This window comes from Trichechus manatus, unplaced genomic scaffold (genome assembly GCF_000243295.1).
Source record: "Trichechus manatus latirostris isolate Lorelei unplaced genomic scaffold, TriManLat1.0 scaffold00130, whole genome shotgun sequence".
Taxonomy (NCBI): Eukaryota; Metazoa; Chordata; class Mammalia; order Sirenia; family Trichechidae; genus Trichechus; species Trichechus manatus.
In genome coordinates this window covers 5,117,137-5,327,283 of record NW_004444066.1, presented here as the reverse complement: position 1 = coordinate 5,327,283, position 210,147 = coordinate 5,117,137, and the positions used below count along the sequence as shown (strand labels likewise).

At 41.1% G+C, this 210,147-nt stretch overlaps 2 protein-coding genes across 3 annotated transcripts in view; one reads left to right on the top strand and one right to left on the bottom strand.

The window, feature by feature from the left end:
- STK32A (serine/threonine kinase 32A) overlaps positions 1-34,583 on the top strand; it is a 171,553-nt gene extending 136,970 nt beyond the window's left edge. Inside the window, exons 7-12 of the mRNA XM_004384932.1 lie at positions 3,783-3,880; positions 13,403-13,519; positions 14,682-14,807; positions 16,363-16,491; positions 34,032-34,096; positions 34,490-34,583. Of these exons, the coding sequence (XP_004384989.1) occupies positions 3,783-3,880; positions 13,403-13,519; positions 14,682-14,807; positions 16,363-16,491; positions 34,032-34,096; positions 34,490-34,583 (629 nt within the window). The remainder of the gene's footprint in view (positions 1-3,782; positions 3,881-13,402; positions 13,520-14,681; positions 14,808-16,362; positions 16,492-34,031; positions 34,097-34,489) is intronic.
- Positions 34,584-44,051: 9,468 nt separating this feature from the next.
- Positions 44,052-190,272, bottom strand: DPYSL3 (dihydropyrimidinase like 3). Of its 2 annotated transcripts, none has more exons than XM_004384931.1 (14): positions 114,008-114,178; positions 81,380-81,468; positions 79,801-79,985; positions 75,533-75,697; positions 70,627-70,688; positions 69,623-69,703; positions 64,945-65,013; positions 61,388-61,508; positions 57,319-57,475; positions 54,920-55,061; positions 53,029-53,199; positions 51,583-51,762; positions 47,966-48,128; positions 44,052-44,801 (listed from the first exon to the last, which is right to left on the bottom strand). In XM_004384931.1, exons 1-14 carry the CDS (start codon positions 114,044-114,046, stop codon positions 44,713-44,715), a joined length of 1,713 nt encoding a protein of 570 aa, XP_004384988.1. In that variant the 5' UTR covers positions 114,047-114,178; the 3' UTR covers positions 44,052-44,712. The 2 variants fall into 2 exon arrangements, with proteins under 2 accessions (XP_004384988.1, XP_004384987.1); XM_004384930.2 differs by lacking the exon at positions 114,008-114,178 and adding an exon at positions 189,892-190,272 and having other exon boundaries at positions 44,645-44,801.
- Between the last annotated feature and the right edge of the window lie 19,875 nt (positions 190,273-210,147).

The following is a 210,147-nucleotide window of genomic DNA, read 5'->3' as shown; positions in this document are numbered from 1 at the left end:
GGGGTTGTTAACCAATGTCATAAAACAGCATGTGTGTTACTGTTACATGAGAAACTATCTGTTCTGTAAGCCTTCACCTGAAGTACAATAAAATATTAAAAAAAAAAAAATTTCATTTCTTTGATTTCTTCTTTTGTAAATTGCCTGCTCATTTTCTTTGTCCATTTTTTTCTATTAGGCTGTTAATATTTTTCTTGTTGAGATAATTCTTATTGATTATATAAAGAATTATTTGTCTTTTATATGTTAAGAATATTAAATCCTTGTATATTATATTGGTTACAAATATAATTTCCAAATTTTAGTTTACTTTTGCTTTTGTGGCACTTTTTGACATGAAGAACTATTGTTTAACATCATCAAACCATTAGTCTTTTTACTTTGTGGTAAATAGTTACGAGATCCTTTTTTATGTCCTGACAGTAATCTACTGTCCAGTTTTAAAAAATTTGAAAACCAAGTGTGGGAAATCCAAGTAGTCCATAAATATATTAAAAAATGGTCAAGCTGTTTAGTAATGAGGGGAATGCCCATTAAAACCACAATGAAATACTATTATACACTCACCAGGTTTGTAACAATCAAAAGGTTAGTTTGCTATATTCACAGAGAGAGAAGGATGTTGCTCAACACTCTTATCTGCATTTGATATTAACTAACCTTTTGATTTTTGCAAACCTGGTGAGTGTGTAATAGTATTTCATTGTGGTTTATATATATATATATTGCAGTGGCTGCAACAACAGTGGGCTTGAGCATACCAGTGATTGTGAAGATGGTGCAGGACTGGGCAATATTTTGTTCTGTGGTACATGGGGTCACCATGAATTGGAATCTACTTGATAACAACTAACAACATATAGATCTATCTATCTGTCTATCTATCATCTATCCATGTATCTATCTAGCTATCGTAAAACCTGTGAGAGCCGGAACTCAGTGGGACTGCCTTGTTTTTCCAGGTCTCGAAAGTTTTCCTCCTTTGACAGGGTACAGTCTTACCACTTTTCTGTTGCTCGTTTTAGTGGAAAATATTTGAGTTTCCCTTCTCTGATAGGTTTCTACCTTACACCAGTTTCCAGCTTTTCCAAGTTTTACTCTGTGTGTGTGTGTATGCTGTCAAGTTGACTCTGACTCATTGTGACCCTATATAACAGAGTACAACTGCCCCACAGGGTTTCCAAGGCTGTAAATCTTTACGGAAGCAGAATGCCACATTTTTTTCCCATGGAGTGGCTGGTGGGTTCAAACTGCCAACCTTTCAGTTAGCCACTGAGCGTTTAACCACTGTGCCACCAGGACTCCTCCATGTATGTATATATGAACACACGTACTTATAACTAAAATAGTCAAAACTAAACTATTGTTTAGAAATTCATACATAAATAGTAAGCCCACCACTCACATAAAGTTCAGGATAGTGGTTACTTCTCAGGGTGATGAGAAGGGCTGTGATCAGGACAGGAAACAGTGATTGAGGCAAGATTCTATCTCTTGACCTGTGTGATGGTTACATGGGCATTTCCTTAACTTTGTTAAATTGTTTTTTCATCTTTTATATACTTTTCTGAATGTATGTATAAAAATACTTGGAAAAAAACAAACAAAATACTGAAAGACTTTTAAAGGAAATGTAGTCCCTCTCCAACTCTACTTGTAACCTTTCAGCAGTAGGGGATCTTCCTGAAAGGTAGATGAAAGCCCCTCTATATCTTTATGCTCTCATTTTTAAGCTACTTGGAGCTCAAAGAATTATTCATCTGTTCCACTTTTGTATGTTGTCATGATCTTTTTCTTAAATTTCTACCCAAATCCCTCATTGCCTAGCACACCACAAATATTTATTGAATGAGTGAATGCATACCCAAATGTCTTCCTGCCTGAAAACAACAAGTAGAAGAGGAGAAAAAGAATACTCACACAGACTCCAAGGGTGATCCAAGGTGACTGGATGCATAGCTTTTACAGAGTAATGTTCATTCTGTTAGGCATTTTCTTAGCCCATTGGACAGGGATGGATTACCCAATAAGCAAGGTATGCACGGGCTTACTTGTGCATACTTCCGGATCTGTAGTGCACAATTTTACCTGTTTTTCACCACATCTTTGATGTGGTGAAACCCATGTGAAATTGCACTACAGATTAGTTAGTAAACACAACTAAGCCCGTGCATACGTTGCTTACTGTAAGCCCGTACATATCTTGCTTTCTGGTTAATCTGCCCCTTATTGGGTCTGTTTATCCCTCAGAGTTCTCTGCAGCTTCTCTGAGTGAGAGACCTGGGGGACTATATGAGATGACTTGCACTGAGATACTGATAAGGGAAAGCCTAAGTATAGTCCATCCCATCCAGTTGGTGGGGTATTGCGGAGGCAGGGCTGTTATCTCCCAAACTACAATGGGAGCTGAGACTTGCAGGAAGGTTGCAGTAATGCAGAAAAGGAGAGCTCATTGGGGAGCGAGGCACACTTAGTCCTGCTACAGCAGACTCTCAGCGTCAGGGTCAGTCCTGGGTATTGGAAAGTCAACATTCTACCTCTCTGATATCCACGGCATTTTTCTTAGAAAGAACTTGATGCCCTGGGAATGACACAGATGTGTACTCTGCATGGAGGCTTGGGTGTGCAGGTCAATTGTCATCCCAACGTCCTTTGTCCAGAGCCAGCACCTTACTACAGAAGCTTGTCATCAACTATGTGTTACATTTGAGATTTTGGCAGGCATTATCTCATTTAATTTCTCAACTGCATAAAGATCTCCTTCTTATCATTCTGATATTGCTGAGGATTCTCTGGCTCAGCCAAGTGACTCATAAGCCAATCACAGTAGTGGTAAAGGCAGGACTTAAACCCAGGCAGTGTGGCTCCAGAGCTAATGATCACAATCCTTTGCTTGGTTAATTGATTTTTTTTTTTATTCATTCTACATATTTCTGTTGAGTGACTCAGAATGCCAGCTTCTGTAGTAGATACTAGGAATGTAGTGGTGAACAAGCAGACAAGATACCTACCCTTGCTTTGTGCTTCTTTCTCCCTTATTACACCTCTTAGACGTTGGGAATGCGCTTGGAAGGGTATGTAGAAGGTTCTACTGAAGACAACGGGTCAAAGTGCTTAAAGAATACATAAATGGGGGGTTATGTCTGGGGGTATAATTGACTTGTAGCTCTGCCTTCCATTAGAGTCAGTTCAAGCAACTACGGTTATAAAGTGTAAAGGCCCCGCAGTTGTTGTAAAGTCTCATATTTCCCAAAGAACCCACTCCCTGTCCTCTCCCTTCCTCACTCCAGCAGGGTGCTGCAGGTGCTGCCCTTGCTTCTTACAGGTGACTCTGAGATGGAGAGCCAATCCAATGTGCACCACACCAACTTGTGAGCGTTATTTGCAACCATACTACAAATTTAGATCCTTTAGCATAAACCTTCCAAATCAAAGCAGCATATAACATCTCACTCAGCCTTCTCGATTTCAGGATCAGCAGCATCCATGGGCCTGATGAGATCCAATTTGTGTTAGGGTCTAAGAATGTAGATCTAAATACGAATTTGTCCATGAAGGCCTGTGCATGCATGAGTGTGTTGGTTGATGAAGGAGGCTACTGAGAGAGATTAGGAAATTAGAAGTTTGAGCCTTCTGTGAGCAATCTAGCAATCGTTGATAAACAACCAGAAAAGTGTTTATGACCTTCACCTTGGCAATTCTCCTTTGGGGGCACATATTGGTAAAATAGATTTATTAATGTTTTGAGAAGTAAAATTGGCCTAATTTTTCGGTGTTTTCAGCACCTGAGATGTTCAACTCCAGAAGAGAAGCAGGCTATTCCTTTGCTGTTGACTGGTGGTCCCTGGGCGTGACGGCATATGAGCTGTTGAGAGGCCGGGTATGGTAAAATTGCATTTCTCTTTGGTTACTCTTTCAACAAGTTCCATTTTAGAATGAAAGAATGGATTGTTTGCTAAGAACTAAGTATTTTGTTTAGGAGCTGAAAGCAGCTATGCCATGTGATGCTGATAAGATCCCTTGAAATTTCTACATAGATTAATTCACTGTCACTACATATGAGACCAGGCATGTGAATAACATTAAATTAAGCAGATAAAGAAAACTGAATGAATAATATGGATATTATAAACTCTCGAAGTGGGGAGGTGAGTACACTTCAGTAAGTATCTTGCATAAACATATTTGTATAAAGGAAGTGATTTTGCAGTCATGATATAGAACTCCAATTCAGACATACCTCAGCAAGGCAAATGTGAATTATTAATACAACATAATTCATGCCCTGTCTTGTTTTGATTCCAATCTGTCATTGGCTCCTGCATTCTGGCTTCACTGGCAAATTATAGTAGTTGTCTCTTAAAGGAAGCATGTCCTAAATTAAAGAAATTTTTTTTAAGAAAATAAAACAAGTATGATGAAACTTATCTTTTGCACTATTTTTGCAAACTATTGCATAATATTAAATATTCCCCAAAGGTTGTATGCTCTCAATGTGCTGGTAATGGATGCAATCAGTGGTTCCTCTAATACCAAGGGTCTGAAGACTACTGTCTCCTGACTTTAAGAGCTTATTCAATCCAAGGAGCTCAGGAATTGGGTATCAAGTCATCATTCACCTATTCAGCCATCCCAGAATTCTACTTCTGTCAATAGTCCTCTTCATTGGTCCCATACCGCCATGATTTCTACATTAAAAGTGCCATCAAACAACTACTTGGCTTATTCACTTATAATAATAACTGTTAGAAGTTGGGGCTGTTTCTTCATGGCCCAATGGTTTTGTCTTTCTCAGGAAAGTAAAGATAAATGATTCTGAAACAATCAAAGGGTAGATCTCATAATTGTATCAGTTTTTCATTCACTCCAAAGAATGCAGTTCACACCTAAACATTATTTTGTTCATGGTTTTTACTTCTCTCTTCCCTGAGGAGATTGTCACAACAATATCCTTAAGCATAGTTAAATTTTGATGAGTAATTCAAATTAATGAAAAGAGGAATACCTTTGTAAGCCAGATCTGTAGCTATTCCACGGGTGGCCCTCAGCTCTTACCTATTTCCATCTTCTGGTGAGCTTTGTCCCATTTTCTAAAGAAATCCAATGAAAAAGAACTGGGTAGCTAGATAGTAAGGACATGATAATTCTGGTGATGGGAAAGGTAATACACAATATGGGGGAAGCCAGCATAACTTGACAAAGGTAAATGAAGACGCTGAGAGATACACAAAAATGAAGGGCAACTATGATCAATGCTATAACACATACAATCTTGCAACAACAGCAATAACAAGCAAAAAATGTGTGAGTGGTTACATAAGTAGATATATATGCTGGATGGGTGTGGGAAGGCATATAGGAGTATATGTGTGTGTATGTACAGGTATATTTGTGAGCATATGTATATACATGTTTGTATGTGCTGCAGGTATATTTGTATATACAATAAAGCACATAGGGGGCACATTAGGATCTTCCTAGACATATGGAAACACCTCATGGGATTGATTTAATGGGTTTGAAGGCTCAGGACCACAGTCTTGTGGGACAACTAAGTCAATGGGCGTAACTTGGTTCATGAAGATAATGTTTTTACATCCTAATTTGGTGAGTAACATCTGGAATTTTAAAAGATTGTGAGTAGCCATCTAAGATACAACTATTGATCTCTTTCCATCTGGAACAAAGGAGAATGAAGGAAACCAAAGATTCAAGGAAGAAATTGGTCCACAAGACTAATGGCCCACATGAACCACAGCGTCTTCTAGCCTGAGACCAGAAGATTACCAGCTACTACCACCAACCATTCTGACCAGGGACACAATAAAGGTTCTGGTTAGAATGGGAGAAAAATGAAGAACAAAACTCAAATTCGTAAAAAGACCAGACTTACTGAACTGATAGAGAATAGAGGAACCCCCGAGACTATTGCCCTTTTAACCTTTTAACCTGGAACTGAAGCCACTCCCAGAGGTCATCTTTCAACCAAGTAATAGATTGGCCTATAAAATAAACAATAACACCTGTGAGGAATATGCTGTTTCAAACAATCAACTGTATGAGACCAAATGGTCAACATTTACCCAAAAGCAGAAATGAGAAGGCAAGGAGGGGCAGGGAAACTGGATGGACGGAAACGGGGCAGGCAGGGTAGGAAATGGTGAGAGTGCTGACACATTGTAGGGACTGTAACCAACGTCACAAAACAATTTGTGTATGAACTGTTGAATGGGAATTTAATTTACTGTCTAAACTTTGACCTAAAACACAATAAAATATTCAAAAAAAATTTAAAAAGAACTAGGTATGATACTGATGATTATATAGGAAACTGGGAAAGAGAATTCACATCATCTATCTCTAATGCATCTCATGCACAGTGACCACCCATCTATCAGTGGAGGCTTGTGTGTGGCTGAATAGGTTTTAATGGAACTTCCAAACTAAGGCAGACTAGGAAGAAAGGACTGGTGATCTACTTTAGAAAATTAGCCAGTAAAAACCCTGTGGATCACAATGGCCCAGTCTGCAGCTGATCATGGGATGGTGCAGGACTGGGCAGCATTTCCTTCCTTGGTGCATGGTTTCACCATGAGTCGGTGGCTGACTTTATGTCAGCAAATAACATCTAACAGTAGACATACCTCTGTTTTTCCCAGTTCACCCCCAAGTTCTTCTCCTAGCCAGCTTTCTCATCACTCTTTGTTCTTTCCAGCCCCCTTCTATGACTCAGAGCAATTCTCTTCTTCCTTCATCTTTATAAGACACTAAGCAAAACAAGCAGAGACCTTGTGGTGCAATGGTTAAGTGCTTGTCTACTAACAAAAAGGTTGGTGTTTCAAACTCACCGCGTGGCTCCCATAAAGATTACAGCCTAGAAAACCCTAAGGGGTAGCTCTGCTCTGTCACATTGGGTCTCTATGAGTCGAAAATCAAATCCATGGCACCTAACAACAACACTAAACAAAAGTTGAGTAGTGAGTTGAAAACTTCCTATTATTCCTCAGACATGCTCTCCCCCTACCCAGCACTGTATTTGAGTATCACGTGTCTATAAGAGGGCTTTTATGTTTTCTCCTCCCTATATGTTTGCTTCTGATGGTTCCCTGTGATCTCATGTGTCGCCATACCAGATTCATTTCTCTAAACCACAAATCTGACCTTAAAACAATGCTGTGGCTCCCCAGTGCTTAACATATGCACACACACACACGCACACACACACACACAGACCCTTCAGACTTCTTAGCTTGGCATTCTTTGCCTTTTACAACCAGGTTAACCTTTCAGATTTTGCTTCAGTCCTGTGCCTTCATGAACTCACGTGGCCTCTATAGACTTCCTCCTCTTCTCACAGCATCCCTTGTGCTTTTTCACTTCTTGCTCCTTTGCCTATAAATATATTTCCCAAGGTAAGCCCTGGTATTCTTTTTTTTAAAAAAAAAAAAAAAAAAAGACTCTTCAAATAAGTTTGGAAAAACAGTTGCCATCGAGTCATTTCTGACTCATGACAATCCCATGTGCCGGAGCAGAACTGTGCTCCACAGAGTTTTCAAAGGCTGGTTTTTCAGAAGTAGATTGCCAGGTCTTTCTTCTGAGACACCTCTGGGAGGAATCGAATCTCTGATCTTCCAGTTAGCAGCTGAGGTGTGCACCACCGATTAAGTTTGGGAATTGCTAAATTGAGTTTGAATAAAGTTAAAGATGTGTCTTGACTGCAGGGCTTTTCAGAATCTTTCATCCAATGTATATTGAACATTTCTAAGAAAAGATACTATTCAGGTGATCTCAAATTTCTTTTGACTAACCCTTTGTGGGGATAACTTTTCTGCAGGTCTCTTCCTATCCAAGTCCTACTCATTCTTTATGGCCATCACAAAATAACATCTACTCTAAAGAAATTTTTCTTATCTTTCTAGCTAAAGTGATCTATGTCTCTTCCAAACATTTATGTGCTTATCTCTTTTATGACCCTTTATAACTTAAAACTATTGGAAAATATAGAAAAGAACATAAATGAAATAAAAATCACCATAATTCATAAGGCAAGGAAAATTTCCAATTAAGAAATAAAACCCCCTTTGGCCTTCCAATTCCACCTCCTAGAATTAATAGTCTGCTGTATTCAGTTCCAAACCTTTTCTCCTTTTCTTATAAAGAAAATTGTGTGTGTGTGTGTATGCACATTATTATTATTGTTTTAGCAAAAATAGAATTGTGCTTTACCTTTCTTATCAGATTTAGTTTTTGGTTTTTTTTTTTCATTCAATACGATAAAGTGCAACTTTTGAGATCAGAACACCTAAACCTATTTTCTTTGTTTGGGATTTGATCTATTTTATGAATGTCTGACCCTTACAAATTTGGGGGATATATAGACGTTTTATGGAGCCTTGTTGGCACGGTGGTTAAGAGTGCAACTACTAACCAAATGGTGGGCAGTTCGAATCCCCCAGCCGCTGCTTGGAAACCCTATGGGACAGTTCTACTCTGTCCTATAGGGTTGCTATAAGTCAGAATCAACTCGACAGCAACAAGTTTGATTTTGGTTATAGACATTTTATGGTTTATATCTTCTAAATTATTAGATTGTAAATTTATTAAAGGCAAAATCCATGCCTTACATAGTTTTGCATTATTCACAGTATGGAATTTTTAATAGGTTCCTAATAAAAGATACTGAATGAATAGAGGAACAAAGCACTACAACTTGATTTTGACACATTCTAGGAAAGAATCACCAACTAGACTGTAGGCGATTATGTTTCAAAGTATAGCATATCTGAGAAAGATGAAGTCAACATTTAATTACCAGTATCAACACAACTAAACCACAGAGGAAGGGTGTTAAACAATAATTTCATCTTCATTTGCAAATTCTTATTTACAGAAAAATATACGCCTCAAAGAGAAACTGTGCTTGAAAACATCCTGGGTTCCTCAGCTTAATTGTTGTCTTGACGAATGTGTCCTTAGCTGTGTATCTGCTTTGTCATCTCTCTGTCTCCCAGCTATTCCATTGCAGTTTTAAAGGCAAGGTCTATGCCTTTATGGTTTTGTATTATTTGGGAATATTTAGTTTATTAAAGGTACATTTGTTGTAGGTGGCGGTTTCTGTCAAGTTGGTTCCGACTCATGGTAACCCCATGCATTACATAGTAAACTGACTGTTTTCTTGGCTGTAATCTTTATGGAAGGAGAACGCTGGGCCTTTTCTTCCACAGTAGGTTAGCAGTAGAGCACAAATTGTTGTGCATCCCAGGGATCTTTGAAAGTACGTAGTTTTTGCATTAATAGTACATGCTTACCTGCAATGCTTTTGCTTTGTGCTCTGAAATATGATTATCATTACAACACCTCATTTGTTCCCTTCTATTATCTTACCTTTTCTAACTTGTCCATTCTTTAGATTCTCATTCTTAATTTATATGCTACCTCAGAATTATTTGATATATCCTATCATTGCACACTTTAATATTTCTTTTTAGCACATATCCCATTCATTTGAGTGGAGTGTGTGTGTGTGGTCTCTGTAACTATGTATTTCCCTAAGTAAATTATAGGCTCTACCAATAGAGAGGAAACCCTGGTGGTGTAGTGGTTAAAAGCTATGGCTGCTAACCAAAAGGTCAGCAGTTCAAATCCACCAGGTGTTCCTTGGAAACCCTATGGGGCAGTTCTACTCTGTTCTATAGGGTCACTATGAGTCAGAATCGACTCGACGGCAACAGGTTTACCAATATAGAAGGAATCCTTGGGTGGTGAAAATGATTAGCATGCTCGGCTGCTAACCAAAAGATTTGAGATTCGAGTCCACCCAGAGGCACCTCGGAAGAAAGGCCTGGAGATCTACTTCAGAAAAATCAGCCATTAAAAACCCTGTGGAGCACAGTTCTACTCTGATACACACAGGATCCCCATTAATCAGAGTTGATTTGATGGCAACTGATTTACTAACATAGAAATCATGTCTACCTTGTTCTTTGTTGTATCCCTTGTGCCCAACAGAGGTGCTGGAACATACTAGGCATTCAGTAAATATTTGGTAAATAAGTAAATATACCATCCTGGTAGTTGATGAATTAACATAAATTTTAAAATCTAGAACTAGAAAAATAAGTTATTATATAAAACAAAAGGCAGTTAGACTATTTTTAATGACCTGAAAGGCCATCTTTTTTTAAATGCTGAATTTAGTCATTTGATCTTCCAAAGTAAATGGGAAAAAAAAAATTAAACTAATTGTGTGTGACATTTATCAGTTATCAAATTTTAGTGGCATTAATCAAGTTTATGAAATCATTTTGTTTCTAAATGTCTAAGAAATAATAGATTTAGATGCAACAATGAATTGAAGGAAAGAAAAAAAATTGGTGAAAAAACTACATGTACATAGGCATCTAATCCTGGAAGCTTGAGTATGCCAGACCTGCCCCAACCTTTAATGGTACACATGGAATTAATCACCTGGCGATAACCACAGTGTGCTTTGGCTAGGAAACCGTCCTTAAACACTGATAATGGTGATAAGGCAGCTAGCATTCCTTTTCTGATATTCAGTTATGTGGGTTATTTCCACTATTACCATTACTGAGACAAATGATTTAGCTATGGTCCTTTATCTGAGTTTCAAGGGAATAAAAAGAATGTGGCAGGTGTCTTTCCTTTTTTTTTTTTTAATTGTACTTTAGATGAAGGTTTACAGAACAAGTAATTTCTCATTAAACAGTTAGTACACATACTGTTTTATGACAATGGTTAGCAGCCCCAAGACATGTCAACACACTCCCTTCTCAACCTTAGGCTCCCTATCACCAGCTTTTCTGTCCCCTCCTGCCTTCTAGTCCTTGTCCCTGGACTGTTGTGCCCCATTAGTCTTGTTTTGTTTTATGGGGCTGTCTAATCTTCAGCTGAAGGGTGAACTTTGGGAATGACTTAATTACTGGGCTAAAAGAGTGTCTGGGGGTCATACTCTTGGGGTTTCTCCAGTCTCTATCAGGCCAGTAAGTCTGGTCTTTCTTTGTGAGTTAGAATTTTGTCCTACATTTTTCTCCAGCTCCATCCAGGACCCTCTGTTGTCAGAGCAGTCAGTGGTGGTAGCCGGGCACCATCTAGCTGTACTGGACTCAGTCTGGTGGAGGCCGTGTATCACTTGTATCTTGTTTACTTCATTCTCCCTTGCCCCCGAAGGGCTGAGACCAGTGGAGTATCTTAGATGGCTGCTCATAGCCTTTTTAAGACCCCAGATGCTACTCACCAAGGTAGAATGTAGAACATTTTCTTTATAAACTGTGTTACGTGGCAGGTATTTTTAAGCCTTACTTAAAAAAAAAAAAAAAATTGGCCTAATCTTCTTTTCAGGGTGCAACCGCTGGCACTTCGTGGTACCCTGAGTAACACCGACATACCATGTGTAGAATTAAACCTTTCTTCATGTCACCTTTACTGAGAACTCCATCTTGTTCACATTACTGTCCACTCTTTTCTACCCTTCTGTCACTAACAATAAAAATATCTGAACTTTACTGCGTCTAATATGTACTAACTAGTCTATTGCAAACTTCACATGCATTATCTCATTTAATTTTTTTCCCAACTATCTCATGAGGTAGGTTGTTTTACAAATAAAGTATCTTCATCATACAGATGGAGCCCTAGTGGTGCAGTGGTTAAGCCTTTGGCTGCTAACCAAAAGGTCAGCAGTTTGAATCCACTAGCCTCTCCTTGGAAACCCTATGGGGAAGTTCTACTCTGGACTATAGGGTCACTCTGAGTTGGAATCGACTCGACGGCAACAGATTTTTATCATACAGATGAGAAGTTGAAACTCAGAAATTAAGTGACCAAGTTTAGCATTCAAATCCTTTTGCCTTCAAATCTCAAATACTTACTAACATTATATTGCCTGTTAATACTGATTTACAACAGGGAAAAACTTAAGCCCCTACGTTTCCTCAGTTTAGTTCATTGGTCAACAATCACGTATTAAGCATCTAGAAAGCGCCAGTCACTTAATAAATGTACATCTGTATTAAACATCCTATGGTTGGTTAGAGGAGCTCTGGTGGCACAGCAGTTAAGTGCTTGGCTGCTAACCAAAGGGTTGGTGGTTCAAACCCACCAGCTGCTCCTCTGGAAAAGGACGTGGCAGGCTGCTTCTGTAAAGATTACAGCCTTGGAAACCCTATGGGGCAGTTCTGTGCTGTCCTATAGGGTCTCTATAAGTTGGAATCAACATGATGGCAATGGTTTTGGGTATGGTTGGTTAATCTTATGTGGAAACTTTGTTCATTCAATAAACATTTATTGAGCACCTGTTAGGTGCTAGGTACTGTGGACAAAAATATGAATATTATCTCTGGCTTTAAGTAGCTCACAAACCAAACCCAAAAACCCATTGCTGTTGAGTCTATTCAAACTCATAGTGACCCTATAGGACAGAGTGGAACTCCTCCACAGGGTTTCCAAGGCTGTACATTTTTATGGAAGCAGACTGCCACATTTTTCTCCCATGGAGCAGGCGGTGGGTTTGAACCGCCTACTTTCTGGTTAGCAGCTGAGCACTTTAACCACTGCACCACCAGGGCTCCCAAGTAGCTGACTTACAGCTTACATAAAAGAGATGAAATCCAAACATTGTCAATTCCTTCAGCAAATAGAGAAATTAACATCAATAAAGGCTGCCCTCTAATGAGAATCTGTGAAAACTGCAACAAATCCACAGTTTTAACTTCTTTTTCCACTAAGTTGAAACTATTGAAAAATCCAGTTGTCTCAGAAATTTAAAAAAGCCTTTGCCTCTTCCTGAAATTCTTGAGCCCACTCCATGGAGCTAGTAACTCACAGCATTAGGATCTGGATTTGAATTTTTCTGGGTAGCTTGCTGCTATGTCATTCCTCATTATGGTTCAAGCAAATGAAATGGACAGTATAATCCAACACTGAATCTCATTATAATCAACCCTTAAATAGTAATTTTTTAAGATTTCAACTTATTGATTGCTTGTCCAAATTATTTGTATATGTTACTTTACAAAATAGTTCCAAACTGGCAACTCAGAGATTGATTCAACCCCCAGAAATGTTTTACTTGGCCTGGTCGAATTACTACCTACTATGTGTAAACCATCTATTAGGCATATAACTTAATTAGCATGTCCAGCTTTTAAAAATTTAGAGATTCCACAAGAAAATATAAGTTTATGACATGTCTTATTTACAAAGCAGGAGATCTGGCAACACTGGACCGAACAGGCAATGGCAACACAACAATCAGCCGAGAGGAGTTAGAAATTGACTTTAATATTTTATTGTTTGCAAGTTCAGCCTGGAAATATTATTAAAACAAATTTTTTCTTTTACCCTACAAAAATGATGCATCTTACTTCTTCTCCCCCTTAAGAGACCATATCATATTCGCTCCAGTACTTCCAGCAAGGAAATTGTGCACATGTTCGAGACTGCTATTGTCACTTATCCTTCTACCTGGTCACAGGAAATGGTATCACTTCTTAAGAAGGTAAGAAGGAGGACTGCATGACAAAGAGAACTGACAAAAGAAAGCATGCTGTCTGAGTTTGTAGTTAGACCTTGGCTTTTTCCTAAGAGAGAAGATCGCACAGGTTGTGACTGGTAAAGAAAAAGAAATTTGGGGATTGAAGATTCAAAGCTTGTGTCTATTGTCCTTAGGGTAAAGTTCCTTGTTTTGGAATAGAAATATTAACATTGGTGATGTCAAAGATGAGGAATAAAAAAACCAGTTTCTGTCAAATAGACTCCAACTCATGGCGACCCCATGTGTGTCAGAGTAGAACCCCATAGGGTTTTCAATGGCTGCTTATTTGGAAGTGGATCTCCACGTCTTTCTTCCAAGGTGCCTCTGGGTGGACTCAAATCTCTAACCTTTTAATTAGCAACCAAGCACATTAATCATTTGCACCAACCAGGAATCGTGGGGTCATTTTTCCATAAGTAAATTAGCTCCTTCCCCCCAAAATTATACCCTGATGTTCCATGGCTATCACCTCCAGAACATTCTCAAGTGGAACAGACATTTCTCATTTGAGCCACAGGATTGATGTGATGTTGGCTCTGGAGTGATTAAGGGGGAAAAAAATCTTTAGTCCCAGTTAGTAAAAGCCAGAACTATGACAGTGACCTTAGTTACACCATCTCTGTATTTTGATTCCTAATGTGTTTTGATTAGTTGTAGAAACAACTAAGATGTTTAAGTGGGAAATGAGTTTTACTAGTAAAAATGTAATAGAAAATCAACATTTGCCACCTACTATGTGCCGACTATCTATTATGCATATAACTAATTTGCATGGCATTATTTAATCCTGGTTGCAACCTTATGAAATAGGCTATTGTCCATTCTTTTCAAATGGATAAACTATGGTTTTGAGAACAAACTTGTCCATAGCTAGTAAGTAGGGGAGTCAGGAATCAAAGATATGTCTGACTCAGTAGTCAAGCTATCTTCCTTTACTACATTGCAAAAACCTACTTATAGTTCATTCTAACCATGTATTATCTGCATTCTTTGTTTATGGTGGTGGAGGGAGGGAAACGTTGCCTTGTTTCCTTCAACTTGAAAACATTTGTAGGAAATTTGTTTCATTTTTTGCCTGCTAATTTTTGACCTTCTTCCTGATCACCCTGCTTTGTTCCATTGGCAGCTGCTTGAACCCAATCCAGACCAACGATTTTCTCGCTTGTCTGATGTTCAGAACTTTCCGTATATGAATGATATGAACTGGGACGCAGTTCTGCAGAAGAGGCTCATTCCAGGTTTTATTCCTAATGTGAGTCAATTCTAACCAACCTATAGTAATTGTCATTCAGTGCACATAACTTGTTGTGCCAAATGTATCCATTGTCTCATTTGACAACCACACTAATGTTGTAAGCGAGTCAAAATTCCTGTTTTCCAGATGAGAAAACTGAGGCACACATGGGGTGCATTTAGTCACCAAAGGCTACATAGCTAGCAAGTGACCAAGCTGGGATTCTAATCCAAGTCAGTCTGTATCTGGAATTCTAGTTCCTAACCACTTTTTATGGCATGCTTTTATTGGAAAGAAGGCATAGCCCTGCAAACAGTCATTTCCATGAATCCGCTGATTAAAAAAATATTTTAAAAAGTCTTCTTTGTTTCCAGAGATGTGGAAATTTGTGTTCATGGCATTCTGTGAGTCAAATGACTGAAAACCATTGGGATTAGGGGTAAGGTTTTAATTTTTGCCATTCACCCCTCTTCTCTTGGTAGTTCTATCCCAGAAGCTATATTCAGAAGGGCCAATAGCAAAAGGGAAATAATTCCAGTGGATAAACATTTGACCAAGGGCAGCTGAGGCCTACTGAAGACCACTGGTAAAAGCTGGAGTCTGGAAACTTAAGCCAGGGGCCCAAGTGAGGCCTCTAGTTCTTTCTCTCTTCCCAGGGCCTGAGGTATGCATTCAGCTGTAGGTAGATTGGTCATAATGATGAGCTCTAAAAGGGTCCATAGAGACAATGCAGAGTTTTCTGTTGCTAAGTCCAAGCGAGGTGCTTGCTATGGGCTTGTGGGAGTGTGATACTTCCTGTACAAACAGCAGAGGGACGAAGCTCCTATGAGCATCATGAAAGTGCAAAAGGAGAGAGGGGAGATGGCAGCGTGATGCGGAATGTTGAGGATGGGAAGGCCTATTGCCATGTTTTGTGGAGCAACACGAGGGTGAGCTTAGGTCTTACCTGTCCACTTTGCAGAGTGCAGGAGAAGCAGCCTGTACCATGGTGCATGCACGAAGGAGACCTCTCCATGGAAGTCTCTCTAGGCACCACCTACTGTTTCTTCCATTCCTCCTTCTGTGTGGACCACTGTGATTCATCATCACTCTGCCTTAACAGAAGCCCTGCATATGGTTCTCTGACTTTACTGCGAGTCTGAATCAGCTTGGCAGCCTGTTAAAAGTTCAGATTCCTGGGCCTTGTGTCCAGAAATGTTGATTTGGGGAGTTTGAATGGAGAACTGAGAATCTGAACAAGCAGTTCAGGTGATTCTGGTCTGCATGATCCTTGGCACATGATTTGAGAAACATAACCCCAAAGCTTAAACCTTGGGAAAATAATCATAATTTGGTTACCCTCATTACTCACCGAGGGCTCATTAGAAGTTTAGAAAAATAAACAAAATATAAAATCAAAGAATGATGAAAACAATGCTGGCATTAAATTATATGTAACTTAGAGTGGGAGTCCTAGCTTATTATTTTGGGGATGTTTTGTTAGGATAAAGTGTTATTCTCCACATTATCTCTGGTATATTTTTAGGATGATACTGGAATCTGAGAACTGAGCCAACTTGTTTCTTCCCTGCAGAAAGGCAGGCTGAATTGTGACCCCACCTTTGAACTGGAAGAGATGATTTTGGAGTCCAAACCTCTTCACAAGAAAAAGAAGCGTCTGGCAAAAAAGGAGAAGGAGATGAGGAAATGTGACTCCTCTCAGGTATGCCAGCCCCTGCCCAGCTCGGGGTCACAGGAATGCTTGTGATGACTGTGATTTGTTTGAGAGCTTCTCATGGGAGGTCATCTCAGCTCCCTGCTTTGTGGAATCAAAGAAGTCAAAAACCCAGGCTTCTGGAAGGGCAGGGGTCAGGACAGGTCTGTGGATCTAGCAGTAGTATTTCATGTGTGGACTTTTTCTCTAGTGCTCTGCCATTAGCTTGGTTCAGTCATTGCCTTCTCCTGGTTCTCAATCCAAAATTTACAGTTTCCCGGGAGAAAGATTCTAATTGGCCATGCCTAGGTCAGCTCACCTAAAACTATGGTCAAGGGACAGGGTTTTTCAGTACACACATGGATATTTTGGGTCACATTACTGCATTGAGGAGTTACTGGGAGCAGCCAACTGTAAAGGTGGTGTCTGTTATTTGCCACAAGCAAAACTTGTGATACACCGAGGCTAGTAGAAGGAAGGAGTATCTGTTCACAGAAAAGATAAAATTCTTACATTGCTAGATTTCAGGCTGAGTTAATTTTTTAAATTGGCATATTATTTTCTGTCAGAGTCAGAGCTCAGATTTAAGTACAATAATTTGCCAGGACCCTGTAGGATTTTATATTCACATGTGGTTCTATGTATTATAATGATGGTGAAGTAATATACCTTCACTTTGCCTCTCATGGTCCTCTATCCATCCATCCAACCATCTGTCCATCCATTCATTCATACATACACACAATCATTCATCCATTCATCCATACATTTACACAAACATTCACGCATCCCTCCACTTACCCATTTATTGAGGGTACTTTTATTGACTACCTGTTATCTGCCACATCCCTGTTCTAACACTGGAGGTAGAAATTAATGAGATATAATTCCTGCACTCAAAAGATTCCATAGCCTTGTGGTGAAGATAGCTCTGCAAACAAATAAGTATACTTGATGTGCTAAATCCACTGCAAAAGACTTCTTTAAAGTGTTAAAAAGCAAAGATGTCACCTTGAGGACCAAGGTGTGCCTGATCCAAGCCATGGTATTTTCAATCGCCTCATATGCACGAGAAAGCTGGACAATGAATAAGGAAGACCTAAGAAGAATCGATGCCTTTGAATTATGGTGTTGGCAAAGAATATTGAATATACCATGGACTTCCAGAAGAATGAACAAATCTGTCTTGGAAGTAGTACAGCCATAGTGCTCCTTAGAAGCAAGGATGACGAGATTACATCTCACGTACTTTGGACATGTTAGCAGGAGGGATCAGTCCCTGGAGAAGAACGTCATGTTTGGTAAAGCAGAGGGTCAGTGAAAAAAAGGAAGACCCTCAATGAGATGGCTTGAAGCAGTGGCTGCAACAATGGGCTCAATCATAGCAATGATTATGAGGATGGTGCAGGACAGGGCAGTGTTGCATTCTGTTGTACATAGGGTCTCTATGAGCCCGAACTGACTCAAAGGCACCTAACAACAACGAGGTCCTTAATTTCTCCACTCTTACAAGGCCACCATACCCTTTAATGCTCAATTAACCGAAGTTCACATCTCCATCCTCTTTGATCACAGAACGGGCCTCCTGCTAGATTCCCATCCTTAAATGTTTTCTAGGGCCATCCAAGGAATGCTTAACTGTGCCACAAACCTATCTTACTTATTCCTTGTCACTTAAACCATCTTCCTCCCACTAATCTTCTTCATGTCATAATCAATTGGCTTTCCCAGGTTTGCACCTTCCTGTGCTCCTACAGAGCTCAGCTCAAGCCATATACAGGCCCCTCAGTTAACAGGCCCCAAAATGTAGCCAAGACCAAGAGGTTATCCTTATGGGAAGTTTTCTAAAATTTGGAGATAACTAAGTTAATTTGTAGATAACTTTTTTACCACGCTTACTGGGCTCTGCATGATTTATCTACTTTTCCCATGCCACCCTCATACCATACCACTCTTTCCTTCACTCAGCACCCTCCAGCAGGCCCTATTTCTGACCCTCAATCACTGCATGTCTTTTCCTTATTCAGGTCCTTTACCTTTGCTCATCTGTTTTCCTGGAAAGTTCTTCCCTTGGATTGTCACATAGGGGGCTCCCTCCTATCCTTTACACTCTAAATGTTACTTTGTCAAAGATGAGTTTCCTACCCCATCATCCTCCATTTCAGCCTGTATTTTTAATTCCTTTATGATATTATCATAATTTATAATTATTTTATTTATGTGTCTGTTTATTTATTTTTCTTTGTTTATCCTACTGAAAAGAAAGCATCTTGAGGGTGAAGACCAGGTCAGTCTGACTCCCCATTATCTTCCCAGTACCTCAAAAGTACCTGGAATAGAGCAGATGCTCAATCAATATTTGCTGAATACATTCAAAGAAAGAAAGAAAACTTCAAAACTCTGGGTAGTGGAAACTGACATTGCTGCTTTTAGAGTTTAAAGGTCAAGCTCCATCCATGGCATCTTTTGGTGGCCTTCACTTGTCCCAGCCCCCTACAGCCACCAGGTTGCAGGGGCCAACCTCCCTCCTCTTACAAGAAAGATAATAAGCCACTTACCAACAGTATAGAACTCCCAACATTTTCTAATACCCAGCAAAAGGGAAAAGAAAAAAAAAAATTTCCTCTTTCTTCCCGGTCTCCCATCCACCCCAGAATCATTTGCCAAGAAGTCGTTCTGTCCAACAGCCCTTTGCATCATTCATCAGAGCAATTTAGATCCCCTAATCTTGTACTTTGGGTTTAATTTTTTTTTTTTTAATTTTTTTACTTTGAAATAAAGCATAGCCTTCCTTCAAAGAAGAATCAGAAAGAAGTGGGAACATCAAAATGGGACTTTATCTCTACTTTTTTTTTTTTTTTAATTGTACTTTAGATGAATGTTTACAGAATGAATAGTTTCTTATTAAACAGTTAGTACACATATTGTTTTATGACAGTGGTTAACAACCCCATGACATGTCGACACTGTCCCTTCTCAACCTTGAGTTCCCCATTACCGGCTTTCTGTCCCCTCCTGCCTTCTAGTCCTTGTCCCTGGACCGTTGTGCCCCATTAGTCTCGTTTTGTTTTACAGGGCTGTCTAATCTTTGGCTGAAGGGTGAACCTCAGGAGTGACTTCAGTACTGAGCTAAAAGTGTGTCCGGGGGCCATACTATTGGAGTTTTTCCAGTCTCTGCCAGGCCATTAAGTCTGGTCTTTTTTGTGAGTTAGAATTTTGTTCTACATTTTTCTCCAGCTCTGTCCAGGACCCTCTGTTGTGATCCCAGTCAGAGCATATCTCTACTTTTTTATATCAAGTTTTCAAAAATTTTGGGTTCAAACTTGGCAGCTTATTATATTATTATTGTATTTGTTCATTCATTCATTCAGTAAATTATTATAAAATACCTACTATGCCAGGGTAGTTCCTCGATGGTACAAATGATTAATGTGCTTGGCTGCTCACTGAAAAGTTGGAGGTTCACATCCACCAGAGGCACTTCAGAAGAAGGGCCTGGCAATCTACTGCCAAAAAAATCAGCTATTGAAAATCCATGGAACATAGTTCTACTCTGTCACACATAGGATCACTATGAGTTGGAGTCAACTCCAGAGCAACTGGTTTTACTACATCAGGAAATCTCTCTGAGTAGGTAGTCAGTGCTATCCTTAGATGTACAAAGTACTTGGGGGTTGCTCATTCAACCTGAGTGAGGGGTCATGAAAGTTTCCCAGGAGAGGCATAGGGTTCCTCTAGGTTGTGTAGAGGCAGCCATGCAGACAAGAAAGGGCAAGGGTATTTCAGGGATGGTATATCCTCAGAAGAGGACATGGAATGAGGGATATCATTGCTGATGTTAGATGGATCCTGGCTGAAAGCAGGCAATACCAGAAAGATGTTTACCTATGTTTTATTGACTATGCAAAGACATTCGACCGTGTGGATCTTAACAAATTATGGATAACATTGTGAAGAGTGGGAATTCCAGAACACTTAATTGTGCTCATGAGGAACATGTACATAGATCAAGAGGCAGTCGTTTGAACAGAATAAAGGGATACTACATGGTTTAAAGTCAGGAAAGGTGTGCATCAGGTTGTATCTTTTCACCATATTTATTCAATCTGTATGCTGAGGAAATCATCCAAGAAGCTGGACTATATGAAGAATAACGTGGTAGCAGGATTGGAGGAAGACTCATTAACAACCTGCGATATGCAGATGTTACAACCTTGCTTGCTGAAAGTGAAGAGGACTTGAAGCACTTATTGACAAAGATCAAAGACTACAGCCTTCAATATGAATTGTACCTCAACATAAAGAAAACAAAAATCCTCACAACTGGACCAATAAGCAATATTATGATAAACAGAGAAAAGACTGAAGCTGTCAAGGATTTCATTTTACTTGGATCCACAATCAATGCCCATGGAAGTAGCAGTCAAGAAATCAAAGGATGCATTGCACTGGGCAAATCTGCCGCAAAAGACCCCTTTAAAGTGTTAAAAAGTAAAGATGTCACTTTGAGGACTAAGGTGTGCCTGACCCAAGCCATGATATTTTCAATCACCTCATATGCATGTGAAAGGGGGACAATGAATAAACAAGACCTAAGAAGAATTGATGCCTTTGAATTATGGTGTTGGCAAAGAGTATTGACTATACCGTGGACTGCCAAAAGAATGAACAAATCTGCCTTGGAAGAAGTACAGTCAGAATGCTCTTTAGAAGTGAGGATGGCAAGACGTCGTCTCATGTATTTTGGACATGTTATCAGGAGGAACCGGTCCCTGGAGAAGGACATTATGCTTGGTAAAGTAGAGGGTCCGCGAAAAAGAGCAATACCCTCAATGAGATGGATTGACACAGTGGCTGTAACAATGGGCTCAAGCATAACAACAATTGTGAGGCTGGCACAGGACTGGGCAGTGTTTCGTTCTATTGTACATAGGGTCACTATGAGTTAAAACCAACTTGATGGCACCTAGCAACAACATATCCTCAGGGTATAGGTATGTCGTCAGTTTTCCAAAGGAAGGAAAATGCTAAGCTGTTGCTAACTGTAGGACATACTGAGGCTGTGTTCAAAAGGCCTGCGACATTGCTCATTCTCTGCCCTTTGAATACATCTAAAGGCACGGTCTGAGGTGCCGCCTTCCTCCAGCCCAATCTAACGGGAGTGTCCAGCATAGCGACATCCATGTTGGCTTTCTTAAACTACAGTTCTGCCCCTCTGTAGCTCAAAGTCACCGTGCTGCTCTAGGGCCTCATTCATCACTGTTTAGGCACCACATTAGAAAAGACTCAATTGCCATCAAGGGAGTTCTGCTCAAGCCGCAAGCCTGGAAAAGAGGCCAGCAATGTAACTATGCATGTTTTAGGGGCATTGCTTTGTCTCCTGATACTTGACTTTCCAACCCTGCGTCCTGGCTGGGAGAAAACATTCACAATGAATCTATCAAGTCAGAATGACTCATCTTCTCCAGCTCCACGTTCTACTTTTTCCTGTGACACTTCATTAGAATGGACATTACAACATGATTCTTGTATTGCAATTAATTTAGTAATACAGCCTTCATTTCCATGTTAAAATGTCCTTTAAATACCCTGCAAACCTGTTAGTTTATCTGGTCTAGTATTCTTGGTTAGAATTTTCTGTTAAAATATACTAGGAAGAGAGAAAGAATGCGTTTGCTTGGAAAAGTATATATATACATACATACATGTCTCTCTCTCTCTCTATATATATATATAAAGCTTTGTTAGGGGAAAAGCCCCTACATTATTTTGTGTGTGAAAAAACCTACTAGTACACACACAAAATCAGCCACGTGCAGCAATGGATTAATGGATTGAGCTATTTTTAAATTCTTAGGCGAAATGATTCTCTTCTTTGCAAACTCCTATCTGCTTACAGTATTTGTGTTTCTGATGATAGCTGATCAACAATATCACATTGTTTTCTATTTAATTCTTGCATGTAGGGAGCTCATGGACATACATTTTTATATACTGTTTAAAATTATATTGTGGTAAAAAATATATATATATAAAAGCATTTGCCATTTCAACCATTTTTACATGTACAATTCAGTGACATTAATTACATTCACCAGTGACATTAGTTACAGTGACGTTAATTACACTGTTCAAATTTCACCACTATCCATTTTTAATTATTTTTCATCACCCTTAACAGAAACTCAGTACCCCTTAAGAAGTAACTCTCCCTTTCCCCGTCCCACCTGTCCCTTGTAAATACTAATAAGCTTTGGTCTTTATGCATCTGCCTATTCTAGATAATTCGTATAAGTGGGATCAAACAATATTTGCCCTTTTGTATTTGACTTATTTCATTCAGCGTAATGTTTTCAAGGATCACCTATATAGTAGCAGGTATCAAAACTTCATTGTTCTTTATAGCTGAGTAATATTCCTTTGTATGGATATAAAAACGGTGTGGGGGCGGTGTCTGACCTCCTCCAACCCCACAGGGGGAAGGAGAACCAAGATCAACAGCACAAGGCTGACTCCCATAAGGCAGAGGCCATACAAGCCTCCTCTCTCCGCCATCCTTACTAACTCTGTCACCAACCGTCCCTCCCACAGCACTCTCTACTGGGTTCGATAATTCTTTGAAATGGCCACACAGAACTCACAGACCATACTCACGATTATCGGGTTTATTAGGGAAGTAACAGTTACAGTTCAGGCTCAAGAACACTCAAGATACAGGTTCTTCTGAATGTAGAAATCCAGTTGTCCCAGCACCATTTATTGAAGAAACTCTTCTTTCCCCATTGAATGGTCTTGGCACCCCTTGTTGAAAATCGATTGGCCAAATTGACCATAGATGTATGGGTTTATTTCTGGAATCTCCGTTCTATTCCTTTGCTTTATATATCTACCCTTATACCAGTACCATACAGTTTTTGTTTTTGTTTTTTGGTGGCAATATATACAACGAAACATACATCCATTCACAATTTCTACATGTGAGTTCAATGACATTGGTTACATACTTCACAATGTGTCACCATTCTATCTTTTCGCATATTGTTACCTCACCATTAATTTAGACTCTCTGCCCCTTAAAGTTCTCATCTGTGCTTCAGATTAACTGTTGTCAGTTTTAGCTCCTATAGATCTTGAGACGCACACAGTGCTCAAGGCAAACATTTTTTATTAATTGTTGTTTAGTTTAATGATGCCTTTACCGGATAGTTTTGGTTCAAGTTTTATAGATTATTTCTGGGCAATAGATTCTTGGGTCCCCCCAGTCCCAAGTCTCAATAGATCCAGTAAGTCTGATTTCTATATGAATTTGAAGTTCTGTTCCCCAGTTTCCCTCCTTTTTATCAGGATCTATCTATTGGGGCTTTGATCAAAATGTTCAGTAATGGTAGCCAGGCACCACAAATTTCTTCTGGTCTCATGGCAGAGGAGGTAGTAGTTCATGGAGACAATTAAACCTGCAGCCCATTTCCTTCTTTGATTTGGGTCTCCTTTTTCCTCCACTATTCCAGGCAAATATAGGCCAATTGTTGTGTCTTGGGTGGCCACTTGAAAGCTTTTAAGACCCCAGGCACTACTCATCAAACTAAGAGGTAGAACAGAAACTCTCAAAACAACTTCAGGCCAACTGACTGGATACACGCACGAAGCCATGACCCTAAACCTTTGAACCAAGAAAACTAATCCCATGAAGTGTTTAGCTATACCTACACAGTATCAACAAATGCAGTTTTTTTGTTTGTTTGTTTTGTTTTTTGGCTTCTGTTGTAGTTGTAGAATTATATAAAACACTTTATTGCCATTTTTCCCTTTTTTTCTGATGTACAGCATAGTGACAATAGCTACATTAGTTGACGCCAATTTTTCCATCACCATAGGCAAAAATTCACCATTTTCCAGAGAATTACTTCTCCTCTCCCTGCCTCCTCCCGCCCATGGTTACCACGTGCAAACATTGGTCTCTATATAATTGCCTATTCTTGTCATTTTATATAAGTGAGGCCATACAGTATTTCTCCTTTTGTGATTGATTTATTTTGCTCAGCCTGATGTCTTCAAGGCTCATCCATTTTTCTTTAAGGCTGAGTAGTATTCCATTGTATGTAAGTATCACATTTTGTTTATCCATTCATCTGTTGATGGGCACTTGGATTGTTTCTACCTTTTTGTTATTGTACATAATGCTCCAATGAACATCAGTATACATATGTCTGTTCATGTCGTTACTTTTAGGTCCCTAGGGTATATACCTAGGAATGGAATTGCTGGGTCATATGGTAGTTCTATTTCTAATTTTTTTAGGAATCGCCATATTGTTTTCCACAATGGTTGTGCCATAGTACCATACAATTTTGATTACTATAGCTTTATAGTATGTTTTGAGATTAGGAAGTATGAGTCCTCCTACTTTATTCTTCTTTATCAAGATTGCTTTGCTATTGGGGACCCCTTGTAATTCCGTACGAATTGGCTTTTTGTTTCTGCAGAGAAGCCTACTGGGATATGTACATTGTTATACACCCCATAAGGCCACATATACGGCAACCAAAAACCCATTGCCATCAAGTCAAATCTGACTCATAGTGACCCTATAGGACAGAGTAGAACTACCCCATAGGATTTCCAAGGAGTGGCTAGTGGATTTGAACTGATGACCTTTTGGTTAGCAGCTGAACTCTTAACCACTGTGCCATCAGGGCTCCACATATATGGTAGGTGCTCATTAATATGAATTTAAATGAGACAAGACTCCCAAATTCTCCCAAATTCTTTATTTAATTAACTAAGAAGCCTCAGCAAAATTTTTTCTCCTTCCTTCTTTCCTCCCTGCCTCCCTTCCTTCCTTTCTTTCTTTCCTTTAGTCTTACATGTGGGAAAAGAAAAGAGGGGAGCACAGCCACAGATGTCTTTCTGAATTAATAGAAAATTTATAGATATTTACACCTCTGGGGAAAGAGATATAAATGTAAACACTATTACCAAGCCAACACATCATTAAGTAAGCAATCCATTCAGCGTCTTAGTCTTGCTAGAGGGTAGGATTTATTTTCATAGGGTTAAGCAACAACCTCTGAAGCCCAGGAGCTTTGTGAGACACTTTGTGAGAAATATATACAAGAACATTTTTTTTTTTCCTAAATGATGCCAACCATTATATTCTATTATCTGTAGCTGTAAGAAAATGGGGACATTTTTTCCCTCTCATCTTGCCGTCTTGTAGATGTCTTTCACCCGCAGTTAGAAGGGTCTGTAGTGTTTCAAGGCTAAGAGCCAGAATTGCATTATTGAGTACTGAGTGAAAGAAGCAGCCTTGAAATGCTACACACTTTCAATAGGGATAAGAAAAGGGTAGAACTGGCTTATTAGTAAATGAAATATGGGGCATGTAATGATCTGCAATGATAGTTTCTACATGTTGAATAAATGTTGTTGCTGTTAGGTGCCATCAAGTCAGTTCCAACTCAGAGCGACCCTATGTACAACAGAATGAAACACTGCCCTGTCCTGCGCCATCCTCATGATTGTTGTTATGCTTGAGCCCATTGTTGCAGCCACTGTGTCATTCCATCTCATTGAGGGTCTTCCTCTTTTTGCTGACCCTCTAATTTACCAAGCATGATGTCCTACACCAGGGACTGGTCGCTCCTGATAACATGTCCAAATTATGTGAGACATAGTCTCACCATCCTTGCTTCTAAAGAGCATTCTGGCTGTACTTCTTCCAAGACAGATTTATTCATTCTTTTGGCAGTCCATGGTATAGTCAGTATTCTTTGCCAACACAATAATTCAAAGGCATCAATTCTTCTTTGGTCTTCCTTATTCATTGTCCAGCTTTTGCATGCATATGAGGTGACTGAAAACACCATGGCTTGGGTCAGGCACACCTTAGTCCTCAAAGTGACATCTTTGCTTTTTAACACTTTAAAGGGGTCTTTTGCAGAAGACTTGCCTAATGCAATGTGTCTTTTGATTTCTTGACTGCTGCTTCCATGGGTGTTGATTGTGGATCCAAGTAAAATGAAATCCTTGACAATTTCAATCTTTTCTCCGTTTATTATGATGTTGCTTATTGGTCCAGTTGTCGGGATTTTTGTTTTCTTTATGTCAAGGTGTAATCCATATTGAAGGCTGTAGTCTTTGATCTTCATCCGTAAGTGCTTCAAGTCCTCTTCACTTTCAGCAAGCAAGGTAGTGTCATCTGCATAATGCAAGTTGTTAATGAGTCTTCCTCCAATACTGCTGCTGCGTTATTCTTCATATAGTTCAGCTTCTCGGATAATTTCCTCAGCATACAGATTGAATAAATATGGTGAAAAGATACAACCTGATGCACACCTTTCCTGACTTTAAACCATGTAGTATCCCTTTATTCTGTTCAAATGACTGCCTCTTGATCTATGTACATGTTCCTCATGAGCACAATTAAGTGTTCTGGAATTCCCACTCTTCACAATGTTATCCATAATTTGTTAAGATCCACACGGTCGAATGCCTTTGCATAGTCATTAAAACACAGGTAAACATCTTTCTGGTATTGTCTGCTTTCAGCCAGGATCCATCTAACATCAGCAATGATATCCCTTGTTCCACTTCCTCTTCTAAATCCAGCTTGAATTTCTGGAAGTTCCCTGTCGATGTACTGCTACAACCGCCTTTGAATGATCTTCAGCAAAATTTTAGTTGCATGTGATATTAATGATGTTGTTTGATAATTTCCACATTTGGTTGGATCACCTTTCTTGGGACTAGGCATAAATATGGATTTTTCCAGTTGGTTGGCCAGGTAGCTGTCTTCCAAATTTCTTGGCAGATAAGTGAGCTCTTCCAGTGCTGCATCCATTTGCTGAAACATCTCAATTGGCGTTCTGTCAATTCCTGGAGCCTCGTTTTTTGCCAGTGCCTTCAGTGCAGCTTGGACTTCTTCCTTCAGTACCATTGGTTCTTGATCATATGCTATCTCCTGAAATGACTGAACATCGACCAATTCTTTTTGGTACAGTGACTGTGTATTCCTTCCATCTTTCGATGCTTTCTGTGTCTTTCAGAATTTTGCCCATAGAATCCTTCAATTTTGCAACTCGAGGTTTGAAATTTTTCAATCCTTTCAGCTTGAAAAGTGCTGAGTGTGTTCTTCCTTTTTGGTTTTCTAACTCCAGGTCTTTGCACATTTCATTATAATGCTTTACTTTGTCTTCTTGAGTTGCCCTTTGATATCTTCTGTTCAGCTCTTTGACTTCATCATTTCTTCCTTTCGTTTTAGCTACTCAGTGTTCAAGAGCAAGTTTCAGAGTCTCTTCTGACATCCATTTTAGCCTTTTATTTCTTTCCTGTCTTTTAAATGACCTCTTACTTTCTTCATGTGTGATGTCCTTGATGTCATTCCACAAGTGGTCTGGTCTTTAGTCATTAGTGTTCAGTGCATCAAATCTATTCTCGAGATGATCTCTAAATTCAGGTGGTATGTACTCAAGGAAGTACACTTTGGCTCCCATGGACTTGTTCTAATTTTCTTCAGCTTCAGCTTCAGCTTCAGCTTGCATATGAGCAATTGATGGCCTGTTCTGCCGTCAGCCCCTGGCCTTGTTCTGACTAATGATATTGAGATTTTCATCATCTCTTTCCACAGATGTAGTCGATTTGATTCCTGTGTATTCCATCCAGTAAGGTCCATGTGTATCGTAACTGTTTATGTTGTTGAAAAAAGATATTTGCAATGAAGTAGTTGTTGGTCTTGCAAAATTCTATCATGCGATCTCTGGCATTTTCTATTGCCAAGACCATATTTTCCAACTACCAATCCTTCTTCTTTGTTTCCAACTTTCGTATTCCAATCACCAGTGATTATCAATGCATCCTGGTATCCTGACTGCATGTTTGATAAATTTCAGGCTGCAGAAGTTGGTAAAACATCTTCAGTTTCTTCATCTTTGGCCTTGGTGGTTGGTGCATAAATTGAATAATAGTCATCTGTCAGTTTGTCATATTGATGGGGCCTGCATGTTGCTGTGATGCTGGAAGCTAAGCCACTGGTGTTCAAATACCCGCGGGGTCACCCATGGCAGACAGGTTTCAGCTGAGCTTCCAGACTAAGACAGACTAGGAAAAAGGACCTGGCGGTCTACTTCTGAAAAGAATTAGCCAATGAAAACCTTATGAATAGCAGCAGAATGTTGTCTGATACAGTGAGGGAAGATGAGCCCTCAGTGTGGAAAGCACTCAGAAGATGACTGGGAAGAGCTGCCTCCTCAACACAGAGTTGACCTTAATGATGTGGATGGAGTCCAGCTTTTGGGACCTTCATTTGCTGATGTGGCATGACTCACAATGAGAAGAAACAGCTGCAAACATCCATTAATCATCAGAACGTGGAATGTACGAAGTAGACATCTAGGAAAATTGGAAGTCGTCAAAAAGGAAATGGAACACATAGACATCAATATGTTAGGCATTAGTGAGCTAAAATGGACTGATATTGGCCATTTTAAGTCAGACAATCATATGGTCCACTATGCCAGAAATGATAAATTGAAGCCAAGTGGCATTGCTTTCATCGTCAAAAAGAACATTTCAGGATCTATCCCGAAGTACAGTGCTGTCAGTGGTAAAATAATTTCCATACACCTACAAGGAAGACCAGTTAATGCAACTATTATTCAAATTTATGCACCAACCACTAACGTTGAATAAATAGTCCATGTTAATTCCTCTAACACAGTGCCAGGTATATAGCCAGTCCTTGATAAAAGTTTGTTTAAAATCTGTTGAATTAAAGAGTACACTTCCCTGTTCCCCACCGAGAGCTGCCATCCCTTGTGAATTTTCCCTGTCATTACAGGATGGAGGTAGTGTACAATGTTGTTGTTGGGTGCCATCGAGCTGATTTCGACTCATAGCAACCCCATGTAACAGAGTGGAACTGCCCTATAGGGTTTTCTTGGCTGTAATCTTTACAAATGCAGATCACCGGGTCTTTCTCCAGTCAAGCTGCTGGGTATGAGTTTAAACCACCAACCTTTCGGTTCGCAGCTGAGTGCTTAACAGTTGTGCCACCAAAACTCCTTCAGTGAAGTATAAAAAAATAAAAAAACAAACCCACTGCCATCAAGTAGAGTCCCATTCATAGCGACCCTACAGGACAGAGTAGAACTGCCCCATGGCATTCCCAAGGCTGTAAATCTTTATGGAAGTAGACTGTCACATCTTTCTCCCACAGAGCAACTGGTAGGTTCAAACCGCTGACCTTTCAGGTAGCAGTCGAGCACATTAACCACTGCGCCACCAGGTCTCCTTTCAGTGTAGTATAGTGGTTATAAAATAGCTATGTTATTGTTTAAAAGTGAATGATTTACACTTTAAATCATGTAACCTCTCTTAACATGGGTCCTTTAATATGTAACATAGGACTAATAGGACCTACATCCTAAGATTGTCATGAGGATGAAACATGACAATGCAGTTAGCACAATGTCTGGCACATATTAAATGTTAGCTGTGTTAAACTGTGGAATCCTTGGGCGGTGGCGGTGTAAACAATTAACTAGCTCAGCTGCTAACCAAAAAGTTGGAGGTTCGAGTCCAACCAGTGGTGCCCTGGAAGAAAGGCCTGGTGATCTACTTCTGAAAAATCAGTTCTTAAAAATCCTATGGAATACAGTTCTACTCTGATACACATGGGGTCACTGTGAGTTGGTATCCACTTGATGGCAACTGGTTTCAGCAACTAGTGTTAAGTTGTGGATGTTAGTGTGGCTGAAAATTCATTATCATATGATCCCTCAGATTTCTCCTCCCCTGGGTTTCTGCTACAAAGCATTATTTCTCCATGTTGGCATCACATTTGAACCATCTGGCGAATTGTTTTAAAATGCTGGTGTTGGGTTCTGCATTAAAAAATCCATTGCCATCGAGTCGATTCTGACTCATAGTGACCCAATAGGTCAGAGTAGAAGTGCCCCATAGAGTTTCCAGGGACCACCTGGTGGATTGGAAATGCTGACCTTTTGGTTAGCAGCCGTAGCACTTAACCACTATGCCACCAGGGTTTCTGGGCTCTACATTAGACCAATTAAATCTGAATCTGAGGGTGTGACCCAGGCATCAGAACTTTACCATGTTCTGTAGGTAATTCTAAATGTGCGGCTAAGGTGGAGGTTCACTGCTAAACAGAGTAAATACATGAAAGTTTTGCCTTTTCCCTTCTGTGTCTCAGTTTCCTCATCTACAGTATCAAGTGAGGTTTAAATTCATACATGGAAAGTGCTTGGTAAAAATGTTAGCTGTTACGTTTTACTTTCCCACTCCACTTCATGACTCCGAACTTCTTCCTTTGCCATGGCTATCGTTCATGCCCGTGATAGATGCCGCCGTTGTCTTTGCTGCCAGAATATTCACCACTTTGTCCCTCTCTACTCATTGACACCTTTAAAGTATAGAATCAAAAGACTTACATGCCATCTAGTCTGCCTACCTATTGAGGCAATTTACCTGAGTCCTCTTTTTCTGCCTCCTGAGATTTCCAGCTGCTCGAAACCCTTCAGATTTTTCTGCCATCTCCAGCTACAACAGCAGAAGTACTGACTGCTCTGCTTATTTATCCCTGATAAGCGAGATCTGAGATTTTGATCCACCACTTCCCTTCCTGGTCACATTAGTCCCTCCATTCTTTCTGCTTCTCCCTCCTTTCCCCTAAATTCTCTTTTTTTGCTATTGCTGTTGACTTATCCATGTAGCAGCACTTCTGGAATTTTTCCACCTAATGCAGAGGAAAGAGACCGCTGTCAATGTGAACTTGAGGGCCAAGGGCGGGGCTCATGCAGTGGGAAGACTTGCAGAGCGTGGTCTGATGTGTCATACCATCAACTCATTGCTGAGTGTGCATTTTATAGCCTTCTTTAAATAAAACAGAGTTACATGATAGCAGAAAAAATATTCATGTGGATTTTTGCGTTTTCTGGATTATAATCTTGATTTTTTTCTGAGAATGTTTTAAGTGTGGTAAATATATATGTAACAAAACATTTACCATTTCAACTTTCTTCAGATGTACAATTAAGTAACATTAATTATATTTGTCATGTTGTGCAACCATCACCATTACCTATTTCCAAATTTTTCTGTCCCTGTTAGCAGAAACTCAGTGTCCCCCAACATTAAAAAATAGTTTTCCTAAAATCTTGGGGTGAAGCTGCTGCTCCAGGGAGCTCTAACATATTATGTTTATATTGTAGCTTCACGCACCCCATGACTAATCCTGGGAGCCCTCAGAGTTACAAATACTTCAGTTTGAGAATAAGAGTGAGACTCTTTTTTTGTTTGATTGTTTGTTTATTGTTGTAGTTTAAGTGAAAGTTTACATTTCAAGTTAGTCTCTTATACAAAAATTTATACATACATTGTTATGTGACCCTAATTGCTCTCCCTATACTCTAACAGCACACTCCTCCTTTCCACCCCTGATCTCCCGTGTCCATTCAACCAGCTGCTAACCCTCTCTGCCTTCCCATCTCACCTCCGGACAGAAGCTGCCCGTTTATTCTCATGTATCAATTTATGTCTTATAGTCCAGTCTATTCTTTGTCTAAAGAGTTGGCTACAGGAATGGTTTTAGTTCTGGGTTAACAGAGAGTCCGGGGGCCATGTCTTCTGGGGTTCCTCCAGTCTCAGACCATTAAGTCTGGTCTTTTTGCTAGAATTTGAGTTCTGTACCCCACCTTTGTCCGGCTCCATCAGGGACTCTCTGTTGTGTTCCCTGTCAGGGCGGTCATTGGTGGTAGCCAGGCACCATCTAGTTCTTCTGGTCTCAGGCTGATGAAGTCTCTGGTTTATGTGGCCCTTTCTGTCTCTTGGGCTAATACTTTCTTTGTGTCTTTGGTGTTCTTCATTCTCCTGTACTCCAGATAGTTGGGACCAATTGATGTATCTTAGACGGCTGCATGCAAGCTTTTAAGACCCCAGACCCCACTCACCAAAGTGGGATGAAGAACATTTTCTTAATAACTGTGTTATGCCAGTTGACCTAGATGTCCCCTGAAAGCATGGTCCCTAGACCCCCGCCCCTGCTACTCTGTCCCTCGAAGTGTTTGGTTATATTCAGGAAACTTCTTAGATTTGGAGGTACCAGACTCTTATTTGTCTTGTCTCCTTTCAAATGTCCTCTGATTTTTATAGTTTCCTCTCCTATCCCCTACACAATCACTCTGGAAGAAAACTCTCCAGTAGTTCTTTACCAGGAGGGAAAAGGCAAGTCCCCGAGGACTTTGTGTTTTCTACTTTTCTGGAATTTAAAAAATGAGTGAATGATTTTGTTTCCCTTAAAGAGGAATATTTTTCATCAGAAGTTATTTGAAAGTATTTTGTTGCAGACTTTTAAAACATTTACTCTGAGTCTGGCGCTGTCCTGGGCCTGATGATTACTATTTATTTGAAGTTAATTTTCTCATTATGACAGAAAAGTCATCAATATGTGTTGAAAGCAGGATGGTGCAGTCTCAAAGTACATGTTCTGCATGTCTGTAAGAATGTTGGAAGAGGGCACTGATGGTTCAGTGGTAGAATTATCACCTTCCATCTGGGAGACCTGGGTTCGATTCCAGCCAATGCACTTCATGTGCAGCCACCACTCATCCATCAGTGGAGGCTTGGGTGTTACTGTGATGCTGAACAGGTTTCAGCAGAACTTCTAGACTAAGATAGACTAGGAAGAAAGGCCTGGCAATCTACTTCTGAAAATCAGCCAGTGAAAACCCTGTGGATCACAATGGCCCAATCCACAACCTGTCATGGAAATGGCACAGAACTGGCAGCATTTTGTTCTGTTGTCATGAGGCTGCCGTGAGTCAGAGGCTGACAGGACGGCAGCTAACAACAAGAAAGTCACAACTAAAGAAAGTTCTGGTCACTGGAACTGAAGTATACTTACTCAACTCCAATAGAGCTTTTGAGAGGAATATTCAGTCAGAATTCAGTGAGGAGAGATGTTTCTAGGCTATTCATTCAATCAAAGTAGAACATTCAAACCATTCACATGAGAACCAGGAGATGGAACACTGAGTAAACCCTTTTCCCTGCCCATCTGGAAGCCACGGTTTCTTCATGGACTAAGTGGCTGACAGACTTCCAGCTCATAAACCATGCACCAGGTTTTCCTTGTGGGATCATCATGGGGAGTGGAGTGTTGACAAGCTTTTGTTGTTGTTGTTGCTAGGTGCCCTCCAGTCAGTTGCAACTCATACTGACCCTTTGTATGACAGAACGAAACACTGCCCGGTCCTGCAGCACCCTCGCAATCGTTGCTATGGTTGACAAGCTTTATCCTCCTGCAAGTGATTTCTCTCCTACTTCCTTCCCTGTTATTCTGGTTGACGTGTCACTCCTGTCTCCTGTCCCAAACTTCACTGATCACATCCATCTTGAGGTTACCTTGATACTTCTTAGGTTTGGGCCATTCTGTGAACAAGCACTCAGTAGAACAATGACTGTTGGAGGATCCTTGTTGGTTGGCTAAATACACCTCTATTTTTTTTTTTTCCCTTTCACTTTTCTCATGGAAGACATGCCTTCTTCAAGAGCACCTTGAAAACGTCCAGAAGGAGTTCATCATTTTCAACAGAGAAAAGTAAGTAGCTTTTGGAAAAACAGCAGCTCAGCAAATCATGGAGTATTTCAACCAAATTTTACTTGATGAACTTTAATTTTTTTTAACATTTTTTACTCTTTCTAATTACAAAATTGATGCACACCCATAATAGAAAATTTGGAAAACTCAGAAACTTTTTTTGTCTTGTAAAAGGTTTCTTAAACTGTAATGTGTAAATTAGCCAAGTATCAAGTTTCTGTGTATGAGAAGGTGAGTGGAATTGGGACTTAGATACTTAAAATCAATGATGCATTTGAGGTTTCCTTAGCTCCTACCTCTTTTCAAATTGTGTGCTATCACTTCGAAACTTAAACCTTTTTTTTTTTTCCCAAACAATAAAACTCTCTTTCTTTTTTTTTCTTTCCTTTTAAGAGTAAAAAGGGACTTTATTCAAAGGCAAGCAAATATAGCCTTGGAACGAACCAAAGACCCACAAGAAGTGGATGGACAGAATAACAACCTGTGAAGTCCACGGTGTCTTCTTCTTGGGACACTTCTTGGCTCCTCAAGCCAGGAACTCCTGCTTATCCACGTCAGGAAGTGAGACAGTAGTTCTCGCCACACCTCCTGACTTAGAAAATGTGAATGAATATCTGGAAGGAGGCAGCATGATACCGTGAAAGGAGCCCTGGGCCTAGGCTCTTGGGATGTAGTTTTGCTACTAACGCGTGACCTTGAGCGAGTTACTTCATCACTTTCTCTGCTTCAGTTAATTCATCTAAAATTAGAGGGTCATATTAGATGCGCTCTATGCTGACTTTTTAGTACTAACATTCTGTTATTCTAAACAGCCTTTATTTTTATTTTAAAATGAATATTTTAATGTAGATTTATTTTTCCACTCTTTCTAATTACACTGTAGCAAATGGAAATATGGACATAGGACTGAGTGAGGCTTTTCACAGCTATAAGAAAACTTCAAGAAGAGGTCCCCTAGCCTGATTGAAGGGGAACAAGGGATTCCATCAGGAAGAAATGAATGGGACCAGACTGGAAGCCACATAGACGTAGGAGGGCCTGCAGTGATGTGCTGGAGTCAGCTTGCGTCAGCTAGCAAGAGTCTATTGTGGACAGCTCATCCCAATCCCCTGCTCAGTGATGTGAAGCTGGTAGTTTGAAATTGGTGACAGTGGGAGGATTTTTACACTATGGAAATTGGCCAATTCTTCAAATCAGAGATCACCCCCCATCCCCACCCCCCGCCCCCAGCAAGCTAGTTGTTAAAAACATTTATCAGCATATCCCTGACCTTCTCGAGCTAACATTCTCCTTGAGGGCTAATTGTCCTCTGAAGATTATCAGAGACCTGGTGTAGAGAGGATAAGAAAAAAATAGTGTCACACTGAAAGAATGTCTGCCTTGTAGTACAGCGAAGTTGCATCTTACACAGGGGGCTATATCCTAAGTTAGAACGTGAAGTGACCTTACCCATTATCATCGAGTCAATACCTTGGAAGATAGAAAAATTTGCTTTTGAAAAATCCCTTAAATTACCCATAACATACAGTGAGTACTTTTTCTTAGTGAGGCTCAGTACAGTGAGTCATCCTTCAATAATGAAACAAATCACTGTTTTTGTTTTGTTTTGATTTCACTCTTTATTTTTGGTCTCGTTTTTGGCTAGTACCAAATGAACTAAAGTGTTGAACAAATTATACGTATCTCTCTAGACTGGAATTGCACCGAGAACAATGGGACGTTCACACATCTGAGCGGTCTGAGGCCAAGGAGACAAAGGGCACAGCAGTACCATGTCTCCCCCTTATGCTCACTGCGGGAATAGCAGGCAGAACTACCTACTTATTTAAAATGTTATTGATGTCTCACTCTTTTTCTTTATTTGCCAAGTGCAGTTTAATTCACCTAAGTTCTATGCATAATGATATAACTCCACTGTACGGATAGACAGAAGAGCTTTACGGGGGGACTATTTTTGGCAGCCCAAGGATGCAAGGGTACAGAGTCTAGAAGTGAAGAGGTTTGGCGGAGGATTGTTTTTGCCTCTTGGCCACTTAGGCCACCTACACCTGTCTTGACCAATGGAGGGTTTGGAGATCACCAAATGGCAGTAAGGTGCCTACTGGGAAGACCAGACTGGTGCCTGTGTGAGACAGAACAGGTAAACTACGCTAGGCTTTTCCAGGAGGGATATTACACCAGAGCAATTAAGCATGGACAGTCAACCAGCGCTGGACTTTAAATGGGCGTTTACTTACTTCTCACTGAGCTAATAGGCCCAGAATTTCTGGCAGAGCTGTGAAATGACGCCGAAGAGCAACCATATTTGTGCTGACAATTAAAAGCCAACTCTTTCGTTCTTGTTTGCTTGATTCCTTTTCTCTGCATTTCCCACACATTACTAGTCTATGTTACTTCTTATTTCTCCAAACACTGCAAACGCTAAGCATGTGCCCTGCCTCGTTTTCACAGAGAGGAGAATGGGTTGAATAGAACAAGAAGAAGGCATCCAGATCTGCCCCAGGCTGGAAAACCCCAGAGTGGCAGGGACCACTTGCGTGTTTACCACCTACCATCTCTCCTTTAGATTGAAGCCCCAGCGTTCAGTCACTTGGCTTCTCCCCTCGCTGTGCAGGAGGGGCTGTGGGAAGCCCTTACCAAAGGGCAGCAGACGTTAGGGTTTCCGTAGTGAAGGTAGTGATCATTTGTTGACGCAAATTTCACGTGTTCACAGTGTTTGTACCTGGATAGGTACCCAGGACAGTCTCTGTCGTTTTAATCCGTAGTTTTGATTTGTAGTGAGCTGCCCTGAGCCTGCAAGCATCCCGGTGGGCTTTTAGGGACCATGGGTGCACTGATTAGAGAGCACAGCCCCGAAGCGCTCAGAGAAGGAAGATGGATTTCCAGTCCTAGCCATGCTACACAAACACACGCATTTTCTCAAGTTATAAAACAAGAAACACTACTTTTATCAGTGCAAAACAGCTGATTATAAGCACCTTTTCATGACTCGACATTTTAAACAGAAAAGGCATTTCCAAAATATACAACTTTTCCTAAATAGTTATCATGACTGCTAGTTGTGGAGATTAGATCCCTTAGTTTTATTCTCTAATTTGGGCTAAAAGTTAATATTCCACCGAGTGGAACATACCTAGTTTTGTGACAACCAAGCCACAGGGCTGAGGATTTTAAATAAAAAGATGGTGTCTACTGCATTCTCTTGTCTGGTATTCCCGGAATCTCCTTCTCCCGACAGCTTTCTTCCTTATCTGTCTGGAGCATCCGAAAAGTCTGAGCAGGTTCTAAAGACCAGAAACGTTCTGGTTAGAACACTCCTGCGCTGCAGCAGGACCAGCCACCCCCAGGGAATTCATAATGCCCTCTAGCGGATGGGAGGAGGTACAGCCGAGCCCTGGGACACTGACGGTGATCCTAATGCATGGAAGGAAATGCTCAGCTAATGGCTAACACACCCTGGTTTTGGCCGAGACCAAACCTGCTAGGGCAGGACTGAATGTCAGGCAGCACAGAGCATTGCTAAATTAATTAGACTAATTAATTAGTGGTTAGGCCTCTTATAGGAGTGTTTTAACTAGACATGACTAGACTTTTTATTGTATTTTTTTTTCTAGGTTGGATAGGATGATAACTAGGAAGACGCGGTGGTAATATAGCTAGCAGGGACCAGTGCTTTTGGCTGACACAGTAACGTCAAGTCATGAACTCTTCAAAAGCGGAACGAAAAGGCATGAAAAACATAGTGAATTTCTGTTTCAGGACCCAGTGTCATCCCTGCATTCTGTCTATACAAAATCCTGTTTCCTTCGTTGTCTGCTGTGACTACTGTCTACTTTGTTACAAGCGCAATGTGTCTGACTGATACTAAATATTGATATTAAAAATCCCAAACCTCAGATATCTGTGCTGTTGTGAACAGGCAGCTTATCTGGCGTCCCCCTGAATGGGGCAGAAGTGCTTCTGTTGAGCTATAGCATATACAATGTAAATGTGCCCGTGTGCATTAAAATATGTATACAGTAAGCTACTGACCCTTCTTTGTCAGCTCTGTGTATGTGTGCGTGTGTATGTGTGTAATTGTAGGGCTGGGGGCACCAAAGTCTTCTGTTCTTACCTCCATTTCCTGTTGTGAGGACTGTCCTTTGTCAGAGACAAGCTGGTGTTAGAGATGACTTCCTATAACTATGGAATGCAGCACAACTTAACTGATCCATGTGTATAAAAACTAAAACCCTGGCCCCTCCAGCATTCACAACTCAGGCAACACTGCCCAGAGTTCCAGATTTTGCTTGTCACTATGACCTTAGGTCCAAGGGCAGCCTATCCACTTCCTTTTTCAGCACTCTGCCTTGCTTCTCCTGGACATTTTTGTCCTGTCCCATTTTGTACATTAAAACCAGCAGGGAGATCTTCCAAGGCCCATGGAGAACATGATCTGGGACAAGAAGGTAACAGGCAGCTTGGAACTCTTGCACCTTGAAGCTTCTTCTGCCTTACCTGTTGCCATCGAGTCGATTCCAACTCATAGCGACCCTGCAGGACAGAGTAGAAATGCCCTATAGAGTTTCCAAGGAGTATCCGGTGGATTAAACTGCCAACCTTTTGGTTAGCAGTCATAGCTCTTAATCACTATGCCACCGTCTGCCTTAGGAGAGAATAAAGGGACCCTTCAACTACCTCTAAGTCCCCACAATAGCTCGGCAGCCAGCAGTCTGGCTGGAAGCCTGGGCGTGTCCTCAAGTAAGTAGGTTTTTGTAAGTGTCTTGGGCTCTACAGTGCTGCATGCTGAGAGCTCTGTTGCCCAGGTCATATTAAGTGTCCTCATGTGTTCACCATGGCCATGTAAGCAAAGGTCAGGATCTAGAACTCTTTAGATTCTCAAGAGGGCCAGGCTTACATATGTGATCACATTTTTGCAGATGGCTGTGGCCCTTTCTTTCCCTGTCTCCTGTTCATGGTCGATCTCTCCTTTGTGATGAGTTGGTTGTAATAGAGATGATTACAGAAAGTTCTTTAGTACTAGAGGGTGCTTGTTATTCCTATTCAGTGTTCTCATTCCCCAGCTGGTCAGATGTGACTCAACCACTTGATACCTCCAGCTTGCATAGGTGTGAAAGTTGGTCACTCTGTATCTTCTGGAAATTTTTTTTTTTTTTAAGTTTCTTCCCTTTTAGAACCATGCTTCCTGAGTTCATTTACTGCACTGCTCATTCCCTTTAAACCCACTTGTCATGGATTGAATTGTGTCGTCCCCCCCCCCCCAAAATAGGTGTCAACTTGGTTAAGCCATGATTCCCGGTACTGTGTGGTTGTCCTCCATTTTGTGATTGTAATTTTATGTTAACGAGGATTAGGGTGGGATTGTAACACCCTTCCTAAGGTCACATCCCTGATCCAATGTAAAGGGAGTTTCCCTGGGGTGTGGCCTGCACCACCTTTTATTTTACAAGAGATGAAAGGGAAGCAAGCAGAGAATGGGGACCTCATACCACCAAGAAAGCAGTGCCAGGAGCAGAGCATGTCGTTTGGACCCGGGGTCCCTGTGCGGAGAAGCTCCTAGTCTGGGGGAACACTGATGAGAAGGCTGACAGAGAGAGCGAGCCTTCCCCTGGAGCTGACGCCCTGAATTTGGACTTTTAGCCTACTTTACTGTGAGGAAATAAACTTCTCTTTGTTAAAACCATCCACTTGTGGTATTTCTGTTATAGCAGCACTAGAAAACTAAGACACCACTCTAGCCCTAAACAGCTTAGTGCTGCCTTGGTCATGAGTTAGGAAAGATACTTCAACAATCCTGAGTTTAAACCACAAAATGGAACTATGGACCAAAGCTTATTAAACACCAAACCTGGAACCCCAAATTGTGAAATAATTCATGTGGTCAGAGTAGCTTTTGACCTGGCTTTGGAGATTCTATGTTGAAAGGTACAATCACTGTGTTCCTGTACCAAAGGTATCGTTCTACCACACCAAAGGGGGCTCATTGCATGTGAAGCGATTAATCAGAAATTGCTATCCCTGCTCCCCTTCCCCACATGCCCCCGCTCACACAGACACTTCACAGGAAAAACATTCACGCCCTGTGGACTGGAGAAGGGTGTCGTAACCACCTGCTGTTTTGGCCTGCCCAGCATCCATCCCCTCTTCCGAAATCACAAATTGGTTCTATTTGTGGCATTACTGAGTGACAGTCCACATAGTTCAGGTGGCTCAGGGGCTGCACATGTGACCATGTCTGGCCAGTCCCCATATTCTTCTGATCACAAGGACTAGTTCAATGATGGACACGTGACCCAAGCCGGACTAATCAGAATTAATATCTTGGGCTGGAACTGTTGAGAAAGGCTCTCTCCTTCCCCTGAGGTTACTAAGAAGGTGAAAGAAAACCCTTAGATGCTGGTGGTCAGCTCTGCTCGCATATGGAAAGAGCTTTCCTAAGAATGAAGCACTTACTAATGGCAAGCAGGTCTGAGAGACGGAAAGCAACAGAGTTCTGATGTCAGGGTTTAGCACTTAGAGCCAGCTATGCTCGAATCTGCCCAAATCTATCCCTGAACTTTTCAGTTGCACCAGACTTTAAAATCCCCTTTTCCAACTTTTTTTTTTTTTGGATGGGGGGCCATAAAGTAGTCTAACACTTATAACTAAAAATATCCTGCAAAAATTGGAACTGGATCCAGCAGTGTTTCCCCAGAAGGGATGACTGGTGGAATGTTAAAAGATAATATAGAAGGGTTCAGTATTCAAAAAAAGTTTGAAAGCCCAGAATTGGACGAAGTTTGAAAGCCTTCTTTCTTACAGGATTTCTCAAAGCCTTTAATTTGCTGATACAAACCTTAAATCTCTCAGAAGTGTAAGTGGAGCAAATAATCCTTTCCAATACTCATTTGACCCCCTGGGATCAGTTTGCTGAAGAATATATTTTGGCTAACGCTTAGGTGGAAGATGAAGGCTTTTAGGAGGAAGCAGCAAATACTTACCTACAAATAAATCTAATCGCAGGGATTTAAGAGGATGACTAAAAAAACAAAACCAAAAAACTTTCAGGACATGTTCTGGACTCAGCCTAGATGTATCCCAAGTGGCAATGCCTGTACACTAATACTAAATTTGATGACCCATAGAAAAACCCTTAGTTATTCCCAAAAGCTGCAATAATGCTCATCAAACTGTTGCCAAAACAAAACTCAACCTCAGCTGAAGATATACAAAGAACCAAAAAATGACCCCGTCAGTACAGCTCTGTTATCATTAGATCTGAACACTCTTACTAAAGATTTAAGTTTTATTATGCAATTGGAGTATGTTAGATAAAATGGCACGTGATACACAGAAGAAGTCTGGACAATGACATCTGTAATTTTATAGTTATTTTAATAACCAGGTTTACATTAACGGTCACTTGAAGAACTTTTTTTTTTTTTTTAAATCTCAGCTAAACTCAAAACACAGTTTTCTTCACGGTTCAAACCAAACAGCTCTTGACATTGCAGAGCTGCCTCACAGCTACCACAGATCACAGGAGATTCACTCACTGTCTGTCCATATGCACCAGACACAGAACTGAACACCCACACACCATTTTCCAAAGAGGGAAATTACAACGAAAGCCAGCTGCCTAGGACAGCCCATGGGTATATCTGGGACTCAAGCTGGAGTTTTCTAGGGGAAGACGCCTGGGAACCTTGTGGCAAGAACCAAAGTTGGGAAATGCCCACACTGTTGGGGAGGGCTTCTCAGGGTGAGAAAAAGTACCAGCTTAGGATTCAGGCTTTTGGAGCAGAGCATGGCTCTCTGGGTGTAGTCATGAAGAAAAAAGGCCTAAGGATGACTGGACTTTGAAGAAAAGCCATTTGGGGATGACTACAACACTGCCATTTTTAGGAAGCTTAGAAGTAAAAGAATTTCTTCTACTAGGGTGGTTGGTTTAAGAGTGCACAAATACCTTCTCAACCACCCAGATCTGTGGTCCTCTCAGACCATCAAGGTTTAGAAACAACGTGGGAAAGTTGGAGAGATGGCAGACGCATCCTTAGAGAGGGGCCGAGCCAAGAGATGAGATGGGGAAACACAGCTGGGGAGAGAGAGAGATGTACCTTGCCCTCCAATGCCTGGATGAGATGCCGGTGAATTCTGGGAGGGCCACTACTCATTGTCATTTTCTTCTTCTAAACCTTTTGTATAAGGCTGTTAGATGTGTCTTATGTAACAAAACATATTTGAAACCTAAATTTTCACTCACATAACAAGTTACCCAGAAATCAAAGTCTAGAAAATAGTGGGAGTTTTTTTTTTGAATTCTTAGGAATTTTTATGCTTGGAAAGTTACTAATGGTACGTGAAGAAAGGGAGAGGAAAGGCCTCCTTAGATAATGTTGCCCATCCTGAAGGCATGTGGGGTCGTTCCTACAGCATGGAAAGCTGTGCAGAATATAAAGCTCTGGCTGGATGCTTCATTTCAGAAGACCTAAGTGTAGTGAAGATGCCTGCGTGGCCATGAAAGATGTATTTTCATGGCACAGAGAGGTAATAGAGGGATGAGTTGGACTCAGGCGCTGAGTAACACTACCAAATGGTGCGCAAGTGTTTATTTATGTGCCTTTTCTTCCATCTGGTGGTTGTGGCTGGTACTGCTACATATCCTAAAGCACAGCGCGGCCAATGAGGTATATATATGCTTCAGATGACAAACCCCCGCTGCATGCAACACTGTCTTCTGAGTTTTATGACAGGCCCCGGACTCTTTGAATTATAAATTAAGAGCTACATCCTTTCCTTCACTGAAGTTTCCCTTAAAAGAAAGGTATCATAAAAGTCTGAAAATATCAAGATACCCCACTATGAGGATGAACAATCCTTTTCATGATTAGAACAAAAATTAGCTTGCTAGGGGATATTCTCTCCCTTGGTTATTTCCAAATTCCTCTGGAGCCATCTCTTCCCTTTTTTTCTAGCCTTCAACTTATTAAAACTTTCAGTCAGAGACCATGGTTTCTCCTAAGCACTTAAAAGGTGTTTGAGGCCTGCTCTTCTCTTCAAAGTACTTAGTACACAGGGTTATAGGTTCTAACAGCTGGATCCCCCAAGACCACGGGAAGTGTGATCCCAGGTTGAATTTTTTTTTTTTTTTAATGTGTATGGGCCTCTTGGTTTTTCAGATCCTCATCTTGCTGAAAGAACTTCCTCCAAAACTGAACTTTCAGTAAGTGGCATAATGGGGAAGTGAATATTCAACTCTGACAGACAAGGCCAATGTCAACCCTCCATGCTGAGTCCTCTATATGCCTCATCAGGATGGATGCATGCCACTTCCACTCACTGGGGAAGATTTTAGTATAATACAAAAAGTCTCCCAAAGGATCTGCTAATGGAAGGGTATACAGGTGGCTTAGAGTAGAAAAATGGAACCACAGCCACAAAATGTGCTCCCTCTGCTCAAGATCAGCTTTCCCAAATCCCTGCTTAACTCCCATATAAGCTGAAATTACAAATTGGTAGTAAAACTTAAGGGACTCCTAATAAAAGCAACTTTTCATAAAAAGATCCTATTCAATAGGGGATGTGCCTGGGTATCAGGGGATCAAGAGAATCCAACACTCACCGCTGGCAAGAGGGAACCTTCATTCAGCCCCATCTGAGCTAAAATCCTAATTCGTTGATGCCAGAAGTGTGCTAAGCACCTTGGTTTGCAAAGATACAAAGTGAGAGGTCATCTCCATGTGTTTAGAGGGAGGCATTTATTTAAGCTGTGGCTGCCCTCACCTGAGGGCCTGTGCTGTTCCTCCCAGCTGTTTCCTTTTAAGAGCACCAAAAGGACAGGCAGGGCAAAAGGAAGAGAGCACCATTGCCTCTCTCCTTGCTGTCCTTCCCACCCGGGAAAGAGAAGAACTGGAAAGCAACACTGAGAAAGAGGCCCTAGCAAACAGTGGCACGATCAAGCACGTAGAGAAAATGGTTGGGTTTGATGTTTTAATAAAATGTTCAAATGAATAAAATCTACTAGGAGGTGATGTGACAAAGGCCGAACCCAAAGACCACCTGGCTTCTCTGCAGGGCCCAGGGACCCTGATGAAGTGACAGCCGCCACAAGTGACCATCTTCCATGGAAATAAAAGCATGTCACCAACACAATACACAACACCCTCTTCTGTCACCCGGCCCACCCACCTCCCTCATCCATGCCCTTCCCCAGCCCCTCTGTGCTCTCCATCTTGTTTTGGGCCCCCACCACCCAGACACCCCAAATAACTTGAGTCCCTTTTGTTTGTTTTCCTGACCTCCCAGCTTTGTCTATCCCCTTGTCTTAAGATGCAGCACTACACACGCTTTCAACACTATATAGCAGACTCTTGTACCTTAGTGGCCTGTCTGATAGCATGCATGTAAATGGGGGGGGGGGCATCAAACAAATCAAGGCTATGCATCAACAGAAAACAAAGCAATATTCGTAAAGCTAGGCAAGCGAGCGTAACATTGGAGAAACATAAGGCTTGAGGCTTATTGATTCTTTAAATCGCAACTGTTTGGATTCGCTTTCCTTCTTAAATATCGATGTACCATTTTGGCTTCAGAAAAATCTCTTCTTGCTTCTGCCCCTCTCTTTGAGGAGGACTTGCTTAACTCAGGGATGTGATGTTAGAACGGCCTCCGGGAGGCGCCACGATGCGCTTGCTAGCCGAGCGGACCCCCTCATCCACTTGGGTGCCTGCCATTGGAAATAAATTCCAAGAGAGATAAAAAAAAAGAGAGTGGAGGGGTGTACAAGACAGAGATTAGATTAATGTTAAGGGTGTAAGACATTAAGTGCCTTCCTGGTCTCATCTCCCAAGACACTTCCATTCCAGTCTGGCAGGTCCTCTAGACTTTTCATACCACACCCTCCCCCAAACCACCCTCTGCCAGGAAAAGCCAGGTTCTTATCTAGATTTCATCTGACCCTCAGCATGATAATACTGATAAGAAGAAAACAATAAATGATCAGGGGTGGATTAACTGGTTTACAGTAAGCAAAGTAGTGCACCTGTTTATGGTAAAATTTTGCACTACAGATTAGTAAGTAAAGACAATTAAGCCCTTGCATGCCTTGCTTATTGGGTAACCAGTCCCTGTAAATGATATGAAAAACGGCAGTTCACATCCATTGTGCCAGGCAGTGTTTTAAGTGCTCATCAGATTCTCTCATTTGATCCTCACACCTATTCTTTGAGAGAGGTACTATTATTCTCCCCATTTTTCAGAGGAGGTAACTGAGGCTCGAAGAGGTAATTTGCCCAAGGCCTCACAACTTGATGGGAGGATGGCCAGGTCTCTATAGCTACAATACAAAAGGAAACAGCAAAGTGCCCTTGTATCCCCTCAGAAGGATGCCTCTAAAAGTTTAAGGATTAAGACAGCCACAGAACAATGAAAAACGGCAAAAACACCAAAAAATTTCTTGTGACTAGCAGAATGTGAACTCCCAAAACTTTCAGCTCTTTGCCTCTGTCTTCTCCCCTAGCTTGTCTCCCTTATCTCTCTTTCTCTCTGTCTCCCTGTTTCTCTCAACCTTTACCCATCTTCCTTTTCCCATCTGCTGGTAATTTTCTCTTTAAAGGTCTCTTTCTATTCTTGTTATCTCACTTCTCTTATGTTTAAATTGTTCATAATAGAGATGTAAATGTACACTTGTTTTTCCCCAGCATAAGACTACTGGCTATGAAACAATTGAATAATTACTTTATTTTTTACTGTTGTTATTTCTTGGTAACTATTGCTGTATGGACATAATAATAATTGACAGCTAACATGCACTGAGCGGTTTCCGATTGCCGGGCACTGGGCTAAATGCTTTCAATGCACTTCCCATTTAAATTTCAGAAGAACTCTATGAAGAAGGTACCATCATTGTCTGCACTTCACAAATGAGGAAACCGGGACTCAGAAACAGGGACTTGCCTAAGAACCAGAGAGAGGATCAAGTCTACATCTGTCTGACTGGAAATTTATGCCATACCACTGTATCACTTTTTTGCCATTTCCTATTTAGACTTTATTAAAAATAAGAGACTAAGTGTAAAATGGAAAGAGCACTGGGCTGGGAGTCCACAGGCTTGATTCCTCGGCGTCTCCTCTAAGATACCTCAGCCTCAGCATCATCAACATTTTGGGCTAGATAATTCTTTGTGGTAGGAGGATGTCCTGTGCACGGTAGGATGTTTAGTAGCCTCCCTGGTCTCTACCCACTTGATGCTAGTAGCACCCACTCCCACTTGTGATTAAAAATGTCTCCAGACATTGCCAAATGTTCTCTTAGGGGCAAAATCGCCCCTGGTTGAGAACCAGTGCTCTGTCTACGTGACCTCCCTCTTCTAATCCATCATACGACAAAGTGAAACCAGGATGCTCTAACCACTTTCCCAGCTTCAAATTCTATGTCTAGACTAGCTTGTCCAGTAAAAAGAGTGTGAGGCACTTATGTAATTTAAAAAGTTTCCAGGAACCACACTAAACACATTAAAAGAAACAGGAGAAAATAATTTTAATAATATACTTTACTTAACCCAAAATATCTAAAATATGATTTTAACATGTAACCAATACAAAACATGACTAATGAGGTATTTTACTCTTATTTTTATTTTTTTAGACTAAACTTTTGAAATCCAGTGTGCATTATTTTACACTGACAGCACATCTCAATCTGGATCAGCCACATTTTAAAAGCTCAATAGCCACATGTGGCTAATGTCTACATTTGGACAGAGAAAATCTATATTTTGCTACAGTTAAATTGCTTTTTCAATATGGCTCTCATTATATTTCTTCTCCATGAGTAAGTGGCATTCAAGAGGAAAAACAAAAAAACCTTCTAACCCTTGATTTGTAGTATGTAACGCAAATAGCCTTTGACTGCTGGGTTTTTCATTACACTTTTAAGGTCTACGCATTTATCAGTTCCTTCTCTCTCTCCTCATGTCCTATCTCTTCTATTTTTGTTTCTTTGTTGTCCATCAGCACAGAGCCAAGCATTTACTAGAGATACAATAAACACTTCTTAATTGACTGGTCTCCCAGCTACTTTAAAAAAAAAAAAAAAATGAGTGAAGACAATAGTTTAACCTTTTTAATGGAAAAAGTCTTCATGAAAAATTAAGTTACACCTGAGATGCAGAATAGCTACAAGTTTAAGGGCATAGGTGCTGGAGGTGAGCAGAACTGGTCCTGAGAAGTGTTCCCCCACTCCCCCAGCTTACAAGCTGTTTGAATTTTTTAGGCAAGTTAGTTAAGCTGTCTGAGCCTCACTTTCCACATCTGTTAAATGGGGTAATACTATATTTCAGAGTTGTTAAAGAGTAGATAAGATTAATGATACAGCTAACATATGGTAAATGTTCAAACAATGGTAGCTATTGTTAGAGTTATTAGTATTACCAGGGAGAGGAAAATAAATATAATAGAAATCCTAGGTTAGAAGAAAGTACTGCAATTTAAGCATAAAAATAATTTGAGTTGTTAGCCTGGGCAAACACAGAAAACACAATATACGGCATAGTTCTCATAGTCTAACGCAGAAAATCATTATCAATTCATAGTCAAAAGTATCCCTGCCCCTCAGGTCTGATGGGTGCACGCAGAATTTGTCATCATTTAAACCTGACTCTTTAACCTGACTGTGCCTTGTCCTACTTTATCAGCAGGATTCCTTGTTGATTCAGAAAACCTCCCTGCTTGCCCCAGAAACCTTCTCACTAGAGGCTGATGCCAGCACTAACTAGGCTGGAAAAATGCGTTAAGGTTTAGCTCTTAGGGTCACTCCACCTCAGAGAACTGACCCTCCCCCCTCTTTCTTCTCTTTCTCACTAAAGATCATGACCAGCTTGTCTGACTCACCCGACAGGCTAAATCCCGACTGATGGAGATTCCTCACGGGTGGGTTGGGCCGAGTGGGAGAGCCCCGGGTGGAGCCCGCAGGTGTGCCCCCTTTCGGGGTGGTGGTCAGATCAAACACTGGTCCATCATACATGCCCCTCGGGACCGCGTGCAGGTCTGCCATCTGCCGCCAGAGAAAGTGCATCATCATTTATTCATTCAACAAACACTTATTAAGGGTCAGTTCTAATGAGCATAAATGTATCAGTGAACAAGGTGTGTGTAGCAGGAGCCAGACAATAATTAAAAAAAAAAATTAAGGAAGGGAGAGGTGGTATGAGATAAATAAAGGAGGGTGTCATGGTAAAGTGACCATTGAGGTGGTCAGTGATGGCCTCTTTAAAGAGATGAGCTGTGATCTGACAGATCAAAGGAGCTGGTCTGGGGGCTGGAATGGAGGGAGGGAGAAGTGTGGGCAGGGGCAGATTAACTAGTAAGCAAGGTACACACGGGCTTTACTGTGTTTACCTACTAATCTGTAGTGCACAATTTCACAAGGGTTCATCTTTGATGTGGTGAAAAACAGGTGAAATTGTGCACTACAGATTAGTAAGCAAGCACAAGTAACCTTGCTTACTGGGGAATCCGTCCCCAGTGGGTAATCTACACTGTGTGGGGGACGCAGACGAGTGATGAGGGCAGCATTTGCCGCAGAGGAAAGAGTGAGTGTATACAACCGCAGGTGGAAATGCTATGGATGGACGGACAGAGTGGGAAGGGTAGCAGTTTGAGACAAGATCATAGTGGTCACATGGGACCTTCATCCTCACACTCTTCAGCACAGATCAGAGTTGCAAGCCTAGAAATGAGTGTCCTGTGGTCTGTCCCACTGACCTCTGCCTGAGGCTCTGTGCTTGCCCTGGGCTGTGCAGCCAGCCAGCAGCATCCACCAAGTGCATGCTCCTTGCTGGGCCTGGTGCAGGTGATGGGGTTGATGGTGACAGGAAACACGGTGTCTCCTCTAAAGAAGCTTAGATCTAATACAGAAACACTGCAAGACCACCTAAGGCAGGGGTACAGCACTCAGCCTTGACCCGTGTCTTATCTTTGGCCAGAGGTGGGGCAATGAGGACATGCTGCCAGAGGAGTCTGACAGAACAGGATAGTTATCTATCCGAAAACTCCAAGAAGGGCCTACCACAGAGCCTTCCTTCTCTTCTGTGAGTGACTTGAGTACAGGCACAGAAGGATAGCTCATCACATTTGCAGATCATAATGATCAGGAGGGATGATGATGCTTCCATCTGCCCTCCCCAAAAACCTTGACCAACAACTCAAGATCATCAAATTGTCTTTGGGTCCAGAACCTAAATCATATTAATAGAAATACAGAGTCATTACAAGGGAAATTTGAGTTTCACTTTCTTCTCTAATAGTCCAAATCAAGATGGTCACAATAAAAAGATAAGAATGGTGAAGGGATTTAAAGCATTGTTGTAACATAAATAGAAGCAAACAGGGATGTTTAGACTACAGGATGGACGACTTTGGAAACACACACATGTTGTAAGAGATTGGTTTGGCTCATACTGTGCAGGAACTGGGAGTAGAATTGAACTGGTTGGTCAACTTTAGGAAGAAAGACTTCAGCTCAGCAGAAAGAAGTTCTTTCTCAGAGTCAGAGCTGTTCAGCTGCCTCATGAGACGGGGAGGCTCCCTGTGTTGCCAGTGTCCACACAGAGGCTGGATAACCACTTATTGGGATCACTGGGGGCTTTGGAGGGGAGTCATTTACACTTTGAGTTTCTGTGAGCTTCTCTTGAGTGGACACTGTAGTGTGCACCCAGATTGTATTCCCTAGCCCCTCGCAGCTACCATGACTGAACTCATTTTCCCAGCTGTTGGGAGTGTTGGCAGCTGAGCTCCTCCCAAGAATTTCCTTCAGCTGAAGAGTGCCTCCTTGGCCAACGTCCTGCCCGCTGTTCAGAGGCAGCCCACCTCCAACAACAAGTAGGCAGAGGGGGAGGGAGTGAATATAAGACTCAGCCTTGTTTCCCAAATTCAGAACAACTCTCAAGGACCACCCCAGCTCCAACTATTCATGTCAGATCAGCTGAAGCCTCTCTGACAATTGTGAGCCAGTTCAATTTCTCACTCTGCTTTCCATCATTTGCTCACAGGGATTGATCCTGAAAGCAATCCCCAGGGAACTTCTGCTTGCAAATCTCCCTCTCAAGAGTCTGTTTCTAAGAGAATCGGATCTGCAACACACTCTCTCTGTCTCACCCTAACCCACAGGGAGGCTGGAGGCCCTGGGGTGGGCCCAGGCACTGACGTGGCCATTGCTCTATTTCCTCTGAACTCATCCACAGTGACTTTACAAAGTGAGTCCTCTTCACTCTCCTCTTCCCACCATCACCTCCATCCCATCTGCAAGGATGACTATAACCTTCCTCACAGATGAAGTCAGGGCTCGGCTTCAAATTCCACATTTCCAGGGCTTAATCTAACCCTGCTTGTGGAGCCCTAATATTACACTAGTCACTGGGTGGTGCAAATGACTAAGCGCTTAGCTACTAACCAAACAGTTGGTGGCTCGAGTCCACTCAGAGAGAGGTGACTAAGAAGAAAGGCCTGGCAATCTACTTCTGAAAATTCAGCCATTGAAAACCAAATCAAGCAGAGTTCTACTCTGACACACATGGGGTCGCCATGAGTCAGAATCTACTCAACAGCAACTGGTACAGATTTGACATTACATGAAAGTGACCTGGAAATTGGTGAAGGGGAAGTGAGGGAAGTTGAAAAGACTTCCCTCACCCCTTAAATCCATTAGAGCTACTCTATTTACTCTGTTTAAATCCATTAGAGCTACTCTATTTACTCTATTTAAATCCATTAGAGCTACTCTATTTGTTTGTCATATATCCAGCTGCCAACACTCCCAGCAGCTGGGCGAATGAATTCATATCTAAGATGTCTTTTCAACCAGAAGAACTAGCTAAAAGAGTTAGAACTGTTTGCCCTGTGGAGCAAGACTAGACTGGGGGGTACACGGGTGGGTGGGGGTGGACTGCTGGTTCTCATTTTAAGTCTTCAAGAGTAATTATTTTTTAAAACATACCTGCAATTTTCTTATAAAATTTAAAATTATTTTAAACAAACCCATTGCCTACTGCCATCGAGTCAATTCCAACTCATAAACAAAAGCACTATGAAATATGGGAAAAATCATCTGGGAAAAGCTTTCTTCAAAAAATTTTGGAACCCACTGCTATAGTACACTAAGCCTGTGCCATTGCTGTGAATTTCTTTGTGAAGGTCTAGAGAACACAAAAAAACCTGTTGCTGTGGAGTTGACTTCAACTCATGGCGACCCCATGGTGTCACAGTAGAACTGTACTTCATAGAATTTTCAATGGCTGACTTTTTAAAAATAGATCTCCAGGCCCTTCTTCTGAGGTGCCTCTGGGTAGACTCAAATCTCCAACTTTATGGTTAGCAGCTGAGTGTGTTAACTGTCGCACCACCTAGGGACTCCCTGGAGAACACAGACCCTTGCTGTTTCCATGATTATCCGCATGCCTAAATGGGACACAAAAACCCTTGCCCACCTCAGGGCCCTGCCTGCTTCTTACCTTCCTCCTCGCTTTAATGCGCTTGTAGACATAGTCAGAGAATGGGCAGCAGGGGATGAAGCGGCCGGCCCCTTGAGTCACATGCAGGTTGCCATCCTCCAGCATGATCTTGCCCTGGCAGATTACAACCAGAGGAGCCCCACGCAGCTCCATCCCTTCAAAGATGTTATATTCTGCAGCCTGGAGGCCGGGGTGAGGGGAAAGACATAGGTGAGGGTGTAGGAAGGAAAGAGGAATGAGGTCACCTCTTCAGATTCTGGCTTCAGTGTCACTAGGAACTGTTCACTTGGTATTCCAGGAAAAGCTTAGATGCATCTGCAATCTTTCAGTGAGTGGAAGATACCAGGAGACAGATGCTTGCTAAATAAAGACGGGACTTCTTAACAGAGAGAGGTGCTCAATGTTCATTAAGGTCGTCATGTGGAAGTAAATTTTTGTTACTGCCAGTGTTCAAGGAGAAGCCAGATCACTGTCAGGGATACTGACTTGACAGGCTTGTATTGGGTGGGTGGGTAGGTGGGTTACATGAGCTTGATGTCCCTACAGCTCTCAATTAAATAATGTGATATTACACAGATTTAAGCAAAGGCTGTCACTACCAAAAATGGGATTTCTCCCTCCCTCCTTCATTATTCAACAAGTGAGAGGCGTTACTGCAAAACGGTTAGGAATATCTCTTTGGGGTCAAGTTGTCTAGGTTTGAATCCCCGCTCCACCATTTACTTGCTGTGTGACATTGTGTAAGTTATTTAACTTCTCTGCACCTCCATTTCCTTATCTATTAAAGGGGAATAATAAAAGCACCTGCCTGTAGAAGACTGTCATGCAGATTCAGTGAATCATAATTCAGCAAACTAAAAGCACAGTGCCTAAAACATTAAGTGCTTTAATTAAAAATGTTACCTGTTTTTACTAACAAGTATTAAGCCCCTTTCTGTTAGGCACTGGGCTGTAATTATCATCTTCCACATGAAACTCCTCATGAGGAAACTGTCAGTGCTGTTCATTAATTATTTTCCAGTTCCTTCTCCTTCCAGCAACAAAGCATCACTACAATTCCCATCCTCCTGAAGTTCGGTATAGCCATCTGATTGGCTTTGGTCAATGACCAAAGTGGTGGGAATGCTTTCAGAGTCAATGCACGAGTTACCAAGTCCCATTTCCCTGCCTGCAATCATGGCAGCACATGTGGAAATGGAGCCTCCCTCTATCAGCCTCCATCCCTGAGTGGCTATGACGAGCAGAGACCCTCCGCTGGCCCACTTTGAAAGGCATGAGTGGTAAATAAACCTATGGTGGTGTTAAGCCACTAATATTATTGGATTACTTGTTACTGCAACATATCCTGGTCCAACTGCCCTGGTACACCACATAAACAAATTCTTCCTGACCAGGCACCTCCACGTCTTCTCCATTCTAAGCCACTCCCACCAGCTTCAGCCTCACCGACTGGTGGTTCTTGGCAGAGACGATCTTCACAGCATCTGGATCCCAGATGACCAGGTCACTGTCAGAACCCACAGATATTCTTCCCTTGCGGGGATACAGGTTGAAGATCTTGGCAGCATTTGTGCTTGTCACAGCCACAAACTGGTTTTCATCCATTTTCCCTGTGGCCTATTAATAAAAATTAAAAAAAAAAAAAAAAAGTCAATGTAGGGCCCCTGAGCTCAGAGCAGGGTGATCAGAGATACAGGCGGCCTCTGAGATGGTAAGCACAGGACCCCACAGCCAGCGCCAGAATCTGCGGAGCTGTCACGGAAGGCTACCTGGGCAACATCGCTAAATATATGATTCACAATGGGCATTAAACCCATCAAAACCCATTGCCATTGAGTTGATTCCGACTCATAGGGACCCTGTAAGACAGAGTAGAACTGCCCCATAGGGTTTCCAAGGCTGTAATCTTTATGGGAGCTGACTGCCACATCTTTTTCCTGCGGAGCAGCTGTTGGGTTTAAACCATCGACCTTTCGGTTAGCAGCTGAACGCTTAACTAATGTACCACCAGGGCTCCCAAAGGGAGTTACCACTCCTGAAATGTGCACTGTCTCTGGATATGTACATGCATTTACTGAGATGATTGAGAAGTCACAGTAAAAACAAACATGTTATGATCCCATTCTTCATATAGGTGTTGGTATTTGCATGTGCATATGATAAGCATGGAAGAACCTTGACCAAATGATAACAATGGTTTTTCCTGGGTTATGGACTTATCAGTGATTTTTGTTTTCTTTCCTGTGTGTGGTTTTCTGAGGTTTCTAAGTGTCCTTTCTTGAGCATGTATCCTGCTGGAAATTAAATTCTGTATACATATATATATGTTTATATATATGTATATATGCTTATATATATATGGTTACATATACATACATGTTTAACAATTCCAGATAGTGCCAACATCAACACATAGAAATATTCATAAATACATAACAGGGTTTTAAAAAAAAAACATAGAAAAGCTAAGTACATGCGAGAAGAGACCAAATTACTCATATTTTTCCTCTTCTCAAAACAAAAAGCCTGGCAGAGTGAAAAAGAATTGAGTTTAAAATCTACATTGAGCTTCCTGGTAGTCAAGAAGAAGAAGGAAACTCAGTGGGTTACACTGAGTAGTTGAATGAGGCATTAATTTATTCATATGCATTCTACTTAGCTCTAAAAGGAATCAGTTTTTAAAATAAAAAATAGGGAAGTGATCAATTTAATATTGGGTTAAATATTAAGTTTACTAAAATCCTTGGGAGTGCCTTTGTTGGCATGGCTATTTCTTTTCAGCCCTTGTGAAGTGAACAAGGAAATTAAAATCAAGCCACGCTGCTAGAGGACATTGAAAGACAGTCCCTTTGGGTCACCACACACCTTCAGTATAGGGCATCCAGCTCTTGAGCAAGATGACTTCAGTCTAGGCACAGACCCATTTCTGAATGTATCAAAGGGTGACTGACATCCAGCCCTTTTCAAAGAAGTTATAAAATTCTCTAAACAAAAATAATTTAATGCACTTTTTTTTTTTTTTAAAGTAGAGATCATTCATGCCCTAAGATGAAGGATCTTTATGTTTGGTTCCTAGGCCTTAAGAGTCTAGATGAGGAGGTCTCTTCAAATCCCAGATCTCAGGATTCAACACTCTAGAAGGTAAATTCCCAAAGCATTTGAGCCACCTGATTCCAGACAGCTAAGCAAGTACGGGAAGCCTCGTCTCCACACCTCGCAGTCCCATCAGAGAGGCATGGAGAAGAGTAGCACTGCCATCTCTCTTGCCCACAGGAGGCTCTGATCTGACTGTGGACTGTCTTGTCTTGGCCATCTTCCCATGACCGCCATCCCTTACCACAGCCTTGTCCCAGATGACAGACATCCGCTCCTCCACGCCATTAGTGCCCTCGGGAATGGCTGTGAAGTTGTCCTTCCCAATGGCTTTCTGGGCAGTGCTGAAGGTGCAGTGGGCGCTCCCAGAGAGTTGCAGGTCCCCACTGGCAAAGAAAGAAGGTCCATGTGAGCGGGAGAGATTGTCAGAGGCACCACAGAGGACCAGAAGCTGGTGTGGTCTAGTGTAAGGGTTTGGAGTCTGACAGCTTGAGTTTGGAATCCCTCCTCTACTTCTCACCAGCTGTGTAAGCTTAGGTAAATTTCTCCTCCTCTCTAGAAAGGGAGTGGGATTAGATCATCTCTTTTGTAACAAAATAATAGGAACTCAAATGGATGATGGGACTGACCATAAGTGTCAGCAGAGAGCAGCTATAAACAAGTCTCCCTATAAATTTTGGTATGTGGTCATCATGACCAGCTGTGCAAATTTAGGCAAATGATTTAGCCTCTCTGACCCTCAGTGGTTTAATCTGTAAAATGGTGATAACAGTACCTCACTCATAAAGTTATTCTGAGGAATAAATAAGATCATGCATGTACTTTTACCATAGTGCTTGGCACAAAATAACTACTAACTGCTATTAACCATTAACATTGTTGTTATTTTAGCCACCATCACCATCAAGTTGGCCCCAACTCATGGAAACCCTGTGCAAAATGTGATGGAGCTATTGTGATTCATAGGGTATTCACTGGCTGACTTTTGGCAGTAGATCACCAGGCCTTTCTTCCTAGTCTTAGTCTGGAAGCTCCGTTGAAACCTGTTCAGCATCGTAGCAACACACAAGCCTCCAATGACAGAAGGGCAGTGGCTGTGCATGAGGTGCACTGTCCTGGAATTGAACCCTGGGTCTCCTGTATGGATATTACTATATTATTTTTAAAAATATGATGGGGAAGAGCCTGTTTTCGGTACTCAAGACTGCAGGAGAATTCTTTTATTGTATTTTATTTTTTGTTGTTGCTGTTGAGAATATACACAGCAAAACATACACAAATTCAACAAATCATACATATACAATCCAGTGACATTAATTACATTCTTCAAGTTATGTAACCATTCTCACTCTTCTTTTTCAAATTAACTCACTGGCCCCTAAGTTTCCTACCTAATATTTTGAGTTACTGTTATCAATTTGATCCCATATAGATAGTTCTTTAAAGAGAACAATGCTCCAGGCAGACATTCTTTACTAGTTAAGCTAAACTATTTTTGGTTTATGGTTTAAAGATTCTATCAGGGCAATAGTTTCAGAGGTTCATCCAGCCTTGAGTCCATGAGAATTTGAAATTCTATTTTGCATTTCCCCCTTCTGAACAGGATTCTTGTACTGAATCTTTGATCAAAATGTTCAGTAATGGTAGCAGGTACATCCCGTTCTTCTAGTCTCATGGTAAAGGAGGCAGTTGTTCATGGAGGCAATCAGCCACACATTTGCAGGGGAATACTTTTTTTTTTTTTTTAATTTTATTTTATTGTACTTTAAGTGAAAGTTTACAATTCAAGTTAGTCTCTCATACAAAAATTTATACATATATTGTTCTGTGACCCTAACTGCTCTCCCTATACTGTGACAGCACATTCCTCCTTTCCACCCGATATCCCGTGTCCTTTCAACCAGCTCCTGACCCTCTCTGCCTTCTCATCTCACCTCCGGACAGGAGCTGCCCGTTCAGTCTCATGTATCTACTTGAGCTAAGAAGCACACTCTTCATGAGTATCCTTTTATGTCCCATAGTCCAGTCTAATCTTTGACTGAAGAGTTGGCCTCGGGAATGGTTTTAGTGCAGGGCTGACAGAGAGTCCAGGGGCCATGCTCTCTGGGGTTCCTCCAGTCTCAGTCAGACCATTAAGTCTGGTCTTTTCACTAGAATTTGAGTTCTGCAGCCCACTTTTCTCCTGCTCCAACAGGGACTGTCTGTTGTGTTCCCCATCAGGGCAGTCATTGGTGGTAGCCAGGCACCATCTAGTTCTTCTGGTCTCAGGCTGTTGCAGTCTCAGGTTTATGCGGCCCTTTCTGTCTCTTGGGTTAATGCTTCCCTTGTGACCTTGGTGTTCTTCATTCTCCTTTACTCCAGGTGGGTCGGAACCAACTGATGCATCTTAGATGGTCACTTGCTAGCTTTTAATACCTGAGATGCCACTCACCAAAGTAGGATGCAAAACATTTTCTTAATAAACTTTGTTATGCCAACTGACCTAGATGTCCCCTGAAAGCATGGTCCCCAGACCTCCACCCCTTGAAGGGGAATTCTTAATGTGTTTTTCTCACTCCAGACCCTCATCTAGCTGATGGATGTATCTGCTCCAATCTCCTTCCCAGCAGTCTCAAGATGCTTCCACGCAATGCCTGCACCCACCTGGCCAGCAAGGAGTTGATGTAGTCAGGAGTGGTCGGGTCAGGGCTCAGAGGAGGGGATGTCACAAATGCAGCTGCCTTGGCCCAGTTCTTGCTCCAGTAATGGGTTCCATCTGTACCAAGGCTGGCAGTGATGGGCTCGCCGAAGACCACGTTTCCTGGAAAGGGTAGGGAATGGGTTTGCACAAAGAATGTTCTGCACTGGGCCCAGCTTAGATGAGCATTCCTCCTAAGCCTACTCAGGGCTGTGGCTCTGCAGTCAGGCTGGCCTGGGTTCAAATTCATGCTCCCACCTTTTCTAAGACTCTGCTTTTCTATCTGCTTAATGCAGACAATTCTGTATTTCCTAGAGTAAATGAAGATATTGATTGTTAGATGCAGCATTATTTCTCAAATTTTGAGGCAAATTAGAATTTGAGACAAAAGGAAGAAAAATCTATTTTGATTACAAGATTCATACTCATTTCAGAAATGTTAAAAATATAGAATGAATATGTCCTAGAATTGAGAAAATAAGATGATGGTTACTTCTCAAGCTTGTTGTGAAAATGAAAGGATTTGGTATATGTAAAGTCTCTGGCACATAGGAGGTGTTCAGTAAATATTGATTTCTTTCTTTCCTATTCCTTCCCATTGAAGAGGCTAAAAGCCCCAAAGCTGCCCACCTCACTGGGAACTGCTAGAACCTGCTGTTACAAGGACATACTTTGGTTCCAAAAAGTAAAACCCATTTCTGTGGATGACAGGCTCTCAATATTTTTCTCATCATGTTGGTTACCCCTTGAGCTAAGGCAAGGAGTGATCTGCTCAAGGACATGCAATGATGTGGAACATGACGAAGATGAGGTAGCTTCTTGAAGCCTGCATCTGGATTAGCGGCTTAACTGCCCAACCCAAGGGAAGGGGAGGAGATACACTGATCCAAGCTTTTGTTGAGCTTCTTAAAAGAGGGATATTGATACAAAAGGCAATGCTGTCTCATAGAAACTGGCTGGTGTCAAGTCTCTCTGTGCCAGAATCCTGGGCCAAAGATGCCCCATGTAGCCCTGGACTTATTTAGCTTCACTCCTCAAGTTCCACATTCCAAGTTCCTCTCAAGTCTAGGAGGGCTCTATGGCCAGGATTACAAACAAGTTTGCCTTGCTTTAACCCCAATCCATTGGTAATGGTTGCCTGGGATTCTGTGTAGAGAAGATTTCTAATAATGCTCTGGTCTCAGTAGAAAAGACTTAAGATTAGTGATGTCTGCCACATGCAAAAGAAGGAAGCAGCAGAAAGGATTCATATATGGCAGCCCTGCTCTCTGGGGTGGCAGTAAAAAGGATCCACACGTGACTGCCAAGTGTTTCAAAGTTTCTCCAAAAATATTCACCAAACTAAAGCATACAGGACCACAAAGAAAAGAAGCAATGAAAGTCAGGACAAGAGTTCAAGCACTATCAAGAGAAATACAATCTTAGAAGTAGAAGAACTCTCCATCTGGGCCATCTTTAGCACGGTAGAGTAGAACAAGCAAAGACTGTAATTATACCTGGGAGCTAGGAGATCCTGGACAAGTTATACTTCAGTTTCCTCATCTGAAAAATGAGGATAATAACGCCTACTTCCCAAAGTTATTTGAGAATTCTACATAATAATAAATTTAAAGTGTCTGCCTCAGTGCTGGGCATAGTTGGTGCTCATTAAATTGTTGATTACTAACGTTAATTCTGAGCGGCAGGGTTACGAAGGAGTGCTTGGAGCATAAACACACTGAGACATAAAGAGTACCCTGGTCCAGAGGGACGTGCAACCCTGCGAAACTCTCTGTCTTCCTGCTCTCCATGCTCTGGTCTCTTTCCCTGAAAACGACAGCTCATGAGATGTTCCCTGGCTTCAATCTCAGCAGCAAGTTTTCATTACTGAAATGATGTCTCCCTTCAGCCCTGGAGACACAGCTGCATTATTTCTTCTGGCCAGAGAAGTTATGAGCCAGAAGGCTAAGGGTGAGGAATTCTTCTCCAGGAAGCATGAAATAAAACCCAGCATTTCACTGCGACACCCTGTCCACGAGGCCCCCGGACTATCCTGAGAATGGGTCCCAGCAGGATGTAAGCGTGCCAGGGCAAGTGTGGTCGGTGGTCATGGGGAGATGGTGGGGGTGGCCCCCACATACATTTCTTCTTTTTTTGCTTTTACTATTTATATATTTATATATACTTTTTTTTTTTTTTTTCCTGCTTTCCTCCAGAAATGGGGAAGGAACACTGGGCTGCTTTCCTGGTTCTCGCCAGATGACTCATACCCACGGGAGCAACCATGCCATGCCAGTCGAGACATTTAAAAGCTGAGGGAAAACAGCAGACTTACTGTGAGTGGGGTAATGTAGGAGATGCTCCAGAATCTGCCAGCTAGGAAGATTATCTAGAATTAGGAAGACTCCCCTCCTGCAGGAAGGGACCACCCTTTGCCAGAAGGCCAGGCAGCTAACACTTAGCTGTCAGAGTCAGCTGTAACTATTTTTAGCCACCGGAGTCACTCACACTTGGAGTTTGACAGACCAGTTCTGAGTCTGGTACATGAATTACTCATCTCGCGTCTCTCCACCACCAGAATGTCCACCGGCCCACAGCGGTAGCAATCATACAGCCGGGCCTGGTAAATCCTCTTACAACAAAAAAATAGAGCCCTGGGTCTTCAGTTTCTCAACCACACTCTTCATTTACCCAACCTCACAACTGAAACAATTAGCCTGCCATCCAGGAAAAGAACCAATGGCAGAAAACAATGCTTGAAATGGGAGTAAATTTTAACTAAGCACAAAGCAAACAAATGAAGCCCAAGTTCACAGCTAAGAAGATAAGAAGCAGAGGTCAGAACAGCGGAGAAGGATGCCCAGAGTGCCTGGGAGGCGCAATCATTTAAAGTACTCGGCTGCTAACCAAAAGGTTGGAGGTTTGAGTCCACCCAAAGGCACCTCAGAAGAAAGGCCTGGCAATCAACTTCCAAAAATTCAACCACTAAGAACCCTATGATGTACAGTTCTATTCTGACATACATGGGGTCGCCATGAGTTGGAACCATGCCCATAGACATATTGTGGAAATCAATTCAACCCTTTTTCTAAAATAACTGGCATTAACCTGCATGGCTCAGGTTACCATGTAACACTGCTTCTGTTCTCTGTCCTTAATCCTGGCCAGTCAGAAAATGCCAACCCTAGAGCTGTTATCGGTTTAGGGATGAGCACATGGCTGAAGCCAAGGCAATTACAGTCCTCCTGGGGACTTCTGCTTGAGCTGCTGGAAAAGGTGTATTCTACTTCCCCGTTATGCCCCCACTAAGTGTTGAGGATAGCAGGTGCCTCCTGGCATCTACTTTTGTCATTGTTCGGTCTGCATCTCCCCGGAAAATGAAGTCAGTGGAGAAGAAACCAGAGCTAAGAAACGAAGGAGAGAGATAGGGCCCCAATACCATTGTTTAAACCCCTTGCTATAGCCATGCCTGAAACACTTACAAGCAATAATTTACTTTTGTTTGTTTAAGCCAGTTGGAGTTGGATTTTTTACTTTTGCACTCAAAATAATCTTGACATCCATATATAAAGCTCAGATAATGTAACTCAACAATCAAAGATCAAAAATGAACTGATTCAAGCTTGAGCCATCCTGGGCAAACCGCTTAACCTTGAGACTCTAAGTTTACTCATATGCTAAGTGGGAGAAATCCTGGGATCCTGCCATTCACACAAGATGTGAGAGGATCAAATGAGCTAAGACATATGAGGAGCTTCCTAAAGAGCCAACAGACAAAAACAGAACCACTGCCGTTGAGAAGATTCTGATTCATAGTGACCCTATAGGACAGATAAGAACCGTCTCATAGGGTTTCTGAGGCTGCAATCTTTACGGAAGCGGATTACAACATCTTTCTCCTGTACAGGGCCTGGTGGGCTCAAACTGCTGACCTTTCGGTTAGCAGCCAAGCAGTTAACTACTGCGCCACCAGGGTTCCATTTCTAGAGGACAGACAGGGAGGGAAGGAGCCACATAGCATGACTGGCATGCCAAGACCCAGGGAGCACAAATCACCTTTCTTTCTGGCTTGTGAGATGAGGTCAGCTGCACTCTTGCTCATGACCTTTGTGATGTAGAGAGGGCAGTTGGTTTGGCTGGCGATGGTGATGGCCCGGAACACAGCCTCAGCTTCCAGCTGCAAAAAAAAAAAAAAAAAAGTCCCCAGGAGTCAATAGGAACATGAGCTAGCTGCTTCCCTGCCAACACAAACTGTGAGAATGCAGTGTAGTGCAGAAGTTAAAAGCCTAGGATCCAAACTCCAGATCTACCACTTTCTAGCCATGTCATTTCTCACAATGTCTCACCTATAAAATAGAGATAAGAAGAGTATAGCATAAGGTTGTGTGAAAGAAATGTCTGGCACAGATAAAGCAGCTAAGGAATGTAGAGTTTTTCCTTAGTCTCCTGTCTTCTCTCTAAACCAAACCAAAAAAAACCCAACCCACTGCTGTCAGTCAATTCTGACTCATAGCAACCCTAGGACAGAGTAGAACTGCCCCATAGAGTTTCCAAGCAGCAGCTGGTGGATTCAAACTGCCAACCTTTTGGTTAGCAGCCGAGCTCTTAACCACTGTGCCACCAGGGCTCCGTTATGCCTACAATCACATTTGCACAAATCCTTTCCTGCAGCTACGGGTTATCAGCGAAGGGTTAATTCTAGCAGGCATTTCTTACAACAATTCCCAGGCTTCTCAGCACAAAGACTTCTTTTATTATCCAGTTCCTCCACTCCACCCTAATGCAGAATTCATGTTTTCAAATATTAACCAACCCAGTTGCATTTATTAACAAGTAATGAGCTTTTCCTTACTTTATTAACAAAAATAGCTATAGGTCTGAGATGCCTGATTCTGAGTCTCGGCTCTGCCACTTACTGGCTGGGTGATCTCAGGTAAGTTACACAACCTCCCAAAGCCCAGCTTTCTTTTCTGTAAAGTGAGGATGCTAACAGAACCTGGTGCATAGGGCTGCTGTGAGGACTGAATGAGTTAATCCTCGTAAGGCAAATTAGCCCATTCCTGGAACAAGGCGAGTGTTCCTCCAGGGCAATAATCACCCTCAATAATAATAATAATAATAGGTGTCACTGCTGGTCAGTCTCTCACCAGTGTGAGAGAGCCCCTGCTACTATACGACATGAAGTGCGTCCAATTTACCCCAAAGCAGAGGCATTTGGCATTTTTCCTTTCAATCAGCCAACAGTTAATTTTTGGATGGATATGACATACTGGTGAGCCTGTGCAGCCCAGCACTTTAAAAAAGTACCAGAAATAGTTTGCAGATGCAAACTAGTGTGTAATGCAAACCAGTCTTGGCGCATGGTGGGAGGGACTCATCAGACAGGCTCTAAGCACTCGGCTGGTGGAGCTGGCATGCCCCGGGCTGCACTTTGTTCCTTGTGGATGAGGCCCTGGAGACCCCTGAGCACAGGTGAATGTGGTGATCACCCTGAAGCACCCAGACCTCTGTACTCTGGCGTGGCTGTCTCTGTGCCTTGGGTGCCAGCTCTCTGAGAGGCATCACTCCAGATGGTATCCGGGTGTGCTTTGAACTGAAGAGAGGCTGGCTCCTCCCATGCTCATTCCATCCTTTTCACACCTACGCTGACCACTTCAGCTCCCCATGACCTCAGGCCTGGCCCCTCTGATCTCCTTCCCTCTCAGCACTGCAGGTTTTCCAGCACTTTGACAACATGGCTATCTTTGGAAGGTTACATCACCCTCCAACTTCACCCAAAAGGCTTCCAAGGTTGCAGAGATCTGCAGCTGAGAGGCTTTCTACTAAAAAGGAGACGGAACAGGGAGAGGGTGTGGATGGAGGGGCCTGAAAAAACAAACCAAGTAACAAAAATAGACTTTGCTGTGAAATCCCCTGGCTGCTGCTGAAGAAATCTTTCTTGCCAGCACATCCCTACAGTAACCAGCATTTAAGACAAGTTTCACAAATAGCGCTGATCACTCTGGCCTGCTCACACTGTGTAAAGAGTTCCCCAGCCCTTCCAATATGACGGGCCAGTGGGTTAACCTCTCTGGGCTTCAGTCTCCGGACCTGAATGATTGGCATACTAATGCCAACCACCCAAAGCCTTGGCAAGGACAGTCAAGATAATGCATGCAATGAGCACAGTGCTGGGTACAGTGAAGTAGTCCATAAAAACCAAAACCAAACCCACTGCCATCGAGTTGATTCTGACTCATAGCAACCCTATAAGACAGAGTAGAACTGCCCCATATGGTTTCCAAGGCTGCAAATCTTTACAGAGGTAGACTGCCACATCTTTCTCCCAGGGAGCGTCTGGTGCGCTAGAACTGCCAACCTTTCAGTTAGCAGCCAAGCACTTAACCACTGTACCATCAGGGCTCCTCTGAAGTGCTCAGTGGAAAACCAAAAACCAAACTCACTGCAGTTGAGTCGATTCCAACTCATGGTGACCCCTGTGAAGGGACGTGGTATTATTAAAGAGACAGACTTTTCAGGAATGCTGTGTGTGACCGTTATCCCAATCACAAAATTATAAATTAGTTTAAATGTCCACCAAAAATATCATTGGACACAAAGAAGTCTCCGGGGTGCCGATAATGTTTCTCAAACTGGGTGCTGGTTACACAAGTATATTCAGTTTGTGAAAATTCACTGCACCCTTATGATAAGGCACACTTGTTTCTATGTGTGTTACATTTTAATTTTTAAAAGACTTTTAAAAAATATCATTTGAGATGGGTAATGGAAATACAGTCATTTCTGGTTCTGGCTTCTTCTGCCTGTTGTAGAATTTGGGGCTTGGAATGACAGGACATGGCCAGGAACATGGAGGGCCTTGAATTTGCCCCAGGTCCCAGACCCAGGCCAGTCCTCAAAGCCAATTCGCTGTCTGCCATATGGGCCGTCAATTCCCAGCTCTACGCCCCGCGCCAGCAGCTCAAGTTCCTAACATCCCAGAGACACAGAATCAGATACTTGTTACCTTTTATTCTCTCTTTAGGTGCTAAGCACAGGCACACACCATCATTTTATACATGGAAAACACCCATACCTGGACATAATCATCACCTTACACCAATGGATGGGCATGGCACCTATGAAAAATCTTTTCAACCTCCTATCCATATGGCCAATATTTTGCAGGACTCCAAGGCAATATGGAATAAGGGAGTAAGTGAAAATGCCTCCATCCACACTGACTAGTGAAGGAATTAGAAATGTCTCACTCCTACTGAATAACTGTGGAGTACACTGTATGTTCTGTTATCTTTAGGAGATTAGGGGTCAGAAGTAAGCATTTCCCTTGCATACCTTTCTAATTAATTTCCTCAGGGCCTCTGAGCTAGGGTCAATTGGAAGTGGTTTCTGAAAGAAATGTCCCAATACTGCTGTCATAGATTCTGTCACCACCTTTCAGCCATGTTTATCTGTACATTGGGTGTGTCTGTGCCCAAAGAAGCAAACATTCCCAATATAAAATGAGCTGCTGAGAATGCTGTAACAGGAGGCTTTTGGAAAATGCTGGTAAAGAGCTTTCATTGCTACTGCTCTCTCCCTCCTCCAACCCCCTCCAACGCCCTGCAACTTACCTCCTCTGGTCTGCTCAGAACATGGCCTTCTGGGCCAGTTATCCCCATTTCCAACATCCGGGTTTGCTCCTAGGATGATAAAAGAATAGACAGTTTTGAAAAGAGCTCAGCTGAGACTTGGAAAAGTTAGGCAGTATGTTCTACTCTAAAGACATGCTCAGGGGAAAAAAGAATAAGATGAATATGCTGAGAAAATTTATTAATTCTGTATTTGCAGTTGCAAAATAGGGTGGAGTTTTTACTAAAAGGAGAAAGGCATTTAGGAGTGGCTTGAGCCCTGGTGGCGCAGTGGTTAAGAGCTCAGCTGCTAACCAAAAAGATGGGCAGTTGGAATCCACCAGCTGCTACTTAGAAACCCTATGGGGCAGTTCTCCTCTGTCCTATAGGGCTGCTATGAGTCAGAATCAACTCAACAGCAACATGTTTGTTTGTTTGTTTGTTTGTTTTTTGCTTTTATTAAAAAGACTCAGTCTGTTAGAGTACCAATTTTTTCTCTACAGTACCCATCAAAAGTCACACCATCTCACTTATTCTCCATCTCTTTCAGGCCTAGCTACCTCCAAAAGTGAATTTGTTCAATTCATTTGTTTATGCATTTCTGCATTTCAAAACCCATGCATTCAACAAAATGAATGTCATGTGGTCCCTAAACTCACGGAGCTTACAGTTTCATGTTCTGGTTCCCAAAGTATGGTCCATTTACCCCTACATCAGACTCACCTGGGTTGTTAAAGAAATGCAGATTTCTGGCCCCATCCAGGACTACCAAATCAGAATATGTGGGGCTAAATCCTAGAAGTCTGCATTTTAATATGCCCCTCAAACTTTTTTATACTTTAAACCTTTGGCTTGAATGAACGGATTCAGAATTTAACCAGACAAAATAATGCCTCAAACAGCATTATCTGAGTCTTTCAATCAAATTCTATTTAACGAAGTTGTCGACATGGCAAAATAACTGACTTACCCTTATGGCTGATGGCTAAATTCCTAAGACTTCTAGCCAGCTTTCAGAAAGACGTAGGTAGCTAGGCAGTGAACACACACAGGGACTAATTGGAGCTGGCAGAAATCCTAAACCAGCATCTCTGTGGCTTTGCTGGCATTCACTCTCCAATTACTAACGCCAGTTCCAATGCACCTCTGCACCAGCAAGCTGGCCCAGTGGCCTGGGAGTATGCTGGTGATGTGGGAGATGAAGGAGAGAGGGTGAACTCAATTAAGCCTTGTTTCACTTTGAAAACTATGAGCTATTTAGAAAGGAAATGATTCCTTCCACCTGGAAAAGAAGAACTTTTCTTTTTACTAACAAATTATTCTAAAAGGGAGTAGGAAGAAAATGCATGTATTATAAGTAATCATGAGAAGTAAAATGGTTATACCTCTAGTTTTAATCCTCGCACAAACGGTTGGCATTTGACTGCTACCCGTAAGAGTGGTGATTCAAACCCACCCAGCTGCACCAAGGAAGAAAGGCCTGGCAATCTGTGCCCATAAATATTACAGCCAAGAAAACCCTATGAAGAAGCTCTACGGTGTAACACATGGAGTCACCATGAATTGGAATCGACTCAACAGCAATGAGTTTGGTTGCTTTTTGTTCTCATTTATCGAAACTTGGACTGAATGAAATTTCTTCCAAACTCTGATAAGTTTCCACTGTGAATTGCCTCCTGAAGTCACATAAGGGTTAAGGTCTCCAACTAAAGCATCTTCAGCCTTGTATGACACTCTCACTTCTATCTTGTTTAAGAGTGCAAGGGCAAGAGGTGGCATAGGATGAGGCCAGCTCAAGGAGTGGATTCCAAGCACATTCAGATCACCAGGGAGGAGCTTTCAAAATACAGTTGTTTGAACTCTGTTGTTGTCATGTGCTGTCGAATCAATTCCAACTCATAGCGACTCTGTAGGATAGAGTAAAACTTCCCGCATAGAGTTTCCTAGATTATAATCGTTATGGGAGCAGATCGTCAGGTCTTTTCTCCTGAGGAGCAGCTGGCGGGTTCAAATCCCCAACCTTTGGGTTAGCAGCCGAGTACTTAAACACTGAGCCACTAGGGCTCCTTGTCTGAACTCTACTGCTCACCTATGAATGAGAATCTCTGGAATTAGGAGAAAAAAATGGAAATTTTCTGCTTAAAGATTCTGCTGCACTGCTCATGTTGGGAAGTCCTGCTCTAAAAGTCTAAAGGCCCACTGATGTCTGCTTGCATGGGCAGGGAAGCAGTGGGCACTCTAAGACACTGACTGTAGCTATAATCACATCACAGTTTGGGTCACGACTCGATGGCAGCTTGCTCCATATGAAAGGGACTGTGTCTTTTTTATCTTCTCTCTCCAAGACTTGGCACATAACAGGTACCAATAAATATTTGTTGAATAAATGGTTAAAGACACTGTGCTCTCAGATGGTGCTGTCAGCTTGAAATTTTTGAAAGTCATCCTTGTTTGTACCCAAAGGAAAGGCTTCTTCTCACTCTTTAGTCCCTTTTGCATACAAGCATCAAGATACTGAGTACAGCAGCTGCCTTCACTTAGACAATGTGATAAAATCTTTCAGCTCAAGATGAATTTAAATAAACACACACAAGAATCTCATCCAAATGGAAAAATGCCCAGAGGTAGGGAACAGGGACAGCAGAGGTGCTCTGTGCTTAAGGAGCCACAAGAGGAAGAGGAGCTGGGAAAAGGGACTTTACCTTGGAGCACATTTGCCTTCAGGGAGTCTAGAATGAAAAGCAGGGAGCTCATTGTCTGTGATAGCTGGATGGAGGGCTGGGACCTTTGGCTGCTGCCTTGAAAACTTGGAGAAGGGAGAGGAGTGACAGTTAACATTGCTGGGATGCCTCCCATGGAAGCAAGAAATCTGGACCCTCTCTGGAAAATGATTTCATTATCCTGCGTGCATGGGGGATGTGAGACAAGGTGCTGTCAAGGGCCTGGCTAATGAGCTTCCCTGGTCATTAGGGAGAGGAAATCTCACATGTAGTCCTCATCCTCCGCCAGCAGGACAACGTTCAGAGTCTGGAGCCCTGTACTTCTGGGCGCTGCCTTTCTGTGTAGGACTTTGGCTGGGCAGCCGGAGGAAGGGGCCACAGATGTACCGTTTCTGCCCACTGAGGCACATCACCTTAGGGGCTAAGATGTGGCTTTACCAGTTATTGCCTGTGTGCTTCGGACTGGTGAGCTAATCATTCTGAGCCTCAGTGTTCTCATCTATGAAATAGGGATGATAACAGGGGAAGGTTAAGTGAGAACATACTGGAGTACTTAGTAGTGCCTAGAATATAACAATAAGTGCTGACCTATTGCTACTGCTATTAGACACCAACGTTCATTGCAGCACTATTGGTAATAGTTATAAAAAGGTGGAAACAACCTAAATGTTATCAACAGATGAATGGGTACACAAAATGTGGTACATAGATAGAATGGAATACTACTGAGCAATAAGGAAAAATGAAGTCCATAATACAACATGGATGAACCTTGAAAACATTATTCTGAGTGAGGTAAGTCAATCACAAAAGGGCAAATATTGTATGATCTCACTTATATAAAACACCTGGAATAGGCAAATGGATAGAGACCAAAGTTTATTAGTGGTTACCAGGAAGGGTGATGAAAATTTAGGCAATAAATATTGGTGATGGTTGCACAACATGATTAATAATGTAACTGATATCACTAAATAGCATATGTCAAAAACATTAAATTGGCAAATGTTGTGTTATATATATTTACACTAATTAAAAAAATGCTACCACTACTAGGAAGCTAAGGGGTCTGAGATTCAGGTCAGCCTAAACATTGTTCTCACACCTCTGCCAATCACGTTCACCACATCCTGGGCACCTTCTAAAACAAAGGCACAACCCAAGCATTTGTGAGATATGGAATGCATCTGTTTTGGCTCACCTCTAAAGCATAGTGCCTGGTCTAAAGCGCTGAGGCAATACTCTTTGAAAGAATGAATAACGGTTTCTTGCTGTTAATGTTGTCAAATGGACTAAGACAGCCCACTCTTCTTTTCTGGCTGCCTCCTCCTAGCAGAGACCAATCCTGAATGTTTCCGAGAGAAACAAAGCCCTTCCCAAGACACATCTGTGCATCTATCCCATTAGGCAGCCCAGGAGATGGAGAGAGCATTGCTTTCTGCTTCCTTGCAAACGATCAATTTGGGCCTCGGGGCCCTCACTTTCATCACTCTTTGCTCCAGTTTTTCAATGTACCTTCTGGGAAACCAGTGGGACGTCTGATCCCCACAAGACCTAAGTTTTTTATTATCTAAGGCAGTGAGTTCTGCAGACCTGGATCAGATTTATGGTTTCAGAGAAATAATGCCTGAGGGTTTTTCTTTAGGACACAGACTGTCAGATAGCTTTGACGCATTTTCAGAAGAGTATCAGCAATGCTCCCCCACTGAAAGATACAATTTGAAAACCTTCCACGACATCTTTTCTGATTCCCCAAAATGGCCAGATCTCTTTCTGTTTTACAGCATCTTCTACTTTCTCCCTTGCTTGTCTACATTTCCCGTCCTAGACCATGAGGTTCTTTAGGGAATGTTCTGCTCTTAGCTGTGCCAGAGCACTTATGACAGTCTCTTGCATACATTGACAGCTCAAGCAACACTGAAGAAATGAGGAAAGCCCATGCAGAAAGCACATTGTGTTACCTGAGCAATGATATCCCCATTTTCAGCATGAACCTGGGCAATGGACCCCAGCTCTCCCAGGCAGCTGAAGATCTCATATAGCTGAAACAGAAATGAGCGTTTGTCACCTTCACAAGTCACTGATGCTTTTAACAATCTAATAAAAGGGCTGATGACTAAATCCAAAGCTAAAAACAAATGGGATGAGCCAAGAGAAGTGCCTAGGGATGAAATAATAGACTAAAACAAGCATGGCCAAAAGGAGTGCTAGTCTAACAGAACCCTAGAAAACTCTGTCTTTGTAAAGAACCTAGAGTCTTTATAGGCAGACAGGGCAAACATATAGAAAGTGCTACCAACCTATTTACTCTGCCTCTGGCATACATTTTTAACGGAATTATTTCCCACGGAGCTGAGATCAAGCTTCAGAATCCTTCTTAACAAGTGCTCCAGAAAGCTACTACTGTCTGGTCAGCAGCTGACACAAAAGCTTAAACCCCTGCCTGCCTCTTAACCTCTCAAGATAAACTTACCTTCGCCTCCTAACTAGGAGGTATGGGAATGAATTTCTTTTTTTTTTTTTTTCCTATGAAAACTTGAGATTTGTCTCAAACAAATCACATTCCAAATTTCTTAGGGAGAGTCAGAAGCAAGTGGATACTATTATTACCCCAAAGAGCAGAAGCCCCTCTTTAATCCTGCAAAGGTGACAACCTCATGCTTTCACTGAGCTTACAAGGGGTTTGGAATTTATTTGACAGACAGAGATTTAGGCATGCTCTTCCTCTTATACGCTTGAGGAAAATGCTGCAATGGGAATTCTAGCTCGCCTTCTATCTGGCCAAGGGCAACTTGCTAGTAACTTTATTTAAAATGTAGCATGGACTGCAAGGGCTTCAATGAGCACTCTAGCCCAGGAGTCTCCCACAATGACCACAGTGGCTCATGTAAAAACATCCCAGGTCATCAGCAAAAACAGAAAGCCCACCCAGCTACCCTAACCCACACAGCAAATGGGTTGTTACCTCTGTGTTGGACACTTGATACAAATCCTTATAGGCCATGTAAACCATGAAGGAGTTAACCCCTGTAAGAGAGGGAAGAGGTACGAGGAAACAAGAGAAAGAAATTTGTTATCACAACCAGTCTCCACCCTTTGCACCCACTTCTCTCTATCACCAACGAGACCAATTATAATACAGGCTCCTGTCCAATGCAAAGCTGATACCTTTCTTCACATTCTTCAAAAGCATTTTTCTGTGTGTCCAGTTCCTCCCTCCCCACCCAGTAAAATCAACAATTCCTAAGTGATATCATAGCCAAATGTTATCTGCTTCCACACCTCTTTCTCGCCTCTCCCCCTGAAGCATTCTCCAGTAGAGGGCAGATTTGTTTTGATATCATTCGAGGCAGTATTTATCATAAAGAATCACTGTAGCATAGTAGCTGTGTTCACACATTGGCGTTATACCACCCGGAATCCACCACATACTAGTTCAGTGAGCTTGGATTATCCAGCCTCTCTGAGAGTTGGTTTCCTCATCTATAAAATGGGAACAATAATAATACCCTACTTCATAAGGAGGTTGTGAACATTAATTGAGATGAAGCATACAGAGCTCTTAGCATCAGGCCTGGCACATATTTGGTCTCCATTGATGGATCTCCTGGGGATTGGTTTATGTCACTATTTAATGAATGTCTGCTATATACTAGGCCTGTACGGGGTGTTAGATCTGAGGAGAACTAAAATAGACCCTGCCCTTGGGGAACTAACAGAGATAATGGACAGAAAGTGTTAATGGATTGAATTGTGTTCCCCCAGAATATGTGCTGTAAATCTTAACCCCTATACCTGTGGTTATAATCCCATTTGGGAAGAGGTTTCTATTACGTTAATGGGACAGTATTAGTGTAGAGTGTGTCTTAAGTCAATCTTTTTTGAGATATAAAAGCAGATTAAGCGAGCAGCAAAAGAGCAGAGATAGGGGAAGATAGATGCCAAGCCACACGAAGATGGCCAAGACTCAGAAGCTCAAAAGAGACAAGGACCTTCCTCCAGGGTTGACAGAAAGAGAAAGGCTTCCCCTAGAGCCAGCACCCTGAACTCAGACTTCTAGCCTCCTAACTGAGAAAATAAATTTCTGTTTGTTAAAGCCATCCACTTGTGGTATTTCTGATATAGCATCACTAGATAACTAAGACAGAAGGCAAGTTTCACCTGAGGTCTAAATATCTAAATCCTAAGGGTTAAAGAAGTCCTTGACAGAGCAAATACTAATGAGCTCACGGGCTAGCCCAAAGGTGTGCAATTTGAGTCCACCCAGAATGCCTTGGAAGAAAGTCCTGGAGATCTCATTCTGAAAAATCAGTTATTAAAACCTTATGGAGGCAGCTGTTCATGGAGGCAATTAGCCACACATTTCATTTTCTCCTCCGATTCCTAACTCTCCTTCTTCCTCTGTTGCTCCAGTTGAATACAGACCAACTGTACCTTGGATGGCTGCCAGAAGAACTGGATGGTACCTGACTACCATTATTGAATATTTTGATCAAAGATTCTATAGAAGAATCTTGACCAAAAGGGGGAAAAATGCAAAAGAGAATTTCAAATTCTCATAGACTCTAGGCTTTCTGGAGCCATGGAGGCTGGATGAACCCCTGAAACTATTGCCCTGAGATAATCTTTAAACCTTAAACCAAAAATATTCCCTAGTCTTCTTAAAACCAAACAACAGTTTAGCTTAACTAGTAAAGAATGTCTGCCTCAAGCGTTATGCTCTTTTAAGAACTTCCCATATGGGATCAAAATGACAACAGCAACTGGAAAGATTAGATAGGAAGCTTACGGGGCAGTGAGTTTATGTTAACAGGGGAGAAACAACTCAGAAAAGGAGGGTGAGAATGGTTGCACAACTTGGAGAATGTAATAAATGTCACTGAATTGTACATGTAAAAACTTGAATTTGTGTATGTTTTGCTGTCTATATTCTCAACAACAACAAAATAAAATAAATCATTTTAAAAAACAAAACAGCCCTATGGAGCACAGTTCTACACTGACATACATGGGGTCACTATGAGTTGGAATCAATTTGACAGTGACTGTTTCTTTTTAAGGTTTATAAAGAAAGAGCTATTCAATTCTGACCCAAAATAAACTGATTGATATAGCAATTTACAGAAATAGGTAGGAATGGTGAACAGAGGATCATTTTGGGGAAAAGAAGACAATTTTGGTCTCCGATCATTAAGGCCATCTCAGCCTACAGTGTTCCAGACCAAAAATGGGTTGTAATTTGAGAACTTCCCTACCCAGAGTGGTTCAGCTCAGGGCAGTTTTCTCAGCACTAGCCTTCCCACAAACTTCTGTGTCATCCATGGAATGACCCAGGTCTTTTGGCAGGGAAATGGCTATTGAAGTCATTTAGTTCTCTAGCCTAGTTGAGATGCCCAGTACAAAAGGAGACACAAGAAAGAAGGGAAAAGGCTAATCTCACATTCTGCATCACAAATGATGCTGCTCCAACTGGACTACACAGGGCTTGTGGGGTAAGGAGGGGATGGAAAGGGAATCTCATCCTCTAGGAGATGTTCTTTATCCCTTCAACTAACAGTAAACTCCTCTCCTACACTGAACTCCTAACATTTACATCTAGACTACTCATTTGCATCTTACAGCATTTATTAGTTTGTTCTTCATTTGCCTGCTTCCCTTTGCTTGGCTGTTCAACAGAGGCCATGGCTTATATTTCCCTATATCCCCTTGACCACCTTACAACGCTGAGCATATTGCATGTATGTGGGTGCATGTGGGAGGGAGTAAGCAGTAAAATGTCTATTGATCAAAAAGTAGAAAGATCGGGGAACATCTAGCTTAACTGGCATAACACAGCTTATAAAGACAATGTTCTACATTCTACCTTGGTGAGTAGTGTCTGGGGTCTTAAAAGCCTGTGAGCGGCCATCTAAGATACTCCACTAGTCTCATCCCTTCAGAAGCAAGGGAGAAGGAAGAGAACAGGATACAAGGAAAAGATGAGTCCGAAGGACTAATTGACTACAGCTACCAAGGCCTCCACCGGACTGAGTCCAGTACAGCTAGATGGTGCCCGGCTACCACTACTGACTGCTCTGACCAGGATCACAACAGACGGTTCTGCACAGAGCTGGAGAAGGATGTAGAACATAATTCTAACTCACAAAAAAAAGACCAGATTTACTGGCCTAAAGGAGACTGGAGAAACCCTGAGAGTATGGCCCCAAGCCACCCTTTTAGCTCAGTGGTGAAGTTATCTCCAAGGTTCACCGTTCAGCCTGGGAGTGAACAGCCCCGTAAAACCAAATGAGACTAACGAGGTACAGCAGTCCAGCGACAAGGGTCAGAAGGCAGAAGGGGACAAGGAAGCTGGTGATAGGGAACCCAAGGTTGGGTAAGGATATTGTTGATGTGTTGTGAGATTGTTAACCATTGTCATAGGGCAACATTTGTAGTAACTGTTAAATGAGAAACTATTTTGTTCTATAAGCCTTCATCTTAAGTGAGAATAACAGCACAATTGGAAGAGCGTAGTCAATGTCACTGAACTGTGCATGTAGAAATTTTTGAAATGGTGTATCTTTGGCTATGTGTACTTTCACCAAAAAAAAAACGGTTGAGAAGTTAGAGGGTTGACATGTTGTGGGGTTGTTAACCAATGTCATAAAACAATATGTGTACTACTGTTTCATGAGAAACTATTTGTTCTGTAAGCCTTCACCTGAAGTACAATAAATAAATAAATAAAGTAGAAAGAATTAACAGAAGAATCTAAGAAAATAATGGGAGTCTGTTATGGACTGAATTGTGTCCCCCAAAAATGTGTGTCAACTTGGGTAGGCCATGATTCCCAGTACTGTGTGGTTGTCCACCATTTTGAGATCTGATGTGATTATCCTATGTGTGGTAAATCCTAACCTCTATGATGTTAATGAGGCAGGATTAGAGGCAGTTATGTTAATGAGGCAAGACTCAATCTATAGGATTAGGTTGTATCTTGAGTCAATCTCCTCTGAGATATAAAAGAGAGGAGTGGGATCACATACCACCAAGAAAGAAGTGCTAGGAGCAGAATGTGTCTTTTGGACCCGGGGCCTCTGTGCTGAGAAGCTCCTGGACCAGGGGAAGATTGACGACAAGGACCTTTCCCCAGAGCCAACAGAAAGAGAAAGCCTACCCCTGGAGCTGGCACCCTAAATTCGCACTTCTAGCCTCTTAGACTGTGAGAGAATAAACTTCTGTTTGTTAAAGCCATCTACTTGTAGTATTTCTGTTATAGCAGTACTAGATAACTAAGACAGAACCTAAACCACATACTCACTAAAAGGGTATACACACACATACATGAAGTTGTTTTCATGCCCCAAGGTGCTAGCCTGAGTGCCAACAAAATCCTTCCTTCCAGAAATGTGTTGGTCTTTTCTGAGGGTGCCACTGTCATATAATAGTAACAGTTCGATCTTCAGAGTAAAAAAGATATTGGTTTAAAATCCTTCATCTCATGTTTACTAGCATGTGACCTTATGTCAGTTAAGTGAACCTTTCCCAACCTCAGTTTCATCCTCTGTAAAATGGGAGGTATTGCATGGAAGTGAAGAGCATAGATTTTGGATAGATCTATTTGTTACTAACTCTAATCTTGGGCTAGTTATTTTGAGCCTCAGTTTCTCCATCTACAAAGAAGGTATAACAACTCCTACCTCATCGGAGTCCTATGAGGAGTAAGTAAGCTCACATAAATAAAAGTCAAGTGCCGAGAACCTAGTGGTACCCACTTGTGCTTATGCTTAAGGTTCCAGGCCCCAAGCAAGGGAAAGTGGCTCAAATGGGTGGATGGTGTAGGAGAGGAAGCCATGGAAAAGGCCAAAGGAGAAGGAGAGGGCATGGCTCACCTTTGTCCTTGATGAGGCTCTGCACTTCCTGCTTGACACTGTCATTCCAATGGGTGATGTCCACGTGCAGGGCATAGTCACAGCAGCTTTTCCCATCAGCCCACTCTCGCCACTTCTCATAGGCCTCCGTCAGGCTGGACTCAGGCTCTGGCACCACGTGGTCAACTGAACAACAGAGGCAACAGATGGGAGACCCACTGGCACAGCCTTCACTCCCCCTCTCTACAGGCCTGCTCCTACTTGCTCAGCTATGGCTGGAAAATCTCCACTCCCTGAGCATGGGAGCAACCTTAGAAAGTGATCCCTGGTAGTTTCAAGGTCTTACTTCCATGTAAATTTTTTTGTCTAGAATTTGCTTTCTTTGAGGCCCAAACCTAGTCTTTCAGTACCTGCAACCATGGATAACTTTCTAAAAAAAAATAATAAATACCCACAGTTGGTGGGCATACGGCAAAAATTACTCCGGTATGTTCTCCTGGGCAACTGGGGGAGAATATCAATTGGTACCGCCTTCCTGCAAAACAATTTTGAAATATATATCAAAGATCTTGACATCGGTCATACTGCTTACTCAGTGATTCTATGCCTATGAATTATTCCTGAGGAAATAAACATGGCTGTATGCAACATTTGGGCTCTCGGGATATTGCAACTGCATTATTTATGTAAGTGAAAAACTGGAAATGAAGTATCTCACAATATGGGGAGATTATTTAAATACATAAATCATGACACGCTCATAAAATGGGTCATTAGGCATCCATTCAAAATGCTGGGATAGAATAAAACTAAAGGAATGGAAAGATATCCATGACGTATTATTTAGAGAAAATGGCAGGTTGAATTATAGTATGTGTTATGATCCCATTTTCGTTAATAGGAAAAAATATGCATGGAATATACAGTAAAACTTTACTAGTGTTGTGGGACTATGGATTTTCTTTTCTTTCATTCTTTTGCGTGTGTATGTGTGTATCTAGGATTTCTGAATTGTCTATGGAGGAGATGCATACTTCTGTGGTTCTTCGCATGTTTTCCTCTCGTCACCCAGAACTTTGACTTTTCTCTGGCACCTTCCCTAATGCAGAAGACCAACCAGCTAATACCCATTTCAAGCACGCTGAGCAGGTCCAACTCCTCCCCCAGATGGTAGAAAGCCAGGCAAAGATCATTCATTTCCTCAGTCTTCTATCAAAGGCAGCCCAAGTGCACTTATCAGAAAGCAAATGCATGGAGCTACACTGCAAACGTCTGGAACCACACCAAGGGCTTTTGTGGGCAGGCAGCTGCTGAGAAGTCAGCTGGCTTCCTCTCCTCGGCTGAAGAAAAGCTGTGGTCTCTCTGAATTGCACCTTTTATGGCCTTGATGCAATTTTCCTGGGCTTCCGTGGCCCGGCTAGCTGAGGCTGAAGCCTTCTTGTGCTCCAGTCTAAAGGAAATTAGACAGTGAATAATTCTATGGCTCAGGCTGCTCCTGCTCTTGGGTGGATGTATACGGTGTTAAAAAAAACAGTGCTCTGGTTGCCCAAGTTTGGGGCCATGGCTGAGATAGGACCCAATTCATCGAGAGTCCACTGAGACAAGGAGGTCTGCCCTGGAATACTACCTGTCCAGTAATCCAGTGTTCTGCAAATCCCTAGGTTTTTTTGGAATTGCAATAGCTATCAGAAAAAAAAAAAAAAAGATGAAAAATCACTCCCACAGCTCACCTAATCTTAAAGATATTAATTGGTCAAAAGACAGTGCAGATCAGATAACATGGAATGCCAGTGAAGCCCGCTAATTTTCCAAGAAGTGCAAGTCTCAAATCATCATTCTCTCTAGGATGCTTCCCAGACCTATTCACACTACTCTGCCAGCATGCTCTGCTCTCTCCTCCATAAGACATAAGCTAGCGGTTCTGGAATAACTTTTTGGCTGCTCTTCACACTTTTTGAGTCCACTTTTCCAGTGAGCCCTGGTGGTGCAGTGGTTAAGAGCTACAGCTGCTAACCAAAAGGTCCGCAGTTCGAAGCCACCAGCCACTCCTTGGAAACACTATGGGGCAGCTCTACTTTGTCCTATAGGATGGCTATGAGTCAGAATCGACTCGACGGCAACGAGTTTGGGTTTTTTGGTTTTCTAGTGACTGGCCAGAGATAGTAATTCTGACCCCCCACCCACTGCAGGAGCCGGCTCCTTGTTGTTAAGGCAGACAAGAGAGAGCTGCTGCTCTCGTGGCCAGGAGCCCCGTGAATCTCCTCTCTGCATCTACAGTGAGCTGTCCATTTCCTCACAGCTACCTTCTTCTCTCCACCACTTGTCTGTCAATTTGTCATACTGTGGTGGCTTGCATGTTGCTATGATGCTGGAAGTTATGCCACCAGTATTTAAATAACAAGCAGGGTCAACCATGGGGACAGGTTTCGGAGGAGATTCCAGACTAAGACAGACTAAGAAGAAAGATCTGCTTCTGAAAAGTAGCCAATGAAAACGTTATGGATCACAAAAAAACACTGTCCAATATAGTGCTGGAAGATGAGTCCCTTAGGTTGGATGGTACTACATAACGGCTGTACACAATGGCTGCAACAATGGACTCAAATATGCCAACAATCATGAGGATGGCACAGGACTGGGTGAGGCTTTGTTATGGTGTATAAAGGGTCATCACAAGTCAGAGCCAACTCGATGGCAACCAACAACAACACCACCACTCGGTCCCCATCAGGCAGAAAGTCTTTAAAGCTGAAATTAGGGATGTGTACAGGTTATCATAAGGAGTCCTGGTAGCGCAGTGGTTAAGCACTCGGCTACTAACCAAATGGTCAACAGTTTGAACCTACAAGCCATTCCATGGGAGAAAGATGTGGCAGTCTGCTTCAAATAAAGATCACAGCCTTGTCCTCATGGGATTTGGCTTCTTGGTTTGGAGGTTTAACGTCATGGTTTCATGGGATCAAAAACCTCAAACCCGCTGCCATTGAGTCGATTCTGACTCATTGTGACCCTAAAGGACAGAGCAGAACTTCCCCATAGGGTTTCCAAGGCTGTAAATCTTTACAGAAGAAGACTGCCACATCTTTCTCCCATGGAGTGGCTGGTGGGTTCAAAATGCCAACCTTTTGGTTAACAGCCAAGCACTTAACCACTGTGCCACCAGGACTCCTTTCATGGGACATCCCAGTTAATTGGCCTAGTAACATGTTTAGTGCTTCTATTCTACCTCCTAGTTTTCTGTGCAGTGTCTGGGATCTTAAAAGTTTGCAAGTGGCCATCCAAGGCACAAAAAATTGGTCTCTATTTGTCTGGAGCAACAGAGGAAGAATGAGAGTCAGGAATAGAAGGAGGAAACAGAATGTATGACTAATTCATGCCTCCATGAACAACTGCCTCCTCTGCCATGAGATCAGAAGAACTGGATGGTGCCCAGCTACCACTGTTAAACATTTAGATCAAAGATTCTATAGAAGAATTTTGATCAAAAGGGGGAAAATGTAGAACAGAATTTCAAATTCTCATCGACTCCAGACTTCCTGGAGCCAAGAAGGCTGGATGAACCCCTGAAACTACTGCCCTGTGATAATCTGTAAACCTTAAACCAAAAACATCCCTGAAATCTTCTTAAAACCAAACAATAGTTTAGCATAACCAGTAAAAAAAAAAAAAACGGAGCCCTGGTGATACAGTGGTTAAGAACTCAAGCTGCTAACCAAAAGGTTGGCAGTTTGAATCCACCAACCACTCCCTGGAAACCCTATGGAGCAGTTCTATTCTGTCCTATAGGGTCACTATGAGTCAGAATTGACTGGATGACAATGGGTTTCTTTGGTTGGTTCAGTAAAAATGTCTGCCTTGAGCATTATGCTCTTTTATGAACTATCTATATGGGATCAAGGTGACAACAGCAACTTGAAAGATTAGACAGGAACTTTACTGGGCAATGAATTTATGTTAATGGGGGAGGAACAACTCAGAAAAGGAGGGTGAGAATGGTTTCACAACTCAAAGAATGTAATCAATGTCACTAAATGCTATGTGTAGAAACTGTTAAGTTGGTGTAGTTTTGCTGTGTATATTCTCAACAATAGCAACAAAATAAATAAACTTTAAAAAAAAATTACAGCCTTGGAAACTCTACGGGACAGTTCTACTCTGTCCTATAGGGTTGTTATGAGTCGGAATTGACTCAATGGCAATGGTTTACAGGTTATCGTTAGAAAACACTATAGTTAACACATTAAACACACGCTTCTTAGAACAGGCATGTGTAAAATCTGTGGACTTACTGATCATGGTGGTGCCACCTGCTAAGGCAGCCTTTGTCCCTTGGAAGAAGTCATCCACTGTGGTCATCCCCTTATATGGCATTTGGAAGTGAGTGTGGACATCAATGCCTCCCGGGATCACCATCTTCCCATTGGCCTCAATGGTCTTCACTCCTCCAGGGACAATCAGATTGTCTCCAATTTGTCTGGTGAGACAGTGAAACAAGTGACAGTTTAAAAGAACAACTTCTAAGATAAACAGAGTATTATAAGGATTTTAAATATCACAACTTATATTTATCAAAATAATCTTTGCAAGTAATTCACAATTTTGGCAATCCAGAAGCAAATAAAGGTAGGTATATATACAGAGGAGTCTAATCTCACCCTTTTTGTCAAGTTTCTACTGACAGTCAGGTCTAGTAATTAAGAATGTGGCTGAGCTCTGGCTGTAGGCTATCTGGATTCACAAGCTTGGGTCTACCATTTCCTAGCTGTGTGTCTTTGGCCAACCTACTCAACCCTGCCATGCCTTAATTATTTTATCCACAAAATGTATATTAATAAGAACACCTCCTCCATAGGGTTGTCGTGTAGATTAAATATGTTAATACTTGTTGAGGCATCTAAGGCATATTGTCAGGCATATAAGAACTCAATAAGCATTAGTTATTATAATTAACAGTCACCCTCCTACTATATAGCCCTCTCCCTCCTGTCAATCTCTTAGCACTTATTGTCTGCTCTACTAATTTAATATTTGGTATTGACATTACCTGGTAATGTTAACTCCTTTATGTATTTACAGGTATCTCAGCTCCTTCAAAAGACTGTAAAGACCTTGAGGGCGGGGATCATGATGATTTTGGGCCCACTGATACCTACTATAGCATGTGACACAGTGCCTTGGACAACTTCCCTGCACGTAGAAGGTACCCCATAATATTCAGAGACAGACAAATAACTATGCAACAGTTGCAGCAAATTATTTCTGTTTTTCTGCTCTATGAGCTAAGAATGTTGTTGAATATATACAAAATTTCAGGACTGGATGAAGATCATGTTTATCCAAACTTTTCCCTCATCAACATACACATCTGATGGCTAAATTCCTTCTATAACGTCCTTGGCAAGTGGCCTCCCAGGCTATGCAAATAGAGATGGCAAAAAGGATTCATCTTGTGTATTCAACCCTGGCAGTGAATGCCTGAAGCACCGTGTGAAGACGCACTCCAAGCCTGCATTCAAGGCTCCACCACAAAAAGTTCTGTAAACAATTAGTGATGCCTGCCATGAACTCCAAAATGGAAAAGGAGCATAAGGTGCTAAATTTTTTCCATCTCTGAAAATATCTAAATGAGGGAACTTGCGATATCCAAAGATAGCCAACTATATGTAGTATTTTTTTAGTAACAGAAAAAATATAAAATAAATTATGGTTTATATCTTGAAGAAATTACCGTTTTATACTGGTTAGCTTGCCTGTACTTCCCTTTATCCTACTTCTAATAAGAAAGAGTAATGAGGCTTCCTTCTGAGCCTCTAATGAAAAGGGGATGTACAAAGAGATAAAGAGAAGGACTCTGTATAAGTAACGTACTTTATCAAGCCATCTTCCATGTAAATATCAGCATAAAAGGATTGGTCATCATTGACGATTCTGCCTCCCTTGATAAGAAGACGGTCACTCTAGAAAAGAAGAAAAACAAGAGTCATTCTCACAACCAGGACTTCAGAGAAGAGTGGTTCACCAAGGTTTTGTCAATTCATTGTTCTAGAGGTCTAGTATGAACACATTTTTTAAACACATCTGTGTGCTCAATGTACTCAACATCTGAACCAGCTGTACTTGTTGGGGATTCAGTCTTTCTCGTTAGCCCCTCATTCAAATTATTTTGGAGTTTCCTCTATTGCTTCTGAAACCTACCATAGCCTTTTGGAAACAAAACTACTTGAGAAAGCAAGACACATATCATCTTTTCTGATTAAGTAACCACTACATATTTGAAGTGGGACAAGTTACACGTCAGTGCCTAGAACCCTATCTGGTATTCTGCTGGCACTCAATGATAGTTCTCAAAAATGGAACTTAGGATCAGAGATACAATGAAAACAGGCTTTTAACAGTATTTATAACGACATGAGGACATGTTCAGATCATGTCCTGCTAACAATGAGAACACTGATACATGCATTCACACTTGTACACCAAGCTGTGGAATGTATAAGAAAAACCACTAGATGGAAATAAGACAAACCATCCATAGCAGTTAACTTAGGGTGGAGAAATTATGCAGGATTTATATTTACTTCATTATACTCAGGATTTATATTTACTTCATTATACTCAGTATTTCCCCCATTTTCTGAAATGTACTTTATTACTTTTAGTATATGAGAAATAAAATCTTTTTTACAATTATAACTTAGATAAAATTTGGGAAAGTGATCTAACTGGAAACAATACAAATATATTACAAAGTTATTTATCTATATACAGATATATAGATACATATATATGGAGGACTGGTGGTGGCACAGTGGATACACACACACACACACGCACACACACACAGACACACACACACACACACTCACATATCTCCAAAGCCCGTTGACATCGAGTCAATTCCATCTCATAGTGACCCTATAAGACAGAGTAGAACTGGCCCATAAGGTTTCCAAGGAGCAGCTGGTGAATTCGAACTGCCAATCTTTTGGTTAGCAGCTGAACTCTTAAGCACTGCACCACCAGGGCTCTGCATATATATATATATATATATATATGTATATGTATATATGTATATATATGTATATGTATATGTATGTGTATAATATACACATACATATATATATATATAAGGGGAGTGAGAAGTCAGTATCAGCACTAGAGAATTCAGATATCATGTAATGAATGGAGCTTAGACTGGGGCATTGGGGATGGCTATGACTTTGTTAGATCCATGGGGGAAAAGAGAATTCCCAAGAGCCTGGGTGAGTGGGACTAAAACATGAATAAAGAATGGTAGCTTGGGTTTTGTTAAAAATTCAATTTATAGCCTTTAAGTCTGTCTGTCCATCCCTCCATCCCTCCACTCATTCAGCAAATATTTATTTAATATCTGCTATAAAATAGGTGAAGGAGTCCTGGTGGCTCAATGGTTAAGCGCTCAGCTGTTAACTGAAAGGTTGGCAGTTCAAAGCCACACAGCAGCTCCACGGGAGAAAGATGTGGCAGTCTTCTTCCATAAAGATTACAGCACTGGAAACCCTATTGGGCAGTTCTACTCTGTCCTGTACAGTCACTGTGAGTTGGAATTAACTCAATGGCAATGGGTTATTAAATAGATGTGTGGAAGATATAGTGGTGAATAAGTCTCACCAAGTCATGGCTTTTATGGAGCTTAAAAGGGAAGCCTAGCAAAAGTGAAATTAAGTCAAGAAAACAAAATAAAACATTATGAAATTGTATTAAATGCCACAGAATTTAGGGGGGTGAGACTTATTTAAAAAGAGGCTGGAAAAGGCCTATTCGAGGAAAAGCAATTTAATGGGTGTGAGTGGGAATGGGAACTCCTGCAGGCAGGCAGAGGGAAGAGCAGGTGCAGAAGCACTGAGGTAGAAATAAGTTTGTTTCTTTGAAAACCGGGAAAAAAAAATCAGTGTGGAGGGAGCTTAGGGATCAAGGAGGAAAGTTCATGCAATGAGTTTGGGAAGGTAAGCAGGCTTATCATGCTAAGTTGGTAGGTTTGGGAAAGGGGTTTGGGACTGAATGAATATACACTGGGAAACATGGAAGGCCTGCAAGCAGAGGGGTGGAGACCTGTGTAAGGAAGGCAGTTCTGGACTTCGCAAATATTCGGAGCAAATGTTCTTCATGTCTATGTTGACTATGGGATTAATGGTCATTGAATTAGACACAGGCTAAGGGCAGAAAGACTTCATATTTAGGGCTAACCACGATCGTCATTTATTTGAAGATGATTCTTTGCCCCCTGTTCAAGAACACAGACTTTCAAATAGAGTAAGGGCCTTATGGGGAAGCCCTGGCTTCTGACTTCAGAAATGAAAGAGTGTGAACAGGGCCAAAAGATGAATGCTGAAGCTAGGGCTCCAGGTGGGATATAGAAAATTACCACTTAGTTTCTCCTGCTTCCAAGATATTACGTGAGAACAAGGAATTTCATCATGTCATAATGTCAGGGGAGAGAATTTTAAAAAGATACAAATCAAGAAGGTATTTAGAAAAAAAACCTACATATATGGCAAGGAAGATGTGCTAATGAGGTAAAATACAAATTCCCACCAGTGTGATAGACAAGCACTTCATGATCTGGCCTCTGCCGACATGTCCACTCTCATGTGGACTTCTATCTATCTATCATGTGTTGCCTCATATTTATACAGTGGTAAAGATAAGAACAGAGCCCTAGTAGCACCATGGTTAAAGCAGTTGGCTGCTAACCAAAACGTAGGAGGTTCAAACCCACCAGCCACTCCGGGAGAGAAAGATGTGGCAGTCTGCTTCTGTTAAGATCACTGCCTTGGAAACCCTATGGGGCAGTTCTACTCTGTCTTACAGGGTCGACTCAATGGCAATGGGTAAAACTAAGAAACATGTAGTTCCTGTCACATATCAGGCTCTCTAGCCACAAACCTTTGCAAAGATGTACTCTTCTGCCTTCTCATGTGTTCACCAGGCACCCAACAACCATCCTCTCCTTCTTCAAGCCTCAGCTGAAACTGTTTCTCCCCCAGGACGCGTTACCTGACTTCCCCAGCAAGGTTCACCTGCTGCCACTGCAATTTATTGTTTTACAATAGCGGCTTTGTTGTCTAATTGTCTCCTGACTAGACTGTGAACTTCTTTAGTCTTGGAACTGTATGTCCTGTGATCTTTTTACTTCAGTTCCTGGAGCCCATTCTAGACAGCTTCTAAATATTGGTCAAATGAACGGATGAATGTGGGACACAGGAGGTTGTGTTATATCAGCATGATGGAAAGACCATCTGAGTCAGAAAACTATGTGAAGGGGCTAGAAAACTGGACTTTTAAGAAAAAAAAATAGAAGGCTATTGTAATCTACGTAAAAGAATACTGCAAAATTATATGAAGTGGTCTTTGAACTGTGCTTCCCAAACTAGTGCACATTACAAAATACAGATTCCCAGGCGCTGCTTGAGGCCACCATGTCTGTATATTCAACAGGCTCTACAGATGTCTCTTATGCAGCCATCCAGCACCAAGTCACAGACCAGCACCAGAAACCACTGTCCCATGAAACTCTCACAGTTCTGTGTGTCTACGGAGTGACTGACACATCTCCAAAGGAGTTAAACAGTAATAATAATAGTGATAGCTATAAGAGTGTCTTCTCAAAACTCAGTGCTTTTCTGATATTCTTTATCTTCCCAGCAAATAGCTGAACTAAACTTGTTTATGGACAAAGGCCAGCTTCTGCCTGAACTGAGACCAGATATGAAATATGAGCCCCTCTTGCCTAGGGACATGCAGCCCTCAGCCACTGGTATGATTATCACTTCCTTCAACAAGCATCAAATGTCAGGAAAGGGGCAAAAGCTATCTCAGGCCTTATGTACATCACGGGGATAGTAAACGCTGATCCAAGTGGAATTAACGCCATTGAGATGGTGTCATTGGAAGCTTTTCAAATGGTAATTAAATAAACCCTCTCATGCTCAATAATTAGGAACCTTAACAGAGCCCAAAGATGAATTATAGGGCTGGTGTAGGTTTCAGAGCAGGGAGTAACAAGACCCTTGCTCAACGGGCAAATAAGTATTACTGCCATTATTTGATGTATTGTGCAGAGCAGATACATCAAAATCTAAACTCATGGAGTTCAAACACGTTATTTCTCTAGGGGTCTTCAGCTTGTCTTCCCCAAACCACTTCATTAATTTAACTCCTTCCATGCATGTGGAATCCACTCAAAAGGGCAGCCTGGCCAAACCAGTCAATAGACACAGAAGAGTCAGAAAGGCAAATCTCAGGCTTGGCACTGAGAAATACTGAGTGGGGGGTATGACATAACTACTGACCACACCTAGGCCACATAAAACCAAGCCTCTCTGGACACAAAAAATGCTTGTCTGTGAATTCATGGACCAACCATGTAAATTAACACATGCTGGGGTCAAAAATCCACAAAATGAACACACCCTACATCTATGATTAACAGTCATCCTCAATGATGTTAGATAGGACTGGTGAATATGGTTTTGTGGGGCTCTTTACTTCCTGTAAAGCTGCCAATTAGCCATGAGCTGCTATCTGAGACATAAAAATATCCTGTTTTGGAGCTTATCAATCTTTTTCATGTACTGATACTCATAACAAACGATGACATTTCTAGACTGCACTGGGGTAATCTGGAGGGCATTTGGAATCCAAAATGAACCCAAAATTCAGAGTCCGAAGCAGCCAGCTGGGGACTCTTGCTGCCTTAGGCCCTGACCAGCCACCTAAGGCTGAGTGCATCACTGTCTTGGGCTCACTTGGGTACCAGCTATACCAGCTGGCAAGCTTAGTCCAGCTGGGTCCTCACACTACTGGGAAAATCAGGTGGACCACTCAACTGAGCGCATGATCTTAAGTTAAGGCGTAACCTCTCAGAGTCTCACTCAGTCTTTTCATTAGTCCAGACTGGATAATAATACCCAGCTCACCTCCCATGGTGGCTGCCAGGAACAAAATAAGGGAATAAAAGCACACGTAGGTATATATGTTAAATATCTACCGCACAGGAAACACCTGATAAATATTAGCTCTATTTATTCATAATACATTTTTATATTTATTATGCTATATGTTACTATTTATAATGTTAGCTATATTATTCCATTAATATTATTTACAGTGCTTTAATTTTTTTAAAGCCTTAAGAAGTATATTGGACAGATATAATGGTTCCCATTTTCCATATGGAGAGATAAACACAGAGAGGTGAGTGACTCATTAGGTACAAAAAAACCCAGGTTCTGTTGAGTTGATTCTGACTCATAGCGACCCCATGTGTGTCAGAGTGGTACTGTGCTCCATAGGGTTTTCAACGCCAGATTTTTCAGAAGCATATCACCAGACCTTTCTTCCAAGGCACCTCTGGGTGGACTTGAACCGCCAACCTTTCAATTAGCAGCCAAGCACGTTAACCATTTGTACCACCCAGGGACTCCTATTAGTCCCAGTCAGGAGTAAATCTAGGTTTCCCACCTCCTGGACTGCACTGGTTTCCGCTCCTAGACCACGGTACTAATTGTATCTAAACTTTATACAAAGTGGCTTTTCCTGACAGGTCTTTTTTCTTTGTGTTATACTGAATTTGACCGTTTCAGTGCTAAAGCTGTTGACCTACCTCTGCAGTAGATAACGGTAGGAATCCAGTAACTCTTGAGCCACTGCCTCTAAATTCAGTGCATAAACCTGCCCCTATGGCCTGAATGTGTTAATGTAGCTTATGAAGTAACAAGGGAAGTTGTTACGAGTGGCTCTGATTCAAACTGGAATAGGGAATAAAGGGACAGAATCTTGAACTCAAACCTATTGGAGACATTGGTTCCCATCTTAGTTTTCCTCCCCTAGTCTTCAACTTAAAGAACTTAAACTACCACCTCCGTCTACCTGAGGCAATGAAAAGATACCTTCCAGAGAAACCAGAGCCCTCCATGGGTTTCTTCCCACTCAATAAAGTCAGCCTGAGTACAGTACTTAAGGCACATCTGTTCTATACTCTGAAGACATTCCAGCAGCTCAGGAAGAAAAAACAAAAAACTCTAGTCCTGTGAAGAGAAAAGGAGACTATATAATCTTCCCAAGATCTAAGCTGGTTCATATTTTCTTACCTGCATTCATATCTCAAAGCACAGACTCTGACCCTCAGCAGGGATTCAAGATTCTTTTAAAGTCCAGATGAAGGTGCAGGTGCTTATTCAAAATAAATTCCCCTTTGGGTAATTAGATCTGGCTCCCTCAAAACATTCCCCGTCTTAAGAATACATCAAGATGGATGGACTACATGGATGAAACCTCGTTTTTTCTTCTCCAAAGCAGCATCATTTTAAAGAGAGAGAGAAACTCAGGCTTTCTCAGACAGTCTGGTTGACTCAACATGATATTCAGAAAAAGGTACTGAAAAGGTTCTAATGAAACCAGAGTTCTTATCCTGGCTCTGCCATTAAATATGCAACATGGGTGAGACACACAGACCTGAGTTTGAATTGTAGCACTAACACCAACTGCTTGTGTGACTCTGGATAAGAGATTTCACCTCTTTGAGCTCCAATTACTTCATATTGTGAAATGGGGACAATGAAACCTTTCACTCAGGGTGCTGGTAAGGATTACGGGGAATACTACATGTAAAGGGCTGAGCCCTCTGCCTGGCACACTGTAAATGCTCAGTACATGTGAGCTCCATCATTATTAGCATTCCTTACAATAGAAACTGGCCACTCTAACACTCCTCTCTCTCAAATGCTCAGGAAGAACTGAACTAACACTTTGTTAGTCAAATATAACAGACCTTGCCATAAGGGGAATTCCAGAGACACCAGCCCTCAGCCAACCCTCAGCGACTGTTCTTAGCTCCTGCCACCAGCAGCCATGGCCAGCCAAGACTTCTCCTTCAAACCCATCCCCACAGGGTAAGTTCCCATGGCCTCTCTGGGTCATTCTTCCTATGGAAATAAGCCGTCATTAGGAGATGACAATCTACTCACTGTCTTCCAGTAGGGATGGAGAGTGGGCGGTGAAGTCTTACACCTGCCCCTACACCCAGCCTCCCTACAGAGTGCATGGATCTGTTTCTAAGACCCTCAATGACAAACATGCCATTAAGACAAAGGGAAAGAGAAAGGTCTGAGAGAAGACAGACATCTCAAAGAGTAATGCAGTTTCTTGGCTCTGAGTCCTTATTGAAACCAGGCATAGTTTGACAAGGTTGGCTATTCCAAATCTCTAAACTTCTCCGGATGAGAGGTCTTCTTCTCATCATCCAAACATACTTATGGCCATTGAGGTGTGCTGGATGGAGGTAAATGTGGGGCACTCCCTTCAAAACACAACTCACTAAGCGGGATGTATAACAATGGGAAGCACTGAGTTCACTTTCTTTATTATGTTCAGTCTGGCTCAAACAGTACTATATCCTGGAGGGACAAAGCTCAAGTTAGAAAAAGCAGAAATGTGAAGGAAGCCATAGCCAAGGGCTGTATTAACCAGGGCAGTCTGGCTGCTCAGCCTTCTGAACTGGGACATCAAAGCCAGCTATGTGCATTCTTCATTCCCCAGACATCACAATTCCCATTTTAAAGATGTCATTACCAAAGGGCCAGACAAGTTCAGTGACCTGCCCTGAGTCGGACTTGTGTAGAGGGATCAGCTGCGGATGGCATCTTAATCCTAGCCCCCTGATAACAGTCTCTCAATCTTCAGCAAGGTCCCAGACATGGATAAGCACAAGTGGATGACCAGGTCAGGACAGAGGGGATAGGGAGGGAAGGAACAACCCAGCACTGGAAAGGAGGTACCACAAAGTCATTCCATTCTCCAGCAGAAAGGTCAGCTGGGTGCAGGTAGTCCAAACCTCAGACACTTGGGAACCACCTCCATGACGTCTAACGTTGTTGTTAAGTGCCATCAAATCGATTTTCAACTCATAGCGACTCTAAGTGACACAGTAGTACTGTTCCGGAGAGTTTTCTTGGCTGTAATCTTTATGGAAGCAGATGGCCAGGTCTTTTCTCCCACAGAGCCTCTAGGTGGGTTTGAATCACCAGCCTTCCAGTTAGCAGTCGGCTGCTTAACCATTGCACCACCAGGACTCCTTGACATTTCACGTATCCTGGTACAAACTGTATTGTTATTGGCTTAATATTATCCTTAAATAAATGTAATTTAAAAGCAAACACTACCTTACTCCTAAAAATTATACACTAGTATTTTGCCAAAAACATACAGCAAACCTAGAAATGAATACAGTAAAAATATTATTAAATTTTGGCTACATTCTGCTACCTTCAGAAGGCATCTAAGGGTTGAGGTAAGGTCTGCTATCTTTGTTATAAAGGGAGATTATCAAAGGACAGGTGGTGTTAAAGACAGACTAGCACCAAACAGACACTTTCTTCTGGATCTACTCAGGGTTTGAAAAAGATTTAGAAAGTGGACATAATTTCTCATTATGTGATTCAATGTTACTTAATGCCCTATTCCAGAATCACCTAAAATGATCTGTTGTAACCGCAAGAATACAATTTCTGCCCTTAAAACATGGGCCAGCATGAGCTTGTTAGAAATAAGAGCAAGGATCCAAAGCAGAGAACCTCAGGAAGGGCCAAGGTCCACTGGTAAGACAGCAGAGGGAGGAGATTATTAAGGGTATGTGCTATATCAGCAGGAGTCCCTGGGTGGTGCAAATGGTTAATGCACTCAGCTGCTAACTGAAAGGCTGGCAGTTTGAATCCACCCAGAGGTACCTTGGAAAAAAGGCCTGGCAATCTGCTTCTGAAAAACCATCCATTGAAAATCCTATGGAGCACAGCTCTACTCTGACACATATGGGGTCTCCATGAGTTGGAATAAACTCCATGGCAACTGATGACTGTGTCAGCAAGGTTGTGGAGGATGGGATAAAGAGGCAAGGTGGGGTAGGGTCAAGTGTGGGAACAAACATGCCTCATTAGAAAACAGGATATGCCGAATCTTGCTTAAAGTAGAAATATGGCACATCTTTAGCCAGGCTTTTGGGAGGGATGTTCTAGCTATGTGGAAAGGTTGCTGCCTAGGATAGAAGTCAGTACTGACAGTGGTCTGGTAGCCACCCAGAACTGCAGGTAGCCACTGAGGGAATTAGGAAGCCGTGGTTGCATTAGAATCTCTGTCACTGACTTATTCTGTGATTTTAGGCAAGAGACTAACTGATCCCAATCTCGGCCTCAGCTTCCTCAGCTGAGTGAAGGTGTGTATCTCTAAAAAGGGACTGCTGGAGTCAAATGGACCATTTTCCTTTCTGAATCCATCTATGTATCTATAAAGTACAGACAATAATGCTTACCTCATAGGGCTATTGTGAGAATTAAATGTCATAATGCAGGGTCCGACATGTAGAAAATGCTCCATAAGTGGTAGGCATTGTGACTTTTTGGTTAGCAGTGAGCACTTTAACCACTGTGCCACCAGGGCTCCTTGCACATATACTACTACTACAATGATGACAACTTACTATTAGTACTTCTACTACTGTGCTACCACTCCCCCTGCCTTTTTTTTTTTTGGTTCTTATTTAGATGTACAATTAAAGTCAAGTCCACACTGTGGTCAAATGTAGGGTGGTGATTATTGTATATAAACTGCCTGAGAAAGTGCCGATCGGGACCAGAGTATAGAGTATGGAATAATAAAAGGTCAGTGCTTTAGAGAACGAATTTACATGCATCTTGGATCTGGATATATATGACAGTTTTATGTTTTCTTTATTCGTTGTTTGTTTTATTTTGCATGTTCCTTTTTTTTTGGCTGCACATCCATGTGCTCTGGATGAAAACTCTCTGTACATATGTGGACCAGAGAACTGGCATCCACCCTCATTCAAGTAGGATCCTAAATTGTATTAGCCCATGAGCCTGTGCAAAATCCAAATGCCCACCTCATCAGGAAGGAGAGCCTGAAATTTCAACCCAGGCCTAGAATCTAAGGATAAACAGGTTGAATAATTCATTCCTGAAACGTATACTTGGTGTGACTACTGGCTGTGAAGTTCTACGATAGATGTGTGAAGAAGCAAAGATAAAACCATAGTTAAAACAAGTCACAAACAAATAATAACAGGGTGTGAAAAATGCAAAGAAGTCCTTCTGTTGAGCAGAAATCAAAGAAGGGCTCCCAGAGGCCATATTTGAGGTGAGTCTTGGCAAAATGGCTGATCGAGGTACAAGAGTTAGGCCAAAGGCAAGTCTGCTCACGGCAGGGGAAAGCAATAATTCATAACTGCCATTCACTGAATCCTCCTTATGTGTCTAAAACTCTTAGAAGCCTCACACACATTTTGTTCAATTAATCCTCATTAGAATGCTATTAGTTGTGCTGTTATCATCTCCATTGAATTGATGAAGACACTGAAGCTTAGGGAGTTGAGCTCACTTGTCCGACTTCACATCGTCAGTCATCAGAGAACCAACTGTACCAGCACAAGACATGAATTTCAGTGGGAAACGGGGCAGGGCCCTATGCTTAGAATACTGGAATGGTGGAATCTGAGTCATGGCCAGCTAAGGAGTTTGATCTTTATTCTGTGGGTAGTGGGGAGCCCTTGAAGGATTTTGAGAAAATAAGTGACAGACAACCTCAGATTTAAAAAAAATTAAGCTGACCAAATGTCCATGCTGGAGATAAAGGAAGGAACCAGTTAGAAAGTAACTGCAAGTGGCAGGAAGGAAATAAAACATCAACCCCTATCACTTGGGGCACCAACAGGAAACAGATGGAATACTCAAACTGGGTTATTATGGAGAGTTTGTCCCGTTATGGCTTGCATGTTACTAGGATGCTGGAAGCTATGCCACTAGTATTTCAAATACCAGCAGGGTCACCCATGATGGATAGGTTTCAGGGGAGCTTCCAGCCTAAGACAGACTAGGATGAAAGCTCTGGCAATCTATTTCCTAAAATTAGCCAATGAAAACTCCACGGATCACAACAGAATATTGTCCAGTACAGTGCTGGAAGATGAGCCCCCTAAGCTGAAAGGCACTCAGAATACACAGTGGCTGCACAGTGGACTTTAGCATATCAACAATGAGGCAGGACTGGGCAATGTTTTGTTCTGTTGTACATGGGGTTGGCAACTTGACGGCAACTAATAACAACAAAGGGATTGTATATCAAGGCGTGGACAGGTTTTAGGGAAACTGAATGATGTGTAGTATCCAGAACCTACCAACAGCAAGGAACCGTTACCAATCCCAGGCCTGATGGGGGCAACAGGAGGAAGAGGTGACCAGAAAGGGAGAGGCTGGCTATATGGAGAGGGCTTCCTGGCAGGAGCTGTGGCCTTCAATAGAGGGATGTAGCCAATACACGGTGACCAGCAAGACGGAAACCAGCGAAAACCCCTGACATCACATTCGCCCTCCCTCCAATCTCCTGCTGGTGCCCCATGAACTAATTCCAAGCAGAAGACCAAAGATAACTGTGGATGCAGTTGATACAGGTCCAGAGAGAGCATGGAGAAGGGCAGGAAAAAGTGGAGAGGGTATCTGGACAGGTAAACAAAAAATATCTAGCCCAGCCTCTGAATATCCAACAAAGAGACACGACTTAACTGATACAGCCAGAACTTTGGATTACTATGCAGCTATTTATAAAATGGATTACATCTATCTATAACCAAAGAAATACCTAAAATAAGTAAGTTGCGGACCAATGTACAAAATATGATACTATTTTTGCAAAAGCAAACAGAAAATACTATATGCAAATATGTTTATTATGGTTTTGTGTGAGCTGGGAAAAGGTCTGAAAGCACATACACTAAATTATTAATATTGGGCATGGCAGGAAGAGGAGCCCTAGTGGCACAATGGTTAAGTGCTCAGCTGCTAACTGAAAGGTTGGCGTTTTCAAACACATCAGACATTTTGAGGGAAAAAAGATTTAGCAATCTGCTCCCGTAATGATTACAGCCTAACCACCACTGACTGCTCTGACAGGGATCACAACAGAGGGTCCCGGACAGAGCTGGAGAAAAAAGTAGAACAAAATTATAACTCACAAAAAAAGACCAGACTTACTGACCTGACAGAGACTGGAGAAACCCCGAGAGAATGGCCCCTGGACACCCTTTTAGCTCAGTAATGAAGTCATTCCTTAAGTTCACCCTTCAGCCAAGAGTAGACAGCCGCATAAAACAAAATGAGACTTACGGGGCACAACAGCCCAGGGGCAAGAACTAAAGGGAAGGAGGGGACAGGAAAGCTGGTAATAGGGAACCTAAGGTCGAGAAGGGAGAGCGTTGACATGTTGTGGGGTTGTTAACCATTGTCATAAAACAATGTATGTACTAACTGTTCAATGAGAAACTATTTGTTCTGCAAACCTTCATCTAAAGTACAATAAAAAAGAATTAAAAAAAAAAAAAGATTATAGCCTAGAAAACCCTACAGGGCGTTCTACTTTGTCCTATAGGATCACTATGGGTCGGAATTGACTCAACAGTACACAGCAACAACATGGTAGAAGGTAGGGATGCAGAGGGAGGAGGTATGGGAAATTTATTAACTTTTTATTTTCTCTCCCTTATTTATTTACATTATTTTGCTAGTTTCACAATGCATGTGCTATTTTTTAACCTTTAAAAGGGATTTAATTTTTTAAAGGATTTAATTTTTAAAAAATTATAAAAAGGAAAAAGAATAGAGTGATTGCTATGGTCCAGTGTTACAGCAAAAATATAGATGGAAAAACACATGACATGCTGCAGAGGAAAGCCTGAATAGGCTTAGCAACTGAAGAAGAATGGAAAGTGAAGTGTCAAAGTTGACTGAAGTGTCAAGATAGGAATGGCCAGGAAGGATCCATTAATAGAAATGATGAACCGAAGGACATGCAGCAAAATTGAGGTGCAAGACTATGAATGATAATTCTGAGATGCTGGTCGGCATCTGAGTTGCTGGGATTTAAGAGGTAGGCAGATGTGAATGCATGGACTTGAGTTAATGCCACACTGAAAATGGCTATGCCAACTGGAAGGCAACCAAGAATGGCAGAAAGGCCCCTGGAGTGGGGAGTCAGGAGCTCTGGAATCTCATCAGAGCTCTGTGACCCTGAGCAAGTCACTCTGCCTCTCCCGACTGCTGCACCACTGAATGGCACCCAACTCCCTCTTCTTCTAGAAGCAGTTCTCTTCTTTGATCATTTCTGACTGGCAGCTGGCTTTGACTGGGCCTTTACAATGACAGGGGAGTCTAGTGAGTTCCCACCCTATTGCCACTCAGAAACAAGAAACCCTTTCACTAAATCTGAATGCCAGCCAAAATGCAATTCCCAGAGGAGGCATGCGGGCTGGGGCCTTGGAATGTGTGAGCGGCACCTTCAAATGACAGGCAATTACTCCCATCTATTTGTGGAGACCACAAGGGATTCTTCTCCAAGACTGACCTTATACTTTTAAAGCTGGCAGGGGCTGCCTGGGGATTATGGTTTTAAGCACACAACCACTGGCTTATGCAACTTCCTAAAACTGCCCCATGGTGGACGTGTTTAAGAGAAGGCACAGCTCTAGTGCTCCAGAGCTCACACCACGCTGCTGGAGAAGGGCCCTGGGAGAGAGCACATGGGAGGACGGGTCTGGCTCAAAGACCAGGATGCTCCCCAATGTGCTCTGCCTTGGAGTACAGACATCAGAGAGGCTTCATCCTTCACTCTGCAGCTAAAGAACCCAGGGGTAAATGAGTGCCAGAACAGCCTGATGGAATGGGGGAAAGAGAAGGACTGTGGAGGCAGGGCTTTGAACCATCCCCTTCTGATCTGAACCCCTGCTGAGAATTTTCATTTCCACCCCAGATATACTGAATCAGAATCTATATTTTAATAAGAGCTCCAGGTGATTCTTATGTGTAATAAATTTTGAGAACTACTGTTCTACTAGTGGTTCTCAGAATTGGTCCCTAACAGCATTAGCAACTCCTGGGAACTTGTTAGAAATGCAAATTCTCAGCAGGAATTCAAACTGGAATGAACTGGTTTGAAGCCTTGCTGTGGCGTCACAGTCCTACCTGTAAAATGAGGAAAATGATCTCTCTCTCAAAGGATTGCTGCAAGGGTTAGGCCCAGATGCTGGGGCATAGTAGGTGCTCAATAAAGGCAGGTTCCTTTAAAACCTAGGACACAAATATTCTCAAGTCACTGTCTTCCACCTGAATACCTAGCCACTTTCTCCTCTCTCCCCCAAAAGTAGTTGTTGTTAGGTGTCGTCGAGTCAGTTCTGACTCAGAGACCCCAAGGACAACAGAACAAAACACTGCCCAGTCCTGCACCATCCTCACAACAGAAGGTATGTTTGAGTCCACTGTTGCAGCAACTGTGTCAACCCAGCTCATTAAAGGGTCTTCCTCTTTTTCACTGACACTCTACTTTACCAAACATGATGTCTTCTCCAGGGATTGGTCTCTCCTGATAAAATGTCCAAAGGAGCATTCTGGCTGTACTCCTTCCAAGACAGATTTGTTTGTTCTTCTGGCAGTCCATAATATATGCAATATTCTTTACCAATACCATAATTCAAATGCATCAATTCTTATTTGGTCTTTCTTTTTCATTGTCCAGCTTTTGCATACATATGAGGTGACTAAAAAGACCACGGCTTGGGTCGGGTGTACCTTAGTCATCAAAGTAACATCTTTACTTTTTACCACTTTAAAGAGGTCTTTTGAAGTAGATTTGTCCAATGCAGTGCAATATGTCATTTTATTTCTTAACTGCTGCTTCCATAGGCATTGATAGTTGATCCAAGTAAAATGAAATCCTTAAAAACTTCAATATTTTCTCTGGTTATCATGATGTTGCTTATTGGCCCAGTTGTGAGGATTTTTGTTTTATGTTGAAGTGTAACCCATACTGAAGGCTGTAGTCTTTGATCTTCATCAGTAAGTGCTTCTTCCTCTTCATTTTCAGCAAGCAAGACTGTGTCATCTGCATATCGTAGGTTGTTAAAAGTAGGTTGGCTTTTGATTTCTTTTTAGGTCTTAACTATGCCTTAACTAGGAGCCCTTGGGTGGTGCAAATGGTTAAGTGCCAAACCAGTAACTGAAAGGTTGGCAATTCAAACCTACCCAGGGGTGCCTCAGAAGACAGGCCTGGCAATCTGCTTCCAAAAGTTAACAGCCTTGAAAACCCTATGGAGCAGTTCTACTCTGCACGCACAGGGTCACCACGAGTCAAAATCAACTCAATGGCAACTAACAACAATATGCCTTAGCTACTTTTCTACAAGAATACAAACCCACTTCCTAAGAAGCAGTATGAGGAGGGAAGGTCTTGGAAGAGTTAACTCTTTTTTCTGGGTCATTCTTGACACAAAAAGCAGACGATGGTGATGACTGATTTTCCTCATCATAGCCTTCCATCGGCCTAGAAACCAGTATGCCCACAGCTCTGCTTTCATGTGCTAAATAGGTGATTACTAAAGCAATGGCTTTTTTTGACTGTTGAGTCCTGAATTTCTCTAACTGTCCCAGGCTTTATCGACAGAAAAAACTACAGATGCTGATCTGTAGTTCAAGAGCTCAGGTAGACCTTGAATGAAATGAACACTTGAAACAAATACAGAAGAAGCACCACTGAAAAATAATCAGAATTAAAGACAAATAAATAGATAAAATAAATTAGAAAAAATGAGAACTCAAAATGGGGGAGTATGTACAGTTAATCCTATAATAAATGGTTCCTTCACCTTAGAGCAACAAAGATCTACGGTTTTACACATCATAAATGGAATCTTCTGGAATGAACTCAGTATTGCTTTTTACCTGATAAAATCATCCTGACTGTTAGGCATTGAATTGTGTCCCGCAAAACAGATATGTTGAAGTCCTAACCCCTGTACCTGTGAATGTGACCTTGTTTGGCAATAGGTTCCTTCTCTGAAGATCTTCTCAATTAAGTGAACAATGTCATACAAGAGTAGGGCAGTCTTAATCTCTTCTGAGTGATGTCTTATAAAGGAGGCGAACAGACATGGAAACAGTCACACAGTGAGAAGACACCATGTGAGGATACTTCTACAAGCAGCAAACAAAGCAAGGATTGTGGGCAGAAACCAGAAGCTAGGAGAGAGGCATGGAACAGTCTCTCTATCAGCACCCTCAGAAGGAATTAACACAGCCAATACCCTGATTTGGACTTCTAAGCTCCAGAACCATAAGACAATAATATTCTGTTCTTTAAACCCACCCACTTTATGGGATTATGTTACAGCAGCTCTAGGAAACTAAGATTCTGACATTATTACAGGAACACATTCCCTGTGCCTACCTGAAGGCCGCTAGACTTCATCCCTATCCTCAAACACACGAAGTTATGCTGCTCTCACCAGCAATCACTATTTAACATTCTATGATTCTAACACCAGAATGCTCTTCATTTGGGATAGTTCTGAGATAATCGGTTCTTTTATGAGCTGCCTCTGCTCAGAAATGTTTCAGAAAGTGCTTTGAATACTGAAGTTTACAGTTGCAGATCTTGTATGCCTATCAAAGGGGGGCATACATTGTAACATATGAAATTGTATATGGAAAAAAATAGCAAAAAACTTACTATCTTTCCAAGTGTCTTCCAGCCATCTCTAACACAGCAGGCTTTCTTTCACCTACGTGTTATCACATTTTGCCTGTTATTCCAAGTTTTTTCATCAGTCATTCATCATTCCATTCATTCAAGGGTGGACTGAGCTAAGCCTTGGTGATGAAGTAGGGAACTGCACAGACATGATCCCTGTCACCATGGAGAAAATAGTCTAATAACCTTTTGATAGCCCTGTTTTATATATGGGAGTCCCCGCGTGCTGCAAACAGTTAACAATCTTGGCTGCTGAAAGGCTGAAGGTTGAGACCACGCAGAGGCACCTCAGAAGAAAGGTCTAGCTATCTACTTCTGAAAAATCAGCCACTGAAAATCCCATGGAGCAGTTCTACTGTACACACATAGGGGTGCCATGAGGCTGGGCTGACTCACAACAACTGGTTTCTTGGTTTGGTTTCTTTGACACCTGTTCTCCCCAAACCACTCAACCCAGGGAAATCACATTAAAGTAATGGTGTGCCTCTTCATTCAACTTATTCATTCATTCACTCATTTAATGTTTGTAAATGCCCCCTGTTCACAGCACTGGGGATACAGTAATGAAAAAGAGTAATTCTCTCTCCCACTGCAGTGGTTGAAAAGGAAAAGAACAAGTTAGCTACTAAATAAGTGGTGTAATTTTAACATTGATAAGTGAAATTTTAAAAAAAGAGGGTATGTGGAGGCTGGTAAGAGAGTCCAGGGCTGCTTTTGATTAGGTTTTCAAAGAAGGCCTGTCTAAGAAGCTGTCAGCTGAACAGAGATCTAAAGGATCTGAGGGAGTGAGCCAAGTAAAGAACTGAGCCTGGGAAAGACAGTGCCTCACATCAAGAGGCCAGCAAGTACAGAGGCCCTGAGCTAGAAATGAATGTGTCACATCCAAGGAAGAGCAAGAGGGCCGGATGCTAATACCAAGTGGTGGAGGAGCAGTGGCAGGAGAGGACACCAGAGAAGTAGTCAGGGGTCAGGTCATGGGGGAGGGCGTAGCTCTTGAGAGCCATGGCCTATGCTTTATTTGAAGTACAATTGGAGATTTTTGAGCAGGGGAGTGAGTTGATCTGATGTCCATTTTTAAAGGATTGATACTCTGGCTATGCATAGAGAATGAATTTCTGGGTAGGCAAAGTGCAAGCAGAGAGATCTGTTAGGGGCTCTTACAGTAAGATGATGAAGGCTTGAGCTAGGATGGTAGCAGTGATTTAGATCCTATCTGAAGGTTGAGCCAACAATGTTGCACAGTTACTATACAGCTAGAAAAAAATACAGTTGCCGTCAAGTCTATTGCAACTAGCAACATCATGTGTGCCAAAGTAGAACTGTGCTGCATAGGGTTTTCAATGGCTGATGTTCTGGAAGAAGATCACCAGGACTTTCTTTCAAGGCACCTCTTGGTGGACTTGAACCTCCAACCTTTCAGTTAGCAGCTGAGCATATTAACCATTTACATCACCCAAGAACTGTGTATAGCTGAACTATAACTTAAATCCAGTATCTGCTGACAACAAAGCCTGCTCACCTCTTAACTCAGCTGCCTCTTCTTACTAATAAAGTTCAAGTAAATTTAACCTATGCATCTAAGCATTTACAGACCATACAACCTCAAGACAGGGAGGAAGCAGTACAACAGAGTGGTCTACATTGAATTTTTTAAGTACCAAAACATTTCCCATGTCATAATATCTGGGTTTACCAGCAGCTCAGGTTAATTTGATTTTTTTTTTTTGGCCAACTGCGTATTTATCAGGTCTCTATTGTTGAAAATACTTCTAAACTATATAATTGTAAAACTCTGGCATAAACCGTTTGCAAGCCAGCTCAGGTTACAGGTGTATGAGTCTTCTTTCCTGCTTTAGCTAATGTGATCAGGTGTGAGTAATTGATTCTTCTTTGATGGGTCAGGTTCCTTCAGGGTCCATCACTATGAACATTAATTCTTTATTATCTGAGCTGTCCATTTCTATGTGGGAAGGTATAAGCTTACTGGGAAGACTTTGTAAAAAAATAGTTGTTGTGGAGTTGATTCTGACTCATGGTGACCCCATATGTGTCAAAGTAGAAATGTGTTCCATACAGTTTTCAATGGCTGGTTTTTCAGAAGCAGACAGCCAGGGCTTTCTTTCAAGTGCCTTTGGGTGAACTCAAACCACCAACCTTTTGGTTAGCAGCCAAGTTAGTTAACCATTTGTACCACCCAGGGACTCCAGTGAAGACCAAATACCTTGGTTATCTTTTAAAATTTCCCTGATCTCTGTTTTTATCCTAAAATCAAGGGCCGAATCCTTCTGTCCAACCAATTAAGTGGGCTCCAGGTCACTAAGACTTTGGAGGACATTTTTTTTTCTTCTTCCTCCTAACATTAAAGAACTTGATAAGCAATGTTTTCTAAGCAGCTTGGATTAACTTCCTTTATTGGGAAGTAGCACAGTGTGGTAAGTGAATTTGGACACAGCTCTATTAATTAATAACTATATGTAACTTTATATAAGTTAACTTTCTGAGCCTCAGTTTCTTCATCTGTAAAGTATGGAGCCTAGATGGCATGGTGGTTAAGTGTTCATTTGCTAACCAAAAGGTCAGCAAGTTTGAATCCACCAGCCAGTCTTGGAAACCCTATGAGGTAGTTCTATTCTGTCCTACAGGTTCACTATGAGTCGGAATTGACTCGACCCCAATGGGTTTGTTTGTTTGTTTTGGTATGTTATGGTAGTCCCTGGATGGTGCAAATGGTTAAATGCTCAGCTACCAGCCAAAAGGTTGGTGGTTCAAATCCACCCAAAAGATAAAGCATACAATGAAGTAACTAAAATCGAAACTAAACAAAAACATACCTTCTTTGTGGAATAAACCCAGGATAAAGTCTCTAGATGCAGAGGATTATGTTCAATTGCCTTAAAACTTTCTAAGTTGATCTAAGAAGCAGTTGGCTCAAACATAACAAGCGGATACTGTGTAGTGTAAAATCAGGAAAGGTGTGCATCAGGGTTGTATCCTTTCACCATACTTATTCAGTCTGTATGTTGAGCAAATAATCCAAGAAGCTGTAAGAAGAATGCGGCATCAGGATTGGAGGAAGACTCATTAACAACCTGTGATATGTAGATGACCCAACCTTGTTTGCTGAAAGTGAAGAGGACTTGAAGTACTTACTGATGAAGATCAAAAACTACAGCCTTCAGTATGGATTACATCTCAACATAAAGAAAATAAAAATCCTCACAACTGGACCAATAGGCAACACCATGATAAACAGAGAAAAGATTGAAGTTGTCCAGGATTTCATTTTACTTGGATCCTCAATCAACGCCCATGGAAGCAGCATTAAGAAATCAAATGATGTATTGCATTGGGCAAATCTGTTGCAAAAGACCTCTTTAAAATGTGTACCTCACCTAAGCCATGGTATTTTCAATTGCCTCACATGCATGTGAAAGTTGGACAATGAATAAGGAAGACCGAAGAAGAATTGACACGTTTGAATTATGGTGTTGGCAAAGAATACTGAATATACCATGGACAGCCAGAAAAACAAACAAATCTGTCTTGGAAGAAGAACAGCCAGACTGCTCCTTAGAAGCATGGATGGAGAGACTTTGTCTCACATCCTTTGGACACATTATCAGGAAGGACCAGTCCCTGGAGAAGGACATCATGTTTGGTAAAGTAGAAGATCAGCAAAAGAGAGGAAGACCCTCAACAAGATGGATTGACACAGTTGCTTCAACAATGGGCTCAAACATAGCAATGACTGTGAGGATGGCGCAGGACTGGACAATGTTTCGTTCTCCTGTACGTAGGGTTGCTATGAGTCGGAACGGACTAAACGGCATCTAACAACAACAACAAAAGTTGATTTAAAGCCCTTTCTCTTTGTAAAGCCATAATTTAAGCCAATGTAGTTACATGAATCAGAAATCCCACTCTGAATTTATCACTATCCCCAAACAAAGTAATCTCATCAAGATTTGGAGCACAGATTGGAGTTGAGGAAAAGAGTACATAATTTTAAAAGAAAGGTCTCTTTGAAAGAATTAAGGGAGGAAAAGTTTTAAAAACAAATATACAAACACACAGAAAATGTAAAATTAAAACCAGCTCCTAAGCTTATAGGTTAAGCCATTAAGCGGGGGAGGAGCGGAGAACTGGGCATGTTTCCTTTCCAGCTGTGTAGCATCAGAACTTGAGACACTGTGTACCTCTGCAAATGTCAACAGGCTCAACAAGACAGGGAGGCAAGCAAGGGTGGTGAGAAAACAAATGTGCTCATCTGAGAGCTGAAGAAAACAAAGAAAGAAGGAAAGCAGAGTTTTTCCATGGAAAATGGCATAACTGATGAAACATTTGGAGTGGTGACAAGAACACAAGGCTAAAAGTAAAGACATTGGGATTCAAATTTCTGGTCTGATACTCATGAGCTGAGTGACCTTGAGCAAGTTACTCAGTCTCTCATCCTGGGTATCTTTTCATTTGATTTCAATTAAAAAACTGCAACCGAAAATGAATCCATCATTGCATATTTTTTTAATACCAAGACCTTGAAAACAACCAAAAAGATCATACAATATGGGATTAGTTAATTTTACTCGTTCCCCAAGCAACAGAAAAATAAATTGTTGTTGTTGTTGTTAGGTGTCATCGAGTCGGTTCCAACTCATAGCAACCCTGTGTACAACAGAATGAAACACTGCCCAGTCCTGCGCCATCCGTACAATCCTTGCTATGCTTGAGCCCATTGTTGTAGCCACTGTGTCAATCCATCTCATTAAGGGTCTTCCTCTTTTTCACCGAACCTCTACTTTACCATTTAAAATTATGTTATAGAAGAATATTTAAAATGTGGGAAGAGGTTTTGAATATACTGTGGAATGTAAAAAGCCGGACATAAAACAGCATATATAATGTTCAGAATGGCAAGTCCATAGACACAGAAAATAGATTAGTAGTTGCCTAGGAAGGAGCCCTGGTGGTGAAAAGGTTAAGCGCTTAACTGCTAACCAAAATGAACCCACCCAGCCATTCTGTGGCAGAAAGACAGGGCGGTCTGCTTCCATAAAGACTGTAACCAAGAAAACCCTATGGGGCAGTTCTACTCTGTCCATGGGATCACTCAAGGGTATCTAACAACTATAGGACTGAGAAGGTTGGGGGGAAGTGGGAAGGTGGGAAGTGACTGCTAAAGGGTTTTCTTTTTGGAGTGATGAAAACACTCTAAAATCAACTGTGGTGATAGTTACATAACTCTGTGAATATACTTAAAAATACTGAATTGTACACTTTAAATAAGGAGCACTAGTGACGCAATGATTAAGCACTTGATTGCTAACTAAGAGGTTGGTGGTTTGAACCCACGCAGCTGCTAAGCGGAAGAGAAGACCTGGCGATCTGCTCCCATAAAGATTACAGCCTAGAAAACCCCATGGGTGGCTATGAGTCGGAATCAACTCCACAGCTTACAACAACACTTTAAATGAGTGAATCGTATGGTATGTGAAATGTATCTCAAAAAAAGCTGTTCAAAAAAACATTTTAAAAAAAGCACCTACGATGCATGTTACCATTTTTTTAAATGGCACATAGAATCTTTCAAAATTCTGGACAGTATACTCATAATTGTAACAATGGCTATCATTGACTGATTTCATTATAGCTTCATTTTGCTTGATTTTTGGTAAAATTTCCTACAACCACGATAATTTCTTTTATAATAGAAGGAAAAAAACATCTTATTCAATTTTAAAATCTCAGTGCCCTAAGGTAAACCAGACAACAGAAGAAGCCCTAATTCATTCAGCCTCATTTGAGTCTCTGTTTCCTCATGTCTAAGGATCCTCTGACTTCATAAGCCCATGAATTTTACAGAGCCCCACCAAGTCAGAACTTCAGCAGAATCTTGCTTAGGATTTATTTAAGGAGCTGGGCAGTGCAGCATGGAATTTGGAATGAGAAGGTTGCATTCAAATCCATGTTAAGAAGAATCCTTCATTGATTCTTTTTTCTAATTCTGTGCAAAATAGCCTAAAATGCTGAGAGCGGTGGGTACCTCCCTGACAAGCTGGTTGTGTAAGTATAACTGTGTGGAGCTGCTCTGGCCGTGCCAAGAAGCGAGGTTGCTCCTAGTGGGAAGGCTAGAGAGCTTCCCCAAACTGGGCAGTGCTAGTGAGTCCGACCCCCATGCAGGTCAGGGCACAGATTGGCTGTTCTTCATCTCAGTCTCCCATAACCTGGACCACTCATACCTCATGGGACAGAGGGGCAGAAAAGGACTCAACTCTGGACTTCAAGTAAGTGAACTCCAGTTTGAACCAATGCCTCACGGTCCCAGAGGTGAGGAAAGATAGAAGATAGAACTTAAGGTAGTACCATATAGTCGGGGTAAGAATATGGGCTCTGGGTCAGATAAATTTAAGATTAAATCTTGATTCTACCACTTAAGGCTTATGTGTTCTTAGGTAAATTACCTAATCTCTCTAAGTCTTCTCATCAATTAAATGGGAGTACCTAGTTGGAAACTCACCTACTTAATTGACTTGTTTTAAGGATTAAGTGAAATAATGAATAAAAAGCACTTAATAGAGGGTTCAGTAAATGTTAATTCATATTATTATTAAACTACTCTCCCCCATACATTAGCTAGATTAGACAATCCTGTGACAATCATCACATTTCTAGGCCTGGGGTTGACAGTCAATAAATACTTTATTCACTCAAAAAATAACAAGATGTTTTTATTATGTCTGATTTACATGGCACCATTATAATACATACAGTACTTCAAAGGCTTTCTGACCAAAGGTTTTAGGGTCCATGAATATGCTTTAATTCTTCCATTTTGCTTTCCTTTCTAAATGCTTCCATTAAAAGGATCTAATGATTACTATTACAGATAGACCTACCATTGAATGGTTCGTACCCAGAAATAAGCTTGGTAAAATCTGCTTCTACTGCCTCCACTCCTTAAACTAAGGAATGAATTTTAGAATAAGACTGGTAATAGAAATAGCTCCAAGTATAAGACTAGAAAAATTTGAAAGGTGCAGTGGGGTGAGGGACAGAATCTTTGAGAAAACACAAACAAACAGAAAAGCATTCCATTTAAATGGCCAACCCTAATAGGGGAACGAGAAAGAACTATGGGCCGCTCTTTAAGCAAGCTTTCTAGAAGGCCGAGTTTGCTGTACAAATGCAGACTGGCCTATCTAATTGCTGCTAATAACTCTAATGAGGCCTCATAATTGATCTATATTATAACTAGGTTCAACCAGTCATGGTGACAGTTTTCCCTATATGAAAGAAGACATGAAGGTCTGTATACATTCCTTTTCAATCATTTTCGGTAAGAGAAACGACGTGTCCGTTTGCAAACAAGAAGTACACAGGTAGGTCCCTAAACAGCCTGGGAACGAGCCCAGAGGCAGAAGTTGGAAGAAGGAGTGGAATGGACGCCAGAGAAAAAGCAGTACAAATGATGGATGAGTTCCCTGTCGCATTTGCCCAGGACAGGCCCTGGGTTACAGGAATTCTGCTAATGTTCTTTAGTGTTTCTCTTGGCCCAATGATCCTCCGCCAGTTTCTCAGAGCCGTATCTTTAACTATTAGGAGTTAACATTCTAGAAAGGTGTCGGTGAAAATAAGGAAGACGTACAAGGACAAGATTTGAACTTGTGCACTTTCAGATCATCTTCTCGCTTGAAATTACTGCTGCAAACTAAATGTTACACGTATCTATCCATTCAACAGATATTTACAGAGGGCTTAATATGCAACAGCAGAAGATTAAGTGCTGGAGACTCAGTGGGAACAAAACAAAAAATGATCCCTACCCTCATGGACTGTCTGTGGCATTAATAGGCCTATTGGGGTAGTTATTTCCACTGGATGGCAGCCATCACATTTAAAATACTGGCAAGAGCAACTGAAAAAGAGTATCATGAGAATATACAGACTCAGAGTTGTTTTCTGCTTGTTTCCTTGCTTGTTTAGGCAACCGTCACCTTTGGGCCCTCATCAATGGGAGCCTTATCCAAAAGAGAGGCTCTACATGGCAGCAAATGAATCACGGTATTATTTTAATGGCACTCGTCTTAATTAATACTAAAGTTCTGCTAAGGAAAGACTTATCAATCATCCTTACTCCATTTCTTTCTTGCAGTCTATGAATCAAGTCTAAGCTCTGAATGAAGACAAGCCTGAAATTTTAAGAGTAAAAAAGCAACCAAAGACCCTTATATCCAACACAGATATTGGCTGGTCCCACTGAGGTTAAGCCAACAACTGCTGCTCCCATATGTTTTCTCCCTGCTCTTTCTTCCCTCACAGGCAGGGCTTACAACTCCTCTCTGAGAATTCAAAGCAAGGTGAGGGGGTTGACCATGATCTCATGAGAAAATAGAAAACAAAATAAAGGCTCACAGGGTCGTTTGCATTGGCAGGGATCTCGGGGATCATCTAATTTAATGCCCTCACTTTACTGATACCGAATCTGAGAGGGATAATAAGGGTTTGCCCAAAGTCACATGTAAATTAGAGGCAAGGCCAGGCCTGAAACCATAATATGATGTTAATCCTCCCAACATTCTCCTCCTTACACTGCGTAGTGAATCAAGAAGGCTCCTTAGCTCTCCTCTGAGGAACTCCTTCCTTGAAATATAAAGTCTCCTTCTAGTCTTCATATCTCATTGTCCAGTGCTTAGAAAAAAATGGATTAATTAAGCCAGGAGAAATGTGTCCTTGAAATCCAGATGTCACAAATAAGTTCCTGGACCATTCTAACATGGAGCGCCCTACTCTGGCTCAGCATGCTGGGTGGGTCCTGTAAACATTTCTCTGCCCGGCTGGGTGGGAACAGGGAGCCTGGCTCCTCTCATGTCTGGGAAGAGAACGAGGACAGAGAGTGAGAAGGAGCCTTGAGCTCCCGATCTGCACTTAAGGAAGGCAGAAAAATAGAATCTGCTTTTCCACCCGGCACTCACACATGCTTCTAGGTAAAAGCCAGAAACTCAGACAGCTGGCAGGGACAATTCATAAACCACTGTTAGGAGGACCTACATTCTGAGCTGTTGTTCCAACAGTGATAGGTTTGATCAGACCACCCCTACTCCTTCTCCACCCTATGAACATCGATCCACATGTGTGAGCTAACAGCTGTGGACAGCTGGAGGTGACGGGAGGGGTCACCTGTGGATACACAACTACTGGTTTCCTGCCTGTGAAACTCACTCACTTCTGGAGAGATAAATCTTAGGATCTCGCTTCTTTAGCTACATGACTTTACTCAACTTACTTAGCCTTCTTTCCAGAAGGCAACATGGTGGTATATAATTGTAGCTATAAAACTTGTGAGTTAAAGGAGATAATCCATGCAGTTTGTGCTAAGGCACTCAGTAAGTGGTAGCTGTTACATGCCTCATAGCTTCACTATGCCTAGCCCCGTGTTTCTATCCACTAAGTTCGCTGGAATCTAACTAACAGTGGAAAACACTCCTCATGTAGTTTTTATACTTGAGTGTACATAGGGGCTGGGGCCAAGGGAAGACGCCAAGTTGAGGGGCTCATCCCACTCCCTCAAACTAGTTTTTTGGGGGGGTTTGGTCTATTTCATATAGTGAGGTAGATATATACCGAGTTTGATGCAAAAGGGATTCCACAGCGAAACAAAATCTGAAAATAGAACAGCCTATTTCTCTGCATTCTCCAGGGTCTTTTCGCTCATGTTTCCACTAGCCTACAGAAAACTGGAGAAAAGGCAAAGAGGAGAAGGGAGCATTGATTTGAGGAGGGAGAAAGAGATGATGACATATTCAAATTTCCAATCCCCTTCTGATTTGAAGCACTGATTTAATCAAAGAGAGACACATTTATATCCTCGGGATACACTCCTATTACTATAAACATAATTTTCAAATATAATAAGCAGACATAAATGGTTCTATAAAATATGTCAATAGGTACAGAACAGAGGCCCCTTTAAGATATAAAGGGGTTTTTTTTTTTTTTGGTTCTTTTTCAAATTCGATTTTATTTTTTTCCAACTGAGGAGAAGGGGCAGAAAAGAAGCCTGTGAAAAGGAAGTTGTGAAGAAACTATTAGAAGGGATATTGGTAACCTATATCACTTTAGGCTAGAAGCTGATTAGGACTGAAAATCAATATTGTTGAACTAAGTAATAAAGAAAATATCCTTTACTTAGGTTAAGGGAGAGACTGTATCAAAGTCCAAAGTTGGTCTTATGGCCACTATTAGATTGTTTGGAACAAATGACATGCATGATTCTGAGGAACACTGTAACATAACTAAAGCAAGGAAAAACAGCAGAGTTTTCATATAACATAGTATTATTTCTTGTTGGTTTTTGAAAACTTACGTTGAAAAATAGCTCCCTAACTAGTCTTTCTAAACTAGCCCTTTGTCAAGTCTTTCTTTATTAATTTCCACATTCCAAAGCAGCTGAGATTCTACAATAGCAGTGTTTATTATCTTGAATACATTCAGGGTTCACAGACCACTTTGCTGGTCATGACCTCATTTGAGCCTTTCAACAGCCCAGTGAGATAAACAGGGAGAATTCTTATGTATAAACTGATAGTTTTGCCACATAGACTTGAATTCTCTCAGGAAATCTATTTCTCTAGAATTCCCCCAAGTGCCCAGCTGGCTCTGTCACAGCTACTAAGATTCAGTGCTCTTTACACATCTGGGGCAGTCTGCTAGTATTTCAGAAAAATGAATAAGCTGGTTGAGAATCACCACTGGCCTGCTCAAAATACAAAGAGCCTGTGCTGAGATTTCCACAGGCAGAAATCTAAGATGCTTTCCATCCCCCATGTCTGGTATTTTTCTCTGTCTTGTCCTCTGGAATCTCCCTTTTAAGAATGCCTTACATATATAAAGCTGTGTTGAGGTGACTCAGCTTCTTCTGGTCTCCCAAACTCTAGTCCTCTATCTTCTAATATTTATGTTTCCTAGTCCAAAATGGCACCTATTGAATCAAGAAGAATGCACAGACCAAGGGATGAGGTTGCACTTCACCTTTCCCCATGTTCTCTTCAGGCCCCAAGCTTAACTGGGTTTTCCTCCAGTTCATAGAGGCCCCTTCACTTCCCCTAGAAAACAAAATAAAACTGAACAAAACCCATGGAACCCACCACTCTCACAATAACATCCTTCAGGGGGGATCACAGAGCTTTGACTATAGGGCTACACGCCCTAGACTGAACTCTCCAGGTTGTATTCCTATCTGAGCATGTTAGCAATCCTAACAGGCATTTCCAAGCATCTCTCTCTCTCTCTTCCACACACACACACACACACACACACACGCACACACACACACACACATGCACACACACACACACTCCAACCTCCAACGCAGTAAATCTGCAAGATAGTATTTACAAAAATCCAATAAGTATTTGCAAACAGCCAGTTCTCTGTAATTTGTCTGCTGCAGAGAATTCTGAAGCTCCTACTCCACACCTTTCAAAATCTCAGCTGCATGTGCCTTGGAGGCAGCCACTGTACCAGGGGAGCTTAGGCTTTGAAGTCAGACAAAACCTGCGTTTGATTTGCAGCCTTGCCCCCAAAACTTTCACTGTGTGACTCTGGGTAGCTGACTTCACCTACCTATGTTTCAATTTCCTTACCTGTAAAATGGGTTTCTGCAGAGACTCTATTAAGAAAACACATTTAGAGCACTGGAACTTAAAGATAGATGCCTGCCCACTCCTGTGGTCAGCTCTGGATTGCAGTTTATATTACAGGAAAACAATGCTGTCGCTATCACCACTTTCTACCTGCATCATTGATCCAGTAGCTATCAGCCAAAAAACTGTTATCATATTTATGTAATATAAAAGGTAAGAGAGACCATGTTATGGGATTTGTTGACGGTGGCAGGAAAATATGCTTCACAGGTTCTACCAGGAGTGGAGACAGTCTCAGTTCTTCTTCTAAACCATTTGCTCTACCAACACCAAGTAACAGTGAGGGTAGAAGCAGGGCAGTAACAGGAGGGTGGGGGTGAGAAGGCATGCACTTTGATTCCACTCAAGTGTGTAGATATGAATCTTGCCTCTGACACTTATTGTATTTGTGACCCGGGGCAAATGCTTTCGATTTCCTAAAGATTTTTTTTTTTCTTCTATAAAATGGAAATAACCATAGTACCTCTCAGACAGTGTTGATTCCAGGATTAAATGAAACAATGCATGTAAGGCACAAAGCACGATGCCTGGGACAAAATAAACACTCAGTAAATGTGAGCTTAGGGTCCCTGGGTTCCCTGGGTGGCACAAACAGTTTGCACTTGATTACCAACCTAAAGGTTGGTGGTTCGAACCCAACCAGGAGCTCTGTGGAAGAAAGGCCTGATGATCTGCTTCTAGAAAGATTGTCTTTTGTTATTGTTAGTTGCCCTTGAGTCGATTACAACTTATGGCGACCCCGTGTGTGCAGAGCAGAACTGTTCCATAGGGTTTTCAAGGCTGTGACCTTCCGGAAGCAGATTAACAGGGCTGTCTTCCAAGGAGCCTCTGGGTGGGTTGGAACCACCAACCTTTCTGCTAGTAGTGGAGCACTTAACCATCTGCACCACCCAGGGACTTCTGTCAAGATGATAGCCAAGAAAACCCTAGGGAATAGTTCTACTCTGTAACACACGGCGTCGCCGTGAGTCAGAATCAGCTCCATCTCAACAGGTTAAAATGTGAGCTATTATTATCACAAACAACTTTTCATTCATTCATTCAACTGATAATCATCAGGTATTTACGTGTCAGGTACTGTGCTAGACAGTGGAGATGGAGATAAATGAGAATACAAGGTCCCTGCCCTGATCTGCTAACCCATCCAAAACTGCCAGTTTCTGATATTTGGAAGCAAGGGCTATTGTTGAGGTAGGACAAGCATCCACAAAAAATACCAGAGATGGAACAATGAAGACCTGAGACCTGAGTTGCTCACAGGGAAAGCCGCAGCCAGTTCCACCCAGTGATGGAGAAATCCACTACTCCAGGAAACTAGTAAGCACAAAGGTAGTAAGAATGCTTTATTCTCAGGAAGGCAGCAAAAATAGGTAGAAGGAAAGAAAAAAACAAAAAACCTACTGTGGTCTAAACATAATAGCAGCGGGTAGTACCTGGAAAGGCAAGAGGTGCAAGACCAAGAAAGACTGCCCCATCACTGTTCAGATTACAGTGACACATTAGCTATTGGGTGTGGCATCCTTCACAGAAAGGAATATAGAAGATAGTAAACGTAATTCAAATTCCATAACCTTGCCATTAAAAAATGTATTAGAGTTGACTGTAGAGGATAGGTGTTATATTCAGATTTTTAATTATATTTTCTGTATAGGTATATCTGTGTCCATATTTTTACATTTTTAATGTTATCTATGAAGGGTATCATAATCTTTATAGTATGTAGGTAACCACAATTATGTATAGGCATGAAAACATACCAGTATATTTTCTTCTAAATTAGAATCCTTGCTCATGGAAATACAAGCACAAAGCAGGAGAAAAATCTACAAATGGATTCCTTGACCCCAAAGACCAACAGCCTCCTTCTGCTATGCCCCTCTCCTCCCACCCCACAGTTTTAACAATGAATACAAGGCACCCCGGCTTTAAGAAATCTACAACCACTGTCCACTCTTGTCACAGCTGCTGGAGACACAGCCACTGCTCCTAAGCAGAGGATGCTATGCAGCACCACGCCCCATGCTCAGAAAGAAAGGATGGAAGCCACACTGAGAATGAAAGATGTACCCCCGGGAGGATCATCCAGAAAGAAACAAAAGGAACCCCTGTCAAACCTGGCCCTAGGATTTGCGCACAGCAGCATTTACTGAGGCTACTAAGACAAGTCATTAAGGCCGAATTTCTTTATATTACCTTAAAGGTGGTCTAAAGGATACCCAGAAGAATGGGCGTGGCCCTCAATGCCAGATCACAGGCTGAGTTAATAAGAAAAACCATAGCAGTCTTAAGACTGGGAGGAAAAAAAAAAATCAGTTCTCTGCCTATCCCAAACAGGAGAATGGGCAAATGCACACTGGATGCAATGCACAGCAGCATGTATGCAGCATGCCTCATGCATGTAATAGCATGAACACTGTGGTTCCTTAGGGAAATAGGTATAAAAACTGAACTTGCATCCCAATCAGTTTTTGTTTTTGTTTTTTGTTTTTTGTTTTGGATAATACCATCTATGGCTCTTTGTAAAGACAACTGGCACTGAGAAAATCCTGTGCATTGTAAATGCCCCACAATGTTTTGTCAATAACGTAGTCAATGATATCAGGTAGAGAGAAAAGAGAGAACCATTTAAAACCATCTGCCTCTACCTAGCAAAAGGATCTCTACCCAGTCCAACTCCTCCCCCTGGACAGCGTTTCTTCCCTGGGACCAGCTGGAGAGCACGTAGGGGTGGTATGCATTTGTGTGCAGTGCAGCTCAGGTGCGTCAGAGGCATGAAGCTGTAAAGAGAAATAAACCACTTGGCAATAAATTGCACCAGGGGCAGGAGTGGTTCTTTCCTGCCTGCAGAGCGGATGGTCCTGCACCACAATCACAAATGCAGTGTGTTCCAGGAATAATGGAACAAGTGCAAACAGACTCACACCCACAGCAAAACCTGGCAAATTTAACTACAGGAGTTGGTAAAGCTCTGCCCTAGGGCAGCTGCTGAGCCTCCCTGGGCCAGTGGATCACTTCCTTTGTTCGCCCTGCAAAGATGGAGTAGCCACCCACTCCCCACTACACGCGCGCGCACACACACACACACACACACACACACACACACACACACCAGGCCACAAAAAGTTTAATCAAATTCACTATAGACAAAGCACAATTGCACTACTTCGTGATAAACCAACAAATGTCAGTGTTATTTTTTTAATGCCCATCTCAGCCTGTCATATACCCCTAAAACTGGGGACATATTTTCAGGGCTTCCCGGGGAATCTGGGGCCGGGGCGTGGTGATTTTTTGCCCAAGGGCTCGCCTTGCTGTACCTGATTGTGGCACGTCCCCTGTCCACCCCGCCCTAGGCGCACGCCCAGCGCTTCTGACACCCGCCGGCCGCGGGAGGCTCGGCCTTGCACACAATGGCAGTTGGACCCGGCATACACACAGCGTGGGCCTGCGACCCCAAACTAAAATCTGCTCTAAAAACTCAGCCTTTTCTTGGGATTGGGTGGGGGAGATAACATGAAAAATGTAAAATGCATGATCATTCCCGCTGCAGCCACATTAGCTGTCCAGTCCCGAATATGACGCACAGAAATATGAATTGGGGTGAACATAGACAAGAAGGGGACACTGCGAGGGCGATGGTCCAGACAACCTATGAGCCTCGCGGCGTGGGGAAGTGGGGGGCGCAGAGCTCTGGGGCTGGAGCTGGGAGAGGGGCGCGGTCGGACTGCCAAGTACCCCAGAGGAAAGGTGTCATTTCTCTGTAAACCGCCCGCCGAAAGGAACCTTAAACAAAAAGCGCACCGGAGCCTGAGACCGCGCACACGAACATCCCAGGCGGCGCAGGGTCCAGGGAGGGGCAGGAGCTCTGTGCTATTTGGGAACCACTCAGTGGTAAGAAGGGAGGATAAATAATCCAAAGTTCTCCGCGCCACTGTTTGGGTTTCGTCTTTGTTTTGTTTTCCGCAAGCCCCTGGGTCGCGCGTCTGTCTGGCGCCCGCCGCGCCAGCTAGACTGACCGCCACTCGCCACTCTCCACCACCCGGACCCCCGGGTCCCGGTCCCTCCCCGGGGACCCGGCCAGGGAAACCCTTGGGGTTAAAGCTGCCCTCGCCGGCGCGTCGGCCAGCAAGCGAGAGAGGACGAAGAAAAAGCAGCGGCGCTCGGCGCCCGGACTCACCGTGATCCTCGGGATGTTCTTCTTGCCTTGGTAGGACATGGTGGCGGCGGTGGTTGCAGCAGCTGCCTCCCTCCCTCCTTCCTCTGCTCCTGCTCGCCTGCGCCTTCCTCAGCGCACAGCGCCCCGAGATCAGGTGGAGCGAATGGTGCGCTGGCCGCGGCCACCGCCTCCTCTCGCCTCCGCCCCCCTCCCGGGCTCCCGCGGCGGCTGCCAGAGACAATAGTAAATCTCCCTGGTCCTCCTTTCACCCCCGACCCCCCGCCCCGGCACACACACCCTCCTCCACTCGCGTTCACGCCCGAGTGTTTTTTTTTTTTTTTTTTTTCTTTTGCGGTGCCAGCTGGGACCCCGTAAGACAAGAATGGCTGATCCGCGACTCCTCCCTCTTCTCTCTTATCCCTATTGATTTTCTTCTTTGCATCTGCCTCACCCACTTTTTCTTCCTTTTTTTTGGACTTTGGAGTGTGGCCGAGCTAGCCTGCTCCACAGCCACCAGGGGGCGCCAGGGACTTTTCGGGGTGGGGATGCTGCAGCCTGGGTGTCGGAAAAGAAGTACCAGCATCGCCCTCCTGGCCTCACGAGCCAAGCCTGGCCACAGGCCAACGCCTGCGACCAGCTCCTTGTGTGATTTCCCACCATTACCACCCTCTGTTCCGAAAGGAGATGGCTCCGGACTTCCTTCCCGGAACTCGGTCTCCTCCGCCATCGTGCTGGCTGGATGCGGCGGCCACCGCCTTTGTTACGGTAAAGAGCAGGGCGCTGCCTCTGCTGGTCGCTGGGTGTGTAAACAGCGGGTGCAATCCCTTAGGAAGCCGAGAACTGGTCAGTCTTAATGCAGCCTGGCCGGCCCGCTGGCATCCCGAGAGCGTGAAAATATGTATCAGAAAATGTAAGCAATTTCTCACTTTTAGAGGGCTGTGGGAGGCACGGTGACAGTTAACATCAACCATTCTCTGTATGTTAAAAATATTCTCAAAATAATAATTTTCAAAGAAACTACACAGCCTGGCTCTCAGAATAGAAAAAAGAATATTAATGCTGCTCTGTGAGTAAAAAGTAGAAAACACCTGTGTGGGAAGGCAAACGCCTTGGACTGTTACTGGCCTGCAGCTATGGATTTTGTGTGTAGTACTACCACGGCTCTCCCTCGGTAGTGAACCACGTGCACTGCTCAAAATCCTGAGGTTACTTTAGGCAGGGCTGACAGACAAAGGTTAATATGTTATTAGAAGCAAAACCATGGCCTTTCAGCTCTAGCATACACTGTCCTTCAGTTACCCACTAAAATCAAACCACCAAGGGAGACATATTTGGTGGTTGGGGTTGGGAGTTTCCTCATTTGTCCTGGAAAATACAGTAATCCCAAACATATGATTTTAATAATAACCTTAAAAAGGTATCTTGCTATGCAAAAAATGACAAAAACAATCTCAAGAAAAGTCTCCTACCACCCTCAACCCTCCACTGTCAACCTTAACACCTTACTAAATAGAAGTTCTGTAGATGTCATTAAGAATGGCTAGGTCTGTGTTAGGAATCTTGAATGTACTCTTCTATAAGGCCGGCCATGGATTGCATTTCTGAACATCTTTTCATTTAAACTGAAAGCTTACTTTGCAACAGCAAAGCTTCCTAGGGCATTCACAGAAAGAGGGTGTAGCATACTCCAGCTTGGGCTTTCCATAAATCTGAAATAAACCAGCCTGCTCATACAATCAAAGGACAGACTAAGGTCCCTTTAAGCACCCTCCTCCTCAAGTAAATTAATCCAGGCTTCTGGTTATTCATGGGTAAGGGAACTGAATGCAGTCTTCAGAGGAAAAGTCCATAGCAATCTCCACTTCATTTCTATGATTCTCTGGCAAGGAGGATGAATGCCAGGCAAAGGTCACCTCCCTGTACTCTTTTGCAAAGCAAGGGGGCGGGGGGAGAAAAATAAAGACTGAAGCCGGAGGCACGCCCTAAACATTTTGCTTTGTTCTTTGAAGGATAAGTGCTGAGACCACTAGCCACCACTTGTGAAATTACACAGCATTCTGGAAGACTGGAATGCAAATGAGCAGGATTAAGTTTAGAACCTAGCAAAAGGAGAATTAACTACATACTATGGAACCCTGCAGTGTTCTCTCTATAGACCTTTCCTGTAGATTTCACTGCCCAAAGCGTTTAGAAGGGATCTTGCAAAAGTGTTTCTTAAGAAAAGCAAACATGTGTAGGGACTTTTACAATCCTAAAGAAATATCACTGCCTTCTTTTTTTTTTTTATTACAGAAGTTTCTTTGTCTTTCTTGCATCCTAATTATCTCCTCTGTTACTGTCATTATAATCCAGAACATTCTCTACTAAATAGATTTACACATATTTTCAATCACTTGGTGATTGTGTGTGTGTGTATTGTGTCAAATTACAAGACTTGGTTAAACCCTTTGAGGTAAAGTTTGCAGGCAAGAGACCATACCGTATAGGAATTGTGATGTGCAGCCCCAGCTCAGACTGCTGTGACAAGCCCTGCACAGGAATGCATAATAACCAGCTAATCAGTTCAAGCTGTTGGCATCACCAGACATGTACAACAAACACTATTTCTTCCCCTCCTTCCTCTTTCAAACATCCTTCTCTTGCTTAATTCCAAATAAAAGAGTTTAAGATGAGTTTGAAGGAAAAAGCTTTCCTTGGCTATGCATGGATTCCAAGGAATAAGAAAGGCAGCCATCAACACAGGATGCCTCTGTGTCTGGCCAAGAGAGAGGGGGGTGGAACCAGTATAGATGTTTTCTACAGTAGAGTGCCTCTGAATGGTTTTCCCTGGAAACTCCACTGTGCTTGGCTTTCTGGATCTCAAAAAACATGAGAGAAAAGAAAGAGACAGAAAAGGAGATTTACGGTTCCAAAGAAACTTAATTTTTGCCACCAAACCTGCTACATTTGCAAAGTTCCACGTCTTAGTCAATGGCTACCTTCTTCTAGTTGCTCACACCAAAGGTTAGACATTATCCTTGACTTCTCTCCTCTCACACACCATATCCAATGTATCAGCAAATGCGATTGGTTCTCTCTTTTAAACGTATCCAGACAATGATCTCTTCTCTCCATCTGCAAAGCTTCTCCTTGTGTCTAGCCACCATCATCTCTTACCTGGACTACTATAGTAGCCTCCTTCACCGTCAGTTATTCATTTGTTCATTCTCACGATATTCGCACAATATTTACTGTGTGCTTACTATGTACTATTATTTTTCTAGGTGCTAGTGTTACAGAAGGAGCCCTGGTGGCACAGTGGTTAAGCATTTGGCTGCTAACCAAAATGCTGGCAGTTTGACTCCACCAGCCGCTCCTTGGAAACCCTACGGGGCAGTTCTACTCAGTCCTATAGGGTCGCTATGAGTCGGAATCGACTTGACAGCAATGGATTTTTTAGTGTTACAGAAGTGAATAATAGTAAGTCCCAGATCTCACAGAGTTTACATTACACTTACATATTCAAAACAGAACCACCTTGCATGTGTTAGCCTCCTTCCCTGCTTTACTTTCTTCATGGAGATTTTTGCCACCTGACATATTAACTTATTACTGGTGTATTGTCCTTCTCTCCCTCACTAGGAGGTACGCTCATTGAGGGCAGAGAATTTGCATGTTTTATTCACTGCCGTGTCCTGAGCACGTGAAATAGGGCCTTGCCCATAGATATTGTTCAATAATTATTAAGTGATTAATGTAAGATTTTTTAAATTGTGTTTAATGAAGGAATAAATAGGCAGAATAAGGGCTTTCCAATAATTAAAAGGCATGTGGTTAGAATCTGGATTTAAGAACATCTATTTTTGCTTCTCTAAGGCTTCTTAGAGTTTCCTGATTCTAGATTTCAGAGTAGATGAATTCAAAATGGTGAGGGATCACTTTACTTATATGATACAGTCAGAAAATTTCAAGGCAACATATGGGCCAAAGAATGATGGCTCTATAGAATAGATATGGTACCTGAGCACTGATTAGAAACTGTGGCTTTGAAAGGAGCTGCCAGCAAAGCTTATGGAGAAAACCAGAAGCTTTGTGTTAATGTGGAAAATTTCTGAGATAACTAAATAAATAACTGTTTTTGAGTTCAGAATGGAAATTATGGGCTAGTATATTATCTACTGATTAAAGATCTGGACTTGGAAGTAAAACAGACCTGGGTTCATATTCCAGTTCAGCTACTTCCTACTTCTCTGATCTTTGGCAGATTACTTAGACTTTTTGAGCCTCAGTTTCCTCATCTCTAAAATGAGTGTCTTAATATCTACCTCACATTGTTTTGTGATGATTCGTTAATGCACTTAACTGACATTCACTGAGTGCCTACTATGGGTACCTAGGAAGTAGAGATAAGAATATCTGGGAAAAAAAAACAGACAAAAATCCCTGCACTCATGAAGTTTACTTTCTAGGGAAAGAGACAAATCACAAATAAGATATTAAAATATATAATATTTAAAACAGAGGTAGTGCATTAGGGATAATAAAGCCAGGATGGGGAGGTGAGAGTCATTCTAGGGTGTTCAGGGTGGGCTGGAATTTTACATCCAGGAGTCAAGGAAGACCAGGAGAGATGATGGTAGCTTAGATCTAATGGTAATAGTGGAAGCAGTAAGAAATAGTGAGATATTGGATATATTTCAAGGTAGAGCCAACAGCATTTGCTGATGGATTTGATTAGGGTATGAGAAAAAGAAAGGAATCACAGAGCACACTAAATCTTTTGGCCTAAGCAACTCAAAGGACGAAGGTGCATTTTACTGAAAGAGACAATTGTGCGAGAACGGGACTAGGGAGAAAGATCAGGAATATGTTTGTGGACATTTCTATTAAACATCCAAGTGAAATGTTGAGAGGGCAGGTGAATGTTTGAGGTTGGAACTCTGGGGAAAATATGGGCTGGAAATATAAATTTAAGAGTAGTCGGCACATAGGGATATTTAATGTTGGATGAGATGACCAAGGAAGTGAGTATAGATGAAGAGATCTAAGATAAGTACGCATCCTGATGACAGATGAATAACCAGGAAAAAAAAAATAAGAGCATGACCAATAAGATACAGGGAACACCATGAGAGTAGGGTGTTCTCAAAACCAAGTAACAAAGATATTCCAAGGAGCAGAATGTGTTTGCTTCATTAAATTCTGTTGGGAAGTCAAGGAAGTTGAGAACTGAGAATTGACCATAGACTAAAACACTGCCAAGGTCACAGGGGGCCTTGATCAGAGCACCTATAAAATCAGTACTTTAATACCTACCTCATGCTGTTTTGTTTTGTTTTGTGTGTGTGCGCGTGTGTGTGTGAGAAAGAGAGAGAGGCTATATTAATTCGCTGAACTAATATTTATTGAGTACCTACTATGTGTGTCAGAGCAGCTCTGATGGAGTTGTGGTAAGACCTGAATGGAGTGTTTTCAAGAGAAAATAGAAGTAGAAATTGGAGACAACTATATACACAACACTTTCAATGGATTTTATTGTAAAAGGGGACAGAAAAATGGAGCAGTACCTAGCAGAGAAAGTGGAATCTACTACAGAATAAATAATGGCATGGCTGTGTGCCAACAGGACTGATGCAGTAAAGAGGAAACTTCATGATGCAGGAGAGAGGTGAGACAATTGCATATCAAAATTCTTGAAGTGGAAAGACAGGGCTCAAATGGAGGGTTTGTCCCTAGCCAGGAGCAAAGATGGTTCCTCCATAGTAGCTGAAGAGTATATTGGCACAGACAGGTAGCTGGGTAAATATCATAGAGGGAGTTTACGTAAGTTGTTTTTTGAAGAAGTCCAAGCTGCACGGAAAGCACTGGCAAAAAACAAGGCTCCAGGAATTGACAGAATGCCAATTGAGAGGATTCAACAAACTAATGCAGTGTTGGAAGTGCTCACTCATCTATGCCAAGAAATTTGAAATACAGCTACTTGGCCAACTAACTGAAAAGGATCCATATATGTGCTCATTCCAAAGACAGGTGATCCGACAGAATGTGGAAATTATCAAACAATATCATTAATATCACACATGAGTAAAATTTTGCTGAAGATAATTCAAAAACAATTGCAGCAGTACAGCAACAGGGAACTGCCAGAAGGTCAAGCCAGATTGAGAAGAGGACATGGAATGAGGGATATCATTGCTAATGTCAGATGGATCTTGGCTGAAAGCAGAGAATACCAGAAAGATGTTTACCTGTGTTTTATTGACTATGCAAAGGCATTCGATTGTGTGGATCTTAACAAATTATGGATAACATTTCGAAGAATGGGAATTCCAGAACACTTAATTGTGCTCATGTGGAACCTGTATATAGATCAAGAGGCTGTCCTTCAAAGAGAACAAGGGGATACTATGTGGTTTAAAATCAGGAAGGGTGTGCATCGGGGTCATATCCTTTCCCCATATTTATTCAATCTACATGCTGAGCAAATAATCCAAGAAGCTGGACTATATGAAGAAGAATGCAGCATCGGGATTGGAGGAAGACTCATTAACAACCTGTGATATGCAGATGACACTACCTTGCTTGCTGAAAGCAAAGAGGACTTGAAGCATTTACTGATGAAGATCAAAGACTACAGCCTTCAGGATGGATTATACCTCAAAATAAAGAAAACAAAAATCCTCATAACTGGACCAGTAAGCAACATAATGATAAATGGAGAAAAGATTGACATTGTCCAGGATTTCATTTTACTTGGAACCACAATCAACACCCATGGAAGCTGCGGTCAAGAAATCAAATGATGTATTGCAATGGGCAAATCTACTGCAAAAGACCTCTTTAAAGTGTTGAAAAGCTAAGATGTCACTTTGAGGACAAAGGTATGCCAGACCCAAGCCATGGTATTTTCAATCACTTCATGTGCATGTGGAAGCTGGACAATGAATAAGGAAGACCAAAGAAGAATTGATAGCTTTGAATTACAGTGTTGGTGAAGAATAGTGAATATACCATGGACTGCCAAGAGAATGAATAAGCTGTCTTGGAAAAAGTACAGCCAGAGTGCTCCTTGGAAATGAGGTTGACTAGAGTTCATCTCACATATTTTAGACATGTTATCAGACGGGGCCAATCCCTGGAGAAGGACATCATGCTTGGTAAAGTAGAGGGTCAGCGAAAAAGAGGAAGACCTTCAACAAGATGGACTGACACAGTGGCTACAACAATGGGCTGAAACATGGCAACAGTTGTGAGGATGGTGCAGGACTAGGCAGTGTTTCCTTCTGTTGTACATAGGGTCGCTATGAGTCAGAACCGACTTGGCGGCATCTAAAAACAAAATTTTCTCTGCCATTATCTGACAGTCTAGGAGCAAAAAGTATTGGAAGTTAGAAGGGAGAGGAGTTAGTATGAAATCACTTTCTAGGAGAGTAAACGGAGTAGGAAAATAAAACGTGATTGTTCTGCAGCAGTAAGGATTCCCTGCAGTAAAAAGAAAGAAAAAAAGTTGCCTTGGAGTTGATTCCAACACATGGCAACCACCATGTGTGTCAGAGTAGAGCTCTGTTCCATGGGTTTTGTTTTGTTTTTTAATGATTTATTTCTTTTGTTGCTGTTGTTGAAAATATACACAGTAGAACATAGACCAGTTCAACAATTTCTACATGTACAATTCGGTGACATTGATTACATTCTTCAAGTTGTGCAACCATTCTCATCTTCTTTTTCCAAACTGTTCCTCCCCCATTAACATAAACTCACTGCCCCCTAAGCTTCCAATCTAACCTTTTGACTTGTTGTTGTCAATTTGATCCCATATAGTTCCACAGAGTTTTCAATGGCTGATTTTTCAGAAGAAGTAGACCTTTCTTTCTTTGAGACATCTCTGGGTGGACTCCAACCTCCAACCTTTGGGTTAGCAGCCAAATCTGTTAACCATATGTATCATTCAGGTGACTCCTCCCTTCAGGTGTTGTTGTTATGTGCCATTGAGCGGGTTCTCACTCATAGCGACCTCATGTACAACAGAATGAAACATTGCCCAGCCTTGCACCATCCTCACAATCCTTTCTATGTTTGAGCTCATTGTTGCAGCCACTGTGTCAATCCATCTCTTTGAGGGTCTTTCCTCTTTTTTGCTGACCCTCTATTTATCTGATAACGTTTGTCATACTGTGGTGGCATGTGTGTTGCTGTGATGCTGGCAACTATGCCACTGGTATTTCAAATACCAGCAGGGCCACCTATAGTGGACAGGTTTCAGTGGAGATTCCAGACTAAGACAGACTAGGAAGAAGGACTTGGCAATCTACTTCTAAAACATATTGGCCAGTGAAAACCTTATGAACAGCAGTAGAACTCCCTTCAGTTAGTGGCCATGAATTTAAAGGGAGACCAGCAAGCATGGCTGCAGGTGTTCCTCCAGTGCATACAGCTGCAAGGGTGTTGTTGTTAGGCGCCATCAAGTTGATTCTGACTGATAGCAACTGATCCTCTGTAAAACAGAACAAAACACTGCCCAGTCCCGTGCCATCTTCACAATCGTTGCTATGTTTGAGCTCATTGTTACTGCCACTGTGTCAGTCCATCTTGTTGAGGGTCTTTCTCTTTTTCACTGACCCTCTACTTTACCAAGCATGGTATCCTTCTCCAGGGACTGGTCCCTCCTGATAACAAGTCCAAAGTTCATAAGACAAAGTTTGCCATCCTTGATTCTAAGGAGCATTCTGGCTGTAGTTCTTCTAAAACATATCTGTTGGGTCTTATGGCAGTCCATGGTACATTCAGTATTCTTCGTCCAACACCATGATCCAAAGGCATCAATTCTTGTTCAATCTTCTTTATTCATTGTCCAGCTTTCACGTACACAAGGCGATTGAAAATACCATGGCTTCAGTCATGTTCATCTTAGTCCTCAAAGTGACATCTTTGCTTTTTAACACTTTAAAGAAGTATTTTGCAGCAGATTTGCCCAATGCAATACATCATTTGATTTCTTGACTGCTGCTTCCATGGGCATTGATTGTGGATCCAAGTAAAATGAAATCCTGGACAACTTCAATCTTTTCTTCATTTATCATTATGTTGCTTATTGGTCCAGTTGTGAGGATTTTTTATTTCTTTATGTTGAGGTGTAATCCATCCTGAAGGCTGTAGTCTTTGATCTTCATCAGTAAGTGCTTCAAGTCCTCTTTGCTTTCAGCAAGCAAGATAGTGTCATCTGCATATCACAGGTTGTTAATGAGTCTTCCTCCAATCCTGATGCCACGTTCTTCTTCATATAGCCCAGTTTCTTGGTTATTTGCTTAGCATACAGATTGAATAAATATGGTGAAAGATACAACCCTGATGCACACCTTTCCTGACTTTAAACCACGCAGTATCCCCTTGTTCTATTCGAATGACTGCCTCTTGGTCTATGTACAGATTCCTCGTGAGCACAACTAAGTGTTCTGGAATTCCCATTCTTCATAATGTTATCCTTAATTTGTTAAGATCCACACAATCGAATGCCTTTGTGTAGTCAGTAAAACACAGGTAAACATCTTTCTGGTATTCTCTGCTTTCATCCAAAATCCATCTGATATCAGCAATGATATACTTGTGTCACATCGTCTTCTGAGTGCAGCTTGAATTTCTGGCAGTTCCCTGTTGATGTACTGCTGAAACCGTTTTTAAATTATCTTCAGCAAAAATTTTGCTTGCGTGTGATACTATTGCCTCAGGTTGGAAGGCACTCAAAATACGACTGGGGAGGAGCTCCTGCAAGGGTACAGGCCTGGAATAGGTAGGGTGTGGAATTTAACAAGGATTTTGCTAGATACATGCTTAGAAACAAGAAACTCTAGGCAATTGAGGATGGAGAACGCAATCTAAGCTGATTAAGAGAGACGGGAGGACATAAGTGTGCGGGGAGTGAAGGACAGCGAAAATATTGAAGATTAAGTAAAATTATGCACATAAAGCTCTTAGCACAAAGTAAGTTAATTAGATGGCAGCTATGAATACCATTATTTTTAATGGTCTGATTATTATTTGCTAAACTATTTATGTTAGTGTCTTAGTCATCTAGTGCCACTGTAACAGAAACATCACAAGTGGATGGTTTTAACAAAGAGAAGTTTATTCTCTCGCAGTCTAGTAGCCTACAAGTCCAAATTTAGGGTGTCAGCTCCAGGGAAAGGCTTTGTCTCTCTGTCAGCTCTGGAGGAAGGTCCTTGTCATCAATCTTCCCTTGGTCAAGGAGCTACTCTGTGCAGGAACCCCGGGTCCAAAGGATGCACTCTGCTCCTGGTGCTTCTTTCTTGGTAGTATGAGGTCCCCAACTCTCTGCTTGCTTCCCTTTCCTTTTATCTCTTGTAAGATAAAAGGTGGTGCAGGCCACACCCCAGGGAAACTCGTTTTACATTGGATCAGGGATGTGACCTTAGTAAGGGTGTTACAGCCCCACCCTAATCCTCTTCAACATAAAATTACAACTACAAAATGGAGAACAACCACACAATACTGGGAATTATGGCCTAGCCAAATTGATACACACATTTTTGGGAGGACATAATTCAATCCATGACAGTTAGGGACCATGTCTTACTTATCTTTGTAGTCCCCAGCTCTTGTATCATGGTTGGAATAAGTAGATCAATGAAGGAAATAGTTGAAAAGAGGGGAAATAGATAAAATATTCCCTGTCTTCTTTTTAGTCTCAAAAGTATCTAAAATTAGTGTTTAGTCATTTACACAGTTTTGACCATTAAAACTATTTTCTCCCTTTTTTTAAACACGTGCCTTTACATTTTGTTACATTAATATGAGGGGGACATTTCCCCTTGATCCTGACTTGAAGAATGGAGAAAAAAAATAGTTCTAAAATAAATATAGAAGAGTTTTGAAGGTGCAAAATCCACCTACCCAGTCTTTATCAAATATATAGGCCACTCTAATGTTAATAAATAAGTATTAAATCTTAGAACTGTCCATTAAGTCCTTTGGGTCCATTAATTTTACCTACAGTTCAAACAAAGGAAATCTTAGTCATCTTCTCCCAGTGTCACAGAATAAAAATCAAAGTGGTGATTCACCTACTGTTATTAGATGTTCACATATTAAATATACAGAAATAACCTGACAAACAATACTACCCTTGATACCCATAAGCCAAAAAAGAAAAAACATTACAGCTATAAAAAAATATTACCACAGGCTTACTCCAAAGTCAAACTAATGGCCAGCTTGCATAAGGCATGCATACTTTCTACTTATTCCTAAAGTTTTTCATTCCTTTTCTCAGCAAAGGAGGAGTTTGAAGGCTTTGAGTATCTCCATAAACTTTGATGGCAGCTTCTTTCAAAGCCATAGACAGGGCCATTCAGTCTAGGGAATATGGGGTGAGGTTGGGAGGGGGAGATAATTTACTCTCATCTCCTTTCTGGCCCAGCATGTTAGACACAGGTGATATTATTGAACGGTGTCCTCCAAAAATATGTGTTGAATTCCTGACCTTTGTACCTATGCATGTAATCCTGTTTGGAAACAGAAATTTCTTTTTTATGTTAATTAGATCATACCCTAGTAGACTGGATTCTAAATCCAATCAATCACTTCTGAGTTATAAAAAGGGCAGATTAGACACAGAGATAGGCACACACGTGGGGAATACAGATGCCATATGAGGATCATCTACAAACCAAGGAATGCCTGGGACTACTTATAAGGAAGGAACTGACACAGCTGAGCCTCTGATTTAGACTTTTAGCCTCCAGAACTGGGAGAAAACAAATTTTTGTTTCTTAAAGCCACCCATTTGTGGTATTTCTGTTACAGTAGCAATAGGAAACCAAGACAGGTAAGGTCACATTCATATGAATGGAAGAAATCTTGACGGCTTTGCCTTGGAGATCATTTTTAAAGAAAAAAATCATTGCCGTCGAGCTGATTCGGACTCATAGTGAACCTACAGGACAGAGTAGAGCTGCCCCATGGGGTTTCCAAGGAGCAGCTGGTGGATTTGAACTGCCAACCTTTTGGCTAGCAGCTATAGCTCTTAACCACTACGCCAGCATAGGGAGGGATACTATGGTCTGGTTTATTGAAACTTCAAAAATATTTAAAGGATTTTGTCTTCCCAAAATTTCTGCTGTGAGTCACTTTCCAATACCAGGTTCCTGCAGCTATGGATGTGCCTGGGATTAGAGAAGAAGGCAGCCCAGTGTGTATCATTTAATTGTGATAAAATAGAGACTTTTCCATTTTAACCATTTTCAAGTGTGCAGCGCAGTGACATGAATTACATTCAATATGTTCTGCAACCTAGTGTGTATCATTTTGATTTGCAATATCTAGGGTCAGTTATGGGTCACCTGTGGGTACAGGCTTATATTCATTCGATACCCCATAGGAGTAGCTCCTTTTCCCGATTAAACCACCTTTGTACATTGCCAATTCAGTTGAAATAATTCTTATGCAAGAAAACTAGGGGGTTGGGATTAGCTATTTTTTTGAGGAATGGTAGAAACTGAATTTGGGACTCAATATAAATTCACACTTTTATTTCATTTATTCACTTATGTGTGCATTAGTTTAGCAAATATTAATGAATCTATACTGTGTGCCAGGGATATAGGGATATGACCAAGAAAGATACAATCCTTGACCCCGAGGAGACTGATGTCTATAGATACGAAGGTAGTAGATGCTGTGATATGCAACCCAGGTTCCCTGATCAGCACTGAAGGATTCATTACCTGGCTGCTGTACTGTCAATGGATAGCCCTCAGTTCTCAACCCTGTCCAGTAATTGCCCCCAGCTTTGCCCAAAGAGAACCACCTTGCCCAAAGTCAAGCCTCTTGCAGGCAGCAGCCTGCATCCAATGACTGGTCCAGAGGATACACCCTTTACCAAAGCAATAGGAAATATTCAGGTGAGAGGGGCATAGAAGTCAGAAATGGTTCTCCTTTGTAGGTCAGGACTGATGGCAGGAAATGAGTCCCAGAACTAGGCTCTCTTAATAGGACTCTGAAACAATACGGGCCAGGTGGCAGTATTTAACTATCAGAAACCAGGTAGATGCAATTATCATGATGATCGCAAGGTCTAAGTGGTAGCCAGACAGGCTGCATCTGCAGGAGTTATGGAGAAGGCTAATAGAACGCTCCATCCCTAGAAGCCAGACAAGTAGCCCAGAAGGGGACTATCGTAGGCAGAATAATGTCCTTCCAAACATGCCCATGTCTTAATCCTCAGAACTTGTGAATATGTTACGTGGCAAAAGGGACTTTGCAGATGTCATTAAAGATCTTGAGATGGGAGGGTAAGTCTGAATTATCCAGCTGGGCCCCATGTAATCACAAAGGTCCTTATAAGAGGGAGGGAACCGGGTCAGAGAAGGAAAGAGATGTGATGAACCAAGGAACGAAGGCAACCCCAAGAAGCTGGAAATGGCAAGGAACAGATTCTCCCCTACAGCCTCCAGAGGAAAATAGCCCTGCTGACACCTTGATTTTAGCTCCATAAGACCCATTTCAGACTTCTGACCACTGGAATGGTAAGAGAATAAATCTGTGATGCTTTAAGCCACTAAATTTGTGGTAATTTGTTACAGCGGCAATAAGAAACTAATATAGGTAGCAATTAAAATAAATCAAGGATTGATGATCAGGAAGCTGAGGGTATTCACTCCACTCCAAAGTCATGACCTTGTGCCCAGTTTCTGGATCTGAGCCAGTTTAGGAGCTGCAATCCATTAACTAAAGAAGCCCAGTCATTGGAAGAAGGGAGCTTGCAACACCATGCCAAGTATATTTGGTAATGATTCCCCTAGAGCTTCCTCAAAGAGTTCTGTGATCATATACTAGTGCCATTGTAAACTGGGGAAAGGGGATGTGATGGATAATTTTACGGGTCAACTTGGATAGCCTATGGTGCTCAGATGTTTGGTAAAACACTAGTCTTGTTGCTATTATAACCTGTGATTAAATCGGTTGGCCTCAAGTAAAGCAAACTACTTTCCTTAACGTGAGCAGGCCTTAGTCAATGAGATGAATGCTTTAAGAGCAAAAAAGGAGTTTCCCTAGGGTGTGTTCTGCCTCCAGACTATAAATAGACATTTTGCCCAAGACTCTTCTAGTAGCCTGACCTACAGACTTGGGGACACAAGCCTGCAGTCTCCAACCTATATATAGATTTGGGACTTGCCAGCCCTCGACAATTCTGTGAGCCAGCAGGAGTCTCTAGCCTGTCTCCTGACCTTTGGATCTTGACTTACCAGTACCCCACAATTGTGTGAGCTAATTCCTTGTGTGTGTATAAATATATACACATATGTATACATGTGGAGCCCTGGTGGCGCAGTGGTTAAGAGCTTGGCTGCTAACCAAAAAGTCGGCAGTTCGAATCCACCAGCCACTTCTTGGAAGCCCTTTGGGACAGTTCTACTGTGTCCTATAGGGTTGCTAAGAATCAGAATCAGCTTGAAAGCAACAGGTTTTTTTTGTTGTTGTTGTTGTTTTTGTATGTATACATGTATGTGTGTATATATATACATATATGTGTATACATATACATGTGTATATATATGCATATGTGTATATATACATATGTGTGTGTATATGTACATACAAACACATATATATGACATATATACATGTCACATATATATATCTCACTGGTTCTGTTTCTCAATAGAATACTAAGAAAGGGGACTTCTTAAACATCTTGAGGACTGATGGATACAGGTTCCCAACTGACACTGATACTGAGAGACTAGAAGTATCATCATAGCTTGGGGCCAGGTAATAAATGGACTACTGGTCTAGATCTGGCTTACATTTGGTCCATTGGATTCCAAGACCCACCCAGTGATCATTTTCATGAACCCCTATCATTGATTGGAATGGACAAACATGGTAGTTAGCACACTATCCACATTGGTTTCTGTGGAGTAAGATCTATCAAGTTGAGAAAACCAAGTATAAGCTTCAAAACCCTCCACCCCGACCCTAGCAAATATAGTAAATCAAAAATAAGGGAATGGCAGATACCCAAACTGAGAAACCAAACCCATTGTTGTCCAGATGATTCCAACTCATAGTGACCCTATAATACAGAGTAGAACTGCCCCATTGGGTTTCCAAGGAGTGGCTGGTGGATTCAAACTGCCAACCTTTTGTTTTGCAGCTGAGCTCTTAAACACTGTGCCACCAGGGGTCCTCATAGAGATCAGTGCATCGATCAGTGCACTCTTAAAAACCTGAAGGAATCAGGGCTGATAGTCTCTTATCATATCTCCGTTTAGTTCGCTATTCTGGACACCACAAAAGCCAGTCAAATACCAGAGCATGACTCAACCAGTAATAAGCCAAACTGAAGCTATTGTGCCAGATATTACATTTTGCTGGAGCAGATTATCATGGCCTCAGCTACATGGTATATAGCCATTGACAGAAAAAGTTATAAGAAGCAGTTTGCATGCACTTGGAATAAACAAAAGTACACAGAAACAATCTTGACCCTATGGCTATGTTAATTATTCTGCTTTCCATCATACTATAGTCTAAAAAGATCTAGACCATCTGGATAACATGAAAAACATCTCATTGGTACACTACATTGCTGACATCATGCTGGCAAGTACATTGAAGGCTTTGATAAGATACATGAACTCTATAGAGTGGGTGGGAGATAATATCTGCAAAGATTCAAGTGTCTGACACATCAGTAAAATATTAGGAGTCCAGTGGTCTAGGACGTGCCACGACACTCCAGAATAAAGGACAAATTATTGTATCACGTAACTCCCCTGTGAAAAAGGAAGCACAATGCCTGGTAGACCTCTTCAGGTTTTATAGGCAACATATTCCATATCTGGAAATAGTTCTCCAGTCCATATGCATGAAAGGCTTTCAGCTTTGAGTGGAGCCTGGAGCAGAAAAGAGTTCTACAGCATATCCGGGCTTCAGTGAAAACAGCCCTACCACTTTGATCATATGACCCAACAAATCCGATGGTATTGGCTGTATCTGTGGTGTGAAAAGGCACCATATGGAGTTTATGTAAGCCCCAATAGAAGAATCACAATTTAGATCCCTAGGATTCTGGAGCATGAGAATTATACACTGTTTGAAAAGTAGCCATTGGGTGCTACTGGACCTTGGTAGAGATGGAGTACCTGACCAAAGTCATCAAGTGACCATTCAGCCAGAAATGCCATGAGCTTGGTTTTTTCAGACCCAACAAGTCATAAGATCAGGTGGGCCCAGCAGATATTGATTGTAATATGGAAGTGATACATCCAGTAATGGGCATTAGAAAGGCTGATGAGCACAAGCAAGCTACTAGAGCAGGTGGTACAGCCACCAATGTCATTCACCACTTTTCTATCAGCACATACCTATGGCCCTTACAATGAGCTGATGGAGGAGGGAAAAACCTGAGCCTGGTTTACAGATGGGTTGGCTTTGTAGACTGTGGCCACATGACAGGGGTGATGTTGAAAGAGAACGAGGAGATAGCTTCCCAATGGCCGCAGCTCAGTCAGTGCACCTGATCATCTACTTTGTATGGAAAGAAAAGTAGCCCAAAGATATATATGAACTCCTAGGCGGTGTTGGGAGCCCTGGCGGCACAGTGGTTAAGAGCTTGGCTGCTAATCAAAAGGTCAGCAGTTTGAATCCACCAGCCACTGCTGGAAAACCGTTTAGGGCAGTTCTACTCTGTCCTATAGGTTTGCTATGAGTCGGAATCAACTCAACAGCAATGGGGTTGATTTTGGTTTGGTTTGGTTTGGGCAGTGTTGAGTGGTTTGGCCAATTGCTCATGACCTGGAAAAAGAAATATTTTTTAAAATAAAGGAAAAGGAGGTCTTGTGTAGAAGCATATGGGTGGACTTATGGGAGTGGGTATGAGGGTGAAGACATATGTATTGCCTGTCAATGCCCTGCAAAGAGCATCCATCACAGAAAAGGCAGCAAACAATGAGGTAGACAGAATGACTCAGCTGACATCAGCTATGCTCTGTCATCAGCCACCTCAGTGTTGGCTCAATGGCCAATGAATGACATAGCCACAGTGACAGGGATAGAGGTTATGCAGGAAACCAACACCTACTCACCAATACTGATCCAGCTACTGGTGCTGTCAAATGTCCATCCTGTCAACAACGGAGAGCAATACCACCTCCTCGATATAGTATCATTCCTCAAAGATACAAATCAGCCACTTGGTGACAAATTGACTACTTTGATCTCTTTCACTCTGGAAAGCACAGTGATTACTTTTTACAGAAATAACCACATATTCCAGTTATGTATTTGCCTTTTCTGATCTTAGGGCCTCCATGAACACTACTATTTGAGAGGTTAAAGAGTTTCGTTTTGGTTGTTTAATTTGCATTTATTTTGTTGTTGTTGTTATTGAGAATATACACAGCAAAACATATACCAATTTCAACAGTTTCTACATGTACAATTCAGTGAAGTTACATTCTTTGAGTGGTGCAACCATTCTCATCCTCCTTTTCAAGTTGTGCTTCTGTCATTAACATAAACTCACTGCCCCTTAAGGTTCCTAACTTTCAAGTTGTTGTCAATTTGATCCCATACAGATAGTTCTTAAAAGAACATAGTGCTCAAGGCAGACATTTTTTACTTCTTAAGCTAAACTATTGTTTGCCTTTAAGATGACTTCAGGGGATATTTTTGGTTTAAGGTTTAAAGACTAACTTAAGGCAAGAAGTTTCAAGGGTTCATTCAGCCTCCATGGCTCCAGAAAGTCTGGACTCCACAGGTATTTGAAATTCTGTTCTGCATTTTTCCCCTTTTGATCAGGATTCTTCTGTAGAATCTTTGATCAAAATGTTCAGTACTGGTAGCAAGGCACCATCCAGTTCTTCTTGTCTCATGGCAAAGGCGGCAGCTGTTCATGGAGATAATTAGCCATACATTCCATTACTTCCTCTTGTTACTGACTCTCCTTCTTTGTCTGTTGCTCTGGCAAACAGAAACCAATTGTTTTGCCTTGGATGGCTGCTCACAAGCTTTTAAAAGCTTGCAAGAGAGCTTAGAGTTTTATATGCTTGCATGAGATCCCACATAACATCACACCACACCAAGGGACCAACTCAATAGCAAAAGAGATGCAAGAGGGGCCACATGATCATGGAATCCACTGGTTGTATCAAATACCACACCACTCAGAAGCTGCTATCCTGAAAGAGGGGTCGAATGGCCTATTGATGCACAACTGAGACAGCAATTCAGAGATGATTCCTTGCAAGGATAGGCCACCATCCTTCAGAGTGCACTGCACACTTTAGATCAATGTCTTTATATGGTGCTATGTCTCAACAGGAAGAATATATAGGTCCAAGAACCAAGGAAAGGAAGCAGGATTGGGCCCTCTTACCATCAGTCCCAGGGACCCAGTTGGGAAATACGTACTTTCCATCCTTGCAACTCGCGGTTGTTGAGTGCCTTTTCCCCAAATAGGAAATGCTTCCACCAGGGAGGCATAGCAAGAGTCTACTGAACACTAAGTTACAGTGGCCACCTGGGTACTTTGGGCTCCTGTGCTAAATAGGCAAGAAGGGCTGTCAGCATCATGGCATGACCTTGATCATCAGGAGGAGACAGGGCTTCTGTTACACAATGGGGGTAGGGAGGGGTATGTATGGCACCCATGTGATTCATTTGGGTTCTTTTAGGTAATACCTTGCCCAATATTGATGGTAAATGGACAGTTACATCTGCTTTAACCTGAGAAAGGCATGGTGATCAGAGACTCTGACCCCTCAGACATGAAGGCCCATGTCCTAACACCAGGTAAACCACCTAGGCCAACAGACAGAAGTGCCAGCTACGAGTGAGGAGAATCTAGAATGGCTAGTAGAGGCCCTAAGACCAGCTGTGGAAAACAGTCCCTGCAAGCACCAAAAGAAGAGGCGCCAGAATCCTGAGATGTTTCTGCCAGAACTTATACAAAGAAGTAAGTCTGAGTAGTGCGAGGAGTGGGCTGTAGTAGACACTGTGATGTTCCACCCAGATCCCTCTTCAGGACTGAAGGACTTACTGCCCAAGATGTTCTCAAGCCTCAGCTGTCAGCACTTTCTGGAAATTGGTCTTGACTAAGGTACACACCTCCTACCCCCATTCTACAAGTGCAGCCTGATCCAGTGACTGACTGATGTGGCTTCTTAGCCATAAAGGGGAAACAATTCTGAAGGGTTATCCCAGCTTCAGGCCTGCCTGTAAGTTCAGCTGAAGCCTTTCTTAAGACCACATCACAGCTCATCTTCTCTCTCTGCCCAATTCTTCTATTCCCTTACTTTCCCTTCCCTCCCCTTTATAGATACTGATCCCAAGAACACTCCCTGATAAACTTCCTGCATCCTATTCTCTTTCTCAGAATCTGCTTCCCAAGAAACTCATCCTGCAACAGTGAGAATGAGAGTAAACAAATATTTGCATGTAGATACAGGCTTTACTTAGCCAATATTTTAAAATATATAGATTTCATACACAAATTTAGATTTATTTAAAAAATTATAAGACCTAGTTATTCTCGGCTCATAGTCACACACTGGTACCCGTCAACGAGAGTTGAATACTAGCTGCCATTTGGGCAGAGCATGTATTCTCCAATTAGCCATAATCTGCTGCTCCCTCTTTTTTTACACAGGGTTGGCTTCCATTTATTTACGTCACTAGCCTAGCTTATACTCATTTGAATTTCCGACACCAGACCATTTGGAGATTCTGAATTATTTAGACATTGGAGAACAGAGACTCTGTGTCTCCAAGATGAGGAATGTTCTTTCCTAAGCAGTCTTCGGTGCCTGTTCAGAATTGAGAGAGCAGGGATTTATTTCGAGGGAACTGCCTTCTTCCCAGCCCACCCCACCTCACTCTTACTGGAGCCTAAACCAGGAGAATAAATCCTGGAACTACAGGACCCTGTGTTAAAAGCCTGTTTGAGAACATGCTCTGGAGCTGCTGAATCTTCAGTTAAGCACAGTCAATTTCACCCTTGGGCTGAATGGAAATACAATATTGGATTCAGATCTCTCCCTGTATAGCGCAACAGCTCACTCTCAGATGAAGGATGTGAGGCACACACTTGGATGGAGGCTCAGAATAGCAAGCCAACCAACTCCCAAGTGCTAGGCTCCAACCCCAGTTTATATTTTCCAGATTTCCCAGCTGTCTCCAGGAAGGGACCTTGGCTGCTCTTTTTTTTTCCCTCCTGTTTCCTGTATTCAGCTATAACAAATGCTCCAGGTCCATAGGGCCTCATCAGCCTTGGGCTCCTTATCTTTTTGGAGAAGCAGGAATGGCAGAGACATATGCCTGAGGGTCCAGTCACAGGTTGCATGGAGCAAATTCCCAGAAGAGCCATGCAGTGAGAAACAGGCACCGCTTTCACATAAAGATGTGTTCAGGAATGAATACTTATTTCTTAGACTGGTCACCTCTACACACTGATCCCAAGAGAGACCCTGGATTTCTGACCTCTGGAAGTTTGGTGTCAAATGCTGACCTGGCCCTGAGCAGAGGGTATGGTCAGCTTTGCAAGTCTAATCAAAACCTAAACCCATTGCCTTCGAGTCGATTCCGACACATAGCGACCCTACAGGACAGAGTAGAACTGTCCCATAGGGTTTCCAAGGAATGGCTGGTGAACTCCAACTGCCAGCCTTTTGGTTAGCAGCCAAGCTCATAACCACTGCGCCACCAGGGCTCCTAATTTTTCATTGAAGGCAGTGAATATTAAGAGACAAGAACCAGAGGCTGAAGTAGAGAAAGGCTGTAAGATTTTTCCAAATTTCCAGTTATGACTTTGAAATGACAACCTGAAAAACCCTCTGAGCATTAGTTGCCTCATCTATATACAATGAGTCAGTAAATAGCTAAATGATGAACAGATAAAAATATGGGCATAGGCCTTATGAAAAAGAAAGATAATTCATTTTAAAGGAGTTGCTGGTATATTTTATTATAGCAGAGTGATTAAAAGGATAAGCTTTTGGGGGATGGAAAATGGAGGTCCACTGCCCAGCCCAGCACCCAGTCATATTCTAATCTTGCCTGCCTGCTGTAATATACACCAAAATAGATAAGGACTTTCTGGACTTAGAGTGCTGTATACCAAGTGTCTTCCAAAAAGGTTTACATAATTAATTAATGCATATTTTAACAAGTAACCAAGTCCTGCTCTCATTACTTCATAGCCACAAATAATTTAGAATGAACTCCAAAAACCCCAAGGTATTGCTGACAACAGAGATGAATACATTTTCTGTTGATACTTGATAGTTTGTACATTTCATGGGGCTACTCTATGGCAGGAGGAAAAGCAATGCAGAAAACAGATGGTTGTTCGCAGAACAATATTTCTGTTGTAATGAAGGTTTTAAGCTAATGCTACTGTGGAAAACAATTATTATAAACACCCACATATCTTTGACTAGGACTTAATTAAAAGTAAAGTTAAAATAAGGGACCACTTTCTTTATCCACGCAGGAACCCTGGAAATCATTTGTTGTTATTGTTAGGTGCTGGCAAGTCGATTTTCAACTCATAGCCACCCCGTTTGACAGAGTAGAACTGCCCCATAGGGTTTTCTAGGCTGTAATCTTTACAGAAGTAGATCACCAGGTCTTTCTCTTGCAGAGCTGCTGGCTGGGTTTGAACCACCAACTTTTCGATAAGCAGCCGAGCACTTAACCGATGAACCACCAGGGCTCCTTGGAAATCACTTGCAGGGACAGCTTTAAGGAACCACTATTACAAGTGAAAGGTCCCTGGGTGATGCAAACATTTTACAGTCAGCTACTAACCGAAAGGTTGGCAGTTCGAACCCACCCAGCAATGTCGCAAAAGAAAGGCCTGGGGTTCTACTACTGAAAGATAAGCCATTGAAAATCCTATAAAGCACAGCTGTACTTTCACACATATAGGGTCGCCATGAGGCAGGTCGACTTGACAGCAACTGGTTCAGTACAAGTGATTTTAGGAATACAATGCACTGGATTAACAATTTGCCTTTGTTTAGAAAAATAAAACGTTAATGAATATTTACATATTTACTATACTATAGAAGTTAAATTGAAATTATACTTCCTCTGTATTTTTTTTTTAACTTACTCTGTATTTTGTCACCATAAATTTGTTTTTCTCTAAATCCTTCACTAAAAAATTGCACAGAACAATTATCAGAATATTGAAATTTTGTTTTAACAGGCCCAAGGTCTCTTCACATATAACCTTGGACCTGAGAGTTACTCATAGGAAACTACATCATCAGGAAGTTTGTTATAGAAGATCCTGCTCACAGAAAGGTAGAAACTAACTGCCATAGAAAGGTTGATTTGACTCATTAACTCTGTGACTCTTTTACTATGACCTTGCTAACTGAGTCTTCATTTAAAAAAAACAACAAAAAAACAAAAAACCAAACCCATTGCCTTTGAGTTGATTCTGACTCATAACGACCCTACAGGACAGACTAGAACTGCCTCATAGTGTTTCCAAGGAGCAGCTCGTGAATTCGAACTGCCAACCTTTTGGTTAGCAGCCCTAGCTCTTAACTACTATGCTACCAGGGTTTCCGAGTCTTTATTAACTGGTATAAAAAGATGGTAAGGCACTTGGAAGTACGAGCATAGCTAGCGACACTCTTTCCTATAACTTTTTTTCCATTTAAAATAGAAGTAACTAGCAGATTATCTTGAGAAGGCAATGTAGGCTATTTTCAATGACAAAACAATTAAAAAAAAGAGCAAAGTACGTGAGGCAGCCAATCACCCACCACCAGGGACAGAGTGGGGAATTGGCTGCTATTCCTTCCCCATTCAAACTCCTATAAACATTGGGGGACCCTCAAGCTGGATCCTCTGGGTTTTGCAAACAGTTTAAGTGTTCAGCTGCTAACTGAAAGGTTGGAGATTTGAGTCCACCAGAGGGGGCTTGGAATAAAGGCCTGTTGATCTACTTCTGAAAAATTAGCCCTTGAAAATCTGATGGAGCACAGTTCTACTCTGACACACATGGGACATGGAATTGCCATTAGTTGGAATCAACTCCACAGCAACTGGACCCTCAAGCTAACATCATACCCTGATAGCACTGGTCAGCCCTGACTCTGGAGCTGTCTGCCTGGTGTGAGTGGTGTTCTCCTTCCCCCATGATGTTGTTCTCTGCATCACTGATAGATGCAGTAGAATGGAATCAATATATCTGCATGACTAATCCCCAGTCTCCTTGCTTTCTACTCTACTTGCCAAGAATCTGTTGTTACTCTGGTAAGGATAAGGTAGGAGCACACACATCCCAACCAAGGAGCTCAGAAGTGGAATCCAACTTTGCTACACAGATCTGTGTTTAAATTCTAGCTCGGCCATGCACAAATTGTGACACCTCTCAACAAGTGCTTTTCAACTCAGTTTCCTCCTCTGTAAAATGAGGATAATAATGCATAGTTCATATGGTATGAGGATTAGGTGAAATAATGAAGAGTTCCTGAATTCTGTGAATGCTCTAAGAAACTACACCAATTCATCAGATTAATTAAAATATTCCATGATGTTGCCTGGGACAGGGGCTACACAGATAGTTTTATTGAATGAAATCAATCAAAGTGATAGCCAAAAGGGTGCAACTCCAAAATTTCTGTGGGTATGTATTTTTGTACATTTTTTTTCTGGGGCGAGGACTCCAGTTTTCTTCATATTCTCAAAAGTGGTACATAACCGCAAAAGTTATACTTTGTCACCAATCGTATGATATCGCCTTAATCCTCATCTCTAGCCAAACCTCTCCACTCAGCTTCAGATTAACATATCCAACTGCGTATGGGATGTTTCCACTTGAGTGATCCACCTCAACGCCAGTGTGGTGGCTTGTGATACACTGCTCAGATCTCCCTTCAGAAATAAAGGGCTTATGGACCTGCTCTTCAAATGCCCCCAGCAGAATGCCCTCGTCAACCACCTTTAGCGATTGCCTCAGCTAAAGAGTACTGCCTGGCCCAAGGTGACACCACCTTGCCAGGGTGGCCTACATCCAGTGATACCAATGATGGGGTTTAAAGGCCTGGCCCTCTTACCCTAATCTGGGGCAGAGCTGAAGGTTCTTCTTCAGAACTTCCTGCAGGGTCAGCAGAGGTTTCCTCGGAGGCTGCATTCTCCCTCTACCCAATCAGGCTTCCTTCCCTTGCCTTTGGCTGTTGCTGATCTCTCCTTAATATTTATTATGGGTGCTGAGCACTCCCTAATAAACCTTCTGCATGTTAATCTCTGTCTTACAGTCTGCTTACTGGGGAATCTGTAACACTCAATAAGTCTAAAATAGATTCCAGAACTTTCTCCTGAGTGCTCTGCTGCTCAGTTGGTAGCACCTCTCTTCACCTGGTCATCCTAACCAGAAACCTGGTGTCATGGTTTGAATTATGTCCCCCCCAGAAATATGTGTCAATTTGGCTGGGCCATGATTCCCAGAATTGTGTGGTTGTCCTTCATTTTGTGATTGTAATTTTATGTTAAAGAGGATTAGGGTGGGATTGTATAACACCCTTACTACGGTCACATCCCTGATCCAATGTAAGGGGAGTTTCCCTGGGATGTGGCCTGCACCACCTTTTATCTTACAAGAGATAAAAGGAAAAGGAAGCAAGCAGAGAGTTGGGGACCTCATACCACCAAGAAAGCAGTGCCAAGAGCAGAGCACGTCCTTTGGACCTGAGGCTCCTGCGTATAAAAGCTCCCAAACCAAAGGAAGATTGACGACAAGGACCTTCCTCCAGAGCCGACAGAGAAAGCGTTCCTCTGGAGTTGACGCCCTGAATTTGGACTTGTAGCCTCTTTGTTAAAGCCATCCACTTGTGGTACTTCTGTTATAGCAACACTAAATCACTAAGACGCCTGGATCAGCCTTTGGTGCTTTTGCACTATCTGCTCCTTCTTCCTGGATTGACTCCCAAATGAAATAAAATTGTGCACCATATCAGAAAGAAATGGATAGATGTCCAACTAGGCACAATTATTATTCTGAGCTCCAAGAGATAGTGACAAGGTGTTGTAGTGAAAAGAGAAAAAGAATAAAGAGTCAAGAGACCCAAGGTTTTAGTCATGCCTGTTTTATTAAAATTGTTTGACCTTGAGCAACTCACATAACCTCTCCTCATCTCTTAAAAGGAGAATAAATTCTTTGCTTCAAACTTCTTTGGAGTGATGATCAAATGAGATATTGGAAATGCCCATTTGAAAAAAAAAATACATTTGAAAAGGCTATATGAATGCCAGACCTTAATATTATTTTCTCCATCACATAACAAACATATCCCAGACTGATAGCCACTCAAAGACCATTTAGCATTGTTGCTTTCAAAGTCTGACCCTCCCTTTAAAGTATCTTTCTGTTTTTCAAATTATGTATTTCTCCAGATGCATGTCTCGGTGTTTCCAGGCTGATCTCATTTGTTCATTTCCTGTCCAAATTTCTAATCTCTCTTGGTTGCTCTGTACTATGTCTCTTTTCTCACTGGTATCTATGACACCACTGTATCTACCCTCATCTGCAGATATAATTACCATAATAGGTTGTCGGCCTCTTTCCAAGCCATTAATAACAATGCAAAATGAAATGCATCTGAGACTGATCTCTGCAGCATCCTCCTGGAACTTGCAGCATGCCATTTTTCATTCTTGTTGGGTGTGCAGTCAGTGTTGAGATCACATCTCATGGTTCAGAGAACCCTTTTAAACCCAGCCCAATAATTTTTTGTTTTAATCATACAGGAACCAGACTGTGTTCCTCCTGATCATATTAAAATAATAAAATTAAGTAAAATAAAATAATTTACACACATGAAGAAGACACTTAAAGCCCTGACAATAAATTCATCACCACCTGCCATAGAGTCGATTCCAACTCATGGCGAACCCGTGTGTGTCAGAGTAGAACTGTGCTCCATAGGGTTTCAAAAGCTATCTTTTGGAAGTAGATTGCCAGGATTTTCTTCTGAAGTGCCTCTAGATGGGCTAGAACCTCCCATCTTTTTAACCTTTGAACCATCCAGGGACTCCAAGAACAAATTAGTGGATTCCTAATCCAAAGATCTCCTCTCTCACTTATATCAATATGCATGTGCTCCTTGTGATATCATCCAGAAATCAGGAAGACCTAAGTTTCCCAAATGGAATTCCAAATCTTCATGTTTCTTTCTAATGGGTCAAAGACCTGAGGCCAAGTTCCTCTATAAACTGAGGAATGTGATGCATAATCTTTTAGACTCACTACAAAGGAAACAACTTTTCTTTGTTGTTTTCCTCAATAAGTTGGCTGACATTAGAGTCCCGTATTTCCTTCCATTACAACACTTCACAGTTTCTAAAGAGAAAGGAGTTTGAAGTAGAAAGAGAAAGACCACAAAGACTAATTCACAGGTGAATAAACTTGAGAAATTGTTTGGATGACATATTATTGAAACAATTTTTTTCTTCTTAGTTTGGAAGTAAAGTAGTTTTGTGTTTGTTTTTGCTTTTCAACTGAGTTCAGCATGGAGTACTTTGTCTTCTTTTAATCTCTAGAATATATCTCTTCACTTTTTCCTGAGGATTCTGGCAATACACTTTCCCATCAGCAAATTTGCCTTTTGCAGTTAAATTCTGATTCAATCTTTAAGTAGCTGAATAAGACCTTGGGGCCTTTTCCGAACGACTATTAAAAAAAACAAAAAAACAGTTGCCATTGTCTTGACTCCAATTCATGGCAACCCCACGTGTGTCACAGTAAAACTGTGCTCAATAGGGTTTTCAATGGCTGATTTTTCAGAAGTAGATCACCAGGCCTTTCTTCCGAGGCACCTCTGGGTAGACTCGAACTGCCGAGAAGCCGAGCTCGTTAACCATTTGCCCCAGCCAGGGACTCTTCTGAACTACTATAGGGATCTCCAAATTTCTTTGAAAAACAGACTAAAAACATTTTAAAAGAGAATTCTGGGAAGATGGCAGCATAAACAGACCATCATTCTGACCCTCTCCCACAACAAGAAGAAATACAACAAGGAAATGGCACTTGGCTTTGAGGGGCTCTGAATCAGGGAGCAGAGGAAAGCAGTGAGGAACTGTAGACAGGCAAGAATCAACAATGAGTCACATATGGTAGGAAAACTGCCTCTCCCACTGTCCCTGCCCCTCCCGCAAGCTACACAGGCCACCGGGTGCTGTGAACTGAGGAAGTGGACCCAGAAAAAGAGCCTGTTTTCCTAACCACCACAACCCCTGCCTGTGCAAAGACACAGGACACCAAGCTTCTGCTCTAAAATCAACAAAGCATACCTCTCCAGGGGTCCATTTGGAGTATGTCAGCATCTTCCCTACCTCCGCCACTGTCAGCTGCAAGCCTACTGTGAATTGGTACAGAAGGCCCCCTGCAATGGAGTCTGCTCTCAAAGTCAGCACTCTAGCTGCCTCCCTGGGCATCCCACATCTCAGGCCTCTGAAATCAACAGGACAGACCTCCGTGGGGATCAACTTGGGTCTGTCTGCTTCCCCTTTTGGTCAGTGCTGAGGACTGCTGAGTAAAGGCTGCTGTGTGCTAGGAAGCAGGCATCTTGAGTGGAGGCTATACCCACAGCCAATAAACTACAAGGTGTGGGTGGGGGGAGTGGGTAGGGATCTGATACCAACAAGACAGACCTCCCTGGGAGTCCGTTGGGAGCATGACAACCCCTCCCCCACAGGGACACTGTCACCTGCAAGTCTGCAGTGTACTGCCTCAGAAGGTCCCTGAGGTGAAACCTGCGCCCATAGTCACCACTCTGCCGCCTCTCTGGGAACCAACAGGATAAACCTCCCTGGGGATCAACCTGGGTTAGTCTACCTCCACTTCCAGTTGGTGCTGAAGACTGCTGAGGCTGCTGTGTGCTAGGAAGCAGGTATCTGGAGTGGTGGCTGCATTCATAGCCAACAATCTACCAGGGGGTTACTGATAGCAACAAGGCTGACCTGTCGGGATCTGACTGGAGAATGACACCGTCTCCCCCACCTGGTAACTGTTAGCTGCCAAGGTATGAAACTGCTACAGAAGGCCACTGCAGCAGAGTCTGCTCTCATAGTCAGCACTCTAGCTGCCTCCCTGAGGACCCCATATCTCAGATCTCTGAAATCAACAGGACAGACTTCCCTGGGGATCAACTTGGGTCTGTATGCTTCCCCTTCTGGTTGTTCTGAGGACTGCTGAATAAGGCTGCAGTGTGCTAGGAAGAAGGCATCTTGAGTGGAGGCTACACCCAAGCCAGCATACTACGGAGTGAGCTTTGAGAGCAAAAAGGCAGACTTCCCTGGGGATCCATTTGAAGCATGACAATCCTTCCCCCACTCAGTAACTTCTGGCTGCTGGACTGATACAAACTCCTACAGGAGGTCCCCTACAGTGGAGCCAGGAGGAGGGTCACCTAAGAGAAGACTGCCCCCCTCGACCACAACAGGATCACTGGGGCTTTGAAACCAACAAGACAGATCTCGTGGAGGATCTTCTAGGGAATGTCAGCCGTTTCTCCTCCTGAAACAGAGGAAAGTCTGCATGGGCTTTCCCTGAGAAAAGCAGCCCCCACAGAGCAGGGAAGCAAACCTCAGGCAAAACTGGAGGGCAACATCCAGCCCCAAAGGGGGCTCACTGGATGTGGGTTCTCTGAAAATGTGGTCACAGAATCAGAAAATAGAAGAGAGTAATGATCAGAGAGAGAGGACTGAGCCTCCTGGTGGAAAGACTGATTAGCACACAATATCTCACCTGAGCGGCAGTGCCGGCTGTTGTACAGACTGATCACAGCATGTTTTCTGGTGTGTTTGGGAGAGACTGAAGTTGAAAACTGAGATCTGGAACTTTTAAATCCTAATTAAACCAGTGAGAGAAAAGGAGCTATCTCAGAGAGGGAGAGGAAACAGTAAGCAAAGTCTGAATGTTCTGCCTGTCTAGCAGTTTCTTGAAGGAAGTAGTTTGGGTAAAACCACCATATACTGGGGAGAACTGAGAAAATTAACACTCAAAAATTCCAATGCCCCAACCAAAGAAAAAAAAGACACACAAAGAACAGAGAAACAATAATGCATCCATATGAACATGACAAAAGGAATGAAACTGCATTTAGGGATGACCCAATAATGGGAAAAAAATGGAAGAATATAATACAATAACATTAACCATAATTAAAGATTTAAGGAAAAACATAGACTTAGGGGGAAACACAGACAAAGAGGTAAAAGAAATAAGGAAAACAATGCAAGAACAAAATGAGGGTCTAAAAAAAGATATATTGCAACTGAAAAGGACAATAACTGAAATGAGAAATGCAATAGAAGGACTTACCAACAGATTTAATCAGGCAGAAGAAAGAATCAACAAATTAGAGTATAAGATGGGTAAAATAGAGGCTGAAGAGCAACAAGAACGGAGGCTCAAGAAGGTTGACCACAGTTTAATAAAATTATCGGACAACAACCAGAGACCTAACATCCACGTCATGGGAATTTCAGAAGGAGGTAAGAGAAAGAAAGGGACAGAAAAAATATTTGAAAAAATGATGACAGAAAACTTCCCCAATCAAATCAAGAACATGAATCTAAAAATCCAAGAAGCTCAAAGAAACCTAAGCAGGATAAACTGAAAGAGTTCTACACCAAGACACATCATACTTAGGCTCTCAAAAATTAAAGATAAAGAGATAATCCTGAAAGCAGTGAGAGAGAGGCAAATAATTACAAATAATTAAGGATCCCTAATAAGAGTAAGTACAATTTCTTCTCAGAAACATTGGAGGCCAGAAGGTAATGGAATGATATATTTAAAGTGCTGAAAGGAAAAAAACAAAACAAAACTATCAATCAAGAATACTATACCTGGTGAAACTAGGTGAAACTACCCTTTAAGAATGAGGTGAAATTAAAACATTCTCAGATAAACAGAAGCTGAGAGAGTTCATATCCACCAGACTGGCCATACAAAAAAATACTAACAGGAGTTCTGTAGAAGGAAGTGAAAAGACACTAGAAAGTAATTCAAAGACATACATAAAAAGATACCTAATAAAACAAAATGCACAGATAAGTATAAGGGCTAGTAATAATGTATGCAAGATTGATGATTCTAATTATGTTGTCCTTTGTGTTCTTGATAACAAATATATAAAAAGCAAGGATAAAATTATGTTACAGGGCACATGAAATACAAACACATAATTAGTGATAACAATAACAAAAGGCGAAGAGGAATGGTATAGATGCAGAACTTCTTGTATGCTACTGAAGCTAAGGTGGTACCAACTTACCCTAGAATGTTATAAATACAAGATGTTAAATGTAATATTCATGGTAACCACTAAAAAAAAAAAAAGGAGGTCTAAAAAAACACGCACAAAAGGAAAGAAGAAGGGGAACCAAAATGGCTCACTACAATAAACCAACAAAACAAAAAGCAAGCAATAGTAAAAGACAAAGACAAAGAAGACTAAGACACACAAATAACAAAATGGCAGAAGTAAATCACTTATTATCGGTAATTACAGTGAATATAAATGGGCTAAATGCTCCAGTGAAAAGGCAGAGAATACGAGAATGGATTTAAAAAAACATGATCTAATTATATTCTGCTTACAAGTGACACAACCTCAGATCCAAAGACACTAATAGGTTTAAAGCAAAAAGTAAGAAAAAAATATTCCATGCAAATAATAACCAAAAGAGAGCTGGGGTGGTGATATTAATATCAGACAAAGCAGACTTTAAGACAAAGCCTGTTAGAAGATATAAAGATGGGCATTATATAGTGATAAAAGGGTCAATTGAGTAATAAGATTTAACAATCATAAATATGCATGCTGCCAACATCAGGACACTTAAATATATAAAGCAAACACTGACAGAATTGAAGGGAGAAATAGATAGTATTATAATAATAGCTGGAGACTTCAATACACCACTTTCAATACTGGACAGAGCATGTAGAGAAAACAACAGTGAAAAAGATGACTTAAATGACACTGTAAAACAACTAGACTTAACAGATATATATAGAACACTCTACCCAACTACAGCACAGCATACACTCTACTTCAGTGCACATGGCTCATTCTTTAGGGTAGACCACATGTTAGGTTGCAAAACAAGTCTTGATGAATTAAAAAGACTGAAATCATACAAAGTATTTTCTCTGACCACAGTGGAATGAAGCTAGAAATCAATAACAGAAAAAAAAAACTGGAAAACATACAAACATATGAAAATTAAACAACACACCATTAAACTACTAATGGGTCAAGGAAGAAATCAAAATAGAAATCACAAATTTCTTAGAGTCAAATGAAAATGAAAGCATAATAAACCAAAACTTATGTAATGCAGCAAAGGCAGTACTCAGAGGGAAATTTATAGCAATAAATACCTACATGAAAAAACAAGAAGGATCTCAAATCAACAGCCTAACTCAACAACTCCAGGAACTAGAAAGAGAAGAGCAAACTAAGCCTAAACCTACCAAAAGAAAGAAAATAACGAAGATCAGAACATAAATAAATAAAATTGAAAACAGAAAAACAATAGAGAGTATAATAAAATCAGAAGTTGGTTCTTTGAAAAGATCAATGAAATTAACAAACTTTTAGCTAGACTGACAAAGGAAAAAAGAGAAAAGATGCAAATAACTTAAACAAGAGACGAAAGAGGGGACATAACAACCGACCAGATAGAAATAAAGAGAATTATAACGGAATATTACGAACAACTGTACAGGAACAAACTGGATAACCTATATGAAATGGACAAATTCTTAGAAACACACAACCTACCAGAACTGACTCAAGAGGAAATCGTAAGTGTCAACAGACCCATAACAAGTGAAGAGATTGAATCAGTGATCAAAAACTTCCCAGTAAAAAAAAGTCCTGGATCACATAGAGAAGGAATACTCCCTAATTCATTCTATGAAGCAAACATAACCCTGATACCAAAAGCAGACAAAGACACCACAAGAAAACTACAGACCAGTATCTCTTATGAATACAGATGCAAAAATCCTCAACAAAATACTAGCAAACAGATCCAAGAGGATATTAAAAGTCATACACCATGACTAAGTAGGATTTCTTCCAGAAATGCAGGGATGGTTCAACATTAGAAAATCAATCAACATAATATACCACATCAATAGAACAAAGAAAGAGAACTATGTGATTATCTCTATGGATGCAGAAACAGCATTTGATAAAATCCAACACCATTTCTTGATGAAAACCCTCAAGAAGTTTGGAATAGAAGGGAAATTCCTGAGTATGATTTAGAGCATATATGAAAAGCCAACAGCCAACATTATACTTAATGGAGAAGACTGAAAGTGTCCCCCTTGAAATCAGGAACAAGACAAGGGTGCCTGCTCTCACCACTTCTGTTCAATATTGTATCAGAAGTTCTAGCCAGAGCAATAGGACAAGAGAAAGAAATAAAAGGTATCCAGACTGGAAAAGAAGAAGTAAAATTACTTTTATTCATGAATGATATGATCCTACAGAAATCCCAAAGTATCCACAAGAAAACTTACAGAGCTAAGAGAGGAATTTGGCAAAGTTGTAGGGTACAAGGCCAACAAACAAAAATATTTGGGTTTCTATACACCAGCATGAGAAATCTGAAAGGGAAATTAGAGAAACAATTCCAATTACAATACCATCTAAAAGAATAAAATATCTGGGAATAAATCTAGCCAGGGATGTAAAGGACTTACACAATGAAAACTATAAAACACTGCTGAAAGAGATTAAAGAAGACTTAAATAAATGGAAAGATGTTCCATGTTCATGGACTGGAAGACTTAATATTCTTAAGATGTCAATACTACCCAAAGCGATCTACAGATTCAATGTAATCCTGACCAAAATTCCAACAGCTTTATTTACAGAAATAGAAAGACCAATCCGCAACTTTATATGGAATGGCAAGAGGCCCCAAACAGCTAAAGCAATGTTAAAAGAGAAGAACAAAGTAGGAGGACTCACACTTCCTGATTTTAAAGCATAATATATAGTTACAGTAATCAAAACAGCTTGACTGGTATAGCAATAGACACAGAGACTAATGGAATAGAATTGAGAGTTCAGGAATAAACCCACACACCTATGGTAAACTAATTTTTGACAAGGGTGCTAAGTCTATTTATTTGGAAAAGGAGAATCTCTTCAATAAATGATGCTGGGAAAATTGGATTTCCACATGCAGATAAATGAAACAGGACTCATGCCTCACACCACAGACACACACACACAAATTCAAAATAGATTGAGGACCTAAATGCGCAAACTAAAACCATAAAATTCTTAGAAGAAAACACAGGGGCAATGCTGTCAGGCCTAGCTTTTAACAACGGATTATCTAATATAATACCAAAAGCACAAACAGACAAAGTAAATGGGACCACATAAAAATTAAAAACTTTTGTTTGTCAAAAGACTTTACCAAAAAGTGAAAAGACAAGCTACCAATTGGGATAGTATCTTCTGAAAGCATGTATCCAAAAAGAATCTAATAACCAAAATACATAAAACTTCAACAACTTAACAACAAAAAGACAAATAACCCAATCACACAATGGGCAAAGGACTTGGATAGACATTTCACCAAAGAGGACATTCAAATAGCCACCAAACACATGAAGAAATGCCCCAAGTTGTACACCTGTAAAAAGCTGAATTGGCAAATTGGTGACAGGTATATTTACAACAACAACAACAAAAAAAAAAGAAGAGTAGCTGCTGAGGCTGCTCATGTACAAACACCTCATGTGAAATGGTTCCTTCGTTTGGAGGTTTAGGGTCATGGTTTCATGGGACATCCCATTAAACTGGCCTAATAACGTGTTTAGTGCTTCTGTGCTACCTCCTAATTCACTGCATAGTGCCTAGAGTCTTAAAGGCTTGCAAGTGGATATCCAAGGCACAACAATAGAGGAAAAAGGAGTGTCAGTAATAGAAGGAGGATATGGAATGTGTGGCTAACTGCCTCCATGAACAACTGCCTCCTTTGCCATGAGACCAGAAGAACTGGATGGTGCCCGGCTACCATTACTGAACATTTTGATGAAAGATTCCTTAGAAGAATTCTGAACAGAAGGGGGAAAATGCAGAACAGAATTTAAAATTCTCATGGACTCCAGACTTCCTGGTGCCATGGAAGGTGGATGAACCCCTGAAACTACTGCCCTGAAATAATCTTTAAACCTTAAACCAAAAATATCCCCTGAAGTCATCCTAAAACCGAGCAACAGTTTAGCTTAACTAGTAAAAAAAAAAAAAAAGTCTGCCTTGAGCATTATGCTCTTTTAAGAACTGTTTGTATGGCATCAAACTGACAACGGCAACTCAAAAGATTAGATAGCAATCTTAGGAGACAGTTTATGTTAACGAGGAAGGAACAACTCAGAAAAGGAGGGTGAGAATGTTTGCAAACTCGAATAAAGTAATCAATGTCACTGAATTGCACACGTAGAAACTGCTGAATTGGTTATGTTTTGCTGTGTATATTCCCCACAACAACAAAATAAATAAAATTTAGACAAAAAATGTATTTTAATTACCACAACCTAAGAAATGCTAAGTTTTGGTTTCTGAATCAAGAGGAAAGAAAACCTGCAAATGTCTTAATACCCTAAATTAATTGCAGTGTTTAAAGAAGTCTAATTTATATCTTTCCTTTCAGTTGTTAATGAGGAAAACCATAAACTTTGGAGACAGAAAGACCTGGTTTTCTATCCTAGCTACATCAAATACTTGTTTTTTGAGATTGGGAATCTTCCTAATCTTTTAAAATTTGTTTCCTCTTCTATAAAATGGGAATAATAATACCCACGTCATGTAGACTACTTTGGATTAAATGTGCAAAATGGTGGCTAGTATAGTGTCCGGTGTGTAGTAGCTGATCAATAAATGTCAGTTACTTCCCTTGTCCTCTCATACCCATGAAGCAAAATCTGTCATCTTTCATTAATACTTGTGACTCATTCTCCGTAAAGCTATCACCAGGCAGTTATGAACTACTAAGAGGAAAATGTCTTTTCATGAATTTAATAATAATGATAATGATATAATGTGCCAGGCAGCATTCTAAATGCTTTTGTATGCATTATTTCATTTAATCCTCACAATAATCCTATGAGGTAGGTGCTTTTACTAGTCCCATTGGTAGAAAAGGATGTGGAAGTTCAGATTGTTTAGATTACATGCTAGTTAGTGGATGGGAAAGGATTTGAACTCAAGCAGTCTGATGTAGAACCTCATCGTTACTAACCACTCTATACTATTTTCCATTACAACAATGTTTACTGTGAATTGGAGACAAAGCTTATATGAGGAATACATACAATAATGTATTTAAAGCCCTGTATATAGTGTCTGGCACATGGTAAATTCTTAGAAATTTGACGATGGAATAGAATTTTTTGTAATACAAATAATTCCTCTCTTTTAATAGACATATTCTTAGCATCTTTATTGAGATATAACCCACATACCATAAAATGCAACCATTTAAAGTATAAAATTCAATCTTTTTTTTAGTATATTCACAGAACTGTGCAGCTGTCACCACAATCTAAGTTTAGAACATTCTCATTACCCAAAAAGTCCTTTTTTTCCCACTTTCTTGTTTTTTTTTTCACTTTAAATCCTTTTTTGTTGTTTTAATTATACATTAGATGATGGTTTACAGAACAAACTAGCTTCTCATTAAACAGTTAGTACACGTACTGTTTTATGACATTGGTTAACAATCCCATGACATGTCAACACTCTCCCTTCTCAACCTTGGGTTCCCTATTACCAGCTTTCCTGTCTCCTGCCTTCTAGTCCTTGCCCCTAGGCTGGTGTGCCCCTTTAGTCTCATTTTGTTTTATGGGCCTGTCTAATCTTTGGCTGAAGGGTGAACCTCAGGAGTGACTTCATTACTGAGCTAAAAGGGGGTCCGGGGTCATACTCTCAGGGTTTCTCCAATCTCTGTCAGGCCAGTAAGTCTGGTCTTTTTTTGTGAGTTAGAATTTTGTTCTACGTTTTTGTCCACTCTGTCTGGGACCCTCTATTGTGATCCCTGTCATAGCAGTCATTGGTGGTAGCCGGGCACCATCTAGTTGTACTGGACTTAGTCTGGCGGAGGCCGTGGTAGTTGTGGTCCATTAGTCCTTTGGACTAATCTTTTCCTTGTGTCTTTAGTTTTCTTCATTCTTTGCTCCCCATGGGGTGAGACCAGTGGAGCATCTAAAAAGTCCTTTATTTTTATAAATTTCAATTTCATAGATTTGGTTTTCTTTTTAACTTTTTTTATTGTTCTTTAGATGAAGGTTTACAGAGCAAATTCGTTTCTCATTAAACAATTAATACACATATTGTTTTGTGAACATTGGCTGCCAGCTCCACAATGCGTCAACACTCTCCTCCAGCTTTCCTATCCCCTCCTGCCTTCTCATCCTTGCCCCTGGGCTGGTGTGCCCATAGTCTCATTTTGTTTTATGGGTCTGTCTAATCTTTGGCCGAAGGGTGAACCTCAGGAGCGACTTCAATACTGAGTTAAAAGGGTAGATTTTGTTGTCTTGAAGGATGGAATATCTGTGTATCAAAATGACACTTCTTTAATCCACTGCTGATGGGTACAAGCACTTCGAAAAATAGCTGGCAGTTTCTTACAAACGTAAATATACACTATACGTGCTGTTTTTGTTAGCTGCCATTGAGTCAGCCTCTGACTGATGGCAACCCCATGCTCAACGAGATTGGACCATTATGATCCACAGGGCCTTCCCTGGCTGATTTTTTGGAAGTAGACTGCCAGGCTTTTCTTCCTACTTTCTTAGTCTGTAAGCTCCCCTGAAACCTGTTCACATGATAGCAACACGCAAGCCTCCACAGACAGTTGGGTGGTGACTATGCATGAGGTGCAAGGGTCAGAAATCAAACCCGGGTCTCCTGCATTGAAAGCAAAAATTCTAGCACTGAACCACCACTGCCCTTGAACTAACCATACAACCCACAAACTGCCCCTTGGCTTTTAACCCAGAGAAGTGAAAACTTACATTCCCACAAAAACCTGTACACAAACGTTCACAGTGTATTTATTCATAATAGCCCTGAATGGAAACAACCCAAATGTCCTTTAATAGGTGAATGGCTAAACAGATTCTGTGTATCTACACAATGCAATACTACTCAGCAATAAAAAGGAACTAAGTATTGATACATGTAGCAACTTAGATGGATCTTAGAGTCATTATGCTTAATGAAAAAATACTATTTCAAAAGGTTACATACAGTATGATACCACTTATATAACATCCTCAAAATGACAAAACTATAGAGCTGGAGAACAAATTAGTAGTTGTCAGGGGACAGGGATGTGATGGGTGAGACAATAAATTTAAGAGAATTTATTTGTGGTGATGGAACAGTCTATATCTTGACTGTGGTGTGGTTATATAAATCAATACATGGGATCAAACTGCATAGAACCACACACATACACAAATACATATACACAAGAGTGCAGGTAAAAATTGGTGAAATCTGAATACTGTCTGCCATCTAGTTAACGTAACTGTGCCAGCGTTAGTCTCCTGGTTTTGCTATCATACTGCTGTTATATAAGATGTCACCATTGGCGAAAGCTGAGTGAAGTGTTCAAAGGGCTCTATGTACTATTTTGCAACTTCCTGTGAGTCTGTAATTATTTCAAAATAAAAAGGTTTTAAAAATCACATTTCAAAAGCAAAGCCAAGATGAGTTTCGAAGAAGGTGCCCAAGCCTAAAAGCTGGCATGTCTATGAGTTTTGAGACCTTTCCTAGGATTGAAACAACTTGATCACTGCTCAATATATAATAAAAAGATCAAAATCACAAAACAAATTGTGCAAAATGGAAAGTTATCCAAAGGAATGGAAAGAACACCCTGAAAGAACAGATAAAAGCAGAACCTCAAAGCTAGCTTACAAATACAAGTTAAATTAAGGAATAAATAAAAGCTACCTTGGGAAAGGTGAAAAGATCAAAGTAATTAGGAACTACAGAATTAATCCCACATAAAGGACTGTCTTAACATGTTATCATAACGAGGACGATGACTCAAACTCTAGAAAATATTCTTACAAGTTTTAGAGTGGAGAATTATAATGAAAGAAATCTGAAGTTAATTTTTTGGACTGAGAGCATAAACACAGAGGAGCACAAAGGAACATATCCTCAGAAAAGGATGCATGAAGCAAAATAATGACAAGAAGTAAAATTATTAAGCGCTATGTGACCAGGAACTTTTCTAAGTGCTTTAGATTGATCAATTTATTTAATTTTCATATTTGGTACTATTAATATACTTCTTTTAACAAATAGAAACCTGAGGCACAATGATTTTAAGTTACTTGATCAAGTTCATACAGCAAGTAAGTGACAGTGATATTGATATAGATATAAATAGTCATGAACCCCATTTTGCAATTCAAAATTAAATAGAAGATGTTTATTAATCTGTAATTTCAGAATGAAAAATCAATCCCTAACACCAACTAAAGGAGTCCCTGGGTGGCACAAATGGTTAAGCGCTGGACTACTAACCAAAAAGTTGGCGGTTCAAACCCACCCAGAGGCACCTAGGAAGTAAGACCTGGTGATCTGCTTCCGAAAGGTCATAGCACATTTAGGGTTGTTATGACTCAGAACTGACTCAACAGCAAATAACAACAATACCAACTAATCCCTCAATTACACAGTTAAAAGAAGAAACAAATTGACTTTATTTGAATAAATACAGACTTTCAGTTATCAAGAGTCCAATCAGATATAAGGTTCAGTGGACAATTTTTATGACCATAAAAAAAATTGATGTTCATAATAATGAATACAGAGTAATATGGTAGATTAGACATCTGTCCCTTACAAAACAAAATATATAAATACATAGTTAAAAACCAACCAAACCCATTGCCGTCGAGTCAATTCCGACTTATAGCAACCCTACAGGACAGAGTAGAACTACCCCATAGAGTTTCCAAGAAGCGCCTGCTGGATTCAAACTGCCAACCTTTTGGTTAGCAGCTGTAGCTCTTAACCACTATGCCACCAGGGTTTCCAAAAATACATAGTTAGGGAGGAGAAAACAAGGAAACTGAAAACAGAAGTAAGTAGGTGAACTGACACTTTGGCTACTGTATGGGGACTGGACCATCTTGGTAACAAAAGGTTTGGGCTTTAAAGCTCCAGAGAGGACATTGGATAAGGCCCTTCAGTCCACACTAAGTCGGGGAGAATTGTAACAAAGACCCTATATAAGTTTGGTCCCTCGCTGAAAAAGTAAATTAGGAAAATCTTCTCATCAATACAGGGTGATGACACGGAGATTGTTTGCTTTGGCCCATGCTCTTTAGGGGTGTATTGTGAGGACAGCCTCCTCTGAAAATTTTTAACAACAGGCCCACCCTCATGTAGGCTTGAATTTTATTTTAAACCACCAGGAATTCCTAAAATGGAACATTAATATTAAAAATGGTTATAGCAAAGATACCACTGGAGTGTACGGAAAAAGCAAAACCACTCAAAAGAGACACCTTAGACTTTGGTTCATTAGATTCTTCTAGAAAAAGCACTCATAAAATGAGGTCAAGGATCCCAGGTAGTGCAGTGGTAAGTGCTTGGCCACCAGTGCTCCACAGAATAAAGATGTGCCAGTCTGCTTCTGTAAAGATTTACAGCCTTGGAAACTCTATTGGGCAGTTCTGTTCTGTCCAATAGGATCACTCTGAGTCAGAATAGACTAAATGGCAAAGGATAACATGAGGTCATAATTAAAAATTAAGCTACCAGAAATAAGATGTAGCAGACACAATGAGTCCCCCAAAACTTCACATACAAAATCAGATAAATAAAATCAGTATGTTTAATATTATCAAATTCCCAGCACTAATAATATTTAAATATAGGAAAAATACAAGACACTATCAAACTGAAAATACAAATTTTAGAAAATGGAGGGACAAATATATTTCTACATATGAAAAAACAGCCAATGAAATTAAATACTCAATGGACAGTTAAACGGCAGATTAAACATATTTTAAAAAAGAATTAGTGAGTTGGAATATAAACAAAAGCAAATAACACTGATTGTGGCCAAGAATGAAAAGAAGTGGGAAATAGAATAGAGAGGTTAAGAGACCTGGACATTAGTGAGATGGTCACCATAAAGTTAATAAGAGCTCCAGACAGGAAAAGGGAGGGAATGGAGAGAGGCAATATTCACAGTGATAATGACTTAGACATTTCCAGAATTGTTGAAAGATATGAATCTCCAGATGCAGGAAGTATATTGAGTTCAGAAAAGGAAAAATAAAAATACCTAAATCCATATTAAAATGTCAGAACGCCGAAGACAAAAGAAAAGATTAAAGGCAAGCAGAGAGTAAAGAACAATTATCTACAAAGGAGTAATGATTCTGAAACCATATTAGATTTTGAAAGATCCCCAGCATCTTTAAAGAAATACAAAACACCATCCAATACAAGGTTAGCGTTTTGCATACTTTATTGTACTCTATTTCTCAGTAATCCATGCAAGTCACATGTGAAGATAATAATAATAATATCTTTCCTTTGTGTGTAGTTTACAGTTTTACAAATCTTCTCTCATATGATGAGTTTAGTCTTTAAGAATGTTATCTCTGGCTCTAGAGTCAGATGGCAAGAATTCAAATCCTAACTCCTGCTGGAAACTTTAAGACCTTGGACAAGTTATCTATCTATAAAATGGTAGCAATAATAGATTATTTCAATGTCTTATGTTTTAAATGAACTGATACATGTAAAATGTTTAAAACAGTACCTGGAACACTAGAAACAGAATAAATGTTAGCTATTGCTATATTATTACCATATTTCATTTGACCTTCAAAATAGCACTGTAGTAGAGGCTTAATTTGTTTCCATTTTCCAAGAGAATTATACTATTTGATAGTTAACAGCTCCTGCAAAATCATAATCAGACTTTTTAGGGCTGGGACCAGAATTCATGTCTCTTGTGTCCTAGCATTTTGAGCTCTCTTGTTAATTACTGCTCTTATAAAAATGTTTTTCAATAACGGATCTATCTTGGGTTATCTACTGCATAAGATAATATACTCTCCATCTCTCAGGACTCCAAATATCCTTTTTAAACGTATTGGTCTGTTAGAGGGGGTTCACAGATCTGCTTAAAACACACCCTAACTTTGTTATTTTCACTGCATCTCCAGCCTGCACACGTTACTGTCAGTTAGACTTACATTCAGCTTCGCTTAACTGTATCTGCGTGGGAGGCTGCGAAATGTAGGTTATTTTAGCTGGGCACACTGCTTCCCTCAACAAAATCAGAGTTGTCTTAGAAAAAAGGAGATGATTGATTATTGGTGGACAAATGCCATAACACATAAGAAACACGCATGAGCGCGCACGCGCGCGCGCGCGCACACACACCCCACCATGTTTTCTTAACACTAGGGACTTTATTTTTCTCACGTAACTGAAAGTCTGGAGAAGTGATCCCTGAATTGATGCCACAGCTCCATGACACTATCAAGGGCTTCCTTTTACCTTTCAGCTTAACTAACTTATTGTGTGCTTGCTGCCTCCTAGTCACGGGATGTGTGCTTCACCTTGCAGTACTGCACCATGTTCCAGGAACTAAGAAGGCAAAAGGCAAAAGATAACTGCTCTGAATGCTCTCCTTTTAAGGAGTTTTCCAGATTCTGCAAGAAATTTTGTTTACATCTCCCTGGCCACACTTTGTTACATGACTACCCATATCTGCAAGGGAGACTGAGAAAAGTAGGTTTGGTTTTGTTTTTGTTTTCTTTTAGTGGTCCTTTAGGAGAACGTTTACAGCTCAAGCTAGATTTTCATACAAAAATTTATACACACATTGTTATGTGACCCTAGTCGCTATCCCTATAATGTGACCGACATTCCTCCTTTCTACCCCAGATTTCTGGCGTCCATTCAACCAGAAACTATCCCTTTCTGCCTTCTCATCTCGCCTCCAGACAGGAGCTGCCCACTTAGTCTCCTGTATCTACTTGAACTAAGAGGCACACTCTTCACAAGTATCATATCTATTCTTTGTCTGAAGAGTTGGCTTCAGGAATGGTTTTAGTTCTGGGTTAACAGAGAGTCCAGGGGCCATTTCTTCTGGGGTTCCTCCAGTCTCAGACCATTACTAGACTTTGAGTTCTGCACCCCATTTTTCTCTTACACTGTAAGGGACTCTCTGCTATGTTCCCTGTCAGGGCAGTCATTGGTGGTAGCTAGGCACCGTCTAGTTCTTCTGGTCTCACACTGATGGAGTCTCTGGTTTATGTGGCCGTTTTGTCTCTTGGGCTAATATTTTTCTTGTGTCTTTGGTGTTCTTCATTCTTCTTTGTTCCAGGTGGCCTGGGACAAATTGATGCATCTTAAGCAGCTCGCTAGCTTTAAAGACCCCAGCCACCACTCTCAACAAAGTGGGATGCAGAACATTTTCTTAATAAACTTTGTTATGCCAATTGACGTAGATGTCCCCTGAAACCATGGTCCCCAGACCCCTGCCCCTATTACACTGTCCGTTAAAGTGTTCAGTTGTGTTCAGGAAACTTCTTAGCTTTTGGTTGAGTCCAGTGGTGCTGACTTCCCCTGTATTACGTGTTGTCCTTCCCTTCACCTAAGATAATTCTTGTCTACTATCTAGTCAATGAATTCTCCTCTCCCTCCCCACCCTCCTAACCATCAAAGAATGTTTTCTTCTGTGTTTAAACCTTTCTTGAGTTCTTATAATAGTGGTCTCATACAATATTTGTCCTTTTGCCATTGACTAATTTCACTCAGCATAACGCCTCCCAGATTTATTCATGTTGTGAGATGTTTTGGGGATTCATCATTGTTCTTTATTGTTGCAGACTATTCCATTGTGTGAATATACCATAATTGGTTTATCCATTTGTCCATTGATGGGCACCTAGGTTGTTTCCATCTTTTTGCTACTGTGGATAGTTCTGCAATGAACATGGGTGTGCATATATCTATTCTTCTGATGGTTCTTATTTCTCTAGGATGTATACCAAGGAGTGGGATTGCTGGATCTTATGGTACTTCTATTTCTAGATTTTTAAGGAAGTGCCAAATCGATTTTCAAAGTGGTTGTACCATTTTACATTCCAGCAGTGTATAAGTGTTCCAGTGTCTCCACAACCTCTCCAACATTTATTATTTTGTTTTTTTGTTTTTTCTTTGGATTAATGCTAGCCTTCTTGGGGTGAGATGGCATCTCATTGTAGTTTTGATTTGCATTTCTCTAACGGCTAATGATTGTAAGCATTTCCTCATGTACTGGTAGCCACCAGAATGTCTTCTTTGGTGAAGTGCCTGTTCATATCCTTTGCCCATTTTTTCATTGGGTTATTTGTATTTTTGTGGTTGAAGTTTTGCAGTATCTTGTAGATTTTAAGATTAGACCCTAATCAGATATGTCATAACCAAAATTTTTTTCCCAATCTGTAGGTTGTCTTTTTACTCTTTCAGTGAAGTCTTTTGATGAGCATAAGTGTTTGATTCCTGGGGAGCTCCCAGTTATCTAGTTTCTCTTCTGCTGTTTGTGCATTGTTAGTTATGGTTTGTATTCTGTTTATGCCATGTATTAGGGCTCCTAGCATTGTCCCTATTTTTTCTTTCCTGATCTTTATCATTTTAGATTTTATATTTAGGTCTTTGATCCATTTTGAGTTAGTTTTTGTGCATGGTGTGAGGTATGGGTCTTGTTTCAGTTTTTTTGCAGATAGATATCCAGTTATGCCAGCACCATTTGTTAAAGAGACTGTCTTTTCCCAATTTAATGGACTTTGGGGCTTTGTCAAATATCAGCTGCTCACAGGTGGTTGAATTTATGTCTGGATTCCCAATTCTGTTCCATTGGTCTATGTATCTGTTGTTGTACCAGTACCAGGCTGTTTTGACTACTGTGGTAGTATAATAGGTTATAAAATCAGGTAGTGTGAGACCTCCCACTTTGTTCTTCTTCAGTAATGCTTTACTTATCCAGGGCCTCTTCCCTTTCCATATGAAGTTGGTGATTTGTTTCTCCATCTCATTAAAAAATGTCATTGGAATTTGGATCGGGATTGCATCATATCTGTAGATTGCTTTGGGGAGAAGTGACATTTTCACAACGTTGAGTCTTCCTATCCATGAGCAAGGTATGTTTTTCCACTTATGTAGGTCTCTTTTGGTTTCTTGCAGTTTTCTTTGTATAGGTCTTTTATGTCTCTGGTTAGATTTATTCCTAAGTATTTTATCTTCTTGGGGGCTATTGTGAATTGTACTGATTTGGAGATTTCCTCTTCGAAGTTCTCTTTGTTGGTGCAGAGGAATCCAACTGATTTTTTGTATGTTTATCTTGTATCCTGATACTTCGCTGAAATCTTTTATTAGTTCCAGTAGTTTTCTTGTGGATTCTTTGGGGTTTTCTGTGCATAAGATCATATTATCTGCAAACAGGGATACTTTTACTTCTTCCTTACCAATTTGGATGTGCTTTATTTGTTTTTCTAGCCTAACTGTTCCGGCTAGGACCTCTAGCACAATGTTGATAAGAGTGGTGATAAAGGGCATCCTTGTCTGGTTCCCATTCTCAAGGGGAATGCTTTCAGACACTCTCCATTTAGGATGATGCTGGCTGTTGGCTTTGTATAAATGTCGTTTATTATGTTGAGGAATTTCCCTTCTATTCCTATTTTGCTGAGAGTTTTTATCATGAATGGGTGTTGGACTTTGTCAAATACCTTTTCTGCATCAATTTATAAGATCATGTGGTTCTTATCTTTTGTTTTATTTATGTGATGGATTACATTAATTGTTTTTCTAGTGTTGAACCATCTCTGCATACCTGGTATGAATCCCACTTGGTCACAGTGAATTATGTTTTTGATATGTTGTTGAATTCTATTGGCTAGAATTTTGTTGAGGATTTTTGCATCAATGTGCATGAGGGATATTGGTCTGTAATTTTCTTTTTTTGTGGTGTCTTTACCTTCTTTTGGTATCAGGGTCATGCTGGTTTCATAGAATGAGTTTGGGAGTATTCCATCCTTTTCTATGCTCTGAAATACCTTTAGTAGTAGTGGTGTTAACTCTTCTCTGAAAGTTTGGTAGAATCCTCCAGTGAAGCCATCAGGGCCAGGGCTTTTTTTTTGTTGGGAGTTTCTGAATTAACTTTTCAATCTCTTCTTTTGTTATAGGTTTCTTTATTATTTATTTATTATTTATTTTGGTTGATTGTTCTACCTCTGTTTGTGTTAGTTTAGGTAGGTAGTGTGTTTCTAGAAATTTGTCCATTTCCTCTAGGTTTTCAAATTTGTTGGAGTACAATTTTTCATAGTATTCTGTTATGATTCTTTTAATTTCAGTTGGATCTGTTGTGATAGCACCCATATCATTTCTTATTCGTGTTGTTTGCTTCCTCTCCTGTTTCTCTATTACCAGTTTGGCCAATGGTTTATCAATTTTGTCAATCTTTTCAAAGAACCAGTTTTTGGTCTTGTTAACTCTTTCAATTATTTTTCTCTTCTCTATTTCATTTAATTCTGCTCTAATTTTTATTATTTCCTTTCTTCTGGTGCCTGAGGGCTTCTTTTGCTGCTTTCCTTCTACTTGTTCCAGTTGTAGTGTTAATATTTTGATTTTGGCCCTTTCTTCTTTTTGGATGTGTGCATTTATTGCTATAAACTGACCTCTGAGCACTGCTTTGGTTGTTTCCCAAGGGTTCTGGTAGGATGTGTTTTCATTCTCATTTGATTCTGTGAATTTCTTTATTCTGTCCTTTATTTCTTCTATACATTTTTGAGCAAGGTGCTGTTCGGTTTCCATGTATTTGATTTTTTTTCTTGCTTTTCCTGTTATTGATTTCTACTTTTATGGTTTTATGGTCAGAAAAGATGCTTTGAAATATTTCAATGTTTTTGATTCTGTTAAGGATTGCTTTGTGGCCTAATATGTAGTCTATTCTGGAGAATGTTCCATGTGCGTTGGAAAAGAAAGTATACTTGACTGCTGTTGGGTGGGTGTTTGGTATATGTCCATGAGATCAAGTTGGTTGATTGTAGCATTTAGATCTTCTGTGTCTTTACTGAGCTAGTTTCTGGATTTTCTGTCCTTCACTGAAAGTGGTGGTCTCCTACTATTATTGTGGAGCTGTCTATTTCTCTTTTCAATGCTGTTAGAGTTTGTTTTATGTATTTTGGAGCCCTGTCATTGGTTGCATAAATATTTATTATGGCTACGTCCTCCTGGTGTATTGACCCTTTAATCATCATATAGTGTCCTTCCTTATCCTTTGTGGTGGGTTTTGCTTTAATGTCTATTTTGTCAGAGGTTAATATTGCCACTCCTGCTCTTTTTTGAGTGTTGTTTTGTTGATATATTTTTTCCACCCTTTGAGTTTTAGTTTGTTTGTGTCTTTAAGTCTAAGGTGTGTCTCTTGCAGGCAGCATATAGACAGATCATGTTTTTTTATACATTCTGCCACTCTTTGTCTCTTTATTGATGCATTTATTCCATTTACATTCAGCATAATTATTGATAGGTATGAGTTTAGTGCTGTCATTTTGATGTTTTTCTGTGCATATGTTGTTCACAATTTCTTTGTTCCACTTAATTTTCTGTGCTGAGTCATTTTTCTTTATGTATTTTCTTTCATCTTTTTCCTTGCTGTTGATTTTGTACTTGCTGAGTCTTTATGTTTTTCTTATTTTTTATTTTGATGTGCAGGATTGTTAGTTTCCTTTGTGGTTACCTTAATATTTACCCCTAATTTTCTAAGTTTAAACCTTTTTTTTAATTTCTTTATATTGCTTTGACTTCCTCTCCATATGAATGGTCTATGTCTACATTTTTTAGTCTCTCTTTTTTGTTTTAATGTTGTCATCTTTTACATACTGACGTCTGTTTCCCTCTTTTCAGTGTTTTAGCTTTGGTTTATTTTTGTGACTTCTCTATCTGGGTTGATAATCTGGTTGCTCTGTCCTGTGTTTTATGATTGGGTTGTCATCTGATGTTATTGATTTTCTAACCAGAGGACTCCCTTTAGTATTTCTTGTAATTTTGGTTTGATTTTTACAAACTCCCTAAACATCTGTTTGTCTGGGAATGCCCTAATTTTGCCATCATATTTGAGAGACAGTTTTGCTGGACATATGATTCTTGGCTGGCAAATTTTTTCCCTTTTATATGTCATCCCATTGCCTTCTTGCCTGCATAGTTTCTGCTGAGTAGTCCGAGCTTATTCTTATTGACTCTCCTTTGCAGATGACTTTTCGTTTATCCCTAGCTGCTCTTAAAATTCTCTCTTTATCTTTGGTTTTGGCAAGTTTGATTATAATATGTCTTGGTGACTTTCTTTTGGGATCTACCTTATATGGGGTTCGATGAGCTTCTTGGATAGGTATCTTCTAATCTTTCAGGATCTCACAGAAGTTTTCTGCCAACAAATCTTCAACAATTCTCTCTGTATTCTCTGATATTCCTCCCTGTTCTGGTACTCTAATCACTTGTAGTTATTCCTCTTAATAGAGTCCCACATAATTCTTGGGGTTTCTTCCTTTTTTATAATTCTTTTATCTTATTTTTCCTCAAATAAGTTGGTGTCAAGTGCTTTATCTTCAATCTCACTAATTCTGACTTCTATTGCCTCAATTCTGCTCCTATGACTTTCTATTGAGTTGTCTACTTCTTAAATTTTATTGTTAATCTTTTGGATTTCTGTTTGCTGTCTCTCTATGGATTCTTGCACCCTGTTAAATTTGTTATTATGCGCTTGAATAACCTTCTTAAGTTCCTCTATTGCTTTTTCTGTGTGTTCCTTGGCTTGCTCTGCGTTTTGCATGATCTCCTTCCTGATTTCTTGAAGAGTTCTATATATTAGTCTTTTGAATTCTAACTCCGGTAATTCCAAAAAGTTCTCTTCCTCTGGAAAGTTTTTTGATTCTTTGTTTTGGTAGCTTGCTGAAGCCATCATGGTCTGTCTTTTTCTGTGATTTCATATTGACTGTTTTCTCTGAGCCATCAATAAGTTACTGTATTTATTTTATGTTTACTTACTGTGTCCTAGCTTCCTGTTTTGTTTTATTTTGTTTTGATATGCCCAAATAGGCTTGTTGTGTGAGCTCCTTTGATTATTGGCGTCTTTAAAGCTCGCACGTCCTGTCTCCAGGTGGCTAGACCTGTTACTAGATATGTGAGTCCAAGAGTCTGTTTACTTTTCTTGTGTGGGTTCAGCTAAAGTGTTCAGGTCATCCCTCACCAAGTGTATGGTGCAGGCTCTCACCTACAGCCCAAGACAGGCAGGGGTGATTGGAGTAGGCATAGGTATCTGGCTACAGTAGGGGGTCATGTGCTGAGCAATTAGGGTGCTGACAGCTGCGCCTAAGTGTGTGGGAGGAAAGTGTGTCCCTGTTCCCTAGAGCATGTAGGTAGGTGGGTTTTGCAGCCAGACTATGGGCACCCAGTTCTTTTAGCTATAAGGACTTGGAGTCACCACTTATTCTTGGACCCCTGTCACAGGCGGCTCAGTGAAGTGATTGCAGACACCAGTCCTCAGGCCCCTGATGTGGGTAGGTGAGGACCCTGCTTAATGGGCAGGGCAGTGTCAAATGTCATGAATCTGCCACTCTCCCTTATAGCAGATACAGATGAAAATAGGCTTCAGGTAAATACCCTGGTATACTGTGCTAACGAGGGCCTGCACTGTTGAAATGGGCATTCAAAGTCCATGGACCCCTTATGCCTATGCCTAGGCAAAGGGACTGTGCCTGCCCTGAGTTCCCAGCTTAGAGGAGCTGGCAGATTATTTTTTCCTGTTTGTTAATTTGTTCCCTCTCCAAAGCCAGGAGAATGGCTCAGGGTGCACTATGGGTCCTACTTCCAGCCCAGGGAGTGCAGCAATCTCTGCAGCTGGAATGGGACCACAGCAGAGCAGGGAGGGAGCAGGTAACTGGGAGAGAGGTATTTCCCAAAAGGAGGGTTTTTTTTTTTTTATCCGCGCAGTAGGTTAGACGCTTGTTGTATTTACCTTTTGCTGATCAAGCACCATTTCTCGCAGGTTCTGGAGGTTGGAGCTAACCCTCCACTGTGCAATCTCTCCCGATGTGGATAACACGTCCTGAGCCACTGCTTGCCTCACTAAGTGTACCAGCTGATCCAGCCTGCAGGGTGCCAGTTCCTGCTGGGTCAGGTATGGCAACTCCTCACTGCTTCTGAACCATCTCTCCCTCCCCCTGCCACTCAGTCTGATTCCTCAACTTTGTCTTTGATGTTCAGGGCGTCAAGAATGTCATATATAGTTGACTCATTTGTTTTTTCAGGTCTTTGTTGTAAGAGGGACTACAGGAAGCATATGACTACTCTGCCATCTTGGCCCCACCTCCAAAAAGAAAGTTTTTAGTGGGGCACATCACTTCTCAACAAAATCAGAGTTGTCTTAGTAAGAAAGAAAGAGATAACTAGCTATTGTTTAGACAAAAGTTATGGCATAAAGCATGTCTTTACACCACCTGAAGCTTTGTACACAGTGCAGTTCTTGGGTTCTGCAGTTGTGTGATAAGGCATTTTTGTACCTAGGGTATAAACACCTTCCCTGGCTCCACCCATCCCTGCTGACCAGTATGTGGATCTTTGTGCCTCCACAGAGCATATCTCCCAGATGGAACTGAAGTTGAGGAAAGGAAGAAGTACTGCACATCCACTGCAGAAGAAGACTGCGTTGCTCACCTCTGCCTAGTTACACTATGGAATATTTTGCTAAACACACTCCTGCCAAAATCAAAATCCTCTAACACTACATTCATCCTACTCCACCCCTGATCCTGAAATGTTCCCCATTGCAAATTGGGTCAGATCCAGACTGCTCAGTCTGCTGTTTCAGGATATATTATCTGGCCCCACCTACTTGTCATACCCCCAAGTCCCAGTATTCAGTCAGACACAGGACCTACTTCAGGCACTCTGCTTTCTTCACAATCTCCCTACACATACCGTGCACACTTTAGACTCCTTGTCTCAGCTCCTGATGGACTTCCCTCCTCAAGTGTCCAGTTTCTTCCTTATTCTGGTCAAATAGGTCCCGTGCTTGGCCAATTATCTAGCACATAAGAAGTCATGAGTACATAGTAACAAACAGTGATGCTTTCATGTTGTAACGAAGAAGAAATGTACATTCCAGCTTCAAAAATCTTTGGGAACCCATTGAGACTGAAGGAACCCTCAAATCTATTGCCCTGAGATAGTCTTTAAACCTTGAACCAAAACTATTCCACGAAGTCATCTTTAAACCAAACAGAAGTTTACCTCAATTAGTAAAGAAAGTTTGCCTTGAGCATTGCACTTTTTTTAAAGAATTATCTATATGAGATCAAATTGACCATGGTAACTCTAAAGCACAGATGAGAAGTTTAAGTGAATCTGAGTTAATGGTGGTGAAATAATTTGGGAGGAGATAGCAAAAATGGTGACAAAACGTGAAGAATGTAACCAATGTCAATGAATTGAACATGCAGAAACTGTTGAATGGGTGTATGTTTTGCTGGGTATATTTTCAACAAATAAAATTTAAAAACCGAAAAGAATTCTCAGGATCTTGGGAAGATAAGATGAATACATGGAACAAGTAGAATATTTGTATTAAGCATAAATCTGGAACTAACCCCTGAGATATTTTTAAAACACCAAACTGAATCACTCTCCTGTCCCAAACCTTCAATGCCTGAAGTCAAAAATCTTTAATATGGTGACTTAGCCAGGTCTTCCAAAAATTAAAGCCTGAGGGAAGGATTAAAGTGCTTAGACTTTATTTTGGAGCTGCAGGCCCAGGGCAGTGAGGTGAAGAAATAAGGGAAACCAGGTAAGGAAAGAGGCAGAGTACTGTGATATGCTGACCATTGTTGCCGTGGAGTCAATCTCACTCATAACGATCCTATAACGACACCACAGGGTTTCCAAGGCTATAAATCTTTACGGAAGCAGACTGCCACCATCTCCCTCTCACAGAGCAGCTGGTGGGTTCAACCTGGTGACCTTTCAGTTAGCAGCCAAGCACTTAACCACTACACCACCAGGGCTCCTTTCGCTTCACAATGAGTCACAGACTCAGCAGCCATGTTTGCCAGGCATGTGGGCTTTCTCCCAAAGGTTTGTATGGAGAGACCCCTTTCTGGAGTAGTCCATGCAAAAGAGAAATAAAATGTATCTGTTAGCCCCTTCTTTCTGCCATTTCCTGGTGGTCAAAATCCATATCCTTCCCCCTGCCCCTCCAGGAAGCTAATTCTCCCAGCCTTGCGGTTTTGTCATACAGCTCCTGGGAAACCATACCCCACACCCTGAGGTGTGGTGTTTTATCAAAGTCTGAAAGTGAGAGGGACCCAGTACAGGCTGGGCTCAGCATTTGGGGTGTGAGAGCCAGGCAAGCCTGATATCCCTGTCAGCTGAGGGAGCCTACCAAAGACACCAACAACTGTGGTGACTGAGGTGTGATTGGAACTCTATTCTGTTCTCACCAGGCCAGGACTGCATCTTGCCCACTTTTACTTCACTAATTATTTGCACAGTATCTGGCACCTAAAAGGTGACCAACAAACATTTGTGGAATGAAAAAATTAATAAATTCAACTATGACTATATCAAGTGTTCATAAAAGGAAAAAATAGTGCAGGTAAGCAGTAATAGCTATCATTTATAGAGAGTTTAAGGAGCCCCCATGGCACAGTGGTTAAAGTGCTCAGCTGTAAACCAAAAGGTCAGCAGTTCAAACCCACCAGCCGCTCTGAGGGAGAAAGATGTGGCAGTCAGTTCCTGTAAAGATTACAGCCTTGGAAACCCTATGTGGCAGTCCTACTCTGTCCTATAGGGTCACCATGAGCCAGAATTGACTTGATAGCCGTGGGTTTGGTTTTTATTTCGGTTTTGTTTTTTTTTTGTTTTTTCGTATAGAGCGTTTACAAAATGTGACATACGTTGGACTTAGGGCTTTACACGGCTTATGGTCTTTTATTCTCCCAACAATTCTCTGATATGCCTATAATTACCATCCCCATTTTACAGATGAGGAAACTGAGTCCCAGAGAGGTTATGTGCCCAAGGTTATAGAGCTAATAAAATGTTGAGAGGGATTTGAACCCTGGTTATCTTTACTCCACAGTCTAAATCCTTCATTACCAGAATATGTTTTGGAAACTCAAATCATGTCCCCCTTTGCTGAATATTCTGAGAGGGAGTAGCAGCGTAAGGCTCTAGAGGCTCCAGAGCATAGGACAGCTGTTCATAATGTCCTTGCTAACTCAGTGAAGGACACTTTATCTTGGCTACAGGGAGAATGGAAAGACAGGTAGGGGGTGCTTTATTCTGGGAAAGAGAGGAAGGATAATGACAAATCAAATAAATTGAGAATCCCACATCAGAGCAACCACAGATCCAATCTAAGACAGGCATTTCATCTTTCAATACTGTTCTGACAACCAGCTAATTAAATATTTCTGAGGAGAGGGTTCCCATCTTGACTAAAAAGGGCAAGTGCTGAGTCCTGAAGCCTATTCTCTACATGGAGCTTAACAGAGTTTAAGAAGGCAGGCTTCCCAGATGGTCTGATAATCCCTGAAGTAAGCTCAACACCCAAGTCCCACTGGTTAATAGACAAAGGCAGCAGGCTATACAGAAAGCCAGCTTAGCATAAGAATAGTAAAAGCTTACATTTATTGGGCACTTGCAATGAATCTCAAGCAGCTGAGTCATTACTTCATTTAATCCTCCAAAAAAGTATAAGAAGATCTGTATTACCCACATTTTACAGATATGGGTACAAGGGGCAGTGATCGTGCATAGTATTTGCTTGCCTACTGTTTCTCAGTTTCAAGCCCATCCTTCTATACTCTATACTCAATGTTTACTCTGCAATGCTGGAGCTGGAACTCTGCAAACTAGATTACCTAGAATCCTTAACCAGCTAGTTTCCCATTAGATTCTGAAAACAGAAGGCAGAAAAATGGAGACTAGAAAGCCAAAGAAAAAGAAACAGAACTTCTTTCCTGTTTTCTCATTCTTGCCAGCATCACTCCTGTAGCTGAGGTTGTCTCCAGTCTCCCAATTTTGGCACTTCCACTCCTAGTTTTTGCACACCTTGTCAAGGGTATGAGAGGACATTGGTGTTTCAGTGGTAGAATTCTCACCTTCTATCCAGGTTCAATTCCTGGTCAATGCATCTCATGCACAGCCACCGCCATGGAGGTTTACGTGCTTTTATGATGCGGAACAGGTTTCAGCAAGACTTCCAGACTAAAATGGACTAGGAAGAAAGACCTAGTGATCTACTTCTGGAAATTAGCCACTGAAAACCCTATGGATCCCAACAGTCTGATCCAATTCACAACCAATCATGGGGATGGTGCGGGACCAGGCAGTGTTTTGTTCTGTTGTGCATGGCGTCACCATGAGTAGGGGGCCAACTCAACTGCAGCTAATAACAAGAAAATCAGGGGTATCAGCAGCAGCCAGGTGGAGCTTCCACCTCAGAAATCTGAGCACCAATCCTGCAGGGAAACCCCTTTAATTTATTCCATTCTGGCAGCCCCACCACTTCCCATTTGTTTCCTGAGTCCTAGACTGGTTGCTGCTTCCTTTAGTCACTACCTCTAGATTAACCTCAATGTTGTATTTTTGCTCTTTCAACTTTCAGCAATCAATTCACTATATTAAATCTCCTCTGTCTGAAGTATCTAGTATGGTGTCTGTTTTTATGACTGAACTTTGACTGGACAGATCTTCCTAATATCACACAGCTAGTAAGCACTATGACCATTATTAAACCCAGGTTTTCCACAGAAGTTTAAACAAACAGCTTTCTCTACTGTGGGAAGTTAAAATCACAGCAGATAGTCAATACACATTTGTTGAAATGAACCAATTTCTTAGTGCCCACATCATAATTACATTTTTATTAATAATAATAACATACTTGTATAACGCTTTAGAGTTTGCAAGAAATTTCAGTCATTATTTCATTTGATTCAGAAAGGAAATATATCACAGTTAAGAGTATAACTTTTAAAGTAAGATAGATCTCCTTTTACTCTTGATTCTGCCATATAATAGTCGTGTGACCTTCAGCAAGTTACTGAACCTTGTTGAACTTTAGTTTTCTAATCTATGAAATATAGTTACTAGAAGTAACTATCTCATAGGGCTGTTGTGATAATGTGATTAATATAAAACATTGAATATGCCAAGATCTGTGCAGTCTGAGATTCTACCTTACTTACAAATTAGCAAGTTAGCCTGTTTACCATTTCATGAAGGCTGGCAGAGGATACGAGACTCCTGGGTCAGAGGCAAAGGAATTTATTACTCAAGGAAAAAGCATTAGCCATAGTTTCATGCTGATTTCTGCTGATTGCTCATACCTCCCAAATCTCATGGAGATGACCCAAAGAGTTCATCTTGGGTGCCTGCATATGCCATGGGTTGCATTACAGGACAAGAATACTGAGCTTGGAGGATTCACCACTCCTACAGTAAACTGAAGCAAGACTACTCTTTGTCTAGGGAAGAACTTAACCTAATCTCTCAAGGCTGCTCACTACAAACACAACCCTGAGAAAAGATTCAGGTAAAGAGCAATCTGGGCCTTGCATTCTTGGCATGACTGGCAAGAATGTGCAGGAGTACTGAAAGCCCATGGTGGATTGCCTCTACCAACATAATTTACCAAGCCGTTAGTAATTACACAGTAAATGGTAGGTATCATTGTGGATCTCATAGAACCCAATCATAAAGAAATACTTTCCCCAATAAAGAAACTGGTTTAGAGAAATGAAATGACTTGCTCAGTGGTAATACCTTTTTAGAAAGTGGTGGTTCTGGGTCCAGCAATCAGAAAGAATAACCCTAAACTATCCTCTCCATCAAGATGCCTATTTGTTAGGATAGACAATATATTCACCAACCCAGGACTGGATACATAGTGTGTGGATCTCAAATGTACAAAATGGAAATGTGGGGCCCTTTAAGAATTTCAAGACAGTGGCAGCATAGCATTAAATCAGGTATGCGGCCCAAATGTGCATGGGACCCTGTGTGACTGCACAGGTAGCACGTCCATAAAGCCAGCCCTACACCAGTTATTGACTTCACTTCAATGTTAAACACTCAAAATCAGTAATGCTCAAAGCAGACAGCTAAAAGCCTTCTATACAAATGCCTAGACTTTTCAACTTTTAGAGCCAGACGTGTCCTAGATATAATCTATTTTAATGGGTTCTGAACAGTGTTCCCCAGGGCCCAAGTTTTCCACTGGGCTTCTTCAGAGGCTACCAAAGGGTGGGAGTGGGGCACATAAGGGGAATTTTGTGAAAACCTCTATCTGAGCAGCTCTATTTTTATTGGGGTTATGCATAAGATTACTTTTGATTTTTTTTGTTTTAAATGTGGGGATGCTTCTACAAAATCACAGATTTAGTTCTACTCACTGTTTTAAAAATTGAGAAAGTGAGGTCCAGAAAGATGAAGGGGTTTGGACAAATCTACACAGTAGCATAACCATGTCTTGTCCTTGCTCTCCTAGCTCTCAGATAAATGCTCTTTCCACAGGCTGGGGGTGGCTTCAGATATGCATAAGAGCTGTTATTTAACAGGGCATACTTCCAAAAATAAAGAATCCCTAGTGGCACAGTGGTTAAGCACTCTGGCTGCTAACAGAAAGGTCAGTAGCTGGAACCCAGCAGCCACTCCACGGGAGAAAGATGGGGCAGTCTGCTTCTGTAAAGATCACAGAAACCCTGAGGGGCAGTTCTACCCTGTCCTGTGGGGTCACTATGAGTCAGAATCAACTCAACAGCAAACAGTACTTCTAAAAACAGACAGTACCAGGGGAGGGAAGGGGAATCATTTTCTAGAGAGTAGGCATTTGTTATTTTTGGTGATGGGAAAGGCAATACCAAATATGGGTGAAGTTTGCACAACTTGTCCAAGGTAAATGAAGATACTAAGAAGTACACAAGAAAAATGGACAACTTCAGTAAATGCTATAACATACACAACTTCACAACAACAGTAATAACAACCACAAATGTGGGTGCGTGGTTACACAGGTAGATATTTATGCATATATGTATATGGGAAGTCATATGCAAGGACATGCACATGCACGTATAGGTGTATCTGTAGGCATATGTACATACATATTTGTGTGTGCCGCATATATATCCACACACATAATAAAGCACATGGGGACATAGTTACGAAGACTTCTTAGACATATCCAAACAACTCACAGGATTGGTCTACTGGGTTAAAAGACTTAGGACCATAGTCTTGTGGGACAACTTAGTCAATTGGCATAACATAGTTGATAAAGATAATGTTCTACACTCTAGTGAGTAGTATCTGGAGTCTTAAAAGCTTGCAGGTGGCCATCTAAGATAAAACTATTGGTCTCTACTTGTCTGGAGCAAAAGAATGAAGGAAACTCAAAGACTCAAAAAAGAAACTAATCCACAGGACTAATAGCCCACATGAACCATGGTCTCTTCTAATGTGAAACAAGAAGAATTAGGTGGTGCCCAGCTACCACTACCAACCAGGGACACAAAAGAAAGTGCCAGATAGAATGGGAGAAAAATGTAGAACAAAATTCAAATTCTGAAAAAACGCCAGACCTACCTACAGGACTGACAGAGACTAGAGGAACTCCGAAGACCATTGCCCTAAGATACCCTTTGAATCTGACACTGAAGCTACACCTGGAGGTCACCTTTTAGCCAAATGATAGATTGGCTTACAAAATAAACAATATCACCTGTGAGCAATGTGGTCCCTTAAACAATCAATTATATGAGACCAAATAGTCAACATTTAACCAAAAGTAAAGATGAGAAGGCAAGGAAGGGAAGGGAAAGTAGATCAATGGAAACAGAACAAACAGAACAGAAATAGTGAGAATGCTGACACATTGTGAAAATTGTAACCAATGTCATGGAGCAATTTGTATAAAAATTGTTAAATGGGAACCTAATTTGCTGTGTAAACTTTCAACTAAAATACAATAAATTAAGAAAAAAAATACAGTATCAAGCCACCACCAGGAAGCCATGCGTTTTGAACTGCCTGACCAGACATGTCAATGACCTCCTACCAGCTACTGTAACACAGAGTCTGAAGTCAGAAAAGCTTGGTATGACTCTCTGATCCACTGCATAATGTACTAGATGATATTCATTCATTCATTATTTCATTCAAATATTTACTGAGGGCCCATTATATGCCAGGCATTGTGCTAACGAAGATAAATTCTGAACAACTTCCTGAACATGCATTCAAAAATATGTACTTAGCAGCTACTGAGTCAAGCACTGTGTTAGGACTGAATTGTGTCCCCACAAAAAATGTTTGTCTACTTGGCTAGTATATGATTCCCAGTATTGTGTGATTGTCCACCATTTTGTCATCTGACGTGATTTTCCTATGTGTTGTCAATCCTACCTCTATGATGTTAATGAGGTGGGATTAGTGGCAGTTATATTAATGAGGCAGGACTCAATCTACAAGATTAAGTTGTGTCTTAAACCAATTTCTTTTGAGATATAAAAGAGAGAACCCAGCAGAAAGACAGGGGACCTCATATCACCAAAAAAGAAGCACTGGTAGCATAGTGCATCCTTTGGACCCGAGGTCCCCGCACTGAGAAGCTTCTTCACCAGGGAAGACTGATGACAAGGACCTTCCTCCAGAGCTGACAGAGAAAGCCTTCCCCTAGAGCTGGCACCCTAAATTTGGACTTCTAGCCTACTGAACTGTGAGAGAATAAATTTCTCTGTTAAAGTCATCCAATTGTGGTATTTCTGTTACAACAGCTCAAGATAACTAAGCCCCTATGTGTCTGTCACTTTCTCGTACTGTGGGGGCTTTTCTGTTGCTGGGATGTTGGAAGCTATGCCACGGTATTCAAATACCAGCAGGGTCATCCACGGCAGACAGGTTTCAACTGAGCTTCCAGACTAAGACAGACTCAGAAGAGACCCGGCAGTCTACTTCTGAAAAGAAGTAGCCAGCAAAAACCTTATGAATAGCAGCAGAACATTGTCTGATATAATGCTGGAAGATGAGCTCCTCATGTTGGAAGGCTCTCAAAAGACGAGAGGAAGAGCTGCCTCCTCAAAGTAGAGTCGACCTGAATGATGTGTATGAAGTCAAGCTTTCAGGACCTTCATTTGCTGATGTGGCATGATTCAAAATGAGAAGAAACAGCTATAAACATCCATTAATAATTGGAACATGGAATGTAGGAAGTATGAATTTACAAAAATTGGAAATCATCAAAAATGAAATGGAATGCATAAACATCCATATCTTAGGCATCAGTGAGCTGAAATGGAGTGGTATCGGCCATTTTGAATAAGACAATCATATGGTCTACTATGCTGGGAACGACAACTTGAAGAGGAATGGCATTGCATTCATGGTCAAAGAGAACATTTCAAGATCTATCCTGAAGTACAAGGCCGTCACTGATAGGATAATATCCATACACCTACAAGGAAGACCAGTTCATACAACTATTATTCAAATTTATGCACCAACCACTAAGGCCAAAGATGAAGAAATTGAAGATTTTTACCAACTTCTGAAATTGACAGAACATGCAATCAAGATGCATTGGTAATTATCGGTGATTGGAATGCAGAAGTTGGAAACGAAGAAGGATTGCTGGTTGGAAAATATGGCCTGGCCTTGGTGATAGAAACGATACCAGAGATAGCATGACAGAATTTTGCAAGACCAACGACTTCGTCATTGCAAATACCTTTTTTCAACAACATAAATGGCAACTATACACGTGGACTTCGCCAGATGGGATACACAGGAATCAAATCGACTACATCTGTGCAAAGAGACAATGGCAAGACTTAATATCATCAGTCAGAACAAGGCCGGCAATATCATCAATTGCTCATAGGCAAGTTCAAGTCAAAATTGAAGAAAATTAGATCAAGTCCACAACAGACAAAGTATGACCTTGAGTATATCCCACATGAATTTAGAGGTGATCTCAAGAATAGATTTGACGCACTGAACACTGATGACTGAAGGCCAGACGAGCTGTGGAATGACACCAAGGACATCATATATGAAGAAAGCAAAAAGTCATTAAAAAGACAGGAAAGAAAGAAAAGACCAAAATGGATGTCAAAGAGACTCTGAAACTTGCTCTTGAACGCTGAGTAGCTAAAGTGAAAGGAAGAAATGGTGAAGTAAAAGAGCTGAACAAAAGATTTCAAAGGGTGGCTTGAGAAGATAAAGTTTTATAATGACATGTGCAAAGATGTGGAGATAGAAAACCAAAAGGGAAGCACATGCTTGGCTTTTCTCAAGCTGAAAGAACTGAAGAAAAAATTCAAGCCTCAAGTTGTGTCTTAGTCATCTAGTGCTGCTTTAACAGAAATACACAAGTGGATGGCTTTAACAAAGAGAAGTTTATTTCCTCACAGTAAAGTAGGCTAAAAGTCCAAATTCAGGGCGTCAGCTCCGGGGGAAGGCTTTCTCTGTCGGCCTTCTCATCAATCTTCCCCTGGACTAGGAGCTTCTCTGCGCAGGAAACTCAGGTCCAAAGAACACACTCTGCTCCTGGTACAGCTTCTTTCTTGGTGGTATGAGGTCCCCCTGTCTCTCTGCTCACTTCTCTCTTTTATATCTCAAGAGATTGCCTCAGGACACAATCCAATCTTGTAGATTGAGTCCTGCCTTACTAACACAACTGCAGCCCATCCTCCCTCATTAACATCATAGAGGCAGGAAGGCAGAGCTGAATGAAGCCCAAGAATCCGGAGAGTGTAGCCAATACCTAGAGTCTGGAGGGCAGGGCCATTGCCTAAATGGTCTCAGAAAATAAAGGATTATTTTCAAGCTTTGAGGGCTAATGTAATGTGTTTTGCTGACTTGCTTGGTGCCTGTTATCCCTTCTTTCCTTCCAGTTTCTCCCATTTGTAATGGAAATGTCTAGCTTGTGCCTGTTCTACCATTGTACTTTGGAAGCAGATGAAGAGGAATTTTTGGATTTTGGACTTGGAATTAATTTAATACTTTTGCTATCATACCATAGGGTGGATGTGTTTTACATGTGGCAAGGACATGAATTTTGGGAGGCCAAAGGATGGAATGTCATGGATTGAATTGTGTCCCCCTAAAAAATGTGTGTCAACTTGGCTAGTCCATGATTCCCAGTATTGTCTGATTGTCCACCATTTTGTCATCTGATGTGATTTTCCTATGTGTTATAAATCCTACCTCTATGATGTTAATGAGTTATGTTAATGAGGAAGGACTCAATCTATAAGGTTAAGTTGTGTCTTGAACCAATCTCTTTTGAGATATAAAAGAGAGAAGCCAGCAGAAAGACAGGGGATCACATACCACCAAGAAAGAGGTACTGGGAGCATACTGCATCCTTTGAACCCAGGGTCTCTGCACTGAGAAGCTTCTTCACCAGGGGAAGATTGATGACAAGGACCTTCCTTCAGAGCCAACAGAGGGAGAAAGCTTTCCTTTAGAGCTGGCGCCCTAAATTTGGACTTCTAGCCTACTAGACTGTGACAGAATAAATTTCTCTTTGTTAAAGCCATCCACTTGTGGTATGTCTGTTATAGCAGCACTAGGTAACTAAGACAGGTGCTAAGGGCACTGCCCTCATGGGGCTTGCAGGCTAATGGGGAAGGAATAACTGAGCAAGCATTTTAATACAGAATGATAAGCATCACACAGATGTACATTCAGAAGCTCACAGGGGCACCTCACCCAGCATTGCGGATTCAGGGAAGAGTCCCTGGATACACTCAAGATGAAGCTGAGACTCAAAGGAGAGACAGTTAGATAAAATGGGACATAGAGTAGGTAGACTAGTTACTTCATCTGTAAAATGGGAATAACAGTATCTTCCCCTTTGGGTTTCCTTGAAGGTCCAATGAGATATTCACTTGAAGGGTCCAGCCTGGCACACAGGGGTGTCGTTACAAGTTACTTTCTGTCTCCCTATCTCCTTAACACATGGGAGCTTATCAGGACCTCTTATCTATGTCTGTGGCTGATGACCTCTTAGGGAGAAATCTTTGTCTCTGGCCTCATTAGCACCATCATCCAAGCAAGTAACCAGACCCAGACACTGGCCTTGGAAAGCAGCCAGCACGACTGGCCACTTCATGGGAATATCACCCTGCGGCAAGATTGCACAAAACACAATTTTCCTCCTAAAGTGATTTCCTCCCCCGTCACCTTCCTCCACTCCCACCAAGTGATTTATGTCTCAGTGAAGGCCTTTTCCCTTCAAACCCATCTGGCCTTCCTGCCTCAGCCTGCGGGGAGGATGTAATACTGTGTTTGCAGCTTTACAGACGGTTTCTATGGAAATTATGACAATATTATAGCTATTGTGGAGCCACATCACTGCTAACTGAATGAGGAGCCGGGGCTTGAAAGGGGAAATTTGGAATTAAATATCAACAACCTAAGTCCTTAGAGACAATGACTAGGTTTGTTGGTGTTGTAACTAGCAACAATAACGAACAATAACAAACTAACATTGTTCTTGTATTAACAACATGATGAGTTATTTCTTAAATCGTTTGTGGAGACTCTACACGATTTAGCGCTCACTGGTAATATACAGAAATGAAAGCAAAGTAAAATTAGAGGATTAAGGGGTATAACTTAATAATTGAATGCCCTATCACACTGTATGAGCCATGATTACATATAATTTGGCTTGGTTTTTAACTGCTCTCTCACATCACCAAAACTCTGCGAGGAATTAGGAAACGGAAATCCTCGATAAGGGAATAGAAGTTGTCAGCATCCATTAATAGTTCCCAAATGTTGAGATGGTAAAAAAAGTAACCACAAAACAGTACCTCTGTTTAACGCTTCTAGCCAACATCGTTTCTTATTTTTGCTGTGGTGAGTATTTTCTCTCATTTTTCTTCTATGAGAGAAGAATGCTTGCTCAGCTATTCCTTTCCCATTAGCCTTTCAGTTAACTATGTTCTGAGGTTAATTTAAGAGCAGGGTTCCCTTTTCTGTAAGAGAAAATGTACCACTTTTATTCTGATAACAGAAGTAATGCAAGGTCATTGTAGAAAACATGGCGAACTGAAGGAATAGATGGAAATGCAAATTACCCATTATCTCAATGTGCAGAAATATACCACTGCTAAATTTTGTTAAATTTCCATTTAATTTTTTAATTATGGCTAAGAGCATGGGTTTAGACAGTAGACAGAATTCTGGCTTTGTGACCTATCTGAATTTGCATGTTATTTAACCTCTCTACACCTCAGTTTCCTTAACCAAGGAATGGATTATATCTTCCCTCAGACTGCTGAGGGATGAAGTAAGCCAGGAACATTTTTTCATGCCATTATTTTTCTACAGTATCAGTTTCAATATTTCTATAGAATTCTGTCATATGAACATGCCATAATTTATTTTTATAATATTCTTTTATATATTTACTATTAAGTTTTATATATTTACTATTAAAATACATAGGCTGCTCTTTATAAACAATTTTTAGTCTATCCTTTGTTTCCAATGTATTATTCAGCAGAGGAATTTAGTTCAATTAATTTACAGTACATACACTGGGTGCAAGCAAGGCGGGGACATGGAGGAAGAATAGTCAGGAACAAGCGGTGTGTCCTGCCCTTACAGAGCTGAGCTAGCAGAGTAGAGTGGAAAGAGCACTGGTTGGAGAATAGGTAATTTGAGTCTTAGCCCCAAACGCCCTTCTACTGTTTAACTTGGACAAGTGACCTAATCTCACTTTCCTCATCTGTAAAGTGGGTATAATTACAGTACCTCCCTCAAAGGGTCTTTGTGAACAAGATTAAATTAATACACATAAAGTACTTAATATAGTGCCTGTCGTTGTTGTGTGCCATCCAACTCATAGTCACCCTGTGTGACAGAGAAGAACTGCACCACAGGGTTTTCTAGGCTGAAATCTTTACGGGAAAAGGTCAACCAGGTCTTTCTCCCATGGAGCCTTTTGGTCAGTAGCCAGCACTTAACTGTTGCACCACCAGGAATCTAATACACTGCCTAGCCCAGCATTACTCATAATAGCCAAAAAGTAGCAACAACCCAAAGGTCCATCAACTAATGAATGGACTAAGAAAATGTGATCTATCCATACATCCATGCAATGGAATATTATTCAGCAAAAACCAGGAATGAACTATTGATACACGTTACAACATAGATGAACCTTGAAAACATGCTTATGAGAAAACAGCCAGTCACAAAAGGCCACATATTGTATGATTCCATTTAGATGAAATATCCAGAATAGGCAATTCCTTAGAGACAGAAAGCAGAGTAGTGGTTGCCATGGGCTGAGGGGGTAGGGGAAATAGAGACTGATTAATGGGTACAGGGTTTCCTTTTGGGTTGATGGAACATTTCTGAACTAGATCATGGCGATGGTTGCACAAAACTGTGAATGTACTTAATACCACTGAATTGTACAATGTTAAATGGTTAAGTATTTTATGTTAATATAAAAAAATAGTGCCTAGCATATGATAAGCGTTTAATAGTTTTTATTTTTCATCCTTATTCCCCTCTAGAGGTCCCAGTTTCCCTATGTGTAAAGTGAAAGTGTAGGACAAGATGACCTTTGAAGCTTCTTCCAGCTCTGAGATTCTACAGTTCTAGTTAGATGAATCTGCCTGTGGTAGAGAAATTTCTGCATGAATATCAATTTCTTGAATGTCCCTGTCTTCTCCCCTCTCTGTCTTGAACAAACGTGCCACTGGTCTTCTGAGCACTCATTATTTAAGCTGCCACAACCTCTCCAACATGATCCCTTCAGGTGCCTTCTAGGTCTCTGATTGCTGGTCACTCTGAAGAGGCTCATGGTGGACACTTAGTCAGTATCTGCTGAATCCATGAATTGATGAAAGAATAAATGAATGAGAGCATGAATTAATAAAGTCATTGACTCTCTGATGCCTCACCTGGATCTAGCCCTGGCTCATTTCCTGACCCCTAAGTCAGGATTCCTAAACAGTGAACACACATCTTCCAAAAAGATAATAAACTCACCTATCCCATGTATGCCCTTTCTGCACAAATTCTTAATTCTCACTTTTATTGTACACGCTATTATTTCAGCTCCCAAACTTCTAAATTTTTAATCCATTCACAATGTCTTAAGTGTGAGTGGGCCTAGCATTCTTGCCCACTTAATGCCACATTCTTTGGCACTCTCTAAAAGAACTTCTTTTCCACCTTTGCCTCTTCTATTTGCAGCATCAAGCTATTTACTGCCTTCACATATTGCCTTTGTCTAGCACTCCAGCAAAGCTTTATTTTAAGCTTGACCTTATTCTTAATCACCCAAACTTCTATTTGTTTCATTTCTGTTGTCATTTCCAGGTTAACCTCCCCTTTTCTCCGTCTTTGTTCTTTATCAAGACTTGTCTCTACTTCATAAATCTGCATTCTCTAAAATCTCTTGCATTGTTCTCACCTTCATTGTCAGACATGCATTTATTTTTATTTCCTCCTCTGATCTCAGGCATCCTGAAAGGGGAGCAAGTATTTCTGAGCCTTTTAGATTGTTCTGCTTAGTTACTCTGTCTGCTTCCAAATTTCTGACTCATATTGAATAATTGCTAAAACTCACCTTGCCAATCTAACACACACACACATGCACACACATACACACACCTATGCCTCTTTTCTTATATTCTAGACCAGGCGTTGGCAAACCGTGGTCCATGGGCCAAATCCAGCATCCCACCACTTGTTTTTGTAAATAAATTTTTATTGGGACACAGGCATACCTATTCATTTACATATTCTCTGTGACTGCTTGTGCTATACAATAAATTGAGTAATTAGGACAGATAGTTTGTAGTCCTAACTATTTACTGACACTTTACAGAAAAGGTTTATAAACTCCTATTCTAGACGATTGAGGGGCATCTCATCCTGTATATGCTAACTCTTAGCTAACAGTGTGCATTGCCGGCCCCACTGACCTCATTTTAATCCTTCCCGATTTCAAACTCCCTGTTCCCTCACACTATAACCTCACTAAAAAGCTCCCTCGGTGTACAACTGGTTGGCTTCTTGACTCTCCTTAGATGGTGTGTAGGAAGAAACTCTCTCTTTAGAAAGATTTTCCCTCCCTCCCGATTTTATAACACATAATTAGTCATCAACTGTATTTTTTCCATTCAGTATCCATTTATCACACAATTTTCCATTTCATTGCTTTTATTTACTTCTATGTGGCAGAATATGGGAATATTAGCCAGAGGAAAACAGACCCTCCCTAGCCCACTCCCAATTCAAGGCAAACATTATACCTCTTCTCTTTGGATACAACGGAGCTTACTGGAAATAAGCAACTGGTTTTTCCCTCAATGGAGGTAGTTTAGAATATTGGTGTATGGCCTCCAGAGTCAGGTAGACCTAGGTTTGAGCCCTATCTCTGTTGACATCCTTTGAATAATATCTGCCCTTAGCAGGTGCCTTTACATCAGGTCAATCCATCAGCAAGCACAGTAGCCAATAAAAATTATCATTTGCATTTGGGGCACATTATGATAACTGTCTGAGTCCCTTTCCACTTCTACCTTCCCTTGCTCTACGTCCTGGCTTCTTTCCAGGCCTTCACAGCTTCTGATTGTTCCTGCTTTAGCTACTATGTTCAAATAGTAGCTAGACCAAATTCTGCTGCCCTCCTGACTCTGTGTGCCCGATGCTCTCACTCTCCAGAAATCCCACTAGTTGCCCTTTTATTCTGGATAAGCCTCTTAGCTAAGTCAGGTCCAAGTGCTGGAACCCACTCCGCACTGATGCTTAGCTGGCACTCACACAAGAGAAGAACAATATAATGGTAGAAAGAAAGCACCTGGACATATCTTGGGCTTACTTCCTGACTTTGTCAGTTTGTAGATGTATGACCATAGGTAAGTCAATAACCTCTCTGAGAGTCAGTTTCTCTTCTAGACTATGTGGGAATTAATATCTATTTTGCAGAGTTGCTAAAAGGATTAGAGCCAGCAGTGTCTTGCATAAATGAATACTCCATAAATGGAACTTTTCATTAGAACACATCTCTTGTACCTCACATTTGTTCCCCTAAACTCAGAAAAAAGAAAAATTTCAAGAGATTATTTCTGGAGATACTTTGGTAGAGAAAAATTCTGTCATAACTTGTGGTAGACCTCCTTTCACAACTTTAACTTTCTATGTTTTTATCCCCCACTAAGATTTAAAATTCTTCCGTGTCATGGTTTGAATTATGTCCCCCAAAAAATGTGTATATCAACTTGGCTGGGCCACGATTCCTGGTACTGTGTGATTTCCCTATGTGTTGTAAATCCTGCCTCTATGATGTTAATGAGGGAGGATGGGTGGCAGTTGTGTTAGTAAGGCAGGACTGAATCTACAGACTGGATTGTGTCCTGAGGCAATCTCCTGAGATATAAAAGACAGAAGTGAGCAGTGAGGCAGGGGGACCTCGTATGATCAAGAAAGCAGTACTGGGAGCAGAGCGTGTCCTTTGGACCGGGGTCCCTGCGCAGGGAAGCTCCTAATCCGGGGGAACACCGAAGAGAAGAAGGCCAACAGAGAGAAAAAGCCTTCCCCTCGAGCTGATGCCCTGAATTTGGACTTTCAGCCTACTTTGACTATGAGGAAATAAACTTCTCTCATTAAAACCATCCACTTGTGGTATTTCTGTTGTAGCAGCCCTAGATGACTAAGACATTCCTCTTCTCATAATCCTCTACTTTGTCCCCACTCGCCTGGCTTTTGTAGCCTCTTAATCTCATCTGCTGTTGAGAAATGTGGCCCTTGTAATGTTGCCTCAGTTGCCCTGACCACGCTGTCCCAGGCTGCACTCCTCTGTCTTACAGAATTTATACAAAATTCTCACCTGGCTGTCCACCCTGAAATCCTGCACCTGAAGCACCAAGTAGGAAGCACCCATGCTCAGGGTTCTGGCACTAGGCAAATGACCATGCTGCAGTCATTTCTAGGAATTCTTCACAGGAAATAAAAATGAATATGCACAAAGATTCACCTAGAAAGGAGGTTTACCACTGCATTGTTTATACTCACAAAAAGAGAAAGTAGAATTACCATATAATCCAGCAATTCCACACCTACGTGTATACTCAAAAGACTCGAAAGCAGGGACTCAGATACTTGTACACCAGTGTTCACTGCAGCATTGTTCACGATAGCCAAAAGGTGGAAACAAACTAAATATCCATCAACAGATGAATGCAAAACAAAATGTGATACATACAATGGAATATTATTCAGTCATAAAGAGAAATGAAGTCCTGATACACGCCATGACCTGGAAGAACCTTGAAAACATGCTGAGAGAAAAAACTCAGTCACAAAAGGACAAATATTGTACGATCCCATTTATATAAGATATCTAGAATAGGCAAGTGTATAAAGATCAGAGTTTATTAGTGGTTACCAAGGATGGGCAAGAGGAAGGGTGAAAAGGGGACACTGAGCTTCTGTTATGGGCGATAGAAAAATTTGGAAACAGATAATAGTGATGGTTGAAAAACATGATGAATGTAATTAATGTCACTGAATTGTACATGTAAAAAATGTTGAAATGAAAAACGTTTTGTTACATATATATTTACTACAATAAATTTTTTTAATATTTAAAGAGAAAGTAAAATCAAAACTCAAACCAAAACCATAAATGTCCGATAAAAAAATTACTAATTAAATATATGGTACATGACAATGGAGTACTTATGCAATCACTGTAAATTATGCTTTAGAAAATATTTAATGCTCTGTAAAGACATCAAGGTTGGTGGTTCAAATGTTCCAGCCACTCCATGGGAGGAAGATGTGGCAGTCTGCTTCCATAAAGATTTACAGCCTTGGAAACCCTATGGGGCAGTTCTATGCTGTTCTATACTGTCAGTATGAGTCAGAATTGACTGGACGGCACACAACAACAACGACAAAGATGTCATAATAACTTAAGTTTTAAAAAAAAATTTAAAAAACAAAAATACTGCATGTTTTCCACTTTTATTCTGAAAAACATATGTATGTGTCACACATACACACAAGAAAATACACTATTGTGTTTAAGGCAGTTTTTCCTATGTTTTTTCTGTTGTTTATCTGATTGGTTCATTTTTGTTTCTCTAACATCTGTTTTTCATTGTGCACTTCCATTAAAAAAAAAAAAAGAAAACCATTGCCGTCAAGTTGATTCTGACTCATAGCGATCCTATAGGACAGAGTGGAACTGCCCCACAGAGTTTCCAAGAAGCGGCTGGTGGATTCAAACTGCAGTCTTTTTGGTTAGTAGCCGAGCTCTTAGCTACTGCGCCACCAGGGCTCAATAGCTAGTGTTTAATAAGTGTTTGTTAAGCAAACAAGTGAAAAAAAAATTAGTGCATAAAGGAAAATTTAGGCATGGCTCATTATATTTCTAGTGCCCCTTGTGAGCTGCCCCCTACTGGCCTAACCCCACATATATACTTTTAAGGAGAGTACACGGAAGCACTACCAGGCCCTGGGATATAGCCTCATCACACGCCCTCAAAAGTTTTGAACTTTTCTCTTAGAAACTGGTCTGTTAAAGAGCAAATATGACTGAAGAGCTCAGAGAGTGAGCGAGCTCATTAATGACTATAATATTTAGAGCCACTGACTGTTATAGCTATGCTCTTGAGGTCATGGACTTCCAAGCATTCATCCAAAAAAGTGGGCAAGATGAAGCGCTGGGGTGCAGGAAAAAAATGCCAGGACCTATAGTTGTATTTATTAAGAGATCTCTTTTTTATTTACATTTTTATGTGTATTATATAATGGCCATAAGAGTATTTGTATATATGTGCGTATATATGTATGCATATATATATATATATATATATCTCCAAAACCATTTGCTGTTGAGTCGATTCCAACTCATGGCAACCCTATGTTTGTCAGAGTAGAACTGCGCTCATAGGTTCTTCAATGCCTGGTTTTTTTGGAAGTAGCTCTCCAGGCCTTTCTTCAGAGGTGCCTCTGGGTGGACTCGAATCTCCAACTTTTCAGTTAGCAACTGAGTGTGTTAACTGTTTACACCACCCAGAATGCTCAAAATAATTTTGGATAGAGGTTCACATTAAACAAAAGTGTATAAACCATTGCCATAGTGACCATCATGTCCAGTCCCTTCATTTTAGAAATGGGGAAACTAAAACTCACTAAGACGGAAAGTGACCTGCCCAAGTTGTATAGCTGATTAATGAGTGGGTCTCAAAGTTGAGACTGCTAATGCTTTATCCAGTTTTTCCCCTGCCTCACCTCATTGTTCTTGATGGAGTAGAACTGTTTTTTTTTTTTTTTTTAATGTCATGTGAGTCCATGTGAAGTGTTCAGATAAATTACAACATGACATTTTCCTACAATAAAACAAAGTCTTTACACACTTAAATGGACCTTCTGCCTCATCTAGAAAATGGAAGGCTTTGCATTCAGTCACATGTTGCATTCTCCTCAGCCAGATTTCCGATTCCTAGTAAGCATTACCCACTGTCTCATAGGAACAGTATTTGTAGGGATAATGCACAGGGAAATTAATCACAAAGAGAATCAGGTATAGGGATCTCTGACAGAAAAGCATTGCAGACAGTGCTCTAGCCATCTTAAACATTACTTACAAGAGCAGTCAGCAAAACCTTGTCTCCCGGGACCATTACTTTGAAGGAACTCTGCCAATCGCAGCATTACTTAGAAGGCACATTTTTTACGTTCCTCAAATGCCCACTGTCAAATTAAACCAAAGTTCTGAAAGGCTTCAAACACTGCCAAGTTTGGGTAAGGAAATATATTGCCAAATTTAAGTGTGGCTTGAGGGCCAGGTAAGCAGGAGTCTTTTTTCCTGGCCCAGGTGCAAACTTTAGTTTGTCAGAAAGGCATTGTGAAATTCATTTACTACTAACGGGTGTGAATTCTGATAACTATTGGGGCCTTTACAAACCTAGAATTCTATTTCCAGCTGTCTTCCGTTGTGCAAGGTAAGGAGGAGAACTTCAATTTCTCTGAATCGTTTTGAAAACTTTTAGCCCAGGACAAAGAAGGCAGAGAGGACAAATCGTCAAGAAAAGCCACGTCTCATTTGTTTCAAATTATCTCCAATATGCCCAGAACCCCTGCTGACTTCACATCTTGCACAAAAGTGGCCCAGATGGAAACACAGAACTAGAAACGACCAGAAGCTCCTGACGGGGTTATCAACAGACCCATGTGATCCTAATGAGATTCCTTTGTTTTCAGGGGATGACAAAGTCTTTGCAGTAGCATTTGCTGTTGGCTGACTACATATCATAATTCTGTTCCTCTCCGTAATTTGTTCACTGCTAGGAAAATTCTGTGTACATGGAAAGCCATCTTGAGAAATGGCTTTACTTTTTTACTTAGAATTGCTTTTCTATACGCTTAGTGTCAACAATTGTAAACGAAATGTTGTGTGAACCAACTATGAAGAATTAGGTACTTGTGGCACAGTAGTTAAAGCACTTAGCTGCTAACCAAAAGGTCGGTGGTTCAAACCCACCAGCCTCCGTGGGAGAAAGATAAAGATTTACAGCCTTGGAACCCTCTGGAGCAGTTCTACTCAGTCCCATAGGGTCACTATGAGTCAGAATGGCTATGAGTCGGAATTGACTCAGTGGCAGTGGGTTTGGTTTTGGTTATATCATAAGAAAACTCTAAATACATTATTTAACAATGTGTTTGCAAACAGGTCCTGAAACCATAATATCAACACCCAGTGATACTTCAAACCTGGAAGATGGCATTCGGCTGGTATTATATTTTTATTTTGCCAAACACTTTTGTTATTTAACCTTTTCATAATCTATTCATTTATTAACTAAACTCATTTCCTTAAGGTAGGAGTCAATATTTAGGTTTCAACTCAATGGCAATGGGTTAGAGACACAGCATTACTTTTGATTTGATCAAAACATTAAAAAAAAAACTCTTTTGATTAACTTTAGAATCACCTTGGAAGAATAAAGATTTTGCAGTGACTGATCTCAAGGAGGCCTAAATAACAGGCTGGTGGCAAGATGGAAGAAGGTTCTTCGAGGCGTGGCAGGAGGGTCTGCCCTTGCCTTGCATTACATTATCAGGAGCAGACACAACAGTCAGGCTCTTGAATGAAGAAAGAAGCAGCCTCCCAGTCTGGCAAGAGCCTGGGCTCTGGAATCAGAAAAACCAGAGTTTGAATTCTGGCTCCCCACTTATTATTTATTTGAATTGGGGCAAAACACATAAAATTGCTGGGCCTCAATTTTCTCATCTGTAGTATCATTTTCTCTGAGGAAAAGAAAAGAGAGAAAAAAATACATATACGTACATATTTATTTATTTTATGTCAAGGAACATTGAAAGTGCTCAAAAAGCACACTTCTTATCAAATCTGCAGATGGTCCAAACTAGGGGCATGGGTGCTATATCATAGAATTAAGGTTCAAAATTATCTTGATATAATAGAAAGATGAGCTAAGATGGTGATGAATATTACAGAAGGACAAAAATAAAATCCTGTGGTAATTTTTTTTTTTTCTTTTGGTTTTAAGTTCAGTTCTACCAGCACAGAAAAGGCGTGTCCTCGCTTAACAGGAGTTTATGTGAAAAAGGTTCCAAAGACTTGAATGACAGGGAGTTTACTATGGAGACAATAGTGGGACAGAGACACTGAATTGTTAGGTGTACTCTTGTACTACAGAAGTATTCGTTGTATACAAATTAAGGAAAGTAAGTAGCCTAATGCACTTTGTCATGGGTATGTCCCATCTGGAACACTGTGTTCAGTTCTGGGCACTGTATTTTAGGAAGAATATTAATAAAATACCGTATAATCTGAAAAGGAAGTAAGAATAGTGAAGAGCTCATACAAGGTTGAGCTTAAGAAGCTAGGAATAATAAGGCTAAAAAAAAGAATTTTAGGGAGAATGAGATAATCACCCTCAAACATATAAGTGGCAATTAAATTAAAGAGGTTCAAGTACTTATTATGTGCAAAGTGGTTACTATTGCAGTATCTTCATTTTACAGATGAGGAAACTGAGACACAAAGAGGCTAAGCCACAGGCTGTTGTTGTATGCTGTCCAGTAGATTCCAACTCATAGTGACTCTATATGACAGAGTAGAACTGCCTCATAGGGTTTTCTAGACTGTAATCTTTGTGAAAGGAGCCCTGGTGGCGCAGTGGTTAAATGCTTGACTGTTAACTAAAACGTCAGCAGTTCAAACCCACCAGCTGCTCCACCGGAGAATGATGTGGCAGTCTACTTCTGTAAAGATTACAGCCTTGGAAACCCCGTAGGGAGGTTCTACTCTGTCCTATAGGGTCACTATAAGTCAGAACCAACTCGATAGCAATAGGTTTGGGTTTGGGGGGATGTCTTAGTCATCTCGTGCTGCCATAACAGAAACACCAAAAGTGGATGGCTTTAACACAGAGAAATTTATTTTCGCACAGTCTAGTAGGCTAGAAGTCCAAATTCAGGTCATCAGCTCCAGGGGAAGGCTTTTTCTCTCTGTTGGCTCTGGAGGAAGGTCTTTAACCTCAATCTTCCCCTGGTTCAGGAGCTTCTCAGGCACAGGGACCCCAGGTCCAAAGGATGCACTCTGCTCCCGGTGCTGCTTTCTTGGTGGTATGAGGTCCCCAACTCTCTGCTTGCTTCCCTTTCCTTTTATCTCTTGAGAGATAAAAGGTGGTGCAGGTCACACCCCAGGGAAACTCCCTTTACATTGGTTCAGGGATGTGACCTGAGTAAGGCTGGTGTTACAATCCCACCTTAATCCTCTTAAATGTAAAATCATGATCATGAAATGGAGGACAACCACACAGTACTGGGAAACATGCCCTAGTCAAATTAATACACACTTTTTTGGGGGGACATAATTATCCATGACAGGGGGTTTTGGTTTTTTTGTTTATTTGTTTGTTTTTTAATCTTTACGAGAGCAGAACATCAGGTCTTTTCTCCCACAGAGCAGTTGGTGGTTTCGAACCTCTGACCTTTCTGTTAGCAGCCAAGCATATAAACATTGCGCCACCAGGGCTCCTTAAGTCATAAGCTATGCTCACATAACTCATAAAGGTTGGACCAGGTTTCATCCCAGTAGTTTGTCCTCAGATCTGGTTGAGATATTATAACTCTTTGCCAAATATTTCTAGTCTCTGTCTCACAGAATCATGATAAGACTGCACTCACCCAATTCCTTCAAAGTTTGGCTTTGGCCAATGAAATGTGAGCATAAGTCATGTTCGGCACTTCTGTGTGGGAGGTGAACAATCTGTGTACAACTTGCCATATGCTCTTCCTATCATGTATATGTAGAGATGGAGCCTCCATTAAGCTAGGTCTGAGTAACAGTGATGAACAGAGCTTCCCTGCTGACCCATGCTGGACAGGTAGCAGAGTGAGAAACTGTTATTGTCTGATTAAGCCACTGTGATTTGGGGGTTGTTTGTTACTAAGACATCACTCAACCTTTTCTAACAGCTACAAGAGCCCACATGCTTAAAATCCCTAAAATGTACTCAGAATAAGGAAACACGTTCATTCTTATTTATATCTGCAGAGGTCAGAACTAAGAATAACTTGTAGAAATTACAGGTAGGCAGATTAAGGCTTAATTTAAAAAAAAAAAATTTAAACAAAGTTGTCCAAAAGTTGCTTCATGAGGTAGTGAGCTCCCTGACAATGGCAGTATTTAAACAGAGGCTAGATGATCACTTTGCATTTCCATATTAAACATCTATCGAGCACCTAGAATATGTAAGGCATTCCAGCCAAAGATAAACCCAAACACACAATCCCTATACTCAAGGAGCTAACCATCAAGTATAGAACTAGATAACCTCTGTGGTCTCTTCTTACAGTGTGATTCAACCAAATTAGAGATAATAACACAGCCTGGACTAAGCTGACAGCAAGCCGAACTTACAAATAACCATGTAGCACTGGAAATCCTGCTGATGCTTAGGTTGTATTATTATTTTTCAATTAGGAGCCAAAAGTATTGGGTTTGCAAAAGGGAGGAAAATAGGAGAATTGCCGGGTTTAAAGGAGGAACATAGTTCTTTTCTCTAGTTTCCATTCCTAAATCTTGCAAAGCAGGCATATTATCTGACTTACATCAGGGGTGTTCCAGCAGAGGGAATAGCACTGACTCACAGCAATTGTTACTGACCTTTTCCATCACTTTTCCCACCCCTTAGAGTCAGGAAGGGAACATTTGAATACTAAACAAATCAGACCTGAATAAAGGCAATAATCTTTGCATAGGACCATTCCTCAGTTTAGAAATCAACCTACTCTCTTCCAAAATATCAGAAGTCCCTAAAAGGGCATGTGAGCAAGGCCTAGAGGAATCTCATATTCAAAGGATAATGTGAAAATTGCAAACTAAATGAGTGATTGCAATGAACACTGTATTCCCAAATGGCTCCTTGAAACAGCCCCAGCCCCAGCCCAAGCCCCAGCCCCAGCCCCAGTAAGCGCTTACCCTGGTGGTATCAATAGTCAAAGGTTTGTTTTTTAAACTTTCTAAAATAAAACAGTGGAGAGAGGTGTTGTCCTTTCCCTGGTTCACTGCAATTTAATGGAAAAACAACTAAAATCTGGATAAGCATTAACTGTAATTGCTCTGAGGCAGACATTCCATTTCAGGTTATTATTCATAACAGTATTAGTGCAGAATAATGTATGCGGATGGATTTCACAGCCATTCCCTAGACAAGGGTGGCGGCATCTGATTACTATTGTTCCCTAACTCAAAAGCATCAGTTTGAACTTTGAGTCCTTCAGCCCTGCCCCAGGCCCTGAATTTTCCGAACTACCTCTTTGATTTTTCACAGAATAAACAAACTGGGACAAGCTGCATTTCAATGCCTTCCCTTCAGCCAGTTGAGTGTGGCATGAGTTTCTCTAAAATACACAGACAGAAGGACTTGCCTTTGGCATATGTCAGAGAAGCAGAGAAGAAGTTGGAGTTCGTGCTAGTTTAATGTGCACCCTTAATACTCTAGTCTATTTTCAAACATACAAAGATATTCTTCCAGAGGCAGCTGGATCCCAGTCTTGTTCACAAATATACCCTTTACAAACACAGATGTGAAATGTGCAAGGACACAAATATACCCTTTAAAAACTCAGATGTGAAATGTGCAAGGGCAGAAGCGCGGCCTAGGGATTAGGGTGTTTAGTCTAGCGGCTCCACACCCAAAAGTTTCACGGACAGAGCTGATGTTTGAAGAGTAAGACGGGAGACTGCCCATCCTGTACTTTAAGCCGGCACTATGGAGATGGCCCCGTTTTCCCAGCATCAGTATGTCCTTTGCCCTGGTGACCCGGAGAGAGATTTAATCTAGGGCCAGAGGGGGGGCCAAGATTATTGTGCTGCTGGTTACTCAGCCGGAGAGAAAGGCTGGAAATCACTGAGCCTTCCCAGGCTGGCGGACCGGACACACCCACCCAGAACGAATGACCCGGGGGTGCGGAAGGGAGGCAGGGGGAGACGGCCCGGGCGCCTGTCTCGTGCACCCTTGCCCCGCGAGCACGAAGATGCTGCGATTGGAAACATTCGCGAATCCAAGGTCCGGGCTAGGAGGTCACGCTAAGCTCGGCGGAGGATGCCTTTTTTCTCCTCCCAGTCCTCTACCCACGAGCAAAGTGAGCGGGAGAAAGTTGTGCCGGGGCCATGGCGCCCAGGGCTAGAGAAGGGAGCTATGGCAGGCGGAGAAGAGACCTGGACCTTCTTACCTTGTCCTTGGGGCCGAGGTTCTGCAAGACCTCCTTGCCTGTGGCACTCCGGATCTCCACCCCGGCCGGCGCAGGCGACGCGGGAGCGGGATCCCTGCTCTCCTCCCGGCCTTGGCCCCTGCGCGGCGTGTCCCCCTCGGCGCTGGCTTGGGCCCCGGTGCCGCGGACGCTGCCCTGGCTGCTCCGGGGGGTCTTCGCGCCCCGCTGCCCCACGCTCAGGGCATCGAAATCCAGCGTCTTGCTCTCGAAGGCGCCCTCCACGTTGCAGAACATACCGCCGTACTTCTGCCGCGGGACCTGGTCCGTGGTGCCCGGCCTGGCCAGGTACACGGGCAGGTCGTCTTCATGGGAGCTGTCCCAGCCCCTGCGGCCCGAAGCCATGGTTGAAGCGCGGCAGCGGCCCGCGGGTTTTCTTCCCCAGAGGCGGAAAGGGCAGCCACCGGCAGCGTGCGCCGAGCCACAGTGACTGGGGCGGGAGGAGGCGCCTGAGCCTTCGCGCCAGAGGCGGCAGTACTGCTCCGATTCCTGCCTCTGTCCCCAGCGAGCCAGCGAGCGCGCAGCGCAGGGGCCCGGGGCAGCGGCGCACTCGGCTCGGGGAGACCTCTTGCCCGCCGGGAGGAAACCGCCTAGCCGCCCCTCCTCACGCACCCCCAATCCCAGCGTGGCCTCACATGCTTACGCGTAGTTGTTGCTCATCACAAATACAAATTCTAAACTTGGAGCGCGCGCACACACATTTCTGCTCACGCAACAACCCCTGGTCTTGCTTCATACACTTAGACATAATTCAGGTGTCTCGGAAATACTCCCACCTCAAAACTTGACCCACATATCCACACAAACCCTGTTTTACCCACACTAAGTCCTGAGTTTGCCTCACAAACACAAATCGGTTGACCCTTATGTATTACTCTCAAAGTCAAGTCCAACTAACACACACACAAACGCAGATTTATTGTATGTACAGTCACAGCCCTAGACTTGGCTTACTCATAACTCCATTCCTGCCTCACCTTAACTTTAGAACTCTCTCACAGATATACCCGGTTCTAGAATCTGCCTCACAAACCTACACCCTCCACTTGGCCTCATACAAGGAACTCCTGAATTGGTCTACACACACACACACACACACACACACACACACACACACAAAGAGAAACCCTATTACCTCACTGACAATCACAAAAGTCTATACTTGACTCATAGAAGAATTTACACTTAAACTCATCCTTACTTTATATATATACATGTATAATCTTGGTGCACATGGTTAAGTCTCTGGTGGTACAAATGGTTAAGCGCTCAACTACTAGCTGAAAGGTTGCTGGTTTGAACCCACCCAGAGGCGCCTCCGAAGAAAGGACTGGCAGTATGCGTCCAAAAGGTCACAGCTTGAAGACCCTATGGAGCAGTTCTGTTCTGTACACATGAATCCACTGGATGGCAACTAACGCGACAGACTTGGCTGTTTACCCCACCCCTCACCTACAATTTGCCTCACGCACAATTGCACTAGAGATCACAGATATGCACACGTCCCTAGATTTTGCCATGCAAAGTTATTCTCTCAAAATTTTTGTCCCTCGTATAACAAATCCCAGACTAATTTCTTACACATAGACACAAGTCTAGGTTTACCACAATCATAACCCTACCCTTAGACTCACATAGAAACCCAGATTTACCTCACAAATGCACAGTGCAGTCACTTATATATAGCCAGAGACTTCAATGTTACTCACATACACACACTTTCTCTATGTGTATGATATGCATTCACTCACAACACCATAGTCCTCCTCACATACATCCATATATACTCTAATTTAGACTTTGCCACATACACACAAGGTCCACAAACTATAGAGCTTGGATCACATCTAAACAGTCTAAACCTAGAAACTGCAATGCTCAAATCAAACTGGCCCCACCTCTCAAAAAATTCACTCATCCATTTATTTAACCAACATGAATTGAGTACCTACCATGTTCTTCGCAAGATACTGGAGGAACAGTGTGAAACAAACAGATGGGGCCTCGCCTCACCAAGAGTCTCAGGTATTGCTGATTATTTAGGTAGCACAATTATTCCCTGTTCTGCTCAACATATGAACTTTGTTTATTTTCTGAACCTCCCCACCCCATTACATCATAAGCTCCATGAAAGCACAGTCTGGTCCGTTTAGTTGACTTTTTTACATGTTGTGCCCAGAACATTGGCAGGCATATTATAGGTGCTCAACAAACTCTTCTTGAATGAATGGGTAATAATAATAACAACGATAGGGAACATTTATGTAACTGTTGCTATGTGCTAGTAACTATTGTTTAATTGTTTCGCATATATTAACTCATTTCATCCTGGTAAGCATATGCCAGGCTTCTTTGTCCACACAGACACAACCTTGGAAAGCATCTGTATTGAACTTGAAGAATGGGAACAATGGCATCACTAAAGTTGGTGCAGCCCAGTGTGGTAACTCATGGTGTGACCCCCCACCCCCACCCCCACCCCCATGGACCTCCTTCCTTACCAGCCCATAATGTTTTTTGTACTAATGTTACTCGTAAATCGTAATTCGCGTATATCACTCCTTCTTTTCCTTTTAATTACTGCTGCATTCTCAAACAAGTGATTGATACAGGTTCACGACTACTAATTACCACAATATTGTAGCTAAAACAATATTGAAAATTTGACAAAATCAGTGACTATAAAAACACCAGCAGCTATGAAAACAACAGCAAATGCTTGTGGTGGGTGCAGACAAAACCACATGATTAGAAGTGTCATTGTAATTGGGTAATAATGACAGCTCTGACCAGAGCTCATTAGAAGGTTCAAAAAGTAAATTAGCATAGCCTTGTAGGTATATTGATACATGTAAGCTGGGCTTATGAAAAATGTTTTTGTTGTTATAACTAACTACAGGGATATTTTTATCAAAAATGATGAATTTCTGCTGAAACATTGCACAAAAATTTTATAGACAGCCATTTTGGTGTCACCTCCTCTGACGGCATCACCTGGTGTGGTCTGCACCCCCCACACACACCTCCCTAGTGACACCACTGAACTGAAGCGCTGAACCCCAGTTTTGGAGTAGAGCTAGGATACTGGAAACTGGAATCTAGGTGGCAGACCTGTGACAATCATGAACATTTGGGGATGGAAGTTGGCCTGAACCAGGATCTAAGACAAGCATAGTGATACTTGGATCCTGCCAAGTATACCTACCCCCACTGACAAGAAAAACACCTGCTAAACTGTCTGTGCTCTATCAAAATTAGTCATGATTTCTTAAGCTGCCTTTTAAACAGCTTAAAACCTGTGGGCAGCTGCTCCTTTTAAACAAATGCTGATTGGTGATGGACTCAGAATTTCATATGAGAAATCAGTAAAACTGTGGTTTTCATTATCTTTATTATCTTTGTATTCCTACTATGTAGAACACTGCCTGGCATGTAGATAAGCCATAAGTGTCTCACAGGTGATTCCTATTTTGAGCATGTTGACTGACATACAGGAATTGGGAGGACTAGTTCTGGAAGAAAGATGATGAGTTTGATTTTTGAGACCAGTTTTGAGGCAACAAGGAAACCAAGTAGAAGTCTACCGTTTCCTATGCCTGCTAAATAAGAGTTATCCATGTTGTGGGGGCAGAGGGTAAGGAAGTAAAGAGGAAACAGCATGTTCTGTCTTAGTCTGGCTTCTCTAGAGAAGCAAAACCACATATACCTGTTGCTGTTGGGCTGATTCCAACTCATAGCGACCCTATAGGACAGAGTAGAACTGCCCTATAGTGTTTCGAAGGAGCAGCTGGTGGATTTGAACGGCCAACCTTTTGGTTAGCGGACGAGCTCTTAACCACTGCACCACCAGGGTGCCTATACATATGTGTGTGTGTATCTATATATACAGAGAGAGAGAGAGATATTTGTCTCAAGGAAATGGCTCATGCAGTTGTAGAGGCTGGCAAGTCCCAAGTCTGTGGGTCAGGTGTCAGGCTGGAGGCTTCTCTTGGCTCACATAGCTACAAGGGCTGACAAACCCAAGATAGGCAGATCAGACAGCAGGCTGGTCCTGGAACTGGAGGTTGGCTGATGATGAGCCAGATGCAGGATCCAGAGCAAGCAAAAGCCAGCAAGCTTTACCAGAATGTCCATATATATTGGATGCAGGCCACACCCCTGAGGAAACTCCTCTTACAACTGATTGCTGATCACATCATGGAACTGATTACATTATATCACAAATGGAGGATAACTACATCATTACATGATTGCCAAACTCTCTTTGCTCACTTAGGTTATTTCCTTTCTCTTCCCCATTGCTCTCAGCTCCTTCTCCACTCATGAAATTATTCACAGACTTTTAGTGGGACACTTGTTATGTGTCCAGCACTGTCTTGGCTTCCTCTTCTGTGTAACTTAATTCTAGTGGGGGTAATCAAACAAAAAATAAGAAAGATCAGTTAAAATAGTCATAAGAGCTATGAAGAAAATTTGACAACCACTTTTGGATTGATTGCTCAGAAAAGACTTTTAAGGATCGTTGTCTGATTCCTTATAAACATAACTGGCACCATCAACAAAAGCAACAATAAGGATATTAGCTCACATTTCTTAAGACTTTATTATGTACCAGGCTCTGGGATAAGAACTTCCCATGCAATATCTTAATTAATCTTAATAAACCTGAAAGTCAGGTACTATATTATCTCTTTTTTTTTTTACCAGCAAAGAAACTAAGACTCTGAGTAAATGGCCAAGTTAGGACAGAGTTGTAACTTGAAACAAGATATGTGCAAAAAAAATCTAAGGTTTCCTTTGAGAGGGATCACATTCTGAACGTAATTGCATGCTTGTATGTACTCCTGTGTGTGGGCACATGGGTGTTCATACAAAATTTCAGAGTTATGTTTGAGCTGCATTGCCTCACCACTGTGTCTGATGTGCTCAATAATTGCATTTGTTGACTCAACATCACATCTAAAAGTCAACAGCTGCATATATACACAGATTTAATTAAGAAAGCAAAACAACCTATTAAAAAAAGAAGACTGAAATGGGAATGGCAGGTTTGACTCCAGTTCTTCAACTATGTAGCCTTAGGCAAGTGTCTTACTTAACCTCTTGGGATCTTTTGGCTTCGTGTTTGCCTCACCCACGTAACAGAATTATTAAGGACTCTATTCCTTAAGTCAGATATTGTGCTAAGAATTTCATGTATTACCTTAATCTCTGTGACAGTTACATAAGATTGGTGTAATTGTTATTCCCTTTTACCAGTGGAGAAAATGAGGCCTAAAGAGATTATGTAAAGAACAAAAACATAAAGCAGTTGCCCTTAAGTTGATTTTGACTCCTGGCAACCTCATGTGTATCAGAGTAGAACTGTGTTCCGTGGGGTTTTCAATGGCTGATTTTTTTCAGAAGTAGATCACCAGGTCTTTCTTCTGAAGTGCCTGTGGGTAGACTCGACCTCCAACCTTTTGGTTAGCAGCAGACTACATTAACTATTTGCACCACCTCGGGACTCCAGAGAAGTTAAGTGTCTTTCAAAAAGTATTACAGCTAGTACTTCAAGCTGGAATTCAAACCCTCTACTAGTTGTTTCCAGAGCCTGTACTCTTAAAAGTCACCACATGATAGGGCTTTGTTGTGAGGATCCAATGAGTCAATAAATGGGAAGACTGGAAATAGGTGTTAAAAAATGAAATAGTTCTAAGTGCCTGACCAAAAGGTTGTAGGACCAAGTCTACCAAGAGACACCTCAGAAGAAAGGCCTGGTGATCTACATCCAAAAAATTAGCCACTGAAAACCCTGTACAGGCCAGTTTACACTGACACACGTGGGATTACCATGAATCAGAATCGACTCAATGGCAACTGGTTTTTTGAGTTATTCTTGGGTTAGCTTTAATTAAACCAAACACATGAAGAGATAACCTATCCATCTCCTCCTAACAAAGGCATTAGCCCCATGAACACATGGAGATTTTGTCACATTTCTTCCTGTAAAGGACACATTACTCGTGACAATCACAAGCATAATAGCAACAATACATCTATACATACACTTTAAATTAGACTTCCCAGTGAAGAAGTTATCTGAAACCATATTCAAATAGCAAACTATTTATATAACGTGGGCCGTGAAATAGTGCTTCCAATGTATCACACACCTGATCAAATTTGCATTTTCTGTAACTCTTCAGTAAATCACATGTCACTTTGCATTGAAGTGACTTGCAATGTGAGCCCATAGCATATCCGATTGTAACTTTAGGGAAATGTATTCCGGAGGTGTCTTGTATTACCTATAGATCAGTGGAAGGCAGCCTCTCCTGCAGTAAGCAGTGGCATGCACCATACAATCTTGATATGGCAGCACACAAAATATCTTTTGTCCAAAAAAAATTTGCACTGCATTCTTCTAAGGCAAAAATCTGATACTGAAGCTGTGCCTCCATGCTCAAAATAAGGAGAGAATGGAGCAGTTATACAGTATACCTTGACTCACTAATGAATTTAAGTATTTCTAATCAAACCTCACCCTCTGCCCTTTCCTTCCTCTGAACTGCAGAAATTTGAGGCTATTTTATCCCCCCTCCCACCCCTTTATGATCCCAGAGATTTTCACCATGCAGATATCATACATGAGTGAGTCAGTGTTTGCAAAATATTCAACCCTCTGCCTGACACACAGTAACAAAATAAAATTTAAAAAAACCCAAACCCATTACTGTTGAGTCAATTCCTATTCATGGCAACCCTGTAGGACGAGTAGAACTGCGCCATATGGTTTCCAAGAAGTGGCTGGTAGATTCAAACTGTCGACCTTGTGGTTAGCAGCCAAACTCTTAACCATTGTGCCACCAAGGCTCCCAGTAAGAGCTTAATAAATATTAGTCCCCTGTTTCTTAAGAGTGTGTGTAGATACATCATAAGTATCATGCAGTTTCCAGTAATGAGCTTTATTATGTTCTGTAACTTTAGCTTTGCAGAATTTTATGAAGCAAATGATGCCATAATAATGTTTTGTATATGTTAAAAATGTTATTTTTAACATTCCTCCATTACACCCTAAAAATTTTCCTGACAAGTTCACTATTGAGTGTCAGCTAAATATTTGGTGACCAAAATGTTAATTAGAAACCTAAAAACAGGTTTTCTTCAAATACATGCATCATTTTATAATCATAAAGCATGCTATGTTTAAACATATGTCCCGCATATTATGTTAGAGAAAAATACACTTATCAACACAGTGAAAATTGCTGATCAAGAATTATCAAACCAAGCTGTTATCTCTTTATAATATTATGAAGATCTACTATCTAAAGTGAATAATAAAATCAAAATAAAATTAGACAACTCCTCATCACAGTCAAGTTGTCTCCTCATGCAAAGCATCTTAGCAGTTGGACAGCTGAGTGGGAAAATGCTCATCATGAAGAGGGCATGAAACAAGGGCTTACAAATGTCCTCGAGGTAAATCCTTTCCACCAAAGGATTAGTTAATTAGACAGGACATAATCACCTTCCTGGTGTGGACTTCTCGGGGTTTTCATCCTAATTTTATATACCGAGCCAATTCTAATCGTAGAATTTCCTTCGCTTTATAATGGGAGTTAGAAAATTTTGAAGTAGTTGCTGACTAGTATGATAAAACAGAGAGTCACTCCAAATATACTAATGCTCTGGTTTTCTCCATGCAGATTCCCATGTGCAATTTAATCCCTTAAATGAAAATCTCTAAGTAAGGGCTAGACAATAAACTGGGTTACAGGATGTAACGGAAAGAAACAAAACAAAACAAAACAAAAAAATCCTCTAACCTGCTCAGTCTATTTGCCAGACACAATTTGTTTCCAAGGTTTCAAAAAATACACTTAATTTGTTATTTTTCCGGTTACCCTTTACTTTTTTTTTTTTTTTGGTCCATCTACAAAAATATCTCATTGATTTTGCACTATTTTATAATAAGTTCATTCTGACTAGTCAAAATAACATAATCCTTTCTTGCTTTTTTTCTGAATCAAAGATAAAAATAACAATAACTAATCCTTTATCTCTCCCTCCCTCCCTTCCTTCCTTCCTTCCTTTTCAATGAAAATTTCAAAACTACAGGCAGAGGGTAATTTAGCAAACTCCCATGCACTGTCTAGATTTTATAAATGCTAACTTTTCATCAGATTATATTCATCTATTTTTAAGTAGTAAAACATTATAGAGTTCAAGTGCCCTATGTATCCCTTACCAGGCCCACCTCTCTCTCTCTCCCTTCCTCTGATAAAGAACCATTAATCTCTCATATTTTTCTAGAATCTGTTGGAAGCTATTTTGAAATTGGGATTTTTTTTCAGTTGGGTTTTTTAATATTTTCTGCTTACCAAATAAATTACATAGTTCAGTTAGTGGCTCTTAATGATAACCGTTGGTCAGAGATGATATACAGAAGCCCCTCACTCCATTAGGAAACTGAAGCTCAGGGTAATAACATTAGGGTTTCTCCTGTGAAAATAAAGGTAGTCATATCTCATGAATCAGGGCAAAACATTTTCAGCTCAGATTCTCAGAGAAGGTATGTGTCTTCAGAACTCTGGGCTTCTCAGTCAGCCAATACTGGCTCTGTTAGGGATAAAGCTCAAAAACTAACTTTTTGCTCTTAGTGGAAATATTTTTGTTGCTATCATAGCTTGAGTGCCTCAAGGAAGCTGGACATGAAACTTATACTTTACATTTAAAAAGAATAACTTTTACTTTAATGTTCCCTTGAGCCTAAACTAAATAATGCACAAAGAAAGGTAGTCAAATAACATGGCCGTCTGAAAAGAGAAGCTCCTTTCGTTCCAGACAGAAACGTGCTGGCTCCGCAAGATGAGGGCACATCCTGGCTCCAACATAAGCAGCAAACAGGCAAGAATATGAATGACAGATACTAAGAGATAGGGGAGGAAAAATGGAAACATGATGAATAATTCTCTTATTGAATACTCTATGGTTATGTATAGATTCAGAAAACATAAAAGCATTGGTAATGCCTTCTTACCCCAGTGCTTTTGTCTGCTTTTATTTTTCTGTTAATAAATAACTCCTTGTCTGGGCTGCTCCCTGGAATGCCTTATTCCTCCAGATCCTTCATAATTAAAACGAATGGCTAGGAAACATATCCCTTAAATTTTCCAAGCTTTCAGAATGATTTATATAAAAATATATATATGTAGACAATTAGGCTAATCATATACCCCAGTTTCCATTTCTTATTAAGGAATAGCAGGGTATTGATGTAGAGTATGATATGATTAAAAAAAGTGTGGGATTTGAAGCCAGAAATCCTGGATCACAATTCTGGGTCCACAACTGGCTGAGGGAATTTGGAGGAATAACAGCTATCCATTTCGATTCCTTCTTCTACAAACTAGGAATAAAAAGCTGTGTCATGGGTGAAAAAAAAAGTGAAATGTTGAATATCAAGTGGTACCTGTTCTCTATAAATGTTATTGTGTTATTTTTCTCAATGTCCGACTCTGTTGTCTGTGATCTAATAGGTAATCAATAAACATATGCTGAATTAATGCTACCTGGAGTTTCTTTTTTGTTTGTTTTTCAAAGGTAGATAAAAATATATCTACTATGAAGCTACAGTCATTGTGGTGACAAAGGTAAAAAATATATTTTGTAAACCATATCAGATTACCTTCTATTTCAACCCTAAAACTCTTAGACATTTGTACCCTGAAAGTATCCTTAGACCAAAGATACAGTCAGATGTCTATGTGAAACTTATCATATAAAAATACACTAAAAATAACAAGATATAAATAATTCTTAAGATTGATATTTTTAAAAGAGCTTGTATTAAAATTTGCTCAGTTTTGACCATGAGATGTCTATTTACTAATTCTTAATGGTGGTTGGTCACTAGAACTTACTGTAATGTTTAAAATACAATGCTAACTTGCTAAAATATTTTTTTCTTTATTTGAATTTGACTACATCTCAAATAATATACTACAAAATCACTAGTTATAGCAGAAAGAAATTTTTGCTATAAAATCTGCATCCACAAAAAGATACATTGCAACCTTTTGCAATAAAGTTGACATCAGTTCTAGGAATAACCAGAACATATCAAAATCAATGAACTTAAAATTCTTGAAACCATGCATTCATTGAATATATACATTTCAAATATTTAAACTTTCAAAAGACAGTCTGAGATTAAATATCATGCAAAAATGTGGTGGATTATTTTATCTGGTGATGTAATTTATTTTTATAACTTAATTTTAACTAAAAATTAAGACCTAAGAGATGGACTCAGTTTATAAAATATAATGTTGTGATGAGTCTGTGGATGTAGATCTTGGCAATTACTCTTGTATAAAATAAAATAAGGATATAATACTGTTAGCTGGATATATTGTTATGGTTATAATTTTGACATTGGCTGGAAAGTTCATAATCACTTATTAAAAAATTTAATGATCTGTAATTAAATATAATCTCAAATCATCTAATGATGATTAATTTCACCATTTGGATTTTACAACCAGTAATTGTTACATCTGGATCCTGAGAAATCTTTAATTCAGGAAAAGGCATAAATAAAAACTCCCCATGGGGAAGGCAGATCTAATTTTATGAGAAATATAACTGTTTCTACAGATCTTTAACTACCCTTCTTAAAACTCTAGTATACCTCATGATGCAGAAATCAAGTTGTTGTTGTTTTACCTTGAAGACATTGAATAATGTCCAAGAAACCAATTTGAAATTTGTGCTTGTAAAAAACTGTGAATTTCTGAGTTAGTCTTATTCATCCTTTTTTTTTTTTTAATCCAAAGAACCAGTTCTGTTTATTGTCCTGATCCAAATGAGGAAGAGACAGTATTTGAGCCAAGTCCACCCTCCATAAGCAAAGTGGGAGAAGAACCCTGGTGAAGTAATAACAATTGTTTAATCAATTCAATTTATTGCATATTTATTGAGCATCTAGTTCGTCCGACAATGTTAAAGGTGTTATGCGAGTTTTGGATACAGTGGATAAGATAAGTATTCAAATACAATACTAATCAGGATGTGATAAATGTCACAGAAGAAAAGAAGCTACAGATCAGTAAAGGCATTCTGAAAAGCCAACCACATGAGGTGAAGGATGAGTGCAATTTTGACAGAGGAAGATGAGTGAGGTTATTCTTGGCAAAGTAAGAAATGTTGAGAGAGGAGAGAGCAATTCAGCTTGGCTGGAGAGCTTGTAGGCTAGTACATGTAATGGATAAGGCCAGGAAGACTGGATAGGGCTCAACTGTGGGCGATTCTGAATGAGAGGGGAGATGTTTTTTAAATAAAGAAGTAATTGGATGGTGTGTCTTACCTGCTCTGCCAGATGAGCCATCCCCATAGCCATGAGTTAACAGGTTTGATTTCAGACATAACAATCACTTCTGCTTCTCCCTCCTGGCCAAATTATTTCCTGTCCTCATACTGATGTCAGAAATCATGCTGAGGGCCTCCGGTCTATAGCTTAAGACATCAATACTTTTCTAAGTACAAATTCTCCTGAGAGTAACATCTCCAGCTGTAACATTTCTATTGCAGTGTAACAGATTACAGGGGATAACAAATTATTGCAAATTTAGTGGCTTAAAACAGCACAAATTTATTATCTCATAGTTCTGGGAATCAAATAAAATGCTTGGGTCTTTTTGTTGAGTAGAGTTGTTTGAGAGTTCTTGTGGAGCAGTGGGAAGAGCACAGTAGGAGATTCTAGATTCTAGTTCAGGTGACGTCAGGTAATAGCAGAGGGCTCCAGGCAGGCCACTTCAGGCCTCTGAATCTTTAACATTTGCACAGTGGGACAATAAACCCAACAAACTGACGACTTTGCAAAGTTGTTATAAGGATCAAAAAGGTTGCTGTAAGGGTGAAACGAGATAATAGTTGTAGAAATCTACATAATGTGAATGAAAGTATTTATATGAAAATACTGATATGAAAATATCGGACGAAATTCTTAGGCAAAGTCTTGATGAGTTATCAAGACTTTGGCCTTTGCCCAACTAATGGTGACATTGTGAGACAGAAGGGTGGCTAATTCTGGCCTCATGTGTTCATGGTGAGTCTCCCAGCTGGGCAACCTTGATCCACTGCTGCTACTGCAGCCTTAGCAGTGCCGGTCAACTCCCAGAGGCCTCTGAAGTTCTAGTAAAGAGGCTCACTTGAAGACTTTAAAACTTAATTTACATGTGCATGGCTAAGTCTCCCAACTCTCTCTTTTGCAGGAGATGCTCTTGCAGAAAATTTTTCATAAGATTGAAATAAAAATTTCTTCTCTTTCTATGTCTTTTTAAAATTTCATATATATACCAAACCAAAACCAAACCCGTTGCCATCGAGTCTATTCTGACTCATAACGATCTATCATATATATGTATATACGTATGTACACACATATATACGTATGCATATATGTAATGCAAATTGCCATTTTAACCATTTTAAATGTACAATTCAGTGACATTAATTATGTTCATCATGTTGTATAACATCGCTACTAAAAGCTTTTCGTCATCCCAAATAGAAACTCAGTATCCCTTAAGTAATAACACCCAACTTCCCCTTCCCCCTAGTAACCACGAATAAACTTTGTTCTCAATGCATATGCTTCTTCTAGATATTTCAAAGGAGTCCTTGTGTGGTGCAAATGGTTAATGTGCTCAGCTGCTAACTGAAAGGTTGGAGGTTTCAGCCCACCCAGAAGCACCTCGAAAGAAAGCCTTGATGATCTACTGGTACTTCTGAAAAATCAGCCATTGAAAACCCTATGGAGCCCAGTTCTACTCTGACACACGTGGAGCTGCCATGAGTAGGAACAACATTTGCCCTTTTTTGTCTGACTCATTTCACGTAGCATAATGTTTCAAGGTTCATGAATGCTGTAGCATGTATCAGAATTCATTTCTCTTAATGGCTGAATAATATTCCATTGTATGTGTATACCACATTTTGTTTATCCTTTTGTCTCTTGGTGAACAGGTGGATTGTTTCCACCTTTTGGCTACTGTGAATAGTGCTGCAGTGAACACTGATGTACAAGTACCTATTTGAGTTCCTGCTTTTAAGTCATTTGGGTATATACCTAGGAGTGGATTTGCTGTCACTATGAATTGAAATTGACTTGACAGCAGTGGGTTGTTTGCTTTTGTTTTTATGGTAATTCTACATTTAATTTTTTGAGGAACTGCCAAACTTTCCACAGTAGCTGTACCATTTTACTTTCCTACCAGCAATGCACAAGTGTTCCAATTTCTCTACATCCTCATCAGCACTTGTTATTTTCTGTTTTTCTGGTAATGGTCATTCTAGTGGGTGTGAAGCAGTGCCTCATTGTGGTTTGATTTGAATTTCCCTAATGACTAATGATGTTGAACATGTTTTCATGTGCTTATTGGACCTTTGTATGTCTTCTTTGGAGAAACATCTGTTCAAGTACTTTGCCCATTTTTTGAGTTTTTTTTGTTATTGAGTTGTAGGAGTTGTTCATACCTTTGGGTATTAAACCTTTATCAGATATATGGTTACCAACTATTTTCTCTCATTCTGTAGATTGTCTCTTCATTTTTTTGATAAAGTTCTTTGATGCATAAAAGTTTTTAATTTTGATGAAGTTCAATTTATCTATTTTTCCTTTTGTTGCTCATGCTTTTGGTGTCGTATCTCAGAATCCATTGTCAAAAACAAGGTCTTGAAGTTTTACCTCTATGTTTTCTTATAAAAGTTTTATGATCTTCATTTTTGTATTTAGATCATCAATCCATTTTGAGTTAATTTTCATTCATGATGTCTACATATTTTTGAGAGGGAAGGTTGGACATGTGGAGAGGCAGATTTTATTAGTGATCAGCAACTACAAGCCCAATCCAGCCCAGTATCTGTTTTTCTGTGACGTACAAGCTAAGAATGGTTTTTACATATTTACATAATGAAAACAATATCATAAAAAGAACAATACTTCATAATATGGAAAAAATTATATGGGATTCAATTTTAACATACAGAAATAAACTTTTATTGGAACACAGCCACCTCCATTTGTTAACATCTGTCTCACACTGCAACAGCTGAATTGAGTAATTGCACCAGAGAATGTATGTCCCACAAAACTGAAAATGTTTTCTATCTCGCCTTTTTCAAAAAATGTCTGCCAACCCCTAATCTATAGTACATACAGGTTGGTGAATGTGTAATAAAATAGATTCTTACATCCTTCACTTCTGGGAGTGTTTCTGGGTTCAGAATTTTAGAGGGCAGTTTGACAAAAGAGATCAACTTTTAACATATTAAAAAAATCTGCATTCTAAGGTGCAACTCCCAAGTGATTCTGCTGCAGGTGGTTGTGATGGTTAATGTTATGCATCAAATTGGCTATGCCATGATTCTCTGTGATTTGGCAGACATTATGTAATCATCCTCCATTTTGTGATCTGATGTGAGCAGCCAACCAGTTGGAAGGGGAGCTTCCTTAGGGGTGTGGCCTGCATCCAGTATATGCTGATGTTCTGGCAAAGTTCTCTCACTCCAAATCTTGCAACTGTCTTATTGCTCTCTGACCTCTGGTTCTTGGGACGTGAGCCTGACCTGCAGATTTTGGGTTCGTCAGCCCCTGAAACCACGTGAGTCAGGAGAAGCCTCCAGTCTGACGCCTGACTCACAGACTTGGGACTTAACCATCCTCCACAATTGGGTGAGCCATTTCCTTGGAAAAAAAAAAATATATATATATATATATATATGTATATCTATATGTATGCTTCACTGGTTTGGCTCCTCTAGAGAACTCAGCCTATGACAGTGAGTTTTCACATTCTGAGAAATAACACCCTTACCCAACCAAGGTGTCTCTGTTTTGAGATTGCTTCTATTGACGCTCTTTTGATGGTACACTCTGCTCCTATTACTTAATGTTGAGATTGCCAGGTCTCACTTCCCTATCTGAGCTAGCATAGGTGAAGAGCTTTGGTAGGAACTGTTCTTTCAGCACCACATCCCTCAGGTCCTTTTAAATGCAGTTCACACACCTGAATGTTGTCTAGGAATTGTTGGATGCCTCTGCTTCCCAAAGAACAAATCCTCAGAACTCTCAGATTTCTCTAATTTAAATGATAAGAGCCTCATAATTGCAAATCACACAACTTGGTATTTTTCCTAATTGTGTTAGAGTGCTCTGAGTGGTTCTAGATTTTTTTTTTTTCCTTTGAAGAGTGCTTTTGACCCTCTTCTGGGAGGCAAAGATTTAAGGCTTGACAGTCAGGAAAAAGACCCTGCACATAGACCCTACAATGCAGCATCCTGTTCTGGCTTTATTTGTTGAGCCCTAAATTCTCCGTTTTAAATTTTAACATTAATTCCAAAGAGTTGAGGCTGCATTCAGTGTTCTAAAAAGAACATAAAATCTGAGACCGAGGTTGGCCATTTAGTTAATCTAATTGCTCCTGATTCCTGTTTTCAAATCTGAAGCAAACTGATATTTTATCTAATGTTTATATGTCTGTCAAAATACAAAATTAGTGAATGACCCAGGAAAAGCTAATAATTCAAAAGGAAAAGAGAAAGTCACTGATTAAGTAAAATGCGTCTACACGGTCCATTTGTACAAAATGCCATTTGGTTCCATTTTGTCAATGCTGGCAATGCAGGGATGTGAAATATGACATGAGGTACAGCCTAGGTGGTTCAGTGGGGACTGTAGAAATATTTCCTGTGAATCTACCATATGTAGGCTGTTTGCTATGCAGCCGATGCATAAATTATTGTGATATGGGAGCTCCCAATACCATGAGGGACCAACAAATAAATTGCAAATGAAAATGCAACCTGTTAAGTGCTACCAAAAGGATCAGCTCAGAGATGATACACAGCCGTCTTTGGAGCGTAAGGGAAGCTGAATCCTGAAGAATGAGTAGGGAGAAGTTAAGTGGTATTTGGGAGCATGTTCGAGAAGAAAAGATTACATGCAAAAGACCAGAAGCAAGAGATAGCTTGGTTAGTTCTTGGAACTTCAAATAACATTCTATGAGCAGAGGGAGAGGAACAAACACTGTGAGCATATACAGTGAGTTTACATGATATATGTATATCAGTGTATGTACACAATCTTAAATATGGAAAATATTTTATTAGTTTAAAATAGAAAAATAAATATGAAAATCTAAAAGGGTGATTCGAAGGAAGGGATAAAAAATCAAAAACCAAACCCACTGCGTCAATTCTGACTTATAGTGACCCTATAGGACAGGGTGAACTGCCCCATAGGGTTTCCAAGGAGCAGCTAGCGGATTTGAACTGCCACCCTTCTGGTTAACAGCCAAGCTCTTAACTACTGAGCCATCAGGGCTCCAAAGAAAAACATGTATATAAAATACCTGGTGCTTGTAAGCCGTCAATAAATCTGAGCTAGTATAGTAATTATAATGCTAAGTTCAGGCTTTCTGAGATAGGATACTTTAGTTGTCCTCTAATTTGAGCTAGAACAAAGGGCAGAATCTGGGTGGGACTTAATTAGTAATGGGGTCAAGAAGGAATTTGGTGTAGTGGTTAAGAGCCAGACATGCTTGGATTCAAATCCAGGTGTTAATCATTAACTCTGTGTACTTGGGCAAGTTTTTTAACCTATCTAAGCCTGTTTCCTCATCTGTAAAATAAAGATAATAATACCTCATTCACAGAGCTGCTGTGAGAGTTAGATGTAATAATATATGTAGAATAAATTGACTGTCACAGAGCAAGCGCTCAAAAGTGTTTCTTGTATCCTTACAAAAGGAGACATAGGACATGTGATGGGGATTGGGGAGCATTCCCAGAAGATGCATGGTGATAAGGACAATTGTCTCAGCTGGACATGAAATTGTCTTGCTGTGACCGGGTCTGTTTGGAAAGAAGAATAATCCTATGGATGAATAGGGAGCCAGCCAAGATAGCTTGACCCTCCACTTTAGTTCTGGCCGGGAAATCTCTGAGCATGAGTAGAATGTGAATCACCTGCTTACTGTAAATTAATTATTATTATTCAGTCAGCAAAGAGGAAAAGATGCTTGGTCAGAATTAATCATTTTTTAAAAATCTAGTTATTTTAAATTCATTACATTTGAATATGGTAATGACATAGTCATCACTTTTATAACTCATTGTGGGGAAGAGTGTCTATTACAGGATGAAAAAGAATTAGCATGTAATTTTAAGAATCTGCCTTTTTTCATATTGACTGAGAACTAATATAATATTTGTTGCATATCCCTACTTTACAGAAGAAAGAAACAGGTTCAAGCCTGAAGTGACTTATAATGGGATCACATAATTCTTAAAAAACTGAAATAGTGTTAAAAATCCAGACCATTCTGGTTCTAAGCAATGATTCTCAGCTCTGGCTACACATTAGAATCACTTAGAGAACTTTAAAAAAATAATGATGCCCAGACCCTACATTTAGAGATTCTGATTGAGTTATTCAGAGATGAACAATTCTTAAATATAAAATTGCTTGATCAAAAGCAACCTCCTTTCTTCAGCAACTTTAATATGATTTAAAGTTTTAAAAATATGACTGTGGGCTGTCTCCTGAGCAACTAAACTGGACAATAAATGAATCTCTTTTTTTTTAGCCTCTGCTTTATCAGTTCAGGACGTTTCAGAAGCAGGTTGAAAGCAGGGAGAAAGAATCTGACCATTTATGCTGTATGGTAGGGGAGGGGGGTAGTTTCCCCCCTGACCTTTGCGATGAGTCATCTACAGCCTTAATATGGTGATTCTTCCAGCCTCATTAGAGAACAAATCCCTCCAAACATTCTAAATAATCAGAACATTATCCAACACTTGCATGAACTTGGTCCACATCACTTAACCAGTTGACCTTGGAGGCTTACTTCTTCCAAAGAAAGCTGAACCAATTTACCTTTATTTTTTATAGCATTAAACAGACAAGAATTTTGAAAAGTGGTCTCTTGTTATCCTGTGAAATTACAAGGATCACATAATTTTTGTGGTTTCTTGGAATCTCTCTCCTTGAATAGTCAGGTGTTGGCCTTGGAAGAAAGATGGAACAACAAAGGCTGAGTCCAAATGGGTTCTTCCCTTGCATGTCCCTCTTGCCCACTGCCTGGGAGAGATGATAAAATTATTCCATTTTTAAAATCCTCTAAAGCAGTGAGTTTAGATTTTTGATACTCCTGGGCCCTTTTAAGAGACTAACAAAAGTAGGTCCTCCAGAAGAATTTCATATATAGATACAGATACAAACACAGATACAGATATAGATACAGTTTGATTACCCATATGTATATATTTCAAATGTTACCTATCACTTACCTCTTTAGAGTCCATGAATTCATAATTTAAAAATCTGTATAGGGAAAAAATTAATGTGGTTTTCATCTTTTATCTATGGATATGGGCACAGAATAGAGAAACAGAAAATTCAATTCCAAATTGAAACTATGCAACAAAATCTATTTTTATTTATTCTGACATAAATGAACAAGAGAAGCAAAAATATCCAAGCATAGCGATTGTTTTCCTGAGATATCACTTCTTCTCAGTTTACAAATTGCAATGTGTGTGCAGATAAACGCTGCTCCTCCCAGTCTGGCTTCTCGGGTCAATCTGACACTTCCTTTTTTAACTTCTATCATTTTTGGGTTCTTTAACCTCCTTTTTATTTTTGTCCTCCTGACATCCAGCCAGAGGTAGCCACGCAAGAGCTTTGTTACTATCTAGCCAAAAACGGAGATGGTAAAATGTGAGGCCATGAAGGACTCAACAAATGTCTCAGAAAATCCTTTAGCAGGAATTGACTAGAAAAAACTTCTAAACTGGGATCTTGAAAACGGGTCTCCTGAGACAGAAATCGCCCTGAAAACTGTATCTGAGCCCCATTTTCTATTTCTAGTCCTAGCGGAGTTTTGTAAGAAATCCTGGGAGGGTGTGGAGGGGAGGGACAGCTAAAAGTGAGAAAGGCAGGAACACAAATGACTCATTGTCTGTTATTTCAGAGGCCTTGGTTTGAAAATCTCAGGACTAACATTTTAAAGATGTCATTTTGAGGATTACGGTGCACCTGACCCAAGCCATGATATTTTCAATCACCTCATAGGCATGCTAAAGCTAGACAATGAATAAGAAAGACCAAAGAATTGATGCCTTTGGTCGGACTTCTGGCAAAATGGCGCTCTAGGCAGAAGCACCACGCGGTCCCTCCACAGCAAAGATCTGAAAAACTAAGCCGAACAGAGAATACAACAATCCTGAAACCCTAAAACATCAAAGGAAGAGATAAAGAACTCAGTCAAGCACCAAATGGAGTGAGAAAACTGACAGAGAATGGAGAGCGAGGAGAGATGCATGCAGACGTCCACTACCAGCTAATGCAGCGCGGATCCGCCATCTTGGACTCCTATCGGAGACCAGCAAAAAGCGGGTAGGAGAAAGCAGCTTCACGGAGCTTCCAGCAGGAGACAAAACAACCAGGAATTTGCAATATATGCTTTCCCACCCACCACCCTTCTTCATCCCCACTCGGCCTCCTCTACTTCCCGCGGCCACAATCTCTTGTCCGGGAAACCCCGGCTGCTTGGATTCCACACAACCGAACGGGCAGGCTCTCTGAGTGCCATTTGTTGGCTGCTGGTGTTGCTTTTTTGCACTTCTTTTGATTTCCTCCTTACCTCTCACCACCTCCCCTTCCTTTCGCTCAAATACCTGTCTCCTTGCGCCATCTTTGCTTCTTCCTGAGGGGCTGTGGAGCTCCATTCAAGTGTGGAGCTGCTTCTCGGTCTGGGCTGCCGCACTGGTGGGATCCCGGGGTTTTTATTTGTTTGTTTGTTTTGAATTGTTTGTTTGTTTTCTTTTCCTTTTCTTGAGTTGGGAGCCCTTTCTGGCCACGCGGTGCTGCGTGGCAACGAGACCTCCCCCTTGGCTTACACAGACGTGCAGAGGAATCCCTGAGGGCATTTCTTTTTTTGTTGGGTTTTTTTTTTCTGTCTTTTTTGGAGGCCTTTCCTTTATTTTTTTAATTTGTTTTGTTTTCTTTTCCCTCTTTTTCCCTTTTTGTCTTTCTTCATTACTCAGTTTCTCATCTCTCTATATCTTCCTTCTCTTTCTGTTCTCTGAATATCTGGAGTTCTATACCTCTACGCCTTCTAGCCAGGCTGTACTGCAACACCTGAGAACGACTTCCCCGGACCTCATAGC

Excerpts from the sequence above, each read along its gene's own strand:
- DPYSL3 (XM_004384930.2), bottom strand. The coding sequence starts at position 190,272 with ATGGCTTCGGGCCGCAGGGGCTGGGACAGCTCCCATGAAGACGACCTG. Across the intron at positions 81,469-189,891 it reads ACCTCGGCCCCAAGGACAAG|AGTGACCGTCTTCTTATCAA; the intron begins GTAAGAAGGTCC and ends CTTCTTTTCTAG. Across the intron at positions 55,062-57,318 it reads ATCAACTCCTTGCTGGCCAG|TGGGGACCTGCAACTCTCTG; the intron begins GTGGGTGCAGGC and ends TTTCTTTGCCAG.